This window comes from Podarcis raffonei, chromosome Z (assembly GCF_027172205.1).
Source record: "Podarcis raffonei isolate rPodRaf1 chromosome Z, rPodRaf1.pri, whole genome shotgun sequence".
Classification (NCBI taxonomy): Eukaryota; Metazoa; Chordata; class Lepidosauria; order Squamata; family Lacertidae; genus Podarcis; species Podarcis raffonei.
In genome coordinates, this window is record NC_070621.1 from 25,723,100 (window position 1) to 25,973,877 (window position 250,778).

Consider the following 250,778-nt stretch of genomic DNA (forward strand, 5'->3'; position numbering starts at 1 on the left):
GTAACAAAACACAGAAGGACCTGGAGCTATGTTCAGTAATACTGTACTGGACTACATGGACTAATGGTTTGATGCAGGATATGGTCCTTTTACATGTTGAGGGTTATGACTTGAATTAACCCAGCACACTAGCAGAAGCCAGCACGAGGGCTCCCACTAGCACAATGGGGCTTTCCGCAACTCCACACCATCTGCTCAGGGTGGTCAGGAGTATCCCCAGAGCAGTGTAGGGAAGGGATTATTCTGCTTAGCAAGCATAAACGCATTTGCTGATGGAATGGTCAGACTAGCACAATGTTGAATTCCTACCTATATACCCACATTCTCAACCTCTTTCATGCAGATTGTTTAACATATTTAATAGTCCACATACAGGTAGTAATGGATATAGTTTGAAATCTAAGAACTTTGAAGAGATACATAAGGACCAAGCTGGTTTTCTCCCAGGTAGACATTTGTCTGACAATACAAGAAATATAATTAACATTTTGGAGAAATTACAAGTGAATATCAACACAAAAGCTGTTTTAATTTTTATAGATGCAGAGAAGGCCTTTGACAATATTTCTTGGAATTTTATGAAGAAAAATCTTCAGGGAATGGGGGTGGGACAAGGGTTTGAAAATGGTATAAATGCAATTTATTCAGAACAAAAGGCCAAATTGATAGTTAATAATGTGGTGACAGAAGAATTTAAGATAGAAAAAGGAACACGACAGGGTTGCCCTATCTCTCCATTACTTTTTATCTCGGTCCTGGAGGTTCTGCTGAACATGATTAGAAGGGACCGTCTGATTGAAGGTATTCGGGTCGGAGTTAAACAATATAAATTGAAAGCTTTTGCAGATGACCTGGTTTTGACATTACAGGAGCCAGAATCTAGTACGAAAAGGGTATTAGAACTGATTCAAAAATTTGGTCATGTGGCAGGATTTAAGTTGAACAAGTCAAAAACTAAGGTGCTTGAGAAAAATCTAACACCAATTGAGAAGGAGAGGTTTCAGAAAGAGACAGGCTTAACATTGGTTAAGAAAGTAAAATATCTAGGGGTTTTCTTGACTGCTAAAAATTTGAATTTATTTAAAGATAACTATGTGAAATGTTGGTTAGAAGTAAAAAAGGGTTTAGAAATATGGTCGAATTTGAAGCTTTCCTTGTTGGGTAGAATTGCAGTTATAAAGATGAATGTATTGCCAAAAATGTTATTTTTGTTTCAAGCATTGCAAATTGTGGACAAGATGGACTGTTTCAAGAAGTGGCAGAGAGATATTTCTAGATTCGTCTGGCAGGGCAAAAAGCCCAGAATAAAATTTAAAATATTAACTGATGCAAAGGAAAGAGGTGGGTTTGCCCTGCCAGACCTTAAACTTTATTATGAATCAGCAGCATTCTGCTGGTTGAAAGACTGGCTGCTTCTTGAGAACACAGATATGTTGGATTTAGAAGGTTTTAACAATGCATTTGGATGGCATGCATACTTGTGGTACGACAAGGTAAAAGCACATAAAGCATTTAAAAACCATATTGTCAGGAAAGCTTTGTTTAATGTCTGGACAAGATATAAAGATCTATTGGAAAACAAGACCCCAAGGTGGTTGTCACCAATGGAAGCAAAGGCTCAGAAAAAAACTCAATATGGAGGCCAACTGGCCGAAATATTGGGAAATATTAGAACAAGAAGGAGACAAATTGAAATTGCAGAGTTTTGAGAAATTAAAAGATAAAGTGCGAGATTGGCTTCATTATTTTCAAATAAGAGAGGTTCACAATTTGGACAAAAAAAATTGGTTTCCAGGTGGAGAAATCAAAATTGGAAACAGAACTGTTAGCTCCAAAAACTAAGACACTATCAAGAATGTATAACTTGCTGTTAAAATGGAATACACAGGATGAAACGGTTAAATCAGCTATGATTAAATGGGCACAAGACATTGGTCATAATATTATGTTTGCTGACTGGGAGCAGTTGTGGACCACCGGTATGAAATTTACGGCATGTAATGCCTTAAGAGAGAATATTATGAAAATGATATACAGGTGGTACATGACCCCAGTCAAGCTTGCAAAAATTTATCATCTGCCCGGCAATAAATGTTGGAAATGTAAAGAGATTGAAGGTACTTACTTTCACCTCTGGTGGACGTGCCCAAGGATTAAGGCTTTCTGGTAAATGATATATAATGAAATGAAAAAGGTGTTTAAGTACACTTTCTTGAAGAAACCAGAGGCCTTTCTCCTGGGCATAGTCAGCCAATTCGTGTTAAAGAAGGATAGAACTTTCTTTATGTACGCCACAGCAGCAGCAAGAATACTCATCGCAAAGTATTGGAAGACACAAGATCTACCCACCTTGGAAGAATGGCAGATGCAAGTAATCGATTACATGGAGATGGCAGAAATGACTGGCAGAATCCGGGACCAGGGAGAAGAGTCGGTGGAAGAGATTGGAAGAAATTTAAAGATTACCTTCAAAAATATTGCAAAATTTATGAATGCTAAGATGATGTTGGATTTAAAAATAATATGGCATTAGTGATTAAGTTATGGAATATGTAACAATGAACTAAAAAGGGATGAAAGATTGGAGATATATTATGTTAAGCTATATCATTAATAATGAGAATTGAAAGAGGGTAGGGATTTGCTGAATTTGATTGAATAAATGGGAACACAAAAAAGGGAGGTGTGAGGAAGTCAAGAACCAGGGCTAAACAAATATAGAGTTAAAAATTGTTTTTTTTCTTTCTTGTTTATGTTTTTTCATTATCTTTTTTTGTATTGTTTTATTGTGTATTCTTTGTTTATTCTTTGTGTAACTTTGTTATTTTTGTTTTTTCTTTTTATGATGTATGTATTCATGTGCTTTTTTGTAAAACTTTAATAAATATTTTATTCAAAAAAAATGAAATCTAAGAACTTTTCATTCTCCCAAAGCATTGCCTCGCTGAGCTACCACTACATTACTAGAAGAAACTCATTGATGAGAGCTCTTCTTACTTAAAAAAACAAACAAGCAGAACACCTTAGACACCTAATATTAGATCTTGAAATGTCTACTCAGAAATTGGTCCTGTTGGATTAAATGTGGCTCCCTCCCTAGATATGTGGAGGTTAAGTGCTCTGATGGTGTTTCCTGCTTGGCAGGGGGTTGGACTCGATGGCCCTTGTGGTCTCTTCCAACTCTATGATTCTATGATTCTAAGTGGAGTTATGACTTCAGCTGTAGTTGCCTGGCTGGAATGAATTGCACACATAGACCACAAGACTAGGGCAACCAAAAATGGAATTTCAAAGGTGCATTTTATATTCTGTATTTATAGGGTGTGTATTTTGCTTCTGGATAACTGGAAGACACACACAAGTGCGCACGCATGCACACACACACACACACACACACAGAAAGAGAGAGAGAGAAGACATTGAGAAAATGCAGTGCACCAAAATGAAAGTCCTTCTTTCCCTCTCTGTCCCACATTCATTTCATGCTATTTGCAAAGAAGCAGAGCTCCATGGCTTGCGCCCAGAAAATGCCATTTTCACTATTTCTCTGCTCCTGCATTTCTACACATTTATTCAGTGCAGCATTTGCCATTATTTCCAGTTAGTTTCACAGAGTAGATTCCGAAAAGGAGGGATAGGAAGATCAGATTTGTTTTGTCTAAACACAAAATTGGGAGAGATGTGAGATCCTCCAGTGGCACAGATGTTTATCTAAACATCTACATTCCTTTCATGCCGTGCTCATTTTTATGCAATGGAAAAAACTTCACACATCCAGTGGTGGCTATCTCATTTTTCTGGGAAGAGAGATTTTAACAGTGGGTAGAGTAACTCTTCCACCTGTGGTGCTATCCCAGCTTCACAGCTTGCCTTGTCCACATATGTATGCTGTCAAGTCTGGTTCAGCCAACCATCTTGCACCATTCTTATTTCAGGCATGCTGTCCATCCTAGAAAAAAATGATAAGCAGCATATATGCATGTAGGGTTTACACACACACACACACACACACACACACACACACACACACACAGCAGTTACAAAACTGTCTCAGGGATTAGGAGGTGATGTGTTCTTGGTGTCACAGCTGCTAGACAATAGGCACCCTCCACCACCATTCTCCCCCCTCCCCAGTTCAAACCAAAACATACTGAAACATTACATTGCTGCTTTTTTCACTGCTTGCTTCAGGACAGAAATATATATTGTTGATTTATACTAAATGTGCTGTTCAAATGCACTGCTTAAATGCTTAGCATTTTGTTTTCTAGCATATTGCTTCTTGTTGATTTGCGGCTTGCTATGCAAAACAAGAGCTTCTTCTTCCTCCAGTGTCTCAATAGTTTGGCATTTGCACTTTTTGAACATGGTTTCGTGTGTCTATCTAATTGCACGTAGGGCAGGTACATCCCTTTTTATAGTGCTAACTTAGCTGAGGTTGGCAGCGTGGGGTAAAAACAGGAAGCAGAAGAACCCTTGTGAAATGGGAAGATTAGTAAATAAGCAGGTATGTTCACAATCCTTTGCAGCATAGTTTTAATGAATGAAACCTCTGCTAACAAGAAAAATGGAAAGGCAAAGCAATGCCTTATACATCAGGGGGTTGGACTAGATGACCCTCGTGGTCCCTTCCAACTCTATAATTCTATGTTTCTATGTCAGACCATTTGCCCATCTAGCCTAGTGCTGTTCACTTTGACTGGCAGCCGTTCTCCAGGGTCTCCCAGTGGAGAGGAAGGGGACGTTCAACTGCACCTGTGGAAATTCTTGCATTAATGGATCTATTTAGTTACACATCACCTATTCACATCACCTTGAACTCTTTCCCTGACACTCATGGCATCTTTATGTCACAACACTGAACATCATTCCTTTTTGCACCTTGCTTCATTTTAGGAATTCCTGGCTAATAACAACAATAAGAATAAAGAATAAAGAAAAGAAACACCAAATTAAAAAGCCTGACTTTACAAGGGCATTTCAGACAGAAACAACAGAGGTTTTGGCCAGCAGGGCTGCATGTTGAGAACTGCTGTTCCTTTCCGAAACACTCTTGTACATTCCAGAACATCAGCTCCTCTTACACTAAACAAAAGTACATATTTAATTTGGCTCTCCCATGTTGATGTTCAGTTGCTTTTTGCTGGAAAAAATGAAGCATAATTGGACTTACTCAGGATTGTGTATCTGCATTTATGCTTCTTGGGGGAATGACAAAATAAGGCAGCAAAAGGGGGGGAGGAAAGGAAAAAGGTCTAGATGCGTGGGGGTTTGAAATTTTGTTTTCTTTTGTTTCTGAAGATATGGCTATGAAAGCAAACAGAAGAACTTACATGCTGAGAGTCAGCAAAAAAAAAAAGAAGAAACAAAGAAAAGAATAAAAACGGCAACATTTTAAAATACTAACACTAATGGATGAAAACAGCCTGGGAGTTGGCCGTAGAGATCACTTTGTTGATCCCTAGTTAGGGTTAGACAGAGCAGCCTAAGGCTGTCCCATTTTATTTTATCTAGCACTCAGTCATCAATACATTTCATCTCATTTTCTGCAGGTTTTTTGAGAAAATGCATTATGAGTTCTCATATAAATTGCATGTATTACATGCATTTTTGCACTCAATCCCCCCAAAATATGTATTTTTTTAATACACTAACATATGTTTACAAAATTATATAATTGCAATCATTCATTGACAATTATTAGCATATATAATCATCTAAAATTGTTCTGTTGCTATGTGACATATAGGACTGTTAAGTTTCTTACATTAGCTTTAGGGAAGCTAAAGTTCCTTAGATGATGATATGCCAATGATACAAGTTTTAATCCTAATATAGTTTGCCTTAATGTACCGTAGTTTTTGCTCTATAAGACTCACTTTTTCCCTCCTAAAAAGGGGAAATGTGTGTGCATCTTATGGAGCAAATGCAGGCTGCGCAGCTATCACAGAAGCCAGAACAGCAAGAGGGATTGCTGCTTTCACTGCGCAGTGATCCCTCTTGCTGTTCTGGCTTCTGAGATTCAGAATATCTTTTTTCTTGTTTTCCTCCTCCAAAAACTAGGTGCGTCTTGTGGTCTGGTGCGTCTTATAGAGCGAAAAATACGGTATTTCATAGAGAGCCATTTTGCTTTGGTTTTATTTTCTGTGTATGCAGATCAGTTGATTGGCCAATGAGGAATAAACTGGGGATTCAATGTACTTTTTTGTCAAATATGCATTTTCACCATAAAATGTTTATTTTTGCACACCAGAACCTCATTGAAAAACCAAGAGAAGTGCATGATCTGATTAGAAGTTGCATTTCTATCTACTAGCAAGTTCAGGGCTTTTAAATTGAGTTGGACCACTTCAGAAAGCAGACCAAACAAATTCCATCCCATCCCCATTTCTTGTCCCAAATGGAACTTCCCATCCTTCCTCCAGCATTAACCAACCTAAACAAGAGATCCTGGCTCACCAATCCCCCCACCCCAATTTTCTCAGTTTATTCAGAGAACCAAATAAGTCTCCACAGCACCTAACAGTTTTAAATTGCCTGCAACATCCCAGAATGATGATGCAGCAGGTTAATATGGGGAGTTAATCCAGAATCTTTCATGGGCTACAATGGAGAAAGCAATGAGTTCCCTTCAACTAAGTTCCACTGAGAAAAGACCCACTGAAAGTAATGGACCTGAGCTGGTCATGTGCATTAATTTCAATGGGTCTACTCTGAGTATGACCCTATGACAGCAACCCAATGTTTACAGAGATGTTTTCTTCTCTGCAAAAGTGAATGTGGGAGTCATAGCCAATCAGGAGCCCTGTCCATGCAAGACTCTCTGACGTGACCAATGGAACATTCAGACATGGGGATTATACTGCCATGCTATGCTGACTGTGACTCCTGCCAACCTAGCAGTTCAAAAGCATGTCAAAGTGCAAGTAGATAAATAGGTACCACTCCGGCGGTAGGATAAACGGCATTTCCGTGCGCTGCTCTGGTTCGCCAGAAGTGGCTTAGTCATGCTGGCCACATGACCCGGAAGCTGTACGCCGGCTCCCTCGGCCAATAAAGTGAGATGAGCGCCACAACCCCAGAGTCGTCCACGACTGAACCTAATGGTCAGGGGTCCCTTTACCTTTACCTTTATGCTGACTGTGACACAACAGTGGATGTCATCGGGCATGCCACACTGACACCCACCTTTTTATTCACATGTGTGCTTCTGTTCCCCTGCAATTCCCTCATGTTAATGACATTCTGACAGTACAATAGCCAAAGATTAATCAGCAAGGAAAAGATGGGAAAATCACAACATAGAAGGACAAGAGAAGAGCCTTCCCAAGCTAGGGGATTAAAGGGCACTCTCACAAACCCTGTATCACATGCTTAGGGACTAGAAACATGAACAGATAATGATAAATACTCTAAAAGGAGGGGGGTAGACTTGCCCCAACTAGAAAAATTAAGGCTGCACACCATACCCTATTCTAACTATTCCAGGGCTAACAGGGAGCATCTTCCCTTTCCTGAGGCAGCAAACTGATCAGATCAGAGCTGCTGGCTTCCTTAAATTCAGCTAAAACTAGGAGCCACCCAGTGCAAGAAAGTCAGCAACCCGCTTCTTCTCATCTTTGTTTATGCAATGCTGCCACCTAGCAACTGATTTCCAGAACAGGGCTTAGATGATTTAACATTCATCTAAAAGAAGTTTTATTCATTTCTATTTTTTTTCCCCCTCCCCAGCTTTGGGCCCATCCAGACTTGCCCATAAATTCCACATTTTATGTAATCAATTTGCCCCCTTGACATTCCATACCCAAGCATATATTTGGATGTGATTTTTAACCTGGAGTCTCTATGTTCATTCTCGCCATTATCCACTATTTGTCGTTTCAGGAAACCCTGCCTGTAAAAGCTGTTCCACATAAATACAAAAAATACAAAAAAATACCCACATTTAAAAAAACAACACAGAGAGAGACAAAGAAGTCTGGTAGGAGCACTGTTTAATCCTTGTCTTATTTTCTGATGGTAGGCAAGCTATGGATTTTGCTGGCAGAAATTGGGGGAAGCAGCAGTTTCTGGTGACCATTGCATGGACGGGGGGTGGGGGAATAAAAGGGTGCACAGGGGATACATATTCCACATTGAACTGAGGTGTGGATGGGTGTTTAAGGCTGCCTTACTTTAACAAAGGAACTGGTTTGGCTATGTGCAAAGCACCTGTGTGGCAGGGGAGGCATTATAAAATTAGACTTTAATTGGAATCAGCAATTTGGAGCTAGAGGGCTTTCTATGCTCTTTTCTTTCTTTTTTAAATAAAGTTTTTATTAACATAAAATCAAAACCATAAGCAAAACAAAACAAATAAAGTTACAAAGCACAAGAGCAGTACAGAGGCTGTACTTTCCAAATAAATGGAGAAAAATAAAGGAAAACACATCATGAAAGTCAAATGCTGCAATCTGGTTGGGCAACAGAATTTTCTATATCTGAATTTGACATACAGTAGTACCTCAGGTTAAGTACTTAATTCGTTCTGGAGGTCTGTTCTTAACCTGAAACTGTTCTTAACCTGAAGCGCCACTTTAGGTAATGGGGCCTCCTGCTGCTGCCGCGCCACCAGAGCACAATTTCTGTTCTCATCCTGAGGCAAAGTTCTTAACCCGAGGTACTATTTCTGGGTTAGTGGAGTCTGTAACCTGAAGCGTCTGTAACCTGAAGCGTATGTAACCCGAGGTACCACTGTATAAGAAATAAAATCCCACCAAACGGCACGGAAATGTTACAGGTCTTTCTTACCATAAAACATGAATCCAGACTCCACATATTCTTGTACCACAATGAGAGGTTGAAGTCCTGCAGTGTTTTCCATTTCTGAATCAATGAAGTTCTCTCTGCAGCCACCATCCACATAAGAGGTTTCTTAGATCAGAAAGTTGCTGTTTGATCATCCCACAGGTTCAAAAGGACAAGTTGTGGGGAGGCTTGGATAAGGATTTAAAATAATAATAGTTGCTACTTCTTCGAAAATGTCAGTCCAAAATTTAGATGCCACCATAAGTAGAAAAATGCACCACACAAATCCTTCCCCACCCCTTTGTTCTGCAAATTCAAAGCATTTTTTTAAGGAAATGTACTCCAATAACATGCACCTTCTGCTTCAAACCAGTCTTCATCATCCCATTCCTTCCCCCCACCTTCCCCTTGCCATATTTCCCACTGTGCATCTCCCATGTCGAGCTGGCTATGAGCCTGGTAGTTGCAGCATTCTGGATGGGGTCACCTCTCTCCCTTGTAAACACCTGCTACAAGCAGCTACTGTGGGGCGTAAGTGGGGAGAGTACTCAATAGATGGGTCATCTGCAAGTGACCAGGCCAAAAGCAGAGCAAGAGGGAGAGAATTGCCCATCCCTTTAAATCTCGCAGATGCCCCTTTCTTTGTGGAATGCCAGGTCACCTCAGAATCTTTTGGGACAATAGGAAATATTCTGGGGTGACCTCTTATTTCCTGAAAGGAGAGGAGTACATCCCATTTAAAAAATGGCAAAGCCAGGGCTGGATTTGGGTTTGATGAGCCCCTGAAGGTACTGAAAGTAACAAATTATCACTGTTTTTTGTGTTGAATATATGCTATATGGTAATTTATGGACCTAACAGGTATCTAAAGCCATTTGCACATAACAAAATATGTATTTTATTAAAGTAATTATTGAACTGAAATACAATTAAGAAGAAGTATGTTAATAGTGAAATACAATTAAGAAGAAGTATATTAATAGTGAAATAATTATTAAGCTCTAACTTAAAATGATTTTTTATTCATAACAAACTTAATAATGCAAACACATTGGCATTTGGCAATAACAAAAGTTCCTTTAGAAACACAATTTACAAAGACTCATAATCTAGTCTAGTTTTGGAACGCTTTGGTTTTGGAACAGACTTCCAAACAGATCAAGTTTGAGAACCAAGGTACCACTGTATATAGAAATGAGCAAACCAGTGATATTTTAGGGAGCAGGCTAGCAGGCAGGGCTCATTACTTACATCCTATGAGCCTACATAACACAAAACACTGTTGTTGTATGTAGGTTTTATTTTATTTGTTTTTTATCTTATATTTTGGAAATATACATCCAGTTTTTCCCCTTTAATTTTTTTGGGGGCCCCCAAGAGAGTGGGGCCCTAAGCTATAGCTTGTTTAGCTTATACGTAAATCTGGCACTGGGCACAGCACAGCCTTATGGGGGAAGGAAGGACAGTGTAAGTGTGTATTAGTACTTGGATTCTGATGAGGAATTGTTGTTACCCCTTTGGGGGGCATTTCCCCCACATGTGAAGGAGTTCACCATACTTGCAGGCCCTGCCCCTTGTACTATTTACATGTTGGAGAGGGAGGGCGTCCGAAGCAGGGACCTGCTGCAATTCAGAACCCTGTGCAGGTAGCAAGAACCCTCCCCTCCCCGCCCCCACAAAGGGCTACTGTTAACTCCCTTCTCCTGCTGGAACTCCCTTCAGCCTCAGCAGTACTCCATAACATCTGGAGCGCACTAAGTTGGCAGAAGCTGCTCTAGGCACTGTGCAGGGATTTAAGACAGACATGGCAGACCCTGCCCACAGGCTCATGATCCAAGAGGAGGAAGAGAAGGAGGAGGAGATTAGATGGATGACTCTAGGGTGAGGGGTTGGCTCTAGGATAGGAGAGCCCAAAAGGCAATTGGTTCCAGCCAGAGTGTGGTTCAATGTTTCCCCCTCCCTCAGATGCGGGTTGTGGGTGAGGTCACTTAATGAAATCTACAAGCTCCATCTCCAAAAATGGGCATCACAGGTAAGGAGGCTGCCCTCCCACCATGTAATCTGAGCACCAGGTTCTTCAGAGTCTGTACTCATGTATTTTCTATTACTTTTATTTCATGGGACTGCATGGATAGTCAAGGCTCTCTGGGGATATGGCTGAAAGCAGCATTTCTAGGGCAGTATAGGGGGTTAACAGACGATCCGGTCCTTCCTCAAGGTCAGAAATTGCTGAGTGGTTGCTGCAAGCTTACCCTTTTAACAGCGAAGGAGACAGACAGTAAGAGACTTACGGTACCTTAATCAGCTCATATTCATTCCAATTTCTGCATAACCTGTCATCTCAGCACAGACGCTGCTCTCTGATAACACGAAGAGTCTTGTACTCTATTTCCCACCAATGATTTGGAAGGGTGCATAGTTCAACGGCACGGCACATGCTTTGCATCCAGAAAGCCCCATAAATAGTTCCCACAGCATCTCTGGCTAAAAGGAGATCAAAGATCAGCACCTGGAACAATCCTTACCTGTGACCTTGGAGAACAGTTGCTAAAAAAGGAGACAAGGGAACCATATTAGTCTAGATCAGCCTGCACAAATCTTGGGTCCATGGGCATCCACAGGAACACAGCAAGAAGAGCAGCTTCCCGCTGCCCCAGATGAACCATAATGCCCTGATTACCAGCTTTCATTTTAAAAAAGGAGAGAGGGTATGTTTCTAGCTTTTGGAGAAGCTGAGATATAAGGCAAAATGTGCAGGCACTATTCTCCTCATTTGTTTTGTGAGTAACTCACCTGCTGCTGCCTTTTGGGGATGTCTGTGTTTTAATTTGGAATTCTCCTCCTCCAGCATCACCACCCTGGAAAAATTCCTGTGGATGCCCAGAGAGCCAGTGTGGTGTAGTGATTAAGAGCAGTGGACTTGTAATCTGGTGAACCAGGTTCGCTTCCCCGCTCCTCCACATGCAGCTGCTGGGTGACCTTGGGCAAGTCACACTTCTCTGAAGTCTCTCAGCCCCACTCACCACAGAGTGTTTGTTGTGGGGAAGGAAGGGGAAGGAGATTGTTAGCCGCTTTGAGACTCCCTAGGGTAGTGATAAAGCGGGATATCAAATCCAAACTCCTCTTCTTCTTCATATTTGGGTCTCCAGTTGTTGTTGGAATGCAACCCCTATGATCCCCAGCTAACAAGGCCAATGGTCAGGGGTGATGGGAGATGTAGTTCAAGAGCTCAGTCTTCCCGCGTGTCACTTGTAACAGTCATTGTTGTTGTTACTGTTGAAATCAGTGGTTGAAATCAGTGTTGTATCGAAAGGTTCAGTGTGCCATCTTGAATCAAAATGGCACCCAGTTTTATCCAAACACAGATGAAAACCTGCTTCTTAATCTCAGGAACCATTATGCAAAATTTGGTTAGGATACCTTAAGAGATGTCCCAATGCATAGCGAAAAAAACAACAGATTTTTTAAAATTAAAATAAGTTTTATGTATGCTGTTGTACCTGCACATATTTTTACCATGCTGTAAATTGCTCTGAGATGCAACATGGGAAGTGATTCATAAATGAAGTAAATAAATAAATAAGATAATAAATATAGTCCATACCCTGTTCAGAATTCACCTTCAGGGGTATTTTTTAATTTTTATTTATTTTGCCCCTCGTATCTATACTCTCCTTGCATTGCCATTGTTTTAATGATAAGCAACATGAGCCCACAGCTGCTTGAAGAAGATAGCTCCTCCCTTTTTATCTATTAAATCAAAAACATGTAATTTAATTCAATAACATGTAGAAAATAAAGTAATAAAGAAAAATATATAATTGAACAGAAATTGAAATTAAACCTATATTTTGGGTCATTGTATTCACAGTCCCTGGGAAGTATAACTATTGGCATTGGAAGGTCCTTTTTCTGGTATAAATGTTTCTGCTTTAGTGATGGTGCAGGCCCACTTCTGACCCCATGTGGTATCCCATGGGTTTTGGCAGGGTACTCACTATGTGAGAAAACCTTCCAATGGGTCTACTCTAATACCAGGGCTCATCCACCAGGCAAGAGGAGTCAATTGCCTTAGGCATCAGGATCCACTTTAGGCACTATATCCCTATGTGGATCTCTCTTGCCCCTTGTTCTTGATGTAGAACTTGCCTCATCTGCCCTTCCCTGGTGGAGAGGGGTCTATCTCAGGTACTGAAATGTATTGGGCCAGCCCTGCCTAATACCACAAAAGCAGCAGGAATCAGGATAAGTACAACTGTTGTGTTTACGGGTGAACAGCCAATACACTCAGTATAGTAGCTAAAACTTGCTTATGCAGGCAAGGCTGTGGCTGCATACACCCCACCCCACTCCAAGAAAATATTAATTCTGGGCACTGTCATTTGTTAAGGGTGGCTGGGAATTGTAATGCCATGATTTTTTTGGGGGGGGGTCTATGTGCTTTGAATGTGCTTTAAAGCTATGGTGTGTTCACAGTCTAAGACTCCCAACTTAGTTCCCAGGAAACTATGGAGCGAACCACACCCAAAAAGGGGAGGGAGCTTCTATCACAGGCTAGGCACGTCTCTTTAAAGATACAGGCCACACACACTGAAGTAGGTAGCAGTAAGTGGTCCTCAGATTGTACAACATTCTCATTTAAAGTTGAAGAGTTGCTAAAAATTCCAAATAGTGGTGTATCTCACTGGAGGCACCAGTATTAATACTGTTGTCCTCCTTTATATATAAAATAACTTTCTGCCACATAGTTGAAAACAAACATTACTCTCTGCTATGCCATACGTTCTGAATGAATTCTTCAGCAATAGCTGTGAACCAGATTTGACTGTGCCATAAATCCTTATTTTATCCCTCTAAATATTTCCATTTTATTACCAACCTTCGACTCCCTCAAAAAACAAAAACAAAAAAAACCCCTGGCCCTGGCAGCTACTAATATATAAAGAATCAATTATTTTATGCAATCTATTTTCGTTTGGACCATCCCATATCCTCAGTAACGCTAGCGACGGGGAAACTTGATACTTCGCCCCTGCAGACTTTTTTCAGACTCAGCATCAGAGTGTCTTTTCGTTATCCAGCTGCCCAGAGGCCAAGGGCGAAGCAGCCAGTAGAAAAGGAAGCCCTGCTACTGATGGGTTAAAAATGTGCAGACCTCTGCATAATGTCAGGACGCTGGTGCATGTGAATTCTCAGAAGCAGGGACGCTGCCGTAATTCAGCGCGTCACCCAACCCAAAAAGAGAAGGATGATGAGGGCAAGTATAGTGGTTCTTCGAGCGCGTTCGCCTCCTCCTTTTAGGCTGGGCTCTTAAGGGTTAAGACGAGGGGGGAAGCGTTGGTGGACGCACAGGCCGGCTCATGTCCTGTCAGTGGCGAATTCGCAATTTCACTCCCTTTCTGAGCATCCTTGCTCCCTACTGCCAGCAATTTCTTGCTGTGGTCGTACACTCCAGCAACCCAGATTCTCCACCGTTCCGCAAATTCTTGCTCAGGTTTCAAGCAAGCCACTGACAGCAGCCTGTCCTATTTTGGGGAACGTAGCCTCCTCGACTGCGGATGCAGCTTAACAATAACGCAGGAAGCATGTTAAAGAACTGCAGCTATTTGCCTTGCACGTTGTGTTCATTTCTCTTTATATCTCCATTTTCCTGCTCCGATCCCATAAAGGACAATCTCTCTTGCAAACAAAACCCCCAGAGCCTAGTTAGCGGGACCGAAGGCTCCCAGACACGGATTGCCTGCCAGCCACAGCACGGTAAGGACATGAGCACTTTTGGCTAGTTTTGCATGGCAGTTTGATGGAGCTTACTGAATGTGGTTCTTCCCACCTACCCACCCACCCCGTTTGCATCCATCATTTCCAGATCAGATTTGTCGGCATGGCAGGCAGCCCCTGGCAGTCCCAGTCTCCATTTTCATCCTCTGAAATCTTCCAGCCTTAAGTAACACATTTAGATTCGCCGTTCCTCTCTCTCTCTCCATTCTGGAAACTGACGACGCACATCGCCAATGCTGTTCAGTTCCATTCAGCTTACCCAGAAAAAAAAAGCATGTCGGGGTTTTGCTGTCGTCGTCATCGTCGTTCTGTGTAAAACCTTACCGAATCCTAGTTCCTTTGCTTGCCTGGGTTGCTTTAGATATTAAAGAAGGCTCATTTTATTCGTGCTTGGATGTATCTGAAGAAGTGTTTCTGGAACAGAACCCACCTCTTTCGTTGGGGTGGTGTTTCTGTCGCCAACATTATCCAGAAGCTTTTCTTCCAGCGTTTGGGTGCCTTCTTGCTGGATTTAAACAGATGTCTTGACTAACTAAATAAAAAATAAAAAAATGCAAACGCAGCAACAACGCTTCAGGGCTGTTTCACAAATTACTCAGCAGCAAACCCATGTTTGCCCATGAGTGTACACACAGCAGGACGTTGCACCAAGATGAGGGTTTGGAAGGATGTCATTGTCACATTCACACATTCTGAGCTGGGGGCTGTGTGTGCATATGAAACATTATACCTTTGAGGTGAAATGTGCAGAGGCCCTTATATGGCGGATGCGAAGGGTTTTCTTTGGCATCTCCCTATTACACGTGCTGTAACTCAGTTGTCGAGCATCGTATTTGCATGCAAAACGGTCCCAGGTTCAGTCCCTGGTTTCTCCAGGTAGGTCTTGGAAGGACTCATGCAGAAACCCTGGAGAATTGCTGCCAGTGGGGTCCCAGCAGCACTGCACATTAAGAACAGTGTCATGTCATTTTAAATGTCCATGGCTCCCCCAAGGAATCCTGGGAACTGCAGTTTGTTCAGGGTGCTGAGAGTTGCTAGGAGACCCCTATTGTTCCCTCACAGAGCAACAATTCCCAAATGGATTGGGAATTGCAGCTCTGCAAGGGGAAAGGGAATTAGGAGGCCTTGTTTGGTGATTTGTTTGTTTACAGGGTGCCCTCTAGGGCATTGCCGTTACAAGATAGCTTACATAATCATGAAACACACACAAAATGTTTGAAACAAGAAAATCCAGACAGCAACTTTGCAATATTTTTAAGCACTGATCATTTACTGCACATGTTCCTAAAGCAGCAATATGCATTCCATTAAATCCACACAATGTAATTGCTTTAACTTGTTTTGCGGGAGAGGTGGAAAGCCTTTGGCATTCCAGATGTTGCTTGAGCACAACTTCAATCAGCTCTAACCAGCATGGCTCCTGGTAAGGGATGGTTGGAGCTGTATTCCAGCTATCCTTCAACATCTGCATTTCTTTGAATTTTGCGATGCAGGCCACCAGCCAAAATAATTTGTACAGAGATGCATGAAGTAGCATACAGAAATACATTGTGTTAGGCGAAATCATGATTTGCACTGAGCGGGAGAGCTGAGGAAAATAACAACTTTGGGAAACCAAAATTGACAGATTATTCCATCCCTGGAGGGGTGCAGGCATTCCTTCAGATAACCTGATCCAAAACTTTAGGGCTTTACAGCAGAAAACCAGCACTTTGACTTAGGCCCAGAAATGCCCTGGCTTGCATGATAAACTTACTACAGTGGTACCTCAGGTTACATACGCTTTAGGTTACAGACTCTGCTAACCCAGAAATAGTACCTCGGGTTAAGAACTTTGCTTCAGGATGAGAACAGAAATTGGGCTCCAGTGGCACAGTGGCAGCGGGAGCAGTGGCGTAGCGTGGGTTGTCAGCACCCGGGGCAAGGCAAGTAATTTGCGCCCCTGCCAGGTAGGGGCAGAGAGCTGCGAGTGCGAAAGCGCGCCCCCCCCCAGATGTTGCACCCGGTGCGGCCGCCCCCCCTGCACCCCCCACGCTACGCCACTGAGCGGGAGGCCCCATTAGCTAAAGTGGTGCTTCAGGTTAAGAACAGTTTCAGGTTAAGAACAGACCTCCGGAACGAATTAAGTACGTAACCAGAGGTACCACTGTACTAGTTTAGGATTTGCGTTGCTTGTTTTGACCACCTGGCCCCAACCAGGAGTGAGGCAGCCATGTTCTTCACCAGTTCAAGTACCTGAACCATCTTCAAAAGCAATCCCATATACAAGACATTACCTGCAGTCTAGGATGAGAAAGATGATGGATGATTATGGTGCTGTCTGACTCGCTTGGTGTTTCTTTGCTTTTTAGCCCAAGGAAGGCTTATATAACTAAAACGATCATTTATTTAGACTTCCTATCATTTTCCAGCTGCCCACTCAGACCATAGCCATGCTGTATTAAGACTGCCAAACAATTAGGAATTGCAAGGTTACTAGTCTGGATAGCTCACTTGGTTAGAGTGTGGTGCAGACAACACCAAGGTGGCAGGTTCAATCCCCATATGGGGCTGCATATTCCTGCTTTGCATGGGCTTGGACTAAATGATCCTCAGGGTCTCTTCCAACTCTATGATTCTATGATCTGGTAGTGGCAAAATGGCCAGCACATATTACACTGATTCTGAACCAGTTAATTGGCTATTTATTATTTCATTTCTGTGCTCAGTATAGAACACTGATATTAATGTTTAAAGGATCACTTACATCCATATGAATATGTCCAGGCCTTTAATATCAAGCATACTTTTCCATGTTTATCTGTAATAAAACAAGAAAATCTTTAATAAAAACTAATTAAGAAAAAATATGAAGCTCAGAGACTGTGATCTTTGTCCCATCACTGGTAAATAGGGATGGATGAATGTCAGCCTCACTTCCTCTCAGTTTCATATTTTTCCAATCTTAATTTCAATCCTCTACATTTCCACATCAGTTTGCAAAAAAAGGGGGGGAAAGGGTGGGTGGGTGTAAAAAGACCTCCGGAAAATTCATCATCATTTTAATGTGGATTTCTTTTAACATTTATTTTCATCTAATATATTCATTTTCACAATCTTCCCAATATAATGCAAATTTTTATTACTTTATACATTTTACGGTTTATCCAATTTTGTACACACTGCTTGGCTGCAGAACTGCAATACACGATTCAGGGAAATGTGAATTTTCAAGAACGGTTGTGTTTCGGTTCATGTATTGTATAGTTTCAAAAAGTGTGAATTAGGTAGATTTGCAAACAGAACAAATTTCTCCCCCATCTCTGGTATTAGGATATGAGAGTGCAGAGATAAAGCAGGCCTGCCATCAGCTATTGGTCAAATGGAGCATTGGTCAAGGGCACCCAGAATCATGAAAGGACCCCTCACTAGCCCATCATAGCCCAGCTATGTTGCCATTCACTGTCCATGGTGCCTGCCTGCCATCTTAAGTTACCCAAAATATAATGCCCTGCCCTATACATCTATGAAATGCATTGATTCCATAGTTGTATGTTGCAGGCAGAGCTATACCCATCCTGGTCATGGGATAATTGGGGGGGGGGAGTGGAGTTCATTGTCAGCCCCATGCCAAGGGCCCATCAAACTGTGGACCTGGCACTGAGATAAGGTCATTCATTGCAGGTACTCAAATAGTTTGTGCCAAATCCAAGGGCAATCAGTCTTGGTGTGCTCGCTACTGAAAATTTCTCCTGCATCTTGCTCTGTTTTTGTTTTCCTCTATCAGTTAATGAGAAAAGAACCTTCATTCAGTAATTAGCAAAAGAAAGAGGGGGAAAAATTGTGGTTGGCATACAGATTTTTTTTCAGGCTTTCCTTGTGGCTGAGATGGCCAAGGGTAGGTTTTGAGGGTTCTTCCTTTCTACCCACAAATCATCATCCTCTCCAAGTGCCCACACTTTCTGAAACCCAAAGACATCTTCAGCTGGGCTTTCCTTATATGCATGGGGAACCAGAAAGGTTGCCTAGCATGACAGCTGTTCATCATTGTTTCTTTAAGTGAAGATTTTTTAGTTCTTTTTCTTTAAAAAAAAATCAGTGGATGATGATGATAGTTAATTTCCCCAGCTTCCACTAAAACCCAAAGGAGACCTCATGATGTAACTCTTCCCAATGGGCCTTTTTTAGATGAGGGAGCTGGGGAGGCTGCATAGTGCTGGAGAAATGTTTAATGGAAAGGGTGGGGAACACCCACCACCCACAGCTAATTCACAATGATACGGTAAGCTCAAACCTACACCCACCAAGGTTTTGGAAGAATTCTAAAGTACCCTGAGAATGAGTAAGGTGGAAGGAAGCCTCTTTTCAGAGAAAGAAAACTTTAGGATAATTGAAGAGCGTGTTTCAGCATATCACTAGTGAGTGTAGGAGTTTGGGAGTGGAGCACAGAAGCAGAAGTTCATCTCCAGGTTCTACTGCCTAAGGAAGTGAGGTTGATGGCTACCAGGAGAAGGGCCTTTTCAGTGATGGTGCTCATTTATGGAATGCACTTCCTAGAAAAGTTCACCTGGTGTCTATGCAAGGGCTTTTTAGGTGCTTTTTGTTCTCTAAGCCAGTTGAACTAGAATGGGCACATATACCTGGTGCATTAGATATTTGCACCAATGCAACACAACAACTGCTAAATTAAAACAATAATCTCCACTTTAATGCCTTGTTGAAAAAGGAAGACCTTCAATAGGCACTGCAAAAACAACAACAACAACAACAACAACAACAACAACAACAACAACAACAACAGAGATGGCACTTGTCTGATATGTAATTGGGGGAGGGGGCAGTTCCTAAGGACAGATGCCACCACATGAAAGGAACACTTCAAACATTGTACAGAACAGGGCTCAGGATTAGATGATATCTAAAGGAGACCCTCTGCTGCAGAACACAGTGATTGGTTAGGTTTTTTAATATTTTAGCTGCTGCACTGATTTCAAATAGATTATCAATGCAATAGTTTTTATGACTGGTATTTTTGGTATTTCACAGGTAAACTTTTGCATAAATTTGTATTTGTATATTTCTGCAAACCTCCCAAAGTTTTGTATACTTAAGGGTACTTAACCAATGGTCAACAGTTTTGGTGGCTGAATTTAGGATTATGATAATGATGGCAAAGATGGAGTTGTCAAAGTTAAGGCCAGAGATGAGAAAGTTGCAATAGTCAATGCAAAAGAAGATGAGAACATGGAACAGAGGAGGGAAGGGAAAGGTCATGTTTTGCAATATTGTACAAAGCAGCAAGGTTTTACAACAGATTCAATATGGGGAGCAAAGGAGAGAAAGATAATGATGAAGCCAATGGCTTCATGCCTGAAGAAGATGGTGAATGGTAATATTGAGAGAATATGAATACAGTGATAAAATATTCAAGCTGTTATATCAGACAATCAGTTGGACATGCGGGATTGGATGGAGGACATGAGCTATAATCACAGAGAGGTAGAGTTGGGTGCTGTCAGCTCCCACTAAAAGGCATGAGATTTGACCGCTCCATGCAAGATCAGGGTGCAGACAAAGAATAGCAGAAGACTACAGATGAATCCTTGAGAGGTCCACAAATATGAGGAAAACAGAAAGAGTGTTCCCCCGTGGAAAAAACAGGTTGGAAAAAACAGACTGAGTGCTGGAACCCAGACTATGTGATGATGCCCTTTGCAAAAGCCTATGCTGCCATTCCACTCATGGATATTTAGCACAAACATCAAAGTATCCTCAGTAAAGACTGTTCATTCTTTGCACTCAGCACTGATATGACTTCATAAAATCAAAAGGACTTTCACTGTCAGTTATATGCAGAAGACAACCCAGCTATATATTTCTACCCCAAGCCACCATCGGATCCTTTCTGTCCCAAGTGTTTTCCTGATTCTTGGGAATAGTAGATAAGCAACTCAAACTCTACTCTGTCCAAGACATTCTCTCCAAGACTATTTTCCATGAACTTTTTCATTAACCGCTATGACCAGCCCAGGGCAGCACCTGCAGTTATTTCATAAAGCAGCTTTGATTTTGCTAAGCTGTTATGAGTTTGCCTGGGAACCTTAAAGTGCCTAGTGTGATGGCCTGGGAGTCTGATTCAGAAGCTGAAGCTGAGGAGCCCCAGCCTGCACAGGAGTCCCCGCCTCCAGGGCCGGCTGAGCCGGGGCAGGGGCTTGAATCTGAAGGGCCTGCACCTGTGCCGGATCCTCAGGAGCAGACACCAGATGTATCCACTCTGGCTCCGGAGGTGATTGAGGGCCCATTGCCTACAGGTGCGCCTCTCCCAGCCCTGTCAGGGGAAGGTGAGTCTCCCCCTGGGTCCAGTAACCCTCCAGCCTCTCCTGAGCTGCAGAGGCTCAGGGCAGAGAAGCAGAGGGAACTAAGTTTTCTGAGGAGGAGTGCTCGCCTTAAGGCCAAGAGAGGCGGGTCACCTGTGGGCCGGGACCACCCCTGGCCTCAGAGGAAATAAAGGCCAGTCAGCCCAGTCCCAGGTTGCAGGAGCAACGTCGTTGGAAACCTGTTTCTGCCAGTACCCAGACCTGTTCTTCCAGAGTTCCCGACCATGCCCGGCTTCTCGCTTTGGACCCCGCTTCACCCTTGGTGGACAGTCTCCAGACCCTTGACCCAGGACTGAACTCTGACCACGCCTCACGGTAACCTCCCCCCGGGACCAGCACACCTAGGGTGCAGTAGAATAAATTGGGAATTCTTGGTCAATTGAACCAGTTTCAGTCTGGAGTATAAATTTACTCTAAAGCCAAATCTCTGCGAGGCTACCCAGCAAAACCATTGCTGGGGTAGGGTTTTAATAGCTGCTGCAAAATAGGTGGGAATCCTTATGCAGATGCTGCAGCATGTAAGGAGATCATTTAACGCTGGCACTGCGGAAAGCAACCTGTCAATTTCAGTATTTGTATTGGAAGGGTGACCTTGGTGCTAAAAGCTTCTCACTGTGGTATTTGCCTTCCTGCTGGTGTGAGATTCTAAGAGGCAACTTGGCAGCTAATCCCAAAGGCTAGCCAACTTCTTTGCAAGAGTTCACAGCATTTGACCTACATTTGGCCAGTTCACCCATGAGGCAAGGTGAGGCCACCCACCCCCCTGCCCCGCTCAGGCAGTAGAATCCACAGGGGCAGCAGATCTTGATGTAGATTCCTATCCCCCACCCCAATTTCTGATGTAGACCTTCCCTCACCCCTTCTTCCCTGGCAGGGTGTCATTTTGTGGTTCGCCTCAGGTGCCAAAATGTATTGGGCCAGCTCTGGAACTGCAAGGTGGTCATACCTGGCCTCAGCAGTGTGGCCTATCAAGGGCATCCATTTACAAGCAGCAGCTGGGCCAGAGGCATGGATCTCACACCAGTCCTGGCTGCTCAGTTAAACAAGCTCTCATCAGCAAACCAGAGGGTGAGCTTGATTTCACCCTGGAAGAAGGAGGGTGAAGTCTGTGCTTGAGCAAGGATGTACATACGGTATACTAGTCAGAACGCTGGAGGTCAGCTTGACATTAATAGGACAAAATTTTTCTTTGTTGTCTATAGAATGTGTTGCCTTTCAGAAGGAATTATCCTCCCAAGGCGCTTTAAAACAGTAAAACAATATAATAAGGTTACATTTAAAAACACACACAAAACAGCACACACATTTTAGAATAACAGCAGTGAATGAATATTGGATGGGTTTTTTACCTGCCTTTCAGGATAAATTATCCTTCCCATGGTAGATTTTGAAAGAACACAGCTGCCTTTAGGCCCGTGGTGAGGTTGCTCTAGCCCTCCAGATGTTGCTGGACTAAAATCCCCATCACCCTGGACCATGGACCATGTTGATGAGAGTTGGACTCCATCTTTTCAGTGCAGCTAGGCCAAGGGGCACCTGTTGTCCATGGGATTCCTTTCTGCAGTGTGGGTCCTGCGCAGAAACAAAGAAATTGCAATCTGAATCAAATGAATTTACCTCATGCATTTTTATCAGTTAATGCCACTGAGAACAACCCCCAGATATAACACCAAATTCAAAATCGCAACTACTGTCCAGTATAAGTACTACAGCAGGGACAGATATGGCATGCAACTAGGGGGAAATGTACAAGACCCATAGCTTGGCTGTATTCATACAGTGAATACAGTTTGGGTATGTTGTAAATGTACATGGTTAAACTTGGTTTGGCGAAGGCAGGGAAAGAATGATTAACATAAGGAATTTTATGCTACACAGGATTCATTTGTATGTTTCTGGAATGAGTATTTTTAGCAAAATGCAGCAATTGATTTTTATTTTATATTTAGAAAACCAGTAAGGTAATTAATGAGTCTGTGTGTTTGTGAATATAGGATTGTCTCCAATATGAGTCCTACTTAAAGGTGTGGGATGGGTTTTAATAGGTAGGAAATGATATTTGATTGCAATTCATCCCTTCAGGTGCCCATGTATATAGGTTGCATGTGCAAAGAGATCGGCTTACCACTTTGTTTAAAATGTGGAGCTGAGCAGAGTTCAAAGTCCCATCCTTAGCAGAAAAATCGAAAGCATAGGAATTAGGTTGTGAAATCTTTTAATTAACTAAGTTAATTAAACCCTCAGAAATAAACTGGCAGCCAGTATAAGTACTGGTTGAGATGTGCTCAATTCTCCAAGTTCTAATCTTCAAGTTCTGAGCAAATGACCTTAAGCAATTTCAGCTTCTGGACACTTTTCTTAGGCAGTCCCATCAAAAACCCATTTGTAAGAATCTATTGTGTAATTGCTGTAATGGGATAATACATCCTGTTCTCAAAATAGTTTGTGGATCTAAACCACTAGGCTCCCTGTGAGCAATTAGTGACTATCCCCAGGTCTAAAGAGATAATTATCTAATGTTAGCATGTGTGCTTGAGAGACCCCTAAGACCTCTAAACATGCTTTCAGAAAGGCAGGATCTTTTACTGGTGTCGTATGGCATGTTGTCCCGAGTTGTTGTTGTTTAGTCATTTAGTCGTGTCCAACTCTTCGTGACCCCATGGACCAGAGCACGCCAGGCACTCCTGTCTTCCACTGCCTCCCACAGTTTGGTCCTTCAGAATGGATAGGTTTGATCTTCTTGCAGTCCATGGGACTCTCAAGAGTCTCCTCCAGCACCATAATTCAAAAGCATCAATTCTTCGGCAATCAGCCTTCTTTATGGTCCAGCTCTCACTTCCATACATCACTACTGGGAAAACCATAGCTTTAACTATACAGACCTTTGTTGTCCTGAGTATGCATCTAAATCCTTCTGTGACTAGAAAAGCATACCAACACACCAAAACTACTGATATTTATTCAAAAGAACAATAGGTATTTGTAAGAATCCATTGGTTGAGCCATGGCAGCATATATACAGCCATGGGCTGTATTGTACGATGATCATGCTCCTAAATGTGAAGAAATAATTGTACCTATGTTAAAATGGGGAACTAGCAGTGGAAAGCTACAATACAAATACAGTGGTACCCCGGGTTAAGAACTTAATTCGTTCTGGAGGTCTGTTCTTAACCTGAAACTGTTCTTAACCTGAAGCACCACTTTAGCTAATGGGGCCTCTCACCCTGAAGCAAAGTTCTTAACCCAAGGTACTATTTCTGGGTTAGCGGAGTCTGTAACCTGAAGCGTCTGTAACCCAAGGTACCACTGTATAGGTACAATGTTCCCTCTTCTAGCACACTAGAATCTGCATGTGTGAAGTTACATCAGATCTTTATTAGGAGAGCAGGATCACAGGCATGGACCCTCCACCAAGCCTTTGATCCCGTGGCAAGTTTACAATGTTCCTTTAAGAATGGATAGATAATGGGAGCAGAGGAACACAGCAGAACAGCAATGCTTAGCTCCTGTCTTACATACGTATTTTGGAATTCACAGGAGTTCGAGATTTGAGGGGAAAGACTTTGTGACATGAGGGAGCAATTAGGGGAGGGATAGGGGCATGCACAGAAGTGGCATGTTTACAGGTGGAATGGGATGCCATCAACAAAACTTATCTCTTAGATCATGGGTAGGCAAGCTAAGGCCCGGGGGCCGTAACTGGCCCATTCGCCTTCTCAATCCGGCCCACAGACGGTCCGGGAATCAGAATGTTTTTACATGAGTAGAATGTGTCCTTTTATTTAAAATGCATCTCTGGGTTATTTGTGGGGCCTGCCTGGTGTTTTTACAAGAGCAGAATCTGCTCTTATTTTAAATGCATCTCTGGGTTATTTGTGGGGCATAGGAATTCATTCATATATTTTTTTCAAAATATAGTCCGGCCCCCCACAAGGTCTGAGGGCCAGTGGACCGGCCCCCTGCTGAAAAAGTTTGCTGACCCCTGTCTTAGATGGTGCTCTTGAATAGACTGCCTTGTTGGGGACAATTGCTGTGGCATGTGGCTTCCTGTTTTGACAGAGCAGCTTCATTGAGACACTGGTCTCTATCTGCATTTCTGCAGGACTCCCAGTCTGATGCAGGAGTTTTAAGGTTCCAAAACTTGATTCTCAGCAGCTTTTGTTTGCCAGTTACCTTGTGATCTTTATTGCAACCCAGCATTTCTGGTGATTTAGTCAGTGAGGTTCCTGTCTCTCAGTGGCCTTGCCAGCAAGAGGGTAAGACATCAAGGGGTAAGTATGATGGCAAATAAGGTGCAGGAATGGAATTTTACCCAGGATCCAGACTAACCTTTGGTTAACTTCCAAACACAAAATTGAGGCTGACAGTTGAATCACTCACTAATTTACACTGGTGTGAATTGCAAAAAAACACAATTTTTTAAAGAAAGCTTAAAATGAAATCCATGCCAGTGATTATTATACATATAAATGAATGAGTGTCTACCAAATTGACTGCTTGAAGTTTGACAGGTTTCAGGGAAGCTAAGACAAGCATTGCCATTTCACACCACTAGAGGGTGCCAAAGCATTACCTAATACAGCATAATTTCAGATTTTGGGCACAAGGCCTGATTCAATCTGTTACCATCCCATGAGACAAAGTCAAATCGTATCCTGATAGACAAATGTCTTGATTACTATAAACAGCCAAAAGGATCCAATGAATATGAGGCAGGCTTTGATACTTCTTAGGTTAGTGGTACTGGGAGCTCTGGAGTTATTAAGCAGCAATTTTTCCGTCCAGCATGGTTGGCCAGTTTTAAACTCCATTATAAACATTGCATTCCCTAGAGCATGGGTAGGCAAATTAGGACCGGGGGCCGGATCCGGCCCAATCGCCTTCTAAATCCGGCCTGCGGACGGTCCAGGAATCAGCGTGTTTTTACAGGAGTTGGATGTGTGCTTTTATTTAAAATGCATCTCTGGGTTATTCATGGGGCACAGGAATTCGTTCATTCCCCCCAATAGATAGATAGATAGATAGATAGATAGATAGATAGATAGATAGATGATAGTCTGGTCCCCTGCTGAAAAAGTTTGCTGACCCCTGCCCTAGTGCATCAGAATTCAGCAAATATTGTTTGAAGGCACAAGTAGCACATCTTGTCAGAGGGTGAGAGTGTGGGTGTGAGAGAGAGGCGAAGATAATCACCAGATCAAGGGAGTGAATCTCCTACGCTTGTTTACTCAGAAGTAAATCCCACTGATCTCAATTGGACTCACTCCCAGGTTAGGTACATATCACCTTGCACTCTCAAACATAAAGAAATTGTCACACCTCATTTATAATTAACCTGGCCTGGCTATTTCACCTAGTTCTGCTTTGTAGTCCTGTATGACTCCTTCCCTGAGCACTTATATGGTGCCCTTTCTGTGTCTTCTTTTAAACCCCTTCTCAGAACCGTATTTTCTAAGAAGTCTTTGGCTTATCCCTTTAGGGCACAAACCTGGCGTTTCTCAGCTACCCCACTGTTTGGTTTTGCAGAGCATTGGGGCCACAACCACATTCTCAGCCCTACTGCTTGCGACAGCGGCAAAGGAAGTTGCGGGCAGGAGGATTAGACTGGCACTGAGATCAGTCTTGGGATGGGTCTGGTGACATTGTGCAACAGTGGTGAGGCCAGCTTGGGCTCTAGCAGCTCCTCAGGTGGCTGCCCAGCACACCTTGGAACACTCTATTTTCAGGCTTTCCACAGGCTCCCAAAAAGCAAAGGATTTCACCACCAGCCCCTTGTTGTTGTTGTTTAGTTGTTTAGTCGTGTTCGACTCTTCGTGACCCCATGGACCAGAGCACGCCAGGCACTCCTGTCTTCGACTGCCTCCCGCAGTTTGGTCAGACTCATGCTGGTAGCTTTGAGAACACATTAAACCATGCACTGATATAAGCCACCCTAATACCAATAAATCTTCAAGGGCTTTGTGGTTGTTGTTTTTTAAGTGTGTCTAATGACTGGCAGAGAGGGAGCTTGGTAGAGTGCATGGGAAAGTGAATTCCATAATTGTGGGGCCCCCAATGAAAAGGCCATGTCCCTAGTACCAGTAGCCCTCACCAACAGGGTGAGCAATTCACACTTCTCTGAAGTATGCAATGCAGCCAAGTAATGTGTACAAACATGCATACTAAAGTGTGCATATAAATGTGTATATTAGTGAAAACAGTGTATGAAAACGTGCTCTATTGGGGGAAATTGTTTAGTAAAAATGTGCATATTAGGCCAAATTCCATACAAATGTGTGTGTTTAGGTGAACTTTGCATTTTCACAAGCTGATGTGGAAATGTGGAGAACTGAACTTAATATTTGAAAAATGTGAAACTGATGGAAAGAGAGATTGGCAGATCTGCCCATTCCTTCCTCTGTATTGAAAAAGTGATGAGGACACTGGACCTCATACATGAAGAGACCTGTATGCTTATCTCCAGTGCCTGGCATTTGACACAATCCCTCCAAACTGCCTTTACCCGTTTCTCCAACAGCAACCCATTAGTCTTCTGACAATCATTACCCAAATACTTTCCCTTAAATACTTCTCAGCAAGACTCCATCTTATCCTGCTATCTTCCGCTGGGCATTTTATACGTTTGGCCTTTTACAAATGACATTTATAATTTGTGTTCATTGTATTTTATTGTATTATTTTTGGTCAAAGCTTTCACTGCAGACAGTTGATGTTTCCTCTGCAGAAAAGTTGTAGAGGCAGAGTTTTTAAATAGAAGTGATCATATGTCACTCCCTGAAGCATTTAAAAACATACTTTCCATAGGGCCAGGACTGTCTCATGTAGGGAATCGGCATGGAATCAAATGGTGTCATCATTAACTGCTATTTCAATACCCTATGACTGACATGAAATCCACAGGAATCCCAGTACCTCTGGCTATTTCATCCATTTCCTCACAGGAGGAAAAGCTATTTACTAATGGAAATATTCCAAGGACTCCCCTTTGGTACCTTCAGGAAGTGCATCATGGACCTTGCTTGGCTCAACATGGGACTGCAGAAAGTAATTTGCAATAGGCATGCATTTATGTAATACTAGACATAGCAAAAGCTTTAGGGAGTGGTAAATTTAAGACAATGTTCTTGCTGCTGCAATCCAGAGCAAATGTCATTACCACACTTAATAACCATCTCAATGCATGCTTATGGAATCTGGTAAATGCAGGGAGGATGATGCTATCAGTGGCAGCGATGGCTCTCGTCTTCCTCCACTGTCTGTGGTGATATGCCTCTGGATACCAGTCTCTAGGAATGGCAAGTCCTGAACCCTTTTTGGCCTGGGGGCCACATTCTTATCTGAGCAACCTTCCAGGGTCCACATGCTGGTTGTAGACAGGGCCAGAGACAAAACTGAGCAGAGCAATTAATGTAAATTTTGCATTTGCACAGTAGGCTAGTTTCTACCCTCACGAATAATAATTTGTAAACTGACACACCTGAACAGATACCTGAACTGCAAACCTTGGTTCATACTATAAGCTTCGTTTAGAACGTTAATTTAAACGTGACACCAGGAAGAGCAGCAAGCCACTGGCAAAGGGTAACTGCCATTAAATGTTTTACGTTATATTTTATAACGTTTAGAAGATCAATGTAGAAACCAGCCTATATGCTGTGCCAAACCTTGGCTTAGGTACAATGTCATGTTGTGCTAAAAGGACCAGGAAGGAGTAAAGCTCCTCTCCAGAAGCCAGAAAATTTTAGCGGTCTCAGTAAGCCATAGTTTGGCTTACTATGACGTGCAAACCAGGCCATTGACTCCCTGAACATTAGTGCCTTTATGTTCCATATAAGCCTTATTTCTTTCCACCAGGCAACTCCTCTGTTTAAGGTAGAAATAAATATATGTAGTGCTTTTTCCCCCTAGAAAAATAGGTGCCAGTACTCACCATGAAGTTGTTACAATAAGTGCCACACTTTTTAATTCCAAAAAAAGAGGTGTTGGTGCTTCGTACCCTTAAGTACCCCTTTTCTAAAAAGCACTGAATATATGTACATTCCAGAGACTTGCTTGCACAAATTTTGCCAGCGTGTTTAGTAAGAAGTTAAAGGAGCTGTGATAAATGATCTGATACGAAGTGCATTATTTGGTCTCCCTGCTATTTAATTTCATTCTCTTCGGAGTCCTGCAGCTGGTTATTTAATGCCAGACCACACATATTTTTAGATAATATGTTATTTTAAATGTCTAATCATTATGAATTCACTCACCATTCTTTTCATAAGCAAGGATCATAATGGACTCATCTGTTATTCATGCAAATGTCAAACGGGCTCCCACAGGAATCTATTTTATGCTGTTTCTCCACTAGTTATCAGCAAACTCTAAATCAAATGCCAGCCCTATAACTGTTCATCACAGGGAAGGCTAAATATTTTCCTTAGAAGTTTTTCGTTTTTTTTTTAATTCTTGGGGGCAGTAGATGAGATGGGAAAATCAGATTCCAAATGGATAGCCTCGCTAGTCTACTTTATGGAATGAATTCCCATTGCAATACAGAAGAACCCAAAGTGGTGAATTTCTGTAATTTATTTAAAATGTACCTTTCAGGCCAGGCATTCCCCAACTGTCAATACCAGTTTTTAACTGATGTATGTACTGTGCAGTATTTAATTTTAGCTTTTATAGCCCACCTTACTCAAGGTGGCATACATGGTTCTCCCCCTCCTCATTTGATACCTACAACACACACACACACACAAGTGCCCCATCCTAAACAACACAGGACCTGAGTGGGGAACATTTTTGACCCAAGCGAAGGTGCACCGGTGGGGGTAGGGGGCTGATATCATACAAGATGTCACAAAGTTGCACCTGGGCATCACGCACGACGTCACGACATTGTGTGTGACACCCAAACATTAGCCACAATGCCCAGGTGCAACAATGCCACTTCCACGGCTGGTGGCTCCTCCTCCTGCCACCGCTGCAGTCGCAGGCTAGAGGCTGCTTCCCCTCCGTAGCAGGAGAAGGAGGAGGATCCAATGTCCTTTCAGAAGCCACACTTCAGGTCTCACACCAGTGGCCTGACATGCCTCACATCAACTTTGGGGGGTGGGTGGGTGGGACTCACCCCCATCAAATACATTTGGGAGGGCTGAAGTCACCACAGCCCCTAGGAGTTAGCGCCCTAGCCCAAGAGCCACATTTCTTCTTAGCCAACCTTTGGGAGGCTGCATGCTATGTTGGGCATGATCACTAAGACAAAAGACAATGCCCACCAAGGCTATGCCAAGTCAAAAGTTGGTATGACACCCAGAAGCCACTCACAGTACACACACACACACACACATTTCAGCTTCTATTCAAGCAAAAATTTCTGGAGGGTAGATAATCTTCCTATGATGATGAATTATTATTATTATTATTATTATTATTATTATTATTATTATTATTATTACGGTCGGAGACCAGCTTGTAAAACACAAATGGGACTACCAATCTTCCTAAGTAATCTTCCTGGGTTCATCTTTCCCTCTTCAGCTGCATTCTCCAGGAAGATCACCCTCCACCCTGCGTGAAAGAAACCACAGCCTTGTCCCCACAAGTGGAGAAGTTGAACCCCAAGGTCATGTTGGCCTCAGTTTGGCTACCAGAACTTTTGGGAACACACTTTTAAATGAAAAGTATGTACAGTATTGCCTTCTGTGTCAGCCGGACTAAGAGCAGAAAAGGCAATTGGAGTGTGTGCAGCAACACTCCCCCTTCTCCTTCCAGCCTCTGGCTAATTGGGGAGGAAGGGAAATGTCTTCAGACTTGAACTAACATGCACTGTCTAAACAAGACCGCGCTGGTGATAAGATATGAGGGAATGTAGGGAGAGCTCCTTTACATCAATAAACCAGCAAGGGCAGCAGTTAATCAAGTTTCCCAAGCCAGTTAATAAAGTTTCCAAGGAGTGTGGAATAATGAGTAAGGCAGGGAAGATAAAACTAGCTATTAACATCTGTCCCTTGTAACATATTGTATCCCTTCCATGATGTATCGTTCATTAAAATTCCCCCACACTTTGGTCTGTCAAGCAAACAGGAGTTTTAGATAACAAATTAAAAGGTAGTAAGTTTCTAGGTTCCTTTTGATGTAACAGAGCTTAATTAAGGTTTCGGCGGTTTGCTAAGTGCGTAAAGGAGGGGTGGCTTGAATCATCTGAGTGCCTGAGGCAGAAAAAAATGACACAGTCCTCAATACAGTGTGAAATCTGGTCTTTCCAAAAGCTTCTGGGGTAAAAAAAGGAAAAAAATAAAAATAAAAATCTATTCCAAATGAGTTCACAGTGGTCTGCATCCAGTGTTCTCCATCTGCTGCCACAAGGCCTCTTGCACAAATAGACAGGTGAAATCCAATGCAACTGTTGCATTTGCAGAAACTCGTTGGAAAACCAATTGTGCAATCTGTTGTGCAACAAAGTCACCAGCAACTTGCTTATGTGCCCTTTAGTGCAGCAGCACATGATGTGACTTTGGCTAGAAAAAAGAGGTGCAGACTCACAGCAGACACCTCCCTTGTTCTCTTAGAATGCCAATGGCGCCCACCTGAGAGGTGCTTAGAACTGAGCTCCTGTGAGTTCCGGCTGGAAAATAAGTCCTGCCTATTATGCGGTTTACATGTTCAGCTGAATATGGTTACAAGCCTGCACATGATCCTTACCAAGGTTCCTGATCGCACAGAAGCTTCAAAGCACATTCAGTCAAATCCATTCAGACTTTTGCATTCAATGCATGAAGGTCTCTGAGAGGAGCTCACACATGTGAGGACATTAGAATCTTAATAATAATTTTAATAATAGGAATCTTAGAATTAGTAGGGACCCAAGGATCATCTAGTCCAACCCCCTGCAACGCAGGAATCTCAGCTAAAGCATCCATAAGAGGTGAGACTTGTATGTGCACTCCCAGCCCTCTACACTTTTAGCCTTCACATGACTGAAGAGGGCTGAAATATCAGATGAAAGTGATGACAGTGGCATTTGGGTAGGATGATATTAAATTCATGTGCGAATGTTCTGGGGTAAAAATATCTATAGCATGGCCAATGGGGTGTGTGTGTGTGTGTGTGTGTGTGTGTGTGTGTGTGTGTGACGTTCCATATTAATGGATAAAATATCCATAAAATAATGTCTACTTCACAGGCTGCTTTTTTTAAATATTTTAACATGATGTTTAAAAGCACCAGCAAAAAGCAGCTGTTCTGGTTGAGCTGGGCCTTATAGAACTAGCAGTTGACGGACCTGTTTGTCAGCATTCTGCAGTGGAATTACAGAGGGATAGGGGAGGGTGGAGGCTGTGTATCTTACATGAAAAGCAGGATGCAGTGAAAAGGAAATGACAAAATGCTGAGGGATGTAGATCTGTTTTTCCCCCCATTAGAAAGAAAGAAAGACCAAATGCCTCTCTGCAAATAGAAAACTTTCCAATCAGAATGAAAAGTCCAGCTCTCTGCATGCTATACTGGTATCGTTCAGATGTGTGGCATATACATCCTGCCACTTGGCCCAGTGCAACTGCTGAGGTACATGTTGTATTGTTTAATACAAGCTGTATGACAATCCTGTTTTCATTTCTATATAGTCTATCGCCCTCATGCTGTTTTTATCTATTGAGAACATGCCATTGCCAAAAGAATTAATTCCATCAGGTAGTGAAAAGCTTTCTGCAATGTGCAATAGTGGATGGGTGTAGTGTACAAAGTGATCTTTATAACGAAAGAAGGGGTGTCAACAGACATGACCTTATTTATCCGCTTCCTTCTGCTGCTTTATCTCAGTGCCCATTGACACAGCCTACTCCTCCATAACAAAAATGATTCCTCCAGTGAGAGTAGCCACACTATGTTAAGAGGTGTCTACATCAGTGTAGCTTTTTTGAGGTTCTGACTGCCATCTTGATTCCATAAGGCATGGAATCAGGGCTTCTTTTTCAGCCAGAACTTACTAGAACTCAAGTCCATCACATCTCAGGTGGGCGCCATTGCCATTATAAGAGGACAAGGGAGACATTCATGGTGAGTTTTGGCACCTCTTTTTCTATAAAAATAGCACTGCATCCAATTATAGCCAAACACAGGCAAAAGTTTCCTCCTCGAACTCAGCAAACATCATGAATAATTTGATTACTGTCCTGCTTCAGATGAAATATAGTAGCCATAACTCACAGGTGCAATCCAAAAAGCAAGGTTTAAAGGAAAAACACAAGGCCAACCTGAAAGACAATGTCCAGAAACAGTTCAGGGTAAAAAACAACAACAGGGAGCTGAAATATAAGCCCACACCTGCTCCTTGATCTCTGGAACAATTTGGCTATATCTTAAGAGGTGACCAAATCAGTGTACTTTTGACAGGTTTGGTCCACCATCTTGATTCAAAATGGTGTCTAATATCAATCAAACCTAAGCAGAAAAACCTGCCCCTCATTTTCAGGAACCAACCTGCCAAATATGACACAGTTTATTCTGAGGTGTCCAAATGCATAGAGAATGGATCAACTCTCCAGAAAATATAAATAAAATCATACACAAAAATATATAACCACTGAGTATAAATAATAAATGTTCAGAATAATTATAGCCAAGTTCTTGCCACATGAAGCAAACCTGCACAATTACCATCAATTAATTGAATAAAATAAAATAAAGCATGAATGAAGATCCCAGGGCACTTCACTATATCTATCTAGCTATCATCTATCTATCCAGAGAGATAGAAAGCAATGGGATAAAAGAGAAAAGGGGAGGATAGTTTGCTTACTGATCTCATGCTTGGATGGGCCCTTTGGATGCTTTACTCACCACTTTTCTCTGATTTTAAGGACTGAAGCAATAAGCTGGGAGTGGTGAGTAAAGCTTATTGCTTCAGTCCTTAAAATCAGAGACAAGGATGCATACTGAACCACTGTGCAGACTATTCCATAGGTCCTGTTGGAAATACATGTTGGTTCATGGAAAAATAGGTATTTTTAGAAAGGAGAATTCTGGATGGCAAGATCCAAGCTTGGGGCAAGTACTCTATGGTGAGAGAACCCCAGCAGAGATTTTAAAACACAGAATATGCAGCAAAGTAAAGCATGAAAATATAGGTTTAAAATATGTCTTTGTGAATTCCAAAACTTCCCTCTTCCCCCAGCATAAGAAAAGACCACATGTTTGGTAAGTTAAAAATTGGTTTACATACAAATTCTTCGGAGGTCAGGCATATGTGCTTTCCCAATCATCAGTCAGAAAAGTTGAACAGACAGTAAAACTTGGCTTAGTTTCAAAGTGGTGAAAGTCTAGGATCTGAAGAGAGGCTCATGAGAGCCATGCAGCTGAGCTGGAGCAATCAATTCAGACCTCTGCACATGCTGAGTTTTTGGGGTAGACTGTGGGGAAGTGGGGAGAGACTTGCTTACATAGTCCCACCCAAGGTGAGCTAAGCCTGGCATGACAGCTTACTCTATGGTCTTAACCCCTTCATGCATTAGTTAGACTTGAGCATGTTGGTTATATGACGATGGTTATCCCACAAAATACGTGTGTGTTGTGCAGGAAGTGATTATGGGGAAACAATACAGCATACTGTATACCCAGAAATGTAATTTAAGAGTTCTCTCTGCCCTTCATAAAAGTTGGTGTGTGTGTGTGTGCCCGTTTCCTTTCAATCTTGGCACTAAATAGGTCTCTCTCTTTTTAACGAAAATGTCACTTGGATGTAGCCTTTGAATTGTATTGAATGCAATACAGTACTCTATCAGAAGTCTCATTTCCCCCCAGAATTACAGCTTTAACAAGACTTTGCCTCTTTACTTCAGAGACATCTATTTCCAATCCTTAGGCAATTTCCCCTTTTTATTTCATTTTTTATATAGCCAAGTGTCAGTTCCAGACACCTTGTTATTTTGCAGTACAAAATGGGTCTTGGGGTGAACCTAAGGTGATCTGTGGAGCTGCTAACCTGCAGTGCAGCAAGATAAACTGCTGCATTTGCCACTTGTGACTGGACAAATTGGGTATAAATTAAGTTCGTTTATCCCCCGTGCAGAGCTGGCCTTTTGTTCATGGCTTTAAAGAGATGTGACTTGATATTCATGCTGACTTCATGCTTTACATACATCTTCTGATGCACAAGCAAAGTTGCTAGCTAATCAGGAGAGGTGACTGTTTGCGGGGGGGGGGGTGAGGATAGAAAATATGCAAAAACAAGTGGAATAGAAAGACATTATATGGATGGAGAAACCAAAGGAGTCATCATGAGGTCATAAAATAAGAAACATCCAGGCAACAAACAGTTAACAGTATATCCTAATAATTTACCTGAAGCTAGAGACTCATAAAAGTGTGGCAGGTTTTCAGAGTGGATAGATTTCAGAGGACAAAAGGCAGAGTCTTTTTTTCAGTAGACAATCTCTTCTGAATTAGGTAGATGTGGTTGTATATATAGCCAATCTTGATTACAGTGGTACCTCGGGTTAAGAACTTAATTCGTTCTGGAGGTCCATTCATAACCTGAAACTGTTCTTAACCTGAAGCACCACTTTAGCTAATGGGGCCTCCTGCTGCCGCCGCGCCACCAGAGCACGATTTCTGTTCTCATCCTGAAGCAAAGTTCTTAACCCGAGGTACTATTTCTGGGTTAGCAGAGTCTGTAACCCGAAGCATCTGTAACCCAAGGTACCACTGTAGATTGTTTCCCTTCCAAATGGATGGCCTACTGCAGGGATGGTGAAACAGTGGCCCTCCAGTTCTTGTTGGGCTCCAGCTCCCTGAGCCAACATGATCAATGGTCACGAGTGATGGGAGTTGTAGTCCAGCAACATCTGGAGAGCTACAGGTTCCCCACCCCTGCTGTAGTCTAAAGGATAGGTGGAGCACCCAGTGAGCTCAAGTTCACTCATTCATTGTCAGGACTGGTCCTACCATTAGATCACCATCCCTGATCATACTCACTGGTGCTGATGGGAGCTGCAGTTCAATAACACCTAAGAGACAAAACAGATTCCCCATCTCTGTACTAAAATACTTTACATTGGTGCTAGCAATGGTAAAAGTAAAGACACAAGAACATAAAAAGAGCCTGCTGGATCAGGCCTGTGGCCCATCTAGCCCCACATCCTGTTCTTACAGTGTCCAACCAGATAGCCTATTAGAAGCTCACAAGCAGGATGTAGGTGCACCAGCACTCTCCTCACTTCCAGTTTTGAACATCTAGTACAGTGGACGCTTAGGTTGCGAACATGATCCGTGTGGGATGCATGTCTGCAACCCGCAGTGGCACATCTGTGCATGCGCGGGTTGCAATTCAGCACTTCTGCACATGCGGAAAGCACGATTTAGCGCTTCTGCACATGTGCGATCAACGAAAGCCGGAAGTAACCCGTTCGAATACTTCTGGGTTTCGGCGGTCCGCAACCCAAAAAATACACAACCTGGAGCGTCTGTAACCTGAGGTATGACTGTATTCAGAACCATACAACCTCCCATCAGGCTCATGCAAAGCTTTCTGAGGCCCAAGGCAGGAGTCTTGTTAGAATAAAACTATAAACTCAAACGAAAAGCAGCCAATCCCTGCCAGGAGCCCCTGGCCAGCTTTGCCCTCTGAGGCTCAGGGCAAGTGTACCCTGCTGCCCCACCTCTGTAAAGGCCTGCCTGCTGCTGTGGTGCAGAACATATCCACAGGGTTAGTAGCCATTGTTGGCCTTCTCCTTCATGAATTTGCCTCATCATCTTTTAAAGCCATCCAACTGGATGGCCATCACTGCCTCTTGTGGGAATCCATTCCACTGTCAAATAGCTCTTACCATCAGAACTTCTTGTAACTTGAATCCATTGGTTTGGGAACAGGAGAAAACAAGCTTGCTCCATCTTCCATGTGATAGCCCATTTTGACATTTAATGAACAATGCAAAGAGTTGAAATAGCAATGACATTTTTTTAAAAAACACACTGGTAATACTCAGCTGAAGTTTTGCTGAGAGAGGACCTGTTGAAACTAAAAGTTATTGTTCATTAGTTTTAATGGATCTCCTCTGCGCAAAGCCAAGTTGTATATTGTTTTTGTAAACTGCTCTGTAAACTCTGCGGAAGGCCAATGTAGAAATCTTTAAGAAAAACAAATACTCAACAAAACATTTTTAACGGCTGGGATTAAGCCAAGGTGAAATAACTTGAATCTTTTTTTATATATGGCTTTAGGCTGTGATCCCATAAACACTTATCTGGAAATTAGTCCCATCGGGGCTTATCTTTGGGTAGACACAGATAATATTGCAGTGTTACATAAAATGCTTTTTTATATATTTATTTTTTCCTTGGACTCTTATTAGGCATGTGGAGAAGGATAGAAACTGATAGAAATAACCACCGTTAAATATTTAGAGAGATTGTTTATATCAGTTTCTATCCAATTCCTACCCAGTTTGGCCAGCAATGTCATTTCCCCCAAATGACTCCCACCTGTCCATCAGTTGATGCCACTGGGTGACATGATGGGTCAGGGTACATCTTGATGAGGGATAATATTGGTGAAGCAGACTCCTGCACAGAGCAGGGCTGAACCCTCTACCCATCAACTGTCAGTGTGTTTTATTCCTAAATGTAGTAAGCCAGATAGCTATGCTGAGAGAACCCTTGGATTTCTGCCCCAGCATCCTCCTCTGATGACATAGGTGCTCAGGCTCCTATTAGAGCGCTGTCATGACAAAGGTGTATCTTGACAAACACTCTGCAGTTTAGTCTCACTGTGACTGTCACAGTTCCTTTGAGATACTTTTGGGGCAATATTCCAGTTTGGATAATTACATTTTGTCTCCCCACCCCCTGTTGCTCTTACATGATGCATCTCCTTGTTCTCTTCAATCATTATGTAGCACTTGTGTGCTCTGTTGAAACAGCTGCCCAGATTTGCTCCCCCAAGGCAGTTTCAGCTAGGAATGATTCACAATTTGCTGAACTGATAGATATTAACACTTCTGAGTTCCTTAGGATGGAAGTGAGCCAGTCAAGTACAATTCACCTCAGGTGGGGGGGATGGTGCCGCTACTGCGTATTGTTGAGTACCACCAGAAAAAAGCACTGGTTTTACTACTTTGCTGTTTGCTACCTTTGCAGGAGAATGGTAGAGCTTCATTTCATTTATAAATTATCCAGAAAACCAAAGACCAGTTTCAAATACTTTATACTATCTTCTGGATCACTTAATAAGTACATGTAGTATAGACATACACTGTTATAAGTTGTGGTGTATGTACACGAATACAGGCTTTCATAATGTATTTTGGAGGGTCTCCGGGTAAATTAAAAAGAAAGAAAAATAAAAGTTGTTATTGCAAGAAAAGAAAAACAATCTTTCCAACTCCACTGCATTATTACAGTGATTGAGGTCCTACCTGCCTGCACACTGTCTTGCCAGAGTGGTACATGCACTGGTTAACTCTTGCTTGGAGTACTGCACTACGCTTTATGGGGGGCAGCCTTTGAAGGTGACTCGGAAACTACAAATAATACAGAATGCAGCAGCTAGACTAGTGACTGGGAGTGGATATGAGGACCACATAACACAGGTCCTAAAGGAGCTACACCAGCTTCCAGTATGTTTCTGAGCACAATTCAAAATGTTGGTGTTGACCTTTAAAGCCCTAAACGGCCTTGGCCCAGTATACCTGAAGGAGCATCTCCACCCCCATCGTTCAGCCTGGACACTGAGGTCCAGCTTTGAGGGCCTTCTGGCAGTTCTGGTGAAAAGTTACAGGGAACCAGGTAGAGGGCCTTCTCGGGAGTGGCACCTACCCTGTGGAACGCCTTTCCACCAATTGTCAGTGAGATAAATAACTATACAGCTTTTAGAAGACATCTGAAGGCAGCCCTGTATAGGGAAGGTTTTAATGTTTGATGCTTTATTATGCTTTATATTTGTTGGAAGCTGCCCAGAGTGGCTGGGGCAACCCAGTCAGATGGGTGGGGTACAAATAATAAAATTACTACTACTACAACAACTACTACTACACAATCCTAGGATCCCTACGCAGAAATAAGTCCTAGTGAGTTCAGTGTGGCTGACTTCCAGGCACACTGGTTATACCATCAAAGCCTTAGTTTTTCAAATTCTGAGAGGTCTCTTAGGAACAAACTAGATTTTACGGCAGCAGATCTGGATGTTTACACATTGACCTTCCTCAATCATATAACAAGAGGAGTGAGTGGGTGGTTTTTTTTTTTTTTTTTTGAAAAAGCATAAGCATAAGCTTGTGGGCAAGGACTACAGAACCTTTCCTTATCTGTTGTTTGTTCCCCTTGGTGCTTTTATCCTCCTCTGAGAGAAAAGAACCTCAGGAGAACGTGTCTTTTTTAAATACCAAGGTGAGAAGCCATCAATAAACAAGAGATGTACTATTTTCTTACTGCACGAATCGCTGTTCTATTTTTGTCATTATGCATCCTAAAAATAAAAAATAAAAATTGCCTTCTATATACAGAAGAGTTGTTAAGGACCCTAAAATGATTAACCATGTTCAGTTGGAGTGTATCATTCATAATTGTTTAAAGTATTCTAAGATCACAGTCACTGTTTCTGTAAGGTCTTCTGTAATATCTATCTTGACGCTTAATGAGTTCTATGCCTCTGCTCCCTTTTACAGCTAGTGCCCTAACAATGTTGATCTCAGGAAGCAGTCCACCCAATTTAGTGTGGCCAAAATGTTGAATGCTTTGTAGAGCAGTTGGGAGTTATCATTTAACCCCCCTGAATTCTGTGGGATAGTAAAAGCAAGCTGCAAACTGGGACACAGGTGAATGGAGACAGAGACTGACATCACCAAGAACAGGACAAGGAGAGAACCTCCAAGGTTCACATCACAAGAGCCCAACTGGATGAGGCCAATAACTCTAATCTTGAATTTGGTTCTCACAGTGGTCAATCAGGTGCTTATGGGAAACCCACAAGCAGAACCTTGAGCACAAGAGTACTTTCCCCACTTGCATTCTCAGTGGCAGTGCTTCAGAGGCATACTGAGGTGAAGCTAGTGCTGCCCCACCCCAGCTACAGGTAGAGCAGAACTGCAGGTGGACAAAAAAGCAAAGAGAGCTGCTGCCTTAAATGCTCGAGAGCTTCCTGGAGGGCTAGCCTTGCATCACATCCACACCATGCATTTAAAGCACTATTAAACAACTTTAACCATCAAGTCTTTGCACAAAGAATCCTGGGAACTGTAGTATGTTCAGCATGCTGACATCACAGACCTACAGTTCCCAGCACCCTTAACAAACTGCAACCCCCAGGATTCTCCATGACTGGTAAAGCAATATATAAGTGTATAGTGTATAGCTTTAAGTGTATAGTGTGGATGTAGATCAGCCTGCCATAACGAAAACAGCGTTCTGGATTTGAACTGAGCCTGATCACTGTGTGCTGAAGTATTGTAATATATCAATTAATCAAAAGGGGTTGTGAGTGGCTTTAAAATAAGTTGTTCTAGCAATGCATGATGAAGCTGCAGAGGTGGTATGATCTGCCTTAAAGGCCATTCCCTGAACATAATGACATCTTGCAACACTAGATTAACCCCCCTGCTTCAAGGCTCAGATATATAAAAATACACCCTATATCTCACACTCATGTCACTGGCCTGGTTTTAAAATAGTCAAGCTTCCTATGGCTCTTGTGGGAAACTACAGGATTTCAACATGGAGGATGTTGTTCACTGTCCATTCGCTCTTAGGAAGAAGCCTTAAAGGCAGCTATTACTTTCCCCCACTAAGTATACATAGGATTGTCTATTTACTTAACTGTTAAGTGTCAATGGGCAATATTAAAAGCTGGGGTGGGGTGGGGAGAGAGGAAGAACAGTTCCAAATAATTGTTTTATTTTGCTTGCCTATATGTATCATTCTAAAACCAATGAAAAAATGTATGCACTTCTTGGGCTGCCTCATTCACCTTGCTTATAAAGGATGTCCTTCTCTCTGGTGGTGTTTTTGGGAGCCATGGGCGAACCTTTCCCACCAAATAGATCACAGTCATATAAGGTAGCCAACGGCAGGTAGCAGCTTGCACGTTGCTGTTTGGGGGGGGGGGGCGGTTGGTGGTGTTTAAAAAAACAGGATCCTCCCAGGCTCTGGCTTGCTGACTCAGACTTATATATTTCGCCTTCCTTCTCCATGCCAACTCAGGTCATGTGAATTATTTAGTAGGGCATTTTTTAGTTCTCTCCGAAGGGAGGGGTGGTTGGGAGGCAGACTGAACTTCAACCTTGCAGACAGTATACCTGGTTTTTGTGTGTTTTTAATAATGCGATTAAAACGAAAAGGGGGGGGAAAGCCCAAACCAAACACCGTCGTAAGCTGAGGCTATAAAGACTTTGCTGACACTGGGAAACGAACGTCGAGTGCGGGAGGGGGAAATATGGGATATGGAGGGGATTGTCAAAATGGGACAAGGGGGAGGCTACTAATGTTGCTCTTTCTTTTTTCTCTCGTTATACCCCTTCTTTCCCCCACTGTGTACATCAACGCCCCCCCCCCACGTTATCGTTGTTTTAAATTTCCCAACACATCTCCTCCCTCCGTTCTCCTCCACATCCCTTTCCCTTCATCCTTGTTGCTCGGCCATTATTCCCTGGGTCCTTCTTCTCTCCCTCCCTCCTTCCATTCAAACCTCCCTCGCTCCTTCTTCTGCCGCGTCTTCCCCGCACACCGCTCCTTCATCTTTACCTTTCCATTTCCCATCTCCTCACATTCCCCCCATCCATCTCTTTCATTCCTCCTTCCCCACATTTCTTTCTTCGTCTGCTGCCCCCACATCCCCCTTCCTCCTCCCTTCGGTCCCCTCCTTTCCCACATCCCTTTCTCGCTCACGTCCTTCGCCCTTCCTTTCCCGCGTCCCCTCTACTCTTTCCCGCACATCCTTCTCTTTATCTCTCTCCCTTTCCTTCCTTCTCACATTCTCCCTTTCCTCCCCGCTTTCTTCCTTCCCTTCTCACATCCCCACTTCCCCGCATCTCCCCCTCTTCTCTTTCTTATCCTTCCCCCCCATCTCTTCCCCTCATCCCTCTCCTGCCCCCTCGCATTCCCTTCTTCTCTCTCCCCCTCCGCTCGCCCCTTCCTCTCCCTCCTGCCCGCCTCCCCTCCTTCCCGGCTGCAGGCGGAGCGGGCCCGGCAGGAGGCGGAGGCGGAGGCGGGGCGGGCGGGCGCACGTCCCCCGGCCGGCGGAGCGGCCCCCCCGCCATGGGTCGGAAGCGCTGCGTGGGGGGAGACGGCTCCAAGATGGCGGCGGGTTGCTGCGGGGTGAAGAAGCAGAAGCTCTCCAGCTCCCCTCCGTCGGGCTCGGCCGGCCCGGGCAGCGGCGGCGGCGGCGGCGGCAGCTCGCACTGCGGCGGGGCGGCGGCGGCGGCGGGGTCCGGGGGAGGCTGCGGCGAGCCGGGGTCCCTTCCTGCGCTGCCGGGGGGCGCCCCCCGCCTCAACGGCCTCGGGGGGCTGGCGGGGGGCTCCCCCGGCTGCGCCCTCTCCCCGCCGCTGCCGCCCAGCTGCGGCGCGGGACCAGGAGGCCTCTCCGCGCCGGCCGCCGCCTCGCTCCTCTCCTCGCCCGGGGTCGGGCCCGGCGGCTGCAGGAAGATGGTGGTGTCGGCCGAGATGTGCTGCTTCTGCTTCGACGTGCTCTACTGTCACCTGTACGGCTACCAGCCCCCGCGGAGCCCCCGCTTCACCAACGACCCTTAGTAAGTGAAGAAGGTGCCCCCCTCTCCTGTCCGCGGAAAGAAAAGGGTGCTTGCATTTGTGGCTGGAAAGCCTCCCCTTGGAAAGACCCCTCCCTAAGTTCAGTATGTGTGTGTATGTGTGTATGGGGTGGGGAAGGCGGTGGGGGGGGGTTACTTCTTTAATGACCTTTGGCTCATAGTTTTATTTATTCCCCCCTCTTTGAAAAGCCAGAAGTCTGCAGGACACCCCCCCCCCCATGTCATTTGCCTGTCGTGTACTCTTCCCCCCACCCGCTTTCCCATCTAGTTCTAATTCATAATATTTATAATGGCTGCGATCCCTCTGTGCATTCATTGAACCTTTCAGTAAGCTCCGTTCCACGTAGTGCAGGTTTGGGCTGTAAGGTGGGTGCCTGAAAAGTGTACTAATGTAAGTATGCTTACAGCGATGCAAAGTGGTGGCGTTAGTATGGATATGTGATTGCACGTATATTAATGCAAACAATACTGGAAGCAAGCTTTCCCTCTCTCCGTATATATTTAAAAAGTGTACCAAGAAGTATCCGGCAACCCTACAACACATAATGCTCCTCTTGTTCTAGCACAATGTAACCCCAAACCGATTGCTTTCTGTGTAAGCCCCCCCCCCCCTTTAGACTAGCAGGTAGCTCTCCAGTTTGTCTTGTTGCTCCAGTGTGCTGCTCCAACTACTTTTGTTAGAATCCCCCATATTTTTCCTGCTCTAAGAACTTCTCTCTCTCTCTCTCTCTCTCTCTCTCTCTCTCTCTCTCCCTCTCCCCACAGCCATTCTCACAATCCCTAAAAGCCTTACTTACTTTATAAAAACACACAACCTTTTATCTCTGATAGCACTCCTTTCCAATGTTACTGTCCTTGTGTGCTCCCCCCCATGTATTTTTCACCCTGCCTAAAACGTCTGACCTAGTTCCCAACAGTGCTCCCATCTTGTATGTACCAGGGATCCCCCACCCATTATCCCTAATTACTCTTCTATTGTAAGCAATAGTGAATATTTCAGTGCATCTGAATGAAATTGCTTTAGTCTAGTGGATAGCATCCTTCTCCCTCTAGCTACGCTCTCCTACACCTCTACATGGCTCAACCCAACCCCTTTGTGTACCCCAACAAACACATCTTGTGTGCACCCTTCAGATTTTTCCTGCTTTCCCTGTAAAGACTTAACAGATCTCCCAGGATGCTGCTTCCTCACCCTGTTTGTCTCCTAACACTCATACTGTACTTGTACGGGAGCTTGGGTGGAGTGCTGGTGGAGGGTGGCATATGCAGGGAAGAACTAGCAGGCAGAAAGAGAATCCTTGACACTTCCATCCACCTGCAAATTTTTCATCTGAGAATACACCCCCCTCCCCATTTGAGAACAGAAGTAAACACAGCTAAGGAGGGGGGAATGGGCCGAGGTGGCTGCAATGGAGAGTTTCATTGGCATGAGAAAAGTTATGCATCCTTCCTCTCACCTGCCGGTTCTCCCCTTCATTCTGTTACCGTAGCTAAAGGGGGTTTATAGTAGTAGAGTTTGCTAAGGTAATTCAATAGTTTTGCCTTCAGAGCAACTGCTTCATCAGCAGCAACCTTTAGTGAATAATCCCTTACTTCCTTCCCATATAGCTTTCTCTTAGCTGAAATATAACTCCTTCTTTCTCCAGTGAGCAGTTCTGTAGCTACCTCAGTTGTGTTTCTTGGCTTCTTACACCGGCAGGAGGGGGAAAGAAGGTCCTCAGTTCCAACTTCACTAATGTCCCTTTAGGACCATTCACCCCATAATACTTCCACCCCCACCACCCCACAGCAAGCATAAAATTCACAGTGGATGTCCTCTTTCAAAGTACAGCCCCTCATTTATTAGTTTTAAAACAAAATCATATACCACCATGTTTTCAGGTTGTTTTTCATAAGCAATCACTCAATAACATTATATTTATATAATATGCTCAAGGTGGCATACAAGTTCTTCCCTGTCTCTTTTACTCTCACAGCAGCCCTTTGAGATAGGTCAGGGATAGCCAATGCAGTGCCTTCCAGGTGTTTTTGACCTCTGGCAATTCTGGCTGGGGCTGATGGGAGTTGTAGTCCAAAATATCTAGTAGACACTGTGTTGGCTACCACTGAGTTACTCCAAGAGATAGTGCCTAAACCAAAGATAGTAGGTAAAAAATAGATTGGCAGTGTAGGCTCCAGGGAAGGGAATTCTACTGACGGTACCAGCACTGAGAAGGCTATCTCTCAGATTACTGCTCAGACTGGGAGCGAACCCAGAAGAGAACTCATTGTAGATAGTCATGCTCTAGGAAGCCAATATAAGGTAGAGGTAAAGCGACCCCTGACCATTAGGTCCAGTCACGGATGACTCTGGGGTTGCAGCGCTCATCTCACTTTATTGGCCGAGGGAGCCAGCGTACAGCTTCCAGGTCATGTGGCCAGCATGACTAAGCCACTTCTGGCGAACCAGAGCAGCGCACAGAAACGCCGTTTACCTTCCCGCTGGAGCGGTACCCATTTATCTACTTGCACTTTGACGTGCTTTCAAACTGCTAGGTTGGCAGGAGCAGGGACCGAGCAACGGGAGCTCACCCTGTCGCAGGGATTTGAACCGCCAACCTTCTGATCAGCAAGTCCTAGGCTCTGTGGTTTAACCCCAGCACCATCTGTGTCCCAGGAAGCCAATATACTGAGGCTAAATATGTCCAAGAGATGTTGCAGCTGATGGAATATATTTTATGCCACAGAGGCCACTTGGGTCCCCAGTGGCAGCTGGATCCAGGAACATTCTTAGACTGCAGACTTCTTTCTTATGAGGAGTACAGCCCTGTCCAAGAAAGGTAGAACACCATCTTCCTGAGTGGAGGAGCCCAACTACCCAAGCCATGCATCCCCACATAGCAACTAGCATCCCTATAACATGTTTGAACCTGTATTGCAGGTTTTGCTAGTAAGGATATTCACCACTCTATATTGCAGAAACATTGTTGTCGTATAGTTAAGGTGGAAAGATCAAATGGCATTCTGCTATTGTAAAGTCTTGCCACTGTAATCCTAATAAAATCAAAACTATTTGTCCAAATTATCTAAAGGTTAACACAGAAAATCTTCATGCTAAGCACACTATAAATTGACCACATTAAAAATAAAACCTGATAAGAAATTACTGAGATACAGCAGTTGTTTAAAGATTCCCCTAATAAGTGCAAATTTATCCACTTTGTGACAATTATTTGCACATCTAAAATATACCTTCTGTTTTTCCCTTTTGCTGGTTTAGATACACTCAAAAATTCAAGGAAATTGCAGAGGTCTTCTCCTTCCTGGTTTGGTGAAAATCTGTTGTGTATCCATAAAAATGTGAGGTTTTAAAATTTCAATTTCAATCCATCATTTAAGTACGGGCAAGTCATATTTCAACACACATTCAGGGCTAGGTTGTGCCGGGTGAAGCTTCTCAGTTGAATGATCATCTGCTGCCAGACTGACAGCACAATCTTATACAGTACTAGCCTGCTCAGAATTAAGGCTCATCGAGTTCAATGGGACTTACTCTCATGTGTAGGATTTAAGCCTCAGGAAGCTTGCAAAAGCCAGTAGGTCTGGGAAATGGGGGTGTAGGGGCAAAAGGGAACAACAACCTGTATGTAGTGGTTGGTTGTAGTGCTTTGCATTATGTGTATGTTTGGATTTATTTGTGTGAAGTGATTGTAAAGGGCTGAGCCTGAAGCAGTTTTTGTGTGTGGTTTTGCATTTGTGTAAAGGGGATTGTGAGAAGTGCCTGTAAATGGTTAGACCAGGAGTGACCCACACCACTTCAGGGAGAGCTTGATGGCTAAGTAAGGAGTTGAATGCAGTGTATATCCATAACCATGTACAGTATATTGATAATTTATTCAAATAAATTTGCTATATAGGAAACCATTGCAATAATAATAAGCACTGTTTGCTGCTTTGCATAGAATCTACTGTGTGCTTCACCAAACTCTTCAATACATATATTGTGAACTTTGTATATTTATCAGAATATTTTTTGATATGGAGATTGATCTTTTTGCCTCTGAAGCCAGAAATCTGCATAGTGAAACACAAAGCTAAACCTGAATATCTCATATCTGTCTCTGTATTCTGTTCAGTGTGGCATTAGACCAATTAATTTTCTCTTTGCTGTATCAGAGTTAAGTTATGAGTTCTCATAACCTCTTAACTTAAAGATGCACATTTGCCATGACATAACCACATTAGTTATCCTTTGTATGACCGTCCTACAAATAGGAACGTAAAAGGATAAGAAAGTATATTTTACTTAGTTTTTCAATGTGCTTTTATGGGTGAAGTGGGGATTCTAATCCAGGTTACTGAACAAAAATAAGGAAGCTTGGGAGGTAGCAATTGTTCTTGATTGATTGATTGATTAACATAGCACACAGGATTATGACCTTTGTGTGGCATAGAAAAATGCTGTACAGCTGTCATACACATTGCCCCTATATACACAACACCCCTTACACAACATTTTCTGTTCAATCAGGAACCTTATTTTCTTTTCTATGAATTGCTTGCCTCATCCTAGCTAGTTTACCTTATCCGTATGTTACAAAGTACTTCCAAGCCACCTGCGTTAGAATACTCTGTCCAACACCAAACTCAGATGGTGAGTGCAATAACAATGCAGCCAAAACGGAGGAATGAGAGATTTGCGGAATGTTGAGATTTAAAGAAGTACAATTAAAAACAAACTGAAAACCTAACTAGATTAAAAAGCAATGCCACACCCCAACAGATCAGTTTAGACTGAGCATACTTAGTAGCTATGGAATGTTGAATGTTGCTTGGAATAGAAAAATGAAGGGTGGCGGCGGAGCAAGTATCCTGGAGGAGGGCATGGCTGCCTGATTGACAGGAAATCTGAACTTCTTCCAGGAGATGAGGATACACAGCCACATTTTGTTGCAGCTCCCACTTGTCCCACTTACAGAATGCTGTCTTATCTTGCTTTCAGCCTTCACTTCAGGTTGAGCCTCCCATTATGCAATGCAGAAATATCGCTGTATTGTATTCATGTGTTCAGTGAACTGAAAATTCCTTTCCCCTCTTGTCATCATTCAGTTGCTGTACAGTTTCTAGGTCCTGTAGATGCATCACTTCACTAGTGGCCACTGGTGAAGTTGTAATCTCTGGTTATCCCTCCTGCAACTGTGGGTTGAAACAGATGGCCAGTTTCCATGTGGTTTCCAATGTACACTATTCCCATGGCAGCTGTAACATGAGAGACAGCTGGTTTAGGACCTGGCCAGATGGAAAGCCAAGTGTAACTGTGCCCTCCATTTCTCTGGACATCTGAACAACTGTAGTGGTTGGCTTACCACATGACTGCTGTCTTTCTCAAGCTGTCCTGGCTTCAGTTTCACCAAAATTATTCCTGTGCATTGAGCCTCCACAGTTACCAGGGCAGTACCTATGCTGCTATTCCATGAGAGTTAAGCATGATGTGCTGAACATAGAATTCAGCTTCCTGGAATTCTGAATTTTCACGACAGTTTCTACTCCCTTTTGTCTGCAAAGGTAGGCTTTGAGATGTGTGACCAATGCCTGCTAAAATGTCAGAAGCCAAGGAAGTTGATGAGTAATATTTTAAGCTGTGGGAGAGGAACAAAGAGAGGGAGAGAGAATATGCATCCCTGCCAAAAAGGCTTCCACTTTCAAAAACATATAAAAACAAGAAACAGTTTATGCCTTTTGGTGGTCTCCATGCTTCTTCAGCTTCCTGAATCTCCCATTCCTTTCCTCCTCAGCCTCTTCTGGACTAGGAATGGCGAAAATTCCATACCCTGCAAGCTATATGACAAATTAAAATGCATACACTGCATTTTAGTAGTGACATGTACCCTACTAGGGTTGCTGCTAATGTGTATTTCTGCACTCTTGCACTCACCCACTGTCTGCAACAGTTAATACCTTATTACAGTGGTACGTCTGGATGCGAATGGGATCTGTTCCGGAGCCCCATTCGCATCCAGAAGTGAATGCAACCAGCGTCTGCACATGCGCGGGTTGTGATTCGCCACTTCTTCACATGCGCGTGACATCATTTTGACTGTCTGCACGAGCGGCAAAACTCGGAAGTAATGCACTTCGTTACTTCCAGGTCGCCGCAGTGCGCAACCCAAAAATACTTATCCCGAAGCTACTTCAGCTCGAGGTATGACTGTATTCAGCAAATGCATCTTGGAGAAGACCTGTAGGTCCTTGGCCATGTGAATGCTTGATGTTCAATTCTAGGCATCTCTAGGTAGGGTTGGGAAAGACTCCTGTCTACAAATCTATGGTGAGAGCACAGTTACCTCACAGCTGCTACAGCTTTGGTTGCTGTAAAGCAGGAAAGGGGCATCCAAAATGGTAAGTGGGCTGGAGTAACTTCTCTATAAGAGTTGTGACTTTTTTTTTGTTTAGAATGAAATAGGGCAATAGGGATCATGTATATAAAATATTGTGTTGAAAATGTTGGCAAAACTTTTTCTCTCCCTCTCATACTACAAAAACCTAGGGTCATCTAATGAAGCTATAAGGGTGACAGATTCAAGATACAGAAAACAAAAGTGTTTTATATTGTCAGCCTCCCTGAGATCTGTGGATGAAGGGTGGTATACAAATTTAATAAAAAAAATAAAAAAAATAAAAGCTAGTTATTCGCAAAGCACATAATTAAACTACAGAATTCTCTACCACAAAATGTGGTGAGGGACCCCAACTTAGATGGCTTTAGAAAGGCATGAGACTCAGATGATGGGTATATACATTCTCCAGAATTAGAGCAAGCTGCCTCTGAATGCCGGTCTCTGAGAACAGGAGTGGAAGATTACTGTTGCACTCATGTCCTTCTTGTGAGCTTTCCAGAGGGAACTATTGGTCACTTACTGGAAACACGATTCTGGACAAAATAGCTCTTTGGTTTGATCTAGCAGAGCTCTTATGTTCTGAAACCCTGGAATGCCAATACAGTATATCCAGTCTTTTCAGACCCAGGACCAGAGTGGATTTGATTTAAATCAAATCGATTTAAATCACGATTTAAATCACTAGTCAGTAAGACTTGATTTAAATAATTCTTTTTACAGAAAGACTCATTCTTGCTGGTATAATCTTAATATTTACAACCAGATGAAAGTTTCATTTTTGGAATAATAAATTTTCAGAGTAGTTTTTACAGTTCTATCAAAAATTACTGATTTGATCTACTATTAGAAATGCATTGACAGATAATTATGAAATTATTGTGAGGTTTAATAAGTTAACTGTTTATATTTGGACAAATTTTCTGCTGTACTTTATTGGAAGGAGAAAAACAATCACTTCCTTAATAACACTTTAAACAATTTATTTAACTAAAACAATAACATTATAGCATATGTATCCATGTTTGTTAACTGACGTGGTTAAATGATTTTTTTTAAAAAAACCACACACCTTAGACTGAGTTTTAGCACACATGAAAAACTTAAAACAAATCCTTATTTCCGGATGAATAGCCTTTGGACTATAATGTAACTTAAATAGAAAACTCTCTTTAGAAAGATTTTTCCTCCAAAGCATTTTATTTTAAAAATCCAATTTAAATTAAAAAAAAATCAATCCAAATAAAAAAAATCTGATTTAAATAAAAAAAGAATCTGATTTTTTTAAAAAAAATAATAATTGATTTTTATCCACCATGCCCAGGACCCACTTTTAATCCACACATGCATTGGGGAACCCATTTCTGAATATTTTTGCATGGTAGTAGTGTTCCTGTTGTGACCCATCTTGGATCAGGCTGCAACCCACCACTGAATAGCAGTGGTGTAGGTAATACGCAGCTCAAGGGATCAGTGCTGTGGCTTGGCATAAGGCAGCTTACTGTGCTGCATTTTGAGAGTTACATGCCCAGCCTCCTTATTCCATGTGCTGACTTGTTGGCTGGCCAGTAAGTCTCTTATCTAAGCCTTCTAGCTTCCTCCAGTGATTTCTGCATCCCTAACTCTTCAGTGATTCCTAAACAAAACATATGCTCCTCTTTTGAATGTAATCTGAGCTACTCGTGATTGATTGTGGATCATTAAAGCCCACCATTATGTCATTCTTGCTAAGAATTACTTTATTTCTTAGATCCGTTGCATAGGCAGGCTTGTGCAGTGGTTAGTTTCAGACAGTGTTCAAAACTTCTATTGTTCTAGGCACATTTTGCAACAGGGAATTCATTAGTGCAAGCAGTTTCTGAGCTCAGCGCAGTACTGCTCCTAAGATTTCAGATTAAAACTACAGAGTGAAGGAAAGGGGGACCTTTTTCTGCCTCCCCACTTCCAGCTACTCTCTGAAGACTGGAGAAGAGACCCTCTTAAGAATATTAGGGGGGAGGGCAGGGGAAGGACTAGACCACGGGTGTCAAACACAAGGCCCGCGGGCCGAATCCAGCCCGCCAGACCTCGTCATGTGGCCCGTGTAGCCGCCGCCGGCCGCCAGCCTTCACCTTTTATTCTCGCTTTTTTTTTTTGACACAAGAAAGCCGCCTCTTCAGCGCATGCGCGGCAGCCTACAAGCCAGAGAACGTCTGCCCTCTAGCAGCGCCGGCCGTTCTACACAGGAAACCTCCACTTTACATGCATTCAGGAAACCTCCACTTGTTTTTATATTGAGCGCATGCAGATACAACCGGCCCTTTGAGGGTGACCAAACTGCTGATGCGGCCCCCGATGAATTTGAGTTTGACACCCCTGGACTAGACCATGTGAAAAATGAACGATATTTTAGCTGCAGCTCATTCATTTTCAGCTTTGTATTCTTGTTATAAAAAAGCACGCCTAGACATTCCGTTGTTGCTTCCATAACCTAGGTTTATCTCAATTTCTAACATTGGTGTCAGACTAGACTGAGGAAGCCCATATTCAAATCCTCACTCAGCCATGAAACTCACTAGGTGATTTTGGTTCTCCCTCCCTCCCTTCTCCCCTCTTGTGTGTGCGCGTGCGTGCGCAGGGTCGATAAAAACTATGATTTTTTTAAAAGGGATTTTTAAAATTTAAATTGATTTTTTAAAATTTAAATTGGATTTTTAAAATAAAATGCTTTTGGAGGAAAAAATCTTTGTAAAGATACTTTTCTATATAAGTTACATTATAGTCCAAAGGCCATCAGGAATAAGGATTTGTTTTAAGTGTTTCATGTGTGCTGAAAAAAATGTTTAACCACATCAGTTAACAAACATGGAGACATATGCTATAATGTTATTGTTTTAGTTAAATAAATTGTTTAAATTGTTATTAAGGAAATGATTGTTTTTCTCCTTCCAATAAAGTACAGTAGAAAAGTTGTCCAAATATAAACAGTTAACTGATTAAACCTCACATTAATTTCATAATTATCTGTCTATATTTCTAATAGTATAACCAAATCAGTAATTTTTGATATAACTGTAAAAACTCCTCTGAAAATGTATTATTCCAAAAATGAAACTTTCATCTGGTTGTAAATATTAAGATTATACCAGCAGCAATGCCTTTCTGTTAAAAAAAAAATGATTTAAAGCAAGTCTTACTGACTAGTGATTTAAATCATGATTTAAATCATTTTGATTTAAATCAAATCCACCCTGGTGTGCATGCATGTGTGTGCCTAACGTACCACAGGGTAGTGGGGGGGGGGAATCCATGCACGCCACCTCAAGCTCCTTGTTGGAAAAGTGGGATAAATGTAAGAAATAAAATTATAGTTGTCGTGTGAACATGTTTGAAAACTGAGGCAAAAGTGCCTAAAATAAAATGAGTTACAAACAGGAGTGAGTTTTCCTTTCACAGTCTCTATTCTGCCAGTATAGTTTTCTGAATAAATCCACCATTTCTACTGATAAGGTTTTTCCCTCTATAATAGTATTTCTCATGCTCAGTCTGTTTTATTAACAAAGTTCACTAAATACCATGCCTGCTCGCCATAAGCTTGTTCCGTAGTTGCTCAGTGTATCCTTCTCTGCCACTATGCTTTTTAAAAAATTCCTTTGTGTCACCAAGAAATCATCTACCGTTCTACAGTTCATAGTTGCAGTGGTTGTAGCTCCCCATTGTATCAGTATATACCACATTTTTCGCTCTATAAGACGCACCAGACCGCAAGACTCACTTAGTTTTTGGAGGAGGAAAACAAGGGGAAAAAATATTCTGAATCCCAGAAGCCAGAAGAGCAAGAGGGATCGCTGCACAGAGAAAGCAACGATCCCTCTTGCTGTTCTGGCTTCTGGGATAGCTGCGCAGCCTGCATTCGCTCCATAAGACGCACACACATTTCCCCTTACTTTTTAGGAGGGAAAAAGTGAGTCTTATAGAGCAAAAAATACGGTATATATAATGCTCTCTCTGCTTCAAGCCAGCTAATGATTTTGACTTCACCTGTGATGCCATATTAACCAACACATCCATTGTGCAACCAGTAATGCTAGGTGGAGGCTTGTCGCTGACCTTGCCCTGTGTATCTGAAACACAGTGCAAAGTTGGGGGACAAGTCTTTGCTCTCTTCTCCAATTACAACTTTGGAGATTGGTAGGGGATTCCGTGTAGTCCATTATCAGCCTCCCACTCTGGTCTCTATCCCCACCCTTCATCCAGCTTGGTGGGGTAGAGGCAAGCCTTGCTTTGGCTTTATCCTTTGCTGATCTTTTGGAGTACCCAATGAACTTCAGCACAAACTGACCCAAATCTGCCTTCCTGCTCCAACTTAGAGCTGAAAGGGGAAGGCAGAGGCTTTGTACTTGGTAGTCCGAACTCCTAGTGGGCATAGAGCCAAAGTAAATCCCGGGCTTCCTCTGATCTTTGTGGCTGGGGAGGGAGTGGGAATCCCCCCGCCTTGCCCTGAGAAGAAGCCTAGACCTTCTCATGCTTGCTAGAGGTTGTGTGAGCCCTTGCAGTGCTGAATGAAATTGTTGACCCCTGGGAAGAAAGCACCACCAGGGAAGCTTCAGTCTGCCAAACAGAGCTGTGTTGTCATACTTGGCCTTAGTTATGTGCTTACATGGCTCATTAAAACAGGCACTTTGAAACCACACAATTTTGGGAACACTGAATGGATTTTCACCAGACTAGCAGAAGGCACACCTTCACAAAAATTTTGAATTGTTAAAATAATCTGAACTGCCAAAAGTTTAAGCTTCAACTGTGTTTTCAGTGAATACGAAAACGCAAACAGAACAAAGACACTGGTTCAAAGCAAGCTATTAAACTGCTAGAACTTAGTCATTTTTTATCAGATGTTCTAAAATTTGTTCAGTCTATACCCCTCACCAGGTAGATTTTCTGTGCCAGCTTCCATACTGACAAGACAAATTGTCTTGATTGTTTGATCAATAGATTTTTAGGCATGAAATGACAGAATGCCAAACTGGTCACTTAACTTAATTTTAGTACCGCTCTTGTACCTGTGGTTAAGAGCTGTGGTGAATAGCTTGAATGCTGCATAGCACCAGTCTCTGACTTCCTGTGTTTCCTGGAGGCCCCTTGATTTATTCTAAAGACAGCTCTTGGTAGGGATCAGAAACAGTAGTCTTTCCAAATGCAAGAACACCTTATCCCGTTCTAAGTTTGGTGCCTTTGTGTTCTTACTCATGGCTGTTTCTTCTTACTGTTTTTTCCATGGCAGTCATGTCGCGTCATGGTGGACCATATTTTAATGCCTTACTGTGAGCATTCAAATAGCTTCTGCTTTGCTCCTTTGCAAGTGGAAACAACAAGCCAGTGTGGTGTAGTGGTTAAGAGCGGGGGACTTGTAATCTGGTGAACCGGGTTCGCATCCCCACTCCTCCACATGCAGCTGCTGGGTGACCTTGGGCTAGTCTTTGAAGTCTCTCAGCCTCACTCACCTCACAGAGTGTTTGTTGTGGGGGAGGAAGGGAAAGGAGAATGTTAGCTGCTTTGAAACTCCTTAGGGTAGTGATAAAGTGGGATATCAAATTCAAACTCCTCCTCTTCCTGGTTTGGCCCTTTAAGCCAAAGGATCATGGTTTGTTTCACTCCAAACAAAACATAATTTGAAGCAAATTTTTGATAAAAACAAGCCACAATCCTCTGTTCAGCTGTAAAGCTAAGTCAGGGATCATGGTTTGATTCTCTTGCTCTAGGGGAGGAGCAAATGGGAGCGTTTTCTCTGTTCACCGTTAACTCTGAAAACTAGGCCATTATCAGTAGATGAGTGCAGGATACTTGACGAGGCTCCTTCTTAGACCACCCGCCCATCTCAGTATTGTCTAGTCAAAATAGCAATGGTTTTACAAGGTCCTTGGCAAAGGTCTCTCTCAGACCTGCTACCTCACATCATAGCACAATGTTTCCCAAACTTGGGACTTAAGCTGTTGTTGGATTACAACTCCTATCATCCCTAGCTAACAGGACCAGTGGTCAGGGATGGATGGGAGTTGTAGTCGAAAAAACAGCTCGAGACACCAGTTTGAGAAGCATTGTAACGGATTCCATGGATGGAACACAGGGCCTTCTGCATTCAAAGCATGTGCTCTGCTATGGAGCTATGCCTCTCTTACTACACTTGGGGAAGGATTTGGCTTTCAAGTACAGTCTAGTATGTATTTCATTTCATAAAATGTATATACCCTTTGACTATTAAAAAACTCTCAAATCTCGTAATTTAACATGTACTATTTGAGATTCAAAGTGCTGCACACCACTAACTACTCAGACAAATGGTCGCTTTTCAGCTCCCACTTTCCAGCAGCATCTCCTGAAAGTGCCCCTCCTCAGGATCTGGACTGGTATCTTCAATAGGAAATACCTGCTCTCTGGGTGGATTTCTCTGGGGTTTGAGGAATGCTAAGATTCTACCTCCTACTGCCTTTCAGCCCCTTAACAAGCATCCTTGCCTGTGCAAATGTGCACGCAGTATTGAATTTAAATAGACCCCTATGTGCTTCTTAACCTTTGTAAGCGCCAGTGTTTGTAGAGCCTCTTAATTTCCCCCAAACTCCAGCTAATTATCTCTAAAGCTACATATGTGTTTAAAATTTTGATTACATGGTTTCATTGCAGAGGGTCTATCATCCACCTGTTTTTGTGAATTAAAGATTGCAAAGAAAATAGAAGAATGAGACTCTTGCACAGGCCCACTTTTGTGATAATACTTGATCTTGCCATTTTCTCCCTCTCCCCTGAGTTGTCATTTGATTTTAATAAGGGTTTTCTTCCCAATAGTTTTTGTGTGGGTGTAATTTCTTAGGTTTTCTTCTGGAGTAAATAAACTGTGCACATATACCTAAGGAAAATCTGTGACTCCATGAAAATCCTCAAAAGTGTGTTTAATTCCACATGTTTAGCTATATTTCTCTGTTGCAAGGAAAACAAGAGTTTTGTGGCACCTTCAAAACTAACAGATTTATTGTAGCATAAGCTTTTGTGGGCCAAAACCCGCTGTCAGATGCATCAGCTGAAGAATATTGAGTTTCAGCTTTGCATTTAATTAATGTGTCAGAAATTAATTCCACCCACAGGTTAGTTTGTGACTACTCTAAGAATATATTACCCATGGAACTCCCTTCATTAAGCTATTTAGAGATCACTCCCTGGAATGCCACAGTTAGGAGTTTTCAGTGCTTAATGTTTTGATGAAAAATAAATAATTTTGCTTGCACATGAATATTAGGTCTCAAGTAACTTCAGTTTGGTTTCATGGGAACCAATTTGATGCTCCTTAAAGTTTAGAATAGCTCAAATATATTTTAAATCCAGCAAATTTATGTTGAATCTGATTAAACTTGCATCATAGAGTCTATTTAAAGGACTATTCTCTGGTTATGAAACAGTGATGAAGGCTTACTTCACCATCAGTGCCAGCTCAGGGCCGTCTAGTGGGGCTCTTTAAGGCAATGAGAGAACCTTTACAATCTCCTGCTTCTTCATTTACAGATGCCTCATCAGCTTGCTGTGACATTTTTGCCAGGCACTTTGAAGATGAAATTGCCTGTGTTAGGTCTGACTTGGCTGCTGCTGACATGGAGATTCTAGACCTGCAGTGTTTAATGCCCTGTTCACTCACATTTGGTTAGGTAGGTTTTAGCTGTTATTCCCCGAAGATTGGTCAACAAGAGTTTTGTCCACACAGCCACTTGCTTGTTAGATATTGGCGACATGGCTGGTGTGGAAAAGTTTGCACTTTCAGTAATGGCTGTGTTATTAACTCTTCACTAGCCAAATGTAGTATGTTGGCCACCTTTAAATAGGCAGAGGTACAGATGTCACTGAAAAGCCATTATTTGATCTACAAGATTTTGGAAATTATTGGCCAATAATTGAGACCCTGTTGGTGTTCGTGGTCTTGAAAGACAGTAAATGTAGCTATTTCACCTGTAGGTTTTGGGAGAATATGGAGGTGTTTTCTGTAACTTATTTTCTACCTCATAGGAAGCAATTTGTGAAATTCCATAAACACTTATTCTTTACTGAATATCTACCTTGGGGTGTGCTGCTCCTGGGGGGAGGTTACCGTGAGGCGTGGTCAGAGTCCGGTCCTGGGTCAAGGGTCTGGGGTCCGAAGCAAGAAGCCGGGCGTGGTCGGGAACTCTGGAAGAACAGGTCTGGGTGCTGGCAGAAGCAGGCTTCCAACGACGTTGCTCCCGCAACCTGGGACCAGGCTGACTGGCCTTTATCTTCTCTGAGGCCAGGGGCGGTCCCGGCCCACAGGTGACCCGCCTCTCCTGGCCTTAAGGCGAGCACTCCTCCTGGGAGAAACCAATTCCCTTCGCCTCTCGGCCCTGAGCCTCTGCAGCTCAGGAGAGGCTGGAGACTCACCTTCCCCTGACAGGGCTGGGAGAGGTGCACCTGTAGGCAGTGGGCCCTCAATCACCTCCGGAGCCAGAGTGGATTCATCTGGTGTCTGCTGCTGAGGATCTGGCACAGGTGCAGGCGCTTCAAATTCAAGGCCCTGCCCCGGCTCAGCCGGCCCTGGAGGCGGGGACTCCTGTGCAGGCTGGGATTCCTCTGGTTCAGCCTCTAAATCAGATTCCCAGGCCATCACACTGGGTTTGTTTGGAAATTTTGAGAGAGGTGCCTGTAAAATAACATTAGATTTTAATTTGGATCCAGGAGCAATTGTCTCTTCCTTGAATCAATGTCTATAGGCTGCATTGGATTGGATGAGTGCTAATGTACATCAGTGCATGATGCTTAATACAAATACAGTGGTACCTCAGGTTACATATGCTTCAGGTTACAGACTCCGCTAACCCAGAAATAGTGCTTCAGGTTAAGAACTTTGCTTCAGGATGAGAACAGAAATTGTTCTCCGGTGGCGCGGCAGCAGCAGGAGGCCCCATTAGCTAAAGTGGTGCTTCAGGTTAAGAACAGTTTCAGGTTAAGTACGGACCTCCGGAATGAATTAACCCGAGGTACCACTGTAAAGTGAAAATGGCAGGATATACAGTAAGATCTTTGAAGAACATATTCCGTTTAAAGAGCTAGGCTCTCAGCTGGAGGATGTTTTTCAACTCAGTTTTTCTTTGCTCATGGATGATCAAGAGGTAGTTGTAGTCCCAGTGCCTTTTTTTATACTGCCATCTTAAAGGTAAATAGCACCCCCCCACACACACCTAGATAATAGGAGATTACCAGCCATTCATCATGCAATGAAACCTTTGTGACTTGACTTCTGCAAAACAATCTACATAACATTGCCTTCTTAATACATTTGAAAAGCTTCAAACTGGTGTAAAATATAGCATCCTTTTACAAATGTTTGGTTGTAGTTTCATTGGCTTTCTATTAGCTTACAGGTTTGCTTCAAAATCTTTGTTATTAGCTGTCTAAAGCATTTAACAGCTGAGAGCTGCTCTATCTGCTAGAATGCCTTCTTGTTAGATACTTCTCCCATTTAGGGTCTAAAGGCAAGGCCTTATTTCAGATCCCTTTCTGTTGGGATGCATTATCCATGAGGGTGTGTAGGAGGTGTGTTCACTTTTTCACAACTTTTGTAACATTAAGCTTCTATAAGCCAGTGGAAAAAGCTGGAGTATTTTTAGGCATTCATCAGACAATAAGGAAATATTAGGGTTTTTTATATTTACTTTTTGGTATACCAATCTTGACAGAAGCTTTTGGAAAAGCAGCATCTAAATTCTATTACAATAAAATACAGTGGTACCTCTGGTTATGTACTTAATTCGTTCCGGAGGTCCGTTCTTAACCTGAAACTGTTCTTAACCTGAGGTACCACTTTAGCTAATGGGGCCTCCTGCTGCCGCCACGCCACCGGAGCACGATTTCTGTTCTCATCCTGAAGCAAAGTTCTTAACCCAATATATTATTTCTGGGTTAGCGGAGTGTGTAACCTGAAGCGCATGTAACCTGAAGCGTATGTAACCCAAGGTACTACTGTACAACTGAAAGTGAAAACAAACAAATCGCTAAAAAAAAACAACACCTGGTCAGACCAGTACATTGTTTTAAAGCTTTTGCAGATTAGCATTTAAATGGTAATAATAATAATAATAATTTATTATTTATACCCCGCCCACATGGTTGGATTTCCCCAGCCACTCTGGGTGGCTTCCAACAGAATATTAAAATACAATAGTCCGTCAAACATTAAAAGCTTCCCTAAACAGGGCTGCCTTCAGATGTCTTCTAAAAGTCTGGTAGTTGTATTTCTCTTTGACATCTGGTGGGAGGGCGTTCCACAGGGCTGTTGCCACTACCGAGAAGACCCTCTGCCTTGTTCCCTGTAACTTGGCTCAGATGTAATGCTCAGATGTATCAAGGCATGGTGCAGAGATGGCAAACTGATTATTAAAAAAGGAATACCAAGCTGTGTAAAACATCCACAACCTGTCCAGGTGGCTCAACGTAACTTCAGCTTTTGATGTTGGGACATGAATAGCCTAACTTTAGCAAAATATTTATGAGTTGGAATCCTCAGTTATAAGAAGTTGAATGTGGCATGGGTGTAAACTGAACTTGAAGAGTGGTTTGAACTCTTTAGGTTCTCTCCCTGTACCCTGCAGTACATTCCATTAGGTTTTCTTTATCATCTTCATCTGTTTAAGCAAATGGATAGACATTCTACTAGTGTGAGCCCATATAGTAAGTGCTTCTCAATCTTTTGCACGTTTAGGCTGTGTTCTTACAAGTGTTTAAGCATTACTCTTATCATAATCTTAAGTATATTGCCATAAGATAACTTTAAATTGATAATAATAAATGAATAATTTTAAATTTGTAAAATACATATCTGGTTATGACTTCATTTCCTTGTACAAAGAGATATGGCTCATTTATCATGCTACCACCTTTACTTGCCTGTTCACCGGGTGTTCCTTTTCCTGTGTCTGGCTTTTTGTCTCGACTCGCGCCTGAAAATTGTTCCTAGGAACTTTAGCTTGTGTTGACAAACTTCCTTTGCCAATTTGGATTTCTTTGTTCTCATAGAATTGTATTCTTTAGGAGCCAATTTCCAACATGACTCTAATAAAATCAGCTGCCCTTTGTATCTAGGGTATGTCAACATGTTTGGTGTGTTTTATATTTCTTTTCCCTCAGAACATGTAGAAGAAGTGTGTTCAGACAAATACAAAATTTATGCAAATATGAATACTTCCCCTTGTCTGATTTCAGATGGTACATTAAATCAAGTATCAGGAGATAAGAAATGAGACTTAGGTTTATGAGTAACATACTCCTATTTAATTTTGCTATTAGGTCAAAATCTGCAAGTTATAGTTAGGGCTTTTCCTCTATACCAAAACGGATAATCCAATTCAGCCAGCAATTTCTGATTCTGATTTGGAAGGCAGCCTCTAAGCATAGTTCACCACCATAACAAGGTATGTTTAGCATTATACAGGAATTGATAGGGGAATACATGTGTTATGTAAACTGCTTAGAGGTTTTTGTCGATTAAGCAGTATATAAATATTATTAAATAAAAAAAGAGAAGGGAGGAGGAAGCCCAGGGCACCTTGGCTCATTCATAATCCACCAGGCCCTGGTTTGGAGGATTGTTGAAATGTAGTGTTTCAGTGTTGTACTAAAGAATACCTAGATATTTGACCATGGCTGTTCAGCCACCTTTCATCTGGTCCCTTTTCATAGTATTCCCACAGAATCCATAAAGTGTGGAAGATGTGTATTATTTAGTCTGCTGTTGGCATCTGTCTGTCTCAAGAGACAATGGAGTATGCCTCCAGGGGTGAAGTCAAACAGCTGCATTAGCAGCACCAAAGTGACCTCCCCAGTACACAAGACTGGGCAGTGTATATGGAGGTCCTAGGCTGCTCAGTTGACAAGACCTCCCTCTCAGCCTCGCTGATGTGGACCAAAGCAAAACGGAGAAATATAGTTGGCTCCAGCTTAGAATCATAGAATCATAGAGTTGGAAGAGACCACAAGGGCCATCGAGTCCAACCCCCTGCCAAGCAGGAAACACCATCAGAGCACTCCTGACATATGGTTGTCAAGCCTCTGCTTAAAGACCTCCAAAGAAGGAGACTCCACCACACTCCTTGGCAGCAAATTCCACTGTCGAACAGCTCTTACTGTCAGGAAGTTCTTCCTAATGTTTAGGTGGAATCTTCTTTCTTGTGGTTTGGATCCATTGCTCTGTGTCCGCTTCTCTGGAGCAGCAGAAAACAACCTTTCTCCCTCCTCTATGTGACATCCTTTTATATATTTGAACATGGCTATCATATCACCCCTTAGCCTCCTCTTCTCCAGGCTAAACATGCCCAGCTCCCTTAGCCGTTCCTCATAAGGCATTGTTTCCAGGCCTTTGACCATTTTGGTTGCCCTCCTCTGGACACGTTCCAGTTTGTCAGTGTCCTTCTTGAACTGTGGTGCCCAGAACTGGACACAGTACTCCAGGTGAGGTCTGACCAGAGCAGAATACAGTGGCACTATTACTTCCCTTGATCTAGATGCTATACTCCTATTGATGCAGCCCAGAATTGCATTGGCTTTTTTAGCTGCCGCGTCACACTGTTGGCTCATGTCAAGTTTGTGGTCAACCAAGACTCCTAGATCCTTTTCACATGTACTGCTCTCAAGCCAGGTGTCACCCATCTTGTATTTGTGCCTCTCATTTTTTTTTGCCCAAGTGCAATACTTTACATTTCTCCCTGTTAAAATTCATCTTGTTTGTTTTGGCCCAGTTCTCTAATCTGTCAAGGTCGTTTTGAAGTGTGATCCTGTCCTCTGGGGTGTTAGCCACCCCTCCCAGTTTGGTGTCATCTGCAAATTTGATCAGGATGCCCTTGAGTCCATCATCCAAGTCGTTGATAAAGATGTTGAATAAGACCGGGCCCAAGACAGAACCCTGTGGCACCCCACTAGTCACTCTTCTCCAGGATGAAGAGGAACCATTGATGAGCACCCTTTGGGTTCGGTCAGTCAGCCAGTTACAAATCCACTGAGTGGTAGCATAGTCAAGATCGCATTTTACCAGCTTCTTTACAAGAATATCATGGGGCACCTTGTCAAATGCCTTGCTGAAATCAAGGTAGGCTACATCCACTGCATTCCCTTCATCTACCAGGCTTGTAATTCTGTCAAAAAACGAGATCAGGTTAGTCTGACATGACTTATTTTTCAGAAATCCATGCTGACTATTGGTGATCACAGCATTCCTTTCTAGGTGCTCACAGACTGTTTGCTTAATGATCTGCTCCAGAATCTTCCCTGGTATTGATGTCAGACTGACTGGGTGGTAATTATTTGGGTCCTCTCTTTTCCCCTTTTTGAAAATAGGGACAACATTTGCCCTCCTCCAGTCTGCCAGGACTTCGCCTGTTCTCCAGGAATTCTCAAAGATGACTGCCAGTGGTTCTGAGATCACATCTGCCAGTTCTTTTAATACTCTTGGATGCAGTTCATCTGGCCCTGGAGACTTGAATACATCTAGACTAGCCAAGTATTCTTGTACTATCTTCTTAGTTATTCTGGGCTGTGTTTCCTCTGCTGAATCCTTTGCTCCAAATTCTTCAGGTTGGGCATTGTTTTCTTTATCGGAGAAGACTGAGGCAAAGAAGGCATTGAGGAGTTCAGCCCTTTCTGTGTCCCCTGTTTGCATTTCACCATCTTCTCCTCTGAGTGACCCCACTGCTTCTTTGTTCTTCCTTTTGCTACGAACATACCCATAAAAGCCTTTTTTGTTGCTTTTAACCTCTCTAGCAAGCCTGAGTTCATTCTGTGCTTTAGCTTTTCTGACTTTGTGTCTACACGTGCTGGCTATTTGTTTGAATTCCTCTTTGGTGGTTTCCCCCCTTTTCCATTTTTTGTACACATCCTTTTTTAATCTTAACTCAGTTAAAAGTTCTTTAGATAGCCACCCTGGCTTCTTTAGGCACCTTCCATGTTTCCGTCTCAATGGTATTGCCTGAAGTTGTGCTTTTACTATCTCCCTCTTAACAAACTCCCAGCCATCATGAACTCCCTTTCCTTTTAGTATTACTGTCCATGGGATCTCACCCAGCACTTCCCTAAGTTTTATGAAGTCGGCTTTCTTAAAGTCGAGAAATTGAGTCTTAGTATGCTTGGCTGCTCCTTTCCGCTGTATAGTAAACTTCAGAAGAGCATGATCACTCGCGCCTAATGATCCTTCCACTTCTACCCCACTAACCAGGTCATCAACATTGGTTAGGACCAGATCTAAAATGGCTGTTCCTCTTGTTGCTTCTCCCACTTTCTGGACAATGAAGTTGTCTGCAAGGCCAGTGAGGAATCTGTTTGACCTTATGCTCTTGGCTGAGTTTGACATCCAACAAATATCCGGGTAATTGAAGTCCCCCATTACTACTATCTCCCTTCCTTTTGCATGCTTGGCCATCTGTTCCAGGAAGGCATCATCTATGTCCTCCGTTTGGCTTGGGGATCTATAGTAAACTCCCACAATGAGGTCACTGCAGCTTAGCTGCAGGAGTTGCTGGAAGGAGCCATACAAGGTCCCATCTAACCATTTTAGGTACTCCAGTCCAGAATTGTGTAGGGTTTACTCATTAGCCCTTTCTTCTCCCGAAGATATATTGCAGGGCAGCAGATGTTTCGGATCAGAGATTTATTTTTCCCAGATGGGCTACCTTCCCAGGTTAACGAGCCCAATCTGCTTCTCCCTTCCCTCTACAGCACATGCAGAAACTGCCTTCTTGACCCACTATTGGTCTTGTCCACTCAATCTGTTGGAGCCTGTCTTTGCCTGCAGGGGAAGTCCCTAACTCACAGAGGGTTTGAGACACATCAGCTGCCCTCACCTGGTTTCTAAGAGCTACAGGTGAGAGCTGAGTGCAGGGTGGGGACCAAAGGTGGACAAACTATCCCAAAAGGAGCTTGACGTGTTCCACACCAGAGGTATTATCGCTCTCTTAACACCCCATACACTAATTGAATTCATAAATCTTTCTGTTCTGTAAGGGCTCTGAAAGTGGTTTACAATATACTTAGGGCACCCTAATAAGAGAGTTTACCTATCAGTTTTATAAGCTAAAAAAATCCCTTCCAGTAGCACCTTAGAGACCAACTAAGTTTGTTATTGGTATGAGCTTTCATGTGCATGCACACTTCTTCAGATACCAAACGCACTGATCCTCATATTCAGATATCTGAAGAAGTGTGCATGCACACAAAAGCTCATACCAATTACAAACTTTATTTGGTCTCTAAGGTGCTACTGGAAGGAATTTTTTTATCTTGTTTCGACTACGGCAGACCAACACGGCTACCTACCTGTAACTAGTTTTATAAGCAACATCTATGACTCTTTATTATTTATCCTTATATATTCTTTATTCTCATCTGTTCTTTTTTATTCTCTATTCTATTCTAATTTATTCTAGAATGTTCCGCCTAAATATTAAAAGAGCTGTTCTTTTTTTTTTATTTAAACTATGTGCATCATAGTGGGTAAGGCTTTAAAGTGTGGCACCTTCTTCAAATGTTTCATAAATGCTCTATACTTAAGAGACGCCACTGTGCTACTCAGCAGGGGATTCCTGTACTTTCAAAACAAAGATTGGTGAATGTACCTTGGTATTAAAAGCCAGGAAGGGGGCGTACCAAGTTGTTGAAAGGGTTGCAGAATGAATGCGGAATTTAAGCTTCCTTGAATTAGCAAGATTTCTCGGAGCAAATGAGGAGAAATCTGTTGGTGGCCTCTCTTAATTTGCAGTTCTTCACTACAGAATCTTAATAGGTCTGACTAGAATCTTGGTTAACTGATTAGCAGCACCAAAATATTCAAAATGTGACTTTAATTATTGTAGTAGTGGCAATGTGGAAAAGGAGCAAGAACTATGGCCTAGAGCCCCGCAAATTTATATGAATTGTGTTAATTAAGCTGATTTTGATAATAGGCAAATGAATTGCTGCCCTCCATCCCATAGGGCTCTTGGTGTCAGACAAATCGGCTGCTCCAGGGTTAGCTATCTAATTCATTGCTCTGTGTTGCATTTTACTGATAGCCACACACAAAATTAATTATTTGCTAGTTAGTGCAGATATGATACCACTCTGAAATAGAGTGGAGAAAGTCCACTGCAGAGCATCTCCTTTGCATGCAGAAGGCCTCAGGTTCAATCTCCAGGATCTCTAAGTAGGACTGGGAAAGATCTCTGCATGAATTTCTTGTGAACTCAGGAGATAGTGAAAATGCATTTGGCCACCACAGGCTTGGAGTGTCAACTGAGCTTATTCCTGGAGTGGGGTCAGGTGTTGTGTGTTAGTTACACTGAGACTGGATTACGGCGGTGCTCTTTCCTTTGCACCGCCTTGGAAGTATTTGGAAACTTCCAAGTGATCCAGAATGCAGCAGCAAAGGGAGCTGGTTCTTAGGAGCATGCAAACCCCGTGCTCCAACAGCTACTGGCTTTGAGTTTGTTTTTGGACACAATTCAAGGTTTTTGACCTTTTTAAGCAACTTAGGTTCAGGATATCTAAAGGTCCTATTTCATTCCAAATGATCCTGTCTTATTATAAAGATTTGTAGGTGAGGCACTTCTTTCTTCCTGCCGCCTCAGTTGTTTTCTCTGTGATTATACTATGGTTGTGGAACTCCCTACCTAGGGAGGCTCATGTTTTCCGTCCAAAGGTCTTTTGGCACCTATTTAAGATACTCCTTTTTTGGCAGGCTTTGAGCTTGTTTGAGCTGAAAGGCTTTTTACTAATCCTATGATGTTTATAATTGTATCTGCTGTGAGCTGTCTTTTAGTCTGGAATTTTATTATTAGTGCTAGATATAGAAGTTTGCTTTGTAAGTGTTGAACACCATTTTAAGGAACCTTGAGCTGGTGTAAACAAAACAGATGTAAAGGCAGGGTTTTTAATTGATATATGAAAATAATTAATGCCATTCCTTCTTCAAGTCCGTTCTCTGCTTCTCCCTTGCTCACAAGGCCGCCATCTCCCTTGTATGTCACTGCTGCAATAATTGTCTCTATGACGACTGCCTGTATTACACCCAAACAGGTGATGCAAGCAATATTAATCGTGCTCTGAGGCCTCCACAGGAGACTGAAGGCTGAGATTAAGATCTTAGGTATTATACTGGTCATATATTTCTAAACTTCAATTAAAACTAGTCAGTTTTAGCCTGTGTAATCCTCCCTTGAGAGACTTTCCCAGAGCAATCTCCATTGAAGATTTAAAGCCTAAGGGGTAGGCAAGCCTTGGATTAGAGAATATGGTTTTGTGTTTAAGGCATATGACTGCAGCCTGAGATAACTGGCTTTTATCTGTCTCTTGTCTCTAACATAGCCATCCTAGGATGATGTAGGTTGAACTGTGCTGATGAATTTTTCCACAATATTTCCTTTTCCTTTTTCTCTTTCCACCCCACCTCTCTGTTGTTAAGTGATTCCACACTAGATCTAAAATGTTTTTAAAAGGCACTCGTGTTCACAGCACAGTTAAAATTAATGGCAAACCGTAGGTAACTGACAGCTCTGAAAAAGCAAAGCTGAAATGTTGCAAGCCAGAAACTCATTCATTATCTTGTGGAAAGTTTAGGAGGTATAATCTTCATGCTGGTGGAGGGTGCATTGAGTGATATTGATAATTCAGATTCCTGTAGAAATGTTCTGAACACAAATTATTTGGTTCCCATATATTTTGCACATTCCAAAAGCACCCATGAGGAAACTGATGGTGCCAGATTTGGAGCGTGTTGAATTTAGTCAGGTAAATAAGGATTAGGGATAGAAATTTGATTTGGATAAAAAGTACTACTGGACGTATGCCTCGGTTTTGCCTGCTTTAATAAAAGGCATGTAGAGTTATGTGTCAGGCCTCTAATTGCAGAGTGGAGTACAATAGGTAAAAATTGAGCTTTTGTGAATTCTTTTTAAAAATGAACTAGGTACAGGCCTTGGCAGGGGGTAAATAAAAAGGTATAATTATTTTCCAGTTCCCCATATTTTCTATCATTGAGGTAGAGCAAGGCTTGGCACCTGGTCTGCTTTTCTGGTCTCCCCAAAATTAATATCATCACCACTTATGCGCAGGGTCTCAGCAAGGACAAATAAGCATTTTCTACTTCCAAACACAAACCTTTTCCTTATGTATGATGTGAGGACAACATCATATAAAATGCTAGTAGCATTAAGATAAATTCAACAGCGTAAATAAGTTTTGATTGATAGAACAATGGTTTACTGAATGGTTTAGTTCATGCAAAATATGCAGGGATGTATAGTGTGCAAAATGAACCACGGAAAGAGAAGAAGGGAAGTCATTGATTTAAGGTTGTTTAAATGAATATTTTGAAATGTAAATTAGAAAATTTAAGAAAAATTATAGAAAATAAAATAAAATGCATTTCATTTAGCAGTGCCTGTCAGTGGTGACTGGTGACTCGTCAAGGTGGCTGGCAGGTTTGATCCCCTCCCATCTGTATACCTAAGTATTTCCCACTATAGCTTCAAGCTGTGACTCTTCACTTGTACAAGAGGAAGTCAAGATGCATACTTAGGAGCACCATAAATGTTGGAAGCAAATCTGCCCTGGAGATCCCTGTCTCTGGAGTTGGTGGGGAGGGAGGCTTTTTCTCCTCTCAGAAGTGACCCAGAATTCACAGAGTTATTGAGAACAAGGCAACTGCTCCTTGCATTGCCTCACTGCCATTGCCCATGTTGGATGGGACCAAAGTGAGTTGGGGTTTGACAACATCTGGTGGGCACCATGTTGAGGGGAACACTCTGCTGGAACACAGTGAAACAATATTGGATATGGGTTTTATAGAGAGGTGGTTGGCCTCACAAACCTGACTATTAAAAAATGAACATTACAGGAGGCTGATAACTTGGAACAACAATCTCTGAATGTTGTTTTTTCAGCTGCTATGCTAAAATTGTGTAGACATGAGCCAGTGGACGTGACAGAGTTGGTGCTGTGCAGTCGAGTGATATGTTGGGGTCAGAAAGTGAAAACCATACAAATCTGTGCAAACTCTGACTTTTCCCTGGCAGCTGAACAACAAAACGGCTGTGCTCTCGGAAACTGGAGTTTGTCACTGGCAGAAGTAGCCATAAGTTATGTGCTGCTGAGTTTGTATTCCCAGTTTATTCTGTTGTTGGCTTCCATGTTAACTTCTTCATTCGCATTTCCTCAGTGACTCTTTCCAGGCTTACCCTTGTTTTTTATTTTTTCTTCCTGTGTTCTTCATACTGAGGATAAAGTTAATCCTTACACTGATTTGACCAGATGTGCTGTAACTCCCATTATAGTTTTAAGCAAAAGGGTCCTTTTTCCTCCCTGCTGTTTAAACATAACATAATCCAAGGTGTTTAACTGTCATGGTGACACAATGATTATCTAAAACACTATACAGTACACAGTTTGCATCAGAACAGGCTGTCCTAATTTGATCTAGGGGTCTTGTCTGCATCTTGTCTGTGATGGTTTGACTAAGCTCCTGATACAGTGATGGAGAACTTGAAGTGAGTGGAAAATAATATGTTTAAACCAGCATGATGAATACAGTATGAAAATAGATGATGATGATTTTGCTGCAGTCTTTTCCAGGACTTGGTGTTGGCGTTGGCTGTACTATTAATGTCAAAGATGTTAGTAGCAGATGGATCCTTTGTGTATCCTTAAACTGAAAGCAGTAATAAGGATGAGGACATCCACTGCTTTATTTTTAGCCAGCTAATACAAAGTGTAAGCATTCTCTTGTGCTTGAAATCAGTAGCAACTAGCTCTGTGATGTGTCCACTACCATTGAGATGTGACTCTAGAAGGCATCAATTCATCTCTTCCCCAACAGGATTTATTTATTTTAAAATATGTATATGCTGCATTTTCCAATTATGAACTCTCTCAGGGTGATTTAATGTGGTCAAAATAAAACACATAACAATAATACAAAATAGGAACCATGCAGCATAATTTCAACAAAACACCCTCCCCTACACAAAATGAGCCAGCAGTAGTACAGCATCCAAGCAAACCCCAAATCTAAATACACTTCCACCTGATTTCTCCATTACATTGCGTAGCACATAAAGAAATGCTACTCATGTACAAATTATTCATGAAACAAATAAAGTTTCCAAAGCTTTCTAAAGGACTGTTGTGTAGTAGCTTCCTGATGGTCAGTAGGAATGAATTCTAGCGCTGTGGGGCCACCACAGAGAAGACAGTCTCTTTCACACTCACCAATCTAGGTGGTAGGCAGTTGAGGAGAGCCTCTCTTGTTGAATGTTAAGATATAGTCAGGTTGCTAATAGATGCAGGCAGTCCTTCAAACCATTCAAAGCTTTTAAGATTGAAACCAGCATTTTTAAGTTGGCTCAGAAACACACTGACAACCAGTGCAGCAGATATTATGAGGAAGTTGCATGATCTGACTGCCTTTCCCCCTCTGGCAGCCACATTTTCAAACAGCTGAAGTTTCCAAGCTTTCTTTAAAGGCAAAGCCATGTAGAACGGTTGCAGTAGCCAAGCCTAGATGTGACCAGAGCATGGATTATTCTTGCTAGGTCTTCTCAATTAAGTTGGTTCACCAGCTGAAACTTAAATCACACACCTAATCACCCCTAGTACCTGAGCCTCCTTGGCTGTTTGCTCCTGAGATGCTTCTCTTTGCCTTGGCCACCTCCTCACATTTGTGTTGGAGAGCTCAGCTCTTGCCTTGACACAGTGTGTTTTTCACATGCGTTGGCTGTACTGTATAGCTTTTCTAGCTCATTGTTAGAATCATCTGTACAAATGCATTTTCTGAGCATCCAGGGTACTAGTGGAAGATCCAGAAATAATGACTGGAAGATTTAAAAATGTGGTATCCATGAGTGCCATTCAGTATTCTTGCACCAACCAAGCATCCTTTAAGAAAGGATACCAGGCACTTCATTGAACTCTTGAGCTCAGAAATGGCCTAAGCAAAACTGAAGGAGGCTGTCTATCAATGGCACACCAATAGTACATGGGAATAAAACTATTCATGTAGTCTGTTTCTGAAACTGCATGCACAATAATAACCATGTTGACGTTGGAAAGAGGTTGTGTGCAGTGTATAGGGGTCTAGAAGTCAGATACTGTGAGACAGCCATTTTCATGATTTTGGTTTTTCAAAAGTAGACTTAGATGCAAACTTTAGAGCAGCTACCCTTACATTATGTTATTTGTGTATAAGCTTGACATTTGAAAAGCATTCGCAGTAAAATCTGAATTCTAAGCCCTTTGTGACAAAAGAGCTTTCATGAAGCATTTATTAGTTATATTTGAAATTGACATTTGGGAGCAGGCATCTAGAAATACTTGGAAAAGATCTTGGGAGTTTTTTGTTTAAAAAATTAGATGTTGGGAGCATAGAAAAGGTGAATTGCTTTCACAAAAAAGTTGTGCTTATTTCAGTTGTCTTAATAACAAAACATTATTCTTTTATACTTCCTAATCTTATGTTGATCATGGTGCTATACAAGACTATATTGATGCTAATATACCTATTACTTCATTCCAAAACTACAGCCTACTCAGATATGGATTTGCAATGTGTGCTGAAGGTTTTCTTTCTACAAAGGTTTCAGCATTCCAGGGTTAGGACAAATCCTTTGTTCAGATCCACTGAATCCACTCCTTGAGATCCACCAGTTTGAAAATTTCTTCCATTGACTGCAACCGTGTGGTCTGTCTGCTCTCTGGGAGAATTTCCAGACACCTCAACATGTAAGCTCTTTTTCAGCCAGCAAACTGAAATTTACCCATCCTGTGTGTATTTGAGATAACGTTAATATAATTTAAAGATTTAGCTCCCTTTTTTTGTTTAGTATTTGATACTTAAACTGTGCATGTCTTTGAAAAACACAAAAAATAACTTTGTTTAAAATAGTGGTTTTATTTTTGCTAAATTGCAGAAGTCGCTTTTGTTTAGTGCCTCGAAGTTCATGTTTCAAATACAGTGGTACCTCTAGTTATGAACTTAATTTCTTCCGGAGGTCCGTTCTGAACCTGAAACTGTTCTTAACTAGAAGCGTGCTTTCGCTAATGGGGCCTCTTGCTGCTGCTGCACCGCCGGCACACAATTTCCGTTCTCATCCTGGGGCAAAGTTCTCAACTCGAGGTAACTCTTCCAGGTCAGTGATGTTTGTAGCCTGAGGCGTTTGTAACTCGAGGTACCACTGTAACTTGAATTAGAGGCTGTACCCAATAAAAGTAAAGGAGCTTGAGGATGTAATCTCAGAGCCTTTGTCTATAACAGGGGTAGGCAACCTAAGGCCCATGGGCCGGATGCGGCCCAACCGCCTTCTCAATCCAGCCCGTGGACGGTCCAGGAATCAGCGTGCTTTACATGAGTAGAATGTGTGCTTTTATTTAAGATGCATCTCTGGGTTATTTGTGGGGCATAGGAATTCATTCATTTCCTCCCCCCAAGAAATATAGTCCGGCCCATCACATGGTCTGAGGGGTGGTAGACTGGCCCACGGCTGGAAAAGGTTGCTGACCCCTGGTCTATAATCTTTGAAAATTCTTGGAGAATAGGTGAGGTCCCTACAGACCGGAGGCAGACAGATGTTGTTGCCCCATCTTCAAAAGGGGGGAGGGAAAAGACCCATGAAACATCTCAACTCTATGATTCTATGCTTCTATGCATCTGATGGAAATGGACTGCAGTGCATTTTTGCTGCAACACTGCTATGGCTCTGAAACTTCAGAGAGGGGAGGAGCCAAAAGGATCGGGTGTATCAGCAGAGCCAGTAAGGTGATCCTTCTTCCCATCTCTTCCTCAGACTGATGGAATGGCTGCAAGTTTTAGAGGAGGAATAACCCAAGGCAACTAGTCTGTCATTAAAAGTTAAAAATGAACCAAGACAATAGTCTAACCTTTTATTTGTCTAAATAAAATGCTAGTAATTTGTGAGTATGTGCAGCTAAAAAAATCAAACAGATTAAATGCTCACTCAAGTGTATTGATATGTGGTTTCTTTTTCTTTTCAGTCTTCTAGCACCACTCATATAATTTCTTGACTTCAATTCTTGGATGACTACTGCATTAGGTGCCTCGTGTTGCTCTTAAGAGGTTTTGTACTTCCTGGTAGGAGGTATGAAGCTGATTCTGGGCTTGTGAAAAGATGACTAGGTGGAAGCCCCATATGTATATTTGAAATGTGAGATTCTCAAAACAGCTGTGTGATGAGATCTCACTGTTTGTCAGAGCAGATGGGCAGGAAAAGTCAAAGTAAGCATCTTTATATGTACCTGGTTGAATATCTAATTTATGCTTGATCCTTTTTGACTGAATAGCAGCATTAAAATGCTTTGCCTAAATAAATAAGGTACTATGGGAATTATTTCCTTTATTTTGTTTTACTCATTTCCAGCTAATGCCCATTGGTCTGGCTGCTTTGGATACTGCAGTACCAGCACTTGATGAATATGCTCAAATTAATCTATGAGCAAAGGGACACGGGTGGCGCTGTGGGTAAAACCACAGCGCCTAGGACTTGCCGATCGTCAGGTCGGCGGTTCGAATCCCCGCGACGGGGTGCGCTCCCGTTGCTCGGTCCCAGCGCCTGCCAACCTAGCAGTTCGAAAGCACCCCCGGGTGCAAGTAGATAAATAGGGACTGCTTACTAGCGGGAAGGTAAACGGCGTTTCCGTGTGTTGCGCTGGCTCGCTGGATGCAGCTTGTCACGCTGGCCACGTGACTCGGAAGTGTCTGCGGACAGTGCTGGCCCCCGGCCTCTTAAGTGAGATGGGCGCACAACCCTAGAGTCGGACACGACTGGCCCATACGGGCAGGGGTACCTTTACCTTTACCTAATCTATGAGCAAAGGTAAAGGGACCCTTGACCATCAGGTCCAGTCGTGGCCAACTCTGGGGTTGCGGCGCTCATCTCGCTTTATTGGCCGAGGGAGCTGGCGTTCAGCTTCCAGATCATGCGGCCAGCATGACTAAGCCGCTTCTGGCCAACCAGAGCAGCACACGAAAACGCCGTTTACCTTCCCGCCGGCGCGGTACCTATTTATCTACTTGCACTTGATGTGCTTTCGAACTGCTAGGTTGGCAGGAGCAGGGACTGAGCAACGGGAGCTCACCCCATTGCGAGGATTTGAACTGCCAACCATCTGATCAGCAAGTCCTAGGCTCTGTGGTTTAACCCACAGCTCCACCCGCGTCCCTATGAGCACAGGTACATAGGTGCAAAACAGAAACCCACTAATGGACAAAAATGCCATAAAGCTTCCACCAACCTTCCCTCAAATTTCTGGATGCTGTTGATTCTTAAATTCAGACACCTATTGCAGTTTTCAAGATTTTCCAGCTTAATTTGATATCCTCTTAGTTTTACTTAAGAGGGCTAATTTTTGCTGTACTTTAAGTCCTAGCCCATAGCAGCACTTACCATTATAGAAATCTCAGAATTTGACTGAGATTTTGTTAACACTATTCTATAAAGGTTTGATTCTAGATGAGACATAAGAACTCATTGTAGCTACTTGAACAATTACTTGTTTGTTATTTGTTTACCAACCAGTGTCAGAGGGGAGGTCATTTCATAGGTGGCTTTCAAGAACAGAGACAGTCGTCTCTCAAGTTGCCATATAATAAATTGAAGTACAGCCAGAGAGCCTCCCTGATTATCTTAATTTATAAGCAGCTGGTTCAGTATAGGAGGAGGCACTCCATTAAGTATTTGCTTGAATGTAATGCACACCTTTTTTGGCCAAATTAGGTTGTGAAAATTAGGGTGCACATTAGATTTGAGGGCACATTTACATTTGCCAGCAAATACTTTTTTGGTTTCAAGGTTTTGAAAATTGAGGTGTGCATTAGATTCAATGGCACATTAGATTCATGTAAATACTGTAGATCCCAAGTTGTTTCAGGCATTTTAAACCATCACAAACACCTTGAATTGGGTTCAGATGGCATATAGGCAGCCACTGCAAGACTAGTGTTATATATTCTCAATAACCTGATCTGCTCAATAACTGAGTGACCATATTTTGTACAAGCTGCCATTTCCGGACAGTCTTCAAATGCGTCATTATGCAGAGCATAGTATAGCAATCAGTTATAAATGCTGCATGACTGTTATGAAAAAAGCAGCCCCATATCACCTCATCTGTTGCTCGGTAACATCTAGTAACATCACAATTGTGATTACATTTTACTTCATGTTTTAGACATTATGAAGGAAGGATGAGATGTTGGGTCACTACTTTTGGTGGCTGTCTTACCACTTCCATAAGGTCCAGTTTATTTTGCCCCTGGTCAGTTCATGTCCTCATGAATACTAGTAAGCGTTCGTGCTGTCTTGTAGAAATCCTGTTTCAATAATAATAATAATAATAATAATAATAATAATAATAGTATATTATTTATACCCTGCCCATCTGGCTGGGTTTTCCCAGCCACTCTGGACGGCTTCCAACAAAATATTAAAATACAATAACCCGTCAAACATTAAAAGCTCCCCTAAACAGGGCTGCCTTCAGATGTCTTCTAAAAGTCTGGTAGTTGTTTTTCTCTTTGACATCTGGTGGGAGGGCATTCCACAGGGCGGGTGCCACTACTGAGAAGGCCCTCTGCCTGGTTCCCTGTAACTTGACTTCTCGCAGTGAGGGAACCGCCAGAAGGCCCTCGGCGCTGGACCTCAGTGTCCGGGCGGAACAATGGGGGTGGAGAAGTTTAGGGCTTTAAAGGTCATAGAGCAATATTTGTTAGTAGCTTAGTAAGCTGCCTTCTACTAAATCAGGCTATTGTCAATCTAGTCTGCTATTGTTTACTTTTGATGGACAGCTGCTCTGCAGGTTCTAAGGCAGAAGTCTTACCCATCACCTGCTACATGTTCCTTTTGAGTGAAGATGTTAGGAATCCAGGGCATTTTGCTTTCATAGTATGTGTTGAGTTTGCATTTAATTGTGTGTTGTGGGTGGGACACATAAAGCTGCCTTCCACTTTGCTCAGTATGGTCTACACTGACTGGCAGCAGGTCTCCATGGATTGAGACAGAAATTTCTTCCATCCCTACCTTGAGATACTGGGGATAGAATCTGGGACCTCCAGAATGCAAAGCACAAACTATGCCACTGAGCCACACCCCTTCCTTTGGGGTGTTTGCGTGTAATAACATCTGTTGGAACTTTAAATTGTTTTTGGCTGCTAGTGATAAACTGGTGTAGAGTTTATCTTCTGGTACATTTTTTGAAAGTAAGTATACTTGGCAAACCTCCCCTGAAAAGTCTTTATAGATTAAACAATCTTTTGTAAGCACATGCAGTCATAGCTAACTGGCTAAGGTATTCTCTGTACTTAATTACTTTTGGAGGATGGGCACAAGATTTTAAACACTTTTGTTTATTTGAGTTGAGTTAACTCTTGGAAGTTGCTGACTCGTATCCTGCAGTCTACCAGCCTAAAATAACAAAGTAGAGAAAGAACCCAATCTGCAGGCAAAGCAGATACTGGCTGCTAAATATACAATGAGTTCTTAAGTGGAAGGGTTTTGGTGGGGGGAATGTGAAAATGTCCAGGAAAGCAAAGAGAGCTAGATGCATGGAATAGGTAAAAGAAAAATAGAGGCTTGTTGAAGGAAAGACCTTCTGCTAAAACTCTGGAGAGCAGCTGCCTGCCTACATAGACAGTACTGAGTCAGATGGGCCACTGGTCTGACTCAGTACAAGGCAACTTCCTTTGTTTCCTGATTTCTGAGTCAGAGAGAGTACTTAAAACGTTCCCTCTCAAGGTTGTCAAGCAGGACTTCATCAAGGCAGTGTTCTTATGTTAAAATTCCCCCTTTCAATATGAAACATGTGGCCAGTCAAGAAGCTAGAGGTGATGAAACAGTGCAGTTATAATGAATGCCAATGACAAGGCTGGTGGATAGGAAGCAGCAATGGGGGCTCAACACTACGGTACCTGTTGTATGATTTTTGGGAGAGCCGAAATCTGACATGCACTGACTTGATCCTGCTCACCAGCACTTGTGTTCATGCATGGTCTCGATGAGTACATCTCCTGTTACTAGCTTGGTATGTATTTGAAGAAACGCCATATAGTCAGTCAATCCCCACATGCCTCTCTTCTCATATTCATTGTCACATACTTGGGCTATGGAAGCAACAATATCTGCTACATTAGTGTTTCATGTTTGCCTAGAGATATTTGTGCTTCATAAAGGAAACACATGAAAAGGAAACATAGAAAAGTATTGTAGGAAGAAAAGGTTTTCTTGCGAATTCTGAGGCGTATGGTGTTGAGATGCATCTCACAATTTGAGTGCCATGTGACAGCTACTTTAAATCAGGCATCCCCAAACTCGGCCCTCCAGGTGTTTTGGGACTACAACTCCCATCATCCCTGACCACAGTCCTGTTAGCTAGGGATGATGGGAGTTGTAGTCCCAAAACATCTGGAGGGCCGAGTTTGCCTATGCCTGCTTTAAATACATTATGCATAGTACCTCTTTACCCAACAATCCATTGTTAGGGGATGATGGTTTGTCATACAGATTCTCCTTTCTCCCTTCCCCACCAGACATTCCTGGTGGAAACTAGACTACTGCAATGTGTTCTATGTAGGGTTGTCTGGAAGCTTTAGCTACTGCAGAACGCAGTGACTTAACTGCTGATGGGGGCAGATAGAATGTGGTACCTGCACTGGTTACCTAGCCAAATTCAAAGTTACTGTTTTGACAGACAAAGCCCTGAACAGCTTGAGCTCAGGATACCTTTACAACTGCCTGAGCCCTTATATCCCAGCTGAGGGATATATCAGTTGTTCCCTGTGTTACAGAGACCCAGCTGGCATTAACTAGAAGTTGGACATTGAGTATTGCCCATTCCATATTGTGAAAGGTTCTTCCACCAGACATTAGGCAGACACCCTTACTTTTGACTTTCAGACATCTCTTAATACCTTTTTAATGCTGTAGGCCATAATAGCTGTTTAATTTTTAAGTTTTTGATTAGCTGCTCACTTTAATGATTATTATCTGTATTGTTTTTAATGGTGCTTTATGTGTTAATGTTGCACACTGCCTTGATGTTTTATGATATGGGGTACCGAAAAACTTAGAAATAAATTCCTGACAGCATTTTTCAGCAGCATGGAGCGACACAATATGGGGCCGATTGGTGTAGCAAGCTGGAACACATGGAAGACTGTAGTGTATGGAGCAGGTACAGTCTGGAGTCAGCTACAAGAAGTTTCCATATGGTGGCTGTCAGTCAGCACCAGTCTAGTATGTCTGTTGAAGAAGAGGCTCTTTGAGCAATGAACTTCTCCCTTCTGAAGATAGTCCTAATTAGAAATACCAGATTTTCCTCATGGTATCCACTCTTGAAAATGGAGCATTTTAGAGCTGTTTATCTGACCAAACTCTCACCAGCTTCCTTACGAAATGTCTATATTGAGCTGCATCCAAATGATACAGTTTTGGATGGCCACTACAAGGTTCCATATACAGACAGACTTTGTTTTTGTGGTCAATCTCAAGTTGAAGACTTCACTCATTACCTGTTAACCTGCCCTTTATATAGACACCCAAGAGATCACTTTATGAACTTTTTCACACAAGCAAGCAGGTACACCCCAGCAGAAATTATCTGGTTTCTTTTGAATGATGATAGTAGCTTTCTAACACACAGAGTGGCCCTCTATGCACTGACTACAAAGAAGGAGGAGGAGGAGTTGTTAAATAAAATTTTTGTGGTGATTCAGAGATTTAATTTGAAATCAAGCTGGGTATGAGTTTGCTGGTGTCTGGCAACCTCTCTCTTACATCATGGATGTTGGCTTTTATTATGATTATATGAGCTGTACTGTTTTATTGGTACTGTTGCTGTGGGTTTGTCATGGCCTTTGGATAGAACAATGAATTTATATTGATTGATTGATCCTAAGACCTGCTTTTTCACTTTTTTGAATATTTTTCTCCAGTTTTTATTTATTTTTATTTGTCTGCTTACATCCTCCCACTACAAAGAGAGCTCAAAAAGTGGGTTGCGGTAATTAACCATAAAATTGTGTGTTTGTGTGCCTCTGCTTTGCGTGTCACAGAATATAATTTGCAATATAGTTTCCCTACAATATTAGCTGTACCACTGATCAAAGGCATACAGATTTAATTCATTCTCTGTGGACTAGAGTGGCAGTATGTATGTATGTACGGTATGTATGTATGTATGTATGTATGTATGTATTGCTTACATCCATCTTTCGAGGGGAGATTGCATTTTAATCCTCTCTCTTAAACCTTTAAACAGCTTTTTTGACTCTCTAGATTCAGATGTTTTAAGTGTGTGCATTTCAGGTTTTCTTTTCATACATCTTGGTTAATAAAGTTTTCTCTTGGCTGTGTTTTTGGAAGAGGCCCAATACTCACTTGTGCTATAAATAGGTATTTCAGTCTATCCTCAAATCTGCTAACTTTAGCTGCTATGGACTCTCTGAACAATGTCTGAAAGAATGTGCTTCATGGAGAAGTTGCTTACTTGGCATTCTGTTTCTTCACTACAAAAATAAAGCTAATGCCCACATCTGTGCTAGTAACTTTTCACCATTTGTACAAAAGAAGCAAAGATAAGTTGAGCTTGTTTGGTCATGTCTAAAGTCATTTCTGCAACCATCACTTAAAACAGGGGAGTAGAATCTGCGGCCTTCCAGATGTTACTATAGTTGATCTTAGCCAAAAAGGCTGAGAAGTGATGGCCCTCCAGATGTTGTTGCACTCCAGTACCTATCAGCTTCAGCCTTTATAGCCAGTGGTCAAGGATGATGGGAGTAATAGCCCAACAACATCTGAAGGGGGAGTACATTGGCTATGCCTGGCCTAAAGATTGTTGTCAAAAGAGAAAAATGAGTTGAAAATTCCATTTGCTTATTGCAAACACACAACACAACAAATTAAAATATCACCTCTGAGAAAATGTGGAGAATGTGCAAAGCTGTGAACATGCAGATTTATAATCTCTGCATTTACAGTTGTACCTTGGAAGTCGAACGGAATCCATTCCAAAAATCTGTTCAACTTCCAAAACGTTCAAAAACCAAAGCGCAGCAGCCAATCGGAAGACCCATCGGACATTCAGCTTCCAAAAATAGTTTGCAAACCAGAACAGTCACTTCCAGGTTTGCGGCATTCGGGAGCCAAAATGTTAAGAGAACTGAGCTGTTCGAAAATCAAGGTACGACTGTATTGGTTTTATACAAGTCCAAGAAATTTTACCCATGGGTTGATATGCTTTATATGAGAGAGTTCTAGCCTTTCCCCTTCCAAGTCTTGTTACATGAGTGTGGCCTTTATTCCTCTTCACTTCTCTGGCTTCAGTGTGTTTTCCCTACTCGGCATCCCCACCGCCCATTTTCTTTTCCCATTCACTACTCAAACTTCTTTCCCTTTGTGAGCATAGGACAGGCCTGGTTCTGGAGAAACAGGCCAAATTTCACTTCTCCCTAGGTCTATGGTAATGACCACTGATGAATTGGGAGGGCAAGGAGATGGGGGTGGACAATTGTCCCATAAATTTGTCCATCATAGAGGCCATTTTTGTGAATTGGACTAGGCCTGCTTTTGCAGTTCTGCCCAGGCTCTGCTTACCAAAGCAAGGAGTGCAGCTTGGTAGAGATACAGCTAAGTAACTTGTTGCTTCTCCCCACTTCCACCAAAAATGGGGAAAGTAAAGCAGAATGGAGACAATGCATCATGGCTTATCTGTTTTCAAACCCATTTCCTTGCTCAGGTTGAGGGGGAGTGGATTAAGCATTTTTAAAAAATGCATCACCTTCATGGCCCTTTTCCTCCATATGGGATGGGAGGAGATTCATTCCCCCCCTGCCATCCTTTTGTGGATCATGGTGGAACCAGGAGAATCCTAGATGTGTTTCATATGTAGTTGTCTCCCTACCGCTTTCCAGGCTACAGTAATCTGACTGAATGCTGGAAAATGACTTTTATATATCAGGCAGGGGTGCAGAGCCTGTGATCTTCTAGGTGTTGTTGGACTACAATTCCCATCATCTGTGACCTGGGGTAGGAGAACAACACCTGGAGAACCCACAGGTTCCCCATCTCCTATACAGATACTCCATTGTCTTGGAAGATGCCTAGATTTGCTGTCATTTGTGCAGGTATATCGGTTCATGTGGAAAGGCAAAAGTCATTATGGATATCCCTCCGCCCTGAAAAGTGTTTGCATTTCTGAAAACGCAAAGCAGCACCTGCAGGGCGTGTGGTGAGTTACATTTGGTGTCCCTCACAGGAATAATTCAGGCACTTGCTGCTGAGAGCATGACAGATCCCGGATCATTTACTCTTGTAATTTGCTGGCTGACTACTAAAATAGCTGGCACATCTTTGATTTTTAGAGTACCTCCAGTGACATTGTATGAAAGTAGGTCACTGGTACAGTGTATGGAATTTGTTGTAAAACATTAATGAGGGGGTTGCTTATGGTGGGATTAAGTCTGCAGAAGTAAAGTATACTATCATGAGGCAGTGATGGGAGCATCTGAACTTCTGAACCATTTTGCACTTCTCAGTTGTTCACTTTCTCTGTTTGCCTTCTGCTTTACACAGCAACTGAGGATAATAAAGGTAAAGGTAAAGGGACCCCTGACCATTAGGTCCAGTCGTGACCGACTCTGGGGTTGCGGAGCTCATCTCGCTTTATTGGCCGAGGGAGCCGGTGTACAGCTTCCAGGTCATGTGGCCAGCATGACTAAGCTGATTCTGGCGAACCAGAGCAGTGCACAGAAACGCCGTTTACCTTCCCGCCGGAGCAGTACCTATTTATCTACTTGCACTTTGACGTGCTTTCGAACTGCTAGGTTGGCAGGAGCAGGGGCCGAGCAATGGGAGCTCAGTCCGTTGCGGGGATTCGAACCACCGACCTTCTGATCAGCAAGTCCTAGGCTCTGTGGTTTAACCCACAGCGCCACCCGCGTCCCCCTACTGAGGATAATAATCCCCTGCAAAAGGTAATCCATAAGTAGCTGGAACATTAATCCTCAGACTATCAGTTTCAAAGAAGAAAAATACTTTCTTGAGTTCAGTTATTTAGACACCTATTGTGGTGATTCAAAATAATATCCAATGGGATCAGAATAATGGGGGGGGGGGGCATTGAAAGTAAGCAATGAGGAGGCTTCATTCTTTTCCTGAAATTTCTTACCCACGGTAAGAAGTATTTTATATAACTAAGGCAGTGTTCTCTTTGGGGCAGATATCATTGCCCAAAGCAGTGGTTTTCAAACTGTGTTCAGCAATCACTGGGATGGCAGAAAGCACAATAGCAGTTTCTCAGTGAGGAGATCATAGGTGAGGGAAAAGCTTCCCCTAAATGTTTTAATAAATAATATAAACTAACAATTCAGTTCCAATAAAGATATTAAACCATTCCAATAATACCATTGATTTTTATATTGTTTGATTAGTGTGACCTCTGTTTAGATCAGTGGCCCAGTGTATCAAGAATCCACCCAAATAAAAGCCTGACTAAATAGATAGTTATGGTGAAAAACAACCAGTGTTGGCACCAGATGGATTTCAAAAGGGAGGGTATTCCAAAGCCTAGGCTGTTTCACTTCCAGTCTCTTAATAATACATTATGGTTCCGTGTCATCAAAACTCCATTTTACATATCCAAGATACTTATTGTATAAACCCATTAGCAGCTGTTGTTTCCAGGTCAACTCAGAATGCGAGCAATTAGCTATGAAACCTGAGCCCAATACCATAGGCATCATGTTCTGCCATATGGCATGTACCTATAAGGGAGTCTGTTAAGATCTCAAGGAAGGGCCCTGCTCCTGATGGCATCTGCCACTGAATAAAATATGAGTGAGAGGAGCACAACCTGTTCGGTTATGGCACCATAATCATGAGACTCCCTTCCAAGGGGGACCAACCAGCAGAAGTTTTTTTAAAAAAAATCTTTGTTTTTGGCCTGTGCTGGTAATACCTACTGTTGGAGCTGAAGGCCACTGAACACAAACTGTAAAGCTTGCCACTATTTTCATTAGTCCTAATCACTGTCATCAGACCTAATCATAAAAGTATTGATCAGCTGTGGACTCAGGATGATGGTTTGTTGTAGCCAGCTTGCATTAACTTCTGATTTTCAAATAAGTTTACTGTCCTACATAGTGGAAACAAATGCATTCTAATATAAAAGTCTCACCAACTTAAATTGGTATAGGTATATGCAAATAGACTCCATATACATGAAATTGTTTGTGGATTGAGCTAACTTTTTGTAAGTCAGTTTGAGTCATTTTTTGAGTAAAGTGATGATGATGATAACAACAAATGGAGCTTATGTTGAAATTCATGGGGAAAACCCTGGTTAGTTGTCAAAGGCTTTACAGCCAGGTGTTGTTGTTTTTTTAGAATTCTGAATATTCCTCCCTAAGCCTGGGAAAAGTTAGTGTGATGAATTCTCTTAAGGGTATCCATCACCATAAACTGTGTGCTTCTATTAATACTTGCACTGCTTGTGTGGTCTATGTAAAGGGTTCTATGAGTGTGGCACCCTGACTGAATTTTGCCTTGCGTTGAGCTCTAAGCAGCAACACTTCAGCAGGTTGGTGCACTCACAATGAATAGCCAGCGTCGCTGTGGATAGCATTTGCTCTCCTCCTGTTTCTGAAAAAAGGCTGCCTGCAAACAGTGGCTTTGGCTCAGAAGTGGCAGCTTTTCTTTTGTGCAGACTTGTGTGCTTCCCAGCCTCACTTGCAGAAAGTTCATGGCACTCTTGATATTGAGGACCAAAGATTTTCCAGACACTGCACTGGAATAGAGTGTGACAAGATAGATCTTTTTCATAGAAGGCTTAAACCACTACAGTCGTACCTTGGTTGTCAAACAGAATCCATTCTGGAAGTCCGATCGACTTCCAAAAATGTTTGACAACCAAGGCGTGGCTTCCGATTGAGTGCAGGAGCTTCCTGCCCTCAATTGGAAGCTGCGGAAGACGCATCAGACATTCGGCTTCCAATGAACGTTTGTAAACCGGAACACTCACTTCTGGGTTTGCGGCGTTCAGGGACCAAAATATTCGAGTTGCAAGGTGTTTGGAATCCAAGGTATGACTGTATTTTCCCTAAACTTCTGATAGCTGATGAACGCTTCATTTATTTTCTTTTTCCTGATTCAAACATCTTCGCTCTCATCCTGGAAAACGTTTAGTTTTCCTATGTGAATTAGGAAAGTTTTCAGTTTGAACCAGAAAATTTTTTATAATGTCCTAGAGAGTGATCTAATTTAGCATATTTGCTTTACTTCTGTTTAGCGAACAAAGCTAAAAACTTGGAAACTACCAAGCTTTGCATTCATTGTGCTAATGAAATTATGAAATAGAAAATTTTCTGCAGAAAAATTAAATGAGGGTGGGGGGCCCCACTCCCTGTCATTAGTCACTCTCTTGGGCACATTTCGTTCAAGGAATGGCTATTCTACTGCTTTCCTTCATCAACTGAATAGAATGATTGAGAAGTATCTTCTGAGGTACTGCAGAAATCCTTTCCCATGCAGCTCAGTCTACCTACATGTAATTGCATATTCCTCCTGTTTACCCTACCTTCAAGCTTATCCCCTTCCACTATTATCTCCCTTTTGTCTGTTTCTACATTTTAAGCTGCTTGAGGCAGGGACCTTCCTTCTTCCTTGCTAAAGGGATACATGGATGACACTATATAAAGGACAGAGGTGGATTTAGTTAAACACAACTGGTTCCTCTGCTCTGGATGCCAAGCCTAAGGGGTACTGCTGCGTGTTGCATCTGTGATGTAGTAAATTGATCAGAAAAGAAGGCAAGAGGCACGGGGGGGGGGGACGACACACCAAATATTGGGCTTCCACAAGGCACCACTGAAATTTGGAAGACACAATTCTACCCATAAGTTTGTTTCTCACAGCACTCCAGCATTGCTTTCTTGGCATGGCACTTGGGAATTACCAGCATAAACAGACTAAAATTACTGATAATTGCCTACTTTCTCAATGGAACTTGCTCTGGCCTGCCTCAGAGTTTCCTAATAGATCTACATGCACTTCTGCTACCTTTTCTCATCATTGGGAGATGTTCTGTGATTTCCTCCATCCTGTTCTTTCTAAAGCAGGGATGGAAACTCAGACTTCCATGGGTACCAACCAACCTGTTTCCTTATCTGTGGCATAGAGTCCGGTGGATGTTGGGAGTCTGCTGACCTGGTTGATGGTTGGCTTGCTCTGTTTTTTGGGGGGACGGGGTAGGATGTCTTTCCTCCTGCATTGATGTTCTGCTATTCTGTTATTTTAATCATTCTGTGGTTTTATATTTTATGAATTGAGTGCAAACTGTAGCAGCCTGGGAAGGAGCATTATCTGTGGCAGCCCCTAAGCTATGCAGTTCCCTCCTCACAGAGGCATGGCATCTTCATTGTATAGCTTTTATCATGTGCTGAAGATGCACCTCTTTATCTTGGCCTTTGACATCAGAGATATATTTTTATTACCCATCCTATTCTTCAGGTTGTAAGTTTCTTTAACTGGTTTTAAACTTGCATTTTATATTGTTGTAACCTACCCTTGGACCTTACAGTCAAGGGTAGATAAGAAGGCCAAGAAATAATAATAGTAAGGCTAATGAGATTTCTCTTCAGCGTATTGGGATGGAAATCTACAGCCTTCTTCATGTGAAATGCTCCTGTTTTTTCCACATCAGCTCACAGTTAACCACTTACCTGGTCACTTGTGGAAAGTTAATTGTTTCTAGGTGTGTGTGTCGATGCATAATTCAGAAGTGTGTGAGTCATAAAGAGGGAAAGGGGTAGTCACATTTGTGGATAGGCTTTCAACATTTTTATCCTACCTTGGGGGGGGGGGGTTGTAGGCAGCTTCCAATCAAATGGAAACATCATAATAGCATTCTACTTAATGCTATTATTCAGAACAAATGTGGTAAAATTAGTAGTACTTGGAATACAGCAGAAGCAATAAAATCTCAAAATCAGCACTAAAGTCACCTTTGCTATTTATTCAAAGCCTGGGACAGATAGAGCAGATTTAAATTAGCAGGTCTTAAAATTTCATTTAAAACAGCTTGCTGGGGCTGATAGGAACTGTAGTACAAAACAGCATGAGGGCACCAAGTTGTGGAAGGTTGATCTACAGTCAGAAGTAGTAGTGAAACATGTACTGTGTTGCATAGGAAGTTGGAGAAGTGCTTGAAAAGTATTCTATCCTTCCTATTCATTTCCTTCCACTAACCTGTATTTTTGACACCTCAACTACAACAGCATTCTCAAAAACATGTGCAATGAGCCTTGAGGCATATTTATAGTAATACTGTTAACAGCATTTCACAAGCATAGCTTTTTTCCTCAACTATGAGGTGGGTGACTTGATTTGATCACAGTCAGAACTCCTGTCATGTTCTCCTTTTCCCCTTCCTCTTTCCCAAACAGCCCACTCTTTGTAACGTGGAAGATTGGTCGAGACAAACGATTGCGTGGATGTATAGGTACCTTTTCTGCCATGAACCTGCATTCAGGACTCAGGGAGTACACACTTACTAGGTAAGATTTTGTTTCTTTTCATTTATCTCAGCCACACTCAGCTGATAGGAATTTCTGACCACCTGAAATGCAGTAGGTTTTTTTCTCACACAGTTACTGATTCCATAGGCCTGTTGTCACAAAATCTTGTAACTGGGTTCTGTTTTTTGTGGAGGGGGGGTTGTGGCTTAAAATTTTCTGTGGCTTTTGTATAACAGACCCTTATCATAGCACCTTTCTCTGATTTTTTTTTTATTATTTGAGGAAAGTGTGACACAAAACCTTGTGTGTAAATATAAAGCTTGGATGGACACATTCAACATTCTCAAACAGCAGGTATTTTCACTACTTCTCCAGCAGGTGCTTCCAATCAGCTGCAATTAACTTAATCCTACACATTTCCATGACACCTTATTTTTCAGTGGCATCTTGTTCTTGAGTGGGAAGCTGCTGGACTGGAGAGGTAAGTAGTAATTAACCCTTCACTTCCCTGGCACCTGATGCCACCTGTGAGTCACACCTAGGCTGATACATACTTTTTTATTCTTTTAATAGCAGTGGCCAATAATAGAATTAGTATCTGGACTTCAGTCTCTCATAGATTTTTAGGTGATTTTCTGTTTTCTGAAAGATGGGTATACTGGATCAACGTAAGCTAACTTCTCTTTTCTTACTGTGTGCCTTTTCAATCTTCAGGCAGTGGTCCAGGGACTGGAAATGTATTTTGCCATGCAATATGTTTATTTGAGTCAGCTGCCCACACTGGTGTCAATAATTGCACAATTGATTTAAATTTGGGAATTGCAACAAAATTTTCCAGTGTGTGTCGTAAGAAGAGTACTTCTGTTCAGAGCTCCAGCGAACAGGAACCTTTCAGGTCTTGCTGGGGCAATGTGTGCATGAGACAGAGACAAGAGATTTGGCATTCCCCATCCAGCCTTTGGGCCTCTCTCCAGCCCCACTCAAAGCCCTACTTGAGTGCTTTGTCTGCCTGCAATATGCCATTAAAACTTTTACAAAGCCTCATGGTTGCCTGGATGGAGAGATGAGGGGGGGGGGTGTAGAAACATATGGCTTTTGCATACCTGGATGTGACCTGCCATATAGAGGTAGCAGTCACATCCATTGCTCTGCCTACTTTTGTCTTTGGTTCTGCCCACCACTGGCATGCAGCTTCTGGAAAGTTGCCCATAAGGGAATATGGCCTTTGGGCTGAAAAGGGTTCCTCAGCTTTGTGCTAGAAAGATCAGGTTGCAGGTGGACTGAAAACTGTCAAGAGACCCCCGAGATCATCTGCCTGTCAAAGTAGATAATATTGAGCTAGTTGGACCAGCAAACTTCTTCCTGTGCTCTTATAGCACTTAAAGGTTCAGGTTTTGGGCGGCCAGTCCCAAATGTTAACATTCCATGTCCATGTGGTTGGGGGTAGAGAGTGGGAGAGGGAAACGGGGTCCTTCCGGAAACATCCCTATACAGTGGATGGAGGGGAAATATTTTTATTTTAATGATGTACATTCCTTCGACACTGAGTGCATACTTAGCGTCATCTTAGAGTCCCTCAGCTTCTCTGCCTGGCACAGGTCTCTTAGTGTGTAGACCCAGACCATTGAGCCCAAGCTTCTATAGCCGCTGTCTACCATGAACCAGCAGTTGCAGAAATGTGCTATGTTTAAAACAGAAATTTATTCTTTTGCTAATTAAATTGTTTTAAATGTTTATTTTTATATTTTAGTTTATTTTGGAATGTTTAAGTTTTTTTGTTAACATCATTTCATTAAATGTATATTCTGTACTTGACCTCCTTTATTATGTTTTCTTTTGAAATCTTTAAGTTGTAGTTTCCTGTTAATTGTGTCCTGTATAGTTGATTTTCGTTTGTAATGTTTTTTTTAGATCGTTTTATTTGATGTTTTAATGTAGGTTGTAAACTGCTTTGAGATTTTTTTCTTACAAATCTAAAGTGATATAAAATAAAATCAATAATAATAAGAACAACCGTGATCTGCCTCACTCCAGGATCCTTTCTGTAAACTGTTCACAGCTCGATCAAGCCAGTTCCTTTTTCACTCACCTCCAATTTATTTCTTTTCCCCCTTTCTCAACTAACTACTCTACATTCTGTAATTGTTTTCAGTTTATTTACAACCTGAAAGTTCACAGGTGCTTGAAAGTCAATTTTTCTGTTTGTTTGTTTGTTTGTTTTATAAATACTTTCATTTACAGGCTCATATACTTCTCTATACCTAGGAAACCTCATGAGCATGTACAAAGTACACCTTTATTTCTGGGTGGCCTTGTTTCACTTCCGGATTGAAAACAAGTTCAGATGGTTGCACACTGCTGATCAGGGCACTCATGGTGTTTGCAATTATAAAGGAGAGAATCACCCCCTCTTTGCCTTACTTTTGAAAACTGTTTTTTCCCCTTAAAACTGAATTGTTTCGGTAGCAACGTAAGAGGAAAAATGACTATTACTCATACTTAATCTAAGCACAACTGCAAAGGCTTCTGATTAGGCATGTAGCTATGTGATGTTGAATGTTATCTGCTAAGTCTGTTCTATCCTGTTTCCCCTTCATTATTGTTTTCTTTTAAACCAAGTCACGAACCAAGTATTACTGCAATTTTTTATGCTATTTTTGTGATGTACAAATGGCATGATACTTGTTCTGTTTCTTTGTATCACTAATTATTCCTATGGTAATAAAAGGTAAAGGACCCCTGGACGATTAAGTCCAGTCAAAGGTGACTATGGGGTTGCGGCGCTCATCTCGCTTTCAGGCCGAGGGAGCCAGCATTTGTCCACAGACAGCTTTCCGGGTCATGTGACCAGCATGACTAAACCGCTTCTGGCGCACAGAACTCCATGATGGAAGCCAGAGTGCACGGAAATGCCGTTTACCTTCCTGTTGCAGCGGTACCTGTTTATCTACTTGCACTGGTATGCTTTTGAACTGTTAGGTTCAAAAGCATACCAGTATTTCTATGATCGTTGTTTATACAATCCAGTAATAATCATTTTTTAAAGTGAAACTTAGCTTGTAATTTTAAAAGACGTTTCGTAATTGGTTTTATACTTGTAAGCTGCTTAGAAGCCATATTGAGTAGCAAATTGATTGAAAATAAATAAATAAATAGATAGATAGATAGATAGATAGATAGATAGATAGATAGTAGGTAAAATCTGGTAGCTCTACCAGACCGTGGGAAATTATAAAAATTACTCTGTGGGCCAGCATAAATGAGCTACCACTTGGCCAGATATTCCTCTGTCTGGCAATAGATTGTATCATTCCATAACTCTTTAAATGGGAACAATTTTAGAGCTAGCAGCAAAGAGTGGCTGGGGCAACCAAGTCAGATGGGCAGGGTACTACTACTACTACTACTACTACTACTACTACTACTACTACCACTACTACTACTTTAGCCCTTTAATTCCCCTTTGAGTTCTTAAGGTGAAAGACAAAGCTGGGACACACACACACACACACACACACACACACACACACACACAAAAATCTGTCCCAGGCACATAATTGCGTAGCCCCTGGACATTTGATTTAGGTGCCCTGGAGTCTTAAATATTATTATTTTCACAGAGCAGGACCATCTGTAGATCTGGTACTGGCTTCTTGGATACTCCCACCCTCAGTCTTAGTTAAAAAATATAATTTCTTTTCCCTTTTTACTGTGAATACTCCATATTTTTGCTAATACAGTAAGATTGCAACTTAATATGGGGGTTACAGTCCAGGGATTTCGCCTCAAACCAAAATAGTGTTTAGTCCAAACCCTTCGGATTCAGTGGTGGCTGGGATTGCCAAGTCATTTTCCCCAGAACCCTGCCCCCTTTCTTCCTCTTTTGGTTTGTTTATTTTTTCTTTGGGATCATTTCCCAAAGAAAAGGATATATACTGTTGTCAGATTGTATGTAGCCACGGTCAGTTCTCTGCAGAAGGCCTGTGCAATCTAATTTCTCTTCAGTCTGATGTAGAACTGATGCCAACAATGTTTCTCATAAAAATAATTGATACCTTGCCATTAGTGCCTTGTAATTTGCAATATTAAATAGCAAGAGCCCCAGAAGAATTCTGTCTTCTTGCTAATCAGTCCACTTGCCTTCCCACTTTGTCAAAAGGAGTCATTATTTGTTGGCCCTTACAAATATTTGGTCTCCCTTGGGAGACCTTCACCCCACCACAAAATGAGGAGCTGGGTGAGTCGGGAGAAAAGGAAATGTCAGTTCCCTGCACTGGATACAGACTTTTGTGGTGTTGTCCTGTTGCTGGGCCCAATGTTGACTTTTCCTGGGTTGCCTTTTGAAACTTTCAGAATTCCTAGAAGAAAGGGATCAGCTACCCCTTTTGGAGCCAGTTTAATAGGGTCTGAATAGCATCTTTTATGTGTTGTGGAAGCAATGCCTGGATGCTAGTAACTGAAGAATTTGCTTTATCAATGTGGAAATGGGGGCCTGGCAGAAATGACGAGCAGAATCCGAAACCAGGGAAGAGAAGCAGCGGAAGAAGAATGGAAAAAATTTAAGGACTATTTAAAGAAATATTACAAAATTAACGAAAGTTAGAATGATGTTGGACTAGAAAATAATTGGTTACTATTAGTAATGGATAAGATAAGGAGAATAAGGAAGATTAAACTAAATTAAAAATAAGGGAAGATTTGCTGAATAACTGATTAGAAATTGGAATACAGAAAAGGGAGGCATGAGGAAGTCGGAGAAGAAAGGTATATGAAAATAAGATCTGAATTTGTACTTGTTTTTGTTTTTGTTTGTTTGTTTGTTGTGTTCATTGTATTGTATTGTTATGTTTTTGTGGTTATAAAAATTCTTTAATAAAAATTATATATATATAAAAAAAATATCAATGTGGAAATGGGAGTTGGATCTTATGGTTCCCAGCTCTGGTGACCTTGAGGGGCAGTTTAAGGGATAATCTTCACTTCCGGCCACAAAAGGATCTGACTTAACAAATGGTAATGTGTTGCATCACTGGCATGAGACAAATCTGTTTTGTGCTTACCCTGACTACTCATAAATTTATTGCTGGCAATCCAACTCTCTTGCATACTCTGAAGGAGAGGAACCTGAGGGCTGTGGATTTGATTTTTCATTGAGTATTTTTGCTTTCTTTTGATTTGTCTGGACGGTTTCACAAACCTTTGCTATTCAAATTCTTTTTATGCTTTATAAACTCAGCAGCCATCCTTTGGGAGAGCCCTTTTTTGAGGAACTGCTACAGCCCAGTTTGCACTTTCTTGGGGGGGGGGGCTATCGCCTTTGTACTGTCCCCAGTTGACAGCAGATGTTCAAGGATGCACTGCAGCAGCCTGGCTTTCGGAGACCATATCTTTATAGCCCAAGGGCCAAACTACACATGACAAGAACATCTATGTTTGTTCACATCTGTTCAATTCATGTACAAAGTGCGGGAAAGTCTAATTCTTGCATGCAAGTGCCGTTTGAGTCAGGGGAGCCAAACCCTCTGCCTTTTCTGCCTTACTGGCCTGCAAACCTTACTGAGTTACAATAATTTCTTAACTTTTCACCAGCTTATCTGCTCTGATATGAGAAGTGATCGCTGGGCTTGTATGCTTTAAGTTAGGGTTACCAGATGTCCCCGTTTCCTGGGGACAGTCCCTGGATTTGAGAATAAGTCCCTGGGCAAATTCCATCTCCGGAATGTCCCTGGATTTCATCTAATGTCCCCGGGAAATGCAGCAGCGGCAGTCTCAGCAGCCCGGAGCAGTTGGCTCTGGTTGGCTTCAGGAGCTGCATAGAAGTCTCCATATGATGGTGGTGCAGAGGCTCTTAAGATGCAACTTCCAGGCTGCCTCCACCTTCCCTGACCCCAGCAACTAAGCTGTGAAGGGAGGCTTCATGCTGCCTATCAGAGCAGCCTCCCAACTCCTACTTTCGTGCAAGCAGAAGCAGGGCAGGGATCTCTCAGCTGTTAAGGGAGGCTTCATGCTGCCTATCAGAGCTTGCGTGCAAGCAGGAGGAGGCAGGGATCTCTCAGTTAGGCAACGGGAAGCCTCCCTTCCCACCTGAGGGATCCCCACCCCCTCCTGCTTGCACGCAAGTAGGAATAGGTTTGGGGCTGCTCCAATGGTAAGGGAGGCATCGTGCTGCCCAAGTCTCGGCGCCGCCACACTTGGCCCTCCTTCTCTGCCTTCCATGCCTGGCGCACTGCGCACCGCTTCCCCACCACCACCACTGAAGAACTAACAACTCAGGGGCTCCCAAGGCTTATGGGAAAAGGAGATAGAAGCCTCAGAGGAAGGGGAAATGTGGTGGTTGAGGTCAAGGCAGCGGCTGCCCCTCGGCCACCGCCATTGCTGCAGCATCAACATCCCGAACGTGTAGTATTTAATTGATTGATTGATTGATTGATTGATTAAAGTGTCCCCAGATTCATTGAAAAAAATCTGGTAACCTTACTTTAAGTGAGGCTGGAAGAGAGAGAGGCCACCTAGTAGTGAGCTCACAGTAGAGATGAGAATCAAATTGAGACATGCTTTATTGTAGCCCGAGCTGTGGGGCACTGCACTACAGCAGGTTCAGTCACTGAAATAAGTTTAGATTGGCTGGTGGGTCACAGGACTGCATCCCTGTCTTGACAGGTGGTAGGCATATAGTGGAGTGTGCTTCATATCATTGCTGTGGGTTTTGTAACATACTTTGCATTTCCAGAATTTCAGCTTTTTGAATCAAATGCAGGGAGTTCACCTGCTGGTATGCTCAAAGACTGTAGCTTCATATATTTCCACATGGTTGCCACAGTAGCTTCTTGCATTCCATTATTGTGCATTAGTTAGAAAACAGCCTGGGGCAATCTTTTCCAACAAGGTGTCCTCCTGATGTTCTGGGCTGCAGCTTCCTTCAACCCAGCTAGTATGGCCATGCTGGCTAGGTCTGATGAGAGTTGTGGTCCAAAACATCTGGAGGGCACCAGGTTGGCAAAGGCTGGCCAAATGAAAAGGTGATCAGGAAAAAAAGAATTGAGAAAGAATTCTATGCCTGGTAATGTCACTCTTTGTATGTAAGGAATAAATAGTGGAATTGGTATTTTCAGAACTAACTTTTTATGCTAATATTTTTTATTAAAGGGAGAGGTGAGTCAGGTGCACCAGTGTAACATGTTTTCCCCTCATTCATGAAGTCAAAGGTTGCAATGTGATGAAAAATCAGCTTTCCTAACATTACTGGCACTGATCCTGCCCCCCTCCCTGTCCTTTCTGAATGGCATGGAATAGAGTTCTTGTTAACTGGCCACATCACACAGATTAAGTAGAAGGGATGAGACTACCCACAGTGAAGAACATTTCTGGCTATATGTTTCATGGATTTTTCTTTTGGCACAGTCTTTACTGTTCTTCATGACTATAAATATGATGATATGGTAGTAGGAGAGAGAAATGTTTTTTTTTTTAATATGCTGAAGCATTTGTTGTGTTTTGCACCCAAATAGTGTACAACAGACCAAATGTATGATTTTGAGTAAACCAGCAGAATGTGTGATTTATAGCAAACTAGATTATGAAAAAAATTGCCTTGTGTTTTCCAGCTTCTTCAAGAATTTACTGACTTTGGAAGCAGTTTACTACATCATTTCAGAACAGGTTGACAAACTATTTTTCATGTATTGTTGAGCAGTCGTTCTTAAGGTTCTCCCCTTGAATTTGTTATGGTCTTACTATCTTTATTTCCTTTAACCCCATTTGGCAGGGGTGGGTGGAGAAATTCTCAAAATGAAATTTCCATTATCCTCTAGAATGCTAGTCCACCACTGGGTTCCTTGGGCATTTCTAGTTTTGAGACCTATTTCCCAGGGATCCCTGTGCATGGAATGCTCTTGACGCAGAGTCCTGCTGTCTAATTAAGACTTTGCAGCAGGATCTTTCTGGTGCAACATAGTAAGCCTAAACAAGGAAAGATAGAGCAGCATCAGTGAGGTAGGGACTGAGCCAGGCAAGCCCATTCTGAACTGGGCCTGACATTTAAGCAGAGATGGGGGTTTTCTGGGTCTGATTCAGAATTTACTTGAAGGCACCATAAAACATAAATTCATAGTCCAAACCACTTTCTGAGCATTCCTAAATTTAACATTGTTACCACCTCATGTCATGAAGGAAGCATGATTTTGAGCAGATGTTAATTGACCAAGAAGTTTTGCTAGCCTTAGCGTTGATGGTAATTTGTTTTATTATTTTTCATTTACTTGTTTCCCGGACCTCCTCATACCTCCCTTTTTTGTATTCCAGTTCAATTTATTAGCTCAGCAGTTTCTTTCCCTCTTTATTCTACCCTGATCTTTAATCTTACGTTATTATAACATTAAATTTTTACTTATAAAAAACCGTTTTTTCATATTCTTTTATACCATTATAGCTAGAAACCACTTAATTTTCAATCCAACATCATTCTAACATTCATTAATTTTACAATATTTCTGTAAATAGTCTTTAAATTTCTTCCAGTCTTCTTCCACCGACTCTTCTCCCTGGTCTCGGATTCTACCAGTCATTTCCGCCATTTCCATGTAGTCCATCACCTTCATCTGCCATTCTTCCAGAGTGGGTATATCTTGTGTCTTCCAATACTTTGCAATAAGTATTCTTGCTGCTGTTGTAGCGTACATAAAGAAAGTTTTATCCTTCTTTAACACCGATTGGCCGACTATGCCCAGGAGAAAGGCCTCTGGTTTCTTCAAGAAGGTATATTTAAATACCTTTTTCAATTCATTATATATCGTCTCCCAGAAAGCCTTAATCCTTGGGCACGTCCACCAAAGGTGAAAAAATGTACCTTCAGTTTCTTTACATTTCCAACATTTATTATCGGGCAAGTGATAGATTTTTGCAAGCTTGACTGGGATCATGTACCACCTGTATATCATTTTCATAATATTCTCTCTTAGGGCATTGCATGCCGTAAACTTCATACCTGTGGTCCATAACTGTTCCCAGTCAGCAAACATAATATTGTGTCCAACATCTTGTGCCCATTTAATCATAACAGATTTCACCGTTTCATCCTGAGTATTCCATTTCAACAGCAAGTTATACATCCTTGGCAAAATCTTAGAGATAATTGCACTTTCATTTATTACACTGTTTTTGGTACTTTAAAGAAGCCAAATACAAAATTTTCTTGAGAGTTAGTGCCCATGTATCCAGATCTGTTCCCATAATTTAGGACAGCTAAATGTAGTTTTAATGTAATAGAAGAATCTATATTTCTTTGAGGGTTTCCCATAAAGCAGAGCAAAGAAATAAACCCTGAAATACAAGAAAGCACAAAGAAATGTGATATCCTCATTGACTGCACAATTATTTAATTCACAATACATAATCTAGTATTTTCCCCCAAGTTATCTAGTGTTCATTCATTTTTGGTGCCTTTGGTCATACTGACTCTTATGTTGCAAGAGGTCTAGCTTTCCCAGATGATGATGATGATGATTTCTGTAGCATTTTCAGTGTCCATGTCACTTTACAGAGTACAGAAGGGCATGTCCCCCTGCCCTTAGAGCTTTCAGTCTAAAATTTGAAATGTGGGAAGGGTTGAAGGGAGGAAGTTATGTGATACACCTGGGTGTTATTGGGGAATAAAGACAGGAGCCAGCATAACTGGTAATTGTTTTAATAATTCCAGTCTAGACATGCACTCTTCACTGCAGGATTCCTTTTCAAAGCTCTTTACAACTTGCATTTTCACAATGAAGGCAGCCTGTTTCACCTACAGGTACTATTTTAGCATTTTGCATTGGGCCTATTCAGAGACTACACAGTGACATGACCAGTAAGCCCGGTGGCCTGAGTGAGAAGAGCTGTCTTGTCAGGACTCCAGAAAGGTGAAAACATTGGGGCACTTGAAGAAGAAGACAAATGGCTCCTTGCACACCAAGGGTTGCAAATTGGAAGCAGCCTCCCTTCCACCCTGCTCAGTGCAAGGGGCATTTGCTGCCTCAAGATAATAGTGATGGGCACTAGCTTGCATGGGTGTAAAATGGAATTAAGATAAATTCATTGAGAAATAGCTCAGTCAAAGGCATTTTAGTTGTGATGAAGCCTCCGCTTAAGAGTCAGCATGCCACTACGTACCAGCAGGGGATGTTTATTGTCATCATGCCCTGCTTGCAGCCCTCCTAAAAGCTCTGAGAAATAGGATGCTAGACTAGATGGACCCCTTACTTTGATTGAGCGGGGCTCTTTCTGTTTTCTTCGTTCCTTTCCCTGTCCCTTAAGTGGGTGTAATGCAAAACCAGGATTGATGCTAAGCAGGTTTGAACCATATAACAGCAGTTTAAGGCGAACAAATAGTGAAAGGAAGAAAATGCATGCTGCTCATTTGCAAACTTATAGCGAGTAGGTAGCCTGGGTTAAATCTGCACTGTTCCCAAAGGTCTTAGTCAGTAGTTAAGACTGAGGCACCGTTAGTATGTGGTTCCCTAGACTGGATGGATGGGAGTTTGCCTGCTCTTGATGGGATTACGCTTCCTGTGAAGGAGCAGGCACACAGCTTGGAGGTTCTTCTGGATCCTTTGCTGTAACTTCAGGCTCAGGTGGTCTCAGTGGTGAAGAGTACCTTCCATCAGCTTTGGCTAGTGGCTCACCTGTGCCCCTAAGTGGACAAGGATAGCCTAACTACTGTTGCCTATGCTCCGGTAACCTCTAGGTGAGATTACTGAAATGTGTTGTAGGTGGGGCTGCCTCTAAAGACAATATGGAAACTTCAGTTGGTGCAGAATTTTGTGGCCAAGTTACTCTCTGGCGCCATATGTTTTAAGCATATTACACCAATCCTGGCCCAACTACACTGGCTGCCAATTAATTTCCAGGCTCAATTCAAAGTGCCGATTTTGACCTATAAAGCCTTAAACAGCTCAGGAATTCAATATCTCAAGGATCACCTCTCCCCATATGAACCCACCTGCAAGCTGTGGCCGCATTTAAGGCCCTTCTCTGTTTGCCTCCTCCACAAGAGGTCTAGAGGGCAGCAACATGAGAACAGGCCTTTTCTGTGGTGGCTCACCACTTGTGCAATGCTCTCTCCAGGGGGGCTCCTGTGACTCCTTCATTAAATATCTTTAGGCACCAGGCGAAAACATTTCTTAAGAACCAGGCCTTGGGCTGATTAACATTCTATGGCCTTTTAAGTGTGTTTATGGGAGGGGGGCTATTAGTGGAGGTTTTTTGGTTTTATTATTTTGTGTTCTCTTGTTGTATTTTTATGTTGTGAACTGCCCTGTGATTTTCAGATGAAAGGCAGTATACAAATTTAATAAGTAATAATAATGATGAATAATAATGGGTTGGGGCTCTTTCTCAAACAGAAATCCTTGAAAATTTTAACATAATTGCCCTTGAACTGCCAACAGGTGCTTTTTTCCCTTCTTCTTTTTGCATTAACACCATCATTATGCAACAACTGCAAGTCCAAACATCAAATCCATACAGTATGCACATTTGAAATTTAACATTATGTATAGCAATAGACTCCTTGCATTTGGAGTGTGCCTACCAAAAATGATTTGAAGGCTTTTGGGCAAAGTATTCATAGCAGTCATTGCCAGGCAACAGTCTTGTCAGATGATGGCAGGCACTGGGCACTTCCTCATTGTATTAAATACATTCTTCATGCTTTTGCTACTAACCATCTCCAGTCAGTGGAAAGATAAATTTGACTCACTACCCAGGGAGGCATCCCCATCCTTCTTTATTGTGACTTGTTCTATGGGAGAATATGAATAGAATAATTTATTTGGGAAGAATGTAGTTAACAGGAAGATTCCTTAAAAGCTGATCCCCTGTAGTTCAGGGGAGCTGGGTTTCCTTTCCCTTTCCTGCCTCCATGTAAAATCTTGATGCCTTTTGCATTCTCCACTGTATAAAAAAACTAAAATTTCCCAGGCTCATGGAAATGTATTAAACTTTGCCTTTCAACTCTGTTTCAGTTTTTGAATTGCAGTTTCCTTTCCTCACATGCACACCCTTCCAGGGTCGGTTGCCCCAAACACGCCTTTTCCTTTTAATGAAATGAAAATTTGCATATTCTTGCATTAATATGTTTGAAATATCTGTGCACAAGTTCCTGGGCAACTTTCATGACTTAAACTAGGGGTTCCCAAACTGTGGTCCACAGACCAGCAGTGGTCAGTGAGCATCAAGCTGTGGTTGCACAGTGTGACTCTGAAGAACAGCAGGACCAGGAGCTGCTCAATTGTTCTCATCACTTGAGAACCCCACTGGCTTCCTTCTCTCCTTTGTGGAGGGTGGAGAGGACACGGGTGTTGCTCTCTCTTCACTGGGGATGAAGGGAAAGAAGGAAGCCAGTGTCTGTTGCTCCTGTGGAAAGCCTTTGCTAGTCCCACCCACCCTTTGAGATTTGCAATCATATTAGGTTTAAAAGGAAAGTGGGGAGAAGTCTCCCACCTACACATACAAATCCCTCAGTAAATTCCTCTCATTTCTGTTCTGTGCATACTTTCCTTAGAATTCTAAGGTTTGTCAGTTCTATTCACGAAATATAACCTGAGTTTCCTGTCCAGTAGTTAAGATTTGAGTATCAGAACAATTTGTTTTCTAACAGATAGGAAAGGAGTGTGTACACACAATAGTACCTTTCTGTCTGTCAAGCATGTAGGCTTCCGGCGTTTTAGTGCTAATTAGCAAAACAACAACAACCAAACAAACAAAAAAACCAAAACACGTGTTTCCTAGGCTGGCTTATTTAAAAGTGCTGAAATACAGATATTGTTTCCTGTTCAGCATGACTTTTATAATATTGGCTGTGCAACTAATATCTGAAAAATTATTTTCTTGTCTAATATTTGGTGCATGTTAGCCACTCTGCTTACTTGTACCTCTGCACCAGTCTTCCCCGACCTGCTGGCCTCCAGATATTTTGAACTGCAACTCACAGCCTACACTAGCATGGCCAGTGCCAGGCGATGATGGGAGTTGTGGTCCAAAGCATCTGAGGGGCACCAGGTTGGGGAAGGCTGCTCCTCACTGTTGTTCCTGTATTTCCCGATTCTCATTTTAAGTGTCTTGTTATCCACGTTACATTGAGGGAAAGCGATTTCTTAACTTGCCATATATTATTTTTGCGAGAAAAATGCTAAGCAGTACTTGGCTTGTCCACGAACTGCAGCATGATGACAGAGCAGCAGATAGGCAACATAGACAGGCAAGCAACCAGTGTAGGTTTTGTGGGGGGAGGCGGAAGAGCTGCAGCAGAACAGGTAGGGCAGGGAAGTCCGTTAGCAATCAATGTGTTCTGCTTCCACCGTGCTCTGGACACAAACACCACCATTTCAGCCTCAGCAGCCTCGCAGGCCTAGAGAGCGAATGCAGGGAATGTGTGGGGGGGGTGGTTTGGGGAGTCATGGACTGTAGGTAGTGTTGGTGAGCAATGCAAGCAGTGGTATAGCTCTCTCTCTCTCTCTCTTTGTGTGTGTCTCTGTCTGTCTGTCTGTCTCTCTTGCAGGTTCGATTTTATAGAACAAAAAACGCTATTGCTGACTTACTAACAGCATTATTTGTACATTATTATTTGCCTTTCTACGAAGGTGGTGTAGTCATAATTTAAATCCTCAGTGCTTATTTCAATGTTTACAGATAAATAATGAATTTGTGCTGAGCACCTTCACATTTCAATAATTGTGGTGAACCTGCACCGTTTAGATTTCAGGGTATGTGATATTATCACAGGTATTTTCATAGGTACTAACTATTCTTGGTTGTAATTCTGGTGCTTTGCTCTCCTAATCAACTCTGATTTTCAGGACAAGCAATCCTCGTTTTGTGCGGGGCTTATGTTCTGGACCCCCACATGCATGGGCAGAGTGCATGTAAACCCATTCTGCCCCCACCCTGTCCTGCCCCTTTTCATGACATCTTTATGACATTTTGGGGCTACTTCCGGGTTTGGCGCCATGCACATGTGCACAATTGTGTGTCATTTGAACACACCTAAATGGGTTGTTGCCTGTACAGTGGTACCTCGGAACTCAAACATTATCCATTCCGGAAGACTGTTCGACTTCCGAAATGTTTGAGTTCCAAGGCATGGCTTCTGATTGGCCTACAACTAGGTTTTTGCACAGCAGAAGCCACGTTGGACATTCATGTTCCGAGGAATGTTCCAAAACCAAAGCACTTCTGGATTGTCTGTGTTCGGAAGCCAAAATGTTCGAGAATGGAGCCGTTCAAGTTCCGAGGTTCCACTGTATTGGTTTGCAGTGGGCGATTCTCTTCTTAGCCTTCCTTAGTCTTACTCCTGTGTGACATGGATAAAGACTTTAAAAATAGTATGATTTCACATGCTTCCTGAACAGTATACAGCATAAAAGAGCTTTCCTAAAATGTAAACTGTTAGCACTTTACATAGTTCAGGGTCTTTGTTGTTGTTGTTTAGTCGTTTAGTCGTGTCCGACTCTTCGTGACCCCATGGACCAGAGCACGCCAGGCACCTCTGTCCTCCACTACCTCCCGCAGTGTGGTCAAACTCATGCTGGTAACCTCAAAAACACTATCCAACCATCTCGTCCTCTGTCGCCCCCTTCTCCTTGTGCCCTCCATCTTTCCCAGCATCAGTGTCTTCTCCAGGGAGTCTTCTCTTCTCATGAGGTGGCCAAAGTACTGGAGCCTCAGCTTCACGATCTGTCCTTCCAGTGAGCACTCAGGGCTGATTTCATTAAGAATGGATGCGTTTGATCTTCTTGCAGTCCATGGGACTCTCAAGAGTCTTCTCCAGCACCATAATTCAAAAGCATCAATTCTTCGGCGATCAGCCTTCTTTATGGTCCAGCTCTCACTTCCATACATCACTACTGGGAAAACCATGGCTTTAACTATACGGACCTTTGTTGGCAAGGTGACGTCTCTACTTCTCAAGATGCTGTCTAGGCCTGTCATTGCCCTTCTCCCAAGAAGCAGGCGTCTTTTAATTTCGTGGCTGCTGTCACCATCTGCAGTGATCATGGAGCCCAAGAAAGTAAAATCTCTCACTGCCTCCATTTCTTCCCCTTCTATTTGCCAGGAGGTGATGGGACCAGTGGCCATGATCGTTTTTTTGATGTTGAGCCTCAGACCATATTTTGCGCTCTCCTCTTTCACCCTCATTAAAAGGTTCTTTAATTCCTCCTCACTTTCTGCCATAAAGGTTGTGTCATCTGCATATCTGAGGTTGTTGATATTTCTTCCGGCAATCTTAATTCCAGCTTGGGATTCATCCAGCCCAGCCTTTCGCATGATGTATTCTGCATATAAATTAAATAAGCAGGGAGATAAAATACAGCCTTGTCGTACTCCTTTCCCAATTTTGAACCAATCAGTTGTTGCATATCCAGTTCAAACTGTAGCTTCTTGTCCCACATAGAGATTTCTCAGGAGACAGATGAGGTGATCAGGCACTCCCATTTCTTTAAGAACTTGCCATAGTTTGCTGTGGTCGACACAGTCAAAGGCTTTTGCATAGTCAATGAAGCAGAAGTAGAAGTCTTTACTGGAGCCTATTATTAGGAAATTATTTCTACTATTTTTGAAAACATAATGCACAATCAAAAAGCTCTGGAATTATAACCCTAAATATTGACCATCTGGCATGTGCAATCATATTGATGTAGAAATAATGAGATATGAGATAATAATCAAACTGAGTAGTTCTGCTTTGGCCTGCTGATTTGATTCTTTTGGGTACACTGCAGTAATATATTCCAACTTTTCAATACCAGTTGCTATGAACAATACAGAAAAACATTTCCTCCTGCTGCCTCAGAACTGGCTGTTTTTCTCACTTCTATATTGGTTTCTAATATTAGTTCACATAGCCCCTGTGGGACTGATTGGGGGTCACAGAGTATAAATCCACACATTCAGGCTTTGTTGAGTCCAAAGCTACATCCTGTGCATATGCATCCTAATTTAAGCATCCCTTCAGTCCTTAACCCTTTGGTTATGCTCTGAATTTTATTCAGGTGACATTGGGCTGTATCGCATCTTGTGTCTCCACTACTGCAAGGGTTCAGAAATGCTAATGATTAAGTGGTATATAAGTGTCTTAAATAAACAAGCAAAATAGACTTTTTAGAGCTGTGCTACAGAGGAATCCAACGCAGTATTTACCAATTCACCCCACATAAGTGGGGGACCTGTTGGGATGATCTGCCAGCAGAGTTTTACAGACTCAAAAGGATGCTGCCAAGATGGCGTTGAGAAAGGTCGTTCTTGGCTGAGCTCCACAATCTGTTTTAATTATTTAATTGGGGTTTGTTTGTTTGCTTTTTATGTGATAGTGCTGTTGCTGGCTCAGCAGCTATCTAATTTATCAGGGGCTAGGACCTTTTCAGTGTTGTTTTGTTCTCTGAGGAGCCAAGAATCATTAACCAGGTTTAAAGGGAGTTCAGCAACTGCAGGCCTTCTGCCCCTTTGGTGTTCTTGCTGTTTTGTCTTTACAGGTTTTAAACTTTATTCTAAGGACTCAAAAGGGATGCTCTGAGGGATTTTCTAGTTGGTAGATCTGGTGATTGTCCTGGGGCCCTTGACTTGCTATGGAATTTTGAGATTCAGAGGACTATAGATATACCGTATTTTTTGCTCTATAAGACTCACTTTTTCCCTCCTAAAAAGTAAGGGGAAATGTGTGTGCGTCTTATGGAGCGAATGCAGGCTGCACAGCTATCCCAGAAGCCAGAACAGCAAGAGGGATTGCTGCTTTCACTGCGCAGCGATCCCTCTTGCTGTTCTGGCTTCTGAGATTCAGAATATTTTTTTTTCTTGTTTTCCTCCTCCAAAAACTAGGTGCGTCTTGTGGTCTGGTGCATCTTATAGAGCAAAAAATACGGTAATTGTTTCTGAGCATACTCTCTGATCCAGTGGAGCACGTTCGGCTGCCTGGTGTACTTGGGAGTTACATGTGAGGAAACAAGTCAAGGACAGTTAGAGTGCAGTTAGTGCAGGGGTTGTTAACCTGGTTCCTACCGCCCACTGCTGGGCATTTCAGGATTCTAGGTGGCTGGGAGGGGGTTCTATGACACAAGCTGAATCCTCCTTCCATTGAGCACTGGTGGGCGGTAAGGAAATTTTACTATCAAGAAAGATGGATTAGTGGGCGGTAGGTGTAAAAAGGTTGACTACCGCTGAGTTAGTGCAACAATGACTGGGCATATGCTAGAGCATGATGGTGAAAGCAGTGAAGAGGGCTTTGGTGCATCCTCGATCCCCAGAAGAACGTCAGGGTGGTCCATTAGCTGTTGACACCTACAGTATATCAGCAGATGGATTCTGGGACACCCCAGAGACCCTCCATGTTAAGCACTTTGAGGACAAAGACATTCTTCTCTTTAGCAAGCTAGATGCCATGATTGATGCGGTCCCAGAAGAGATTTCCAGCGCCCCATCAAACCATGTTCTGTGGGATCAGTTTCAGTTTTTGCAACCTGATTACTTTGACATGGTGCTTGCATGCACCTAACAATGTGCCCTCTTCATCCTTCCTCTTCTTGGCTAATTAAAACTAGCTGGGGTGAAGCATGACTGGCTGAATTCAGGGGGTGGTACTGCCCACCTTGAAGAAGATGATATTGTGGCCACTCCTGGAAAAAACCCATCCTGCACCGAATGGTACTGAACAACTACCATCCTATTGCAAATACCCCTTTTGGAGCAAGGTACTTGAGAGGGCTGTGGTGACACAGCTGCAGGCATTCTTGGAGAGAAGTGGGTTCAGACCTTGCCTGTGATACATAATATAAGTGCCTTTGCAAATCGACATGTACCAAATTGCAAAGTAAATTGCACCTGAATTAACAGCCGTGAAACTTTCAAAAGCTACTTCTGGCATGTAAGCCCAAAACTAGAAATGATGCAGTCTCAGATCGTGTTGAAAACATGTGGGTTTTTAAAAAAGAATTTAAGTGTTATGTAATTAAGGAGTGCTAAATTCTCTCTCTCTCTCTCTCTCTCTCTCTCTCTCTCTCTCTCTCTCTCTCTCCACTGCTTATCACCCCTCCACCAGGTGCTTTTCTCACTTTCAGTGTCAAGAGCCTGGTTGAGAAAAGGCATAGAGGATAGAGGTAATCTGTGGATTCAGCACCACTTCCCTATATGTCCCTTGCTCTTAAAATCAACCTTGTCCCCTGCTTCATCCATGATTGCAGTATATTTGTACTTATCAGAATAGGTCAGCCACAATTATGACTCCACATGTCTTGGAAATAGTTCCTGTGTCAGGCTGAGGCCAAGGAAACCATGTAGACTAACGAAATAAAGATGGGAGTGCAAGAAAAAAGGTGAGAGGCGGAAGTTACCCATTACCTTAATGAAGTCCCCAACTCTTTGGAGACCTTCCCCCAAACACAGTGTCAATATTCAGCAGATAACTTGGTAAAACTCAAATGGGCCAGCTGAGCTTATACACGTGCCCCTTTCTTTGGCAGCTCACTTAAGTGCCCCACTCCCCCTGATATTCCTCTTCTGCTTGTGGTTAGCCTGGACAGTCCCCCATCAGGTTGGAGTGCAGCATGTTCTGTGGACTGGGGAGACCAAGGGCATTTACTGCTGCTGTGAAACCACTGTGCGTTAGGGATTGTCTGAGCTTGGATGCTCCCCCAGCAGCGACTTTGCAGGCTGCTGAAATAGTTGTCTTCCAATGCAGGCAGTGGCCAGAAATATTGCTCCAGTACGACTTTTCTCAAACTCCCAGGGTGTCTGTGTGTGTGCTGAAGTGGACTTTCTAGGGATGGTGTCACGTGCTGGGTCTGTTGCCCACTGAATCTATGTAACTGCCTGCCAGATTCATTTGCAGGAATTTATAGACCACTTTTCAGCAACTGCTTCTAAAAAAAGCAATTCTATAAAATCTATTAAAAATGCACATTAAAATTTGCCACAGAGAACAGCCATTGGAACAGCAGGAAACCAACCAGGGGGGGGGACTGATTTCCAAAAGCAGAACAAAATAATGTCATCTTTACTTGCTTCCAGAATGCCTTGAGAGAGGGAGTCAAATGAACAGAGGAGTGTTTCAGAGCTCCGCTGGCCACTGGAAAGACCAGTATGCCTTCCTCATATGATGAAATTTGAACCAAGGCATCATTGACAGATCTTAAGCTTGGACTGGGGATACCCCATCAATTGACATAGGTACCCTCTTGTCTGTGTCTGGTGTTGCAACTTCATGCCCCAGCATACGAATCACCTTCTATGCTAGGAAAGGAGACAGCTTGTGCCTTATCTTAAATCCTGAGCTATTTTATCTGAGAATGTTGTATATTGTTTGAACATTTATTTTGTGTACACTCAATAGAAAAGATTTGTTGTACTTAAAGCAAGATAAAGATAGAGGCAACCAAACAGCCCACACTTCCTTTTCAAAGCTGCTTCTCAAACTGTGCTGTTCTCAGACTGCTAGAGTCTTGGCAGGTGAGGCACATTCTATTGCATTAGACCCGTGTTGAGGGGCGTCAAGCTCTCAGGTCCTTGGAACTCCTCCCCTCAACTCTTTGCAGGGCTGCAATCTCTTCATACAGTCCTTAAGGCATCTCTAGCTGGTCCTCAGACCTCACCATGGGTCACCCCCACTTGCTGGCCCTTCTTCACATCCCTAGTGTTTTGCCTGGCTGAACTACTGATTATGCCTCTTGCTTGTCTGGATGGAGGATAGAGAAGTGAGTTGCAGTGTCTGAGGCGAGTGAAAGGTTACATGATAGAAGTTTATGAAATTATGCATGGCCTGGAGCAAGTGGATAGAAAAAAGTTTTTCTCCTGTTCTCTTAGCGCTGGAACACATGGACATCCAATGAAGCTAAATGTTGGAAGATGCAGGACAGATAAAATAAAGTACTTCTTCATGAAATGAAGAATTAGGCTATCGAACTTGTTGCCACAGGCGGCACCAACCCAGATGGCTTTAAAAGAGGACAGGGCTATCAGTGGCTACTAGCCATTATAGCTATGCTCTACCTCCACAGTTTGAGGCAGTAATGCCAGTTGCTGGAAACCACCAGAGAGGAGAATGCTCTTGTGCTCAGGTCCTGCTTTCATGTTTCCCATAGGCAACTGGTTGGCCACTGTGAGAATAGGATGCTGGACTGGATAGGGCCGCTGGCCTGATCCAGCAGGCTCTTTTTATCTGTTTAAGTGTAAAAATTAACCTTCTGTACATAGATAAAATTTGCATTTGTTGCTTCACCCACTTTAGACTCTGGCACCACCCACTACAAGCATGTGGTCCCTGGAAGGTTGCTCAGATGGGCATGTGGCCCTTGGTCTGTAAAAGGTTGCCCTCCTTGCTTTAGATCAACAGAAATACCAGGTATGTTATGCTGAAGTAGGTGTGGACAGTTTAGCCACTACAAGTATGAAAACACATCAGGTTACTCTTTTTTGGGGCTGCATGGGAAGTGGCTGGCAGATGAGTTTTCTAGGTAAGGCAGCTTTGGAGGAGGGAGAAAAAATTTCTCCTCCTCTTTTAACTCAGTCCCTCCATTTGTCACAAACTCTCCCAGGATTCTTCAACTTGTCAGCTTCATAACTTTGGTGTATAAGAACTTTCTCCCTTGAGTGAAAGCAAAACAACATAAAATAAGCATAGCATAAAATGTCTAGGATGCTGGGGATGCATATTCTAAAAAATGTATTGGAAACTAGCAAATGCCTTTAAAACTTTCGAGAGGACTGAAAAAAGATCTCATGGAGAATTTCTTTTCACTCCTGTTCTTACCCAGGGCAAATATCCAGTTCTCTGTTGTACCATATCAGTTCCATGTGCTTTTTTATTTCTCTCCTCTGGTATGACCTCTGTCTCAGCTGGCAGCCTGTGTGATCTTAAAGCATTTTCCGGTTCAAAATAACAATACATAGGAAATTCAAGTGTTGTTTTTTTTATTTCCTTTCCTGCCTTCAGCCAGTGTTCAGGATGTACACATAATTCACAGGTCTGGATTTAGGGCAGGGGTTGTTTTGCTGTCTAGTCTCAAGCATAGACACTGGCTATGTTGGCACATCACGTCTTGTGCTTGTGCTGGAAAGAAAGAACTGCTTGTTGCATCTTCTGGACCCATAATTGTTGTTAACAAGAACCACGGTTAATTTTGGCAAACCAGTTTCAAAAGCCATAGTTTGGAGTTGGATTGTTTGAACCTAACCATAGTTAATATTAACCACAGTTCATCACTCCCCATAATACAAAAACCTGTTGTTAACCAAACCAAAAAGCTTTCCAGACAACCCCTGGCAGCATAATAAGTGTGAGTGCATGAGACCAAGGCTTATTGCAGCTCATTCCTGCTCACACAAATTGCACTACACCATGGTTTAACATGATGTGTGAAAGCAATAGCTGTGTGTGTGTGTGTGTGTGTGTGTGTGTATTCTTCATGTCTTAGTTTTTGAAGATGCATGCGGCAGAGTTATTTCTCACCATCAACTTAGATTTTGGATTTCAAGTTTTCCTCTCAAAGGTGGGAAGGGGACTGCCTGAAAATGATCTCTCTCAAGCTTCTTTACAAAAACTGGAATGAGAATTTTGCCTGTTCTCTCAGGAGCAGTATTTCTCTTTATACTATCAGATGAAGGAAGCTGTTGGTTTGGCTGCTCTTTTGATAAAGCTAAATTATGCTTATTGCTGCTGGGGTTTCACTAGGAAAATATTGATTGTCAGTATAACAAGAATTCCCTCGCTGCCTGTTAGTGGCCTCAGCCAGCTAAAACCTGGCAATGGAAAAATCATTAGATGTTAACAAACTCCCTCTGTCTCTAAATTAATGTCTATCTTCATAATTCTCCTGGTTCCTGTCAAGGGAAATCCCAGGGAATAGGTGATCCATGGTGGCTGTTTTGGAATAAGGGACAGATTTCAGGGAAAGCCCCACCACACCACACATTCCTTCACCCTGAGTCAAAGATCTGGGTAAACCGTGACCCATCTCAAGTTTCCTTTGCTTCCAGTTGGCTCTTCTATTTGCAGTGCAAGCACCACCCCCATGATGGAGGACACGGGATGCGCTGGTAAATATTCAGTGCAGAATTTTGCTGGGAAATGCTTAGCGGTATCAGCAGCTGTGTGTGGGATTTCTTTTTTTTTTGTCAGGCCATCCACAAAGAGGCTGTGCCAAGACATTATGAATCCCCTTAGCTTAGCTTCTCTGGGACACTTATAAATTCAACAAAACTAAAACTGTAAAGCTATGCCTGGACTGTATCACTTTAATCACATGTTGGGTGGGTGAGTTCCTTGCATATATAAAAAAAACTAACCCATCAGCAAGAAGGGTTTGGTTTGTCTTCTGAAGGATGCCTTCTTCCCTCTAATTGCTTCTTTGTCTCTGCTATTTAACCATCTGGCCTCATCTTCATCCTGGTGGTAGTTTTCTTGATGAGCAGTAGACCACCAAGGTGAGCTTTTAATAGTATGCTTTTGAATAACCCCAAGCATTCTGGTGAGACTATTTTCTTGAATTGGCCTTTCAGCTTCTTTCTTACCAATACCAATACCAAAGTCTCTTTTGAAGCCAAATATGACTGTGTTTGATTGACTTGGCCATTGGCCGCTTACACATACAGTTGTACCTTGGTTTTCGAACAGCTTAGTTCTTGAACGTTTTGGCTCCTGAATGCCGCAAACCCCGAAGTGACTGTTCAGGTTTGTGAACTATTTTTGGAAGCCGAATGTCTGACAGGGCTTCCACAGCTTCTGATTGGCTGCAGGAGCTTCCTGCGGCCAATCAGAAGCCGCACTATGGTTTTCGAACATTTCGGAAGTAAAATGGACTTCCGGAACAGATTCCATTCGACTTCCAAGGTACGACTGTATGTTGAATTTGATCCCAGTTTATTCAGCAACACTTGCATCTTGAAACAGGTCCTGGGCAGCACTTAAGATCAAGTCAAATGTTGCCTCATCTCTGGTTGGCTACATGACAAGTGTTTTAGGGTACAGTCATTTAAGGTATCTAGAAATCTTAACTTTGTCCTAACTGGAACAGTGATGTACACAACTATCTAAGGGTACTTGAAATAACCCACCACTACAGCATTTTCTCTTTTGAATGCCACCTTGATTTCATTTTCCATCTCAAGATTGCTCTGGCCATTTTGGTCAGGGGGACAATAGTGTCCCTCTAGTACTGAATCGCTCATGGGACCCGGTTTCACTTCCCACTGTTATGGAGTCTGCCGCTTTGGGGATTTCTAGCTCATTGGGCAAGATGTCTTCTTTGTTCCTCCCATACGTTATCTTTTAATCGATACAGGAGCCCTGTATTATAGGTAAGTATTATTTCCATGAGTGTGGGGGACTGAGGCCAAGATAGAATCTAAGGCCAATTAATTAATTTGTGGCTGAAGTAGGAATCACACTGAAGAATTTCTGATTCACTGTTCATTCTCTTAATCCTGATTCTCCACCAATTCACAGCCATAATAAACATCAGTTGACTTTTTTTCGCTCTTAAGAGTGGAACTAGTTTTACTTTAATGGTTCCCTCTGAAACTGGATTTAAGCTGCTTGCTATTGAACTCTTGGGGCATGGCAATATTTTGCATAGCTTGTGTTATAAAAAGGGAATGGGTGTGGGAAGCAAGTAAAAAAGCAGGCAGGGAAGCCCTGACTCGTGAGTTCTATTCTTGGCTGTGTCACTGACTCATTGCAATCGGTTTGCTGAAATGTAATGTTGGACTTGCCCTCTGGCTGTTAAAAATAAAGTGGGAAAAGCTCTTTCTAGAGCTTTGCCACCACTCTGTAAATACTTTTTGTCTGCTGTCAAACTGAAAAAATCCTAGTCGACTGACCATACTGAGTTTTAACTTTGGGTAATTAAATGGATTAAAATTCATTTGAAAAATGATAGTTCTAAGGAAAACAAACAAACTTTGTTTTTCAGCTGATGCACACACATGTAGCAGTAGGCATTCCCTTTCAGAATAAGCATTCCCTCTTCTTCATTGGCAAAGGAGGGCTTTCTCTCTCTACATTTTTTATAAATACTTGTATTTTTTTTTAAAAAAAGCAACAACGGAATCCTTATTAAATCAGGAGTGTCTTTTTGTCAATCAAAATTATTTAATTGGTTTAATACACCTGATTAATCAATCAGACACTACTGCTCTACTTAAAAGTCTTATCCTCACTCAGTAGCCTACTTAACTAGACTACTTCATGGAAGCTGTGTTGCCCAGGTGAAGGCAGCTAGTTTTCAGTCCAAATTCAGTAAACCAGTTTTATATTTGCACAAAGAGGCATCCCTTTTTGCAGTGTGAATCTATATCATTAGTAAGGTTGGGAGAAAATAAAGCTCTCCACAAGTATCAGCCCTACTTATGTATCTACATGCAGGTTCCGCTATCTGCCTGCTCACTATCTGAAAATTCACTTAACCGCATTTAAAGAATTATGCACAAACTTTGCTGTGTGTTCTGCAGATTCACTTATCCAAACAGCCGACTTCCTTACTTACTTCCTTGTTTGTTTCTGCTTTTCTTGTTGGCAGCAGCCATTTTCGGGCAGAAAAAGCTCCTTCGGGGAGCAAGATTGGATACATCAGAGAGCAGGAGAGTTCAGACAAATCCGTTAGGGTTGGGTTTTGTTTTTGTTTGTCTTTGTCTTTCTTTTGTTGATTGCCTGCAGTCATTTCAGGAAGAAACCATGAAGAGAGTGGGGGAAAGTGTGTGGACAAATCCTGCATTATAAATATTTCTATAGGAAATAATGGAAATCATTGACTCATTATGCAAATACACTCTCCTAACAAACGATTTCCAGGAAATACATTGTGTTCGATAAACAGGACCTGCGTATCACTAAATTATTAGAAGACATCAACTATTCTTTTCATTTTTCCAACTACTGTCCATGACACTCTCTAGAATTACCTTTCCAAATCCACAATCATAGTTTTCTCTGGTATATTCCAACCTACTCAATCCCACCCCCAGTTTGCTTCCCCAGACAAGTTATTTTTTAAAAGCCATTGTATTGCCAAGCATTGCATGCATTTTTTTCCTGGTATGCCATCTTGAGGGTGTTTTGTGTTTGTTTTTTTTAGATATTTATCACACATCTAAAATTAGGTGATGAACATTTAGCATCCTTTGCCTTTGTTCTATAATGTTCAGAACACATTTTGAATTCCTGACAAATGCCTCTCTCATGCTGTTGCTCAATTAAAATTTATAAATAATTTATAAATAAATAAATAACTGGGACTTGTAACAAAATGTGGAGTTTTCCTGATCAGGATTCCAAACACTTCACTCAATTTCATTCTCTTTCCCCTGTTTTGTGGTGTTCCTTCCTCTTAGAGTGTTTTTTTAAAACAACAACAACAAAAACCACCACCACCACCAAAGATGTTTTGAACTTCTCCAAAGCATGATGTTCCCCAAAGGCTGCTAAAACTTGTGCCCCTCTTGCGCATGGGTGGTGAGGTGTCTCTTTGGCTACGTGAGTGGCACTTAACAGTCTGAACATTAGAAATAGAGATGGTTGTGGTGGTGATGGCAGTGATGATGGCAGTGATTCACTCCAATCATGTTTTGCTGAAATGTCTTCTGTTAGCAAAGAGAGCAGAAGCTGTCACTCACCCTCACTTGGGTGTGAAACTTTCCTTATGTTATTGCCGGCATACATCTTTGTGGGCACTTAAAAAAAATGCTTCACTCATGCCAGCTTCTACTCAGTTGCTAGTAGTGTCATGCCTCTTCCTGCCTTCTGCTCCAGGCAGTAAAGCCATGCCATTAGCACTCCTCCCCAATGGTTTTGGGCAAGTGCTCCACCACTGGCTTTGCACTGGAAAGTAGTACTAAGTAGGAGTACACTTCTCAAATCTATTCAGTGATGCTAGTATCACTGGGTTGTATACCACTGTATTGGCCATTTATTTTGTAGGGTAGCTTTCTAATTTTCATTTACCTTTATGTTTCTTAAAGCCTTACTCAGGCAGCCACATGCCTCCGAGCCCTGAAATGAGAGGCAGCTGCTGTCTCAAAACTTTTTGTTCGCATTTGGCAAGATCCCAAAATGGTGGTGGGGAACTGGTTTGGTATGCAGCGCTGGGTTGGAGGTATGTCCTGAACTGAGAACAGTATGTCACTGATGTATATTGGTGGCATGAAACACCATTTGCGTATCATTTTCATAACTGAGGTCATGCTGTTATTTATGCAGTCCCTAAAAGTGTACTATTATGCTTAGTACTCTTAATCTGAAATCATTGCCACCAAAAGCACAGGGTTGTAGCCGTTATTCCCAGAGTTAGTCAGATTAGACTAACAACGGGTCTGCTGAAATCATAATTAAAGTTGTAGGTGGATCATTGTAGCACATACCTATGAAATGTCATGATTTCAAAAAGTGAGACCTTAAGCAGCAGTCAATCTTAACTATAGTTTATTGAAACAAGCCGTCTTCATAAACCACAGTTTGAAGTTGAACTGCAGTTAGCAAGAACAGAAAAGAAGGGAGTCTGTAAGCCTATGGCTCACCCAGTCCTGTTTATGTAATGCTAAGCCATAGTTCAGAATTGTGTCTGAACGTAGTTGTTACTGCTTTAACTTCATCCCTGTAACTAGGAATCACAAATGGGGAGAGTGCTGCTGTCGCACCCAGGTCCTGCTTGTGGGCTTCCCACAACCACCTGGTTGGCCATCTATTAATCCTAAAATAGGTGCTGTCCTGTAGCTTGTGGACCGAGATGACTACTTATGCATTTTGCAGACTATCTTAAATATCAAATGTCAAAAGCTATCCATTTGGACTTTCTCTCATTGTTTGGAAGCCCTCAGAAACTAAAAGGTTTTTAAAACCATTTTGGCATTCTCACTGCTAAGGGTAAATCTTAAAATTAGAAAGGAACAGGTATGTTAGCATAATCTTGACCAGGCAAAGTATTGCAGTTTGTAGTTAACACACAACCACATTGCAAATCCAAATAAATATAAAGCTATTACTGTATTGTGGGGGGTTGGACCAGATAACCCTCGGAGTCCCTTTCAGCTTTACATTTCTGTGATTCTGTTTATTTATATTAATATTATAAGTTAATATCTCAGTCTAACTGGATTTACTTGGATTAGAAGGAGTTCTCACTGTGTTCAGTCGGTCTTGGTGTTTTCAGGATTTCATCCTAAAAGTATTACTTGGAAATGTCAGAAAGCACAATTGTTCCTTTGATGACATATTGATTCTGCCTCCTTCATCCCTTCCTCCTCACACCGGATGCTGGGAAGTGGAGTTGTGGCCACACAAGGGAAGGTGAATCCCAAAGCAAAGTGATGACCAAGGTCCCCGTCAGGTTGTCATTATTTTGCAGGAGGGAATCGGCTGCAACCTGGCAAATTTAGGACTTTTTGTGTTAAGGCAAGTGACAAAAAAATGCACTAGAAAGTGTGGGGAAACAATCAGTTGGCAAGTCATATAACCTCTGTGCAAGCAAATCTGGATGAATGCTCAATAACCAGGTTGCCAGGAAGCGACCTTGTGAACAGAAATTTCAGTTGGCACCAAGCTGACCTCTTGTTGGTGGTCTTACTTGAATAAAAGGTGATATAGTTGGCCCAGCAGCCCTTGTTCCTCTGACTGGCAGCAGAGGCCAGAGTGTGCTTTGCCTCAACTTTCACAATCCCCAGGCAACTGCAGTTGGCAGGAGGAGGAGAGAGTTCTTCATCTTGGGGGTGACGGGGTAGAAAGAGGAGCAAGCTACTTGCAGCTGCTGCTTCTCTGATGGATGGGTCCAGGCTAGCGTTCCCTCGCTGTCATGTTCTTCCTGGGATAGTTTCATTTCCCGTTATTTTTCGCCCTATAAGACGCACTTTTTCCCCTCCAAAAATGAAGGGGAAATGTGTGTGCGTCTTATGGGGTGAATGCAGACTCCTTGGCTTCAGCGATAGCAACGCGAAGCCTCCGAAGCCTGCACTCCGGAGGCTTCGCGTTGCTTCCGCTGAAGCCAGGAGAGTCTGCTCTTTGAGGCTGGGGGGCAGCAGGAAGGCGCGCAATGCCTTGCCGCTACTCTCCAACCCGGCTTCGAGGCTGGCGGTGGGGAAAGCAGCGCATCCCCCATCGCCAGCCCCAGAGGATGGGGGGCAACAGGAAGGCGTGCGACGCCTTGCCGCTACTCTCCAACCCGGCTTCGAGGCTGGCGGTGGGGAAAGCAGCGCTTCCCCCATCGCCAGCCCCAGAGGATGGGGGGCAGCAGGAAGGTGTGCGACGTCTTTTGCGCACCTCCCGCAAAAGCAGGCAAAAGCCACGCACTCTTTAAAGGGGCTCCACGGCTTCTGCTGGCTTTTCTAGGAGGTGCGGGAATCCCCCCACCTCCTAGAAAAGCCTGCAGGAGCCGCGCACCCTTTAAAGAGTGAGCGGCTCTTGGGGGCTTTTCCCCAAGGAGGGAGAAGGGACTGACTGGCAGAGTCCTGCTGGCTTTTGCAGGAGATGGGGGAATTCCCCCACCTCCCGCAAAAGCCTCGCGCTCTTTAAAGGGGCTCCGCGGCTTCTGCTGGCTTTTCTACGAGGGGGGGAATTCCCCCATCTCCTAGAAAAGCCCGCAGGAGCCGCGCACCATTTAAAGAGCGTGCCGCTCTTGGGGGCTTTTCCCCGAGGAGGGAGAAGGGACTGACTGGCCGTTTCAGTCCCTTCTCCCTCCTGGTCGAAAAGCCCACAGGAGTCACGCGGGGCTCCTGTGGGCTTTTGCGGGAGGTGGGCGAATTCCACCACCTCCCGCAAAAGCAGGGAGAAGGTCTTGGAGTAGCGCACAGGCTGCATGCAGCCTGTCCACTGATCCCAGAGCTGCGGGGGGGAAATCATATTTTTTTCCTTCATTTCCCCCCCTGAAAACTAGGTGCGTCCTATGGGCCGGTGCGTCCTATAGGGCGAAAAATACGGTAAATCTCTGTCATTTAAATTCAGCAAAGAAATTTCTTCATCTTTCTCTGCCTGTGCCCCTGCATGTGTTCTCCAATAACATTGTTTTGTCTTCCTGTAGTAATGGCTGACCACTCAGTTCAAACAGGAGAAATGTTCCTGCAGCAAAATGTACACCTCTGAATTGTCCCAAGAAACTCACTGTCCTTTCAGCTCTTTTGCTGATGGCCAATTATCTAAAGCAAACATGTAATTTACCATAGACGAAGGTTTCCACCCCAGAGAGATGTGGAAAAAATTCCACCCAACTGCATTTTGTTTAGTCCGGATGGATCTGTGGTTACTTCACAGGCATTTCTGTGCTTCGGGAGCCTTGCTTTGTTACATTTTTGGTCACAGCTGTTAACAATGCTGTGGAGTTTATAATGTGGCTCATACCCAGGGAGGATTGCCCTGTGGAGAGCCCTGTGGTTGGTTTGCATCCAGCTGATTAGCACAGCTTCAACTTAATCAGAGTGCGTTTGTACTCCAGTGCAGCTAGAAGCCACTGAGGCAACAGGTAAAAAAAGAGCTAGGATTTTATTTGCACATGGCTGATCACACTTTTGTAAAGTGGTGGTGGAGAACCAGTTAATGCAAGTTGAGATTTTGTGTTTAAAGATGCAGAGGGAGGAACAAGCTGTATCGGCAGAGTGGGACTGGGGTTTCAGCAATATATCGCTGGTGAAACTGCTACCACTCCTGGGTCCCTCAGCTAGCAACACTCGCTGGAGGAAGTCATTAGCAGACAAACTCGGAGTGGTGGTGTTTCACCAGCGATATACTGCTGAATGAAGCCGACATCACAGTCTGCTCCTCATACTGCTCCTAGGCAATATATTGATATATAGCCCACTTTCTCCTGGGCATGGTCGGCCAATTGGTGTCAAAGAAGGATAGAACGTTTTTTATGTATGCTACAACAGCAGCAAGAATACTCATCGCAAAGTATTGGAAGACGCAAGATCTACCCACTCTGGAAGAATGGCAGATTAAACTGATTGACTGTATGGGATTGGCAGAAATGACTGGCAGAATCCGTGACCAGGGAGAAGAGTCGGCAGAAGAAGATTGGAAAAAACTTAAAGACTACTTACAGAAATATTGTAAAATTAAGGAATGTTGAATGATGCTGGATTGAAATTGAGTGGTTTCTAGCTGTAATGATATAAAGGAATATGAAAAAAAAAATGATTGGATAGAAAACAAGGTGTTATTATTAGCTGTAATGCTTTAAGTTAAGGATTTGCTGAACAAATAATTTGAAATGGAATACAAGAAGGGGAGGTATGAGGAGGTCAGAGAAATATGTTATTGAAAAGTATGTATTATGAACTATATGTTTTTTTAATTTTTTTTTGTTTTTTGTTTGCATAAAAAATTGAAAACTTTAATAAATATCTTTTATATATATATATAGATATATATATAGATATATATATAGATATAGATATTGATATATATATATATATATATATATATATATATATATATATATATATATTGATATATAGCCCAGGCCTAGTGCTTATGTGGTCAGCTGCTATGTGGGATATGATGTCACACTCTATGAGTGTCTTTGGGAAATAAATGTAATCTTTTTTTTTTAATATATTTTATTAGGATTAACAATAGAAAAATAGAACAATAAAAACACAGAGAAACACAGAAAGAATATGAAAGACAACAATACAAACTTTCACAATACATAAAATACAAACATTTAGCAAGAGGAAAAAAAACAATCGTCACACATAAAATAAAATAAGAAAAACACAAATCACTCTTTTCTAAATATTCATCTTCACTTAACTTATTTTCCTGACTTCCTCACGCCTCCCTTTTTTATATCCCTTTTTAACAATTAGTTCAGCAAATTCATATCCTACTACTTTGTCCTTATATATTTTACCGCCCAAATTTATAATTTCAAATTTTTATCTCTTATTACTAGAACCCCTTCATTTTATTTCAATGTCATCAGCATTCATACATTTTACAATACTTCTGTAAATAAATTTTAAATTTCCTCCAATCTTCTTCCACCAACTCTTCTCCCTGATCTCGGATTCTGCCAGTCATCTCAGCCATTTCCATATAGTCAATTACTTGCATCTGCCATTCTTCCAAGGTGGGTATTTCTTGTGTCTTCCAATACTTTGTGATGAGTATTCTTGCTGCTGCTGTAGCATACATAAAGAAAGTTCTATCCTTCTTTGGCACCAATTGGCCAACTATGCCCAGGAGAAAGGCCTCTGGTTTCTTCACAAAAGTGCATTTAAGTACCTTTTTTATTTCATTATAAATTGTCTCCCAGAAAGCCTTAATCCTCGGGCACGTCCACCAAAGGTGAAAGAATGTACCTTCAATTTCTTTACATTTCCAACATTTATTATCGGGCATATGGTATATTTTTGCAAGCTTGACTGGGGTCATGTACCACCTATACATCATTTTCATAATATTCTCTCTTAGGGCATTGCATGCCGTAAATTTAATCCCAGTGGTCCACAACTGTTCCCAGTCAGCAAACATAATATTATGACCCATATCTTGTGCCCATTTGATCATAGCAGATTTTACCGTTTCTTCCTCAGTACTCCATTTCAACAGCAAATTATACATTCTTGATAATATCTTAGCATTGGGTTCTAACAATTCTGTTTCCAACTTTGATTTTTCCACCTGAAAACCAATTTTTTTATCTTGGTTATAAACCTCTCTTATTTGAAAATAATGTAACCAGTCTCGCACCTTCCCTTTGAGCTTCTTATAAGTCTGCAATTTCAACTTGTCACCTTCCTGTTCCAAAATTTCACAGTACTTTGGCCATTTTGCCTCCATATTAAGTTTTTTCATAGCTTTCGCTTCCATAGGTGATAACCACCTTGGAGTTTTATTCTCCAAAAAATCTTTATATCTTGTCCAGACACTAAATAGTGCTTTCCTGACAATATGGTTTTTGAATGCTTTATGCGCTTTAACCTTGCCATACCACAAATATGCATGCCACCCAAATACATTATCATAACCTTCAATAAATGTAATAAATCAATAACATCAAATGTTGAAGTGCAGTATAACTGGGTATCAAATATGGATACAGTGGTACCTTGGGTTACATACACTTCAGGTTACATACGCTTCAGGTTACAGACTCCGCTAACCCAGAAATATTACCTCGGGTTAAGAACTTTGCTTCAGGATGAGAACAGAAATCATGCTCTGGTGGCGTGGCAGCAGCAGGAGGCCCCATTAGCTAAAGTGGTGCTTCAGGTTAAGAACAGTTTCAGGTTAAGTACGGACCTCCGGAACGAATTAAGTACCACTGTATTGCACATTATGACAGTTTTTTATGTTCAGAGGCTAGCTGTTGTAATCAACATCACAATTTTCAAAGAAATATTTGGAGCAAACTTCCACCCCTAGGTATAAGTGAGCACACATACAGATTTTCTCTGCTCTTCAGGTTTGTGTGCTTGCCTCTTCCAAATATTGTACTCCCATGTTCTTTCAAATATTGTTTGAAATGTATTGTCATTAATGATTCCTCTCCAGTTTATCCCAGTTCTTCATTTAAATCTGTGATGTGTCATACTTTGTACTCTCTACTAGGAATATGGAGCAGTTGCGGATTATCTCAAATTCACAACCTTCTCACTGACTAACCATTTCTCTTTTCCTCAAAACGCCTTGTGCTCCAGAGCTGCAATACATGTCATTTGTTCTCTGCATACTGAAATTCTGATATCAAACTTGCACATCTATGTGACATATTTATCCTTAAAATATTGATCATTTACATCTAAAAGCTTTGTCAGTTCTGGACTTTGGTTAGTGCTGAGAGCTGTTTCCATAATGTTTCTCTCCCATTTGGAGTTTTGTACACTTGCAGGAGATGAATTGCTTGATCGGTGGGTTGCTTCGCTCTTGCTTAAGCTGACTGGGTGCTGGAATCAGAGTTGTTCAGGTCCACTTGGCCATGGAACTCACTGGGTGGCCTTGGGTTGGTCAGTGGCCTGGTTTACACGTAACATAGCACATAGCATAGCACTTTAGTGCTACATGAACAAGCTACAACGAGCTCAAAGCAGAGATTGCAGATTACAGCATAATCTGGTTAGTTAAACAAATCAGTTTCATAACCATGGTTTGAAGTTGGTTTGTCTGGAAACTGATCAGAGTTTGTTTCTCTGTTCATAACCACAAACCAGGATTTATCTAAAGTAAAACTAAACTCTGCAGAATTCCTTCTGCGAGAGGAAGAGAAGGGAGAGATTGTCAGGCTAAGACTTTGCTTAGGCTCAGTCCAGCTTGTGCACATAGCACTAAACAATGGTTTAGTGCAGGGTGGGGGCCTGTGGCCCTTCAGATGTTATTGGACTCTAACCCTCATCAGTCCCACCCAGCTGACATCCAGGGATATTGGGAGTTTTAGTCCAGCAACATCTGGAGGGCTGCAATTTCCCCATTCTTGCTTGAAGGTTATGTGTGAACTTGGCCAGTTTCACTTGGCCTAATATAACTTGCAGTGTTCTTCTAAAGATACAGCTGGCAAGGAGGGAGAGAACCTTTATCCACCTACCATGAATTCCTTGAAGGAAAGGTGATAAATGTGACAAATAACTAAACATATGGTGGAAAGAACAGTTTTAGTGTCCAGAAGCTTTCCATTTACTGCTAATAATTTATTATTAAGGCTAAAAATATGTTCAGCTGTGCCATTTCAGTGCACATTTCTGTTTACAATAAGGTGCATGAAAATCATCATCCCCGCCTTTTCTTTTTTCTTTCTCAGTGCCCTTAAAGATAGCCGATTTCCCCCAATGACGAGGGATGAGCTGCCACGGCTTTTCTGCTCAGTGTCTCTACTTACTAATTTTGAAGATGTCTGTGATTACTTGGACTGGGAGGTAAGGATTCTCAATTTTTTTTTCTCTCTGTGAAAAGAGTTGCTGCTTTGTTGAGCACAATTTCTCTGTCTTTGTTAAAACAAAATATGACTAGAATACTTTAGCATAGTCGCTTAGTACTGTCGTCCTTCATTAGAGTTTGTTTTGCACTGCACCAGGGTAAACATGCACAGAGGAGATGGTTATAGACCTCTACTTAATCAAAGTAAACATATGATGCTCTTCTGGAACAGTGTGTCGCCTGGCAAATAAACTTTCAACATTGCATTTAACTACAAGCACACAGAATTTCAATTTTTTCCTTTGACCAACCTTTGCCCAGATCATACCTAGTCACAGTACTATCTCAGAGGCCCATTTCTCACTGAGACAGTATATATTTGTCTGGACTGTAGATTGCAGGTGAGGCCCATTTGATGGGATGCTTCTCCTTACAAGAAAATAACTCACACTTAATATAAATAGTTATCAGGACAGAGGGTTTTAAAGTATCCTTCCCAACATGATTGTTTTGTGTGAGTAGGAATCATTCTGCCATGTGAAGTACTGCAGCCCAGGCACAGTGAGAACTAGGCCTAAGGAAGAATTTTCGAGTAACTGAAATGAGAGCATCCTTGGACAAACATGGTACAGGCCACACAGGAAGAACTACATAAATGTGCTTTTATCCCTTTTATTCCATAAATTTTATGGACGTGGCAGCACCTAAGTGAGCATTTGCCATTTAAAAACTGCATGTGGTTCTTTGTAGAACATGAAAGCTTGCAGGACAAGAGCATTTTCAGCATTTTTTACATCTCCTCATTGCAACAGCCAATTTATATAGGGTGCCTAGATAAGTTTCTGAAAATCATGTCACTTGCAACAATAATGGGCTCCTCATGGTAATTGCAGAGTGCTACATAAAATTACAGCATTTTGCTTTAATATGCCTCAGATGAGTTCTAATGTAGGGTTTTGAGTATTCCTGATTAAGTGACCATTAATGTTTCTTTTTCCCCTCTGTCATGCAGGTTTAAAATGTGTAATATCTGCTATGGTTGCTTTCACTGATAAGGCTGTAAATTACCTTTAGGGTTAGCCTTAGACAGAGTCACTTATACAACGCCGAAGAGGAGGAGAATGCACTTCACAGATGGAAAGGGCTTCTGATTGCCTGGGCCTTTATACCCCTTTTTGTTCTTGTTTTTTTAAAAAACAAAACCCCCAAAAAAACCCCACCCTTGAATGTCAATATTCAGGCACAGCCTGATCTTTGTGGATGTATCTACAATGAGAAAAGGTTCCTCTCCCCTCTAGAAATTCTACTGGCTGTTTTATAAGCTGCAAAAATAGAAATGGAGTTCTCGGTTGTATCATGGTTTCAGATATTAATAACTATAATGATCCTTTACATGCAACTTCGCAGACTGCCAGTTGGCTGCTTCGTGTGACTAACTTGTTGCTATTAACTGCAGTTCATTTAATTTTTGCGCTCAGATAAAAATGTACAAAATTTCAATGACAGTAATTAGTAGCAGAAAACTGGATATGGGTATGCTTAGAAACTACCTTTGTGACGTTGACATAGCTAACATTTTAGAGCAATTGAGCTGTGAACGATGTAGTAAAGTACAGTAAAGTACTCTGTGAAGAGCATTAAGTTCTCTAAAGATGCACTTGAGGTTTCCTAATAGTCTCAATATGGTTTTAGGTCTCTTCAAAGCAGCTATTGCATTCTGAAGCTAGCATTTAAATAAGCAAAAGGATACACAATTAAGACCAGTTCTTAGTGTCAAGTTTGGACTCTCTAGTTCATTCTAGTACATTGCCAAATGTCTATCCATTAATATAATCAAGTAGTGGAATGTCTTCTGGTTTCAATGAGCCGCAGAGCAAAGTCCCATAGGGTTTCACGGATTACTGTATAGCACACACACACAAAAAAAACCCCCAACAATCTTCAGGTGACCTCGTTCATATGTAGCTCTAAGCCAAAATATGGCTTAATGGAACAAGCAAACATGTTGGGGTCCTGCTGTTTCGCTTAGTGTTATGTCTGAACCTAGGCTGCCGACACACCACAAACAGTAGTCAAAGGTTTGTTCTGTAGCTTGCCACTCATGTGTTTGGGGAGGTAAACCATGAGCAAACCTGCGGCTTAGCTCACAGCAGGGCTGGAGGAGGAGCAAAGTGGCCTCTTCTCTCTTGGACCTGCACATTTGCTTGTTCATGCTAAGCCATAGTTTGGCTTAGTGTTAAGTGTGAACTGGACCAGTTTGATCTGCAATCCACAAGAGGCAGCGATGGCCACCAACTTGGATGGCTTTAAAAAAGAATTAGAGAGGTTCCTACAAGAGAGAGGTTATTAGGTTGCTAGCCATGATGGCTATACTTTGCCTCCACAGTCAGAGGTAGTAATGCTTCAGAAAACCAGTGGCTGGAAACTGCAGAAGGAGAGAGTGCTGTTCTGCTCAAGTCCTACTTGTGGGCTTCCCACGGGGGCATCTGGTTGGCCACTGTGAGAACAGGGTGCTGGACTAGATGGGCCACTGTCCTCATCCAACAGGGCTCTTTTTACATTCTTAAGTGCTGAAAACTGTCTAAATTCTTACTGTTTTGTTGCGGAGGGGGCAGGTAGTCAGGGAACTTAGGGCTGAGCTGCACATTACCTTGGCAAATCTGTACTCAGAAAATTATTCCTTCTCCCTTAGAAGTGCTCTCTCTAAAACCCCCATTTTCACCCACCCAACTTGCTTCCATTCTTTGAGCTTAGCTGATGGGGAGGATAGGCCAGTGGGATAAAAATGGCACTGAAGAACCTTTTCACGAGGCAACCAACAGCTGTGGGAAAGTTTTAACCACCCTCTTCCACCAGGTGATTATTCTCTGCATGTGTTTCCCCACTACAATACTTTCCTCACAAAGAAAAACACAAGGTTAAGAGCATTCGGATTTCCTTATGCTGCATCATTCCACCATTTAAAAGAAATCATAAAGGGATATGGCTATGTTCTTCCTCCAGCACCTGAGGCATTATGCCTCCAAATGCCAGTTGTTGGGGATACTGCTGTTGCACTCTTGCCCTGCTTGCAGGCTTTCAATAGGCATTTGATTGGGCACTTTGAGAACAGAATGCTGGACCAGATGGGCCTTTCGTCTAATACAGCAGGGCTTTTCTTATATTCTTATAGATACCATTCAGCATCAACAAAAGTAGCCACTCATTTATTACCACTTAGAGGTGCCACATAATGTACTTAACCTTTGCTTGGTTAGGTACTCATTCTAAATTACAACAGTTGGGAGAAAGAAGGAACGGATTTCCAGGAAGATTGGCAATCAGTACTTAAATGTCAGAGAGTAGGGACAGCAGAAGTGGCTGGCTGGTTTTTTAATATGTTTTCAAAATCTTGGCATTTATTTGAAGGGTCTTCACAATGGAAACTAATTGTTCAGCGGGACTTGGGGTGCCTTCCCCCCTTTATTTCCTAGTATCCTTTAGGCTGTGGTCTCCTATATCATTGTAGGCAATGGTGAAAAACCATTTCAGTCTGAGGGTTGTATTGTCTCATGGGCAACTTTCTGGAAACAGCATGCTAGTGGTGGACAGCAGCACAGACAAAGTAGGTAGGGCAATGTTTGTGACATCTATCTTTGTGCAGTGGGCTACATTCCAGTCATACAAATGTTTGATAACAAGGGAAGGAGAGGACCCACTTGCACACTTTTCCGTGCAGGCAAACAAGAAACATTTAAGCCAGACAAGGCTCTCAAGGATGGTGAGGAGGAAATGAGAAGGCGCCAGAGAAAGGGGGCATGACCTTAGGAGTAGCCTAATGGCTGGACAAGGAAGTGTGGAGGGCAGTATTTGGTTCTCAGACCTGAGGTGTGTGTCTCTTCCCCCCCTCCCCATTTTAAGCAAGATGGTAGCATCCTTTGAGAAAGAATGAATTTTATTGAAATATGGGACCTTAAAAGAATTATTCTCCTCTGACAGTGAGACAGCTTATATCATCCGTGTTTCTTTTAAGGAAGATGCAGTTATGCAATGTGAATGGCCAAAGGTAATTTCAAGATGGCTAGAATATGATCTTAAGAGAGAATGTAGGTCTTCCATCTGGCATAACTGCTCATTTCCAGGCCCTCCTGAAAGGAGACCTTTCTTCTGTAGGTATGCTGTTAATGATATTGTGGGAGCTAATACAACAAATAACTGACAGGTGCGAAACTACTTCTAAATTTCAGGTGCTTAGATGGTTGAATGTGGTGCTTTTTACGGCAGGTGAAGCTAAGGATGTGACTCAGGGATGCATCTGCACTTTGGTGCAGGCAGGCAAAGGACCCCTCCCCACTGGATAGTTTAATATTTTCCCTTGAGAAATACATACCTCTTCAGTGGGGGATGAGTGAATTGGCTGTCATTATCTCCCAAATGTTGTATCCCCCCCCCCACCAAATTGCTGTTGTTCCACCTGTTGTTCAAGTATAATTTGCATGTTTTCCAGCTACTTGCTAGAAGAGTCACTTGGGACCACAGTGTACAAATACAGGCATTTTCATTTGCCCCATTCATTCTTCCCTGGCATGGCTTTGTGGGACTCACCCTGCTCATCAGCTCCTGCTGTCAGGAAACTGGACATGTTGTTACTGCGTGCCTCTCAGAGCAAGGGCTTCCCACCCCACAAACTTTGCCAGTGTCTGCATAAAAAAAAAGCTGACGCATTACGTAGGGTAAAAGAAATGCCAGTAGCTAAGGGTTGGTTCAAATGTGAACATACTATTCATCAAAGCAGTTTGAGTGGCCCCAGGGACACAGACACATGGAAGAAGAAGTAAAGAGATCAGCTGGCCACTGGACCATAGCTCACTGGCAGAATACATGTTTTGCATGCAGACAGTCCAAAAATTGATCCTCAGCATCTTGAGGTAGGTCTGGTAAAGATTTCCTGCCTAAAACTTTGGAGAACCATTGCCAGTCAGTATAATCAACTCTCAACCTAGGTGGATTTAACTTGCACAATTTCAACTTTATGCGCTTGGCAGCCAGCCAACTGAAATCACACAAACACACAGAAGGCAGAGAGCTTAAAAGCTCTTTCTGCGCTATCTGCCGTGCTTACTGTGCTCCAGAAAACTCTCTCATGGGCTCTGGAGGCCTTCGCAAGATCTCGCAAGATCTCTGATGGCCCTCAACATGTCATGCCAGCTCTGGAAGATAAGATTGCTCATACAGGGGTGGTTCCAAGGAGTTATTTTGACTATCTGCAATTTTGGCTTTACATGCTACCCAAAGAACATAACCTCCATGCAAGATGCGATCCTACTCTATAGACAGGACTGAACTAGATGGACCAATGCTCCTGCTTGTTATTAGATTGCTTCCTATTGCTCCCTTTTACATGTGCTAAATCTTTGGATGTGCAGGGCCAAACATTGCTTCTTCCTCACATCTTGGTCCTGGAAACATTCAGGCTACTCCATGCAAAGCAGTTTCCTAGCATCTGAACTGTATGCCAATAATGGGTCTGACCCTACTTTTATCACAGCAACAGACACATAGGACGACTGTTCTCATCTCCTTACCCTAGTTCTTGAAATTTCCTTTCCTCGAGTGACATTCTTAGTACCTTCATCCCTCGACCACAGCTAGACCCTTCCCAGAATAAAGAGTATTTGGGCTGCCTAGATGACAAGACCCCGCTCTCGGCCTCACTGATGTGGTCCAAAGGAAAGCAGAGCAGTACATTTGGCACCAGCTTGGCTGTAGGTGTTGCTGGAAGGTGGCATACAAGCCGCCATCCAACTGTCTTAGGGATTCTACTCCAGATTGGTATAGCTTTTTCTTCTCCTAGAGATATCCCACAGGGCAGCAAAGGTTTAGGACCAGAGTTTTTCTTCTCTCAGAAGGGCTAGCTTTCTAGGTGGATGAGCCCCATCTGCCCCTCACTTCCCTCCACAGCATGTGCAGGAACTGCCTTCTTGACCATTGGTCCCACTATTGGTCTCAGCTGCTCAATCCGCAGGAGCCTTTATTCAAGTGCATGGGAAGTCCCTAACACATCAAGGGTTTGAGAACCATTGGCTCCCCTCACCTCATTTAGCCAGCCAGTTGAAGCCGTTTTCAGGGTGTGGCAGCTGTCATATGCTGACAGCTTTAGGAGTCATAGATGAGCGCTAGGAGCATCTGCCTTAAGGGGGGACATGAGAGGAGCAAAGGAGACATGAAACAGGAGAAAGAAGGAATGATAGCTTACATTTTCATTCTGCCTTTCCTTCAGATCACTTAAAGCAACTTAAATTTGTTAATCTAGTGATCCAATCAGGATCAGTGCACTGACATTTATTGGATTCAAATCAAGGTTTGATTTTGTCTCTCTTTAAATACCTTTACTGGATTCTTGTCTTCTCCTGGATCCTGCACACATTTCTTGTTGTGGCCTTTAAAGCTCTCTCTGGCACTGCCGCACCAAACTTGCTCTTAATATGCCAACATATTCCTGCCTTTGTTCATTCAGTTCTACCACCTTCACTGCTTGAAGGCCTCTGGCTCCCACAAAAGAGTCCTACCTCCCTTCTATTGTCTGGAACTAACTCTAAAATGTCTCTCTCCCTTTCTCTTTTTTCACTTTAAAATCCCTCTTCAAAATCAGCCTCTTCCATGAAATAATTGACACAATTCCTTGTAAACTAAGCCTAGACTTATGCAATTGTACTAATCACATAGCCTTGTTCTGTTGTCTCTCTCATGATTGATTTCTAGATTATACGACCTTTGCAACAGGTACTTGTCCTCTCTTTCTTAGTGAAGCACCATTGCACATGTGCTCCCAAGAACACAGAATTTAGAGCTAGGAGCAGAGAACTGTAGTTGGAGGAAGAAGAGACGAGAAGGGAGATTATTTTCTTTTATTAAAAAATGCAGGAGGATTTAACATATTTCAAAGTGGAGGTGTAGGAGGGAAGGAGAAATAGAAGAGGGAGGGAGGGAAGAAAGTATGTTGTAGGGTTGATGACTTCCAGATCATGTCAACATACTCTTGGTGAAGAGAGACTGCAGGAAGTAAATTGCAGTTTGTGCAAGTGTGGCAACGAGAGAGCCAGGAAGCCCTTTTGAGATCAGGGTAGCACAGCTGTGCCCAAGAAGAATGCCAAACTTGCATGCAGGAAGAAAAAAAGACTGGATAAATTGTCTCTCTTTCTCCATAAAAGCCAGAAAATTCTGCCACAAGAGCCAGAGGCCAAGATGGAGCTAGGCAGAATTCTCACCAAAGACAGAGAGCAAATTTTGCTCTGTCCACATTGCTGTCCTGCTTGTTTGAGTGAAACTACTCTCCTTTTTTCCATGGAAAACTTAAGGAAGGAGAAAGGGTGCAGGACTACTTTCCAATGGTGGTTTTGTTAAAATTCTCTGCAAAAGCCCAGATTATGGGCGGATAACCACCTTCCCTTTCCACCATGGACAATTGTGGAGAGGTAAGGGGGGGAGTTTTTTGCAGAAGGAAGCCACAGCAAAGTGCAGCTTATATCTCCTTCAAAAGCCCAATACAAGGGCGAACAGCTCTCTCTTCCGCCAAGTTTTCTGCATATGCTAGAGAAGTTATGGAAGGAGACTACAAAATAATGGCCTGGTTAGTAAACCCAATGGTCTTACTAAAACTGAAACACCACATACCTAGAGAATGCAGGCATATGACAGTTACCAATTTCATGCAAATGGTGATGGAGGGATTATAGTAGACAGGAACTGGGTGATCAATGTCTGGTATTAGGCTTGTTCCAGTCCTAAACAATAAAGAAACTTCTTCATGTTGTAACTTTTGTTCATCTTGTTATTCTTCAGATTTTTTTAGTCCTCTTGCAGTCATGCTGATGATTACAGTGTCATTCCCAAGCCCCACCCAGAAAGTCAAAATTGCAGAATAGGCAAATTGAAGGGGATAACAAAATCTTTAGGTTTAGTTGTTCCTCTGTTGAAGCCCTCCAGGAGTTTTAAACTACAATTGTGTTGGCTGGGGCTTATTGGAGTTGTAATACAAAAACACCTGGAGGGCACCAGGTTTAAGGTTCTCAGTTGTGTTATGAATCTCCACTGCAATACTCATACTTTAAAGCTGCCACTTTCAGGCAGGGTATGGTTCAAAATATTTTTCCATCCCTGATACGGCTTTAGGAAGGGATAGATAGATGGATGTGCGTATAGTGAAACTCATAAGAGTAGATGTGATTACTGTATTTCTTTCAGTGTATTTGCTATGAACTGGATTCCTGTTGCAGCAAGCTCAAGAGCTGTGTGTACCTGTAGAACTCTTCCAAAGCTGTCATCAGAAAGAAAAACAGTATCAGAACTGGCTTGCCCCATTGAGTGACTTCTGAGAATTAATTTCTCGTATGAAGTTTCATTATCAGGGCCTGTCAAATTTCCTTTTGATGTAGCTCATTGATGGTAGATGCTGGAAGTAATTAGGTGTTTATTTTTATCTAGTTACATTTTCTGCATCCATTTATCGTGTGTTTGAAATCCTTGTGGATAAGAGATCAATGATCTCTTCTTACTGCTGTAGTGGTGGTTGGTCCATTTGAGTCTTTGATCCCACCTTTACTAGACTCAGCTTAACAAAATTATTTATCAGATCCAATGGGAGGTAATAGATGTCATTGTTACAGCTGCATTTGTGCTGGATGTCTCATTATCTGATGAGGTTTAGATTTGAAGCAGCCTCTAACTTCTAGAGGGGTGGGGGAACCTTTTAGGATGATCCACTCCCTGAGAATTATGGATCTCACTGCTCTCCTGGTGTCTCCTGGAGATTTTTCTGACTAATATGATTAACTGCCCAATCAATGCCCTGGTTGATCTCTAGAATTTGGAAGTAACATAGGCTGTCAACATAATTGCAACCATACGTCCTCTCCTGTCTTGTAGAGTTGGACCATCTCCTTGGTTTTCTGAGGAGTGGGTTCAGTGAAATGAGAAGGATGATGACTAGAGCATAAGTGACGAAAGACTTGGGCCAAATCCGACCATACACAGGTAAGAGCCTATTCTGTGACTGTGTTGGTGGCAAAAAACAAATCTTAACAATATCCACTCCTTATGTAGATGCCATAGTTATAGCAGAATAGTTTCCATGACTCTAGGACTCTGCCTACTCTGTTTCCTATGGATGCTTTTCAGTTTGTACAATCTGATACATGGACAAGATTCTGGAAGAGTTGAGACCCACCATGTTTACTTTTGACCTGTCCCCATCTTGTCTTTTTAAATCTGCCAGGACAATGTTTGGAGTGTAGGTCACTGAGATGATAAATGCCTCATTAAGGGAGAGCAAAGTTCCAAACAACACTTAAGATGGTTGAAGTTAATTCCTTTCTACAAAAGCCATTGCTCGAAACATCCAATTTGAACAACTATTGCCTTGTCTTGGATCACAATGTGTAGATCTGCCTTTTACCAATACCATCTGGTAGGCCAGCAGTGCCTTTCCTGGAAATGTTAGACCTAGGCTCAGTCATTGATACTCAAATCATGTTTTTAGGTTGGGTTACTGTAATTCATTATACATGGGATTGTCCTTGAAGATAGCCCAGAAACTTCAATTGGTGTAAAATATGGTCACCAGGGTACTGTCTAGGGCCAGGTCCTTTACCAGCCTGAATGCTAATTTATTTCCAGACTCAGAAAATGATCTGGGACCATGGCATCTTAGAAATTAGAATGGCATTCTACTTCAGCTATCAGATGTGGGTACAAAAGAGAGGGTTTTTTTCCTGTTTTTGGCACCCGGGATGTGAAGTAGTCTCCCAAGAGAGTTATAACAAGTCCCTTGACTGCCCGCCATTTGGCAGGCTTTGGAAACAGTCTGGGACATTATCAGAACAAGACTTCATTTAGACTGCTTTTAGCCTACCACTGCTTTCAAATCTTTATTGTACTCAGTTGTTTTATGCTATTTGCATTATTTGTTATGCTGTTTTTATTGGCTTTTGCATTTTTTAAATTCCAGTATAGAAAGGTAGCTGTCAAGGGTTTGAGGATCAAGGGAATTTGGCCTCTCGATTCCAATATGCTGCCTGCCCCCCAGGTCATAGTTCAAGCCTGATCCAGAGTCCAGGTCTGTGGCTGCCCATGTTGAAGGCAGAAGTTACTCTCAGCCCCAGGGTAAACCAACCCTCAAAGGAAGTAAACTGTTCCCACTTGTTTGATTCACCCAGTTTGAGTCAGGAGATTCTCAAGCTGCATACCAGATGTCCCCAAGGAGCAAGAGCGAAAAGTACCACTCTCTGCTTCCTGAAGCCTCAGGCAAAGTCAGCCAAATGCATAGTAGCAGAATGTGACCAAAGTGATCCAAGACACTGGTTTTCGAACCAAAGCCTTACCTAAATAACCATGCCTAATGAACCTTGTTACGGAAGGGTTTAGGAAACACGCACACAAATAACAAAACCTTGCCTAAACTGGATACATGACAAACACTCTTTGTCCCCTCAAAGAGGTGTGGCTTAAGGTTTTAGTCAGAAAGTTCAGAACCAAGATAGGGGACAAAGGAGTAATGTTAAGGAAATGTCTCATGCCCTCTAGCATAGTAACCTGCTTCTCAGCTGGAACTTCCAAAACTCTTTGATGAACTCATGACAGCACAGTTGAAGAATGTTTGCCCCATTAACGGACTGGTCACTTTCGGCCTTGAGACGCTGGTACCAGATAGCACAGGTGCAATAATTTTGCAACTGCTAACAGTTTGCTAAAAGAGAGAAAACTGCTTTCTCATAATTCCAGATCTTACTTCAAAAGTCTAAGCTTCTTGCTCAACTGAAGTTTTAAGAACTGAGCCAAAGTTTGGGCACAGAACTGGTACAACATCTCAATATCTTGACAGTAGCAGATGGGATTTTGTCCCTTCCTATACCGTTGCCGGTTTCCATGAGATGGTCTGCCTAGACACCTGGAACCCATTCTTAGTTAGGCTACCAATAAAGTGGTGGTTATCATCTCTGGGCCCAGTTCTCAACTTAGTCGATCAGTTCCCAGTCCTATGCAATTCCTATCTTTTGTCTTGTTTTGAAAGCCTTCAAGACAAAAGATTCCACTGTGTCCCAAGGCACCGAATTCCAAAGTTGAAATGCTATTATATTTCAAAACGGTTATTCTCGCGTTTTGTGGCTTAAATCCATTGTTTCTTATCCTATGGGGGGAGCAGAGGGGGTGAATTCTTCTGCATTCTCCGAGAATATGATATGCGAAAATTGTGATTGAAATGTAGCAGTTTCTCCCGGTCGTTCTCCACAGAATCCAGAGCAACAGGTGTGTGTTCCAATCAATGTTTGATAAAATATTTCTATATTTTCCATGTGTGTCTGATAGAAAGTGGTGGTGAAAGCTTCACAGGAAAATGTATAAACATCTGGTGGTTTCACACATAGAGCCAAGCCATTGCACCTCGGTGCTACAGAAAGCCAAAAAAATGCCTCATGTTTCTAAGTCACAAACATTCTGCGGTTCTGGATACTTCTGATCTTCCCATTTCACATGGGGCCATTTCTGTTGTAGGTAGTGTTTGCTAATTGTCCTGCAGACATACAGTTTGCCCTTCTGTTTAGAAAGGGTCCATAAGTAAGAGATAAACTTCTTTCTGGCTCCCAGTCCACATGTCATTCCCTTTAAAAATGCTTTAAAATATTCTAGCCTACTGTCTCTAGTGCATATGCTACCACTGCATAAATCATTCAAAAATATTTCCATGGAAGCCACCAGTATTACTTCAGAAAGGGTTCATAATCATAATCCATATTTGTGAGCAGGAGATGTTTATTTCTTCCATGCTCACCTTTAGCTATGCCTTCCATCTTGGTTTTTCACATGGCATTAGTGTTTATATACTGATTTCCAGAAGAATCCTCTATTACACCCCCTCTGTATTGTGTCCATTTTGTGCATTGGTATAGCACTGTTATCCAACCCTGATTACAAATAATTGGGGCATATAATAAAGTCAATCCACAGTAACCTTGATCTGATCAGATTTTGAAACATGCTTATCCTTTCACTAAAACAATTCTCAGGATTGCTAACAACTGCAATTAAACAGCACAGTAGTGATCCCTTCAGGAAATGCTAGGTGCTAATCTAAAAACCATTAAAAACTCTGGGAGTGCAAACAATTTAACCTGGCATCTAAAATATGCCAAATTTGGCACTAGGTGAAAGGGAAGATTCCATAGTTAAGATGCCACAACCAACAAATTCTTCCCCTGGTAGCTACCCTTCCCATCTCAGAAGACACCCAGAACCCAGGCTTTCATGGTTATTTTAGTAAACAGGAAGGAACAAGTAGTCTTGGTCCCACAAGACTTAGAAAGATGAAAGGACTCACAGGTCATGTTTTGACATAATGCTAAACCATAACTTTAGTTCTTGGTCAGGGAATGGGAACCTACGACCCTCCAGGTGTTGCTCGACTCAAGCTCCCATCAGCCTCAACAAGCATGGTATTTGTAACCTCCTGGGAGGAAATGGATGTAGGTTTGTCAGGCAGGGAGTGTATGTGAAGATCTGCAACATCCATCTGCATCCCAAGTGGTTTCTTCTACTCCTCTTCAACCATCCAAGTGTCAGCTCTTGGACTCTTCTACCTTTCCAGGCAAGCTAAGGTATCCAAGCACAGTGGCATGTCTTTAGCACAATTGTATCCTTGGATGGGTTGGTATGATTATTTTTTCCTAGGGGCTGTGAATATATAATGGGGAAACAGTGGAGGTCCCATTGGTGATTAGCTCCTCCTGTGCAGTTCTGATTAGGTATCTAATAAACTGGATCATAAATCAGTTTTAAATTGAATCCTTCATCAGTCTTGGAAATAGTTAGTTTGCATAGTCACACCTGACTCTCCTGTTAAACCTGGTTGGTTAGCCTGCCTGTCTTTTGCCTCTCCGTGGCAAATTTCCCAGAGATGCTGTAGTTAACTTCAGAGCCAAGTGCAAATCTCCATTGCAAATGGTTGTTTCGCTAACTTTGGCTGTCCCAGCTTAGAAGTCTTAGGTTTGTGCAGAGAATAAAATGGCTGGCTTGCATGTATGAATTGTCATGAAATCATTTGCACTAGTCTTTGCTTATTCTTAAATGAATTTGTATTGGGAAGTTCAGTGTATATTAGTGTACTATAAGTTAGAGTTCTCAAGGGTTATGAACACAAATGCTACTTCCTTCTCCCATGACGATGCGAAAGTGAGAATAATATCGGTTTTGTATTGCATTCTGAAATATATCTGACTCTGCTAACTGGGTGGCCTCCTTGAGCCTCAGTATTCCAGTGCACAAGTCTAAGCAGGCATGGGGAAGACATTTGTTTGTGTGTAATTTTTATGAAAATACGGCTTTTGACGCCCAGCCAATTTATCAGTAATCTCAGTTTGACATAACTATTACTTCCACATGAAGACTACTCTAAAAAAGAGAATACAAATAGTTATATAATAGGGTTCAGTGTGACTTCCTTGAGACTGTGGGATCAACTTTTACACTTATCTTCTCTGAAGCAGCTGTAAAAAAATATTGCAAGTCTCTTGTGTCACCCCATCGAAGTCTTAGCTTGTATCAGTTCTGTAGTTCTCTGTTTGGGGGCTTATGATTGCGTAAGCATTTAGATATCTCTCAAGCCACTTTGAATAAGTGAGATGCTTTGCCATGAAAAGGACTCAGAGGGTACCTTTCAGAGCCTTTAATTATTAAGCTATCTATTTGATCCATTGAACTTCACCAAGCTGGTTGGCCATTTGTTAAAATGGAGTTAGTCCTATTGCTTTTGGTAAGTCTCTGTTGTAATATAAAATAGCTGCTTCACCTGGACATGGACGGTCACTTCAGCAGATGTATCCTATGTTGAGTATAGCAAGAACACTCCATCACTTTTGAGAAGTGAGTGGGAGCAGATGTGCTCACATAGGAGACAGTAGGACTCAACTTCTGCCGACCTTTTATTGGCTTCAGTAGTAGATGCTGATGGAGTCATTCATATTCCATAGCATCCTAAGTGAAGGATATGCTTCTTTCTCCTCAGCTTCTCATTCAAGAGAGGCTAAATGTGACTTTAAAAAAGAATACCCTGGAAGAGCAAACAAGGTCAAGACTTGGGATGACCTTTTTAAAAAAAATGCAGAATTGACTCTTTGAGATTTATGTTTCTATCTCTTTGTTTTCATTTTTCTTTTTTTCAATGTCCTAATAATGCTGTCCATTTCTTTCAGGTGGGTGTACATGGTATTAGAATAGAATTCATCAATGAAAAAGGATCAAAACGCACCGCCACCTACTTACCGGAGGTTGCAAAGGAGCAAGGTCATTGTTGCACTTTATCTCATATGCTCTGGTGAAGAATTTAAACATACCTAGGAACTTAAAATGCAATATTTGACCTTGCGCTGATGTCAGATGATGGAGCGATACTTTAATTGTAAGGGATGACTCTTCTTTAAATGCCACTTATGTATCAATAGAAAATAACGGATTGTGTCCAACTAAGGCACACTCAGAGTAGACCCACTGAAACAAATAGACCAGTTAGCCACATCAGTTGGTTTCAGTGAGTCTATAACTTACTTGCATACAACCCCAAGTCCCTTTATTGGGAATCCTTCCATACATTGCAGCAAGCTAGCAATGTGCTGCAGTAAGGTAGCTGAGTATCAAGATCAGTAGCATGCCAAATAGGAAACGTAGAGCAACGTCCACAGGGTCTCTGTGACAAAAAGCTGCTCTTTGGTGCATGGGGCTATCATCAGCAACATGGCGAAAGTATTTTAAGTAAGTGATGAGACAGTTAATTGCTATAATGTTCCTCTTGTCTGGCGGTCACTGTTGGTACTTCATCTGCATGTACTTCGATTTGCTGCTGTTTGGAGGAGACTCCGGCCTCCATTTTTCTTTAAGATGTTTCGCACTTTATGGTTTTTAAAATGTGCTTCTAAAAATACGATGTGTGAGTGAACATTATTGGAAAAATGCAAGTCAGTGTGCCAGAATTGAGTGGCTTCAACCTGTCAAGTGCCCAGCAGGTTACATACATACTTGGGTGTTGCTGTCACAGGATGTGGGGGGTAGGCATAAGGCCAGGGGCATCAATGACACAAGAAGCCACATTGTGATGCAAAAATACTACATGACACAGAGCCTCAAATTCCAGTATTAAATTGAAAGCTGTCATTGGCCAGGATCACCTATCAACATGGAGCGGGTGTTGCTCTGTCCCTTGGCAACTCTTTGGTTAAAAACCCAACATGGTTTGCAGCAAAAGTTAAGAGTAAAAATTGGTTTGATTTTGGGCTATAAGTGCCTGTAAGGACTGTGCTTGTGTATGACTCTGACCCTCTTCTTATCACAATGAAAACCATGCACTAGTTAGGACTCCCATCTAAGTCCACAGTCTGAGGCAGCCTGTCAGCAGCCCTGTCCCATGCCGTGCTATAGCAAAGGCACTGAGCTGTCAACTTAATAGTGTGGGAAAACTCAGTGAACTTTGTCATTGACTAATTATATGAAATAAAGCAGCTAATGTATATTTGCCAAAGGTTTTCTCGGCATTATTACTTTTATTGCGTTGGTTGCACTTTTTCTGCATCTCTGTACATGAGTTTCGAGTTTTTTAAGGCACCTCATTGGATTTCAAGGCGTCTCAGTGGGTTGTGTCCTATGTTAGTCATACTCAGACCCAACCCATTGAAATTAATGAACGAGGCTAACTTAAACCCATTAATTTCAGTGGGTCAACTCATGAGTAGACCTTAGTTAGGTAAAATCCCTTGTGTGGACTGGGAAAAGATCATTTTTTTAAAAAAAAACAAAACAACCTGTATTGAAATGCTTGGGATAATTGTTCATCCTTTATCTTCTAAGAAGCTGTAAAGGTCTCTGGAGATAATAGGCTCTCTAGATTTACAAGGCAAATGAAACCAGGGGCGGGGGTGGGAGGGTGGGAATGTTCTCTGAAACACAGTGATGGTTGGCACAGTCCACCTAGTACCACCACTGCACAATCACCATTAAAAATGGGCAAATGTTGATAAACAGTTGTTTGTGGTTAGATTGTTCTTCATTAAATAACATTGTTATTTTGCTCATTGCTATGGCACAGCATCTTTGATAAAGTGTAAGTTATGCATTTGCTGATCACCATTTTGTACTGAGATGTAAAATAGGGTTCATCTTAAGGAACTATGAAGTAGGTTACTTCTAAGCCATGGCTATTATCAGTTGCCCACCTGTAATATAAGCATGAAATAGGAACATAGTTCTGCTTCTGATTTTGATTTTTTTTTACAAAATGTTTATCCTGTTCTTCCTCCAAGGATCTCAGGGTGATACACATAGTCCCCTCCCTCTATTTATTGTCAGCAATAACTCAGAAGGGTGGACAATGACTTAGGATCACCCAATGAACTTCAGAATTGGCTGTGGTTGTGAACCTGGTTCTCCACGTAGTCCAGCACTGTAGCTTGTAGGTGGAGGTCCCATGGACCTCCAGATAGCTGTTGGACTGTAGCTCTCATCATCCCTCACCATTTGGCCAGGCTGGCTGGGGCTGATGGGAGTTGAAGTCCCAACAACATCTCAGAGGGTTCCCTAGCCTTGCCCTGTTTTGATGCTGCAGTTGAAGAGAGTGTGTGTCTGTTTTACCTTTTGTGGGGCCAAGATTTAACCAACATACATGCAATATTACCATTAGAAACTTCAATTGCAAATGACTTCATGTAGTTTTTTCGTGCAAACATGGCAGCAAATTTCTTGTTTGCTTATTACATACATATTAAAAACAGTTAAATGAAGCTGCTCTTCCATATAAAACATCACAAGTAAGTATACAAACTAAAAGCATCAAATGTTTAAAAAATGAGCTCTAGAAAGCAGAATTGTGTGTGCCTTCTGACTTCCCACCCTTCTTCACAGGAAGAAATAGGTCAGATTTCTTCTTGCAAGGGCATTTTTCTAGGTGAGAGAATTTGCATGCTACATGGTTAGACCTGGCCCTGGCGTCTACACAATGTCTTCACTATTATGCCTTGCAATTTGGCTTTTGGTTTCTGTGTTCTAATAGTATTTTCCTCCCCTGATAATTCTCAACAGGATGGGACCATATTCAGACCATAGATTCCTTATTGAGAAAAGGAGGCTACAAGGCTCCAATTACAAATGATTTCAGGAAAACAATAAAACTGACCAGGTGGGAGTCCATTTTTCTCTATGCTTACAATCTGCATTTCATGGGCACGCCAGTTTTATTATTGGCAAAAAGTGAGCTGTTTCCTGCAGCATCTCTCCTGATAATGGCAGCAAAGATCTAATAATGACGCTTAATAAAATATTCTCCCCTTTCTTCTGCATCTGGATCTAATGGATTCTAGGAGTCTGGGCATATTAGGGTATTAGAGCTTTGTAAAGAGGAATTGATTATGATGATGAACAGATTGCAGTATGAGAGAGCAGCAGTCCTGAAGCTCTTCATTTAGAGGCTGAGGCAGTTGCTTTCAGGCTCTTAGCCCAAAGCAAATGTGACATTAAATGTACAACTGTATTAGCTGCAGGATTGAGGCTGTCGGCAGAGGGGGCTTAACCCTTTCTCCCTGTGCTGCACCCCTGCTGAAAATCCCCAGCTGCTTTTGTTAACAAGGAAATGTTTGTTTGTTTGTTTGTTTGTTTGTTTGTTTGTTTGTTTAGGAAAGTATTTGTATACCACCATTTCATGCAATACAACATGGAGGTGCACGGCAGCATATACCATAAAATGTAAAACACCACAAAACAGTATACAATTACTAAAATGACTGATGATAAAGAATAGACACATACAGTGATTAAAAGTAGGCACCTTGAATGAGTTCATGCATTTAACGTCAAAAGCTTTGGCCCTCACATCAGAGCACTGTGTCATGGCTGGACCAGCTTTTGTGCTGAACAGATCTAGGATCAGTTTTGAGCCCTTGAAAGCTATCATTGGACTTGGCCATTGTTCTGGGGTCTTAATTTTACCAATTTCTTGCAGAGCAGCTTCCCTCGTAGCTCTGTATTGGCACTTGGGTCAGCCTATAGCTTATGATCTATGCCAGAGCCTGTGACCATCCAGATCTGGCTGCAGCTGATATTCCACCATGCCTCATTCTAACTCAGGCTCAGAAGAGTTGGGAGTCAAACATCTGGGTGGCCACAGGATCCACATCCCTGATCTTTGCAAATTTGATGGAGATGTATGGTCCTTTTAACTAGGCACCACTTCCCCAGTCCTGTACACATTGCCGAATGGGTAGACTTAATTAGACCCGGATTACAACTGCTTCAATTTCAAGCCAGTTTAGCTTTTAAGGGAAACTTTAACACAGCAGAACAATTCTGCCTTTTTTTCTCTTTAATGGCTAAATGTTTGCCGATCTGTGCTGTTTGTGTAATTAAACATCAAACTACCTTTAAAGGCAATTCCAGAACTATTCCAGATAAGTGCGTGTTGCTGATCATGGGCCAGATCCTGTGTTGGCAGCCACACCAAAATACACATTCATCCTTAGTAGAACTTCTGGTTTAATTTACAATGCTTTTGTCCTCATGGGTCTTACCTCCCTTCCCATTTAGACTCACTACTTCATCTTCTTTGGCGATTCATTTTATTCTGATATATCAACAGTTGCACTTTTTAAATCATAAAGCTAAAGGGACCCCTGACCATTAGGTCCAGTCGTGGCTGACTCTGGGGTTGCGGCGCTCATCTCGCTTTATTGGCTGAGGGAGCTGGCGTACAGCTTCCAGGTCATGTGGCCAGCATGACTAAGCCGCTTCTGGCGAACCAGAGCAGCACACGGAAAAGCCGTTTACCTTCCTGCTGGAGCGGTACCTATTTATCTACTTGCACTTTGACATGCTTTCAAACTGCTAGGTTGGCAGGAGCAGGGACCAAGCAACAGGAGCTCACCCCGTTGCAGGGATTCGAACCGCCATCCTTTTGATCAGGAAGTCCTAGGCTCTGTGGTTTAACCCACAGCGCCACCCGCGTCCCTTTTTTAAATCTTAGCAGTACATAAAACAGGTCCTGTGCGTGTGCTTAGAAGGCGATTGGGCCAGATCCAGCCCCCGGGCCTCAGTTTGCCTACCCATGTCCTAGGTCATTGGTGGATAATGGATCATAAAGGGGCGGGGAACCTGTGTGCGGACATATGTGTGTCTGGCCTCTATACGCAGACTGCAATGTGTGTGCATTGTGTTACTCACTGAATATTTTGCAGTCAGAAGTCTGTTTCTTGATGTGTTGCTTTGGGAAATCCTGAACATTTCCTCCTTTTCTTTAAACCCTTCTGTCTCTGTTTTTCTCCCTCTCTGCCCCCATCCCCGGCCCCTGTAGGTACCGCAGTGAGAAGATGACCATGAGCTACACAGAATACCTTGCTCACCGTCAGCACCATCACTTCCAGAATGGCATTGGGCACCCCCTCCCACCATACAACCATTATTCCTGACACTGAGCCGCATGACCAGTCCCTGGACTTCTCTGCAGACCTCTTCCCAGGAGACCCCGCCCCCTCTTGGTCTAGCTATCTCTATTACTGTACAATTTTATGATGATAGTTTCCGTTGCCATGATGGCACTTCTCCACAGCAGGTTAAGTTCATCATGGCAACGGATGGAAACGCTGCATCATTACAAAGAGCCCCTTCACTCTCTTTTTACAAAATCCTTACTTTGGCTAGTATATAGATCTTTTGGGATTCTTTTGATATAAAACCTTAAAATTCTAACTTCATTAACATTGAACTATATCAGTCAAGTTTCTCTGTAAGACTGTGGATGGAAGGAAAGAGTATAATGCTTAAAGGGCTTGGATTAGAGAATACAAGCATGATTAGCTGCTCATAAAAACAAAATATACAAGATTTAGGTCAGAAACTTAGACTATGAAGGAGGCCTGAGTAGGACTAACTGTACAATCCTCAATGTTCCTATAAACTTGTTTTGATTTCGTGTAAGTAAATATGTGAGCCTCAGATCCTTCTGATAATCCTAGGAGAGGCAGATTTTGAGATGAATTGCTTGATTATGAATAGAAGGCAGCTATGGTTTTTGCGTGGTATACAATGATCATATAGGAAGAATTTTATTGCAAAGCCAGTTCAGGCAATATTGGCCAATGCATTTGCCATTTTAATTGCTGCACATCTAGGAAGGCGGTGTGCCACCTTTTTACTCATGGGACTCAAGGCCTTCACAGGCCCCATGTATAGCAAGGTGGCTTGTGCATGAGTGACTGTTTGCACCAATGCCATTCTAAGACTTCAAGGATAGAAGCTGCTTTTGTGCTGAAGCCGTTGGCATGTAGCAGCTGTCGTATAAGGAAGTCAATGGATTTAGGTATTAGTGCCTTTGACAAGGATGCAAGTTATCAAAATAATGGGGGGGGGGCATAGGGATAAACTGGAGAAAAGATGGCTATATTGAACTCCTTTCTCTATTGAGAGTTGGTGAGGAATGAAATTAGTTTGAGAGCAGAAATCGGTTTTCTTCTCTCTCTTCCCAACATATTCCAGTTGCCTGGAGTTTGTTACAATCAACCAAACGCAATTACTGTTTTAAGTAGTCATGGTGGTGGATATGAAAAATGCGTTTGGATTTAATGAGTCATCTGAATGGTTCTGAGCCGGAGGGATCAGTCCTGTGGCAATGACTGTCTTTCTGTCCTACGTGAAAGGGGCTGAAAGAGTTATTGTCTTGATCAGACTCTAGCAATGAGGAAGAGAGACGGGGAAAAGGCGTTCATGAAGTTGGAAGCTGTTAGTAGTTTGGGACTCACCTTATTTAATGTACTGACAGAACTCTCGTGGACAGTGATGAAGTGTATATTCAAGGGGATAGGCTCTTTGCTAAACAGCCCTGTGATCTTAAGATGAAGAGCGAGATATAAATTTAATAAATAACAATAATAAATTTTGGAGGAACCAAATACATTTTCACAGGAATCCCAGCATATTTCATTCACTAGATGTGGAGTTCATATGCATACCTGTAGGAGGATAGATGAGCGTGGGCAAAACCAAACACTATTAAATGTCAAGCAGCTGGTTAAGAATCCTCAAATGTACTCTCAATTCTCATACGTACAGAGAGGCAAGCAGAGGGTGGCTCTCACATTAACAGGGAAGCTAGCAGAGAAAGTTCTCACAGGGAATGCTGTCATTTCCTTCATCCACAGCATTTGATGTCCAAATATTAACTTTCTGTTTTAATGCCTTAATTTTAAGTGAGCAGAAGGCCTGAAAACACAAGTAGCCAACAGATGTCTGGCAGACATTGCAGGTCAGGAAAAGAACTGGCCATTGCTTCTGTTGAAGTTATGTGGGGACCCTTTCCATTTGGGTGTTGGAAAGCAGATTCACCTTGAAACAACAAGTATCAACAAGTGGCTTTCTGAATGCAACTTTTTCATTCTTGCCCTTTAAAGGGAAACTTGAGCACAAGCTGAAAAAAAATATTATCTGCTGCAAAACATTTGAAAAATCAGCCATGGCCACCCAATCCCATCTTTCCTCTGTTATCTCATTACAGCTCATGCTTCTGGGTGAGCTCATTGTTAGAAGTTTTTTAAAAAGATCTATTATATATATATAAATATATGTGTATCTAAAGGTGCTAATCAACCTTGAGCAGGTCACGTGACTGGTCATGCGGACTCGGAAATCATATCAGATTTTTTTAGAAAAAAAATCCTCAATATATGCAGATGTTATACAGAATTTCTTACCAGTGTAATAATGAAATACTGATTTAAATAAAATATCCTGCAGGGTTTGAAGGACGAGGTCAGCAATACTTCCCACCATGGCTTGGGGGAGGAAAAAGGATCATTTTGTCTCCTTTTTTGTACACAGTGTAATGCACAATGCATATTTGTCTATGTTTCAGTAGCTGTTGCTTGGGAAATTAAAACTAGTTCAAAGGGTTATACAAACTGGAAAGGTGTGCTTTAAAAAAAACATGAAAAACCTCCAGACCCTTCTGAGCCTATCTTGCATATGTTCATTTAGGAAGAGTTCTTGCTTGGCATGTTGTGAGACAGAAGCTTCAGCAAATGTTCTGTTTTTACATATAGATGAATCTGTTTCTTGCTGACATTTTTTTCCTGGCACTTACCTCTTGAACATGGAAGTGCCAACGACACAAAGGATTATGTTTCTTATGTAATTGTAGGTTTATTCGTACAAAACATGATGTACTTCACAGGAACATTGTAGCTCTGTTTGCTGAAAACAAATCAAGGAAAAAACAAGGCTTGAAATATGCCTTGTGGTTTGTTCCTAAATATGCAAATTGAAATTGGAGCATTTTGTGTTGATTTTGAAAATCCCAGACAGATTTCTCACCTTCCTGTCAATATTGATCACTGAGCTTTGGGCAAGCATTGATCAGTTACTTTTGCCTTATTTCATTCCAAAAGGCGCTTTTGTTCTAGCTTTAAAAGTTTGCTTCCTGCACCCGTGTGGTATGAGGCAGTTCCAGAACAAGTCTCTCTGGTTATGCTGAAGGAGAGTTGCGTCCCTGAGCTGCACACACACAACATACACAGTTCCAGTAGCTGGAAGAGTCTTGTGCAGTGATGTGTCTTGCATCGTTGCCACTTTCCCGCTGGGGCCGCAGCAGGCTCCGGTGGGATGGGAGGTGCTTTGCACCAACCGCAACACAATTGTCAGCTGGAAGCACCGGGCCACACCACACACCCCGATGCGTATGTGTATCTCAACCTTTTCACTTGTCTTCAACTGTGCAGGTTCTTGAAACTGTTGCCTGGAGTAGATTACATCTCTTGTGTGTTGGATCAAACCAAAGAATCCTCCAGCCAAGCCTAAATGCTGCTCCTAAAAATAAAAATAAAAAAGCCTGCCTTCCAGTCCTTCCAAAATCCCTGCAGGATGAAATGGGTTAACTTTTTTTTATTTTTGTACAGTTTCTTAACTGATTTTTTGCTAGTGATGTTAATTGAATTAAGTTTCGAGGAGCCTAAGCGACTCCTCCAATGAAATAAAACTGGTGACTTTTTGTGTTTTAAATAAAATAATATAGAAACCCGAAGTGTGCCTCTCAGATTTTAAGGGTTTCTGGTTACATTTATTAAGACCAGCAATGATTATTCTTTATATACAAAGATATGTTTTTTTCCTTGTTTTTTTTATTACTGTTTCAGAAGAAGACTAAAAAAATGAATAAAAAAAAAATACCTTCCTTTTGCTCTGGATCCAGTAACTTTGCTGGTACACAAATGCACTGAGAACAAAAGAACTTTTGTAACAACTTATGACTGTTTTGTATATCAAAGTTGATTCTTTTCAAAAGATTGGATCTAGTTTCTAAGTTATTTTCGTGTTTTATATGTTACAAGAATTAATGGTTCACCAGCATAATGAGTTCTTTAATGCAACAAGGTGACACAAATGGGCAAAAAAAGAAAAGCTGCCTGGAGTAGCTTAAAGGCCCCTATTTTTTTCCTTCCTTAGTAACTTGACTATTGATTACAATATTATCACAGATTACCACAAACCTCCTACCATTTAAACTAGATCCTTCCATGTTTATTTGCTATTAGTGTGAAGATACTGTTGAATAAAATGGGCATTTTTTAAGTATGGCTTAAAGTTAAAAATGAGGAAAAAGGAAAAAAAAATCTAGAAGGTAATTTGTGGGTCTGTGAGATAATGGCTGTGGAAAGATATTGTAGTAGTTTTAACACTATTGTTATTACCTTTTAAATCATTTACCCAATAAAAATAAGCAGAAAAAGAAATAATCACTACTTGTATTTATGCTTCTCCTTCAAAGTGTTTTGGCCTGGTATATTTCAACCAGATACGTTCAGCTGCCACCATTCTGCAAGAAAATGGGAGATAGGGAGGCTTCAAGTTCACCTTGAAAATGCATTTTAGCTTTTCAATATGTAAGCAGAGGGCTTTTCTTTGAAGTACAGTAGGTACCCGTGAGGGGGTAACTATACTGGGCATTCTCTGGTGAGCATCATGTAAGATTTAAAGGTGTTTCTACCTATTGGCAACTTGTTAAGCCAATTCACTGTACAGTGGTACCTTGGTTTACGAACTTAATCCGTTCCTGAAGTCCGTTCTTAAACTGAAACCGTTCTTAAACCGAAGCGCGCTTTCCCTAACGAGGCCTCCCGCCGCCGGTGCCCTTCCACCATTTGGATTCCATTCTTAGACCAAGGTAAAGTTTGCAAACTAAGACACTACTTCCGGCTTTGCGGAGTTCGTAAACCGAGTAGTTTGTAAACAGGACTGTTCGTAAACCGAGGTACCACTGTACTTGGTGTTCCTCTGTTGCATGTAAATTCAACCTCCTGAAGTGTTTCAGTGGACTTTTTCAACTTTTCGAAGTCCACTTGGAGAAACAGAATTCCACAGCCCCTTCAAGTGTGATGTACGAGTTGCAGTTTGTGGCTGAATACCACTCCTTTAACATTTTTTTCCAGCCTCCAATCAGCTGGCTTCAGTTGGAGCTACTGCTAGGCCCCTTCCATTATGTAAATGACCCATGTTTGTGTAAATCGTAAGGAAAGATCTCCCATGCTTTGTAATAAAAGCTACTTTGGGGGCATGCTTTCCCACAAGCTCAGAATCTGAGCTGTGCTTTTCTTCCAGCTGCTTTTAAAAAAAACTTTAAAGGGCTGACTTTCCCTTCTCCCCTCCAGTTGGGTGTGTGATTGTGGAGTAGCAGAATGCCATGCCTATTAAGTATCTAGACCTCCTGGTCTTAAATTACTATTGATGCAGTAGTAATATGGTGACTTAAAACAGGGGGACTTTCGACGCTCCAAGTCAAATTACAGTTTACAAGTTCGCTTTCACAATCTTAAGAGTCTTGTGGCACCAAATGTATTAAGAGCACAAGCTTTTTTGTGAACCACAGTTCACTGGGTCAGCAATGTAATCCATGAAATCTTATTGCCATCATATGCATTTTGATCTTTGAGATGCAATAGGACCCTTTGTTCTTTTTGCTCCAGCTGGCTAACATAATTACCCCCCTTTGGCAATTCCACAATCCAGTTATTTTTAAAGGAAAAACTATTATGCCAGCTGTAGCCTGATATTGTGATATGTAGATCAATGGATTAAACTAGCTGATAGGCTCCAAAATTATTATATTTGGCTACACAACCACCAGCCTTATCCTTAATTTTTATCTATATGCTTTCCTAGAAATGTGCATAGCTCTCAGGTACCTACTAGCTGGTGCTCTTGCCGTCAGTAGCAACTATGAACTTCCTGCATCTCCAAAGGACTTTTAGAGCAAAGGATGGCTTTGTGTTTTTGCTCCAGGGTGGTCCAAGCCCTTTAGATTCTGGATGGACGTTTTAGCCACCATCCCACAAATGTCCAAAAGTGGAAGTTACCTTTAGCATAACTTGTTTTAATTCCTTTACACCACAACTGTGCTAATTGGATGTAGGAATATTTATTCCATTTAAATAAATGCAACCAACTTCCCCAGGAACAATATTTTATTAAGAGATAAAGAAGTCATTTCAGACACAAATACAAATTCCCATAAATTCAAGTACGCGATATCTACTTTGTGTGTGTATTTGGAAAATGTTACCTAATGGGTTTTTATTACATTTTTTTAAAAAGGAAGGAGTAGTTTATAAAATTGAGCCTACTATAAGACACCTAGGATTCAGTGGAAGAGAGGAGGGCTTCAGGGTGGGTTATAGGTCAGCGGAGACACACACAAATCCCACTGCCAGTTTTGATGATGGAATAAGCCTCTGCCAAACGGGTACCACTGAAGAGAAATTCAAAGTAACAAAAGTAATACAGTTTGGCCAAGAAAGGGAGAAAATGAGATGGCTGGTTTTTTAAATTAACTGGCTGGAGATGTCTGCTACTGCAGGAGAATGGCAGCTTCAGATTAGATGCCATTAAAAACTCATTTTTCCCATATTTATAAAGAGGCAAAAAAGGAATAGGAATTCCCCTGATCTGGATGGTGGCCCAAACAGCAAGGATAGGTTAGCTATCCTAAAGATACCTAATAAATCATTTATGGATCACAGTTCCTGCTTAAAAAATAAATACTTAATCATAGCTGCTGCAGAAATGTATCATATGTAGGTTAATCTTCACCTCCATCACACAACACAACCACAAATGTACAAGAAATCAGGGTATTTTGCCCTATAAAGACTACTGGCGTACAACTCAAGTTCATAATACATAGCAAAATAGTTCATTCTAAAAGAGGAGTAATGAATACGGCCTTTACAAAACACTGAATTAGCAATACAGAAAAATATCAAAATTCTGATATAGGCCACAGAAGAAGATAGTCACAGCTACACTGAGGTACTCTAAAAATTGTCTTCCTCAACCAGGTGCCCTGCAGATGGGAGTTGTTCGAACCATCTGGTGGGCACCAGGTTGGGTAAGGCTGATCTCTAATGTTAAAGTGCACATCACAGCCACCCTTCCCAGGCCTTCCATCTCTGGCTTTCCAAAAGGACAGCTTCTGCTGAACAGAAGGCTACCCTGCAACCCTAGGGAGTTCTACAGCCAGAAAGATTATACAAGAAGCTCCAAACACGAAAGCATTGCAACCCAAGTCCATGCTGATCCCGCCATATAATCTAAGGGGAGGAGTAAAAATCCACAATGCACAGCAACACAGGCATTCTAAGGTGCAGTGCTTTTTTCTAGGGGTCCTCAAGGGTACTCAGTACTGGCACCTCCCCCCCCCCCAAATGTTAAAAGTGTGGCACTTACTGTTAACAACTTCATAGTGCCAGCACCTTTATTTTTTAAAAAAAAGCACTGCTAAGGTGCAATAGACATTGGCACCCCACTTATTCAAGCACCATATCCTAACAAAAGCTACACTTTGCCTTGCAACGCTATGCCTTGAAAACTAGCTAAAGAAGCAATGAAGACAGTCCTTTAGTTAGGGGTGGGGGAGGTATGAGGCCTGTAATGAAACTTACGAATTCCAGCCTCTGGCTCCTTAAGACAATTTACACATCCACCTTCAATGAACAGGACAGCATATAAAGGCAAAGTAGGTAGGGGGCCCAACTCACCTGGAAGTCAAGCACTGGACAAACACATCTATCCATGTGGAAATTCTCCCCAGCTGTGACCTGTTACAAATTGTCCTGTCAGAAATGAAAAGCCCCTCTTGGCAAAGGATGCAATTCTTAAGTAGGTCAGGCTTTACCTATGGTAGTGGTGAACAGCAGGGATGCAGAAGCTATGGCCCTCCAGGTGTTATTGGGCTCCCACTTCCATCAATCCCAACCAGCATGGGCATGAGCAGGCACTGTGGGAGTTGTAGTCCAGCAACATCTGGAGGGCCACAGCTTCCTCACCCCTGCTGTAGAATCTTCCCCAATGGTACAGAGATAAGTGCACAACTCTGGACTAGTCATTAGAAATTTCAGGCTTCTATCTTAGAACCAATCAGGTTTTGGAAGTTCTTAACAGGGAAGGGGATTGTCCTGTCACTTAACCAAAACACCCACCCCAAAAAAGTTTATAAGAAGGGTCTTTTTGGCTTCAGGAGGTAAAACTCAGGAAAACCCAAGTTGTAGAATACTGACTCAGAAAGCAAGTTCTATTAGGTGAAGGTCCCTTTACTGAATGAGGTGGCCAACTTCTGCAACTACAAAGAACAGACTTGGCAGCTCTTTGTCTGGAATGAAGCCAAACACACTTTTGTTCTATACTGACCAGCAGTCCTTTTATTTCAAGAATGCAGCCCAACTCACCAACATTCACAACTACAGACTGGAATATGCCACAGTGCCACACACCAGAGCCCTGAAGGGCATACTTGCATGAAGTGCCCCACACACTGATGCAGGCAGCCTCCCATTCATCAGTCACGAAAGTATGTGGCATAAGTAACAGGCAGGTGATTATCCAGACCAGTAATGCTGTCACTGAAACTAGTAGTGTGTGTGTGTGTGTGTGTGTGTGTGTGTGTGTGTGTTTAACTCAGTCAAACTGATCATTAATGCAGTTTTGCTTACCTCAGAAGAGGAGGCGTGTCAGCCTTAGTGACAAGTTTGAAGTTGCTCAGCGATCTCCTCTGAAAGCAAAACTAGGTGGAACACTTGAAAGAGGGCAATGGGAGAAAACATGGCACTTTTTAAGAGTGGCAAGTAACTTCCAGGGAGAATCTGAAGCATGGACTAAGGTGATCAAGAAGCACCAACATGTTTGTTGAAAGGGGCTGGGAAAAGGTAAGGCAGAAGGATTAGGCCCCTTGTGGATGAGCAACATGGCACAGGGTTGAAAGATTTGGCCACTCTCAGTCAATTCAGAAGTTTCACTCAAAACCTAAAAAACAACAGCTACTATTTCTGCTCCAGGGAGGGACTGATGGAACTGGAAACAAGTACAAAAAGGGTCATCACCAAGGGCTAGGTGGCTTCACTGCGATCAAAGAAAGAAACCTACTCAAAGTAATTCTAACAGATAGAAAGGTCAGGCACAATTGCTTACAATTTTCGAGGTTTTGTACTCTTAAGATTTTATACTGCTGAATCCTACATTACGGTCTACTTGTCTACGATAAAGGATTACAGCTATGCTAGGAATTTCACTGTCTTATGCCTTTGTTTAAATATGCCACTTTGGGAGAGTAAACAACCTAGACATTAAGATTCACCACAGCAACTGCAAAGAGCAACCCTGGACAGGATTACTGAATATTATGCAAGACTCCCTCCTTCAATGCTCTGCCAGAAGCAGAAAACAGGCATATGAAAAGCAGGGCTGTGAAACAGGAACTCATCAATGAGCATTTCTGATAAAACTCATGGTAGTAAAGAGTATTCACAGTATAACATGTACAAAATTCCTCACACACTACAAAGATTCCCAAAACAAAAAGGTTTACAAAGACAAAAGTCCAGGATACTCTTCTTTGTATGCCAAATTGCAGTTAAATATTCAAGTTTTGGTCAACTGAAGTAAAATACTCAGTTGTGTCTTTTGCAGTTCCACAGCTCTACGAATCTCCATCCCACCATCTTCCCTTGGTTGAATGAAATGAGCTGCAATGTTGACCGTTAAGGCAACTTCTCTCTCCTTGAGGTATCAGTGACTGCAGAACGCATCCCGTTGGAGAAATATACCTGGAGGAAATATGGCAATTGTCGTATCTTGCATTCCACAACTAAGGCAATGCAACCAGAAGAATGGGGAGGTGAGAGAGAAAGAGAATGCTTAAAACATTGTCACTACAGGACACTGTGTGACCATTAAGCAGAATAGTTCTTCAGAAGGTTACAGAGGAGCATTCTTCACCTTTCTCTTCAAATCTGGGCTAACATTGAAAAGGTAACACAAATCCATTCTACTTGTCACTAGCAATCACCTGCTTCCTAAAAAATTTCTGCACCTCTGCTCAGGCAAACCAACTAGTTCTTCATGGGTGTGGTTAAGTGAGGCTAAACATAAACGCCATCAGGTGTGTTTAAGTAAACACCATCATTAATTTTAAATACTGTATGATTCAGTTTGCAGAAGGGTAAAATTCTAACCAACCCAAACTGACAGTGTCTCTTTGTAGAACAATTATTCCTACACAGGCACTGCTTGCATCAAGAGCATAATTCATTCCCTAAATTTATTACATACTTCCCCCTTTTTCGTGTTTTTTCACTTATCGGTATAGAAAACCAACCTATGAGCTGGAACCAAATACAATATGGTTGGATTTGAGCACACTGGGACAGAAATCCACTGTAGCTTGGAAAGTCTTTATTTCTTGTTTCTTTTATTGGGCTGTTAATTGTTCCCCATGGTTTCAACCAGCGTAAACAGAACAGAACCTTGCTAATTTGTATTGAAGATCAGGGGATGCCAAACACCGTGATCAATTAATGATAAGTGAATGAAGTGAAATTGGCAGAAATAGGATACTACAAGATGCTCAGTGTCCACAGAACAAGATAAACTGCATTTTACTGGTAAATTTAAGAACCACTACTAGGACTGATAGATATCTGGTTTTCAACATTCCAATCTATGTCTGAAACATGGAGGTTTGGGGAGAGTGAAGATCAGTCGAAGGAGCAGCCATGAGGGAGATCAGGTGAAGAAGCAGTGTGCTATGCGCACTGTAGATTCCTCCTATCGGAGGCAGGCAAGCCCTCACGTTTGGTGTGCAAATTCCTTCCACTCCTCCCTAGACAAAGGGAGAAGGAAGAAGCAGCCCACCCACGATTTCTGCAGTGTAGAGACACTGCAATTACAGTTACAGGGAGGTGCTGAGGCTGGGATTGGAGTGTTCAGCCATTGGAGGGGAAAGGGAAGGCAGGCACCCAGCTGCCAGAGGGCTCTCAATTATACTGCCCTCTGGAGTTGTGAAGTCTGTGCTTTGCAATACATTGCCAGCTCAATTATTCTGAAATAGTTCTCACAATGTGGTCTGCAAACTATGTATCAATATATTGCCCAGTCCTAATCACCACCCTGTGTGATTATCTACTAAGAACTAGTGGATGCAGCGAGGACACCATATATCAAGATTTGGGAGACCCTGGAACACTTCAATCCAAAGTAGCAATATTCTGTTTTCTAAAGGATAGAAACTGCTGGGAATGAATGTCACCCTCTCAGTGGATAAGGCCACAAGTTTTGCCATTGGCTATGGGCAGTGAAAAATCAGTAGTCAGTTGGGAATGGGAGGGAACACCTTATTTTGTAACAAAAGGAACCATTAATCCACGGTGCTTTTTCCTCTTCCCCTTTTTCTGCAGCACAACCACCAGTCCTTTTATGCTTCCTATAAAAAAAACACTTCCTTCCAAGAAGAAGCTTCAGTAGATTTTCTTAGCTGGGAGTCGAAGCAAATCCACACAGAACCTAAAGACAGGCACAGCACTGTAGTAGATGCCAATTATGAGTTTCCCATGAATCAAAGTCATGATCGTCTGGTGGCCGGAGGCCCAGAGTCTATACCAAGGGCCATAGAAAGGATCCGAGATGGCAGGGCACAGCATATTGTTCAAATTCACTTCTGTGGCCTAGGAGAAGGGGGAGAAAAGGATGGTTCAACAACCTTCACAGCAACCAATTTGTTTACCCAACTCCCTTAGCAACCCAGAAGCAGCAAGCCGGTCACTCCCTGAACCTGAACCTCCCATGGCGCTGTTAACAGGCTGGGCAACAGCAGTTGGCCAGATACAGCTTCTGCAAAGAGAGGTGTGACTCGGAAGCACCTGTGCACAAAGCAACATTGCCTAGGTAAGTCACAGTAGCATTAAGCACATACAGACAGTAATTGCTCTTTCAACTACTGGCAGGCATATATAGCAAACATTAATGTTCACTCACCAGTCCCAGAATCTGTAAAACGCTAAAGTGGTAGATAAACATCAGTCCAGTGGATAATAAAGCCCACCAGAAATTCCAAGATGGCTCAGGAGTGTAGACACCTATTAGAAACAGAGAGATGGAGAGAAAGGAAAAGTCAATGTTTCATTGATTGCTACAGTTCCCAAGTACCTAGTGCCATTTTAATAAGGCACTAATTTCCACACCAAGATTACAAACTGTGGAGCACCATTCCTGGGTCTGCAACCATTAGGGTCTGCACCTTACCTCCAAAAGACGGGGGATACCTCAGTTGAAAACCTTAACTTATGAACACAGTCACAATTTTATGCCGTGTATGTTTCCAAAAGCATCTGAACAACACACACATGATTACAGATCCTGGAGCCTTTCAAACCAGACATTCTGAGGATGTAACCAGCAAAAGAAAGCTTCTGCTTCCACTACTGCCTCAGACGTAGGATTCTGAGTTTGGAGAATACAGTAGCATCAAATGTGTAGTTGCTGCCAAAGTATTCTCCAAACCTGCTTCTCCTAACCTTCAGCTTCTAGTCCACTCTTGCTGTGTACAACAGATTTCTACTATCACCACCTGCAAAAACATGGAGAACTTTTTTTTGTTTACCACACAGTAAACAAGACAATCTGATTCTGCACACTGATGCTCCCACACATGGAAGGGAAGCCACTTGCAAAGGAGCAGAAGCTGCTAAATGGGAGGATCAGATCCTGTGCAGGTGGCAGGATCAGGAAGGAAAAGATGTCTTACAGTGGCGGAAAGGAGGAGAGGCCTGGTGTGAAAGGCATCTCTCCCCCCCACATACACACTTCATCCTGTGAAGATGCAGCTGGCCAGTAGTTCTTTCCATTTCAGCTTCCTCAGGCTTATCGCTCACGTCTGCGTCTCTTTCTTGCTTGACATCCTGCCTCTGACAGCCCCAGATGGCTCTGGGAATCTCAACCCAACCGGTCACTACCATGTATCTGTATCACTATCTGGGGGCGCTTTATCCCAACTCAAACAAGGCACAGATCCCTTCAAAAAGGCATGATTAGGCTCAAGTGATTTGGGCTGTAGCTGAATCCAGTGCACAGCACAGCCCTGCCAATTAGGCAAAGCTGCCTGAATATTGTAGAAGTCGATGCCATTTACACAACCTTGGCATTCGTCACTGAGCACCTTGACTTCCCAGGAGAGGTGGTTACGTGCGCTTCCAGGGAAGGAAACAGCTTTCAGGCACAAAGCAGCTTATAAGCTTTCTTAGCCAGTGGGTGGCTAAAGGTCAGCACAAGCTTCGGGGGGGGGCGGATTTTGGAAAGCAGAGTGCCAGACTCCGTGGAGAATCCTTAGAAATCCCAGGAGTGAGCACATGCTTCTTCAGCAGAGACAGACAATGAGAGGAAAGCTTTACTGGGGAGGGGGGAGGCTGATCATTGTGGCCTTTGAATGCACTTCTTTCTTCCCACCCCCCACCCCATGTAAATAAATGGTTGCCTATAAAACAAAGTGCAGTGCTTCTCTTGAAGACACTATTACAATAATGGCAAAGCCAATTAACGTAGGAAGAACTTTCAGTATATAGGAAGAACTTTCTGACAGCTAAAAGCTGTTTGGCAGTGGAGAAGACCACCTTAGAAGGTGGTGGACTCTCCTTCACTGGAGATTTTTAAGCAGAGGTTGGGTGGTCATCTGTCAGGGGTTATTTAGCATTGATTCCTGCATTGCAGGGGATTGGACTAGATGACCATTTGGGCCCCTTCCAACCTTTCAATTCTATGCTTCTATGAATTCTGTACTGAAGGCAGCCTCTCATGCAGCTAAAACAGACCCCTTCCACTGGGGTTTCTGAAACATACAAGTTATCTTGAAACGCAAACCTCACCGGTCTCAGTGCTAGAAGAGAACAGGGAGACAGAAAATTTATTTCAGCTTTTCTGAAATGTGTCTGCTTTTAGTGCACAAGATGCTGGACAGATACCCATGCCTGAACCGCTTTTTGTGTGGAAGCAGGATGATATGAACCTTCGGTCTTATCTACTAGGGCATTTTATTGGTATATACCGTATTTTTCGCTCTATAAGACACACCCTTTCCCCTCCAAAAATTAAGGGGAAATGTGTGTGCGTCTTATGGAGCGAATGCAGCCTCTGCAGCCGCATGAAGCCTCTGGAGGGCAGCGGGAGTTCCCGCTGCGCTCTGGAGGCTCCGCGTTGCTTTCGCTGAAGCCAGGAGAGTAAGACTCTCCTGGCTTCAGGGATAGCCGCCTGAAGCCAGGAGAGCGAGAGGGATAGGTGCGCACTGATCCCTCTCGCTCTCCTGGCTTCGCTTTGCTGGAGAGGCGCTGCACAGCTTTCCCTCTCTGTGCAGCACCCCTTCAGCGAAGCAGGAGGAGAAATGGAAGGGGCTCCGTTTCTCCTGCCGCTGAAGGGGCGCTGCACTGAAGGGGCGCTGCGCAGAGAGGGAGAGAATTTTTTTTTCTTGTTCTCCCCCTCTAAAACTAGGTGGATCCTATGGTCGGGTGCATCCTGTAGAGCGAAAAATACGGTAGTTCATACCCACAAATAGTCTACACCTAGTAGAAACTGCCCCAGAGGCTCCTGACTTACTCCTGGATTTCCAGCACAGGTACATCCTTACTTAAAATAAAAATTAAAATCCACAGCATGCTCAGAACAGTTCCGAACAAATGGTGCATGTTTCAGCCAGCTAGAGAAGGAAGCAAAACATTGGAAGGCTTTCAAATGCAACTCACTCCCTTCTAGCCTTTCATCTTCAGTTTATGGTTGCTTATCTCCTTAATGAAATTCTCTCTCTGGATAGGGCTGAAACTTATTGTTTGCGGCTCCATTAGCAAGGTCGTGTATGGAAATACTGGTGATAAAAGCAGAGGGTGGGAGAGGAAGACAACTAAAATTAGGTTAGTTTTGCTCTCTCTCTTTTCATTGATTGATTGCACATATAGACCATTTTTCATCAGTCTTCAAAAGCAATTTCCCTGCTTCCTGGCTGCTCCTCCTGGCCTCTCATTAAGTTTAATTTCCTCCAACCTAGTCCTTCTCCCCCTTCCTCAAACTGCTTCACCACCACTGCTGTGTTCTTTGAACAACTGAAATACAGAAAGAGAAGGAGCCATGTTATGCAAAACAAGCAAAACCACACATTTGGATGCCTGGAATCTTCTAAGGGGCAAAATCCAAATTTATTTCAAGTTTAGTGCTAAATAAATAAAGCATATCACTGCCATGAATTCCCTGTATATTTCTCCCAACACGGATGCCTCAACACTGTTCAGCTGCTTCCAGAGATTAGGAGACCATTAGGAAGCCAGTTTATTCCTTCACATTTCTAGGTGTGAGCAAAAACAACATACAACATTGGAAGCTTCATCCCAGACTGACTTTTTAAAATGTCACTTGCATCAGAAAAGAGATAACATGAGATGACCCAACCCAGGCCAACAGGTAAAGGTAAAGGTACCCCCTGACCATTAGGTCCAGTCGCGGATGACTCTGGGGTTGTGGCGCTTATCTCGCTTTATTGGCCGAGGGAGCCAGCGTACAGCTTCCAGGTCATGTGGCCAGCATGACTAAGCCGCTTCTGGCGAACCAGAGCAGCACACGGAAAAGCCGTTTACCTTCCTGCCGGAGCGGTCCCTATTTATCTACTTGCACTTTGACGTGCTTTCGAACTGCTAGGTTGGCAGGAGCAGGGACCGAGCAACGGGAGCTCACCCCATTGCGGGGATTCAAATCACCGACCTTTGGATCGGCAAGTCCTAGGCTCTGACCCACAGCGCCACCCATGTCCTGCCACACCAGCTTAGTAAACAGTTTTGTCCAAGAATACAGCACACACCTTATCATTACTAAGAAGCTGCAGTTGAGAGGTCTCCCTGCACACCTCTTTTGCTGAATCAAGAATCACACAACTGTAGTGTAAAAAGGGGCCTCAATGGTCACTGAGTCCCACCCCCTGCAGTGCAGGTATCTCAACTAAAGCGCCTAAGACAAAAGGCCATCCATCTTCTGTTTAAAAACGTCCTATGAAGGAGAGTCCACCACCTTCTGAAGCTGTCCATTTAACAGTCGAATAGATTTTCTAATCTGAAAGGTATTCCTGAGGTTTAGTCAGAATCTTCTTTCCTGTAATCTGAATCCATTGTTTCAAGTCCTACCTTCCGGAGCAGGCGAAAACAAGTTTGCTCCATCTTCCATGTGGCAGCCCTTCAGATATTTGAAGATGGCTATCATATCTCCTCTCAGTCTCCTCTTATCCATGCTAAACATACCCAGCTCCTTCAACCATTCCTCATAAGCCAGGCATAGGCAAACTCGGCCCTCTGGATGTTTTGGGACTACAATTCCCATCATCACTGGTCCTGTTAAGCTAGGGATGATGGGAGTAGTAGTCCCAAAACATCTGGAAGGCCAGGTTTGCCTATGCCTATCATAAGCCTTGGTTTCCAGAACCCAAATCAACTTGGCTGCTCTTATCTGCACACATTCCAGCTTCTCAATATCCCATTTAAATTGTGGTGTCCAGAACTAGACAGGCAGAATAGTGAGTTCTGTTTTGACTGTAATGATTTATTTGTTTTTAACTGTACGTCATATTGTGGTAACCCACCCTGACAACAATTACTGGAAATATTAACTGTTTTTGTACATGTATTTCTTCTTTAAGAAGTTTTTTTGGATTGTTTTATGGAACTGCTTTTAATTGTTTTTACACTTTCCTTGTTTTAGTATTGTATATTTTATTGTTGCAGCCCACTGTGAGATTTTTATGGTAAAAGAGCACATAAGGAAACAAACAAACAAACAAACAAACGTAAGTATTTTACAATGTAGGTTAAAAAGGTAAAGGGACCCCTGACAGTTAAGTCCAGTCGCAAACGACTCTGGGGTTGCAGCGCTCATCTTGCTTTACAAGCCAAGGGAGCCAGCATTTGTGCGCTTCCGCAGACAGTTTTTCCGGGTCATGTGGCCAGCATGACTAAGCCGCTTCTGGCAAAACCAGAGCAGCACATGGAAACGCCGTTTACCTTCCTGCCGGAGCAGCACCTATTTATCTGCTTTCACTGAGTACTTTCAAACTGCTAGGTAGGCAGGAGCTGGGACCAAATAACAGGAGCTCACCCTGTCGCGGGGATTCGAACCGCCGGCCTTTCGATAGGCAAGTTCAAGCGGCACAGTGGTTTAAACCACAGTGCCACGCACGTCCTAAAATGTACCGGTAGGTTAACACATCTTAAATAAAAGATGAATGCCAAAAATACCCACAACTCCCCCATACACATTATACAAAACACAATTAACTAAATACAGCTTCTTCCTCAGTGTCAGAATAAACATTATACATAAAAATCAGTCACAAAAATACAAAGGGAGATTCTGCATCATAAAACATAGGAAATAGCTAAATAAAGTATTATCTAGACAGTAGGAAATAAAATAGTATGAATTCCATATTTATACACAGAATAGTGAATAACAAGACAAAAGAAAAATCAACTTGCTCTACGCAGTCACCGTAAGTTCATAGCCACAAACAAACACAACTTAGTCTAACTGTGCTGAAGGGTGGTTAAGAAATAATGCTACACACCACCCCCAAATCTCCACAGCCCTGCAAGATTTCAGGCACTTGTCAAGGGTCTGTGTTTCATTTTGGAAAAATGAGGCACTGGAGACTGTGGTGTCTTTATGGTATATGAATTATTTACACATACATAGAACCTGAGCATACAAGGGAGAGGACCACAGCATACATACCCCAAGAAGCTTCTTCTATAGCCACAGTAGCCCTTTAGACTTAAGCAGACCCCAACCATTGTTTTCAAACATTGCTCTCTCTCCAGCCCTCTACTTCCCAACACTGTTGCTTAACTCCTAACTGCCTTTCTAAACAAAACCTTTCCTTAAAACACTGGCATTGTCTTTTTAAACTAAATCCTCAGTTGAGGGACCAATAAAATCCACTGATTTGCAAATGGTGTATGTCCTTTTATCTTTTGGCTTGCTAATGGATCATTACCCCAAGCTAACACCTCAAAGGGAAATTATTTGACCTAATTAACTCTTAAAACATGTTGATTTCCTTAGAAATCATGTTAGAAGTGTCTAACGTAAACATATGTATAAAATATAAGAATGCATTTAGAAAATAAATAAATAAATAAATAAGCAAGCAAGCGGGGGGGGGGAAGTGTCTAATACACGATTCAGGCAGTTTGCCTTAGTTTTTCACACAGGCTACTTTCAAAGGATTAAAATAGGGGTAGACAACCTAAGGCCCAGGGGCTGGATGCAGCCCAATCGCCTTCTCAATCCAGCCCGCGGTTGGTCCGGGAATCAGCGTGTTTTTACATGAGCAGAATGTGTGCTTTTATTTAAAATGCATCTCTGGGTTATTTGTGGGGGCATAGGAATTCGTTCATATATTTTTTCAAAATATAGTCCAGCCCACCACATGGTCTAAGGGACAGTGGACTGGTCCACGGCTGAAAAAGGTTGCTGACCCCTGGGTTAAAAGCTTCTAACACACATCTTAATACACACTGTTATTGATGACTTTCTAACACTTGGGGGTCTGATAACACTCAATCCTTAATTAAATTCTAGCACCTACAACAAGCCTTTACAGTGGTACCTCGGGTTACAGACGCTTCAGGTTTCATACGCTTCAGGTTACAGACTCCGCTGCCCAGAAATATTACCTCAGGTTAAGAACTTTGCTTCAGGATAAGAACAGAAATCATGCTCCGGCGGCGCGGCAGCAGTAGGAGGCCCCATTAGCTAAAGTGGTGCTTCAGGTTAAGAACAGTTTCAGGTTAGGAACAGACCTCCAGAATGAATTAAGTTCTTAACCCGAGGTACCACTGTATAGCAATATTATACACGTGGCTCTCAACTCACACTGAGGTTATGTTCCAGGGATAGTGTGTAAAGCCAAAATTGTGTTTAGTCAAAACACATTGGATGCAATGGTGGGTGGGATTGCCGAAGTATCTTTTCCGCCCGGACACCTGTCCGCATTCTGCCCCCTTTCTAATTTTAAAAAATTGTTTTGCTAAGTGCGTAAAGCTGAACGTGCACGAGATTAATATGCGTAAGTTGTGAGTTACCTGTACATACACATAATGTGTAATGCTACTGTGGGGAGGGGGGTTGCACCAGCCCTCTTGCTACTCTTGCACTCATGGGCTTCAGTAATCTGTAAATGGTACTCTCTAAACGAATGGTGGTATTATGCTGAAAAAAAGCACCAAAAGGAGCAACCACATCCTCTTCGACAGAAGAGAGAGCTCTGGCTCCTCCTGCTGGGTGATGCAGGCCACACACACAATGTTTGAACTTTAAGGGAACTTTCCTAGAAGAGACTGCAATCAGCCTACACATGAAAAGCACATGACTTCCCTTCAACAATCCTGGGAACTGTAGTTTGTCCAGGGTACTGGGAATTGCAGACCTGCAGAGGGTAAATGATTGCTCCCAGGATTCTTTGGGGGGAGTGATGTGCTTTAAATGTTCAGTGCTCGCAACCAGAGGCATGCAGGAGCTCTTGTGTGAGACAGGTTGTGATGCAATTGTAAGACAGCCTCAGTGCTCATTTGCACCGCTGCTTTCCTGCACCAGCACATATCAGAAGACACAATTTAAATCTCACATGTGAAAATGTCCTAAGGCTGAGCAGCAAGCTATGTAATCAGCAGCAATGAGTGGTGAAATCATTGTTGGGCTGTAGCACTTCAGCCTGCTAGTGAAGGATTGGATGTTTTGGTGCTCACACACACACACACACACACACACACACCCAAAAAACCCCCAACCACCACCTCCCTATGTATACAGAGCTAGCAGGAAGAAAGCCAAGACAGAACCCCAGGGATCATTCACACATGCAACACCTTGTGTTAAGAGAGACAGAGCCAAGCAATTGCAGCACCACGTGACTCCCTTGTGCAGCTTGCTTTTAAAGTCAAAAGGGGGTGCAAAATGTGCAGCAATTGTCATTCTGGTATCAGGATAGGGAGGGGAGGGGGAGAGGGGGGGAGAGGGGGGGAGGGAGAGAGAGAGAGAGAGAGAGAGAGAGAGAGAGAGAGAGAGAGAGAGAGAATATGTGTGTGAGAGAGCATAAGATTCTGGGATGCCTGAAGAATTTAAACTTTGCAAATTCTATTACACCAATATCAATGCAGTTATCCATTAGCATCTACACCTCCCAAATGTTCTGGCATGGTTAGGACCATAGGAAGCTTCCTTATACAAAGCCAGACCATTCGTCTATGTAGCTCAGCACCAGCTGCACTGACTGGAAGAGGCTCTCAAGGGTTTCAGAAAGAGGACACTCTCAGCTCTATCAGGAGATGCCAGGGGTTGCACCACTGAGCAATGACACCTTTTGAACATTTCTCTGATCAAAAGTGTATCTAGAGCACATTTGAGAATGCATATTCCCTCCAGGCCAGCATTCCAAGGGCCACACAGCAGTGGTAGCCAAGGCCAGAGAGAAAAGCTACAGATGCAAAATTTACCTCCGGACAGCAGGCAATCTTACACACATATTCCTTAATCCAGGCAACCGATGTGAGCTGGTCTTTGACTGTAATAAATTATCTATCTATCTATCTATCTATCTATCTATCTATCTATCATCTATCTATCTAATCCAGGCAACCAAGGGGCATTATCAAACTCCAAGAACATATTGCAGCCAAGCAAAAGGAGTCAATGAGAGTAAGAGGCAGGGTCAGGAGCCAGGTGTTTCTCAGGTGAGTCCAAAGGGCTAGGCAGAGTGGCTCAAAGGTTTAGGGAACAAAGATCTGCTGGGTTGTGGTGGGGCTGGGTGGGATGAGAAGGTTATAGAATCTTTTAGCCAATATATATAAACGAAGTTGAGAAAGTGCATAGAAGAAATGGTGAAAAATAAACACTAAGTTGCTGTGAATTGTACTAGAGAATATTCTCCCTTTCTTGCAGTTCTGACTGCTTTCCAGTACGCTAATCAGGAATTCACACTTTCTAAGCAACCGTCCTACAAGGTCTGGCACTCGCCACACTCCTAGAACCTATGTAGGTGGAACAGATGCTGGCAACAGCTCCTGGATCTCATGTTGTCAAGGTACTGCTCACCAGCCTAGATCCTTCAATGGGCTTTTGTAATGCAAAGTTGGCCTCCCTCTACAACTTTGTGTATATCTCCAAGGCAACCAGGATTTTAGAAGGCAAGCTGGTTAACCTCTCTCGGGCCAGCACTAGAGGGCAGCAAATAGCTGTAAACCAGCAAGAGGTACCTCTATTATAATGCAAGGCAGCAGTCTTCAGATGGGAGTGTCACACACTTTGATCTTTGTTCAAAAAATCAGAGTGACCATGAAGAAATGTGAGGCTTTATATGGTTTGTCCCCTTCCTACAAACTCCCTAGGCTCCCAAAATTATTATTTTTTTCTGTTCCAGCAGGCTTTTAGCCTCACTGATTTCATGTTCTGCTTCCCAAGTATAACATGGAATAAATGTATCTAGGGATGGAGGTGGGGAAAGTCCTCATTTGGAAGCCTCAACTTCTATACAGATTGATAGATGTGCTCCAATTGAATTGTGCACCTGTCCAAACTTAGGGGATCAAGGCATATAAAATATGTATACAAAATGTGAACAATTTAAATGCAAAGTAGGGGGCCTTAAAAAAATCTCCGAATAAGCCTTACACACTTACACACACACACACACACACAACATACCTCTTTTATTCAGTAGATAGATGGGAACAATGTACAACATGACATGCTGAATGTAATAGACCTCCAATTCAAAAGGTAGCTGGGGAAAGAAGGAAAAGAAAGCAGTTAGTACTTTGCATAAATTAACATAAGACTATAGATGGAGTCCTGCTGGATCAGGCAAAAGGCCCATCTAGTCCAGTACTCTGGTCTCACATTGGCCAACCAGATGTCTTTGGGAAGCCCACAAGAAGGACCTAAGGGCCACAGTGCTCTTCCCACCAGTGACTCTCAGCAGCTAGTATTCAGAAGCATCCTGCCATCATTTATTTACAGAACTGCATCTGAGAATAGCCATTCAGGAGAGATTTCAGCTCAACTTTCTATGCATTCGTAGAGCGTGTAAAAATTAACATGGCAGCCTCCTTCAGTTTTAAGAAATCACACAACAGGAAAACAGATCTGAAATGCTTTCCAGTTCCAAAGCTTCACCACTGCTCTTGGGTGACTAGTTCAAGGGTCACTGTGGACTCAAATCCTGGCACAAGAGAAGCAAAAGCTTTTGAGTCTTCAATCCCCAGCTGAGGATATAGATACTAATAGGTACTGGTTGTCAAGCCTTAGGGCAAAAATCACACAATTATGGTCATGGGCTTATTCACTCACTTAACAGGTTGTGTGAGCCATGTAATATGTGAGATAATAACCCATATAATTACTGTGGTGTAAAGTACTGCTATCCCTAGTGCATTTCAGGTTCATCATTAATGTTTCCTGGTTGTCACTGGTACTAGAAAATGTTCGGAAGTGAGCAATTGTGACTCACAGCCTCTGATTTGCAGCACATAGCCCATAATGCATTTGGTCTTTTCTTCTTCTTCTGAAAGTGCACTGAACAACTTCATCACAGCCTCCCACTAATTATGGAGCCAATTTTTCAAGCTTTGTTACCCTTAACTTTGGTTTGCAAGGAGTTCAGCTGTTTAGATTTCATGCTGAATTGACTGGTTAAATTGACATTTGCAAGAGCATCAGATGTTTACTTGCAAAGCTTTGCTTGTTTTTTCTTGGATCTTCAAGGTTTGTTCTTGACTTACCATTCCTGGTTTGTTTGAAGCAAAAGAAATCATGGGCCCAGGTTCAGATGTAATGCTTGAGCCAAACTATGGCTTAGCTCCTGATACGGCTGAGTGATATATCAATATATCGTCAAAAACTGGTTTGAAGCCAGTTTCATAATTTTTGACCTGGCAATGTATCACAAATCATGATGTATGTGTGCGTATGTGCACGCTATGCAAAAATCACAACACAGGAAAAACCGTGAAGCCAACCGACCTTATTTCAGACATCGTGATATATCGGTATATTGTAATGTTTAGCTGGTGCAGGAGCAGGTTTAGGTGAAAGGACTGTGAGATCATTTCTAGTCCTAAAAATAATGCCTTCATTCTAAATATACAGAGGCTCCCTATGCAAACATTTTGCATCTGGCTCTGGTTGGTGACTCTCAAAGCTATAAGAAAAATCAAAGTAGGTCCATACAGCCTGAAGTCTACCCACCCCTAAATTACACTACTTAGAAAGGGTCTTAAATAAACAACAAATCCTCTCAAAAACATAAAGAAATCTTCACAAACTGCTAAATATACACTTTGGCCAACAGTTTTAAAAAGTTTTATAAAAGGCCCCCATGGCAACAAGGGGGCCTTTTATGACACTTGTTGTTAAGCAAGGTGACAATTTAATACCACCAGAATCCCAGGTGTCTTTCTGGAAAGATTTAATACCACATTTGCCAGTTTAATCCTCATTGCTATCTTAGTCACATGTCTGTATTTAGATATCGTAAGTATATCTCCCAGTGATATTCTTAATATGCAGCTGACAGGTATTATGCTCTGTTTGGATGTATTTTGTTGCCTATTATTATTTATTAATGATAATGATGAAAAAACCTTGCACAAAAAACATTTTTAAACTGTGATTTTTTTGAACAGTTTTAGATAAAAAACAAACACACAAAGTATTCATTTCTGACAGGGTTCCTCTACTGTTTTACATAATCACCACAAAGGGAACACTTCTGAAAAATGATTCTGCTGCAACAACATGCAGAACAAAAACAATCTTTCATAGAATGAGAATGGTTTGTTCTCCAGTTCGGCTAACAAAACAAGTATGTTTCCTGGTACACCACCAGCATCTGTCTAAACAACATAATTAAAACAAGGAATAGCCAACACCCACTGTAATCTAAGATGAATAAGGAAGAACATCATGTCTATCAAATTAAACACAGTCATAGAGAGTAAACAGTAGTACATATATTTCATGTATTCATGACACCATGTGTGACAGGAAACAAGGGCACACATATCAGGGCACAAGGGCCTGAGTAGGCCCCTGATGAAGGAAGCCAAAGGCTCATCTACTCCAGAACTCTGTTCTGACAGTAGCCAATCACTAGGATTAGTGCAACATCACTCTCCCCACTTGTGAATCCCAGGAAATTGTATTCGGCAGCAGTATCCTAGTTTAAGAACAAGTACCTGGGTTCACAAGAGCAAAAATTAATACACTCAGTTCCTTCTCTTACAGCCAGGGCTGGTGCACCCATGAGGCAAGGAGAGATGCAATGACAGATGGGGGTTAGTTGAAACCCAGACTTGGATGCTTTCAATCAGCTTCTCAGGGCCACAGGAGTTTACATGCCAACCTAGCCATTATATTACAGAGCCATACTATCATTAATGCTACTAATGGTTTTGAGAGCACAAAGCACTTTGCCTACATTATCATAGTACTCCTTGCAACCTATTATGCTAAGCATTTCTGCCCCATATAATGCAGCTGGGGAGATACTTGGGCTGAGAGAGAGAAAGGCTTGCATAAAGCTGCCTAATAAGTTTATGACAAGATTAAAGCAAGATTTCAACTGGGGCCATTCCCATTCTTCACTCTTAGCCATATTTGACAATATTGTAAGCAGCCTGTCAACCCTGAGGACGGCCAAGAGAGGCAAACAAGGTAAGACAAGAGCAATCCCTGAGAATCTCTTAACTATATGCATTATGTAGCAAGGATTGAAGGAAATGGCGAGTGTAGGGGGGGGGGGAAACCTGGGTGTTCTGGATTTTCCAGTGTTGATATTGCATCATCCTAAGAAGCACTGCCAGCCATCTAAGAGGAAGCCATGAATGTGCAGATCAGGAGCAGCTTAGTCAAAACCACAGTTGCTGTTTATTAGTCCAGGCACATTATTGCACAAGTATGACTATTCTTACCAGTAAATTGTTACAAAACATTTTCCTGCACATAGTGAAGTTTGAACGCCATAGAAATCCTGGACACAAGGGCTGCATTGACTGATGACCAAAAAATACACAAAATATGCCAAATCTGATCCCGTGGCCAGCAACTTTGTCAGACAATTACATACATGGCATTTGCCATTAAAGGATACATGTAGAGAGAAAGGGTGATAATTCAACTGTTATACCCGGAGTAAATCCACTTAATTCAATGGACTTACCCCTAAAGGCTGTTAACCTCAATACCTGTGAATAAACCCCACTGAATTCAACAGGACATACTTCTGTGTAAATGTGGTTAGGGTGGTGCTGTAAGAGCCAAGCACTGAATGCATACATGCCAACATGTGAGAGAGAGAAGCTCCCACACTGTGCATCTTATCTATCTATCTCTTATTTATTTAGAATATTTGTAATAAGCTCTTCAGCCAAAAAGGCTCCCAAGAGTGCCTTACATACAGCCAAAGCAAGGCAGCCCCTACCTGAAGGCTTGCAATCTAAATACAAAATGAAATCCCAACACACATACGAAAAGGGACAGGGAAGAAAGGAGAAAATCGAAACCAAAACTCAGAGACCAATTCCTAAACAGTTCTTCCCAGCTAGCACAGATCAGGGGCAGGTGCTGCCTGGAGGAGCTGGGCTACCAGCATCTTGTGATGCTTAAAAGTTAAACATGCTTTGATAGAGGAAGCACCCACAGTTTAACTACCATTTAAGTTTTACTACAGGCTCTAAAATGTGTTTCTTGGTTGAGACACAAAATTGGCATGCTGGCAACTCATCTACAAATATGAGTTTGGCACAGAACAGCACGTTACTGTTGCACTATTGGTGGCATGCATCTGCCTCGAGAGACAATGGAGTGTGTGTGACTCCAGAGATGAAGCCAAACTGCTGTATTAGCAGCACAAAAGTCACACACACACACCCTGACGCAAGCCTGGGCAGTGTATATGGAAGTCCTGGGCTGCCTAGCCAACAAGACTCCCCTCTTGGCCTGCACTGTAACACCTCCCCTATTTCCAGAATCCCTGTACACCATATCATTATCATCATCACTCTTAGCCTGATTTTCTGGGAATGATCCATTCGGTTGATGGATGGGGAGCCTGATGCTCTCCAGATGTTGCAGGACTACTATCCCCAACAACACCCAGAGGTCACTATGTTGGCTACTCCTGCAACTGTACCTGGAGGGATGCAGGTTCTTCTTCACTGACCTAGTTGTTCCAACACAGTGCTTTTGCCATTCAGCCAGCAAATGTACTTGCAGATACAATGGAAGGTGGAGGTTGGGGGTGGAGCCAGAGTTCTGAGCAGCCCTACTGTTTGGGAGGAAGCATTAGCTGCCGCTGCTAGGCTACCTCCCTTACATAAGAATCAAGCACTGTACAATGGAAGAGGCAGCACACAAACTCACACACTCCTCTCTATTCTCCACCTAGGTGAGAAACAAGAGTTGAGTTAACATATTCCAGCAAAGAGGGTGCACACAGTTGGCCTAGTGAGAGAGAATTCGTTGAGGAGAAGGTGTGACCTGGGAAGAGGGATTCTGGCTAAGTAGGAAGCCTAGTACGAGGAGAGTCCTGAGGCTCAAAGAGAGAGGACTGTGGAGGGTGCATTTGGCCCCTGGCAGGAGGTTCCCCACCTCTGCTCTGTGCCAGTTTCACCATCGTTCTCTACACCAAATCCCTTTGAAAGTAAATTAGAAACCAATGCTTAGGTTCTACTTTATCTTTTGATTTCTAAAGTAAATGCCTCTTTAAATCACATGTGACACACAAATTAATGTGACAATTAACGGAGATCCAAATAACTAACTAACTAAATAAATAAATAAATACTAAAAGACCACATGCAAAGCTCTTCAGAGTTACCAAGTTTTCTTCCTAGACTTCAACTTGAGTTAGTTACTTCCGCGACAAGCCCCTAAATCTAAATTACTTCTTAGAATAACCCTAGTCTGGGAGATATTTTTTGTGAGCTCCCCAGGAAACAGCTACAGGGTGGTCTATGAACTCTATGAATATACAGAGAAATTTTCCTCAGTTTACAAATGGAAAACTGATGCTGATGAATTCTAGCACTTTGCCTGAAGCCATATAAAGAAGTCAGAGCCAAGGTGGAACCCGATTCAATCCCCACAGGCTTTGGGACACTACAGTGGTACCTTGGTTTACGAACTCAATCCGTTCCGGAAGTCCGTTCTTAAACCAAAGCGTTCTTAAACCGAGACACACTTTCCCTATTGAGGCCTCCCGCTGCTGGTGCCCTTCCGCCATTCAGCTTCAGTTCAGCTTCCGAGGCAAAGTTCACTAACTGGAACACCTACTTCCGGTTTTGCAGAGTTCGTATCCCGAATAGTTCGTTAACAGGACTGTTCATAGACTGAGGTACCACTGTACTTTTATCTGACAAACTGAATCGACGATGCAGAGCTTGTTTTTGATTTTTTAAAAAGTACATTGCCCCTGCTACCTAGGATTCAAGCTGTGCTTCTTGGAAGTCCAACTTCCGCTCTGCCTCTTCTTGCTTCCAGAATTCATAGGTCTATGTTTCTAGTTTCAAACAGGCCTTATGAGGTAGCAGAACACCATTTGGAGGTTTGCCTTGGAAAAGGCAGCTGAGCAAAGCAACGTCGAAGCTTGATGTTGCCATAATCCCAGTCCCAAGAGGAGCTAGTTCTTCAGTGGTCTAAGTTTAGCATTCGTCATCCAGTTACACAGGCAGGGTGCAAATGCAGTTAAGAAATTTACGAAAGCTGCAAATGTTTCCAGATTACACAGTTTATTTTACTAGGTTTGTTGTCTGGAACCCAAACAACTTAATGTTTTTCTCATGTGGTCTTTTATGAAGTTTAGATTTGATTCAATGCTAGTCTAATTCTCACTCAGCCAAGGAGCTCAAAGGGCAAGCTTGGGCTAGTCACTGCCTCTCAGCCTAGCCTACCTCACAGAGTTATTGCAAGGGGGAGAGGAAGTATACTCCAAGTACTTCCCTGGAGAAAAGGTGGGATACAAATGAAATTTAAAATAAACAGGTCTGCATATACCTGGAGGGCACTGACCACATTAAAGACATTAATAATAATAATAATAATAATTTTTATTTATACCCCGCCCTCCCAGCCAAGGCCAGGCTCAGGGCAGCTAACAAGCAATAATAAAAACAAGTTGAATGAATACAACTTAAAAACAAAATTAAAATACATTAAAATATTGAAACATTAAAATATTAAAATGTAGCCTCATCGCAGCAGGAGAAGGGAAAAGAAAAAAGAAAGAGGGGGAGGGAATCAAATTAGCTCCAAGCTAAAGGCCAGGCGGAACAACTCTGTCTTACAGGCCCTGCAGAAAGAAATCAGATCCTGCAGGGCCCTGGTCTCATGAGACAGAGCGTTCCACCAGGCCGGAGCCAGTGTTGAAAAGGCCCTGGCTCTGGCTGAAGCCAATCTAATTTCCTTAGGGCTGGGACCACTAGGGTGTTGCTATTTATGGACCTTAAGGTCCTCTGTGGGGCATACCGGGAGAGGCGATCCCGTAGGTACGAGGGTCCTAGGCCGTGAAGGGCTTTAAAGGTCAAAACCAGCACCTTAAATCTGACCCGGGAGCCAGTGCAGCTGGAAAAGCACTAGGTGAATATGCTCCCATGGTAGAGACCCCGTGAGGAGCCTCGCTGCAGCATTCTGCACTCGCTGGAGTTTCTGGAACAGCTTCAAGGGCAGCACCGTGTAGAGCGAATTACAGTAGTCAAGCCACGAGGTGACCGTCGCATGGATCACTGTGGCCAGGTCAGGGCGGGAAAGCTAAGGGACCAACCGCTTGGTGCAGCGAAGGTGGAAAAATGTCGCCTTGGCTGTTGCTGTAACCTGCGCCTCCATGGAAAATACATTAGGCAAAATGTATTGCAAGGCCTACTATATGATAGACCTAGCAGGAAATTTTTGCATCAACTTTTGTCCTTACATAGTCTGGTTTTAAAATATATATTATTTGCACCTTCCTACCAGGCAGACAGGGACGTGGGTGGCGCTGTGGGTTAAACCACAGAGCCTAGGGCTTGCCAATCAGCAGGTTGGTGGGTCGAATCCCCACGACGGGGTGAGCTCCCATTGCTCGGTCCCTGCTCCTGCCAACCTAGCAGTTCGAAAGCACATGTAGATAAATAGGTACTGCTCTGGCGGGAAGGTAAACGGCGTTTCCGTGTGCTGCTCTGGTTCGCCAGAAGCGGCTTAGTCATGCTGGCCACATGACTTGGAAGCTGTCTACGGACAAACACCGGTTTCCTCGGCCTATAGAGCAAGATGAGCATGCAACTCCAGATTTGTCCGCGACTGGACCTAATGGTAAGGGGTCCCTTTACCTTTACCAGACAGACAGGGATTTCCAGACTGTAGCCCACAGATTACAGGTGGCTTTTGAGCTTCATTCAAGTGGTCTGTGACATGTATGTGGATTTTTGGTTAAAGATGGGAGGCACCATATGCATTGCATTATATTATATCTACTATTTTTTAATGACGTTGCTGTTTATTTCTTATATTGTATTGCAATATCAATTCATGTGTGGTATTGGACTAGGAATTGGGAGTCTCAGGTTCAAATCCATGCTCAGCCATGGGACTCACTGGAAAACCTTTGCCCAGTCACAGTCTCGGGCCTAATTTACCTCACAGGGTTATTGTGAGGATAAAATAGGGAGGAATTGAACCACATATGTCACCTTGAGCTCCTTGGGAAGAAAAGCAGGATGTAAATGAAATAAATAAAAGTTTAAAAATGGAAAACTGCAATAGAAAATGAAAGAAGCGATTTTTTAAAAAATGCAGTTAAAACCCGCACAGTATCTAGCACAGTGCATTGCAATTGCTTCAACAGGTAGAAAAAACATTAAGTGGTCCACAAGCAGGTGGCTTGCGGGGTTGGGAACCGCTGCTACAGTTAATAGTGAAAAAGCCTGGGAGGGAAATGTATGTGGGAAAAGAGAAATTAGCCCATAGCCCCATAGGGGACTCCAGGCTCTCTTTTCATTGAGTGTGGGGCGGCGGATCCAAACACTTAACCATGTTTGAGAAGTTGAGAGGAGAAAACTGCCACATTTGCATGTAATGCTAAACCAGACTAGGGCTTAGTGTGTATGTGTAAACTCTCAGGAAGGAAACTGCAGCTACTTTGTTCCTCCCCTCCCAGGTAATTTTAGCTCAGTGCGACATTGCAATTAAGACAGAACTCTGATCAGAATGTCATCCAGGTCCTTTGGAACTCTCTCCCTAGAGAAGCTAGATTACCTCCCTCCTTGTTGTCCTTCCGCCAGCAGGTGAAAACTGTTTTATTCTGACAGGATTTGGGAGACTGGTGGGGTTTTTTTGTTTTTAAGGAAAGGGCTTTTAAATAGTGCTGTGCTCTTTTCATGATCTGCATCTTAAAATATTTGTTTTTATGTTGTTTTAATTCTATTAGAGTTTAATTACTTTTCAACTATTATTTTTAATATGTTTTTAGCGTTTTGTATTTTATCAGTGCTGCTTTAATTTGTGTAAGCTGCCTTGAATCCTGGTCTGAGAAAAAGGCAGGATATTATTATTAAATAAAAAACCTTGATCTGCAGCCAGGAAGAAACCTGGGCTCATGGTTAGCAGAGAACTATTACCCATGACCCTGAGTTTGAATGATACAACCCTGTCTCTTCAAGGCTGGCCTAATGCATTTTGGCACCTGAGGCGAACAACAAAATGGCGTCTCCCTCCCTGCCAGGAAAGAAAAGGTTAGAGAAGAGCTACATCAGGAACAAGGGGGGAAATAAAGACCTACATCAGGATTTGCTGCCCCTGGGGATCCTGCCACCCGAGGCAGTTGCCTCACCTTGCCTCATTGGTGGGCCAGCACTGGTTGTCTGAGCTGCTGTACCACACACTAGGATAAAAAGGACTGGAGAGAAACAAACTGGCTGTGATTTTCTCCCTAGGAGGCAGTGCATTCACACGGTCTCAGTACACCATAGTTTCCTGCGAACCAGGCCTTTATTATTTCTACATTTGGCTCACCAAAACCTGCTCAGGCAGAGAACCCTGGGCCTAAATTGCTGCTGTTCACTATGTGGCTAACACGGTCAGGCAGCAGGAACAAACACCCAAGTGCTAAAGTGGAGGCTTGGCAGATCTTTGAATTATAAATGTCAGTGAGCAGATTGTGAAACTGAGCACTGGAAGTACTTTGTTTGTACATCATAGGGGTTTCAATGACACCTTGTTTGCGTCAATCTGTTCAGCGGGTTCTAAGCTTTCCAACAAAAGCCGGGAAAACTACTCCTGCTGGTTATAAAGAAAGGTTTGGTGCTGTGCATATTAGAAATTACCGAACTGACTTTTGTAATTATGACAGCTGGCTTCTTATACACTCGCTTTCATGATATGTGACAATTTCCTCTCAGCCCTAATTAAAATGGTCCAACAGGAAAGGGGGGACTAGTAAGTAGGCCTGTAACAGATAAAAGTTGTGCTTTATTTCATTAGCTTTCTGAAAATTAAAGCATTTAAATGACTTGGTTAAAAAAAAATCTTTTCAAGAAGGAAACTGTATATCTTTTGCATTTTTTTAAAAAAAATTGTGTTTAACTTCCCTGTTTTTGTTTTTTTGTGTGTGTGTGTTTCAGGAAAGTTCCTATATTATAGAAAGTCATGGACTGGCTGGCTGCAGAGGAGGGGGGGCACCAGCTGGGTAACCCACAAGGGAAGAAGGCTCAGAGCCAGGGGATTGGGTGATGGGACGACAATGAATGGTCAGAGGGAGAAGAGGGAGCAGGCTGGGAGGAGGGGGTGTCAGAAGCTGAAGAGGCAACAGGGTTTGGTAAGCAGGAAGAGTCTGGGGTAGAGAGCAGTCCAGGCAAAAGAGGAGGCTGGAGAGGAGAAGGGGCCACGAAGCAGAGATCAAGCAGGGTGCTGAAGAAGCCAGGGAGTCTCCCCATCCTGCTGCAATCAGCTCTGCTGCCCTTCTGGACACAGCAGAGGGCAGAGCAAAGGGAGACAAGGCAATGAAGTCTCAGATTGCTTGGGAAGGACCAGGGCAAGGAGTCATCTTAGGGTGCTGTGGGAAGGCAGGGACTTTCAGTCCTCATAACTGCCTACTTGGGGCAAGATCTACTGTGGAGAGTTACTGGGCTCATTAGGCCTGAGCTGTTTTGTTTCTTTGAATAAAGAGTTAACTTCACTGGCACTTTGTGAGTTCACTGGCCCTCGTATCTGTGTCTGATATAGAAGTGGCTTGTCTTAATTCCTCTGCATTAATTCAGAGCAGATACTTATTTGTGACTCACCATGCCAAAGGCCTACAGCAAGCAAAAGTCATTATATCTGAATTTAGCATTTTGCAGGCAAAAGTTAGTAGAGGCAGGTGAACAAATATTTCAGAGGACTAGTGTGCGCTACCACCATCACCGCACCCAGTGACATCCTATACAAATGGAACAGTCTGAAACAGCCTCCCTCTAGGAACACCCACTTATGAGAGGCAAGCAAGTCTTGAATTGGCTTGTCCAAACACAGGATGTTGTTATGCTGCCTGCCTAGTTCTTACCAACAAGACAGATGCCATCTACCAGAGGCATCCCTTTCTCTGCACACTCAAGTTGGGCACTAAGGGGGAAAGAATCAACAGTTTTTCTGACATGAGCAAGAATGGATAGATTAACCATGTCAGTTTCACTGGCATTCAATCATTCTGTTTTTAAGAATGATTAGGGAAGAGGAATCTGCATTTAATTTGTACATGTTTTGACCAGGTTGTATAGATTCTTCCTCCAAAAATATGTGTTTTGTATGCTTTTCCGTACATTAGCCCCAGAATGCACAGTTTTAAAATACATTTTTAAAGTGAAATTTTTATTTTGTGCACATTTGGGGAAATGGAAATGGCAGTGCAAAATCTGGAGAATGAAATCTGTCTGAAAGTTGCATTCTGGTTTGCCAACAAGTTCACTTCTGCTCCTCCCAACTAAAGCCATGATAATCTTGATAATGAAGGTAACCATTAATCTGGTCTTAATTTTAAATAGGGACGCGGGTGGCGCTGTGGGTTAAATCACAGAGCCTAGGACTTGCTGATCAGAAGGTCGGCAGTTCGAATCCCCACGACGGGGTGAGCTCCCGTGGCTCAGTCCCTACTCCTGCCAACCTAGCAGTTCGAAAGCACGTCAAAGTGCAAGTAGATAAATAGGTACTGCTCCGGCGGGAAGGTAAACGGCATTTCCGTGCGCTGCTCTGGTTCGCCAGAAGAGGCTTAGTCGTGCTGGCCACATGACCTGTACGCCGGCTCCCTCGGCCAATAAAGCAAGATGAGCGCCGCAACCCCAGAGTCAGCCACTACTAGACCTAATGGTCAGGGGTCCATTTACCTTTTAATCTAACCAGCTGTTGATTCATAAGACATCTCATTAAGATTCTCTGTAGATTGGGAAGAACTGCTAAAGTATCGAAACAAGATTTGAGTTTGCTAACCCAATTCTTTTCAGTCACTGTCATCAAGGCTGGAGAACAAAATTTGGATAAATAAAAATATGCACAGCTCCATAGCTCATTCCAAAATATGAATACCTGGTTATTTTATTTTTGGAAAAGGTGAAGGGAGGCAGCAGTTATGAGTTATCAATCTCTGCAGTCACAACAGGTGCTGTGGTTCTTCAGTGGTTTGACTTCACACCCAGAGGCGCAGTGGGGGTGAAGGCAAGACAGATCGGTACAAACAAACAACAATACACAAAATTGCACTCTGCGCATTCAGATTCTAGTCAAATAGTGTGGGGTTCTCTTGCTTTAAGTGACCCACGTATTTATATAGCTATGTATAATGATTGTTTAATTATTTGGGTTTAATTGCTGCATGATAGACATTCTTACCTGAAAAGGAGACATTAGCATAACCCGTACTTCCATTATTACAAATGTGTGTGGTCGAAGATCACTGTACGCTGTTAAAAATGAGAGCATTGCCTAAGTGGTACTGTGTGCTGACTTCCACGTTGGCCCTGCCTGGAATCCACTGTAAAGGTCAAGTGTCTTTCCAGGGAAAGAGTGTTGTTATGGAATGTAAGAGTAATCTCTAGGAGAGAACACAGAGTCAAGTAAGGAGAGAGGCAGGTTTTGCTTACTCACCAATCGAGTGTTAACCACAGGAAACAGCAACGCCAAGAGCGCCCCATTAAGCATATGCATCTGCAACCTAAAAAAGGGAAAGTACAGGGTCACCTTTACAATGTAAGAACATACATTTTTTAACAGATATTCCATATGACTGCATAAAATGTAAGAAGATTTTTTTTAAAAATGCAAGAAAATTGCATTAGCCATGCCTATCCATATTGGCATTCTGCTGGCTTCAGATGATGCACCTATATACAAGCATTCTCTTCATCTCTCAATCCAAGCCTCCTGTTTTAATTACTGTGTTTGTTTTATTGCATATTTTAATTATAGATGTTAGACAGATGAGAGATAGATATAGATAGATATAGATAGATAGATAGATAGATAGATAGATAAATGATAGGTAGATGTTTAAATTTCAATGCTTATGTAATTGGTATATAATGACGCACATTTTTCCAGTTAGTGACAGTTTCCAGTTAGTGACACAGCCAAAAGATGCATTTTTGTGTGTGCAAGCATTCAGAAATAACTGAACTTATCAGGCCCATACCTACTGATGTAAGTTTTAAATTATTTAATGTTTTCCTGATCTAATGCTTTTTATTTTCTGATATTTGTTATTTTCATATATTTGTTATGTAACTATTACATGCTGCTCTAGGGTCATTATTGCATTGCTCGGTGAGCGTTTTAGGAATCATGTAATATACATTGTTTTAAATTTTCTGATTTTAAATTGATTTTATCTGTTTGTATTTTATCTTGTCAAGTCACCTTTTTAATGAAGTGACTAGTAATCACGGTAAGTTTTTTTCCCTCTGACATGTGACCTAAAATATTTCACACAAAATTAAATGACATATGAAAGTTGATAAAAGTGTTACCTGAAGACAACCATTGCAAGATGACAGGGTGGGCAGGCAAGCAGAAAAATCTGAAATATTAACAAACAAACAAATCACAATTATGTTTTTTATGCAGAGCATGATACAAATAGTTTGCTTCGCTGTTTTAAACTGCTCTAACAGCTTTCGCCAGATGTTTCCACTTATCAGACATTCCATCAAGAGTGCAAATATTCAGTTTCAACTTCTCTCGGGATATTTCTCCTTATTTCAACAGTGACTACTATGACTCACCTGATATCAAAGTTCACTGCCAGTTCACGTTAGTTCCATCAGCAGAGCCTTAACTTATTGCTCAAGTGGAAGCACTGATTACAATACCCTACCAAGAGCTACAGTTTCTAAGAACATAAGAATAGCCTGCTGGGTCAGACCAATAGCCCACCTAGTCCGGGCATCTTGTTCTCACAGTGGCTAACCAGATGCCTGTAGGAACCCCTTAAGCAGGACTTGATCATGATCATTTCCCCTTCTGCAGCTTCCAGCAACTGGTAAAAGCAAACATCTTATCCCTGCTATTCATATAGCAACTGTGTGAGCTTATCAATCAGAATTTGGGTGTGGGCACATAAATAGGGTTGCCATATTTCAAGAAGTGAAAACAATTCAACACTTTTTCAGTTTGGGCTGCCATACGCCCAGGTTTTCCTGGACATTTTAACCAGCTTTCAAAAATTCCGCCCAGACGCCATTTTTGATGGATTAATCCTGGCTATGTTCGAGAAACTCTAGACATATGTCATCCCTACACATAAAGCACAACAATGACCAAATAAGTTCATGTGGCCTGTTAACTTTCAGGGGGGAGCAGAAGAGTAGCAAATTCAAGAGTACACTTGGTATCCAAGTGTTCTGTGACACTTGTGGGGCTTGCTCATCCAAAACGTTTGACAACAGTCAAGTAACATGAAGTACATTAATATCACTGGACATCTTGTCCATCCCTCTGCTCAGTGCAGGTAATCCAGAGCCAAAGCATCTCCAGCCTCTGCTCGAACCCACCCCAAGCCCCTTAGGTTACTGGTTCCATTGTCCACTTGTTCTGCCATCAGTAAATTTCTGATGTTCAACCAAAATGAACCCTGCTGTAACATAAGCCCATTAGAACCAGTCCTGCCTCTGAGCCAGCAGAGAACCAAGCTACATTCACACCATAAAACATTGTGATACCATGTTAAACAGCAATGGCTCCCTAATAATAATAATAATAATAATAATAATAATAATAATAATAATGGAAGCCATAGCTTGCTAAGGGCACTAAGAGTTGGTAGGAAACACCTAGTTACTGTAGAACTCTCACGAGTTCTCTGTGAAGAAGGAAGGATTGTTAAACCACTCTGGGGCTTGTAGCTCTGTAAGGGGAATGGGAGGTGGGCATTAATTTCAGTGGCATATGGCTAACATTGGATACAACCCTGAGATCCCATGAGGTTGCAGAGCTCATCCACAAGCATTCCCAGGAACCTCTACTGAAGATACTGAAGATCACTGGTAACCAGATCACTGAAGGGCTGACCCCACACAGGAGGGTAAAGAGTTAGACCACATTAATACCATATATTTAAAGCAGTATTATACCAAAGTCTTATTTGTGTTCACTGGAACATCTGGAAGAATGATGCAGCCCTCCCTGCCTGCAAGCATTGATCAAGTGTTAGTTAGATGCTGAGTTTATGTTTTATTACATATTGCACTCTCCCCCATGTCCTTACTCATTGCTTTTCTAAAATAAACTCTCTTAACCTTTTTGAATACAGTAGGTAGGCTGGTTGTTATAGAACACTATGGTTCATCTCCCACAAGCCAGACTGCTTTAAACTTTAGGGAATATTAAAGATATGGATCAACTCTTGCACCCAGTAGAAGCTGAAGGGAGTTGGCTGGCAGCTCCCCCAAATTCTAGGATAACAGCCCGAGGACTTATGGGGGTCCTTGCTTCCCCACTAGTTTGGGAGCTTATAAGCACAGTGGCGGTGGCAGCAATATGGAAAGGTTGGTACCATGGATGGCAGTTCTCTATGTTCTTTTGCACACTTCAAATTTATGAGTCCTTAGTAAAGGTAAAGCGGACCCCTGACCATTAGGTCCAGTCATGACCGACTCTGGGGTTGCGGCGCTCATCTCGCTGCTATAGGGTCTACACAACTATGCCTTATTGGGCAAACAACAAAGGAAAAGTTGGAGGGGGGTGAAATAGCAATGTGCAGGGCTGGCCCAAGACATTTTGGCACCTGAAGAAAACCACAAAATGGCACGACACCCCCCAGCCAGGGAAGAAGAGGTAAGTGAAGATCTGCATGAAGAACAAGGGTGGAATGAAGATCTACATTGGGGCCAAGGGTCAGAGGAGACCAGTAGCATCACCTCTGTAGGTGGCAGAACTGGAAGGAGCTGCTGAGGTGACAGCAAGATCTGTCCTCCAAGAACTGCACCCCAGCTGTTATTGCCACTACGGCAGCAACTGCAGCACTGGGCTACGTATTTCTTGGAGGCCAAATCTGCTACCCCTGTGGATCCTGCAGACCAAGGCAGTCACCTCACCTTGCCTCATGGGTGGGCCGGCCCTGTCAACATGACAGTGGACAAAGATGGGTACACATGGTTGGAGCTCAGTAAGCAGACAGCAACATCATCATTCAGAAACTCACATTTCTAGATGGGGGGAAAGGGGAGGTGAAACACCATCCCCATAAATTTATCTAGAGCAATGCCAGTGAAAAGGTAGATATATCAGGATCTTTGCCAGCAGCAATTCATGAAATTTGGACTGCATAACTGTGATTTATTTTTTAAAAAATGTTGTCCTCTCGCACAGCTGTTAAACATCAAGTGATGAGTGGTTCTGTAATGTGACAGGCAAACAATTTATCTTTGGTGTATATCCCAATTGTGTTTATATTCTTTTTTATACATAATTCAAGAAAATGCTTTGAAAAAAGTTTTCTTTTTTAAAAAAATGTAAATATATGTGGGCCGTTGTTTTAGTTGTTCCACACAAAACCCCTCTCTGCTTTCAAAGGTTCCCAACCGTTTTGGACCCAATGTGAAATCTAACAAACTGTTGTGGACAGCACAAAATATAATTTCATAAAACATCTGGCACTTAGGCACCCCTCTCCCCCAAAATTAGGATTCCCGGAAGGCTTTGGTTGGCACCAAGGACCCCACAGTCACCATGGGAGCCCAGCAGTTTATCAGGCTTTAGGAGTGCAAGGAATCGATACATCGACCAATTTTCCCTGGGTCTTAATGTCTCTAATGACACCTAATTTGTAACAAGACATCAACAAGCATGGAAATTGGAAAGGCCAATCCCTGCTTCATGTATGAAACAAAATACATTTGCCACTTCAGTGTTCAGACTCATAAATCACTAGTGACGCTTGTTTTAACAGCCGTCATATGCCAGAAGCCCTATCTGTCAGGGCTGTAAACATTATCCAAGCCACATCGGATCTGCTTAATTAACATCAGTGCTATTTCAACAGCAGGAACTCACGTAATTCCATAGTAATTACTGTCACCTTAACACATGTGCACTGCTAATGACACCAGCCTTGCTATATCCTGTGTAACCTATTTGGTGAACTCATTTTTTATTTTGGTCCCTTACTCTGTGCTTAAAGCTGTATTTTCACATAGATACAGAAGACAATCAATAATCCATTTCCAGCTTTCTCCAAATATCGAAGGCCGTGATATGGCAGTTTGCATTATAACTGAGTGAGAACTCGCTTATGTCAAAAATTATTTATCTTATTTAGAAAATGTCTTAACTGCATTATAGTCAGATGCATTATAGTCAAAAGAATCTAAGAGTCAAAAACAAATCAGAACTCAAATACTCCAATACAATGTACAAATCATCAGATAAAAAGCTATTAAAATAGCATTATTCAATCAGTAACAGCCACTTGCGTCAGGCAGTACATAATCTCAGTGAGTCACTTTGTAGAGGGAAAGAGATCTTCCTCCGTTCTGTGGCGGCTACTGAAAGGGACTGAAAATCAAACTGCTGATATTGTAATAGTGTTATACAGGTCTATGGTGAGACCACACTTGAAACACTGTGTAGAGTTTCAGTAACCTCGCCTCAAAAAAGGATATTGCAAGAAAAGGTTCAGGAAAGGGCAACCAAAATCATCAAGAACAAGTTCCCCATGCAGAAAGGTGACAACATTTGGGGCATTTTTAGCTTCGAAAGAAAGGTGAATCAGAAGGTACATGACAGAAGTGTATAAAATTACACATTTCGCTTTCTCATAATACTAGAACTCAGGGCCTCCAAATGAAACTAAGTGCTGGAAGATTCCAGACAGACAAAAGAAAGCACTTCACCACACAGCAGATATTTAAAACTGTGGAGTCTGCTCCCACAGGATATTGTGATACCACCAGTTTGAATGGTTTTTTAAAGAGGACTGGACAAATTCATGGTAGGGGAGGAAGGCTACCAGTGGATACTAGCCACAGTGGCTTTGTTCTACCTCCATTGTGAAAGGCAGTATTTCTCTGAATACCTGTTGCTGTGAATCACTATCGGGGAGAGCACTGTTGAACCAGGGGCGTAGGAAGGGGGTTTGGGGGGGATGCGGTCCGCCCCAGCTGTCATCCCTGAGGGGGTGACAAAATTGTGGGGGGTGGCACTTACCACGGGGCCTGGCCTGCAGTGCGCCCGAGCCACGCATCTCTCCTGGGAGTGACGCAGTGGCTCGGGGCCCTGCGCTGCCTGAAACAGCAACATGGGTCTTGTGTCCGCCAGGCGGACTCAATGCACAGCTTGCCGCGGAGCCCCCCTGAGCAGATTGCCGTGGCGCCCCCCCCCGGGTGGATCGTCACGGCAGCCCCCTGGGCGGCTTGCCCTGCCCTTCCCACTCCGGGTGCCGGAGCGGCTAGCTACGCCCCTGTGTTGAACTCAGGTCCTGATCACAGGCTTCCCATAGATACCTGGTTGGCCACTATAAGAACAGGATGCTGAACTAGATAGGCATTTGGCCTGATACACCCTCTCCCATCATGCAAATTCATTCCAAAAGATTTGGAAAGAACTTGGATCATTTCCTGAGCCAATCCAGAGTTTGGAAAGTCGCCAATACACATGCCTCAACTCCTAAGAACCCTCCTCTCTCCCTTTAGTCTCCTCAGTAGCAGCCCTAGGAGTGGCAGGTTGCACGGCAGAAGATAGGGCTACAATACCTTTCCTTTGGGTGCATTGCTATTGGCCAACTAAATGGAAGAATGTATAGGAAGGAAGCCAGGACCTGGAGGGCTTTTATAAAACGCTTTTCCTTCGGAGGCATATTGCTACAGGCCTGGCTTGACAGAACTTGTGCTGACATAACTAGAGGTTATAATTGCTCTCTGAATTGAGTGGTTCCAGTGTGCTCCTTTGCAAGCAGCACATATAATATACAGGGACGACTTTTGCACGCTGTTTTGGCAAAAATAAAAGCTAGGTGAGGATGCTTTCCCTGCCCCAAAGCCATGCTTGCCTAGCCTCCAGCCCCACACACAGGAGCTGGGTCTCAGCATTTGCTATTTGGGGTGTGGCCTCCAATGGCTGGATAAATACAAAAATCATGAAAGGCAATATCCACTAACTGATATTGCAAACAAACAAACAAAAAACCAGCACTGCAGATACATAATTCATAGCCTTCATTTCAAATTTTTCAAGGCTTTCGCACAAAACATTCATCAACTATTTAAAAATAAAATAACAAGAAGAAACCAATTTGTAGTCTTCTTCCTTGGTTTGATGGCTTAAATCACCAAAGATGTGAACTAAAACCATACAATAAACTATGCGGAACTTGTTATATTTTAAACTACAGAAAGTTGTTTCAAACACCATTTAGAAGAGGGCAGCCCAACATACAGCCCTGAGGTCTTTTTGGGGACTCTAGGTCCTAGAGACCTCCCATCTTCTTCCCAAAGCACAGTTAGCACTTTTCCAGCTTTGGAAAAGGAGGGCTCTAGGACCCTGCAAGAGCCATATGACTCTTTCCCAAAACCTTAGCTGTTTTTATAGCTGGTGAGGTGTTAAATTTGGGCCTTGCTCTCCCCTCCCATACAACAAGGCAGTGTGAAGCCCACAGGTTCCATATTTACAAAGTGCTCTCACGGCCCACTTGGTATAAAAAGTTGGACCACCCTGACTTAGAAGCACACGTTACCTGTGCTTACCTTTATACAGTTAGTGCTTTCTTGAGTATTTGTTTTGATAGCAAGTTCATGTCCTTTTGACTTCAGTGGGCCTGCACTTAGTATGAGTAACCTTGGATGTTATCCAATGTCCCTCCCTCATCAAACAACATCATGGCTACAACCAATCCAATCCAATCCAAGTTTATTACGGCAAAAGCCAGTGACACTAAACACCACAAGATCAAACAAAAAGAAATCAACAACAACATCAGAAGAAAAAAAAAAGGATTACACAAGGGAACTTCGCAGTGTGCCATTCAACAGAAGAGATTTACGCTTCCTGATTACTAAAGTGCAAAATTTGGCCACCTCATATGATATTGAGCTTGAGGAATCTTCCAGAAGGTATTTTCGTAGAATTTCGGGGGAGGATTCCAAATAATGTTGTAGGGGTATGAATTTTGATAAAAGCAGCAAAATAAGTTGAACTCGCTCTTCACTATAAAATTCGCAAAATAGAAGGATGTGTGTGACAGATTCTACCTTATTAGACATACAGGGGCAGAGGCGCGCATGCATTGGTACCCGCGTGAATTTGCCGTACAGCACTGCTGAGGGCATTGTCTCAAAGCGGGCTCTAGAGAAAGCCCATCTATAAGATTCGTTAGTGATGTTAGTTAAGTAAGGGGCAGTTGCAAAATTAGGCCAAGCTTTTAAACATCTATACGTCTCCGGGAGTAGGGCGTCTTCTTGTTGTAATTCGACATCGTAAAGTCTCTGAGTGATAATTGCTTTTGCCTTATTCAGAGTTCCAATAAAAAGGTTTTCAGGGTTTAGGCCAATTTGTTTGATCTTATTAGTTATTTGCATAAGCCAAGGAGGATAGGGAACTGCGGCCAGGAAGCAAGGTAACAGTCCCTTAGGATTGTAATGGATTTTCAGCCAGAGGGATATTGCTTGCTCCCAGACTTTTAATTCCACTCTGGGCAGTCCTGCATGGCTACAACTGTGCTTGGCTCTGATTGCAAGCAAGATTGGCAAGGGTCCAACGTATCATAGCATGCCATGCAGCCCTCCTCCCAGACAATTATTGGACCTAGATCTGTTTAACCTTCGGATCATGCCCCAAGAAGACGGCAGCCTTCACTGATGGCAATACTTGTCACCACCCTAGAAAGGCAGCCTCCTTGGAAACCAGTCTCCATCTGTCTATTTATGAGAGCCACCCACCTCTGTGATAAAGGCTAGGCACCAGCAGTTGACACCACCCACAAGTCGCATCATCATATCCCTATAAACGCCTTCAGACCTCCAGTGTGCTGGTCACAGCCTCACTATGCTTTTCGCCCATCTAGAAAGGTATGATAGTTTCCCTGATCCTCTCACTCCTGGTACACAGAGCACATGTGCATGGAGATTGCAGCTTCAGCAGTGTTTTCAACCATTTTTCAGAGAGAAACTGCAGAAGAATAGAAATGACTCTCATGCTTTTCCCTGCCCAGGAAACAGAGGAGCACACAGAGTCATCTGCCAATAAGGGAGGCAAAAAGCTCAGCACAGTTTCCTTAACTGAGAAAATTCAGTGTTGCAAGCAAAGCCAAATTTATTTTGCAACAAAATAATTGCTCTCACAAAACCAGAATTTCCTGTGCATTATTCAAGGTTCAGGCATTAACCAATGCTAAGAACTGAAGAATACCAGATCAAGGAAGATCATACCCTGTTCACTCACTGAACCTTTCAAAGCCATCCATAAGTCTAATTGCAAGAATTATCTAGACAAGCTGGCTGCATTTGGGTTATGCTCTTTGTAAAACCTGCTTTTAATCTAAATAGTGCACTCAGTAGATACTCCATTCCACGGAACTCTTTCAGAGCAAACAAGTCTTGGAAACATGATCACTACAATGGAAACACCATTCAGCTTACAGTAAATTAAGAGCAAATGGATGAACACAAAATCAGTGCAAGGAAAGTCTTGGGGAGAAATGTTTGAAAGAAAGACCATTAGGAACAAAAAGATAAGTTACGTTCATGGGCATAGCCAGGAAGGGAAAAGGGAAGGGGAAGGGCAGGGGGAAGGTTCTCCCCAAATCAAGTAAATCAATGGGAAAAAATTTTCTTAACTGAGGTTCTGCCCCCACTAGCAAAAAGTCTGCCCCCTCCCCCAACATAAATCCTGGCTACACCCAAGGTTAGTGATGCACATCACTCCTTTTAAAAACGTGTCTGTTCTAAGTGCAACTCTAGTTTATGAAGTCTGATAAAACAGCCATGAAAATGAAAAGGGCAGGTGTTATTAGGAAGCCACAACATGCTGGAAAATATTGTTTACCAACTCAATTGAGCCTTGAGTGATTTTTCAACTCTCCACTTGCAGCCTTGCTCCACAGCAGGCAATCGTCTAGAGCAGGATATTAAACCAGTCCAGACTAGTGTGGCGTCACTTAGAAACGGACCACTCAGGAGCATGCTCAAACAGCTTTGCAAATCACGCTGAGGGGGAAACTACTCCGCTCCATGCCAAAATTGGTTAAGGCATGTTGGAGGTCCCTGGTGCCCTGCCCAATGACAGCTTGCAAGATCAATTTCAGTTGCTGCAGCCCAAAAATGTTGACAAGACACTTGCAGTGGTGAGGCTGACTATGTGCCCTGTTGATCCCTTCATGTATGGCAACATCTCACAGAACCGGAATGACTAGATGAGTTCAGATCAATGCCATACCACAGGAGGAAGTTGTGGCCTCTTCCCTGAAAGAGGTGATGTGAAAACCAGAGATTCTAAATGACACTACCAACCAGTCTCTAATATTCCCTCGCTAGGCAAGGTGATTGTGAGGGTGGTGCCTAGCCAGTTTCTGGGATGCTTGGAAGGAAGCAGATTCTTCAGATGATTCCAGTCTGGTTTCACGCCCAGTTTTAGAAGCACAACACCCTTAATTACCCCTGATGACTGCTATCAAGAAGGGGGAGTGTGACCCTGATGGTTCTCCTTGACCTTTCAGTGGCTTTTATTTATTTATTTCATAAATTTATACACTGCTTCATTGTAAAAACAAAAAACCCAACAACATCAAAGCAGTTTACAGTACAAAAGATAAAACAGTAAAATCAAGAAAAATGATTTAAAACATGTTAGAATACTAAAGCATGCTAACACTTTTGACACCATTGACCATGGTGGAGGGGGCAGCCCGGTTGGCAATGACCTGGTCAGGGCCTTTTCAGTGGCAGTCCCTCATTTTTTGAATGCCTTCCCTAATAAGGTGTATCTGTCCCCCTCATCACTGACTTTCAGTAGAAATTTGAAAATACTTCTCTTTACCTAGGCATTTGATTGCTAAAAGACACTGTTCCTGGCATACCTCAGATCACTGATCGATATTTCTTTTAACTGTTTGGAGGAGGGGTGTTAGAAACAGTCTTAGTTGTTATTGTTCTTTTTCATATTTTATCTTTGCTGCGTCTGCAACCCTGGGCTCCTTCAAAAGGAAGGCCAGGATATAAATTGAATCAGTCAATCAATCAATCAATCAATCAATCAATATGCCATCATTTGTTCAACAAATGATGAGGAAACAAGCTAGAAGTTGTTCCTCCAAAATTTGGTGTGTTTTCCAGCTGCTCTCATTACTTTGTAGCTTGAGCAAGCATCAAGGGTAGAGCAATCAAACAAACTATGATTCAGCAAGCTTGCAACATTCAAATAAAACACCATCACTTTATAAACCCATAGTTCATAATCCAGCAAAAACCATGGGTTCTCACCAGGGCTGTCTTAAGCATATGCAGCGCCGGGGTGTAAAGATCCGCTCGGCGCCCCTCCAAGTTGCCCAGTCCCAGGTGCGCAGGAGGGCAGAGCCGATCGGCCACCTAAGCATCTTGCTAGCTCAGTCACCCCCAAACTCAAGGCGCAGAGCTGCCCGCAGCAGAAGAGCCCACTATGGAGCTCCGACCGACGGGCAGGCTCTTCCCCGGACTCAACTCTTGGGCCCCACAGTCTTGGCCTGGCTCCCCCAAGAGCCCTGAACCACTAGCACCTATGGATCTCACTTTGCCTAAACAAATCATGGCTTAATCATAACATGTAAACCAGGCCATTGAGTAGCTCAACAAAAATGTTAACAGTACAAATTGTTACAAATTTGATGCTCCAGTTTTTCAAGTTGATAGAACCATAATTAACAGAGTTATGACAGGCAATTACAATGAACTGGAATCCACAAAACCTTACCCCTAATTCAAGGAGCTGTTATTCCACCAACCCAAACCTTGGTAAAGAAACATTATTAGACAAAGGAATTTTTGACTAACTTCTACAGGTAAGTACCTTCCGGGTTTTTTAAAAGTAGTTAACTAAATGTGAATCCTACTGTAGACAGTAACATATAGCACTAAACAGCCTTCAGGAGTGCAGTATTTCTGGCCAATCCACCAAGCAAATAATTTCTGTTTGCTAAGTGGAGCGTGGGAAATGTAACCTTTTCAAAAGGAAAAAAGGATAAAAAAAGAAAAGGTTAGGTTTGTATGCTAGAAGTGACAAACCTCCAGCCATTTGGGTGCTGAGTGTTACATCAAGGTGGGAACATATTACTCCAATTCTATTTATTAATTATTAGTAGTATTTATTATTAAATTATTTATTATTGTTATTATTATTATGTCTATACAGCCCTTCATCCAAGGATCACAGGGTGGTTTACAATATATAAACACAAAAATATATACCATAGTAACTAATAAAAACAATAAACCCACCCACAGTTTAAAAGGCCATCCATTATTTAACTACCTAAAGCTAGGACATTTATCATTTGCACTGCCTACCTATATTCTTCCAGGCCCAATTCAAGATGGTGACTTACAACAGGCTGAATGACTTGGCCCCACATATTTGAAGACGACTCACTCTATCTGTATCCATCGTTTTTCAGTTTGGGGCCTGAAAACTGCATTAGCCCACAGGAAAGCTGCCAGGTGCGAGAGGGGCTATAATCACACACCTTTCACACACCGTATCACACACACCGAAAGAGAGAAAGCCATTTTCCATGAAAACAGAACCAAACTTTTAATTCTAATTCCAATTCTTCTTAATATCTGTATTAATATTATTGATTCAAACACTTAATTCTAATTTTAATGTTGTTCAAGTTTCCCTTTTATATTTTCTTCAAAGACCTTTCCCCTTGTGAATAAATTTGTGAATAAATAAGAACTCTTCTGCTGTATGCCCTTTATCTGTCCAAAATGTGGAAAAGGCAAAATCCTCAGTAATCCCAGAAAATGTAACACTAATGCAAACCTGAACTTCGCAGCTATTTAAAACCTCTGATTTCAACTTGTGTTTGCAAGAGCAACAATAGCAGCAAACTGCATGGGCTGCTTCTTCTATATTTCCAGGAAACACAAGCCTGCTGAGACTATTTTCTTGCAGAGGAAGCAGCTACAACTGCACACTTTGAAATCCAAAAGCCCTTTCCCTTCAGAGGGAATTAAATCTGGCTGTCAGAGATTCACCACACCTGGTCTGTGCCATATTGATTTAAACCTGATAGCTATCCATAGGCTTATGCTATATGCAAAACCATGCCTTTTGTAGTTGTTATGCTTCCGTTTCTATTAAATAGTGGGTGGAGATAGCAGACGACACAGAGATTTCTCCAAGTAGTTCTTTATAAGTAAGCTGGAACTGAACTGAACAGCTCAGCCAGCCTGCTTTTATAGGCAGCCGGCTGTCGACATTGTAACAACCCAGGGTTTCCCGACTAAATTAACTGATGTGGACCTGAGTGAAAACTATATACAGTGGTACCTTGGGTTAAGTACTTAATTCGTTCCAGAGGTCCGTTCTTAACCTGAAACTGTTCTTAACCTGAAGCACCACTTTAGCCAATGGGGCCCCCTGCTGCCGCGCCACCGGAGCACAATTTCTGTTCTCATCCTGAAGCAAAGTTCTTAACCTGAGGTGCTATTTCTGGGTTAGCGGAGTCTATAACCTGAAGCATATGTAACCTGAAGCGTATGTAACCCGAGGTACCACTGTACACTATACCCCTTGTGACCAGGGTGAGAACTTCAATACATAACAGTTTCTCCCCATGTGGTTGACACAGCCACCTCAGAAATTAAATGTAAAATATTAATATCAGTAACTTCCTACCTCCCAAGGACAGTCACACAATTGCCTCTGTCCTTCCAATGGCATCACTGGCTGGTCGTTGGAGACATTTAATACTGGTTTGGTTACCTAGACAACTCATTCCTGGACATTAATTCAAGAGTGAAGAAAATTCCTCAGCCTGGGAGCCACATTCCCTAGTCGGTAACCTTCCAGGGATCACATGCCTGTGATGGGTAGGTAAATGGATCATGGAATCACAGAGCTGAAAGGGACCATTAGGTTCATCTACTTTAACCCCCTGCGATGCAGGAATCTTGTGACTTTCTCTGTCTGTACAGGAGGTTACCATCCAGCTATGGAAAAGTAAGAGGTTTCTACATGTTCAGCCAGGCAACCAAGAGGCATTATTACAGTTCAATAACATGTCTGCCAGCTTGGCAAAACAACTAGAGGAAAATGTGGAGCAGTGTCAGTAGAGGGGTTGGGGGGAAAGCATGTGGAGATTCCTGGGGGCTGTACAGAGAGGCCGGGGGGGCACATTTGGCCCCAAGGCCCGAAGTCCCTGACTCTTGTTTTAAATAATGTCAAAGGTCAAGCTGAAACGCCCACTGCACATGCCTATTACATGTTCTCTTTGCTTGCAAGATCAGTTTGAAGACTGCAGCGTCATTTGAGGTTCTGCAGTATTTCTAGTTCCAAATCGGGGGCATCATTTGTACATTAAGTTATGGAGGAGAGGGACAAAAGCAAAAGAAGTGACCTTGCTATTCACTGCCATTCCTGGTACATTAAGCCGGTGCATTTCCGCTCACCTGCAAATGTCAGGGGCAAGGTGTCTGCAAGGTTTACCCTGAAGCTCTGCCTAGAACAGGTGCCGTCTCCAGCCCAAACGGCAGCAGCAGCAGCAAAGAACAAAATGCTCAGTTCGCCCCACACGGCATTCCAAAATAGCACAAAGATCAGCGCTTCTCAGTGTGCCAAAATCTTCTCTGTGCATTAATTAAAAGGCAACTGCTCTTTCATTGAGGACAACCTGCTCTTCTCAAACTCCAAAACGTAGCCAAATTCAGCAGAACTAAGACCTTTTGCAAAAGCCTCTAGGTCTGCTAAATTTGAAATACATTAGGCACTTTGAAGGCAAAAAAACTTTTTGACTGAGAGAGGGCCACATTTAAGCAGTGAGAAGCCATTGTTGTTTTCCAATATTTGAGCAGATAGCTGATAATTGTGTTTATGCAAGCTATTCGTTTCTTGCTCATTTGTTTCCAAACTAGAACACATGTGGGAGATACCTCACTATAAAAATAGTAATCCTCATTAAGTTTTCACACACAAGCTGTTGCTTGAAGTTATGCTAGAGAAAGCCAGAGTTTGACCTAATTTAGACCGATAGCTACAAGATCATGCAAAATTACAACTGCAAATATTATTTTTGCTAAATAACAACTGATATTAACTGATCCTGTTTGAAACTGGTGGATTGGGAGTACTACTCCCCCCCCCTTTTAATAAATATTTTATTAAGTCTCATAATAAATGACATTAACTCCAACAAAACCTACAGAGCGTTACATGCATAACTCAGTAATATACAAGCAGAAAATTGGAGCAGGGACACTATCAACTAAATCACTGAATGCATCGCCAAGGCTTGAACTATCCATGACACAGCCTCTCCATGACGAAGTATGTGTAGCTGGCGGTCTTGCATTAACATCGCTTCTGCTGTCAGAGCTGATATAGGGGAACCATACTTTGTCAAAATGCTCTTGTTTGGTTTGGCCTCTCACGACTCTTCTCCTTCTGTGCGACATTAAATGCTCAGGAAAAGTCAGATCCCAAACTTGATTTTGGGATCAGGGGTAATTATTATTTCTTTAGATGTTTGGGGGGAACAGAATTTGTAGGAACATTATTATTCTTTCATTAGTATCTATGTAGACCAGCTGCTTTGTATTAATGTAGGCCCTGTCATGCATAAACCAGTAAGTAGCCTGGGTACAAATACTCTAGATAGACAGACAAGGAGAGAAGAGGGAAACTGGAAAAGTGGGAGATGAGTTAGAGATAAGAACAGCTAAAGAGTGTGTTGGACTAGGGCCTGGGAGACCAGGATTCAAATCCCCACTCAGCTATGAAGCTTTGGTCAGAGACTCTCTCTTAGCCCAACCTACCTCAGAGGGTTGTTGTGAGAATAAAATGGGGAGGGAGAAAACCACGTATGCCAACCTGAGCACCCTAAAGAAAAGGTGGGCTATAAATGTGTTAATAAAGTAAGTGTGAACAAGAGAACAAATGCAACACAGTTGAATATGTAAACTGAGCTAGAAGTAAATGAGGTTGCATGATCAGGGAGCCAAGAAACAGAGTTTAGGTTGACAGCACCTTCTTTTCAGAATTTTATTTCATCTTTTTCTTTTCCTTGTTAAAAGTTGCAAAAAAATTGTTAAAAAATCTTTTTTTAAAAAAAATAAGGAGTATGTCCAGCCGAAAAGGGGTCTGAATGGAATTTAATGAAACTCCCTGGACTGAAAAGGCTTATTAGACTCCCATTTAAAATTATGTAAGAGGACAAAACAAAGTGTCATGTCCCAAATCCCACTGTGATGCATGCACCCAAATAATAATTCCAGTTTAACTGCCACTTTCTACAGTCTTGTGTAAATCAAGTGATTCTGTGTACATAGCAGTTCTCTAAATATTGGGAAGTGCTTATAATGAAGCATTAAAAGTGTTGTACCTCTCTCAAGCCATTCTTCTTTTAAAAGGTACTCAGTCACTGTACAAATAAATACACCTACTTTTCCTTCCGTGATTTTCAGCCACTTTTTTTTTTTGACAAATACCCAAACGTACTTGAAAAATGGGACCTTAAGTTGAGCTCTTGTAGAGTTAGATTTGTGCAACCACCTCCCACACAGACTACAGCCTAAAAGACATCAAAAAAGTTAAGCTTTATAAAGTGGTGGTTTGAATGTTTGCAGGTAAGGAGCTATGAAGCAACTTGCTTCTCTAAGTGCATTTTATAGAATAGTGTTTGTGCAGAAAAAGAAATTCACTGCAGGTGCCTGCAAACAAAGAGATTTTAAGCTCTTTCTTCTCTTTCCTTTGTTGTTTCCATGTGTCAAATTCTAGACTGTAAGCACCTCAGGGCAGGGATCTGTCCCCTTGTACTCTACAAAGTGCCATGTACATGGCTGACACCACAGCAAAAACAAAAAAACACTTCTGAGCAGGGGTGACTAAGTTCTGGCCCTCCAGATGCTGTTGGGACTCAAACCCCATCATCCCTCAACAATAGGGTGTGTGGACCGTGGCTGAAAGGAGCAACATTTGGAGAACCAAGGACTTAGCCATCTTTGCTTCAAAGGCCTTCAAGGCTTGGAAGATGTATGTGCCACCCCATACACTCCACTTAGCATCAGAGGAACATTTAGGGGAAGGGTTGGAACTCAATGGTAAAGCATCTGTTTTGAATGCAGAAGGTCCCTGGTTCACTCCTGGCATCCTAGGCAGGGCTCCTGAATAAAACCCCAGAGAGCAGTCAGTGTTAGAAACTTAGCTATGAAAGCTAGGAGCTAAACAGCACCTTAAACTTTAAACCTAAGGTTATGGGCGCAACAACGAAATGTCTGGGCGTTGTTTTTTTATAACAATACAAAGCTGAAAATGAATGAACTGCAGGTAAAATATGTCCATTTTTCACACAGTCTAGTTCTTCCCCTGACCATCACCCCCAATATTCTTAAGAGCAGGGGTAGGCAACCTAAGGCCCGTGGGCCGGATGCGGCCCAGTCGCCTTCTAAATCCAGCTCACAGACAGTCCGGGAATCAGTGTGTTTTTACATGAGTAGAATGTGTCCTTTTATTTAAAATGCATCTCTGGGTTATTTGTGGGGCCTGCCTGGTGTTTTTACATGAGTAGAATGTGTGCTTTTATTTAAAATGCATCTCTGGGTTATTTGTGGGGCATAGGAATTTGTTCGTTATTATTTTTCAAAATATAATCCAGCCCACCACGTGGTCTGAGGGATGGTGGAACAGCCCACGGCTGAAAAAGGTTGCTGACCCCTGCTTAAGAGGGTCTCTTCTCCAGTCTTCAGAGAACAGCTGGAAGTGGGGAGGCAGTTTTAATCTGAAATCTTAGGCGCAGTACTACGCCCAGAGCTCAGAAACTGCTTGCACTAATGAAATTCCCTGTCGCAAAACACGCCTAGAACAATGGGAGCGTCAAACACTGAGAGCAATGTAGGTTGAGCTGGAGGGATCAGTGGTCTAACACAGTAAAAGGCAGCTTTCTATGTCTGAGGAAGGACTACAGCTCAGTGGTAAACCCTCTGCTTTGCATGCAGAAGGCCCTGCGTTCAACCCTCGGCCTCTCCAGGAAGAGTTGGGAGAAAGCCTAATTTGAAATCCTGGAGAGCAGCTTCTTATGTTCTAGATGCCTTGTTCCAGGCATCACTGCCAAATAAAGTTTGGCACATGTCTATTAGAAGTAAGTAGGTGCCAAACTAAATCTTGGGTTTTTCAGACAGGTTTTGGACTAAACTGAATTTGTATCTGATTTTGGTTTGGGCCTTTTGTTTTTGTCCTGCTTTTTTGTTTGTTCATTTTTGCTTCAGCCAACTCCTATGGACTTTTTCTTCCCATTATCTGCCCTTCTTTGCTTTTTGTGCTGTATTTTTTCTGCTGGTTTTAGTGTGGTTGTTTTATTTATTAATGTAATCAAACTTTCTGATGACTTGTTTTATTTGATGATGGAAGCTGCCTTACGTCACTATTGTTTTAAATAAGATGGGAGGATTCAAGCTTTTAGGTAAAAAAGACATGTAAAAATTTCACAGCTTCTTTCTGGCAATGAATGAGCCACATGTAACTAGAATGTAACTAGGGACGCGGGTGGCGCTGTGGGTTAAACCACAGAGCCTAGGACTTGCCAATCAGAAGGTTGGCAGTTTGAATCCCCATGACGGGGTGAGCTCCCATTGCTCAGTCCCTGCTCCTGCCAACCTAGCAGTTCAAAAGCACGTCAAAGTGCAAGTAGATAAATAGGTACCACTCTGGCGGGAAGGTAAACGGCATTTCCGTGTGCTGCTCTGGTTCGCCAGAAGCAGCTTAGTCATGCTTGCCACATGACCCGGAAGCTGTACACCAGCTCCCTCGGCCAATAAAGCGAGATGAGTGCTGCAACCCCACAGTCGGCCACGACTGGACCTAATGGTCAGGGTCCCTTTACCTTTAACTAGAATGCTAATAATTCCTTGCGATGTTTGAAATGAAGCTACAACCCTGAATAAGGATGAGTACAGTAAAATCACTTTCTTCCCCTCCAGGAGCCTTGGGATGACATCTTAAGTGGGTATCTCCTTTGATGCAAGAAATGCACTGCAAATCTCGACCTAATGGGGTAAATGTAAAGGTAAAGGGACCCCTGACAACTAAGTCCAGTCACAAATGACTCTGGAGTTGCAGCGCTCATCTCGCTTTACAAGCCGAGGGAGCCAGCGTTTGTCCGCTCTGCACACAGTTTTTCCAGGTCATGTGGCCAGCATGACTAAGCCACTTCTGCCGAACCAGAGCAGCGCACGGAAACACCATTTACCTTCCCACTGGAGTGGTACCTATTTATCTACTTGCATTCTGATGTGCTTTCGAACTGCTAGGTTGGCAGGAGCTGGGACCGAGCAACGAGAGCTCACCCCGTCGCAGGGATTCGAACTGCCGACCTTTCGATTGACAAGCCCAAGCGGCACAGTGGTTTAACCCACAGTACCACCCGCATCCCTATTGCAAATGATGCACCCACTTTAGCTTCCATGCATTTGCCATTTTTGCCACAGTAGCTGCATGGGCAAAGCCCACAAGCTGCCTTCAGATGTTGTGAGTTCCCATCATCCTTGACCATTGCCCATGATGACTTGGGGATGACAGTAGTACACAATATCTGGAGGGCACGACGTTTGCTATCCCTGGACAAGAGTCTGGGAAGGGCTCTGCAGAAACCTTTTCCACTGAAATTTGTTTCAGTCCAAAGTATGCAACCAAACCATTCAGCTTAATTATCCAGGTCAATGACTAGTCTAGGATTGGATTTCCAGACCATGTGAGACCCCATGAAAATTATGGATTGAAGTGACAATGTCTATTCAACATACTGTCAGGTAGAGACAGCAACTGACCTAAGCACACTTAGCTAGGAGTAAGCCCCACTGAACCTAGTGTGGCTTACTTCCAAGCAGACATGCAAAGGATTGCACTGTTGCTATTTTTACTCAGCATTACAAATAGGTCCACAGTTATTAGGCCACTAGCACATATAAACACATATGTAATACATGAAGGGACAGAGAAAAAGATAGCCAAGTATTTAAATCTGTAACTTCCTTGTTACCTTACCTCGTTACCTGAAGGCAATTCTTACCCAGTGAAGGCAAATGGATATTGACAAGCCTACATTAAATCTATGGTATTTATACTTATCACTTCAACCCTTCTGAAGCTGTAGTCACAACACAACATATATAGTTGCTTATAGATCCATAACTGGTGGTTTTCGTATTTCCAAATGCAAAACTAAATGGTTTGTATCCAGTGTAAATCATACTCAAAGTAGACCTATTGAAATTAATGGTCGTGACTAACTTAGGTCCATTAAGTTCAATGGTTCTACTCAGAGCAGAACTCAGATACAACCTAAGTGTTTCCTTCCCTGTCCTTGCATCATTTTTGTAACCAAATGTCTTTTGCATTAAGGCACAATTCCAAACTCATTAATCAGTTCCTTTAATCACCAACTTAAGACTGAAACAAACTGTAGAGAATGTTTTACATCATGCCCTCTTTTTACCCATATTTCTCTCTCCCCCGCATCCTGTTCCATTTGCTTTTAAACATCCAGCATGAGGAAGAGCGTCTACGTATCTCGAAAGCTCAATTACCACAATGTGAACTTTGGCTGGCCCTAATTGAAAGTATTTTGCTACCGCTCTTGTTTCAAATATTCCTGCCTGGAAATCAGAAGCAGAGAGCTGAATGAAACAGCTACTAATAAAATATAAAGGAAAAGAAATTGCATAGCCCCCCCCCCAAGACATACACAGCTGAAAAGTCCACTGCTGCCTGAAAGCTGCTCCCACACACACTCTTCCTCTGTAAGAACTAATTTGTCTGATTTCAGTGTTGTCAACATAGATCATTTAGTCCAAGATACAGTATCGCAACAGGCCCTCTTTAAGATATGGGGGCAGTTCCCTTTGTAGTAAAGGCAGAAGCTATGTTTTTCTTGGCTACTTTAGGCTCAGTAAGCAGCTGTGGTTGGCAGCAACTCAAGCTTCATTTGCTTATCAGGAGTTTGGCGATAGTCCCATTGATGCAATTAGAATTGTAATTAGTGAGACCCATAAACTAGTAACATAAACACTTCACCACACAGCCTAGCCTAGAAATGCCCACCTCACATTCATAGGGTATTATTTTAGCTAGAAGTCAACCATTCCCAATTCTTTTCCCCCCTGTGGAAAAATTTAAGCTTCTGCATGTTCAAAACTAAATATTTCCCTGCCCAGGAAAGCCCCCATGGTGCCAGTCTTATCTTTGGGGTAACAAATATGGCTCTGCCAGGGTTTTGAATATAATCTTATTGCATGCCACCATTTATTATACATTAGCTATTTATTTTATCTTGGTGCTCTCTTTTTTTGTAAAGTACCCTAGAAGCTTTGCTGAAGGGAGGTAATATATAAAATAAAATAATGTTTGCAGTAAGAAGAGCCCTGATGGATCAGCATTCCATTTCCTAGAGTGCTTAACTAGATAGAAGAAGCCAAATAGCAAAACTTGAGTGCAATGATGCTTTCCTCCTGGTCACACTCAGCATCTGTTATTCAGAGCTGGCATACTGATCCTAGAAAACACAACACCGCTAAGCAGGATAATTTCAAAGGAGTTCATTGCCAAAAATGAAACCTTATCCAATCAGGGGTGCCAACTTGAATAAAATATTGGGAGGGGCAGGTAAGCCCTACACCACACAATCATTCATAAGACACACACACACCACTTGAATGGCAATACCCATTAACTTGGGGGTGGGGGCCTCAAATATTTTAGGAGAGGGCTGAAGGGACCTTGGCCCCTAGGAGTTGGCTCCTATGATCTCCATATCTGGAATGAATGCCTATTATGCTAATGACCTGTTATACCATCTACTCTTATCCCTGAAAAAAGGCAGATATTTCTAGGAAAATTCTGTTTCCAGTGTGGCTAAACAAAAGGGGTCCAAAGGCTTTTTTTTTTTTTAACAGTATTCCTCACCTGCATCATCGTAACTACGTGGCAGGGATTCAGCAAGTAGATGACTGTCTTAGAAGCAAACTTGAATCCCACTTCCAATCCAAAAGTGAGGCAGAAGAACACCAGCAACAGGTTCTTCCCTATGCTCTCCTCTTTCTTCCGAGACTGAGCAAGCAGGTCCACCACCTCCTTGGAATGGGTTCGCCTGATCTTCTTCAGGGACACCACCACCTCCAGAACTCCCACGCATAAGAAGATCAGGGTCTCTACCAGGCGCTGTTGCCAGGGGAGGAAGGCAGCACACTCAGGACCCCCGTTGCCTTCAAAGCTTGGGTCCACCCCACCGTACATCCAGTCCAGAAGATTGGAGAAGCTGTAACGACTCATGGCAAACCCCTTCTGTTCCTCTTCTGCTTGGCCGTCCTGGAGAAGGTGGGCGCTTGATGAGATCAAAGCTAATATGCTGTTTGGGTGACGAAACATGAAACAGAGAAGAGTCCTTATCAGCAAGTCCTCTCCCTTCCACTTGTGAGACACAGAAAGGAACTAGACAGGCGATCCTCAGCTCTCACTCTAGGGTGCTCAGGTAAGAAGTTAAACAAACCTGCAGGGAGGACAGGAGGTGAAACACAACTTAATTATCATACCAGAAAACAGGATAAAGAAAGGACGCATAACAGAACCAAGCTCCCTGCTCTCTCTTCCAGCAGAAGGCCCAGTTAGCAAACTGTTGCTTTATGACCCTAAAAGAGCTTTGACAACCTGTCACAATCCAGATGTTTTGACCAGGTCGGCAAAACCTGCCTGAAAACCCCAGGCACTATGTAACCGGCACACTGTGTACAAACACACACCAGGTATAAACAAACACACAGTGTGCCGGTTACATTGTGTCTGGTTGCCCAGGTTTCTAAAGAAGCATGGCTGGTAGTACCTGGGTATATAAAATAACCACACAAAAACAGCGGTGAGGGAGATATATATATATATATATACCCATACTCCCTCTCTCTCCTGCATAAATGATTTCCGACTCTTATTTCTCTATTTTAAATATTTCACAGCCACTCTTCATCCAATGGAATCCGGCGCATCTGCTACAACAGGCACTACAATACACAAAGCAATGAAATAAAACAACATCCTTCACAGTAAATTTGTGGACGGAGAGGCAACAAAAGGCCACAGGAACTAAAAGTAAACAGAGGCAACATTACCTTCTTTTTTTAAAGAGCCACGGCAGGTTTTGGGGGTTTTTTAACCTCTTTACTCGGCACGGCTCCTTTCTCTCTCAACCCGGCTAAGCTCCCCACGCAAAAAAGAAAAAGGCGCTTCGCCAACGCGATGTGGTTGCCGAACGAGATCTTGAGCAACCACAACCCTTGAAGGTAGGCCTGCTCGCTTAATCACCACACTTTCACCAAATTCCCGCGAAAGAGGGAAGCGGAAAGGGGGCGAAGAGAGGGAGGGGGGAGCAAGAGGTGAGCAATTTATTTATTTATTTATTGAATTGAAGAGTTGGAAGGGACCCCATGGCTCATCTAGTCCATTTATTTCCCTCCCCCTCACTGGCGCCACGCTCCGCCTTCCCCCACTTCCTCACAACACCATTCGCGCGCGCGCGCGCGCCCCCCTACCTTCCATGGAAGTCCCCCCGCAACTCTTTCTGCCTCTGGAAGGGGCTAGCTATAATCTCCCCTCCCCGGAAAAAAGCTGTGCTTTCTGGTCCTCTGCCTCCTCCAGCGAGACTTCCCAGCGACGTGGTGCACCCCTTCCCTCCCAGTACCTCAAGGGAAGGCGCGAGCGAGGGAGGGGGCGGGTCGTGGCGGTACTGCAGGCCCTCCCTCAGCCCTTGCCGGGGCAGGCGCTACATGAGGAAGCCCAACAGCCCGGCTCTGGGTTGCAGACCGGAGGAGGAGGAGGCGCAGCGGCAGCAGAAGTGGCGGCCAGCGCTTATCGGCTCCCCTTCCTCAGGTGTAGCCCGGAACGCAGCTGGGGCGCAATCTGCGCTCTGGATGCCGTTGCTGCTGCTGCTGCTGCTACTCTCTGCTCGCCTCTTCCAGGAGAAGACCACCACCACGCCGCCCCCACCACAGCAGCCAGCGAAGCAGCATCACCCCACCGACGTGCTCAACTAAGGCTAAAAAATGGAAGGTGCACCCCGGATTGGTTGCGCGGGTCTTCCCGCTCCGCCTCTTAGAAGGCGGCTCCTGTGTTTCCGCGCTGCTGTTGCTGCCCCCTTTTCTTCTTCCTCCGCCTCGCTTCCACTTGTCGCCTCAGTCAGCCCGTCACTACAGCGTAAGGAAAAAAAGGCGGAGAGGCGCGCTTTGCCGCGCTTGCTCCGCGGGCTCGCTTTATGCCCAGGCTTTGCCTCTCCGCTGCGCCACTTGCGAGCGCAAACGCAAACAGTTCCTCTGGAGTGTGTTGTGCTCCACTGCCTTCAGTGGGGCTTAACTTCTGGTAAATGTGTGTAGGTGACAGCAGCCTCAGTGTTCCTCTGTGCTTTCCGCAAAGTGTTTTTAAAAAGAAAAACTAAAAACCTCCCCAGAAACAGCTAGCACCAAACCAGTGGCCCTCGAGATATTGCTAGGCTCCAACTGCTATCGCTCCTGACCGTTGGTCATGCTGGATGGGGATGGCGGGAGTTGAAGCCCCAAGGACATCTGGTGAGCCACAGGATCCCTTCCCCTGAAACTGCATTTCATGGAAACGGGTTCTAGCCCAGCCTTCCACCTAACATGCTGGATTTCTAACTGCAGGGCTGGTGAGGGTTTTTGTTTTATTTTGTTTTGTTTTTGAAAAGCAGGCGCATACCTAGGGGTTGGCCAGGTTGCCCCCTACCAAAAGTGCAGGCCAAGGATGTGTGTGCAAAAATTACACCTGTCCGCTCTGGCTCAGTGCCAATGGTATGCGGGGGGAGGGGGCGCTGATACAGCTCCTTGCCAAAGGCACAAGGGAGCCTAGAATTTCATCACAGCCCTCTGCACATAGGAACCTAGCATGTGCAGTGCTTAGAAATGCAGGTGACTAAGTGGTATATAAATGTGTTTTGGTTTCACTCCAGGAGGCACACCTTCCATTGTCTCTGACAGACAAGTGCCAGCAACTCTCCTCTCCTGCCTTGGGTGGGGCATATGAGTAAGAACCTCTAAGGAAGAAGAGCACAGGATCTGGACTACTTTATGCAGGCAGGTAGCTAGCCCACTGGGCCACAAACAGCTTTTTTCTTTTATTGCTGTAGGAGGCAGTAATCTCAGCCCCCAAAGTTTTGAGATTTAGCCACAAATCAAGCTTGCCTGCTAAGCCTCCTTCTAAAAGTTCTTAGCTCCATAGTAGAAAGGAAAAGCAACAGACTTGCCAGTAGATTAAAAAAAAAAAGGTGTAGAGGCTGGATGGCTTAAATCTCCCTACCCTACATGTACATAACCAGCAGCTACAGAAAATCCCAGTGATACCAGTAAGGCCTGCAGCCTAGGAAGAGTTCCAAGAACTAGACAGGAGGGTTGATGGGCCATCTTCAAGCAGAGGTTTTCCACCTCGACACACAGGACCTAACCTAGCACAGTTGCATGGACAGTGTACTTTAAATCCTGGGGAAAGCTCTTGGAGAAGAGCTTAGACTTAGCATCAAGATAACTGGAAACCTAATATAATGGTCATTAGGAGGCTCAGAAAGAAGGTATCCACAGAGAAAACATCCATAGTGATAAACAATATTGTTTTATCACTAACAGAGTGACTTTGCAGCGTCAGATATCACTAATGATATGAATAACACTTGAGGCAGGCTCCGTGTATCTTGTCTTGTACTACAATGAAAGGCTGGCTGCTATTTCAGCTAAATACAAAAGATGGCACATGTTCCAGCTATCACTTTTCGCCAGGAATGGCTCCTATTTTCATGTATCTCTCTCTAGTGAATTGCCGCCCCAGTGGCACTGTCACTGAGCTACATTCACATCTGAGCCTTCACCTGAGTACACCCTTGCAGCTTTCTTAGAACCAAATGGGAACCCCTACACCCAAATCTGGATTTTTCCACCATATCATTCTTGAGGTCAAGATGGCAAAGTGGAGAAATGCGAATCAAGGCACAGCTGGGGTTGCAGTGGAATGGATTATCAAGGGGGCTGTGGGAACACTTCAGGCTGCCTTTGGAAGTCCTGAAATTTCTAAATTGTATGGGGTTCCTTGTAAGACCCCTGCTTCTTCCTCAAAGGTGATCTCCAGAACATCCGGGTTGGGTGGGATCCTGGCAGAAATTAAGGAAGAGCCATAGTGCATAACTGTTATTAGAGTAATTGCAACAAAGGACAACTGGCTGGGGGCAAAACCAGAGATGTTGCTTCTTGCTCCACCTACAATTGGCCACCCTGCCATCCAGTGGCACCAACTGCTATTACTCTTTCACAGGCTAGGTTTTCTTTCAGACTACCGGTATTAATCTTTGTGGGCTTATTTTTCAGGGATGGTGTTCTTGCCACATTAATCTTAAAGAATTGTGGAGCTGCTTGCAGTTTAACAAAAACGCTCCTGACTCTTGCTGCTACATTCAGAGCCAAGTTGCTGTTCCCTATTTGCAAAGCTTTTCTCCTCATTGGTTAATCTGCAACCTTCCTATGAACCTGAGTAAACATCCATATCTTGTGTTAACAGCAGAACAGACCTCCGAAGGCAATAGATTCCCTGGATATGAGATACTTTAACTTTTCACTTTTCCTTTTATTTGACCTAAGATGGCCTCTCTTCATCCTGTTGGCTTTCTGAAATGGTGGCAGTGCCATTGGAGATTAAGAGCAAGTAGGCACATTTTAATATCATCCATTGAACCTAGAAGGCTTTAGAGGAAGTCCAGTGGCATTTCCTAAAGGTGACACACTGTTGTTGCTGCTGCTGCTGCTGTTGTTGGCATCTGTATGTCTTGAGAAAAAATGGAGTGCACCTCCAGGGGTGAAGTCAAACTGCTGTCTTAGCAGCACCTAAGTGGCTTCTCTGGGGCACAAGCCCAGGAAGGGTGCATGGAGGTTCTGGGCTATCTAGATGACAAGGAACACACCCTTCAGTCTTGCTAATGTGGTCCAAAGGAAAACAGGGCAATACATTTGGCACCAGCTTGGCTGCAGGGGTTGCTTGAAAGAGGCCTACAAGCCTGCAAGGCACCATCCAACCACCCTAACCCTAACCCTTTTCTTCTCCCAGATATATCCTGCAGAGCAGTAGAGGCTTAGGGGCAGAGATGGACTATCTTCCCAGGTTGATGAGCCCCATCTGCAACTCACTTCCCTCTACAGCAGGCATGTCCAAAGTCCATTTTGGGGGCCTAATCTGGCCCACGGGTCGGTTTAATCCAGCCCCTGTGGCAATTTATTTCCTGGGGTAAAATCCTAAAAGCTCAGCAACTTCAATCTTCGGGGTAAAATCATAAAAAAGCTGAACAACTTCAGTCCTAAAAAAGGTCAACAACTTTGGTTGGCCCTTTGGTTGGCCCCCACCGCCCTTCACTTCGTCAAATCTGGCCCTCTTTGAAAAAAGTTTGGACACCACTGCTCTGCAGCATGTGCAGAAACTTCCTCCTTGACTGTTGAACCCACTGGTGGTCTCACTTTCTCAATGTGCCGGAGCCTGTCTTCACATGCAGAGGAAGTCCCTAACTCGCCAAGAGTTTGAGACCCATTAGCCATCCTCACCTGGTTTGGCTGGCTCGTTAAAGTTGTTTTCTGGGGTATGGCTGCTATTGCATGCTGACAGCTTCTAGGAGACACAGGTGAGAACTGAGTGCAGGGTGGGGACCAAAGATGGACCAACTACCCCAAAAGAAGCAAGACATGTCCCCTACCAGAGGTACCAACCCTCCCCTAACACCTCATACAGCTAAAACGCTTTAGAGGAAGTCCACATGCATTTCTTAAAGGTGACACAGTACTTGCCATGGAATCATCCTGTCAAAATCAGGATGGCTCCCCAAGTAAAGCCCTTTTCAACAGTGTGCTTAGGAATGTCACTGCACTGCAGGGACCAAGCATGGTCTGAGGGCCTACAAATCAGAGGTTAAGCAGGCCTGAATATGGTCTGTGCCGTTGAGTTCCATCATGGAAAGATGTGGAATATAAATGTAGTAAGAATGTTGTTGTTTAGTCGTTTAGTCATGTCCAACTCTTCATGACCCCATGGACCAGAGCACACCAGGCACTCCTGTCTTCCACTGCCTCCCACAGTTTGGTCAAACTCATGCTGGTAGCTTCAAGAACACTGTCCAACCATCTCGTCCTCTGTCATCCCCTTCTCCTTGTGCCCTCAATCTTTCCCAGCATCAAGGTCTTTTCCAGGGAGTCTTCTCTTCTCATGAGGTGGCCAAAGTATTGGAGCCTCAGCTTCAGGGTCTGTCCTTCCAGTGAGCACTCAGGCCTGATTTCCTTAAGAATGGATAGGTTTGATCTTCTTGCAGTCCATGGGACTCTCAAGGGTCTCCTCCAGGACCATAATTCAAAAGCATCAATTCTTCAGCGATCAGCCTTCTTTATGGTCCAGCTCTCACTTCTATGCATCACTACTGGGAAAACCATAGCTTTAACTATATGGACCTTTGTTGGCAAGGTGTTGTCTCTGAAAGATGTGGAATATAAATGTAGTAAGAATACAAATTTTCAAAATATCTAAATTATATACTGAAGGTGGTATAACAGAAAAAGTATAGCATGAATGGAAGCTAAGGGCTACAACCAACATGCCCTCAATCAAGGTTTCAGCTAACTGTCACTGTTAAAGTCTGTTTTCAAACATGAAACTTTTCAGGTAATGCTGTGTCACAGGAACACACCCACACATTAGCTAATTGTGGTTTGTGCACACAGAGGCCTCCTGCTAGGATGGTTCCATCTTCTTCTCTTTCCTCTCTTATCTCCCCTGCACCAGACTGCATGCTTGTCTGGGCCAGGGGACCTATTTTAGGCCACATCTGCACCTTATGTTTAAATCAGGAGCATGCCACCTTAACAGCAATGGCTCCCCCCAGAGAATCCTGGGAACTGGAGTTTGTTAGAGGTGTTGAGTGTGATTAGGAGATCCCCTGTTCCCCTCACAGAGCTACAATGGTTTAACAGTCAGCTAGCGAATTCTAAGCAGGTGGTGCCTGGTGGAGCTGGGCCTCCAGGAGGCCTGATAGAGTGAGCCCTACTTCTTATGAGAGCCAGTGTGGTGTAGTGGTTAAGGGCGGTGGACTTGTAATTTAGTGAACTGGGTTTGTGTCTCTGCTCCTCCACATGCAGCTGCTTGGTGACCTTGGGCCAGTCACACTTCTCTGAAGTCTCTCAGCCCCACTCACCTCAGAGAGTGTTTGTTGTGGGGTAGGAAGGGAAAGGAGAATGTAAGCCACTTTGAGACTCCTTCGGGTAGTGATAAAGCGGGATATCAAATCCAAACTCCTCCTCCTCCTGCTCCTCCTCTTCTTCTTCTTCTTCTTCTTCTACTACTACTACTACTACTACTATCTCCCATTGAGTCAGTCTGGTGGAATGGCTGCCCCAGGTGACAGACAAATGAGGGGAGAGGTGGCCTGATGAAGCTGGCCTGCCACAGCACAGCCGCTGGAGTGAACTCCACTTCTCAGCTCTTCCACTGATGGAGGCGGATGTAATTAGGAAAAGAAACAAATACTTAGTTAGAAATATAAGATGACAAATGGAATTTGACAAATCTATGCAGCACAGTGCCTGGCGTGCTCTGGTCCATGGGGTCACGAAGAGTCGGACACGACTAAACGACTAAACAACAACAACAACATGCAGCACAGTGGAGCTGGGCGGGACCTGCAAGGGTGAACATCACCTTCCATGCGCCCTATCCTTTAAGCGCCACAGGCCCTCTCTGCCTCTCTGACCAGAGACAGAGCAGCTATGGCTGGGGGCCTTGAGTGCTACAGCCCCTCTCCACCCTTCGGGTCAGACTTGACCCAAGGATGGAGCAGCCGTGGCCGGGCGCCTACAGCCAGCAGCCTCTTTCCTCTGTGGAGAAGCTGCATGTGTTGCAGCCCAGTTGAGGAGAGGGGTGGCAGCTCTCTGCCACCAACTCTCCAGTCCGAGGAAGCTCTCACATGTCAGAGACAGGCTCCAATGGGAACCTGTTGCGGGGAGGGCGCCTGGTTGCCCCCTCCAGAAAATGCGCCCAGTGGATTGCGGGCTGAGTGGGTCTGGCTGGTTTTGGGAGTGTCATGCATGTGATGTCATGCACACGTGATGTGCCCCCCCCAATGTTGGGCACAACTCGGTGCACCTGCTTGGGGAAGAAGAAAAGGCCCAACATTATCATGTATTTTTGTGAAGTTTGTAGCTAATGAAAGGTAAAGGACGCCTGGACCCCTTTTACTGTAGTTAATAGCAACAGCTGGGGAGAGAACATCATAATCTTAGGTCTGTGGGTGTACCTCTGGTGATTTATTTGTCTGGTTTGTTTATTATTAAAAATATGTACAGAGCAAACTTCATCTGCACTGATACCAGGCACACCATGCAACTGTTGGAATTTTTATTAGCACAAGGGCTTGCATTCCCCTGTAGGGAAGGCACCCCCCCGCCCCCCGGAACTGCATGCCAATGGTGCATGGTGCTCAGAGGCAGAGGGGAGGATAGCAGATAATGTGGCTCTTATCTTTGTACTGTAAGGCTCTATTCCAGCTATGCAAAAGCCAGAGGTTTCTATGCCTGCTCTCAAATATTTCAGTCCACTTAAGATGCATTATCACAGTTAAAGGAAACATTCCAACAAAGGCAAAAGGCACTTGAAATGTGGAGTACAGCTGGAGAGGAGCATGATCTGGGGAAATATGAGGGTAATTGCACTTGGCTTGTGGGCTGGAGGTTCCCCGCCCCTGTCATAGAACCCAAGGGTTATATCCAACCTTAGCTGGATTAGCTTGGCTCCTGCTAGTCATCTTCACATGCTCTGCTTGCTTTTGCAGCCCTGCTCCTCATGCCAGGTGAATACTGCACTCATAACCCCCTCTTGCCCATCTGGAGAACGAAGCCCTCCTCTGCCAGCTAGGGGTGATGGGGCAAGCCTGGAGACTTCAGGTCAGCTCAGGGGGCGGAAGTCTGGCAACGCTCATTCCAATTCCCAGCAGCCCTTAAGAAACTACAGTGTCTAGAATTCTTTGTCTCTCTGTGAGCAAGCACTGCAGGTGCCTTTTTTCAGCTGATGGAGGTCATGCTTGCCCCATTTTTGTCCTTGTCTGAATATGTATTGCATCTGAACATAGTGTGAGTGTGAGTGTGTGAAGTTGTTTAATTGATTAATAAATTAAATTCACATACCACCTTTCATCCGAGGATCACAGAGTGGTCTACAGTATAAGAATACAAGAATGCACAACTTAACAGCAAACAGAACAATAACCTGCATTGTTCATTGGTCTGATGAATAATATGGCATTATATATGTTCTTTGTTAACTCAGTTTGAGATATTTTATAGGAAGCAATTCATAAATGGAATGAAATGAAAAAATTTATGGTGCTGTCATTTTTTTCTTCTCTTTTAGAGGTAGCAGCTATTTGTGCCACACTACTCCCCAGGACAGGGACGTGGGTGGCGCTGTGGGTTAAACCACAGAGCCTAGGAAGGTCGGCGGTTCAAATCCCTGCGACAGGGTGAGCTTCCATTGCTCAGTCCCTGCTCGGTCCCTGCTCCTGCCAACCTAGCAGTTTGAAAGCACATCAAACTGCAAGTAGATAAATAGGTACCGCTCCGGTGGGAAGGTAAATGGCGTTTCTGTGCACTGCTCTGGTTCACCAGAAGCGGCTTAGTCATGCTTGCCACATGACCCGAAGCTGTACGCCGGCTCCCTCGGCCAATAAAGTGAGATGAGCGCAGCAACCCCAGAATTGGCCACAACTGGACCTCATGGTCAGGGGTCCCTTTACCTTTACTACTCCCCAGGACAGTCATCTTCTGACTAGCATCCATGGCATTTTCTCATAACTCCAATGGCAACTGCCTCCCCCCAAATATTATTTTGAGTCAGACCATTGGTCCATTGAGTTCGCTGCAGTATATACAGCTTTTTCTGTGATGTAAATGCCATACCCTCCAAGTGCCCCTTTTTTCCCAGGGACAGTCCTGGAATTACAAAAGCTATCCCAGCTTCTGAATTGATCCCAAAATGTCTCTATTTCTCCTGCCAGTGCTGCCACTGCCAAGCCTAGGGAGGAGGATGAGCCGGCACTTGTCCTGAGCAGTGGAGGCAGCAGTGGTGACTGTGAGAGAACACCCTGTTACCTCTCCATAGCTTCTCCATGGCCACCTCTACTGACCTCAGCTCATAGTAGCTGCTCACATGATGCGTTGGCTCTTAGGCGCAGGTAGAGAAAAGGGCAGAACTGGGTGGAAAGGAAGAGGGAATGGAGTGGAGTGCATGGAATCTTGATTTTATTTTATTGGTGTATCCGTGTTTAATCTTGCCCCGTTTTGCAGGGGTAAGATCATGGTTTGAGATCACAGCACCCAAAACAGCTGCTGTGCTCTTGTGTGAAAAAATAGGATGTCCTGGTTTACCCAAGACAGGGGCAGGGAACCTCCAGCCCTCAAGCCAAGAGCATCTTACCCTCATATTTCCCCAGATAATGCTCCTCTCCAGCTGTACTCCACATTTCAAGTGCCTTTTGCCTTTATTGAAATGTTTCCTTTAACTGTGTTAATGCATCTTAAGTGGACTGAAATATTCAATGAGTGAATGGTCCACTTAGCGTTTCACATAGGACTTCTTAGGTTACTATGACCAGGTTCAACCCTGAAATCTGCAGCTAAGGGTGAGAAAGATTCCTGTCTGAAAACCCTGGAGAGCCACTGCCAGTCAGTGCAAACAGGCCAGGAGTATGGGGAATGTTTTTTCTGCTGTGGACTGTACTCCTTGGAGTGGGGGTAATTTTTCATGGGTGCATACTGGTAGTGGGTGAGCCCAAAGTCACTGTAGACAGTAAACTAACAGAAGCCCTAATCTATTTCAATTGTGCCACTCTAGTCTTCCCCACAACAAAAATAGAGCCGGGGGGGATTCTATAGACCACCCCCCGACCCTCAAGTGTGCCCTGATTCTGCACTGAGTACCAGGTGGTCACAACTGGGTGAAACCAACTCCACTTGGCTCACCTACCCAGCTCTCAATGATACAGACCAGATCAACTTCCTCAGCCACAATCTGATAATGGAGGTAAAGGTAAAGGGACCCCTGACCATTAGGTTCAGTCGTGGCTGACTCTGGGATTGCGGCGCTCATCTTGCTTTATTGGCCGAGGGAGCCAGCGTACAGCTTCCGGGTCATGTGGCCAGCATGACTAAGCCACTTCTGGCAAACCAGAGCAGCGCACAGAAATGCCGTTTACCTTCCCGCTGGAGCGGTACCTATTTATCTACTTGCACTTTGATGTGCTTTCGAACTGCTACGTGGGCAGGAGCAGGGACCGAGCAACGGGAGCTCACCCTGTCGCAGGGATTCGAACCGCCGACCTTCTGATCGGCAAGTCCTAGGCTCTGTGGTTTAACCCACAGCACCACCCGCATCCCCTGATAATGGATGAGAGAGGTCTTATTCAGAGCCGCCCTGGCATTCAGTAACAGCAGACTTGAGGCCTGGCTGACAGGACAATCGCATTGGAGGAGGGGCTGGCACATGGCACAGTTACTAACTGTGCCCCTTACCTGAGCTGCCCCACCTCACACATCATACTTCCTCCTACACAGAGCCACTGCAATTGGCAGCCTCCTGCTGTCCAAACGCATGTCCCCTCCGTCAATAAAAACAAACGGGGGGGGGACCCTCACACATATTAAAAACTATTAAAGCAATTGTAGCACATTCCCATATTCTGCATTGTTAGATCACGGGGAAGTGGGGTGTGGGAATGACACTGGGCCCATCTTACTACTTGCCTGCTCAAAGGATTCTTAAGTGGACACACAGTTCTGCATGTGATGCCACTCAAGAATTCTATGCCAATGCCCCTACTTTGAAGAGTAGTACTTGGCCCTTTGAAGTGTGACTGAATAGCTGCTGTTATAACACTAGGAACAGTTTTGCAATGCTGCGGTCTGCAGACAATCCTTTATTCAAAAGGCCTGTATTTGTCACCCTTGTTCATAGCATCCAGTTCTGGTTATTTAGAGAGTCTTCAGAGGGCTCTTTAGACACAAAACCATTTTCTTGGGCCCTGCATTACAGTAACAAATTTTAATCAGCCTGGGGTAAAAGGTGTACCGGTGCACTTCTTCTTTTTTTAAGGGGTGGGGTAGGGTTCAGAACTTGCAAGACATAAAAGGGTTTTTGAATGTTCATGTTGCATCACTACTTGAGATTTGAATGTGAAGCCCAAGGCATTGATCCAAACACACATTTCCCCTAACTATTAAGCCTTTTAACTGGGGCTGACATTATGCTAGAGTTTAAACACTCTGCAGAGGCTCCTTTTTGTGTGCCAGTTTATATTTCTAGCACGCAGATCAGCATCTGGAGAGTGGGTTACCCCTGGAAATATGAAAGCCAGTCATCTCTCACCAAGAAAGTTGGAAACAGAATGTCAGGGTCACAACATCATCTCTGCACTCCTGACGAAATGCAACTAGTAGAAGCCAAGAATGGACAGCACTGGGAGTATGTCAGGGAGAAGCAGACTTAATCTAATTACTAAACTTCCTTAGACTCCACTTGCAATTTCTAAACTGGCATAACGGTACGGTACATTAGTAAAGCATTATGTGTGAATGGTGGTTAAAGTGTGTGTTAATACTGGTTTCTCCCTGTTATTAATAGTTCATTCATGAGATGGCTTTGCTCACCAATTTCTTCACTGCATGCAAAGGTAAGCATTCAGTCTTGGAAGCCAGATGGGTGCAAGCAAAGTTGCGCCATAAATCTCCATCACTTTCTGTCAATTTATTTTTGGGGATCTAATTTAGCAGGAATATTCTGCCAGAGAGTGCAGAATAAGCTGTCAGCTTTGAGTGCATAAAGTAGAAGCATATAAATAAAAGGCACACTGTGGTTTCATGATTTTTAATCTGAACAGCTGCATGTTTTAATTACAATGTAGCAAGTGGAATGGCTTAGATCACATATCTGCCAGCTTTCAGGGCAATTACTTGTGCCGTTTCTCTCTTTTTTTGCAGCAGCTGGTTTTCTTTTTTCACAAGGCAAAATAAAAATAAAAATTAGAAATTAGAAACACTTGCCTGTGGGAGACGAAGGTGGGTGAAAAGCAGGAGTGAGAAATGGAAGAATATCTGTCAGCTTTAGGTTCTGCCCCCCTCCCCAGCCCCAGATATAAAAAGCTCAAAGCCTTGATTTGCTCTGCAGCGAATCTGTTCTATCCATGTTAGATCAAAGGAGCCCCGTTTACCTCTCAAGGTGATGTTGAATCAAGAGACCTTTTGACAACATCCGGTCCAGAAGAAAAGGTGGATAGGAAGAGGCCTGGCAAATGAACTTAACAAATGCCCTGAATGTGTCACCAAAGTATCATCGCTTTGCTGAGAGAATATAATAGGATTTGAAATGAAGCTTCTGCTGCAAGAGATACTAGAATCCAATGCATTTCTGAAACGACTGTCAGAAATGTTTTCTTGTATGCATGTTAAAGAGACTGCTTCTGCTGTGGGTCCCAGTTAGTTTTCCTGTGGATTCCTTGACTACTGTCCTGCAACAGCCTATACAGTCATACCTCGGGTTAAATTTGCTTCAAGTTGAGCGTGTTCGAGTTGCGCTCCGCGGCAACCCGGAAGTAACAGAGCGTGTTACTTCCGGGTTTCGCCGCTTGTGCATGCGCAGACGCTCAAAATGACGTCACGTGCATGTGCAGAAGCAGCGAAAAGCGACGCGTGCGTGCGCAGACGTGCCGTCGCTAGATACGTTTACCTCTAGATGCGAACAGGGCTCCAGAACAGATCCCGTTTGTATCTAGAGGTACCACTGTATAGGCAACAGCTTGGACCCTGGGGGAAGTGGCAGAAGAAGGGGGGTGTGGGGGATGCGGTCTGCCCCAGGTGTCATCACTGAGGGGGGTGTGACAAAATGAGTTCTTTTTAAAAAAAATTTTTGGAGTGATATGGTGACTTAGGCGCCTGCAGGATCTGTGCTGCCTAAAATGGCAGCGTGGGACTTGCGTCTGCCTACTGCCTCTTCTCAGCTGCCCTACAGGTGAAGGGGAGGCGGCGGAGAGGCTCTAAGCAGTGGAGAGGCTCACCCCACCCCCACGGGCAGCTCGCCCCACCCCCAGCTGCTGGACATGCCCCCACACCAGGCACCCAAGTGGCTATTGCTGCTGCCTGGGGGAGAAGATGGCGAAGGGGCAAGGCGCGAATTCCCCTCCATCTGCACTTTCACCCTTGCCCTCATCTTTTCCCATTTACCGCTTTGACTCCTTACCCCAATCTCCAAATGCATACAGATCACATATAGCATATGCTGAGATAAGTTTAACTTCACAATCCAAAGGTGACCTAGATACACATAGGAGTCACAGATAAAAGAAATGGCATATTAGAACCATTAACTGATCACATACATACATGTTAGGGGAAGAGATGAATAGAAGTGCTGATGCGCAGTTTTCACATTTCCTTGATTGCCAATTACTGGCAGTTGCAAGTTTAATGGCAAGATGTCCGCAGTGGGCTGTGAATGAATGCCAAGTGTATAAATAAGTTCTTTGTTTCATACAAAAATCTATATTTGGGAAGAACATCAGTCTTCTGCATGTTGCAATCCTTTTAAAATATATATATATTTCTTTTCAGGGTAGGTAAGCCGATCAGAGTAGCTTCACAGTCAGCTAACACTGTTCACACTTCATTAGCTCCTCTGAGGATTTTGACACTCTGAAGTTTACGTAAGTGCTGTTCTCAGAAGAGAAACACTGATGGGGGCAGGGTTCCTTTCCCAGACCCTCCAAGTGTCCCTATTTTCCAGGGACATCCCTGATTTAGAGAAGCCATCCCAATTTCTGATTTGATTCCAGTCCCACTTTTCCTTAGGACACCCCTATTTTCATTGGAGAAATGTTGGAGGGTATGGAGTTATCTGACCCACAAGCCATCAGAAGGCAATCCTATATAGGGAAGTTTTTTTAAAAAATGTTTAATGTCTTATTATGTTTTTATATATATTGGAAGGTGCCCAGAGTGCTGGGGCAACCCAATAAGATGTGTGGGATATAAACAGTAAAATTATCATTATGGAATGGGACATCCCTATTTTCATCGGTGAAATGTTGGAAGCTATGCTTTGCTTTCCACCAGTCCTTGTTATTTGTTTCAAACTATAGGAATCTTGGAAGAGAAAATGTAGAGCTTGACGGCCTTTAGACTCTCCTAGCAATGTGACTCTTTTAGAGTGTGAACACAGTCAGGCAGTGCGCATTTGGTGGGGGGCAGGGCATCTTTCCAGTGTGCTATACACATGATGTCACCCCCATGCTTCCCAAAGTGGGCAATTCTGCCCCCTGGGGGGCACTGGAATGAACTAGAGGGGCAGTAATAGCCTCAGGTGTAATTGGGGGGCATTGAATAAAAATAAGGGGAAGGTGTAAACATAAAGAAGAGAAGAAAAAATTGAAACACTATTCGTACATGTTTCATCTGTCATGTAATGATGCTTCCTGTCAGGTTGGGGCCCGTTGCGGGATGGCGACAATTCCTCCCCTGGATCTGGCAGTCGTGCTAGATGCAGGGGGTTTTCATGGGCTTGGGTGAACCCTTTTCAGCTTCATCCAAGCCCAGGAAGTAGATCACAGCTTGCCTGCCTATTTGGCCAATGGCAGGCGGCCCGCAGGGGCCAGCCCTGCCCCTGGGACAGATCGGACTGAGCCAGCAGGCTTCAATCCAATCCACCCCATGGGTTTTTAATCCCAGGGCCTAGTTCACCTCCTCGTCCAGTTGTAGGTAGACATATAGATAAATAAAAGAATGCAAACTGGTCACCGCATCTTTCTGTTTGTTCACTTAAAGAAGCTAGATTTCCAGGGGAGCGCTGAGTAATTTTTTTTCCTGGAAAGGGTGTAGTAGGCTAAATAAGTTTGGGAACCACTGCCAAAATATAAAATGCATAAATATAGAATGCATTCTGTTGGAATTGTTATAATCTGTTTTGTGCCAAGAATGCTTGCTGCCTACATGTGCACACCAGTAGTGCTTTCTTGGGTTTCAAAGGGGAGGCATGTACACATCTGTAGAAGAAAAAGCATCAGCAGTCTGTGTTTTATTCCTGTGGTAGGCAGCCTATGGTCCTCCAAGCCTATGGGGACTTCAGTTCCCATCAGCCCCAGCCAGTGTGATCAATAGTCAAGAAGACTGCAAGATGTGGGCCAAGAACCTCTGGAGGGTCAACCACAGAGGCATTAATATTATTTGTAATCCAGGCAAACACACCTGGTGTTGGTTCAGGATTCAGTTGCTTTAGATGCAAGTGTCCCAAAGTGGAGAGGACGAAAGAATCCTTCCCAGATTCTCATTGCTGGAAAATACTAATTCTCACTTATCTCCCTCTAAGGATAGTGCTAAGTTTGAATGCACAACCACCACAGAAATACAGACATGGTTAAAGTACAGTGAGGGGGGGGGAGTATTTGATCCCCTGACTTTTGTCTTCTGGGGGTTTTCCTGTTGTTATTCTGTCTCTCACAGCTACAATAAACCTACCATTAAAATTATGGACTGGTCATTTCTTCGTCAGAGGGCAAACGGGCAAATTTAGCAGGGGATCAAATACTTTCTCACTGTACTTTTACTTTATTTTACTCAACCCTTAACAAATGATAGAAAAGGAGAAAGCACTAAGATGGCAGATACTATTTGGAATTTTGCAAATGCTTTCATTTGGTTTAGAAAGCCCATTTTCACAGTAAATGACGCTGGCACTGAACTTGTAGCATCTTGATTTTGTCTGTGATTATGTGGTTTGGGCTAATGAGAAGGCTTGGTTACAGACTCCACATATGGCATTGGAACAAAGTCCTGATTATACCTCACATGCCAAAGAATAATGGGCATCTGCAACATAAAATGTTCACTAGAAGACTTTTAGTAAACACGGTTAGGGAAGTGGAAGAAATGGCAGGATTGTCAAGTGGGACAGATGCTGAGACACTGTGGAATGCTCTCCCCATAGATGTTCATTTGGTATCTACCTTATAGTCTTTGTCAACAGGAACAGGTCATTTTCCTGTCCTTTTAAGATACAATTTTAATCTAGTTGTCTTGTGCTGCTTTTATTATTTGTTTATTTTTATTTTTTGCAAGATCTATCCATTAAGGCTCTGCACTGGGGACTCAGCTACATTAGTAAAGAAAAGGCACTTTATATGTGTTATAACACTGTGACACCAGTTAGCACTGTGGAGTCCTGTCTTTCACCAGTGTGATTTCCCTTTATGAAGTTTACAACACATTTTCCTGAAACTTTTTTTGATGTGTCTAGATCTAGCCTGGATTTGGCCAAATCCCAAATTCTGAGGCAAATCCTGCTGAAGATAGCCATGGGTGCGATCTGGCTGTCTGGATGGTTCATTCACAGGTAACACAATTGTGAAGCAGCACTCAGCAGGATTTGGCCCTCTTGCTGACAGTATGCTGCATGAGGAAGATGCAGCATTACTTTCTTCCTCACCCACTCCCAAACATATGTTTAATTTGGGTTTAAAGAGCCCTAATTAAACATTAGCCCTGTCCCTCAGATCTCAGGTGGGTGTACCCAAGGTCAGCCCAGATTGGGTAGGGGTTACACAGTCTATCTCTGTGTGTCTTTCTATCATTATACATACATACATACATACATACATACATACATACATATGAACATTTGCTTGTTTTGAAAACCACTCGGGGAATATTATTGAAGGGTAGATTAAAAAGACATGCAGTACAGTAGATAAATAAATATATTTGTTTAAGGCTGCATCCCTAATACACACTTAATAGAGAGTAACTCTTATAGAATTCCATTCTATTATGAGTAAACATGCTTAGGATCATGCTACACACTTAGTAGTATGACCAATCCCAAAGGATCAAAGTAAGTAACGGTTTTTTTCCTTGTATTTTCACTGAACTTAACATCTCCTGTTAAAATGGAACAGATCTGTAGGTGCTCTTTTTCCGTCACTGCAGCTTCCCAGATGATAATATCTGTCATTGTTACAGCTCAATAAACTATTCATGTTGACATCCATCTCTATTTCTCTTTTATATCTGAGTCAGGTAAAAAAACAACAACAATGGGTGCGCTAAGCTGGTGCCATAAACTGGTAATGGACTGGATGAGAGCCAATAACTTGAAGCTCACTCCAGACAAGTTGGAAGTACTATTGATAGGTAGCTCATTTAACCAGGAAGGTGGAGTTCAACTTCTTTCTCTAGGACGGTTGTATCTGCCCTTACAAGGCAAACTTGGGTGGTACTGGTGTTTTGGAGTGCCTTTCACCAGTTCTGTCTAGAGCAGGTTTGGAGAATCTTCTGCCATCCAGATGTTGCTGAATTGCAGCTCCCAGCAGCCCCAGTAAGTGTAGTCAGTAGCCAGGATTGGTGGGAGCTTGGGACTCAGCTACATTGGCAAAGAAAGAACGCTTTATATGTGTTGTTTATGCATTCTAACACTGTGATACCAGATGGCGCTGTGGAGTTCCATACTGTATTTGCTAACCCAATTTCTCATACAGTGGTACCTCGGGTTACATACGCTTCAGGTTACATACGCTTCAGGTTACAGACTCCGCTAAACCAGAAATAGTACCTCCGGTTAAGAACTTTGCTTCAGGATGAGAACAGAAATCATGCTCCGGTGGCGTGGTGGCAGCGGGAGGCCCCATTAGCTAAAGTGGTCTTCAGGTTAAGAACAGTTTCAGGTTAAGAATGGACCTCCAGAAAGAATTAAGTACTTAACCCGAGGTACCACTGTACAAAGTTTGAAACACATTTAACACTCTTCTTTGATGTGTCTAGATCCAGCCTTAGAGATACCTTGCCTACAATTATCTACTATGATAACCTCTAATTTACAGCAATGTGTTGCTTGCAGAGCTACTTTTGAAGACCCTTCAGAATCTTCAGCTACTGCAAAATACAGCGGCAAGACTTGATCAAGACCAATTAGTCAGAGGCAGACTTTGGTAATAAGGCACCCTAAGCAAGGACAAAATTTGCCCCCCCCCCAATATTTCTTATTTTCACAATGATTCTTTTTCATACAGTTGGATAAGATACAGTTTCTTAATGGATCTTCTCAATATTATATATTTTGTGCCTCCTCGGCTCGGCACCCTACCCGGGGGAACTGCCCGCACTGCCCTATATCCAGCGCTGAATTAGTTGGAGCACATATCACATATTCTTAAATATTCCTACTGGCTATTGGCTGATTTCTGAGTAGCACATTAGTGCTGATACACTGAGAGACCTACACAACTTGGGATCAGTGTACTTGAAGGAACCTCTGTATCAGCCTGTCTGCATGCCGACATCATTACCTTAGACATCCCTCCAAATCCCCCAATCATCAAATGACAGGTGGGTGGCCTGCACAGTGGTGGCTCCCCACTTATGGAATTTTCTGCCCAGGAAGGCTAGCCTGGTGCCTTCTTTACACAATAGGCATGTTTATTTCCCCAGGCTGTTAACTGCTAATTTGTGTAGACTTGCTGCTGCTGCTGCTAGTTTTTATTCATTGTTTTAAATGTCCAGGTTAGTAGTTGTTCTGGGGTTATGCTACCTGTTCTTTTTTTTTAATATAATTTTTATTAACAAACCAATCAAATCACATTAATTCCAAATTACAAAGCCAAATTTTTAAAATTTTGTTGGGGGTACCCATGCTTTGAGCTCAGAAAGGGATCCAAACATCTCTCTTGCTACTGCTTTAATATTCCCAGTTCTGTCCAAATAGTATTCACAGTTCTGTCCAATCTTCTCTTTATTATTTTCCTCATCTTCTTGTTGTTATCATATATTCCTTTCTTTGTGACCTCTGATAGTCTCCACAAGCGGGTTAAAAACAAACGTTGTTATATCCTGTGTGGATTTTCCATTCCTCCAAGAGCCATATTCAAACAGACAGGCGCCATTTCAACACTTCCGTACAAAACATTCTTAAAGTCTGCCCATTAGTCCTCGCAGGCCTGTCATTCTCTCCTCAATCTTCTTAGGGGGTTCTGCCAGATCAAACTCACAGTCCGATATAATAACAAAGCCATGGTCTCCTCCCCCTCGATCGTAAATCCTGCAACCAGGCCTGCTTCCTAACGAGTCTCTTTTTATAACTGCGTCATTCCAAAGGCCTTTCATTCCTTTCCAGATATTCCACAAGCCATGTCTTTGATTAGTAATTCATTTCCACACAGTTCTTAATCATCCCGCTTATAATCAGTAATTGCAATGATTCTTCCTGGGGGGGGGGATTGTTAGGTAATCACATAAGATAAAAAAAAAAAGTTCCCCCCCATTCCGTCCCGTCCCGACATACCGACCCTTTGATGTGTCTTCTTCTTGATATATTCCTGTTGAATCCAGCCCGTCGCTTCACTTCAAAGAGGTCACTTCAATTAGCAGTCTTAACTCCCGTTCTTCACTCGAAATATGTGCATTTGCTTCTCTCTAATTGTTTATTTTGAGCTGCTGCAACCAGGCCGCGCGATCAGAGACAGCGTCCGGGAGAGCCATCCCACACGAGTGCTGTGCGCCTTGTGCCCTCATCCCCTTCTTTCGAACTCAGGGGTGATTTATGGCAACCGCAGGCGAGGCAGTGTTCCGCATTCCCGTGGGGTAACAAGGGAGGCTGCATACTCCCATATCAGCCTCTTAATTACCTCGTGTGAGACGGAGATATGGTATTGTCGGCCATCTTCCAATGCGCCCCAAGCGGGCCCCCCCGCTGCTGGAAATCATAAATCGTGATTCATAATTCATGATTTGTAATTCATAAATATCGTGAATTTTAAATCATAATTCATAAATATGAATTGTAATTCATAATTCATAACTCATAAATATCATGAATCCTAAATCATAATTCATAAATATTGTGAATCCTAAATCATAATTCATAAATATCATGAATCGCGAATCATGAATCATAAATCATAATTCATAAATATCATGAATCGCGAATCATGAATCATAAATCATAATTCATAAATATCATGAATCGCGAATCATGAATCGTAAATCATAATTCGTGATTCATAATTCATGATTCATAATTCATACATATCATGAATCGTAAATCTTGTTGATTCTTTTATTGCTGTGAGCCACCCTAAGAATATTTATATTGGTGTTTGGAATAGAAAACAAATAAATAAATTATAGAATATAGCTTCCCCACCTCCACCCCTCCCTTGGTTTATTAAAGAAGAAGAAAATTATACAGTCCTTCCTAGAATTCTGTGGTGGAAAACACAAAGAGAATGTCATTTTTTAAAAAGACAAAGGCATGTAGTATACCTTTTGAACTCAGCTTGTATTTTAATTCCGTCAGCTCCTTAATTATACTTTGTGGAGTGTGATGCCTCCTGGTGGTTGTCTGCTGTTTTAAAATGTGCATACTCTCTCATTTCAGTCCTGCTGAAGGGGGGGTGCAGATCAGTTCACTTCTCTTATAAGATTTGTGGTTATTGCTTTTCATGTCTTCTAAACTGAAATATTGCTATAGTTGCACAACCAATAATAAACAAACGTTGCAGTTCATTGCACTTGATGCAAACAGGTCTGCCATAAGTGGAAAACAGGGCTGTGGTAATACCTGCATTTTCTTTTAATAGGCATGAATTCATTCAGAATTAATAAAATCTTAGGCTCCCTTCTGCCAGTGGCAGAAGATGGTGAGAGTTGCCAAAATGCAATTAACTCTTCAAGTTCACTTCGTTGCTTAAATTTTAATTCCCTATTGGTATATCTATGTGTGTTTTGTTTTCAGAAGGGTGACTTTCACATATATTGATGTCAGAGGCTCAGGAGCAGAAGAGCAGGGGAGAGAGCAAATAGAGAGCGGAGGAGAGGAATCAGAGGGGAGCGTAGGGGAATATGACAGTGGACCGAGAGATTCCATGAGCTTCTCCAGCGAATCAGAAGATTCCCAGGAGGGGGCGCCTATGGTAAGGGCGAGGCGAGTCCCAGGGGGGATGATCCATAAACAAGGAACCAGAGGGGAGTCCCAAAGGAGTAGCGGAGGAGTAGGACCAGTTCCCCCACCAGAGCACAGTGGGGGGGAAGAGTCACGTGAGTCAGGACCAGCTTCTCCTCCATCGGGGAGTGGGGAGACGGAGGGAAGGCCAGGTCCAGCTAGCCTCCCCGAAAGGGGGAGCAGTGACACAAGTGTAACGGTCAGAAGGAAAGTGGGAGGCTGCGCGCGCGCGCCAAGTTCAAATGTGGAGGAGCGCGGGACAGCAGAAAACCCGGATTGGGAGCCAGGTCCTAAAGCCCGAAAGGGGGGGGGGAAGAGTCGGCAGAATCAGTGTCAGAAGAATCTAGGAGGGCTGAGACTCCGACTAGCAGAAGGACCCAGAGAAAGAAGGAACAGAGGAAGAGGTGGAGTAAGGCTAGAATCTTAAGCTGGTGTCAGGGGGGAGGAGATTCAGATGGGACTTCTACGGTCTGATGGATAGATGTAGCGTTGCGCGCTGCGCGTCTGGAAATGAGACTGAACTTCAATAAAGACTTTTTAACTTGAGCAAGAAGCAGCGTTGGTCTTGTGTGAGCTGGGACCTTGGGCAGCGCTGACAATTGACAACATTGCTGCAGTTGTAATGAGATATTTAAAAGTTACTGCAATAAGTCAGGGTCTGCAAATGTACTTACCGGCTTGCCAATAAAGAGCTTTTAAAAATTATTATTAAATGCTACTCCAGTCTCCAAGAAGTAAGAGATGCCAGGGATTCTAGCACTTGCCCTGAGTTCAATTTCCTTGGAATGAAGGTCGGCAGACACTGTCGTGTCATTAGCATCTATGGATTTATTTACACATATAAACAACCCGAGCATAGGATGGGGATGCTCACAGTATTAACACTCCCAAATATATTGAATCTCCATGAGCCACAACTTTGGATCCAGCACTTAGCGAGCATGTCTCTGTGTCTCCAGCTACCAGCCCACTTCCAGCTCAACTCATGTACAACATTGGCTATTGTTCTCCTACAAAGATGGGAGGGGGAGGCCCACCCATTTGTTCTATGGCACAGAGCAACTCCTTTGGTTATGCAAATCATGGTGCTTAATTAATCAGCCAAAGACAGTACCTAAACAAAGGAACTGGTTTGGCAAACTTGCTCTCAAACATTCTAGCCCCTCAGATACAGGATCCCAAGAATTGGGAGGAATTCAGGGCATCATCCAGGCTGATCCTCCAAATTCATAACAGTATTCATTCTGATGAGTCCTTTGTCCCTCTTCTGAGCTGACAAGCACCAAACATCTTGCTGCCTTCCACAGCTGCTTCCACACTTTGCATTTAGTGTGGAATAACCGTGCTTCATTTAGTTGGTCAATTTATATACCTCTTAATGCCAAAATAGGCATTAAGGAGACTCTGGTCAGGAGAACATGGAAATGCCTATGTAAACTTGTTGTGTTTTTTTAAAACAGCATCTATGTAGTGTCATCAAATCACTGTTCTCCTCTGTGCTCCTTGTGTTATTTCCACCTTTTCTCAAATTACAGAAAATCCAAACTTTCTGGAAAGTACAGAACACAATATCTGCCAGGTGTAGATGGCCTTAGCACAGCCTTCACCCACCTGGTGCTGCTCCCCCAGGACTTTGGACAGCAATTCCCATTGACCCAAGTTATGCCTTCATGTTACACTTCTTTCTTTAAAAGACACCTGGTTGTGCTACATGTAGTGATGTACTGAGCTGTTGAGCCTATTTCCATGCAGCTATATCTCTGAACACTGTCTATTTCATCTTTTCAGTAGATGCCATTGTAGCCATATATTTTTTTCAATATTTTAATTCATGCTTTTTTAATTTTTAAAACACTGTGCAATAGTGTTTAAAGGGGGGAGTTTTAACAGAAATAGTAAAATTGAACATAAATAACCACTTTGCCTTTTAAAAAAATATTTGCAGTTGGTGCTGTTTTATCAACTGCTTAATTTTTTTATTTTGCCAAACATTAACAGAATATGTTCAATAACTGGCCTTTAAAAAGGCTTCAGTTCAGATTTGATAAAGACTGGGGAAGGTCCCAGGGGAAGACCTAATCCCACCAGAGGACCTTAAAAACAATATGGACTTTGGGGCCCCTACGCTGGCCTCACTCTTCACCTGCATTGACACCCATGACCAAGCCCCCAAGGACTGGGGGCTTGCAATCATTGCCCCTATAAAAAAATATTTTTTAAAAAAATGGTTTCAAATGGTTTAAAAAATGATGAACCATCTCTTCCTTGCCTTGCCTACTCAGCTGCTGTTCCCAGAAGACTTCAGGATAGTGGCCTGCTTCATACATAATACCAACCCACAATTAAAGCAAACCAAGGTTCATAAGCCACACAGACTATGGTTAAGATTCTGGTGGTTGGCAATATATAAACCATAGTTAACCTGCTGGGCAGGGTGTACACATAACACTAAGCCATGTTTAGGGTTTCGGGCAGGGATATTTCCCAGTCCTGCTTGGAAATGCCGGGACTTGAACTTGGGGTTTTCTTCATGCATAGTGGATGCTTTGCCACCTACTGCCCTGTTCCCCACCTCACTGGCCAGTGGCCACCACTGAAACTTCAAACGTGCTTTCACAGTACCTGTTCATTCCAGCAGGGCTTGTGCAGAAGTACTTCCTAGTAGGCTGTGCCCTACGGTAAGTTGTGGGAGGAACCACCTGGATTTGCATCTTCAGGCACCAAAACCTATTGGGCAAAACCATACACAGCAAAATTAATAAACCCAAGTCTGAAGGCTGTGGAGGAGGGACATCAGATGGAAAAGGACGGGACTTGTCAGAAGTGGTAAGCAGAGCAAGGAGGGACTGAGTTGTGACTAGCTGGGTGGAGACCTTGAAAGTAAGCCAAGGCTGGATAGGTAAAAAGGTAAAGGTACCCCTGCCCGTACGGGCCAGTCTTGACAGACTCTGGGGTTGTGCGCCCATCTCACTCAAGAGGCCGGGGGCCAGCGCTGTCCAAAGACACTTCCGGGTCACGTGGCCAGCGTGACATCGCTGCTCTGGCAAGCCAGAGCCGCACACGGAAACGCCGTTTACCTTCCCGCTAGTAAGCAGTCCCTATTTATCTACTTGTACCCGGGAGTGCTTTCGAACTGCTAGGTTGGCAGGCGCTGGGACCGAACAACGGGAGCGTACCCCGCCGCGGGGATTCGAACCGCCGACCTTTCGATCGGCAAGCCCTAGGCGCTGAGGCTTTTACCCACAGCGCCACCCGCGTCCCATAGCGCCACCCGCGTCCCATGCTGGATAGGTGGATACCAATAAATTGCAGGTACTGGAGCAGGATCTTCAGCATCTGAAGCATGGATGTGATGAGCCAGGAAAGCAATTCCACCACACTGGCGAGGAGAAGCACACAGGCAGTCAGGAAGGAAGCCTCTTTCACACGCTGAAGGTGAGAAAAGAAAACAGGTGGAGGAGGTTTGTGTTATTATGCTGCAGGCCAGCTTGAGAGCTGTAAACGTTATAATGCTCATAGAATCAAACTGAGTTACTGTATTTGTTGGGATTGTTATGTTTTGAAATGATGTGATATTTTATTGTTATTGTAATGGTGTATCCGTCTGCATTTTTTTGTTCTGTCATGAAATGCTTTGAGCATACACATCTAAATACTAAAATAAGCAAGTAAGGTGATCTGTAGGTGCCACTGTTGAATAGCAGCTGAAACAAGAGTACAGGTAGGCAGCAGGCAGGCAAGTCTATGAGTAAATAAGGAGCCTGGCAGATTGGGAAAGCAGTAGGTAACATGAATTTGGGATGATGGCCGCTGTCTTTTAAAAAGCTATTGGGCAAATGCTTGGAGAAGTATGGGTCTGTCAGTGACCACAAGCTATGACCACTAACTGCTACATTCTGAGTCACTGTTAACACATAACACTGGTTACTAAAGCAGAGCAGGACTACTGCCTTCAAGCCCTTTTTGTGGTCTTCTCAGAGGTATCTGGTTAGTCACTGCAGGAAGCACCATGCTGGACTAGGTACCCACGTGGCCAGATCCAGTGAGGCTTTTCTTTTGTTCTTAAGCTGAGAGAGGCAGGGAGAGCAGGCAGATACCTGGTGCAAGAGAAGGGAGACGTAGGGAAGACAGGCTCCTGGACAAAGGCCCAGACCTGAAAGCAACAGTTCCTCTTCTTCTTTTGAAGTGCATCTTCAAAGGAATAATCTAACCCTGTGGAGCCTGCCCTTCATACGTCCATGTAGTGCTAAGTAGGTTAATAATGAGGATATGTTCCCTTTAAAAATTGTCCTCTTGGTTCCTGGAGGCATCCAATTGCCTCAGCACAAAATGTTCCACCTGTTATTTGCCTTGAAATAAAAGAAAAGGGAGGCATTTCCTTTAAATGCAAATAGCAGGCAGGGCGGGCTCAGCCCAAATTTGGATCATAGCATAGGGGGCAAAGGGTTAGAGCCTGCCTCTCTGCCTAGCACACCATAATAATAATAATAATAATAATAATAATAATAATAATAATAATAACAATAATAATAATAATAATTTATTATTTATACCCCGCCCATCTGGCTGAGTTTCCCCAGCCACTCTGGGCGGCTCCCAATCAGTGTTAAAAACAGTACAGCGTTACATATTAAAAACTTCCCTGAACAGGGCTGCCTTAAGATGTCTTCTGAATGTCAGGTAATTATTTATCTCTTTGACATCTGATGGGAGGGCGTTCCACAGGGCGGGCGCCACTACCGAGAAGGCCCTCTGTCTGGTTCCCTGTAGCCTCACTTCTCGCAATGAGGGAACCGCCAGAAGGCCCTCGGCGCTGGATCTCAGTGTCCGGGCTGAATGATGGGGGTGGAGACGCTCCTTCAGGTATACAGGACCGAGGCCGTTTAGGGCTTTAAAGGTCAGCACCAGGGTCCTAATCTAGATTTGGGCTTCCTGTGCTTGCTACTTCTACTTCAAATGCCTTTCACACATTTTCTAATTTTGTGTATAGTGTTTTGCTGCCTTGGCCCTGATGCATGTGGGGTGGGTCTGCCTATCGTTGGCTCTGGCTCCATGTACTTTTGGTCTCCCTGCCTTTAACCGTACCAGTCCCAAGAGGAACAAACCACCACTGGGAATGTCCTCCTGCTTCCTTGTGTTGTGATGCAGTGGCCAGCTGGTAGTTTGTCCTGGAGATTCATTTCACTGCTCTCTGCCTCTTGTCTTGCTGCTTTTCCAGCCAAATTCATGCAAATGCTCCTGGATGGACAGGAGGGTGCTGTGGCTCACATCCAAAGCCACATGTGGCCAACCATACATCAATAAACTGGCATCTGACCATATTGTATTGGCATGTTCTGATAAGTAAGGATGAGGGATTCGGGTAGGAGAGGCAAGGAGGGTTAGAATCCTATGGTTATTTTTCCTGCACCCTAAAAGCCAGAGCTAGAGTACAGCATTTCTGTGTCCCATAGAGTCATATTCATACATTTCTCATCACTCAGAGACTCCCTGGAATTTTTCCTGTCCAGCTCTCCAGGTATAAGGTATAAAATTTGAACTCAACCATTGCATTAGTAGAAGCCAGCACAAATCCTGCTAGCGTAATGGGGATTTCACCCTCTCCTCCCCCATGTGCCCTCCCCAAATCAACTCTGGCTTGTTGAGAAAATCCCCAGAACAGTACATTGTAGGAGGAGGCAGGAGATCCTTTAATCTGGCAAGCAGAAATGCTTGCCCCGATGGAATGAACATAATAGTATGGTGTTGCGTTCCTCCAGAGGCATCCAACTTGTTGCTGGTTTGGTCTTAAGTATCTGGTGCTTGTTTTTGAACATCGCTTAAGTGTCCACTATATTTCTGAAATGGAGGAGGATGGGAAGTAAACAAGTAAGATGAGTATCTCTATTGACTTTCGGGCTCTACTGCCCATTAGCTGCCCTGCCCACTGTCTCACCAGCTCCAGTGGTCATCAGCCACTACAGTGGTACCTCAGGTTACATACGCTTCAGGTTACAGACTCGACTCCGCTAATCCAGAAATATTACCTCGGGTTAAGAACTCTGCTTCAGGATGAAAACAGAAATCGTGCTCTGGCGGCACGGCGGCAGCAGGAGGTCCCATTAGCTAAAGTGGTGCTTCAGGTTAAGAACAGTTTCAGGTTAAGAACAGACCTCCAGAACGAATTAAGTTCTTAACCCGAGGTACCACTGTAATTGATTCAAGAGACAAATGTTCATATGGGTTGACTTAACATTTTGGGGTTGAATCAGTCTGGGCAACTTTGGGAAATTATTACTATGCAGGCAGAGAGCAAGACTGTGACCATTGTTGTCCATGCGTTAAGGTATCTGCCTTATATCAAGTCAGAACATTGGTCTGTTTGGCTCAGCATTGCCTACAATGAATCACAGCATTTCTCCAGGGATTCAGACAGGGGTGTTTCTGAGTCCTGCCTGGAGATGCTGGGGGTTGAACCTGGTACCTTCTGCATGCAAGGCAGGTGCTCTGCTACTTCCACAACACCCAAGTGTTTTTCTGCCATTAATTACACAGTAATCCTGGCAGGGTTTCTACTGCAGGTATGCAGTCATGAAAAAAATAAAAGGTGAGTGGGTGTTCTCTGCCGAAAGTGATCAAGGTGTTCTAATTGGCCTTGGTATCAGGAGATGCAGCCTGAAGTTGTTGGCACGCTGGTTGGGCAAGCACATCTTGGGAGTTACATGACTCCCCTTTCAAAAGTTACTGTGTAGAGCTGCTCTGAGACACATGGCCACCTCACCCCGCAAGTGGCTACTCTGTGGAATATAGACTGTTTAGGCACATGAGGCTGCCACCTTGAGTCCAGCCATTGTCTGAAAGGGTCTGACTTCATGGTGGTCACATGTATCCTGCCTTGGGATCCATGACTGAAGAAAGATGGAAGACAAGATAGTTAAATAATTAATTCCCTGATGGACACTGTGTTGGATGGCTGCACTCTTGCCTCCACAGTCACAAGTGATATGCTTCTGAATTCTAGCTGTTGGAAGCCAAAGGAGGAGAGAGTGCTGTTGCACTCAGGTCTTGCTTGCAGGCTTCCCATTGGGGCATTTGGTTGGCCACTTTGAGAACAGAGTGCTGGGCTAGATGGACCACAAGCCTGCTCCAGCTACAGGGTTCTTCTTATTGGGCAACTCTCATTTCCCACTGGGAAAGCTTCCCGGTGGCAGTGAAGGGAGCTAAATGCAAGGTGGTTGAATTGAGTGGTCTCCCATTTTCTGGTGTTAAGGGACAGCGGGGAGCACACCGTGTCTCTTACACTCCTTTTCAGCCTTTCGTTGACAAAAAGTGTAGAAGGCATGCTCCTGTGGTGGCCTGACCACCAAGAAATGGGACAACAGCTCAGAGGTTCCACAACCTGTTGCCCTCCAGTAGTTTTGAACTAGAACTCACATCAGCCAATGGATAGGAATGATGAGAATTTTAGTGCAAAACATCTGGAAGGCACCAGGTTGGTGAAGGCTGCTGTACAGCTTGGGTGCAAAGCCTGTGACTCTTCAGGTGTTGTACCACAATGCCTATTACCCCTGATGTTGGCTGGGGCTAATTGGATCTGGAGTCCTATAGCTGTTGGGTGGTCACAGGTTCTTTGCCCTCTTCTCTATGTCAGTCTCCTGATTCCCAGTGTGGTGTAGTGGTTAAGAGCGGTGGACTCGTAATCTGGGGAACCGGGTTTGCGTCCCCGCTCCTCCACATGCAGCTGCTGGGTGACCTTCTGGGTGGTCACACTTCTCTGAAGTCTCTCAGCCCCACTCACCTCACAGAGTGTTTGTTGTGGGGGAGGAAGGGAAAGGAGAATGTTAGCCGCTTTGAGACTCCTTCAGGTAGTGATAAAGTGGGATATCAAATCCAAACTCTTCTTCTTCTGGCCCCGACTAAAAAGAAAAGTTGCTGGAGAAAAGTAACTGTAATGCATGGGGCATGAGGAATGGTGCCTCTATCAGTGCACAACTTACGGGGGGAAGGGAGAGGAAACTTAAATGAAGTCTACCAGCCCCACCCAACCCTTCCCAATTTTAGCCAAATCAAGCTCCCTTCTAAAAACAGTTGTTCATCCTGTTGCTAGGAGACTTTCCTCTTCCCCCCTTCCGAAAATCTCCCTGTTCCTGTCGTGTTTCTCCTGTAACGTAACGTCAACTTCTGTTTGTTTCCACATCTGTTATTTCTCCACATAAACACGTCATCATGACTAGCGATGAGGCAGCTGACACCAGCTGCTGTCCAGCCTTATTCCTGCTATTTTTATGACTTATCTGACCACAAGTGGGGGCTGAGAGCTAAGTCAGCCTGTTGTCTTCAGCTCTAACACTCTGCATGTTGAAGTGAAGGTCAGACAATATGTGATGCAGGAGACACATAGTGCTAGCCCAAACGTACGTACTCAGAAATGGGGCTGACTCTTAGTGATTCTGTAGAGGATTGCATCTTCAACCACCTATTAAAATAAGGCATAGGGGCTCTCAGTTTGATTGGAGCCATGATGTCAGAGGTGGGGGTGTTCCCACATAACTCAGTGAAACACACAGGAATAAACTCCTACTTTCACTGACAGGGAGAAAATGCAGGGGCTTTTGTTGTATTCCACCCCCAAGGGCAAATATCAGATTTGTAGCAGGAGGGTGCACTAGACCGGGGGTGGGGGGGAGAAGGTGTAGTGGGAGGATTTGAAATACAGAGCCTTCTTTTAAATCAGTTGAGATACCTGATTATTAATCTTCTATATCAGTGTTCTGCAGGTGTTTTAAAACTGTGGGGTGTTTTAAAGGACAGTGAACCTTTTTGGCTCCACGGGCCAGATCCTTATCAGGATCAGCCTCACTGGCCAAATTTGACAGGTGGGCAGGGCTACCCACTTGTCAGTTGCATGACATTACCAGATCACATAATTGACAGACACTGACCACCTGAAAATATTTTGCTGGAGTGATGTTAAAGATGGGGAGGGGGAAATGCTACAGAGAGGCAAACCACTCTCTAAAGCACCCCCCCCCATTAAAGGTTGCTCCAGTGAACTTTAATAAAGGGGGGGGGGGGAGGTGCTTCAGAGAACATCCACTAAAGGTCTCGCCAGTAAAAAGGTAAAGGGACCCCTGACAATTATTTCCAGTCGTGAACGATTCTAGGATTGTGGCGCTCATCTCGCTTTAAAAGCCAAGGGAGCTGGTGTTCGTCCGCTTCTGCAGAGAGTTTTTCCGGGTCATGTGGCCAGCATGACTAAGCCGCTTCTGGCGAACCAGAGCAGTGCAAGGAAATGCCATTTACCTTCCCGCTGGAGCGGTAACTATTTATCTACTTGCACTGTGTGCTTTCGAACTGCTAGTTTGGCAGGAGCTGGGACCGAACAATGGGAGCTCACCCCGTCACAGGGATTCGAACCGCCAATCTTTCAATTGGCAAGCCCAAGCAGCACAGTGGCTTAACCCACTCTCCAGCAGTATGTCCAATATGATGTCTGGTGCAGGGTAGGCAGGCACAGCTTGACCCAAACAGCCTAGTGGGCCAAATTGGGGAGGCCAACAGGCCAACATTGGCTCACATACCAGAAATTCCCCACCCGTTTTAAAAGTGGAAGGTAGGAGCTGGTGGGAACATCTGGAAGTCATCAGATTGGCAAAGGTTTCTTTCCAATTGGCCAGGACCCCTCAGATTATAGTGGTGTTAAGGAGCCAGACTTTTTCAGTGGTCCATTTGGGACTGGAGTGCAATGATGTGTGGTCTCTGGGACTATATAAGTATGTTCAAGTAGAAAGGAAGCATTCCAGAAATCTGAATACCAGTCCACAGCAACAGGTTCTGCAAAACAGGTCCAGAAGAATGTATGGCCCAGCTGCAGTTTCTGCAATTGTTTCTCAGCTACTGCAAGCACTAAACACAGAAACCCAACTATACCTGTGGGTGGGTTGATTCACCAATTACATCCAGCATTCCCATATTACACATTGTGGCTAGTTGCTGTTTTATCAGTGAAAGCCTGCCTGCTCTCACATTCCTAGCCTGGCCGCAGGAACATATGAGCCACACCACACCACCCCAGGCTTCTTCTGTAGTCTTGTAGCCTTATGAGGCTTTGCCCTCGGGTAGGAAAAATATTGCGCCTGGGAAAGGGAAGTGGGAGTCAACTTTGAAGTGGGTAATGGGGCCCCCTTGGACACAATGCTGATTACAATGATCACCCTCAACAGTTATTTTATTTATTTCATAGAATTTATGCACCGCTTGGTTGTTTCACACAAACACAGAGCAGTTTACAAAAAGAATAAAGCAGTGATATTATCAGTAAAAGCAACATTTTAAAACAATCAATAGCAGATTGGCACCCATATCAGCATTCTAGATATCTGGATAGGCTTGTCTAAACAAAAATGTTTTTAGAAGGTGCCAAAAAGGGTACAGTGAAGGAACATGCCTGGTGTCAAAAGGCAGGGAGTTCCAAAGTGTAGGTGCTGCCATTAAAAGATCAGTTATTATAAATGTGAAATGAGTAACAGTGCAGTGCCACAGATCAAAGTGGTTGAGTGTGCATATATGGGGTATAAAGCGTATAATGTATTTCAGTGGTAAAGCATGGGTTTTCCCAGGGGAAGTGCCAGGACCAAAAGAAAAATGGGGGAAAAGAAACCACCTGGACAGGGGTCTGGAAAACACAGACCTATGCCTAGAAAGTGTGGAGCAAAGTGTGAATGAGCCCTTAGTATATTTTCTCTCTCTTTATGGTCTAGGCTAATACAGAAAAGGGTTGGTGTGTAGCTAAAGAATTGTTCAACACTAACGAGCGAGATTTACAAGATTATCAAGCTCAATTAGCATTAGTGTCGCCCTCCAAAGGTGCTTAGTATGGCTTTCTTGCACTAAACTTTTAAATCTGGTATTATGGAGAATAGCTTTCAAAATTACATTATGAAACAATTAGTTTCAAGTTAAGACTCTAATGATCAGGATAAACCTTTTCTTTATCCCAAATTCTCCATGTGCGTCCTAAACCACTGTGCTCTGGTGCCAAGAATCTGTACCTTACAAGCTAATGCTGTGAGGTTTTTCTGCAGATCCACTTCCTACATGGGATCAGTTCTGGTTTTTGAGGCCTACAGATCTGGACAAGGTGCTTGCGGCTGTCTATCTGACTTCCTTCTTGGATCTTGCCCAACATAGCTCTTTTGGGCAAGGCAATGGAGAAGTAACCAAATGAGTCCAGAGCATGAGGAATACATCTTTATTAAGTCAATATTCTGATTTGTGCCCAGAAACACACTGGGAGCCACACTGGATGTGATCCTTCCATTCACCCAAACCTCCAGGCTTCCTAGTATGTATCACTCCTATGTCTATTTATTCAGATGACAGGAGGGCTGGCAGGACTGACATATGCTGAGCTGTCCCCATAATACAAGAGGTGATATTGGGCACACCATCCTTACACTATCTGATGGGACACTCCAATTTGGGTTGCTTTGTCCAGGCTTCCAGTTGTGCAGCTTTCAAAAAATGAAAACAGAAGTGGCAGACTCAACATATTCTTGGCTTGTCTGCTGTTATTGTGTTGTTGTTGTTGTTGCTGCTGCTGCTGCTGCTGCTTGGGTGTGTCTTTCAACTACTTTGCAAGGGGCTGGGCTGTGTAAATGACAGCTGTTATTTCTATTTGTAGCACTAAAAATAATGCACTCATGTCCAATGAACATAAAACAGTAATTTGCATTGCCTTGAAATGACTCCAAAGGCTTCAGAAACAAATAATTTTTTTGCCAATTAAGTATTGAGTAAGCTTTCTTAGAGTCACTAATAGCAATGTAATTATTGTAATTCTTAGTATTTCAAATTGTAGTTTCCTTTAATACTGAAACAACACTATGCTATGCTTCTATTTTTACTGTGATTCAGGAGCCCTCAGAGAATGTTTCCTGAGATGATTGCTGCTATATTAATTACTAAAATTGCCTGAAGGTATTATATATTTTATTTTATTTTCGTCTTGGTTTTTGATCCAGAAGGATCCTCAAGGCAGCTTACCTAAAATTATTAACATATAATTACGTTGTTGTTGCTTCTCTCTCCTCCAACACTTAATGTACCTTGGAAGCAGCATCTCTCTCCCCTGCCTCCATTAACATTAGGTTGTTGTGGCAGCTCCCATTGGCTTTCATCCTAGCTCATCCCCCAGCTGCAGCAACTGTGTGGTCCTCTGTCAGGTGATGTGCTTTTTACTCTTGTTGTCCTTCATGGACTGATGCTGTTTTACTATCCAACGGCCAAAAAGAAGGAGTCAAGTGCAGTTGTTGTGCCTCAGGTGAATTTGTAGTTGATGGCATTTGGATGGTAAATCCTTAAAACATATCTGGTACATCATGAATACAATCCAGCCAAACTTGCAGTGCAATGTTAAGCATGTTTACCAGGGCTCATCAACCTGGAAAGGGAGCCATATAGAAGAAGAAAAACTCTGATCCTAAACCTTTGCTGCCTTGCAGAATATCTTCAGGACAAGGAAAGGCAAAGGAATAAACCCTACACAAATCAGAGTGGAGTCCCTAAGAGTGGGTGGCACATTGTACGTCTCCTTCAAGCAACTCCTGCAACCAAGCTGGTGCCAAAGAAATTGCTTGGCTTTCCTTTGGACCACATCAGTGAGGCTGATGGTAGGGGGTCTTGTCCTCTGAGCAGAACTCTCCTCACCTCAGTGGACAAACCTCAAGATACTTTGGGCAAGGGCTTACCCAGGGGTCAGCAACCTTTTTCAGCTGTGGGCAGGTCCACCATCCCTCAGACCATGTGGTGGGCCAGACTATATTTCTTGGAGGGAAATGAACGAATTCCTATGCCCCAGAAATAACCCAGAGATGCATTTTAAATAAAAGGACACATTCTACTCATGTAAAAACACCAGGCAGGCCCCACAAATAACCCAGAGATGCATTTTAAATAAAAGTACACATTCTACTCATGTAAAAACACGCTGATTCCTGGACCGTCTGTGGGCCGGATTGAGAAGGCGACTAGGCCGCATCCGGCCCCCGGGCCTTAGGTTGCCTGCCCCTGGGCTTACCGATGAGTGATGCAACACCAATACAGTAATAGAGAAAGGATGTCCTCAGATGCTTGCTAGCAAATTTCTGTCTTCTATCTACTGCCTTCCAAAAATATTTCAGGAAGCGCAGGAGGAAACCTCAATTGCCTAATGGCTTACAGTACAGACAGGAAGGGGGTGGGGAAGACTGGATGAATGAGAAAAGCACTCTGCTGTTCTCATTTGTACATGCCTCTGGCCTCTCTTTCCAGTTTCCCAGAACAGTGTGGGCCTCCCTCACACCTTCTGAAATCTCTTAGAGAATGAAAGAGTTGTTTCCATAACAGTGGAATCCAATCCAGGAAATGACACTTGTGTGTAAGAGACAGAGACAGAGACAAAGGGAGTCAGATTGGTAGTGGAGAGAAAGAAGTGAGCAAAAGGATTTTGTGCTATTGCCCTCTGTCCCTTGCTTGTGTGCCATGTTTATGAGTTGTACTTTGTTAGGAGGGGGGCCAATAAGAAATAAGGATTATTAAGTCATTTGATTAATTATTAAATAAATTAAGGTAACAACAGATAAAATGTTTGTTTACTGCAAGCTAAAATATAAAAATCCTGGTGTATTGGGTTTTAAAGCTTCTGTTTCATTCACGATATTATTTTTGAAAGGATAATCTTGCGGATTGTTCCAGGTTCTAAGGACATCCTGGCAGGGTAAACTTACGTTCTTTTTGCTGGCTACTCTCATTAAGCAAAGTGTGATGACTGTGGCAGCATCAGTCAGGGGGCAGGTGCTGAGGGCTGTGGAACAAGGAGTGCTGCAGTTTGCTTTGCAATCCCCCAAGCTAGTCTGCTGCCCTCAGGATCCTGCCTCAGTAGTGAGGTAAGATTCAAGTCTGACTGGCTTATGTATGAGGAATGGACAGTTGCATGATTTTGTCCTTTGCTTCAGGCAGCAAAATGACTCTAGACCGGCTATCCCAGTCTTCGGTTTACCTGCTGAGGTACGTCCCATTGAGTTCAATGGGGCATATTTGCAGGGAAGTAGGTAGATTGTTGCAGCCATGGTTAGCTACCCTCAGCCTCCTGGCTTTAGAACAGCACTGTGAGTGCTGTTACCAACGCAGCAGGTGCTATGGTGCTTGGAAAACTGGGCAGACAATAATGACAAGGGAAACCAGCCAGTTCATTTTTTGCTTTGCTTTCTGGTTTCTTGCCAGAAAAGCAAAGGGCAAGACCTTTTCCTTTGTTTTCACTTTCAGCTCCTTTGTTTTTAAAACATATTTTTGGTCTGCTGTGCCCAAGCGTGAAAACGCACTCTCCACCCACACAGTTTGAATGACCTGAGGCTGCACAGTGAGCTTAACTGCTGCCAATTGACTTTCCAAGTGAGAGTGGCAAGTCCCTTTGTCACCAGAAGCCATAACTCAGTAATGGCCCTTCAGCCACTGTTGCAGCTGCCCACCCAGTACTGTCACTGCTCTGCCGCTATCTGAAAATGTTCCCCCTTTGCTTGCCATTACCTTTGGGATAGCAAGCTGAAGCAGGCACTTGGAGCTGGGGTGTGGTGCATCTATGGGTCTGGATTATCTGGACTTTGTAAGGTGTGAGTGTTGTTGTTTTTTTTGGTGTGTGCATGTGATGATGATGTAGTATAATTTTTGTGGGTTCTATGCTTGTGTGAGTCGGTTAAGATGAGATATGGTGGTTTGCCCAAGGCTTTCTAGGGAGATTCATGTTTGAGCAGAGAACTGGGTTTTCCACCTTCAAGCCCCAACCTGAGCCACACTCTGCACTTGCTCTGCACTTGCAATTAGCAATTAAGGGTATCTCAGTCCTACTAGAGTCTAGGAGTGGTACAGAACTATTTAACAGAGCAAGGTGTCCATTCTTCTGAAAGATAGATCTTTTTTCTCTTGTCATCCATTAGGTCTTGCTGCTGTCTTACTTAGATCTATGAGGAACTTAGCCCAGGAACACAGGGAGCTGCCTTAAGACAAATTGGACTGTGTGTCCATCTAGGGGATTATCCATACTTACCTTCCCTCTGCTCTTTCAAGGCATGGTCTGTGATTTAAAGCTCCATGTCTGGGCATTCCCTTTCTTTTTGCTCCACAGCTTTCCCCACAAAAACCCCTGCCCTTTAAAGTCTAATCAGAACAAACAGCAACCTACAGAAAACCCAAATTGACGTTTGTTCTGATTGAGGACTAAAGAGTGGGACTTCATGGGGCCAAAGAAAGAAAGAAAGAAAGAAAGAAAGAAAGAAAGAAGGTAAATGTAGATAAGCCATAGCTCAGCATTGGCTATTCTAGTTGGTAGTGGCCTTCCAGGGTCTCAGGCTTGTTTTTTCACACTTTCCACTAACTTGATGACAAGGATGGAACCTGATACCTTCTCATGCACAGCATGTGCTCTACTGCCACTCAGCTGTGGTATGTCCCTAGAATTCTCAAGGTGGGGGGCTTACATCTCTCCCAAGCTCCATGCCACACATCTCTGTTGAAGATTTAAGACAGCAGAGGCCCTGGTAATCTTCACTTCCTACACACTGCAGGCCAGATCCTGCTTGGGTTCCCCTTTGGCTACTGCCGTTAAAAGAGGTGGGAGACCAAAACTTCTAGATGCATTCATATAATATCATGACTGTTTGGGCCCTTGCAGAGAGGGGAGAAAGAACAGCTTTGTGCCCCAAAGACCTTACAGTCTAACAAATGTCAATAGAGGGAGGGGAGGTGAAGATGAGAGAAACAAGCAGCAGAAAGAAAATAAAAATGGGAGAGGCTGAGGAACAAGGGACACCAATGTGCCTGATTGGCATTTGCTTATTTTCATACCCTCCAAACTGACATTGAAAGTGTTAGTTTCTCATTAAAAGTTAATCTTTAATGACCTATAGGGAGCAGTAGTCAGAGCCCCCAGCTGCTGGGACAGGAACAGTGCCTGCATTCATATGCCGCATAACGGAAGGGTTGGGAGAAATGGAATAGCAACAGGTGTGAATTTATGTTCCTTGGGCACACAACAATTCTCATTCAAAGAAGCTGAGTGGAAGGCAGGCTTGGCTACAGAACACCATAGAGGAACATAATCAGGTAATCAGAAACCCCAAATGCATTATGCTTTGACTATCGTTTTTAGCAGGGGTTGCCAATCTTTTTGGGCTTGTGCACAAATTTGCAAACTGGAGAAACTATCATGGGTGCCACACACAAAATGCAACCAAATACACAGCACAACTGACTTTATTTACTGCAGTAGAAGACTTCTTTCAAACCTAATTTTGGCAGAGGTGGTGAACTTTGGGAATCAGGGAAGCAACCTTTTATTTTATTTTTTAATTCTTTACATTTATATACTGTTTGATTGCAAGGGGGGGAACTTCCTCAGGTGCATGTTCATTCATAGTCACCACAATGTCACCAGCAATTAGCAACCACGGAACCATAGTATTGTAGAGTTGGAAGGGACTATGAGGGTCTAACCCCCTGCAATGTGGGGTTAATCTCAATCCTGAGATTAAGAGTCTTATGCTCTACCAACTGAACTATAGGAAGCTGCCTTATGTTGAGACATAAATTGGTCCATCTAACTGTATTGTCTACTGAAACAAAGTGGCTCTCCCGGGTTTCAAACAGAGGTCTCTCTCAGCTTAACAGTAAGGAAATTCATTAACAACAACTCCTCATTAGGACTTTGGCTACCATTATTGTAAAAGGTAAAGAGACCCCTGACCATTAGGTCCAGTCGCGGACTCTGGGGTTGTGGCGCTCATCTCGCTTTATTGGCCGAGGGAGCCAGCGTACAGCTTCCGGGTCATGTGGCCAGCATGACTAAGCCGCTTCTGGCAAACCAGAGCAGTGCACGGAAAAGCCGTTTACCTTCCCGCCAGAGTGGTACCTATTTATCTACTTGCACTTTGACATGCTTTTGAACTGCTAGGTTGGCAGGAGCTGGGACCAAGCAATGGGAGCTCACCCCATTGCAGGGATTCAAACCACTGACCTTCCAATCAGCGAGCCCTAGGCTCTGTGGTTTAGACCACAGCGCCACCTGCATCCCTACCATTATTGTAGCCAACCAAAAATGTCACAAGATAGTATGCAAGCTTTCAAGTTCTCTAGAACTCTTCATTACGCTAGCATACCACCTAAAACTAATATCCAGCTTTGCACATCTAAAAACTGCATCATTTCCTGTGTTTTCTTCCTATCAAGGAAGAATAACAATAGAGTTTTATATTCTAGAGATTTGGAATTGGCCATGGTATGAAATTTGAAAACTGTGTAGCACCTAACAGAGCCCACTTTAAATGTCTGCTACCTCCTCCCACATGCCATATTAATGCTCTTACCAGATGCAGACTCTACTCACCTGTAAGACCAGTAAGTCCAGGGTCTAAGGTTACCTAGCTGCACCCCTGAGCACAGGACAGGCTAGGAAGTGCAAATGAACACAACAAAACAGATTATTATCCTTCAGCAAATTTATGATGGTGGTGATTCAAAGCCTCAGGAAATAATTGTTGACATGAGAATGGGGTTGTTACAAGTGTGTGCCTACTTTCACCTGTGAAACGTTGGAGGGGTGGGTTGTTTTTTTGGGGGGTAGGCTTCCCGCCCTTCTAAAAAAGAGGACCCTCTCTTGGGCTAATGAAGGTTTATCTGAATTGTCAGCTCCAATGTCATCTTAGACCCCTCATTGTTTTCTCTTGTAGGATTAGCCAGCAATGCAACTTCTCATATGAATTGTCAAAGACAACACACACACTCATGGATTTCCTTCCATCAGTGGCACTACGTCACTGGAGCCATAGCAACAGCTTTCATCTTAAAGGCACAGGAATGCGTAATGCTCCAGTTGCATGAATTCAAGGCAGCCGCTTTGTTAGCCTTCCTCAACAAGACAATGAATGATAGATTATTATGTCCCGTCTGGGAAGCGGTGGGGGAGAAACTCTCCTCTGGGATGGTAGTGCTGACTCAAGGATAATTTATTTCACTGAGGGAGGGTGGTACGAATCTCTTGGTAAGAAGAGAACAAGAGCAGCACAATTTGTGCCTCCCAGCCTGCATATTTTTCTTGTCCACAGCAACAAGAACCAACTGTTCAGAAATATGCTGCCGTCACCAATATGGAAATAGATTGCCTGATAAGGAGCTACTGAAATAAACTTGCTTTGTAAAGACAATGGAAGCGACAAGTACCTGAATGAGAGGGTTTCACTGATTCTATTTTGTAATTCTTCTAAAATACTGAAGAAATGACCTTTAATTCATAGTTGTCCTACTATTGTATTTTTGTATTTTTATTCATTTTTATCCCTTGTGGCTTTAAATTATGACAAATACAATGAATTTCAACATGACAAAAAATAATGCAAGTGTTGTGGAGTGTTTTGTTCCTAGCTGGCTGTCCGGAACTCTGCTCTGTTCCAGGATATTCCGTTCTATTAACCCTCGCCCTTGGAGGTTTCGTGCCAACTCCTCCAGCATTCCATGGCCACTGGGCATGCTCGGTCTTCATTGAAGGGATTTCACACATGAGTTCCCCTCCCCCCTAAGTTTTTTGGTACTTCTGCAAACCCTGAGGTTTACCTAAGTATGCTGCTACCTCCCTCTTGATATTCTTGATATCCTCTTAATAGACATTCTATTAAGGAGTAGAATATCTTTATGATTACTAACTATACAGCTCTTTATATTCTGAACTGAAGGCAAAGTTTATTCTTGTTGCTGAAGAATACTGTTCCTAGCAAACCCAAGATCATTGGATAGAATAACATTTTTAACTGTAGCTGCTTTTAGAATGTTTTTAACTCAATTGTTCCCAGCATGTTTTAACTGTTCCACAGTGTATTCCTTCGGGAGGAAAAGAAGGTCAATCAATAAAATCATCCAGTCAATAAAATAAGCTGTGTTACATATCTAAGCAGGCTCAATAATAAAAGATCTCTGGAGGAAAGGACGTCAAGGCACAAGATTGCCAGTGCATCAGATTTATCATCAGAGGTTCCTCTCCAGATGCATCTGCCTTCAGAGATTAGGTCAATGGAGGTTGGGAAGAGGCACTCTAGGGTTATGCAAAGACCACAGAGAGGCATTGTCTCCCCTGGAAACTTGCCTGTCACCTACAATTTTTGGTGGCAAGGGAAGACCTTTTTTTGTGATAGGGATGGAACAAACATTCAGAGCAAATGTGTTCACAAATGCAATCACTTCTGCTCAAATTATAAAGAGTCAGAATGGCGCAGGCCATCTCAAGCATCGATTTTGATCACCTGAGTCCACCATTCTCCACTGCTGAGTTCCCCATCCATGCCTCCCAAGAGGGCAAAGAACTCAGCTTAGGAGACAGAACCAGGATGACAGAGGGATTCATTGAAGATGGGTTGAAGCCTGTAAAGTGGGATCTTATCATGGACATGTGTGCATGTGCGTGCATGCCCACAAAAAATTATAACAAAGCATTCCCAAAAGTCAAAATATGGACCACTTTGTACTAGGAATAAGTACAAGGACATTTAGTATAACTGTCACTTTAATTACTTTAAACACGAAGTAGTGGTTATCTGCTGAATAAAGTGTGCCTTTCATTCCGCGCAACTGTACAGACCGTGTATTGTTCCTTCAGGCTAAGGTAAAATAGACAAGAGAGTATGTTTGGTCTGCCTATAAGGAATAACTTGCTGAGAAACATCCTAAAACTTAATAAAAGAGCTTCACAGGGCACAAAAATAATAAAAGAAAAATACTCCTATGGCTATTTTCTGATAACTCCAATGGGTGAAACAGGTATAGGCTTAGATTTCAATTGTGAAGTAGAGGCCAATTTATACATGATGGGTGGGGTGGCAGCAGGAAAGAAAAGTGCAGAAATGGCTAAGAAACCTTGGCTGATAAGCAGGGATGGTGCATGGAAGCTATGATGCAGCAACGTATGGAGGGCCACTGGTTCTGATAGTGGCCTAACATGTTCCTAATACTCTCATCAAAGAAGTGGCACATACCTGGGTGGTGGCTAGCTATGTACTTAAAGATGCCACAAATAAAGGTCCTAAGTGCGAGCTTGCGTCATGTTTTGCATCCAACAGAGTGTGCACTGTTCCCTGTGCCTGGGTGTGGGTGTGCCTCTAGTCTTTTGAGCCAGGGATCAGGCAAGAGCACAGCACACAAGAGGCTGATAAAAGGCTAGGTCTGTCTTTATGCAATTTGCAGGCCTTTCTGCTGTTGCTGTCCATGCCTCTGATGACTATACATGCCTTAGGACAGGGATGGGGAATCTGCGGCCCTGGAGATATTTTTGGACTACAGCTCCCACCATCACCAGCTGGGGCTGATGGAAGTTATAATCCAACTGCCTTGGGAGGGCCTTAAACTCCTCATCCTTGCTTTAAGCATCAAAACTCAGCAATGTAATCTTAAGTGACTTTTTAAAAAACTACTTTGTGACTGAAGGTGAGTGAAGAAGGAAGACGGAAGAAGAAGAGTTTGGGTTTGATATCCCGCTTTATCACTACCCAAAGGAGTCTCATTCATTCTCCTTTCCCTTCCTCCCGCACAACAAACACTCTGTGAGGTGAGTGGGGCTGAGAGACTTCAGAGAAGTGTGACTAGCCCAAGGTCACCCAGCAGCTGCATGTGGAGGAGCGGGGAATCGAACCCGGTTCACTAGATTACGAGTCCACAGCACTTAACCACTACACCACACTGGCTGTGACCGTGATGGTTATAACCTGGAAGAGTGGGGTGGGAACACTACATTTCTCTTCTGCCACTGCTGAGTAGAAGCCTAAGAAGGTGGAAGGTCCAGAAAGTTACTGACCAAAACGAAAAGACTCAGTTCACGAAGTTTAGCAGCTACAATACTGTGATGACGGAGGCGTAAAGTACTTATGCTGCACAGCTGCAGTGTGAATAACATCAGCCTGCATCCATTACGGCTGACCCCAATGCAAAAACCCTTTTGTATAACTTGTACTGTGACAACTTCCTTCACCAAGTTGCCGCTCAGTGGAGACAGATGGCAAGTACAATGTGTCATGACTGTTGCTGAGGACAAGCAGGGATAAAGAGGGCAAGAAATGTCACAAGCTTGTACTTCCTATTGTCCCTACTTCTTGTCATGTCCAAAGCTGATATTTAGGAGTGGCCAGTGTGGTGGGACAGTGCTGCAGAGCTGCTGTCCTGGCACTGATGTCATTGCAATTTTCCTGAATGGTGTGGGGGGCAGGCAGACAACAGGCAATAAGCTGAAAAGCGAGGTAAAATGTTTTACATACATAAATGAATAGAAATCCAGTGTAAGATACTATCAAACTAGAAACGGAAGTGGGAGGAGGACATATCTCATGCACTAGCCATCAACTACCATGCAGGGTTAGTGCTACCAGTGCTTGACTTTGTGGAGTTTTGATAGTATTGTTTTTTGCCACATAGCTCTTGATAGCTGTTATAACACAAACTGATTCAGCATGATGGCCACTCAGGAAAGCCTTTACCTGGGAGCACTCATGCAGCTGAGTCCCATAAGGAGCTAAGAATACCTTGGTTCACAGGTACACCTAACAGAACCCACTACAGTATTGTTATTGTAGCTTCAAAGGAGCTTAGTCCCAAATACAATGGAACTCGGTGGAATTTATTTCTGAAGAAACATGCTTAGAATCTGGCTGCCTGCATATTGCTAAAGAGTTGTGCATTTTTAATCACAACAACTATGCATATGAGCGGTTTTTATCTGAGTTATTTTTATCTTAAAGAACATCTAGGTGTTAGCTTCACACACATTTCTATCACAAAAGAATGCATGTGCATTCAAATTCTCTCACCATCTTATTCCTACAGTGAATGGATAACAATGCTATATGGGTGAAATACCATGAACTCCATAGCTCCTGACCTTTGTTACAATTGGCAAGAAACTAAGAGATGTAATAGATCAAAGTCTGAATTGAATCATTAATTACAACATGTTAGACAAGCAGAAACCTGCCAGTTGTGCTCTCATTGTTTTAGGAGTAAAAATTAAAAATGCCTTTTTAGTTAGCCAGGTGACAACCAAAGGGGGAAAAAACAGAGCCGGATTGAGATGCCCAGGCTTGCAAATCAATAAACAAACATAGGCAGGTTATGAAACATCCTCTTGAGTTGACTCAGGATATTAATCTGACGAGTGCAACAAAAAGCAAAAAATCCAGAAAAAAATTGCATTTCTGTTTTGCTTGTCTCTCACCTATTACTGGTGGGTCAATTCCTGAAAAAGATTTGAGAGTAGGAGGGGCAGGAAAACAAGGGAGGTGCAGGTCTGAAGTTTCATAACCTGGATCCAGTATTTCAATTAGGCACCACTGGTTGTCAGAAAAGTATTCACTATCACCAAAATAATATAAGGCATTGGGATAGCACTTTCCAGAAGGTGGGCTATGGAGATTCTTTAAATGAGAGATTCTTTGACTTTACTTCATGCTCACAATTGCACAAATAACCATAATTAGTTGCAGTATGCATATTCTGTCAGGTCAGCCTGGATACTCATCAAATATGTGGATGATACTAAGCTGGGAGCGGCATAAGAGCCAACTTCAGTGGGCCGTGGGTGCTTGGGCACCCACAAAGTCAATGAGCAAAGCCGGAGAGAGGCAGTCAGCCAGCCTCTGCGGCACAGCCCCCGAGAATCAGTTCAGTTCCACCCTCCACAGCCAGCAAGTCACCCTTTTCTGGGTGGGGCTCAGACATGGAGGTAGAGTCTCTCTACCTCCAAGTCTGAGCCCCTCCCAACGGAAAAGGATACCTCTCTGGTCGTGGAAAGGAGATGGAAGAGTCACCATCAGCCGCAACACAGATGTGTGACGTCACATGCACACACCTGCACATAGTGCGTATGATGTCACATGCACAACATGCAATGTTGCACTGCATTTTTGGAGGAGCCCCCCCTCCCCCAACGTGATGTGATGTTGCATGTCTTGTGTGTGACATCACACACATTATGTGCAGGTGTGTGGATGTGACGTCACACATCCGTGTTATGGCGGCGGGCCCCCACAATCCTGAGGGCGAGATTGCACCCCTGGGGAGGGGTAACTAATGCAGCAGAAGACAGAATCGGGATTCAAGATGACCTTAACAGATTGGAGAACTGGCCCTAAACTAACAAAATGAATTTCAATAAGGACAAATGTAAGGTTCTGCACTTAGGCAGGAAGAACCAGATGCACAAATATTAGATGGGGGGGACACACCTGGCTTACTCATCAAATATGTGGATGATACAATAGCCACCTTCAAATATCTAATAGAAGATGGAGCAAGTTTCGCCTGCTTGAGAGTAGGACCCAAACAAATGGCTTCAAATGACAAGAAATGAGATTCCGACTAAACATCAGGAAGAACTTTCTGATGCTAAGAGCTGTTCAGCAGTGGAACAGACTCCCTTGGAAGGTGGTGGACTCTCCCTCCTTGGAGGTTTTTAAGCAGAGGTTGGATGGCCATCTGTCATGGATGCTTTAGTTGATATTCCTGCATTGCAGGGGGTGGGACTATTTGGGGTCCCTTCCAATTCTACAGTTCTATGATTCTATGATAGTGATGTTGTAAACAGACATCCTAAGCATAAGTCATTGTATTCTATGCTTTAGACACACCAGATTACTACACAGAGAACTTCTGTCTCAGGATGTTAGATGACTGGGCAACTTGGTTTTCAACAGAAGTGGATTTAGGGGAGCATGACCTGCCTGGTGGTACTGTGCCTGGATAGTCATCTGTCTTGAATGCTTTAGTTAAGATTCCTTCATTGCAGGGGGTTGGACTAGATGACTCACAGGGTACCTTCCAACTCTACAAGATTATGATTCTTCTGAGAAGTAGTTCACTTGCAAAACCAAGTCATTAGCTTTAGCTAGAAATCTATGTTGATATGAAAGATGATGAAATGTATTTAAAGAATTTGCTGGCATGCTCTTGCTGCCTTCTTTGCTGCTCTCGGTCACCGGTTATGTGACATGCTGTAGACATCTAGAGCAAGGCAAGTCTTTAACACATGCTTTGGCAGCCCAGTGTGACATATCTGTTGCTAGTTATTCATTCCTACTAGGCCGAAGGTTAATGCTGGTCACTGGCATCTCATGGCTTAAAACTGGTGTTTGCTGTTATATACAAGCATATTACAAAGCTGCACTTCCCCTGCAGATATGTGTTTTGCTGGCTATTTATAATGCACCATGATTGTAAGCATATAAGCACACAGAGATGGTACTCATGCCAAATCAGAAGTCAAAAATAGACTTCAAGGGTATGTGACGGCAAAACTGCTGTACGGCAATTGATGGAACTACAATTTCTCAGTTTCTGTTCTTGTATGAATAATTTAACTCATCACCATACGGTTATGAAGTAAGTCAAGGATATATTTCCAAAAGGTAACATCAGTGGATAGAAGACCTTCTGGCATGGATCTATTTGTCTGGGTTTTGTTGGTCACAGCCTGATCTTTTTTAAGTTTTCGGAATAAAACAAAATTCAGAATAAAATGTTTCTACAAAACAACATTTCTATACCACATGCAATCCCTGATGCTTCTGCTTCTCCTAAAGCCATGTCAGACCCAAACGTCTCCACAGTTTCCCGAGGCATAGGTGAGTTAGTCAGTATCAGCAAAACAACTACTTTTGCAGTCCCTCCAAAGGCTTGCCATACATCAAGAAAATTCCTGATGTGCCCTGACATGTCCAGCAGAAACGGTTTGTTCCCAAAAAAAGTATCCAAAGCTGTTTTTAAGGGTTGAACCCACGTCATGACAGAGCTAGTGGGGGGAAAGGTGCCATTTTCAACAGAGAAGTGGACAGGAGAGGTGTTTCAGTCTCCTCCTGCCTTCCATTTCACCCCACAATAATCTATTTCATCACTAGCCAACTTTCTCTGTGATACAGCAGCATGTGCCTGAATATTTTGATGGCACAGAAACCAGCTGTGGTGATAGTGTTGCAGAGGAAAAGCAGTAGCCTGCAATGACTTGTATTCAAACCAGGACTCGGGTCTGAAAGATGTAGACATGTTGCAGAGTAAAAATAAACTGAGTATACCCGGGCATGTACTTTCCAACCATCACTGAGTGAACTCAACCATACATTATAGAAGCATATCCAGACTGAATGCCACAGTATTGGCATAGGCAACAGCACAAGAATATGACTTTTAAAATTAAGCTTGGACCTCACATACAAGCATAGGGTTATGATCCTATTGACCAGTTAGCTATTGTGTAAAAACAAGTGCCCTGACCTGTTAGATAAGGCGAAGGGTCCATCTACTCCAGCACTGCTTGTGGACATCCAGCCAGCTTTTGTGATATTCATAAGCAAGGTCGGAAGGCAACAGTACTCCCCCACCAGATGCTTTCTAACAAGTATCCAGAGGTACACCGAACCTGAAAATTACATTTAAGCTATTATGGAAAATAAGAGTTTTAGGCATACACTCCATAAATTTATCTAAACCCCTTTAAAATCATCTTTGCCATGGCCATCATGGCCACTACACTGGGTCTGAAGTACTAAATGTTTTGTATCACTAACTGTCTAAAGTGGCCAAATCATTATTCCTGTGGACATGTAAGCCTACTCTCTTTTGCTACCTTTCCGTTCTGGAGAGTTTTGCAGAACTTGAAAGCTTACATAGTCTTTGGTAAACACACAAGAGGTAGTTATGCTGGCCTGTAAGGGGGGGGGTGGAATCCAAAATCCACATTAGGGCGATACCATTATTAATCTAACTAAAATGTTACAAAATAGTGTGCAGGCGTTTCCCATAACACTTCAATAGGCTAGATAGTAAACAAAGAGGAAGTAGGAGAAGAAGAAAAAAATGGACCAGCAAAGCCAACAAATCTACATCAGGTTAGAAGGTTAGATTTGTTAAATTTATAGAGATCACTTCTCCCTACAAAAAAACCCCAAATCATGTACAAAGTAAAAATACAATAAAAATGACACAAGCATGCTAAAAAACATAGAATAAAATATCATAAATGGGTTAATCCCCATCATACCCATCCACCCACCCATTCTAAGATGAAATAAAAACAGGACAAACATTTAGAGTCTTAAGATGGAGTGTGGAAGGAGACAGCAGATTGAAATTAGGGCCTGCTAGGAACTTTGTGGGTTTCAGGTTTCATCCATTAATAATAGAAATGATGGCCAGTAATAGAAATGGGAAAATTAAAATGGCAGTATGTTGAAGGCACTACAAATCCTTATGGCTTATTTTTTGGGTCTGCAATGTTTCATAATTATTATTTTTTGCATAATTTATTATAAATCTGAAAAGTGCATGCTTCACTCAGGGGCAGATTAGGATTGGGTGAGCAGTACACACACACTGGGCAATGAGCCGAAGGGACACATCGTCTCTAAGGCCAGTCATGTTGATTGCCTTTGATTTGTGTTCCCTTAGACAAAGAAGATAACAAAAAGAGCTGCTTGGAAAAGCAGACATGATGCTACAAATTTACCTAGGTTTTAGGCAACTATACAGTAATGAAATGGGCCTATATGCTGGTCTGCTGGACGAGTAGGGTTAATTGTTCCTCCAATGTCACTTTCCGATATAAATCTCCCTTCCCGTCTTTAACTGATATGTATTGAAGTTCTCACCCTGGCCACCGGGAGTATCGTGTATATAGTTTTCACTCAGGTCCACGTCGGTTACTTTAAGCGGGAAACCCTGGGTTGTTGTTGCTACAATGTTGACAGCCGGCTGCCTATAAAAGCAGGCCGGCTGAGCTGTTTGCTGTTCAGTTCTGTTCTGGCCTCTGAATAAACAAGAGCTGTTTGAAGAATCACTGTGTCGTCTGATATGTTCACCCACAACTTAACATAAATTATTCTGTGCCTATATGGAAATGTTTTCTCCAAAGCGGGTTCTCCTTCATAGAGAGCACGTGTTGTGGTGGGAGTAACCATGACTTCCCCTGTTGCTGGGCGGGTTAGTTTGGATGGCCATGAGTTTGATGGGGCACCTCCAATGTTGCTGGGGAAAATTTATTGTTGCAATTTTATTTGATTGATGGGGGTGCTATATAGGTCCCTGTGCGCAGCGTTGAGCTTCCTCTTTTCGCTGCGCACATTGGATTACTCGCCCACCCTCCCTTTCTTTAGGGTTTGTTCATACTGACCTTGCTATGCCTTGTCAATGTGGTGTAGAGGTTAAGAGCAGTGGACTTGTAATCTGGTGAACCGGGTTCACTTCCCTGCTCCTCCACCTGCAGCTGCTGGGTGACCTTGGGCCAGTCACACTTCTCTGAAGTCTCTCAGCCTCACTCACCTCACAGAGTGTTTGTTGTGGGGAGGAAGGAAAAGGAGGTTGTGAGCCGCTTTGAGACTCCTTAGGGTAGTGATAAAGCGGGATATCAAATCCAAACTACTCCTCCTCTTCTTCTTCTTCTTCTTCTTCTTCTTCTTCTTCTTCTTGTCATGGGGGCGTCTGCTTTAGAGCGGGGGCCCGGAAGAATTTTACTATTTGGCTGATTGGCTGGTGCCATTTGGGTTTTGCCTACTGCGTAGCAAATCATCACAACTTGTAAGGTTGTGGTTAGGCATTGGTTAATTTTTGGTTGGTGGAGGGGATGTGGTTGGTGCCTGCTCCTCCAATGCTGCTTCTGCAAGGGTATTCCGTTAAAGGAATCCAGGAGCTCGCCATGCTTTTGTCCAAATCCCTGGCAAAGGGCCAGGGCCACACAAGAGCCCCTGGGAGCATTTGGGGAAAGGTGAGAGCCTGGCACCCAGCTTTATTCTCTCCCCAAAATTGTTTGCCCTTACTGACTTCCACACGGGTGTGGTTGTCAGTTCTGTTCCTACCTCCAAGTGTGAACAGACAGTTGCTAACCAATGCCTAAGCAACCACTCACATACTGTAATTCAATAAAGTTGTGGCCAAAATTATGCCAAAAACCAAAACAAAAATGATGTGTAAACCGTGTTTTATTTGGGGGTGTTTTGGGGGTCCTTGACACTCAATGGGACAAACAGCAACTTGTTTATGGTCGTGTGCACACAATTTAGATTGAGCAAACAGTATGAGGGGAAGGATCATATCTCATTTTAGTGTTGCAGACTAGATCCAATTTGGGATCTGAATCCAAAAAACATTGGGGAATATGATCACAGATTTCCTGTAGTTTAGCTATTTTGGCCCTCAGAAAGCAGTAAGAAGTCTTACTGTTCAATTAACAATACAGTGGTACCTCGGGTTACAGACGCTTCAGGTTACAGACTCCACTAACCCAGAAATAGTACCTCGGGTTAAGAACTTTGCTTCAGGATGAGAATAGAAATCGTGCGGCGGCAGCAGGAGGCCCCATTAGCTAAAGTGATACTTCAGGTTAAGAACAGTTTCAGGTAAAGAGCAGACCTCCAGAACAAATTAAGTTCTTAACCCGAGGTACCACTGTACAATTCACCTTTCCACTTAAGGCCATGGAAATGACCCACTGCCTTATAAAGGCTGGATTGCTTCTTTAGTTAACAAAGAGGTTCTGAAGAACACATTACAGATATGTGTGGCATAATTTCTTTACCCTGAGTCAGTTCTAGCATGGTCCTGTGTACTCTGCTGGCCAGAGGCTATTGAAGTTTCAGGAAAATGTATTTTCCAGCCTTTTTACCAGAGACTACTCTTAGAAGAAGAAGAAATCGGTTCCCTTCAAATGTTTTGCACTACAGCTCCTTTTATCCTGTAACAATAGCCATATTTGTTGGAGCTGACAGAAGTTGTAGTCAAAAATATCTAGAGAGCACCAGGCTGAGGAAGTCTGAGCTAGGAGCTAAACCTGGTGCTACATGCACAACTTGTCCGCTTTTTTTTTTTTTTTTTTTTTTTTAGGGCACTTGTATGACAGAACAGCAAACGAAACAAAGGTGTATTTACAAACTATTCACAAAAAGGGCTCATCCACACTTTCACTTGTCCCATGATTTCTGGACAAAGGACAAAGGAAGAACCTTTTGGACCCGTGCCTAGAAATTACAGGGCAAATGGAAATGCGAATGAACCAAAAGAGGGAGAAAAGTTTGCGCAGCAAAAAAAGCAGAATGCCATTGAATTCCAGCTGCTTGGAAGTGCAATGGGAAGAGTGTTTTTGTGCTCAGATCCTGCTTGCAGGCCTGACATAAGCATCCATTTGACCATAGTGATAACAGAATGCTGGACTAGACAGGCCCTTGACATGATCCAGCAAGCCTGGTATGAAAAATCCAGTATCTGACAACCATATCCACTCAAGCTAATAATATATGCAACCTTGTAAGCTAAGATTGCATTTCTATCTCACATGAAAGAATAAGGAAGGATTTAACTGGATGTTGACTACACATCCATCCACTGTTGTAACAGAAAGGGGAGAGGAGGTAGAAAGTGGGGTTTTCATTCAAGGATTAGGCAGGGAACGTGCGCTTAAACCTTAGGAATCAATTAACAATTTTGCCTTGGTATTTCCCAAAACAGTTCAAGGATTTGGCATACTCATCCAAAACAATTAGAATCACATTCTGTTGATTTTAATGGACCTTCATTCGAATTTTGAATGAATCACTAAATTCCACTATAGCTTGCTGCAGTTGTTTTTTTTTTTACTATGTAGTCAGAAAAGGAACTGTGACTGTTGTGATCTCAGATTGGATGAAATGGGGGTGGGGAGAGATTCCTCATCCTCTGTGTGCTATATACAGCAGAAAAACAAAGCCTTGTTGACTGTGTTCTTCCTTTTCATTTGATAACATCTTGTACGTAACTTCAACCCCAAAGAATCAGTTCTGAAGTCCTACACCAAATATGGTCATGTCTTTAAACTGGAAGTTGATGGGATGAAATCATGGGAAGAGTTCAAGTTTCAATTATTTGCATGCCAAACCAGTCTATTGAGCACACAATATTTCATACCTGTGTGTACAAGGCCACTAATCCAGAATTTGAAAACGTCTATGGGAATAAATAAATACTTAGATTATTTTTTTTACAATGTGCATTTTAGCACAAAGATCTGTCCTAGCTGCATTTTCTAGTTCCTCTTATATCAACACTTTAGTTTCCATTTCCCACTCTTTTCTCATGAGTCTCAAGTTACTGAGTTTACGAAAGAGTTCAACCACCAATTTCATTAAGTGACTTCTCAAATGAAAGTTTAGCGTAAAAAATTAATCTTAAAGATGAGCAAAAGGGTTTATTTTTCCCTTTTTCAATTTCACACATTTTAAAATAACCCACAAGGAAGTTTATTGTATGATTAAGTAGTGGATCTATGTTTCTAAACTGCATTGAGCTGCAATTACAGTATACAAATAACAGACATCCGTGGACTTTGATTTAATAATGAGGAATCTGAATATTAAGCTAACAGATCTGATTTAAATGTCATTGAAACTGTCAATACATACCTGCCTCTCTCCGTGCTACAAATAGTAGGTGTTTAAAGCTGAAATCCAAACACACTTTCTAGGTCCGTGTTGGTGGGAAGAAGGAAGATTAGCATCTACTGGTAGATCTTCAGGTGACATCGATTTCCAATTGTCTAACAATAGAAACAACTGAAAAGCTTGCCTCCACATAATATTAGGTTGCTGAAAATGTATGCTTGAGGGAAAACCCGAAGTGATTTTTTCTCTTAAAGTATTTGTAAGCTTGGTTCTGGTACTGATCTCAAATTCCTGGGCCGAGCATTTGTTCAGAAGCACTCTATTTCATAGCCATCTGGCTGAGCCACTATTTTGCATCTTGAAGTGGATGTCAGGGATAAACTTAAAAAGGCAAAAACCCCAACGTTAATCCTACAAGGCTAAGATCTGCTCACCCACGTTCTAGAGAATAGGCCCAACTGAGCAAAATAAAACTTACTTCTGAGTAAACATAAACAGGGTTGCACAGAAAAGCTGTTACCTTATTCAGTAGTCTAACTGTGCAGTTTCTGCTTCCTATGCAACCATCATATGCATTGCTGATCTGTATGAGTATCAACATTAATTTGTGTGCTCTGACTGGCCGATATACATATTCTCTCCACTTGGGTACTGTGTTAATTACTTGCCTGCCCTCCAATATTTCTCTGATGAAAATAGGGACGTCCCATTCCATAATGATAATTTTACTATTTATACCCCACACATCTTATTGGGTTGCGCAAGCCATTCTGGGCAGCTTACAGCATATATAAAAACATAATAAAACATTAAACAAACATTCCCTATACAGGATTGCCTTCAGATGGCTCGGGGGTTGGATAATTCCATACCCTCCAACATTTCTCCAATGAAAATAGGGATGTCCTAAGGAAAAGCAGGACATTCCAGGATCAAATCAGAAATTGGGACGGCTTTTCTAAATTAGGGACGTCTCTGGAAAATAGGGATACTTGTAGGGTCTGTACTTGGACAATGTATAAAGCATCTCTAATCAGTTCACATTCTCTGATACCCATTTGGTGATCATCCATTGTTAACTGGGAAAGATTCAAAGTCACTATGTGACACTATTTGTGTGGCTTCCCCATGTGAACATTCACTGCTACAGGTGCATTTGGTTAGTTAAGCTGTTTCTAACCCAGCTGAGTCCCCATTTCTGATGCCTGATTCAGTACCAGAGCCAAGTCTATATCCTTTTACATACACAAATTCCAGTTTTTCACCCAAACATGCTTTGGGGTGGGGGGTGGGGGCAGGGATAGCTGTTGCATTCTTTTTTCTACAGTGGGTAAATAGAACTATAGAAAAAGAGGAAGGGGGATCCTTGAGCTCCTTGCAAGAAAAAGGTGTGATATAAATGCAATAAATGAAAACATGAGGGATTTGGCACAGGGGACTGCTGTGGGAAGGAATGGGTGGGAAACTTTCCTTCACTGAACTTACTTAATAGTGAAATCCTATACATGTCTAGCCAGAAGTAAGCCACACCAAATTAGACTGGCCTTTTCCCAATGAAAATGAATACCAGATTGCGGTCCAAGTAAATATATCTTATGATCCAAGATTCTGTGTTTCCATCATAATTTTGAATAACATACTTTTGTTTAATAGCTTGAGATTTTACACTAGTTTATCATGGTTTTCAAGAAATTATTGGTTGTGGCGACATCAAGTTTACATGATTTTATTGTGTTTTGTGTTGGTATCCCTCTTTCTCAAGAGACAGTGAGTGAGCCTCTGGAGGTGAAGTCAAACTGTTGCGTTAGCAGCACCAAAGTGAACCTCCCCAGGGCACATGCCTGAACAGGGTGAATGGAGTCCTAGGCTGAGTGGCTGGGGAAACCCAGCCAGATGGGAAGGGTATCAATAATAAAATTATTATTATTATTATTATTATTATTATTATTATTATTATTGGCTGCCTCCTTCTCAGCCTCGGTGATGTAGTCCAAAGGAATGAATAGCAATACAGTTGGCACTAGCTTGGCTGCAGGAGTTGACAGAAGGAGGCATACAAGGTGCCATCCAACCATCTTAGGGACTCCACTCTAGATTTGTGTAGGGTTTACTCCTTAGCATTTTCTTCTTCCAAAGATATCCCACAAAGCAGAGGAGGTTTAGGGTCAAAGTTTTCATTCTCCTAGATGGACTACCTTCCCAGGTTGATAAGCCCCATCTGCCCCTCACTTCTCTCTACAGCACATGCAGAAACCTCCTTGACCATTGGCCCTCTATTGGTTTTGTCTGCTCAATCTTCTAGAGTCTGTCTTCTCATGCAGGGGAAGTCACTAACTTATGAGGGTTTGAGACCAATCAGCTACCCTCACCTGGTTTAGCTGGCCAGTTGAAGCAATTTCCTGGGGGTTGCCATGTGTCCTCTTTTTCCAGGGGTAAAATTTGAGACAAATTGCATTTATTTCCTTTGAATGGCCGTCATAGCATCATCTTTTTTACTCTTCAAAATATGGCAACCACACTGGGGTGTGACCGCAGTTGCATGCTGACAGCTTCTAGGAGCCACAGGTGAGAGTTGAGTGCAGGGTAGGGATCAAAGGAGGGCAATTTATCCCAGATAGAGCATGATGTATTCCCCACCAGAGCTACTACTCCTCCCCTAACACCCTATACACCCTACAATTTTATTGTACTGTTACATTGTTCATAGTACTGCTAATGGATTTAACTCACATGATTATCCAGTTAGATTTCACTTAATTTTCTTGTGCTCTTAACTTAACTGGGGGTCATGAAGTAATTTTCTTGAATATTTCATTGTGTCCTTAAATTAATTTAACTGGGGGAAGCCACTGTTTGATTTGTCCTTTTATGATGATTTTTTGTGTACCAAAATGATCATTGTTGCTGTTAATGAACAATTACAATTTTGCTCCAGCCACTCTGGGCGGCTCCCAGCAAAATATTAAAAAAACCATAAACCGTTAAACATTAAAAACTTTCCTTTACACATTCTGCCTTCAGATGTCTTCTAAAAGTCAGTTATTTATCTACTTGATATATGATGGGAGGGCATTCCACAGAGCAGGCCCCACTATCAAGAAGGCCCTTGGCTTGGTTCCAAGTAACTTCACTTCTCCCAATGAGCAAACCGCCAGAAAGGCCTTGGAGTTGGATCTCAATGTCCAGGCTGAATGACGGGTGGAATCACTCCTTCAGATATACAAGGCCAAGGGCATTTAGGGCTTCAATTGTCAGCACCAACACTTTGAATGGTTCATGGAAATGTACTGGGAGCCAACATAGGTCTTTTAGGATTGGTGTTATATGGTCCTGGTGGCCACACCTAGACACCAGTCTAGCAGCTGCATTATGGAGTAATTGTAGTATCCAAGTCACCTTCAAAGGTAGCCCCATGTAGCAGCTCATTGCAGCAGTCAAAGCGGGAGATAACCAAGGCATGTACCATTCTAGCGAGCAAGCTCACAAACTTGTTTTGATTTTCCTCTTCCCTCCCTGTCCCTTTTTCCTTGTGTGCGGTGTACTTTTTCTTTATTGTTGTTGTTGTTACCCTGAGGGTAGGGACTGCTTTGTTTTAACTGACTATGTATGCTGTTCTGGCAGCCTTTCTGACTACTTTAGAGTGGGGCACACATGTTCATACACACATACACGCACACACACACAAAGATATTTTGAATGAAGGGCTGTATAGAAATTTAATAAGATATTTTGGATGAAGGGCTGTATAGAA

At 43.0% G+C, this 250,778-nt stretch overlaps 2 protein-coding genes across 9 annotated transcripts; one reads left to right on the plus strand and one right to left on the minus strand.

The window, feature by feature from the left end:
• The first annotated feature begins 13,841 nt into the window (after positions 1-13,841).
• AMMECR1 (AMMECR nuclear protein 1) lies at positions 13,842-143,227 on the plus strand. Of its 2 annotated transcripts, XM_053373841.1 has the most exons (6): positions 42,140-42,643; positions 85,526-85,636; positions 119,332-119,446; positions 133,670-133,760; positions 136,542-136,638; positions 138,802-143,227. In XM_053373841.1, exons 1-6 carry the CDS (start codon positions 42,153-42,155, stop codon positions 138,914-138,916), a joined length of 1,020 nt encoding a protein of 339 aa, XP_053229816.1. In that variant the 5' UTR covers positions 42,140-42,152; the 3' UTR covers positions 138,917-143,227. The 2 variants fall into 2 exon arrangements, with proteins under 2 accessions (XP_053229817.1, XP_053229816.1); XM_053373842.1 differs by lacking the exons at positions 133,670-133,760; positions 136,542-136,638; positions 138,802-143,227 and adding exons at positions 13,842-14,544; positions 93,202-93,256 and having other exon boundaries at positions 42,070-42,643; positions 119,332-119,425.
• Positions 143,228-147,982: 4,755 nt separating this feature from the next.
• Positions 147,983-196,679, minus strand: TMEM164 (transmembrane protein 164). Of its 7 annotated transcripts, none has more exons than XM_053373354.1 (7): positions 196,605-196,679; positions 194,466-195,048; positions 173,858-173,907; positions 172,980-173,046; positions 160,539-160,617; positions 150,795-150,895; positions 147,983-150,484 (listed from the first exon to the last, which is right to left on the minus strand). In XM_053373354.1, the coding sequence occupies exons 2-7, from the start codon at positions 194,925-194,927 to the stop codon at positions 150,278-150,280; spliced, it is 966 nt and encodes a 321-aa protein (XP_053229329.1). In that variant the 5' UTR covers positions 194,928-195,048; positions 196,605-196,679; the 3' UTR covers positions 147,983-150,277. The 7 variants fall into 7 exon arrangements, with proteins under 7 accessions (XP_053229329.1, XP_053229332.1, XP_053229327.1 ...); XM_053373357.1 differs by lacking the exon at positions 196,605-196,679 and adding an exon at positions 196,231-196,536 and having other exon boundaries at positions 194,466-194,907; XM_053373352.1 differs by lacking the exon at positions 196,605-196,679 and adding an exon at positions 196,231-196,536.
• Between the last annotated feature and the right edge of the window lie 54,099 nt (positions 196,680-250,778).

Bases quoted from the DNA above. Each gene is read 5' to 3' on its own strand.
- AMMECR1 (XM_053373841.1), top strand. From the start codon at position 42,153: ATGGGTCGGAAGCGCTGCGTGGGGGGAGACGGCTCCAAGATGGCGGCG. The intron at 85,637-119,331 runs GTAAGATTTTGT...TTTCTTTCTCAG, and splicing joins AGGGAGTACACACTTACTAG to TGCCCTTAAAGATAGCCGAT. The intron at 136,639-138,801 runs GTGGGAGTCCAT...CGGCCCCTGTAG, and splicing joins AAAACAATAAAACTGACCAG to GTACCGCAGTGAGAAGATGA.
- TMEM164 (XM_053373354.1), bottom strand. From the start codon at position 194,927: ATGTTTCGTCACCCAAACAGCATATTAGCTTTGATCTCATCAAGCGCC. The intron at 150,896-160,538 runs GTATGTTGTGTG...TGTTTCTAATAG, and splicing joins CTATCTACTGAATAAAAGAG to GTGTCTACACTCCTGAGCCA. The intron at 150,485-150,794 runs GTGAGTGAACAT...CCCTTCTCCTAG, and splicing joins TTTTACAGATTCTGGGACTG to GCCACAGAAGTGAATTTGAA.